This window comes from Salmo trutta, chromosome 34 (genome assembly GCF_901001165.1).
Source record: "Salmo trutta chromosome 34, fSalTru1.1, whole genome shotgun sequence".
In the NCBI taxonomy this organism is placed as follows: Eukaryota; Metazoa; Chordata; class Actinopteri; order Salmoniformes; family Salmonidae; genus Salmo; species Salmo trutta.
The window spans coordinates 15,286,045-15,574,402 of NC_042990.1; the positions used below are offsets into that span (position 1 = coordinate 15,286,045).

The window sequence follows — 288,358 nt, forward strand, 5'->3', positions numbered from 1 at the left end:
AGTTCCTGTACCTTACCACAATTACACAATGAGTAGTTACGATTATCATGAAACATACACCTCCATCTTTTTTTCCCCAGGTAGTTCTTTATTCCTGTCTGTGTGATATACTGAGACCCCAGCTGGCTGTATGGATGGGGACAGTATATCCGGAGAGAGCCATGATTCCGTGAAACAGAATATGTTACAGTCCCTAATGTCTCTCTGGAAGGAAATCCTCTCCCTGAGCTCATCTACTTTATTGTCCAGGGACCGAACATTAGCGGGTAATATACTCAGAAGCAGTGGATGGTATGCACGCCTCCTGAGTCGGGCTAAAAGTCCACTCTGAATACCTCTTATCTGCCAGCGGTGTCTTGGAGCAGCCTCTGGGATAAGTGGGATTCCCTTGGGGGGTACAAACAAAGGATCCAATTCAGGAAAGTCATATTTCTAGGCAAAATGCTGGTGAGTTACCACTGCTCTAATAATCAAAAGTTATTTCTGGCTGTATGTAACAATGCAAAGAAAAACAGGCAACGATGACTATCGGCGCCATCTTGTAAACCAAGTTCAACACTTTCTTCAATTCATTTCAAAACAGCACATGGATTCATCATGGATTGGGCAAAGGTCTCTGATCGCGCTGGTGAACTGCAACTGACGTGCAGGAGCTTCCTGCAGGAATGTCTAGTCTTGCTGAAGTCTTCTCTGTTGCTGATTAGCATTTAGAGGTTTTTGCAGTAAATCGAGGTGAATATATATTTTTTAGGGGGTAGATCAGCTTTAATATTGAATATAGATTGTGGCTTCCATCAATGTAATTGTCTGCATCATTTACAATCCCCCATATATATTTGTTTTGTAAATATATGTACCGCGCATTCGGAAAAGTATTCAGACCCCTAGAGCTCCAGAAATCCTCTGTGGAGATGGGAGAACCTTCCAGAAGGACAACCATCTCTGCAGCACCCCACCAATCAGGCCTTTATGATAGGGTGGCCAGATGGAAGCCACTCCTCAGTACAAGGCAGTGGTGGAAAAAGTACCCAATTGTCATATTTGAGTAAAAGTATATAGAAAATTCCTCAAGTAAAAGTCACCCAGTAAAATACTTCAGTAAAAGTCTAAAAGTATTTGGTTTTAAATATACTTAAGTATCAAAAGTAAATGTAATTGCTAAAATATACTTAAATGTAAAAGTAGGAATCATTTAAAATTCCTTATATTAAGCAAACGAGACACAATTTTCAGTTTTTTTTTTAATGTATGGATAGCCAGGGGTACACTCCAACAATTTACAAACAAAGCATTTGTGTTGAGTCAGTCTGCCAGATGAGAGGCATTAGGGATGACCAGGAATGTTCTTTTGATAAGTGTGTGAATTGGACCATTTTCTGTCCTGCTAAGCATTTAAAATGTAACTTTTGGGTGTCAGGAAAAATGTATGGAGTAAAAAGTACATAACTTTTACTTCACTACATTCCTAAAAAAATAAATAGTAAAGTACAGATACCCCAAAAAACTACTTAAGAGATGGCTGAGTTTTGATAAATTAGAAAATCAGATGTGTCTATTTAAATGCTATCAACTTGAAACTGTTTATTCATCAAATACATTACAATAATGAACCATGTTCAGTTTTGCATTGATATCTTAATTGTTAAGTTAGATTTTTTTTAACTAACGCTAATGCTTAAAAGAAATCATAAAATCTTCTCATGGACTAAAATTCAGATTCACTCCAAATCTGGTCCCTGGACTAGTCACAATAGTCCCTAAAGAGAAAATAACATTGATGCATTCAAAGATGGCCACACTATACCAGGAGATGCATATTAGCACATACGTTAAAATATTCTCACGAACCATAGGACCAAATTGGTGCGTCTTAACTTAGTTTGAGAAAAGCTAAGGGATTGGTCAAAAGATGGCTGAGTTGTTGACAAAAGTCTGACTTTACATGTCCATTTAAACCGCTGTATATCCACTACACAGTGGCCTACCAATTTGAAACTTGCCATAACCATTATGAACATCCCTAACATGAACCACACTGCATATGGTATTGATATCTCAAAAAACAAAACTATTAACAAGTCATTCTTTGCATATGTAATGCTAATAATCAAAATCTGCAATCATCTTCATGACTCATATGTCAGATTCACACTAAGACCAGCTGTATGTTAAACGAGATAATCAAAACTCAAACATTAGAAACAAACATACTAATGTAAAAACTTCAGAAAAGATCAAAGTTGTATTTTAGATGCATTTTATTCCATATACAGTATTTATTTGGTGCAATGGTAAAACAAATACATCTCCAAGTAAAAGAAACACACACCACTCCAAACAAAGTTGAAAAAAATCATTTACGTAATTTTGAAATTACTTGTATTACTCATGTAATAGGTATATTCAGGACTGCTGACTTGAATGGAAATAAAATTGACAAAAGCTTTGCCTTCATAACTTTTTGTTGAGCATTCATACACAAAATTCATTTGTAAGCATTTGCCTTATGCTTGGGCAGAAAGTTGAAATTCTTGGGTACAGGTCCAAGCAGCATTTCACTGTGGAGAAGGGGAAACAGACCATTATTAAAAACCCTTCTTCATGAAACTATTCAGCATGTGTGTAATTGGAACAGATATTCAGCCTGTATAAATACATTAGTATAGAGGTAGTCTATACTAATTGAAACCAACTGAGAAATGCTAAAATGGGACTATTTTTAAAGTGCATTAACACACTCTCATCTTATTGGCTGGTTAAGCTAAAAGCCACCATATAAAGCCCTCAATAATATGGATTGAGATATTGCTCTTGCAACCTCCTACTATGCTATTTTTAATTGGAAGCTTCAACTACTGAGAATGATTCAAGAGGTCAGTGCGAATGAAAACCAGCATACACTGGCGGCCATAACAACCTAGGTTAGGATAAGCAACAGTGATCTTCACCTGATCTTGATCCAGTCCCCTACGTGTTGACTTGCCATAAGAGACTCCAGGTAGTCCCTGCCCATGTAGTAGGGTGGTCGCTCGTTGATCTTCTGGGGCACTCGTTCCAGCAGCCCAACTGGTATGTACCTACAAAGGAGAGAGGGTAAGATTGGCATGTCCACATTAAATGTGTTAAGGTGTTGATGTTTACAGTTATAAATTAATAAAGAATATTTTGAATTGGTTGAATTCTAGGTTTGTGAAAGACGGTAAATACAGAGAAAAATGATTTGGCAGTCCTGAAGGTTCTCGTTTGTTTGTCTTCACCTACAATGCACTAAAACAACTATTGTGTATGTTTCTAAGCATTATTACAGTGTGAATACCACCTGATACTTCGTGCCTATACAAGTACCCACCTGCACATGAAGGACAGCCATTCCAGCAAGAAGTTCCTGGTCTTCTCCAGGCCTTGGGTGTCCGAGCCCCAGTGCTCCAGGCCGTAGTGGGTGAAGTCCCTAAGGACATCCAGCCGCTCGCTGGACGAGATGTCCCAGTCCCGCCTCTCCTTGATCTCTGTGAAAACCCAGGGCTTGATGAGCGCACCCCTGCCCGAGAGAAAAAGTATTACAACTAGAGCTGGAGTCGATTAAGGCAGGGGTTCTCAAACCTCCTCGGAGACCCCCAGCTGTTTCATGTATTTTAACTATTCACTGCTAGCACACCTGATTCAAATGGTCAACTAATTATGAAGCCCTTGACTAGGTGAATCAGGTGAGTTAGTTCAGGGCTACAACAACATTGTGAAACGTCATGGGGGTCCCTGAGGAGAGGTTTGAGAACCACTGAGATAAGGGACTGAATTGAAGGTGCTTCCCATCTCAAATCAACCCATAGCCCTTCATCAAGCCTTTCTATGTACTTCTGTAGATCTGAAAGGATTGGATAAAAAGTAAGCTATATGGTATCCACTCATCCTCTCAGAAGGCTACTACTCTGATCAGTCAAATTGTGTGAAATCAAAAGCATGTCTATTCTTTTCCATTAAGATACCAACCTTGCCAGCATAACCCCCGAAACGTCAGTCTCTCTAGCCTTCATGGCGTCATAATAAGACAAAATGTCTCCATTACCTGCATATAAGAGAGATGAGGTTTAAAAGGTGCACACACAAACACACAGAAAGAAAAACATGCACGCACGAACACACTAACTTTGTGTGATTGAGACGCCACGCGACCCGTACTCCATCACCGAGCATACTACTTGCCAATGTTCAATCATTAAATAATAAACTTGGTGAACTTAAGATCGAGGATCTCCTTCCAAATGGACATCAGATTCTGCAACATACTCTGTTATACTGAGACTTTGCTTTCCTCCGACATACAAACTGATTATATACAACCAGTGGATTTTACAGTTCATTGAGCGGATAGGAAGCAGGTTCTCTCTGGCAAGAACAAAGGCGGAGGGCTCTGCTTTATGACCAATAACAAGTGGTCCCACGGGGGAAATGTACAGGAACTTTCGAGCTTCTGCTCTCCCGACTTGTAATACATGCTGCCCTTTTTAGCTTCTGAGAGAGTTCTCAGGGATTATAGCCATGGATGTGTCCATCCCGCCCCAAGCAGACACCAAAAATGCTCTCAAAGATCTTCATTGGACCCTGAAAAAGCTGGAGACCGCATAACTGGAAGCAGCATTTGTCGCAGCGGATATGAACTAAATCAAATCAAAGTTTGTCAAATGCGTGTAGACCTTACAGTGAAATTATTACTTACAGGCCTTAACCAACACTGCGATTTTTAAGTAAAAAAATTGGTATTGGGTGAACAATAGATGAGTAAAGAAATAAATAAAACATTAAAAAGACAGTGAAAAGGAACAGTAGCGAGGCTATATACAGGCACCGGTTAGTCAGGCTAATTTAGGTAGTATGTACATGTAGGTATGGTTAAAGTGAATATGCATATATGATAAACAGAGTAGCAGTAGCGTAAAGGAGGGGATTGGCGGGTGATGGGTGGCGGGACACAATGCAGATAGTCCAGGTAGCCAATGTGTGCGGGCACCAGTTAGTCAGGCTAATTGAGGTAGTATGTACATGAATGTATAGTTAAGGTGACTACACACATCTGGTAAACAGAGAGCAGCAGCGTAAAAGAGGGGTTGGTTGGGGGGGACAATGCAAATTGTCCAGCTAGCCATTTGATTACTTGTTCAAGAGTTTTATAGCTTTGGGGTAAAAACTGTTGAGAAGCCTTTTTGGTCCTAGACTTGGGGCTCCGGTACCGCTTGTCATGCAGTAGTAGAGAGAACATTATATGACTGGGGTGGCTGGGTCTTTGACAATTTTTAGGGCCTTCCTCTGACACCGTCTGGTGTAAAGGTCCTAGATGGCAGGCAGCTTAGCCCCAGTGATGTACTGGGCCGTATGCACTACCCTCTGCAGTGCCTTGCAGTTGGAAGCCGAGCAGTTGCCGTACCAGGCAGTGATGCAACCAGTCAGGATGCTCTCGATGTTGCAGCTGTAGAACCTTTTGAGGATCTGAGGACCCATGCCAAATCTTTTTAGTTTCCTGAAGGGGAATAGGCTTTGTCGTGCCCTCTTCACAACGGTCTTGGTGTGTTTGTACCATTCTAGCTTGTTGGTGATGTGGACGCCAAGGAACTTGAAGCTCTCAACCTACTCCACTACAGCCCCGTCGAGAATGGGGGCGGGCTCGGTCCTCCTTTTCCTGTAGTCCACAAACTTCTCCTTTGTCTTGATTATGTTGAGGGATAGGTTGTTATTCTGGCACCACTCGGCCAGGTCTCTGACCTCCCTATAGGCTGTCTCGTCGTTGATCAGGCCTCCCACTGTTGTGTCGCCTGCAAACTTAATGGTGTTGGAGTCGTGCCTGGCCACACAGTCGTGGGTGAACAGGGAGTACAGGAGAGGACTGAGCACGCACCCCTGTGGGGCCCCAGTGTTGAGGATCAGCGTGGCAGATGTGTTGCTACCTACCCTCACCACCTGGGGTCGGCCTGTCAGGAAGTCCAGGATCCATTTGCAGAGGGAGGTGTTTAGTCCCAGGATCCTTAGCTTAGTGATGAGCTTTGAGGGCACTATGGTGTTGAACGCTGAGCTGTAGTCAATGAATAGCATTCTCACGTAGGTGTTCCTTTTGTCCAGGTGGGAAAGGGAAGTGTGGAGTGCAAGAGAGATTTCATCATCTGTGGATCTGATTGGGCGGTATGCAAACTGGAGTGGGTCTAGGGTTTCTGGGATAATGGTGTCATGTGAGCCATTACCATTCTTTCAAAGCACTTCATGGCTACGGACGTGAGTGCTACGGGTCTGTAGTCATTTAGGCAGGTTGCCTTAGTGTTTTAGGGCACAGGGACTATGGTGGTCTGCTTGAAACATGTTGGTATTACAGACTCAATCAGGGACATGTTAAAAATGTCATTGAAGACACCTGCCAGCTGGTCAGCACATGCCCGGAGCACACGTCCTGGTAATCTGTCTGGCCCTGCAGCCTTGTGAATGGTGACCTGTTTAAAGGTCTTACTCACGTCGGCTACGGAGAGCGTGATCACACAGTCATCTGGAACAGCTGATGCTCTCATGCATGTTTCAGTGTTGCTTGCCTCGAAGCGATTTAGCTCGTCTGGTAGGCTCGTGTCACTGAGCAGCTCGCGGCTGTGCTTCCCTTTGTAGTCTGTAATAGTTTGCAAGCCCTGCCACATAAAACGAGCATCAGAGCCGGTGTAGTACAATTCAACCTTAGCCTTGTATTGGCGCTTTGCCTGTTTGATGGTTCGACAGAGGGCATAGCAGGATTTCTTATAAGCTTATGGGTTAGAGTTCCGCACTTTGAAAGCGGCAGCTCTAACCCTATAGCTCAGTGTGAATGTTTCCTGTAATCCATGGCTTCTGGTTGGGGCATGTCTGTACAGTCACTGTGGGGACAACGTCCTCGATCCAGTGACTGATGGGGTGTACTCCTCAATGCCATCGGAAGAATCCCGGAACATGTTCCAGTCTGTGCTAGCAAAACAGTCCTGTAGTTTAGCATCTGCTTTATCTGACCACTTTTTTATAGACCGAGTCACTGGTGCTTCCTGGTTTAATGTTTGCTTGTAAGCAGGAGGATAGAATTGTGGTCAGATTTACCAAATGGAGGGCGAAGGAGCGCTTTGTATGCATCTGTATGTGGAGTACAGGTGATCTAGAATTTTTTCCCCTCTGGTTGCGCAATTAACATGTTGACAGAAATGAGGTAAAACTGATTTAAGTTTCCCTGCATTACAATCCCCAGGCACTAGGAGCGCCACCTCTGGGTGAGCCGGTTTCCTGTTTGCTTATTATGTTTGCTTACAACTGACTTACTGCAGTCTTAGTGCCAGCATCCGTCAGTGGTGGTAAATTAACAGCCACGAAAAGTATGGATGAAAACTCTCTTGGCAAATAGTGTGGTCTACAGTTTATCACAAGATGCTCTACTTCAGGCGAGCAAAATATAGAGACTTCCTTCGATTTCGTGCACCAGCTGTTGTTTACAAATATGCACAGACCGCCTTCGCCCCCTAGCTGAATATCCATTTCATCATTCTGCTACGATTCCGTGAAACATAAGATGTTACAGTTTCTGATGTTCCGTTGGTAGGATATTCGTGATCGTACCTCATTTAATTTATTGTCCAATGATTGCATGTTGGCAAGTAATATTGACTGTAACGGCAGCTTTCCCACTCGCCTTCTGCGGATCCTTACGAGGCACCCCGCTCTGTGTCCTCTGTACCTGCGTCTCTTTCTCTTGTCAATTGCGGGGATGTCAGCCTTGTTGGGTGTTCGAAGTACATCCTGCTTGTTGAAGAAAAAAAATCTTTGTCTAATCCGAGGTGAGTGATCCTGATATCCAAAAGCTCTTTTTTGCCGTAAGATACGGTGACAGAAACATTATGTACAAAATAAGTTACAAACAACGCGAAAAAAGACATAATAGCACAATTGGTTAGGCGCCCGTAAAATTGCTGCCATTTCTTCCTGCGCCATTTTACATTTTTAAAGTAATTTGAAGTCTGCGCTCCTGAATCATCAACACATTGACGGCCTAACTCACGCAAATTCCACACTTGACCACTGCTACACCGCTTTTCGACACGGGTATTAGGCTCTATTCCATCCTCAAATCTGACCACGACTCCATTTTGCTCCTCACCGCCTACATACAAAGACTCAAGAGGGACGTTCCAGTGGTCAGGTCTGTACAACACTGGTCCGACCAATCAGAATCCATGCTCCAAGACCGTTTTGATCACGTGAACCGAAGTATGTTCCAGATTGCCTCTGGGGATAAAATGAATGAATATACCGACTAAAATGTGATGTGATACCAACGGTGTCTTTCAAAACTTACCCGAATTAAAAACTGTGGATTGATGGCAACCGTGTCAGGAAACTGAAGAATGGTAATTTATCGTGTTACAGTTGTTAAAATGTATATATCATATAAGGGATAATCAACGAGGGGCTATGTATTCTCTGGAAAATAATAGAGGTCGACCGATTAATCGGAATGGCCGATTAATTAGGGCCGATTTCAAGTTTTCATAACAATCGGTAATCTGTATTTTTGGCCACCGATTTGCCGATTTTTTTTTTGTTTTTATAAATATTTTTTAACTAGGTAAGTCAGTTACGAACACATTCTTATTTTAAATGACGGCCTAGGAACGGTGGGTTAACTGCCTTGTTCAGGGGCAGAACGACAGATTTTTACCTTGTCAGCTTGGGGATTCAATCTTGCAACCTTACGGTTAACTAGTCCAACGCTCTAACCACCTGCTTTACATTGCACTCCATGAGGAGCCTGCCTGTTACGCGAATGCAGTAAGAAGCCAAGGTAAGTTGCTAGCTAGCATTAAACTTATTTTATAAAAATCAATCAATCATAATCACTAGTTAACTACACATGGTTGATGATATTACTAGTTTATCTAGCCTGTCCTGCGTTGAATATAATCGATGCGGTGCGCATTCGAAAAAGGACTGTCGTTGCTCCAACGTGTACCTAACCATAAACATCAATGTCTTAAAATCAATACACAAGTATATATTTTTAAACCTGCATATTTAGTTAATATTGCCTGCTAACATGAATTTCTTTTAACTAGGGAAAATGTGTCACCTCTGCAACAGAGTCGGGGTATATGCAGCAGTTTGGGCCGCCTGGCTCATTGCGAACTGTGTGAATACTATTTCTTCTTAACGAAGACAGCCAACTTTGCCAAACGGGGGATGATTTAACAAAAGCGCATTTGCGAAAAAAAGCACAATTGTTGCACGACTGTACCTAACCATAAACATCAATGCCTTTCTTAAAATCAATACACAGAAGTATATATTTTTAAACCTGCATATTTAGCTAAAAGAAAATCCAGGTTAGCAGGCAATAATAACCAGGTGAAATTGTGTCAGTTCTCTTGCGTTCATTGCATGCAGAGTCAGGGTATTTGGGCCGCCTGGCTCGTTGCGAACTAATTTGCCAGAATTTTACGTAATTATGACATAACATTGAAGGTTGTGCAATGTAACAGGAATATTTAGACTTAGGGATGCCACCCGTTAGATAAAATAGGTAACAGTTCCGTATTTCACTGAAAAAATAAACGTTTTGTTTGAGATTATAGTTTAGTGCGTTTTGCCAGCAGCCCTTCGCAATTCTTCAAGCATTGTGCTGTTTATGACTTCAAGCCTATCAACTCCCAAGATTAGGCTGGTGTAACCGATGTGAAATGGCTAGCTAGTTAGCGGGTGCGCGCTAATAGCGTTTCAAACGTCACTTGCTCTGAGACTTGGAGTAGTTGTTCCCCTTGCTCTGCATGGGTAACGCTGCTTCGAGGGTGGCTGTTGTCGATGTGTTCCTGGTTTGAGCCCAGGTAGGAGCGAGGAGAGGGACAGAAGCTTTAATGTTACACTGGCAATACTAAAGTGCCTATAAGAACATCCAATAGTCAAAGGTATATGAAATACAAATCGTATAGAGAGAAATAGTCCTATAATTCCTACAACCTAAAACTTCTTACCTGGGAATATTGAAGACTCAAGGAACCACCAGCTTTCATATGTTCTCATGTTCTGAGCAAGGAACTTAAACGTTAGCTTTTTTACATGGCACATATAGCACTTTTACTTTCTTCTCCAACACTTTGTTTTTGCATTATTTAAACCAAATTGAACATGTTTCATTATTTATTTGAGGCTAAATTGATAGTATTTATGTGTTATATTAAGTTAAAATAAGTGTTCATTCAGTATTGTTGTAATTGTCATTATTACAAATAAATAAGAAATCGGCATCGGCTTTTTTTGGGTCCTCCAATAATCGGTATCGGCGGCGAAAAATCATAATCGGTCGACCTCTAGAAAATAATGACGTGGAAGGTGTATGCTAGCGGAGTGGAAATAACTTTCCACGGAGTTGCATTATTTTCAAGAGAACGCATAGAGCCTCAAGTTGATTATCCCTTTATACCATGGCTATAATGTAACACATTTACAGCTAGAATTGGGTTAATTTGCAAGTAGAAATGTGTTCAACATCCAATGAAGTAGCTAGCAAGGTTACTAGTGTTGGATTCTGGGTAAACTTTGAACATTGATTTTCTAGAGACGTGATAGATCAGAAGTATGGTATCTGAGGGATGATAATGGTTTTTACATCAGAAGTTAATGGTTATCTGTAGGAGTTAGATGGCTTTGGAATGTGTAGGGGAGACGGGTGGAGATCTTAGAAACTAACAATGTCACTGAGGGAGAGAGGGTGATGTATAACGTTTACATTATGTCAGGATATGTTATATTTAGCCATCAGGGATCCTCTGGGAGGAGAAGAGACACAGTCTGGTATCAATAACCACGACAGCCTTGAGTTGGGGAGGAGTGAGTACTTTGGAGTAGAAGTCAGGTTAGATGAAGTGAAGAGGAACAGATTAAGGTTCAGACTAGCAACAGAGGTGCATTGGCTGTTCAGTGTGTGGGAGGAGACTCAGCCTAGGAGAAAGGGTTAAATATCAGTGCTTGTGTGAAATGTGATGTCTGAATACAGCTGTGTCGACCCTTTGGGAAGAATTAAACTTGGTTAAGCTTCTCTAGTGTCCGCGAGTTATTTACTCTGAAAAATAAGAACCTATCACTAGATAACAGAAGTTGCCTTAGTAACCAAACAAACAGCCATTACGAAATCGTATTAAACAAAGCCAATGTTTTTAATTAGACTTCTTTCAAAAGCAGCTCAAACATGAAGAACTATAAGCCACTGAATTCTACCTTGCAAAAACACTGCTTTATATAGAAATAATGCATGCTCTAGAATGACCTTCAAGCCAATCAGAAATGAGTATTCAACAATGCCAGTTTTTATTGTTTCATTCACTTCCCTTTGACCTGCACTGTTAAATTTCCCTGTACCTTGCTACATCTCCAACCCTGTGCATGTGACTAATAAACTCTCTAAATCAAACTTACCAAAGAGTGGGATGGGGCTGGCGAGTTGGGAGCAGGTATTGATGTAGTCCCAGTCAGCTGACTTGGTATAGCGCTGTTCTCTGGACCTGCCATGCAACTGCATAGAGAAGAGACTTGAAATTACTCTTATGCTACACATCCCTGCCTGTGACGAAACCAACACAGAACAGTTTACTTAGGCTAGATCGACATTACATTCTGACAGACGTACCGTGATCATGGACACCCCCCACTTCTTCATCTCTGGGATGAGTTTATGTGCGATGTTAGCCTTCTCCTGAACGCCGGTACGAATCTTGACAGTCAAAGGAACATCCAGAACCTGAGGAAAGAACAACAAAGTCTCTTTACATACCAGACCTGAGTTCAAGTAATATTTGTTTTCTTTCAAATGCTTTGGGGGTTTTATTGAGCCTGCATGTAGTGCAACATATCCAACACCATAGCTGAGCAAATAAGGAATTCTACTCTATACATATTACATACATACATACATACATACATACATACATACATACATACATACATACATACATACATACATACATACATACATACATACATACATACATACATACATAAGCATCACTTACAGAGTTCATTCCTCGGATGATTTGCTCAAACTTGTTGGTGCGCGTCATCAGCCCACATCCTCCGCCCTAAAGAACGGGAAAGGAAGACCATACTGATCATCTGTTTTAGATGGCCGGTTTCCCAGACACATTAAGACAAATCCTGGACTAAAAAGTAAGCTCAATGGAGAATGTCCAGAAGATTACACCTTCTTGTATACAAGGTCAATAGGACACCCCGAGTTGATGTCCACAAAGTCCACATCGATTTTGTTGTTGAGTAGCTCTGCACATCTGGTCATTGTGTCAGGAAAGCATCCCTCCACCTAAAATTGTAAATTAGCAGACTTTTAGTAAGGACTTAAAGCTAGAATCCTTAGTTGCTATATATATATTTTTTTCTTCTTCTTATAAATGAATGATAAACCATTGATTTTTAAATAATATAAATTGTAAAGGCCTCATGAGTTTAGTTCAACTGTCGTACCCCATCAGAACCCAAAATATAAGCTTGTTTTACTCCGTTTATAAACCATGTAAATTTAAACAAACACTGTATAGCCCCAAATCATGGTTAAAACTATGATATTATTTTATAATAATGTTGACATCATGGATGCTTACATCCATAGCTCTGTCTATGAATTTAGGCCAATCCCTCAGCATTTTTACCAAAACATAGGTGGGGTGATGCTTTGTTATCGCTTCAATTAAGGATTCTAGCTTTAAAATTGAACAGTTTCAAAGATCTTTACTTTGGGCTCAAATGCCATGGAGGTTAAATCTGAAATGATGGACTAAGATAATCCCCATCTTTCCCATTAATTCAGGATTGAGGCAAATGGCTAGATCTACACAAATGAGGGACATAGGACTAACCTCAAAATGTCTGACAAATTTAGGAGTGATCTGCTACCACTTATATCACTTTTAAAACCGGCATGGGGTGGAACAAGCTCAAGCACACTGCCCAGAACAGAGTACAATGAAGTGGAGTTATCCCTGGGGAGCAATGGGCATAAGTATGTATTCAGATGTAAAAAAATCTAGCACTTTCAGCCTGTTCTAACCTGCACGCCGAAAAGGTCCTCGCTTTCATGTCTCTTGAGGAGCGCCCATTCGGACGACTGGCCCTGCAGCAGGTTGGTACACATGGCCATCTCTCCACACGTAATGTCGGCGCCGAATCGTTTGCATATACGACGGAAAGGCAGGTTTCCACACTGAGACAAATGGATTAATTTTATTAGATCCTTCTAAAATACATAATGCAGAAAACAATAAACACATTTAAAATCATAGATTATATCTAACAAAGTCACTTATTTTCATTGTGGTCCTCTTTGGTGTATGAAATATCAAGCCATTAGTGTGTGCACATTGAGTCGATTTCCCAGACCCAAAACGAGCTTATTCCTGGACTAAGAAACCCTATTAAAAGAGATTCAGTTGAGCATGGGTTTCAGTCCAGGAGTAGGATTAATCAGTCTGAGAAAGTGGCCAATTCTGTTCCAAGGACCGACTTACCGTTGTTAAGGGAGCAAGATACAGCTTGTCTTTGAAGTCCACCTTCAAAGACATATAAAAAAATAAAAACAATTATTTATATTCATAACGTTACTATTTGGTTTATACAACTACTTAATATTAAAAATGGACTGTTAATATTTAAATGAGCCTAATATACAAAGTGCCACTCAGATGCCCGACATGCAAGACAAAATACCTAGCACTATGTTTAAGTCAAGCAGCTCAAACATACCTGCTTCTTTTCACATTGTCGTAATTTTATAACATCAGCATCAGTCAACGGCCCAATGGTTTTCACTCGAGCCAGGTTCTCCTGGCTAACCTGCAATTTTCCAAAAGGTAAACAACTTGAGGAAAAACTTCTAGCCACCATACAGTAAATCCCAAAATAGCACAGATTTATTATATTTTCCAGCCAGGCAGTTTTCTCCTTGCCACTGTCAACTCTAATCTTCAAAAAGTAATGAAGGTCCAGGTTGCTGTTTAGCGCTTTGTGACACATGTAGTAGTAGTTGTAGTGTAATAGTGTTGCTACTGTACCTCAGTTCCCTGGTTGTCTGATGTTTGTGGATTCTCCCCTTCAGAACACTGAGAGTGGACCACCGCTGAACAGTTATCAACTAAGGGATATAATTATTGTGATAGTTCAATGTTTTATCATCAACACCTGATTAGCGTGAAAATAAGATTAGAAATATTTAATAGCTGAATTAATCCATGTAATTTATTCTAACACCATCTCTGCACCTGACAAGTCTTTACAAACTGTAAAGCCACTTGAAATTGAGTTTGGCATTGAGAGTTGTACACATATATATATTATATATATATATATACATACATATATACACACACACACACACACACACACACACACACACACACACACACACACACACACACACACACACACACATACATATATATATATATATATATATATACATATATATATACATACATACACACACACACACACACACACACACACACACACACACACACATATATATATATATAAATAAATATAAATAAATAATGGCCAATTCTGCAACTAAAAACAGTGAAATTCCTGTGAATATCAGTCGGTGATACCGCAAAAACACCAGAGATGTATTCACTAGGAACCAAACGAGGAGGGACCTACCTGAATTTGCTAATATAAACTCTTGTTTCGTTGCAAAACATTTTGCTACGGTGTATGACTAATGAATAACCCAGGCGACATATAGCTTCCACAAAATGGCAGACCCGCCGAGCCTTACCGTTCTCTGCTGTTGCAGCCTTTTTCCAGCCCTCTCCTGCTTTGTGTCCACCTTTGAAAATGGTCTTCATGTAGGCGTCAGATGCTGTAAAGGGGACCACCTTCTTGCGGAGGCGCCACTGCAGGTCCTTGTCCAGGCTATTCCTCACTGGCGTTCTCCCAACCATGGCTTTCGCACGCTCCTCGTTCGCCAGGTTCTTTAGGTCAGCACTGATGTGGGCCCGGGCGAATCGACAGCTCAAGCCGTAGTGGCACTTCCCGAAGGTGTCATAGAGGTAGCAGTGCTCTCCAACGTCAGCGGGCTTTAAGGCCATGTACTCAGCAACATCATGGATGAACTTGCATTTGTCGCCATAGACACATTTGGTCTCACGCTCCTGGGGGAGTTCAATGAGAAAATAGACAAAAACAATTTGGTGTTGATAAACAATTAGTTCTACAGGAAACTCAATTGAGCATGCTCCTGATAGGTAAAGGAAAAACACGCTATTGAAATGACTTGGGGGGGATTTCGAACATGGCAAGTCCCAGGTTGCATGAAAAGTAGTTGGCCCGCTAAAGTGACAGTCCTACCTGAATTATGGAAGGACACAGTCGTCTGTTGTCGTAACTCGTGGGTTTCATGTGTGGCCTAGACTTGTTCTGTCCTCGCATTCGCTTGCTGTCCTGTTTCCCCATCCTCTCCTGCTCAGCCGGGTCCACTTTACATTTTTTCTCTTGAGGCTCTTCCAGAGAGTCCTCTGCTGTCTCTTTTGGTCCTGCATCGTCACTGGCCTTGTCATCGTTAGGACCCTTCCCTCCAGAGTCCAGTATCTCGTGGAACTTTTCTTTGGTTGTGAGAAACCTGAAAACAGAGAATGCTGATCACATTGATATATAATTGATACAATTCAACAAGTAGGCCTAATACGTTTAAATTAGGGCTGTCCCCGACAACAACAAAAATATTGGTCGGCTGAGAATCATCTGTACTTTGTCGAAATTTTTATTTTTCCATATATAGACACACCATGTGTTTTAATCAAATCAACTATACTGAACAAAAATATAAAGGCAATATGAAGGTGTTAGTCCAATTTTTCATGAGCTGTGTTGTATTCTAGCTTGAAATATATACTTATGTTACCATACTAGAACTACTTTACATGTATAATGTTATTGTTAAATCTCATGAATCCTACTGAGAGGGCCAAAGGGTAAAAAAAGTCTGGTTTCAGTCACTGATAAGGTTGGATAGCCGTGGATTAGGGAGGAGTGAGGAATGTGGGCCGAGGTCAGGTCAGATGAAGTGACAAGAAACTGTTCTATTACGCACACACCACCTAAGTCCCTGCCAAGCAATTGAGATGTATTGGCTGTCTGGATGTCAAATCATGTTTGACACATTGACTAAATAAACTAAAGTAAAATATTAAATAAAAAGTAACAATAAAGAGGCTATATACAGGGGGTACCGGTACCGAGTTAATGTGCGGGGGTATAGGTTAATCAAGGTAATTTGTAGATGTACAGTACCAGTCAAAAGTTTGGACACACCTACTCATTACAGGGTTTTTCCTTTATTTTTACTATTTTCTACATTGTAGAATAATAGTGAAGACATCAAAACTATGAAATAACACATATGGAATCATGTAGCAACCAAAAGTGTTACACAAAACAAAATATTTTATATTTGAGATTCATCAAAGCAGCCACCCTTTGCCTTGACAGCTTTGCACACTCTTGGAATTCTCACAACAAGCTTCATGAGGTAGTCACCTGGAATGCATTTCAATTAACAGGTTCATTTGTGGAATTTCTTTCCTTCTTAATGCGTTTGAGCCTATCAGTTGTGTTGTGACAAGGTAGGGGTGGTATAAAGAAGATTACTTATGAGCCGTTTTACCAAATAGAGCGAAGAGAAACGACAGTCCATGAAAGACATGAAGGTCAGTCAATCCTGAACATTTCAAGAACATTGAAAGTTTCTTCAAGTGCCGTCGCAAACACCATCAAGCGCAATGATGAAACTGGCTCTCATGAGGATCGCCACAGGAAAGGAAGACCCAAAGTTACCTCTGCTACTTAGAATTAACAGCCTCAGAAATTGCTGCCCAAATAAATGCTTCACAGTTCAAGTAACAGACATCTCAACATCAACTGTTCAGAAGAGACTGCGTTAAAATAAGGCCTTCATGCTCGAATTGCTGCAAAGAAACCACTAAAAGGACACCAATAAGAAGAATGGACTTGATTGGGCCAAGAAACACGAGCAATTAGACCGGTGGAAATCTGTCCTTTGGTCTGATGAGTCCAAATATGAGATTTTTGGTTCCAACCGCCGTGTCTTTGTGAGATGCAGAGTAGGTGAATGGACGATGTCCGCATGTGTGGTTCCCACCGTGAAGCATGGAGGTGGTGGTGTGATGGAGCTTTGCTGGTGACACTGTCAGTGGTTTATTTATAATTCAACTCACACTTAACCAACATGGCTACCACATTCTGCAGCGATATGCCATCCCATCTGGTTTGCGCTTAGTGGGACTATCATTTGTTTTTTAACAGGACAATGACCCAACACACCTCCAAGATGTGTAAGGGCTATTTGACCAAGAAGAAGAGAAATGGAGTGCTGCATCAGATGACCTGGCCTCCACAATCCCCCGACCTCAACCCAATTGAGTTGGTTCTGGATGAGTTGGACCGCAGAGTGAAGGAAAAGCAGCCAACAATATGCTCAGCATATGTGGGACCTCCTTCAAGACTGTTGGAAATGCATTCCAGGTGAAGCTGGTTGAGAGAATGCCAAGAGTGTGCAAAGCAGTCATCAAGGCTAAGGGTGGCTACTTTGAAGAATTTCAATATATTTTGATTTGTTTAACACTTGTGGATATTACATGACTACATACGTTTTATTTCATAGTTTGTCTTCACTATAATTCTACAATGTAGAAAATAGTAATAAAGAAAAATCCTTGAATGAATAGGCGTGTCCAAACTTTTGACTGGTACTGTAGGTAGGGGTAAAGTGAGTAGCAGCCGTGTAAAAAACAAAGGGGGTGGGTCAATGTAAATATTCCACGTGGCATTTTCTTATTTGTTCAGCAGTCTTATAGCTTTGGGGGTAGAAGCTGTTAAGGAGCCTTTTGGATCTAGACTTGGGGCTCCGGTAACGCTTGCCGTGAGTTAGCAGAAAGAACAGTCTATGACTTGGGAGTCTTTAACAATGTTTTGGGCCTTCCTCTGACCGCCTAGTATATAGGTCCTGGATTGCAGGAAGCTTGGCTCCAATGATGTACTGGGCCGTACGCACTACCCTCTGTAGCGCCTTACGGTCGGATGCCGAGCAGTTGCCATACCAGGTGATGATGCAACCGGTCAGGATGCTCTCGATGGTGCAGCAGAACAATTTGAGGATCTGGGGGTTCATGCCAAATCTTTTCAGTCTCCAGAGGGAAAACGTGAAAACGTGTTGTCATGCCCTCTTCACGACTGTCTAGGTATGTTTGGACCATGATAGTTTGTTGGTGATGTGGACATCAAGGAATTTGAAACACTCGACCCACTCCACTACAGCCCTGTCGATGTGAATGGAGGCATGTTCTGCACCCCTTTTCCTGTAGTCCACCATCAGCTCCTTTGTCTTGCTCACGTTGAGGGTGAGGTTGTCCTTAGCACTAGACTCCCAGGTCTCTGACCTCCTCCCTATAGGCTGTCTCATCGTTGTCGGTGATCAGGCCTACCACTGTTGTGTCGTCAGCAAACTTAATGATGGTTAGAGTCGTGCTTGGGTGAACGGGTAAAACAGGAGGGGACTAAGCACGCACCTGAGGGGCCCCCGTGTTGAGGATCAGCGTGGCAGATGCCATTGGATGAATCCCATAACATAATCCAGTCTGCGCTAGCAAAACAGTCCTGTAGTGTAGCATCTGCGTCATCTGACCACAGGCACTTCCTCATTTAGTGTTTGCTTGTAAGCAGGAATCAGGAGGATAGAATTATGGTCAGATTTGCCAAATGGAGGGTGAGCTTTGTATGCATCTGTGTGTGGAGTAAAGGTGGTCTAGAGTTTTATTTCCCTCTGGATGCATGTGAATTGCTGGTAGAAATGAGGTAAAACGCATTAACCTCTCTAGGGGTGTGGGACGCTACCGTCCCACCTGGCCAACATCCAGTGAAATTGTAGAGCGCCAAATTAAAAAACAGAAACACAAGTGTTATACATCGGTTTAAAGATTAACTTCTTGTTAATCCAACCACGGTGTCAGATTTCAAAAAGGCTTTACTGCGAAAGCATACCATGTGATTATCTGAGAACAGCGCCCAGCAGACAAATCATTACAAACAGTTACCAGCCAAGTAGAGGAGGTCCACAAGTCAGAAATAGCGATAAAATTAATCACTTACCTTTGATGATTTTCATATGATTGCACTCACAAGACTCCCATTTACTCAATAAATGTTTGTTTTGTTCGATAAAGTCCAATTTTAGTCCTAAGTCAATGGAATCTGTATAGGCAGACAATGGAAAACTACAAACATAAAAATCACACTACCTGGATGGATTTATCTCAGGTTTTCGCCTGCCATATCAGTTCTGTTATACTCAGACATGATTTTAACAGTTTTGGAAACTTTAGAGTGTGTTCTATTCAACTCCACCAATTATATGCATATCCTAACTTCTGGGCCTGGGTAACAGGCAGTTTACTTTGGGTACGCTTTTCATCCGGATGTCAATACTACCCCCTACCCTAGAGAAGTTAAAGTTCACGGCCATTAGGAGCGCCACTTCTTGATGATCATTTTATTGTTTGATTTTGGCCATATACAGCTCGTTGAGTGCGGTCTTAGTGCCAGCATAGGTTTGTGGTGGTAAATAGACAGCTACGAAATATATAGATGAAAACTCACTTGGTAGATAGTGTGGTCTACAGCTTATCATGAGGTACTCTACATCCGGCGAGCAATAACTAATATTAGACATTGCGCACCAGCTGTTATTGACAAATAGACACACACCACCACCCCTCGTCTTACCAGTCATAGCTGTTCTGTCGATGCACGGAAAACCCAGCCAACTGTACATTATCTGTGCCGTCGTTCAGCCACGACTCAGTGAAACATAAGATATTACAGCTTTTAATGTCCCATTTGTAGGATAGTCTCGAATGCGGATCATCCAGTTTATTCTCCAGTAATTGCACGTTGCCAATAGAACTGATGGTAGAGGTGTGTTACCCACTCGCCAACTAAATCTCACAAGGCACCCCAACCTCTGCCCCCTTTATTTCCATCTTTTCTTCACGCGAATGACGGGGATTTGGGCCTGGTCTCAGAGAAGCAGTATATCCTTCACGTCAGACTCATTAAAGAGAAAATCTTCATCGAGTTTGAGGTGAGTAATCACTGTTCTGATATCCAGAAGCACTTTTCAGTCATAAGAGATGGTAGCAGCAACACCATGTACAAAATAAGTTACAAACAACGTGAAAAAACACAAAATAGCACATTTGGTTAGGAGCCTGTAAAACGGCAGCCATCCCTTCTGGCGCCATTCCTTTATTACGCAGGAGACTCCGTCTAATAGGAGGGTATAAATACTTGTGCTGGTAGAAACATGTCTTTGTCTTCTCAGCTCTTTGACCCAGTGGGTGAATAAACTTGGTTTGAGCTCTGACTAGTTGTCCGTTAGGTTCTGACAAACAGAGTGAAAAACTAACAGCTGAAATAAAAGGCCCCAGACATTTTCAATACGCACAAAAAGCTTCTCTCAAATGTTGTGCACAAATTGTTGTTTCTATCACTGTCAGTGGCCATTTCTCCTTTGTCAAGATAATCCATCCAGCTGACAAGGGTGGCATATCAAGACACTGATTAAACCGCATAATCATTACACAGGTGCACCTTGTGCTGGGGACATTTAGAAGGCCACTAAAATGTGGTGTGTTGTCACACGACAATGCCACAGATGTCTCAAGTTTTGAGGGAGTGTGCAATTGGCATGCTGACTGCAGGAATGTCCACCAGAACTGTTGCCAGATAATTTAATGTTAATTTCTCTACCAAAAGCCACCTCCAGCGTTGTTTTAGAGATTTTGGTAGTACATCCTACTGGCCTCACAACCGCAGACCACATTTAACCACGCCAGCCCAGGACCTCCACATCTGTCTTCATCACCTGCGGCATCGTCTGAGGATGGGGAGTTGCTCAGTTGTAGTTCTGTCTATAATAAAGTCCTTTTGGGGAAAAACAAATTCTGATTGGCTGGGCCTGGCTCCCAGTGGGTGGACCTGGCTCCCAAGTGGGTGGGCATATGCCCTCCCATGGCTGCGCCACCGGCCCAGTAATGCAAAATCCATAGATTAGGGCCTAATGAATGTACTTCAATTGACTGATTTCATTCTATGAACCAACTGTTACTCAGTAAAATCTTCGAAATTGTTGCATGTTACGTTAATATTTTTGTTCAGTATATATGCAGAGCTTGTATGATGCTTTAAGCACACATTTGATTGTGCCAGGCCAAGCTCAGACTTGCTGCTCTGTGTTAAAAATGACAGCGAGTGACTGTGACTAGCACCCGTTGTCTCTCTCCTCCCTGCTGCAGCGACCACCACAGAGCATCAGTGTTTATCGCGGTGTCCGTGTTGCTGAAGTAGCAACATAATTACAGCCATTTCTTAATGAAAAGTTATTACCAAAATCCCTCATTTATTTATGAAAAGCATTCTATTCCTTCAACCCTTGCTCTCTTTACGTGACACATGTATGCATCGCATGGATGTGGTAAATCGAGCCTGACTTTAGCATATCATAATCACATGAATAAATTGGTTATAACATACATTTTTTACATAGTTATTACAATGATTACACTATCACTCGTATTTCATATGTCACAATGATTCATCGATACGTATGCTATGATGCTGGTAAAGTTGTCCCGCGCACCTACAGTGCTGGTCATAAAAAAAAGCTAGCTAAATCATGGATGCAAATAACATTCTTCCCCAAAAACATAGCAAAATGACAATCTGTATCAGTAGCTATAGCTAGCTAACTATATAGCTAGGTGTCATCATCTAAAATAACCCTAATTTATAAGACAATTCTTATTTGATTAATGGTGGTCGGACCCATCTATGTGAAGCTAGCCACAATAAGGATTAACCACAAGTGGACTTTGCGGTTATCCTTCAAAATAAAAGTATGACGTAATTCTACTATTTGTGTTCCTTTGCATCACTGTCAATTTTTATTTTGAAGGCAAACCGCAAATTCCACTAATGTGCCTAATCCTTATTGTGGCTAGCTTCACAATACATAACCCGGTCCGGTCGAGCGTCACTAGCCAGATGAACCTAGCTGGCTGCTTTTCACTTTAGCTTTGGGCAACCGGGTTAAGTAGCTGGCTAGCTATTTATTTTAATGAACTGAAGTTCAATTTCAGTAGGCGAACAACAAGTGGCAACCTAGCTAATACTTACTGACAAGGATTCCTAAATTATTGCTAAGAATAATTTAAATGACTGCAGTTTCTACTGGTCATTGTTTTCAGGCTGGTTGTATTGGTGCTAGCTAGGTACCAAGCTAACGCTAGCTACCCCAGAAGTTGAGGTCAAACAAATGCTTTATTACCAACGTGGTATTGTAAACACATCGTTCGTGGCCGTTGTTGCTTGTTTTGTACAGATTTGACAGTGCAACAGTATTTCTTTTGACACGCAAAGACCCAAACGGCGTTCCATAGTATGTATGTCGTGAAGCTAATATCAGTGACGCTATTACTGTGTAACTCCGGTAGGGCAACATCTGAAAAATAGTGCACTTGGTAGTGTGTACCGGTGCTCGACCAGTCGGCGAAAGCCAACATCACCCACGACCGAGAACAGTTGATTGTCAAGGGCAATGAATTCCATTATCTTGGCTTTAATGGATTTTTCCTTTTGAATTGTCTCGCTGAAATGTTCTTACTCTTACAAATGACTGCTCGACTTGTTAACAGCTCGATCCACACAGCAGACATTGTGGGCTAGGTTAGGAATGCAGTGCTGCACATGTAGCGCAACATTTTATGTGGCGTCATTATGTCATGTACCTACGTTATATAGGTATCCAAGTCTGTTTTGACATCAGTTTTGCACATCGGCCGATACGGATGTTGGCATTTTTAACTAATATCCAACGATTCCTACATGTTCACAGATATATCATGCATCCCTAAAACAAACACTCAAACAGGCAACACAAGCAGGACCCATCTTATTTCTGTAGCTAAATATATATGGATGATTTATAAAGTCAGGCACAATTAACAGTTAGGCTGTTCATTATAGATCTAATTAAGTTGGGGTTTCCTCTCTCCTCACTTTTCTTAGACAATTAAGGCAAGGGCTGTTTCCTCGTCTCTTAACTCCACTGCTGCCTCCGCCGCATTATTCTCAACACAAATATGCTGGGTGACTTTGCTATTACGCACATAGCAACATGTTCTAGGAAAAGGCACCAATTCAACCACGCACTGATGTTTCAGAACCCCGGACTGCAACTGCTATCAAACGTGGGAGAAAGCACATTTGTTATAAAATAATATTTGTATTAGTGTTGCACCATTGTTCTTTTGTAATATAACCATATACAATTTCAGTAGCACGTCTTTAAGAGGTTTTCCCCAACTGTCCTGGGGTCCATGTTCAGTTTTTTTCCCCAAGCACTACACAGCTGATTCAAATGATCAAAGCTTGATGATGAGTTGGTTATTTGAGTCAGCTGTGTAGTACGCAAAAACATGCACCCAGGGGGGGCCTCAGGTCAGAGTTTGGGAAAACCTGTATTAGAGTGATCCCCACAGCCACCACAATGGATTAGTCCACTCAGACTGCTCGACCAACAGCCTATTGACCAGTCTTCTTTTTCATTGTATAGTTTCTCTCATTGAGGCCTGTTCCATCAGTACTCATGTCAGACTGGTGATGGTCTGGGGCGGCGAATTGTATTCACAGAGGGCCATTGTGTGAGCAGACTTTTGTTCCAGCCAAGTAGCAACAGGAAGCACACTTACTGGGTTTTAATGGCAGCTCTGCCTTTATCAGTCCCATTCATCCCATGTCCATGGCTTTCTGTGGGTATATTTGGGGTTGTATCGGTCTCCATAACTCCCTCTGAAATAAACATCGCAACATTAGTTGGTTAGTTAGCTAGAATTGTTAACTAACGTGGCAGACAGTTGCTTGCTTGAACACGTAACGTTAGTAGACACTGGGCTCGGGTCTTGGCTGGCTTGAACAAGGGTGGCAGCTTTACTTAATGCATTATGGCTACTGTAGCTAGCTAGAAATCCATGTCAGCAACAATATACCACTGCAATGTTGCAGTAGCACATTCGGGAAAGCAACACTCATAGCTATTATGATTAAATGATACACTTAGAGATAAACCCATGGAAACTTCATGACAAGTTAAATTAAGCAAGCAAAGCTACCTAGCTAAACTTGGCGAGCTGCATTTTATGACAAATGCATGACAGCTAGCCTTGCACTCAAGCTAGCTAGCAAATCAAGTTAAGCTGCCCGTAACGTTAGCTAACCATGTCGCTCCCGAATTATTATGCGTTGATTAAGTGGAAGAAAGTCATTATGCAAAAGTAAAATATCACTAAAACTATGGTAATATGCTGAGGTGACAATGCCAGTCAATTAAAAACTCAAGAGTACCTGATAATCCAAAACAAACTAGCTACCACAGCATGACAATCGACCTGCGCAACACCTTATCCGGTCCGTGTGACGCATTTATCTAAATATTTGGATCCCAGCAAATAAAAAAATCCGTTAGAGGTTCAGTTGTATTGAATCTTGTATATTTATTCATTGATACTATAATGTAAAAAAAAATCGAATAAAATAGTACTGAGCAACCCATTCAGTACTTTGAGGTCTGTTAAATTTTGGATTCATTATTAAAACCATCAATCACTTAGATTATGTAATTTCATGTAAAGATACCTTGCAAAGCAACTGCTCTCCTCTCAATTTCGCCTGCTTCTATTTCTTTTATGTAGCAGGCTTGGCCTGATATATCTCTAGGAAACTGTGCATTGAGCTCACAGAAAGAAAATAGGGGGAAAAATGTATGTAGTTCAATAATTGAACCAACATTGGTCAATTAGTTGTTTAAAAACCAAAAGAAGCGCTAATGAAAACAGGTTTTGATTAAAATCGTGTCTAGATTTTTTTGTATTTTAGACAAAAGAGGACTGCTGAGGAAGGTTTGGGCTCAAAATAGTTACATGCCTTTACATCAATGGTCTGCCACCTGACTACCCATCCCCACGCCACTAGTGTTTCGGCCCAATAGGTGAGAGGGCTGAATAATCAAAGCATGGTGAAGTGCCTTCCTGTTCAGAGGGGGCAGTGTAGCAATCCTCGCAATATGAGCCAAGTCAAAATTACCACCAAGTGGATTAGCACTATTGGTGCGATGCGTAGGGTGTTTGCTTATCACACCAACAACCTGGGTTCATTTTCTTACCTTGCCACAATATTGTAGCAAATTCAGGGGTGTTGGGTTAAGGTTGTTACAATAACAAACATCTGATGTGTGCTGGCATGATGTTACTGAGATGAACATAAATGAAATTACTTTGGTGTGTACTGTAGGTGCTTCTGTACTCTTGGCACAGCTTTAAGCCTTGTGATATTATGTATTTAGAGGCCTTTGCCCTGGAGCAGAAATATTCTCCGCTAGTAATAGTGGCCTACATTTAGCATGAACCACTTCAGTCACACAAGGGAGATAAAACTTTCTGGGGAACAGGCCTGGGCACCAACTTTGAAAAGGGTCTTCTTTTGCTCTTTCAGGAGATAAATGGTAGGTTGTTATGCCTTCAGCCTGAATGATGTCTGTAGGCTCTTGTTTCTCTGGCCTACGGTTCAATTAGCCTTGTTTATTCAAGTAAATAACTGTTAAATAGAGAGGGACGTTAGATAAAATACGGTATGTTGCTTATTCATTACTTCAAACATGCTCTCTTATTGCAGGGGACAGAAGATGGTTTTGAGTAACCAGTTTTGATGAATGCCTTATGTAGAAATGATATCATGTTATTGCCCGTGCAAAGTCAAGCCAGTATGTGATTCATGACAGGTTCATACATTCTTTGTACGTCTCACTTTCATTGTCAAACTGCCCAAAGGCAAACTTACTAAAACACATGTACCACAGCAATAACTACCCCTTTTTTTAAGTATTATGTTTTGATGTCATAACAACATGCTCATGCTCATGTTGAAGTTTGCATGTCCTTGTGAAGTGAAAACATTCATTCAAGAGTTGATAGAGTACATTTTATTCACAGCTTATCAAATACACCAATCTTATGGGAATTTGTTTAAAGCTACAGATGACCATACTTAACTATGGGGAAAGTCTTCTATCTGGAATTCAATACAACCAGGCAATGCTTATTAAGTGGCTTTACAAACTGCGCACAAACATCTTATTCTGAAAACTGTAAGCGTCTAGGCTCTGTGAGCCTATTTAGAAGTCTAACTTGGTCAAAAGAACTTTCAATTTTGCAATTTCCAGGGAGTGGCAATTGAATGCAGGCTTCACAACAACAACAAAAATATATTTCTAAAACATTTCTAGCCTGTTTTATCTATGGGTAACAGGGTTGACGTGTTGTGCAAGACCCACTCAGTTTTCCACCACAAAACACCAGAAAAGGGACAAAAAGAGTAGAACCAGGTCACCTTCTTTTAAACTATGATTTAACTATTAAAAATCAAAATCAAATCAAATTTTATTTCTCACAAACGCTGAATACAACAGGTCTAGACCTTACAGTGAAATGATTACTTACAAGCTCTTAACCAACAATGCAGTTTTAAGAAAAAAGAGATAAGAATAAATTAAAGAGCAACAGTAAATAACAATAGCGGGGATATATACAGGGTTTACCGGCACAGAGTCAATGTGCAGGGCGCACTGGTGTCGAGGTAATTGAGGTAATTATGTACATGTAGGTAGAGTTATTAAAGTGACCATGCATAGATAATAACAGAGAGTAGCAGCAGCATAGAAGAGGGTGGGGTGCAATGCAAACAGTCTCAGTAGCCATCAGATTAGCCGTTCAGGAGTCTTATGGCTTGGGGTAGAAGCTGTTTTAGAAGCCTCTTGGGCTAGACTGGGCGCTCCGGTACCGGTGGCCGTGCAGTAGCAGGGAGAACAGTCTATGGCTAGGGTGGCTGGAGTCTTTGACACTGCCTGGTGTAGAGGTCCTAGATGGCAGGAAGCTTGGCCCCAGGGATGTACTGGGCCGTACGCACTACCCTCTGTAGTGCCTTGCGGTCGGAGTCCATACCAGGCAGTGATGCAACCAATCAGGATGCTCTCGATGGTGCAGCTTTAAAACCTTTTGAGGATCTGAGGACCCATGCCAAATCTTTTCAGTCTTCTCAGGGGGAACAGGTTTTGTTGTGCCCTCTTCATGACTGTCTTGGTGTGCTTGGACCATGTTAGTTTGTTGGTGATGTGGACACCAAGGAACTTGAAGCTCTCAACCTGCTCCACTACAACCTGTTCTCTTTTTCCTGTAGTCCACAATCATCTCCTTTGTCTTGATCATGTTGAGGGAGAGGTTGTTGTCCTTGCACCACACGGTCAGGTCTCTGAACTCCTCCCTATAGGCTGTCTCATCGTTGTTGGTGATCAGGCCTACCACTGTTGTGTCATCAGCGAACTTCATGATATTGTTGGAGTCATGCCTGGCTGTGCAGTCTTGAGTGAACAGGGAGTACAAGAGGGGACTGAGCACACACCCCTGAGGGGCCCCAGTGTTGAGGATCAGCGGGGCGGATGTGTTATTACCTTCCCTCACCACCTGGGGGCGGCCCATCAGGAAGTCCAGGATCCAGTTGCAGAGGGAGGTGTTTAGTCCCAGGGTCCTTAGCTTAGTGATGAGCTTTGAGGTCACTATTGTGTTGAACGCTGAGCTGTAGTCAATGAATAGCATTCTCACATAGGTGTTCCTTTTGCACAGGTGGGAAAGGGCAGTGTGGAGTGCAATAGAGATTGCATAATTTGTGGATCTGTTGGTGCGGGTCTAGGATATCTGAGATAATTGTGTTGATGTGAGCCATGACCAGCCTTTCAAAGCATTTCATGGCTCACAGACGTGAGTGCTATGTGTCTGTAGTCATTTAGATAGGTTACCTTAGTGTTCTTGGGCACAGGCTATGGTGGTCTGCATGAAACATGTTGGTATTATAGACTCAGGCAGGGAGAGATTGATAATGTCAGTGAAGACACTTGCCAGTTGGTCAGCACATGCTCGGAGTACACGTCCTAGTAAGCCATCTGGCCAGCGGCCTTGTGAATGTTGACCTGTTTAAAGGTCTTACTCACATCGGCTGCGGAGAGCGTGATCACACAGTCGTCCGGAACAGCTGATGCGCTCATGCATGTTTCAGTGTTACTTGCCTCGAAGCGAGCATAGAAGTTATTTAGCTTGTCTGGTAGGCTCATGTCACTAGGCAGCTCTCGGCTGTGCTTCCCTTTGTAGTCTGTAATAGTTTGCAAGCCCTGCCACATCCCTCAAGCGTCGGAGCCGGTGTAGTACGATTCGATCTTAGTCCTGTATTGACGCTTTGCCTGTTTGATGGTTAGTCGGGGGGCATAGTGGGATTTATTATAAGCTTCTTGAAAGCGGCAGCTCTACCCTTTAGCTCAGGGCGAATGTTGCCTGTAATCCATGGCTTCTGGTTGAGGTATGTACGTACAGTCACTGTGGGGACGACGTCCTCAATGCACTTATTGATAAAGCCAGTAACTGATGTGGTGTACTCCTCAATGCCATCGGAGTAATCCCGGAACATATTCCAGTCTGTGCTAGTGTAACAGTGTAGGTTCCGTCCCTCTCTTCGCCCCAACCCGGGCTCGAACCAGGGACCCTTGCACACATCAACAACTGACACCCACCGAAGCACCGTTACCCATCGCGCCACAAAAGCCGCGGCCCTTGCAACGCAAGGGGAAACCCTACTTCAAGTCTCAGAGCGAGTGACGTCACTGATTGAAATGCTATTAGCGCGCACCACCGCTAACTAACTAGCCATTTCACATCAGTTACACTCATCCCCCCTTTGATTTTTCATTACCAGGCCACTCGTGACAGAAAAACAGGGACAAAGGGGGGCTTTAATGAGAAGAGTTACCTCCAGCAATAAAAGGTTGTTTATAAATGTATGTTCTAACAGGGATGATGTGTGCTAAATTGAGAAGCTGGAATTCGAGTCCTAGACTCAAAGTAAGCACTAAGGATTGTCATTCTAGATTTGGGTTGGATAATTTATATATTTTTTTAGTTGTGATTGGGATACAGCGAGAGAGAATTGCTAAAGAACGATGAGGGGTGGGGGCGCTGCTAAAAAACATTGGCCAAGAGAGTCTCCAGAAACCTTATCTCTAAGTGTCATCCTGAAGGGAGGTGGTTTGTTAGGGAATCAATGGATGATAGCTTGGGACAACCATGCAAGTTTCTTGTTGTCTTTTGTTTTACCCTGTATTCAGAATTTTTATGTTACATCGCATCAATGAGTTATTAAACATCTACTTTTTTTTCTTTCCTTTTCAAGTCAATATGTTTTTAGGTTTAATGGAACATAAGGGTGTTCATTGTTCCAGAGGAGGGAATGATGTATATTGACTAATTGATTTGAAAATGTGTTAGTATGTTTATAACTGTGGAAAATGCACTAGGAGTAGTGACTAGTGTGTTATGGGTTATATGTAATGATAGAGGAGTATCATTCCCAGAGACTGTATATTGTTACAGGAGATGGGAGGGAGAGAGGACAGATAACTGTACACAATATGGGAATTTAGTTGAACATTACACATACCTAGTTTATGGTGAGATTAGAAAAATAGTGGTGGAATTTCAGACACTATGGTAAACTTTCAGGACACCTGTGACTCTGAGTTTTGTTGGGTTGGATATTTTTCCAAAATCATTAATCTTTTTCCCAATTTCTAACAACCGGTGAATATTTGACAGATTACATGCAGGAGTCATTCTCATGGCAGTCACGGTAGGGACAGTAACTGAAGGAGCAGTACTAGTAGTGAAGGATGCTATATTGACAGCATGGAACTGGACTACTGTGCAAATGAGGGGTATTGTGAGACTAGTCATGGGCCATGTTAGTAGTAACAGGGGTTACTTTAGTAGCATTGTTGGGATATCAGTTTATGAGGACTCGTGCCACATGGATTGGTAACTGGTAACTGGGAGACCGATGGGAGTACAGGGGAGACGGTTATTCACAAATTAGTGATCTTGCCATAGGAGGAGAGTTTATGTTGTCAGGAAATTACCCAGGTGTTGCTGTGTGTATATCCTCAGGTGAAAGCAGAGATAACTAAGGGCAAGGGCTGAATTCTGGGGATAGAGTGTACATCAAGAGACACCAGGCGGGGGTGTTGGTACAGCGTTGGTTTGGGCCACACACACTACTCCGTACAGTACTTGCAGCGGTAAAGATCGTCATGTCTCTCCTTGGGGGGTGCATAGTTCTCACGTGAAGTGAGGTCCAGCTGCATAATGGGTGAGCTTGAAGACACCATGACAGAAGAAGCGGAGTGAAAGAGAGAGAGACTAGATTCCACTATAAGACATGCAGATGGGTTTGGTCTGGGAGCTACTTTAAACATCATAGTTGGGTTGGGGTTAGCTGCTTTATTGGTTAATGCATCATATGATAGAGGGTAGATGTTGGGGTAATTGTACTCTGAACAAAATGTTGAAGGCATTGATGAGAAATCATATACATCTGACTTCTTCACCTACGGGATCATCTGAGACCAGCCAACCGAACAGCTGATGAAACTGAGGAGTATTTCTGTCTGTAATAAAACCCTTTTGTAGGGAAAAACTCATTATGATTGGCTGAGCCTGGCTCTCCAGTGGATGGGCATATGCCCTTACAGGCCCACCCATGGCTGCGCCCCCTGCCCAGTCATGTGAAATCCATAGATTAGGGCCTAATACATTTATTTCAATTCACTGATTTCCTTATATGAACTGTTACTCAGTAAAATCATTGAAATTGTTGCATGTTGCATTTATATTTTTGTTCAGTATAGTTAACCTACTGAGCTGGGCTACAGTTAGGCTTCTTAGCTTCAGGAGACTTGTTAGCGTCAGGTGACTAGTTAGCGCTGACTGTCGTTGCAATGGGAGGAGCTGATCGGTGCAGGCAGGCGGGGGCCTTAGCACTGTGGCTGCTCCCATGCTCTCATTAGAAGAAGAAATGCAGCATGTTAGCCTAACAAGAGAGAGCACAAGGCTCCAATGGATGGCAAACAGGGAAAAGTATTGAGAGAGAAGGAATTGATTTCATGTATAATTTGTTTATCACTAGAGGGGCCAAATGCAGTCCTCTCTGACATGTGTGGAGGTGTTTTGACTATGAATAAGTCAAATTAGCATAATCTCCCCACACATCTGGCACTTTTGCAGTCTTGCTATATCTCTCCTCTTTCTCACTATTTTTCTCTCCTTTGACTTAACTCTGAGTTCTCTCTCCCGGTCTGAGTTTTCTCTTTTACTTTCTCTCTCCTTCTCCTAACGGTCGTTTCTCATTGACATAAGTTTTACATTAGCACAAGCTATCCTACAGTATGATCATTTGGGGTTGGCAAGTCAAAGTAGTGGTCTCTTATGAGCACATATCAAGACTGCTTCTTCCTTGGTTCAGCCCAAAGTATTGCCAAAATATGAATAAATTCCACTATTTTGAATCCCTCCAGAATACAAAAAGTAAGTTGTGAAGGTTTGAGTCAAGCTGTTTATTGGCAGTGATGTTACAAAATGTTAACTGTTCCCCCTCATACTAAACCTATACCAACCCATATCTCACATTTCCCTGCTGTTTACTCTTCAAACTATCTCTCTATCCCCTGCCTAACAAGTCATCCAAGTGGAAACAAAAAAACTACGGTAAACCCTAAAACTGGACTGAGATGGTGTGAGAGAGAGTGTGAGAGAGAGTGAGAGCAAAAGAGAGACCAAGTGACAGAAAGAGATTTGAGAAAAAAGCCGACATGAATAGTCCAGTTTTCGCTTTTAGCACAAGCCGCCATACCTTTGGGAGTTTGTGCAGAATAGTTCATTACGACTAAACAAGTCTCTATTTGAAACCAGCGGCAGGCTCATGGATCCAACTGTCAGAGCTGTGAAAGCTACTGAATTGGAAGGCTGGTCCCCCTGTCAACGGGTAGAATGAGCCGCTTGAGATGTAAAATAACGAGGGAGGAAAATAGATAGCTGTTGTCAGGGTATTGACGGAGCTCTTAGCATATGCTGCCTTGAAAAGAAACATTGGGCGGGGTGGGCGAGAGGAGACTATTGGAGGGAGAGCGGAGGGAGGCAAGGGGACTACTCTGAAAAATACGATTTTAGTATTGTCAGTAGGGTTTTGTTCTGGGATGAAGTGGGGTGTGAAAGAGAGGGAAGAATCACAGGTTGATGTCCTCCATGGATATGATGAGTTATTTGCTTGCTGCACTGTGTGTGTGTGTGTGTGTGTGTGTGTGTGTGTGTGTGTGTGTGTGTGTGTGTGTGTGTGTGTGTGTGTGTGTGTGTGTGTGTGTGTGTGTGTGTGTGTAACATAATAACAAACTGGATCTAGGTCTACTTTACGGATAAAGAAGGACTGTATCATAAAAAAGCTACATTTCATTTAACAGACGACAAAGCATGTTCCAAATGAAACAAGCACTTCCATTTTTTATTGTCCCTCCGTGTTTTTTTTAACTAAGCACACCTTGCAGCTGACTCACTTTTTGTATAATAGCGAAGCACCTTTGCGTCTGACAGAGAGAGCTCGAAGATATTTGAAAAATTGCAAGTGCTTCTCAACTTTTATTTCGGAAACAACAAACTAAGCAAAGCTGTGAGGCGCAATTCGGAGGAATCATATTGGTATAAGCGAGTCGTAATGTCTCACCAGGCTTTCTGTAACCTAATGCATTCAGCTCATCAACTCTTTGATGCTCGCTGCCACCCTTGAGTGCTTTCATTTGTTCTTTGCCACTTTGTCAGCAGGAAGAATTTGTTATTTTTCTCCACACCTTTTCTCCCCATTGAGAGGCGTTTTAGGCATCTCGGAGTAGAAGTATGGGTTCTTTGTTGGCTGGCTTGTTTGGGTCTGTCTGTTCCCACTAGGAGTGCCACCCAAAATGGATGACCCCTTTTAGAAAGTCTGATAACTGTTTGTTGGACAGGGGGCCTGGGCATGTTGAGTCAAAACAGCAGAAATTTTCCCTATAAGCACTTATCTTACCCTGCCTTGTTCAGGTCTCCAGTGTGTAAGAGGTCAACCTGGGAAATTAACAATAAATACTCCTGAAGAAGTAGCCAGTGAGCTTCAAACTTATTGTCAAATGTCATATATCAATGTGGCAGAGCACTTTTTCAATGTTTTGAGGCCTTGCTTTCAATAACAACCATGTAGTTTTAGAAGTGCCTGTAATCTTTAGAATATAAAGTTGTCCTTGCTAAATAACCAATGGATTAGCTACATACACTGCATTCACAAAAATGGTTTGGTCCTACAGACAGTGAGTCACGTGGCCATGGCTTGCTATATAAAGCAAGCAGACAGGCATCGAGGCATTCAGTTACTGTTCAATTAAACGTTAGAATGAGAAAAACAAGTGACCTAATCGACTTTGAGTGTGGTATGATTGTCATGCCAGGCGCCCCGGTTCCTGTACCTCAGAAACGGCCGGCCTCCTGAGCTTATCATGCACGACAGTGTCTAGGCTTTACAGAGAATGCTGCGACAAACAAAAACATCCAGTCAGCAGCAGTTCTGTCGGTGAATACAGCTTGTTGATGAGAGGTCAAAAGAGAATGGCAAGAATTGTGCAAGCTAACATGCGGGCCAAAAACAGGCAAATAACAGCGCAGTACATCAGTGTTGTGCAGAACGGAATCTCAGAATGCACGACTCGGAGGTCCTTGTCACGGATGGGCTATTGCAGCAGACGACCACACTGGGTTCCACTCCTATCAGCTAAAAACAAGATGAAGTGGCTCCAGTGGGCACGCGATCACCAACAATGAACAATTGATGAGTGGAAAAACATTGCCTGGTCCGACAAATCCCGGTTCCTGCTGATGGCAGAGTCAGGATTTGACGTAAGCAGCATGAGTCCAACGGTATAGGCTGGTGGCAGCAGTGTAATGGTCTTGGGAATGTTTTCCTTGCACATGTTAGGTCCGTTGATACCGATTGAGCAGCATTTCCATACCCGAAGAATCCAGGCTGTTCTGGAGGCAAAGGGGAGTCTGATCTGGTACTAAATGGGTGTGCCTAATAAACTGGCCTTTGAGTGTATATCCACCATATGTCACTAACTTTGCATATGAAGCATTGTGAAGTGCCACTTTCTTTTTTTTACCTCTCTGCCAAAAACTTTGATGTACAGGATGGTAACTAGTCTTCAAAAAACTAATTGTAGATATTAACATTTTTCCCAATCTTGGAAATGGGAATCTGTATTTTTCTCTCAAATAGCACATATTGATTGAGCAAAGCCTGCATTCTCGGTTCTGGCAGTGCTATAAAATTCAGAGGAAGCTTTTTTAGGCTTATACATAATTCATCTTTTAAAACTGTTTAATTAAAAGTGCCCAGACATTGTTCAGGGAGTGAATATGTGTGTTTCCTAGCCGTAGTTGCGTTATTCATGTTAGCCATGCTTGGAAAATCAAAGGATCCCTCAAGATTTGCATTATGCTGGTCATGAATGATTGGACTCAAAACATTTAGAAGGCTTTGAAAGCTAATTTATTTCCAGAAAAAAAGTGTTCCCTGGTCCAACATGTAAATATAAGGGATTCAGTGGCGATTTTAGCATGTAAATCTTGGTGGGCCAAACAAAAAACATTTATTGGGATACATGCCAGCAAAGCCACTACACAACACAACCCAACACGAAACAATACATTAATCAAATCAAATTGTATTAGTCACATGCGTCGAATACAACCTTACAGTGAAATGCTTACTTACGAGCCCCTAACCATCAATGCATTTTTTTTTAAACGAGTAAGAATAAGAATAAAAGTAACAACAACTACCCTCTGTAGTGCCTTGCGATCGGAGGCCAAGCATTTGCCATACCAGGCAGTGATGCAACCAGTCAGGATGCTCTCGATGGTGCAGCTGTAGAACCTTTTGAGGATCTGAGGACCCATGCCAAATCTTTTCAGTCTCCTGAGGGGGAATAGATTTTGTCGTGCCCTATTCACAACTGTCTTGGTGTGCTTGGACCATGTTAGTTTGTTGGTGATGTGGACACCAAGGAACTTGAAGCTCTCAACCTGCTCCACTACAGCCCCATCGATGAGAATGGGGGCGTGCTCAGTCCTCTTTTCCTGTAGTCCACAATCATCTCTTTTGTCTTGATCACATTGAGGGAGAGGTTGTTGTCCTTGCACCACACGGTCAGGTCTCCCTATAGGTTGTCTCGTCGTTGTCTGTGATCAGGCCTACCACTGTTGTGTAATTGGAAAATTGAATGATGGTGTTGGAGTCGTGCCTGGCCGTGCAGTCATGAGCGAACAGGGAGTACAGGAGGGGACTGAGCACGCACCCTTGAGGGGTCCCTGTGTTGAGGATCAGCGTGGTGGATGTGTTGTCACCTACCCTTAGCACCTGGAGGAGGCCCGTCAAGAAGTCCAGGATCCAGTTGCAGAGGGAGGTGTTTTGTCCCAGGGTCCTTAGCTTATTCATGAGCTTTGATTGCACTACGGTGTTGAACACTGAGCTGGTAGTCAATGAATAGCATTCTCACATAGGTGTTCATTTTGACCAGGTAAGAAGGGGCAATGTGGAGTGCAATAGAGATTGCATCATCTGTGGATCTGTTAGGGCGGTATGCAAATTGGAGTGGGTCTACGGTTTCTGGGATAATGGTGTTGATGTGAGCCATGACCAGCCTTTCAAAGCATTTCATCCCAACAGATGTGAGTGTTACGGGTCGGTAGTCATTTAGGCAGGTTACCTTAGTGTTCTTGGGAATCGGGACAATGGTGGTCTGTTTAAAACATGTTGGTATTACAGACTCGGACAGGAAGAGGTTGCTCGCAGTACACATCCTGGTAATCCGTCTGGCCCTGCGGCCTTGTGAATGTTGACCTGTTTAAAGGTCTTACTCACATCAGCTGCGGAGAGCGTGGAACAGCTGGTGCTCTCATGCTTGTTTCAGTGTTATTTGCCTCGAAGCGAGCATAGAAGTAGTTTAGCTCATCTAGTAGGCTTGTGTCACTGGGCAGCTCTCAGCTGTGCTTCCCTTTGCAGTCTGTAATGGTTTACAAGCCATGCCACATCCAACGAGCGTCAGAGCCGGTGTAGTACGATTCGATCTTAGTCCTGTATTGGCGCTTTGCCTGTTTGATGGTTCGTCGGAGGGCATAGCAGGAGTTCTTATAAGCTTCCGGGTTAGATTCCCGCTCCTTGAAAGCGGCTGCTCTAACCCTTTACCTTAGTTCGTATGTTGCCAGTAATCCGTGGCTTCTGGTTGGGTTATGTGAGTACGGTCAATGTGGGGACGACATTATCAATGCACTTATTCATGAAGCCATTGACTGATGTGGTGTACTCCTCAATGCCATCAGAGGAATCCTGGAACATATTCCAGTCTGTGCTAGCAAAACAGTCCTGTAGCTTAGCATCTGCTTCATCTGACCACTTTTTTATTGATCGAGTCACTGGTGCTTCCTGCTTTTATTTTTGCCTGTAAACAGGAATCAGGAGAATATAATTATGGTCCGATTTGCCAAATGGAGGGCGAGGGAGAATTTTGTATGTGTCTCTGTGTGTGGAGTAAAGGTGGTCCAGAGTTTTTTTGGTTGCACATTTAACATGCTGATTGAAATTTGGTAAAACGGATCTAAGGTTCCCTGCATTAAAGTCCCCGGCTACTAGGAGCGCCGCCTCTGGTTGAGCGCTTTCCTGTTTGCTTATGGCGGAATACAACTCATTCAGTGCGTTCTTAGTGCCAGCATCAGTCTGTGGTGGAATGTAGACAGCTATAAAAAATAAAGATGAAAGCTCTCTAGGTAGATAGTGGCATTCTCTAGATTTTCTTGAACTCACTGAAGTCTGAGATTTCCCAGTTCCAAGTTTCCAGTTTTTTTGAGCGAGGCAGAAGTCATGCTGGATTAACAGCATGAGCACCGATACGTTTTATCTATAATTTCTCTTCATCATTTCTCTTCATATGACAAGGATTGAAAAGGATTTGCCAGTAGATTGTCGACTTTATTCATGATTATGACTGCTAGCTTGCTAGTTAAGATTTAGAAAATATGACGTGGACAATCAAAGCTACTGTAGATATAACGTCATTTGATTTTTTTTGCCTTCTTGGATGGGCACTTCTAATGTAACTCTATGGCAGCACCTACGCAGCTTGAATTTTCGAGCTCTACCTGTAGATTTTGCGGTGACCTAGTGTCCCTATGAGTGACAGAACACTGAGCCAATCAAAGCGCAACTAGAGAACATTACCAACCCCTATGCTCTGTATTTTCCGCTGGCTGCCCCACCACCACAGAAAGCACTGAGTTAGGCTGAAACACCTGCATTTTGGAGCTGCCTTACTTAAAGGAAAAAAGAGACAAAATTTGTATGCGACTTTATTAACTCAATTTTTTTTTTTTTTTACATTGATATTAATGCCAAAATAACATGCAAAACAGGCAAACACACATAAATATATATATATATATATATATATATATATATAGGATTTGTTTTATTTTTTTGCTAAACAAGTGGATTTACCCCCACTGAAGGGAATACATAGTGAATGGCACAAAAAAAGTGTGTTACACAGAATTGACAACATTTTAAGTATGCATGTAGGCATACATTGTGTTTACACATTGACATGGATCAAGTTTTTCTATCCATATTTTTATTTTAAAAACTTAAATGATTTCAGAATCCCGTTTCAACACAGCCTGAATATCTATGAAGTATTCCCCAGCCAGCCAGAGCTTTAAAAGAACAGGAGATGCATATCTTGCTTATAAAAAAATACAATAAAATACAGAAACTTCCAGTATGATCTGCAATGTTTTTCTCTACGAACTGGTGTTTGTGTTCACCGACAGTCCTTCAGGCGACATCCTTTTAAGTAAATCAATATTTTGAGATTGATTGACTCGTCATGCCAGCATAGAAGGGTGGCAATTTTACGCTTGGTTGTTGGCTAACAAGATTCCATGCACAAGCAATTCTCAATTCAATTTCGTCTGATTTGCAAGAGCTACAGGCTAAAATACAATGAGGCAACTAAGGTTGCCACGGAGACCGCCTGAATGGTTGTAGGCCTCCCATTGGTGAGGGGGATTGTTTCCTCCCAGCAGGTGAATGACAGATCTGAGATGAGGACTAACCCCACTATTCACATGGCGAATACATTATACCAACATGGAGCAAGGCTGAAACGGCTGTCGTGAGAGAGAGTAGACCAAGGTGCAGCGGAGTTAGTGTTCATCTTGGAATTTAATAGAACAAAAAAGAACACTACAAAAATATGACAGCAAAACAGTCCTGTTAGGAAAATATCTAAACAGAAACAATTACCCACAAAACCCAAAGGAAAAACATGCTCCTTATGTGTGACTCCCAATCAACAACAACGAACTACAGCTGTGCCTGATTGGGAGCCACACACGGCCCAAAACAAAGAAATACAAAAAAACTAGAAAAATAACATAGAACGCCCACCCAATGTAACAACCTGGCCTAACCAAAATAAAGAACAAAAAACCCCTCTCTATGGCCAGGGCGTTACAAAGGCAAACTTATAGGGGCCACATGTTGCTAGGAATATATTCATATTGTATCAAAATACACATAGAAACACTATTAAAGTGATGCTCCAGAGCTTTTGTATTATTTCAGCCATTAGTTTTGAAAGTATTACTCACGAGCCAAAACTGGTCCCCGAAAATTGTTCACAGTTGTGTACTACGTCATCCATTTCATATAAATGACCTCCTGCAAAAAATAATGACATACTGTACCAGTCAAAAGTTTGGGCACACCTACTCATTCAAGGGGTTTTCTTTATATTTACTATTTTCAACATTGTAGAATAATAGTGAAGACATCAAAACCATGAAATATCACATACGGAATCATGTAGTAACCAAAAAAGTGTTAAACAAATCAAAATATATTTTATATTTGAGATTCTTCAAAGTAGCCACCCTTTGCCCTGATGACAGCTTTGCACACTCTTGGCATTCTCTCAACCAGCTTCATGAGGAATGTTTTTCCAACACTCTTGAAGGAGTTCCCACATATGCTGAGCACTTGCTGGCTGATTTTCCTTCACTCTGCCTTCCAACTTATCCCAAACCATCTCAATTGAGTTGAGGTTGGGTAATTGTGGAGACCAGGTCATCTGATGCAGCACTCCATCACTCCCCTTCTTGGTCAAATAGCCTTACACAGCCTGGAGGTGTGTTTTGGGTCATTGTCCTGTTGAAAAACAAATGATAGTCCCACTAAGCACAAACCAGATGGGATGGTATATCGGTGCAGAATGCTGTAGTAGCCATGCTGGTTAAGTGTGCCTTAAATTCTAAATAAATCACTGACAGTGTCACCAGCAAAGCACCCCCACACATCACACCTCCTCCATGCTTCACGGTGGGAACCACACAATGCAGAGATCATCCGTTCACCTACTCTGCATTTCACAAAGACACGGCGGTTGGAACCAAAAATAAAAAATGTGGACTCATCACACCAAAGGACAGATTTACACCAGTCTAATGTCCATTGCTCGTGTTTCTTGGCCCAAGCAAGTCTCTTCTTCTTATTGGTGTCCTTTTGTTGTGGTTTCTTTGCAGCGATTCGACCATGAAGGCCTGATTCACGCAGTCTCCTCTGAACAGTTTATGTTGAGATATGTCTGTTACTTGAACTCTGTGAAGCATTTATTTGGGCTGTATTCTGAGGTGCTGTTAACTCTAATGAACTTATCCTCTGCAGCAGAGGTAACTCTGGGTCTTCCTTTCCTCATGAGAGCCAGTTTCATCATATCGCTTGATGGTTTTTGCAACGCCACTTGAAGAAACCTTCAAAGTTCTTGAATTTTTCCGGATTGACTGACCTTCATGTCTTAAAGTACTAAAGTAATGATGGTCTGTCGTTTCTCTTTGCTTATTTGAGCTGCTCCTGCCATTATATGGACTTAGTCTTTTACCAAATAGGGCTATCTTCTGTATACAACCCCTACCTTGTCACAACACAACTGATTGGTTCAAACACATTAAGAAGGAAAGAAATTCCACAAATTAATTTTTAACAAGGCACACCTGTTAATTGCAATGCATTCCAGGTGACTACCTCATGAAGGTGGTTGAGAGAATGCTAAGAGTGTTCAAAGCTGTCATCAAAGCAAAGGGTGGCTACTCTGAAGAATCTTGTTTAACACTTTTTGGGTTACTACATAATTCCATGTCTTCACTATTATTCTACAATGTAGAAAATAGTAAAAAATAAAGAAAAACCCTTGAATGAGTAGGTGTGTCCAAACTTTTGACTGGTACTGTATTTCTATTGTACCTTACATGTGCTTGCCTACTAAAACTAGGCCTTTTTCACATGCTTAATTTCATATGGCCTATGCCCCAATCTCATTGACTGTAATACTCTGAAAGATTATTCTCCGTGCTTCCAATCAGTCTTATATTCCACATCCCTGTAAGAAGACTTGCTGTGAGGGGCTGAGGGCAACGATGTTCCACAAACCACATGCTCCCGACACGGATAATTAGAGGATACATTTCCAGGCCCCAAAAATATACCCTAATTGCTTGGCAGTGAGGCTGTGGATCTGGATTGGGATCAGGAAAAGGAGGGAAGAGGCGCTGTTTCATCCCAGTCTGCTCCACGGATTACTCAGTTTGGAGCCTCGGGGGTTACGTGGCATAGATATCAGGAACATAAGTCATGGAGAAGAGTGAGAGGAGAAGTGAGGGATGTAAAACGTGTCCGGAGTAATTAGGTTTTAATTTGAAACATGGGGGTTCAGCGAAGGCACGCAAGCAAAAAGCACGCACGCATGCAGATGCCCACTCACAAACTCACAGATCTTTTCTATTTTTCTCTCACCTCTTTCATCCTCTCTCCTTCATATCCCTCTCTCCCTCTCTCTTTCACACACACACACACACACAAATACACACTGTGTGTGCACATCACAACATGTTTCGCTTAATTTTCCAACTGGAATGACAGAAGTAGCCAATTTAAAACCAAGCATCTTGGCAACTTACCCCAAGAACACTAAATGAATATATATTTCCAATCATAGCCTATTTCCATCCTGTCTCAGGGGTCTGTAAATGTATGGAAATATGCAGCACATTTCAGAGCAGATTTACTTTTCAAGTCTACTCTGGGTAATTAGACAAGCACTGAGTTGCCTAATTTATACACTAGAGACAATTTATAAATGTACGGTACTCTTAATTCCATTCCAGCAATTACAATGAGCCCGTCCTCCTATAACTCCTTCCACCAGCCTCCTCTGCTAGAGTCATAGTAGTATTAAGTAAAAGTTGACTACAAAATAAATAAGAGATTTTTCTTCCTAGTTCCAACGATAGGTTGAATGAATTATGTTTGTTACTTTAAATAAGCCCATGGCTTATACCTCGGCTACTGTAACACACTCAATTCAACTGGACCTGCATTGCAGTATCTATTCTACGTTGTTCGAGAACGTCTGAATTAATCTAAATCTCATAGCTGAGGTATAAGGATACAAGGAGTAAAATGTCTTCTTAAGTAACTTCAAACCAAGGCACAGACATAAACACATGATACTTTGCATATGCAACAGACCCTACACAGTAATTGCTACCATCTATCTTGGCATTTAAATTCAACCAGAAAAATATCCCCTCTTCCAATGAATCTCTGTGTCCTTTTCCTACCTTCTCCCCCAGGACATTACCTAGTTTAATATAAGGGGGGGCTTTGAAGCAAACCTTTCATGAACCCTCTCTCATAATTCCATATGCTTGGAGTCTGAGTTGGCACTATATGTTTTCTGTAAATATGGCAATTCTGCATTGTAAATATTTCTCAATTTGAACTGCAGTACATCTCCTCTACAGGGTATGGGATACAGTAGTTACAGTATTCTCATTGTCTTTTTGACATAGTCAAGAGGTGAAACCATAAACAGTAGATTGTCTCAAACACTTTTCTGTACACTAGTTAGTAGACTGAACAGGGGTACAGTCAAAAATACACTGCCAGCTCAAAACCTTATATATAATATAGTGATAAACTACTATGCTCTTCTTCACACTCATTAACTCTGATTTAGAACAGCAACCCCAGGAGTCTGCTGTACTGCAGCTCTCCTAAACCAGTGTACTCAAAGACCCGAGGCGATCCAACTTGATACGCTGTGTTCTTTAGAGCTCTATTTGTTGATAATATCTGCAATGGGGGAGAGGAGAGGAGGGAGGGGAGAGTTATCATTCTTGTCTGTCAGCTTGTTGCTCTGAGGTATGAATGAGCTAAAACATCTTTCCCATGCAGCGGTGGTGGAAGTGGCGCTCACTGATGGACTACACTTTGCACGCAGACTGCAGACTGGGAGACTACATGGTTGTGTTCAATAGGCAGCAAACAGAAGAAAACTGAGTAAAATGGGGAATTACCTGGACTTGTCCAAAGACAAATTCAAACGTTCTTAATATGTTGACTGCGCCCTAATGAACACGGCCCTGAATTACCCCTGACCTTTAAACCCTACATGGTGTCGTGTCTTTGGCTATGCCGGATTAAGTGATATGACATGCTATTCTATAAAATCCTTTCTCTGTAATTAATATTACCTGATTAAGCTAATCATGTAAATGTAACTAACTAGAAAGTCGGGGCACCACGGAAGAACGTTTATAGAGACGTTATCTTCCAAATAAACTCTTAAAAGACTTAGTAATATTTTACATCGATAGCCGTCATCTCAATCCTCACCTTATATCAGTCTCATAATGAAAGTTGTAAATTCTTGGTTATCTTCACGAACCCTGGCTAACAAGTTGAATCAGCAATACAAAATTGGGTTTAATTATTTATTTACTAAATACCTAACTAATCACACAGAATTACAAATACACAGAATACAAATGATGTCATACAGAAAACGGCCCTGGCGGACGGAGCCGACATGGCGGCTTGTTACACAAAGAAAGGGGGTTGGGCTTGAATGAAAGAGCGGGAAGACTTAGGAACAAAGAAACAGCAGCTATGCTATCGTAAATACAGAATCTTATGCATTCTAAATTACCGCCCATTTGGAAAAGGAAAATGCAATAAATATTTACTCTGAGCTGCGCTTCGGTAGGTTGGTCGTAGATGCTGGCCGGGTTGGCCAACAGATCTTCCTTCCTCGGAAGAATGTCAATGTTGGTAAAGTGGATACGTTGTAGTATCTTCGTCTGTGGTAGACTGGATCCGTCTTCCGTCCTTTCCTAGCCCACGTCTACAGTGGCCGCTGCTAACTCAACGGCTAGGAAGTATCACTTCTGTAGTGAATAAGTTCAAAGTTCATACCGTTCACAACCAAAGCTCACGCCGAGGTTGGCTTTGTTCTGTACCTGACATGTGTGTCCTTGTAACGCAGAGGCTGCAGACCTCACGTAGTGGAACTCCACGGCTACATTGTGTCATTGTCTTATATAGTGGCGAGGGGAGAAGGGTGTGTCATCGTTTATAACCCCTGTCTCTTCACAGAGGCGGGCCACTGATAAAGCAGGGCACTTTCCTTATGAAACCCAATTCTCTCAATTGGAAGCTAAAATTACATTTAATCTCCTAACAAACAATTTCAATATCAAACATTTCAATTGCATAACAATTACATGTGACTCTGATAACTAGAGGGTGTATACTTTCCCAGGTACAGTTTATGTCATCCTGTCATCAGTCATAATGTCTCAGATGACAACCGAACTGATATCCATACTCATTAAGTTCCAAAGCATATTTCCAACTGGTTTTATTACCAAAATATGGTTACTTTTCCCCATTTGTTTGATGTTCCCAGACTCTCTATATTCAACAGTCCTTCAGTAGGGTCAGAAAGAGAGGGGAAGGGAGAAAGGTATTTATGGGGGGGTCATAAACCTTACCCACAGGTAACTTCATGACAATGGGCAATGACCCAACAGGTTCAATAGCACTGATGCTATATAGGGGTGGTGCACTGTTCCCTGTGCGCCGAAGACGTGGATGTTGATTAAGGAAGCCCTCCGCACCACTGATGCAGAGGGGTTGGGTTAAATGCGGAAGACACATTTCAGTTGAAGGCATTCAGTTGTACAACTGACTAAGTATCCCCTTTCCCTTTCCCTTGCAGCAACCTAAAATAGTACGGAGGGGAGCTTGTCAATCCCAATCAGAGTAACTGTTAGAATTGTACATTTGGTTTGGTACCACCACCAGCGTAGCTATGAAAATGTATTCAAACATTCCCTACAGGCACCCAAATAATGATTCTCAACATTTTACCAGTGTCACAGTATCCAACGAAGGTGGCGCCCCTCCTCGGTCGGGCGGCGCTTGGCGGTCGTCGTCGCCGGCCTATTAGCTGCCACCGATCCATGTTTCTGTGTCTTTTGGTTTTGTCTGTCTATCCCGCACCTGTTTTGTGTCTGTCATTAGTGGGGGGTTATTTAGTGTGTATTTTCAGTTTGGGTTCTCGTGCGGGATTGTTTATTGTCCACTCAGGACAGTTGTGTGTGTGGCCTGTTTCGCTGGCCTGTGTAGGACTTATTGCCGGGCTGCGCCCCATGCGCTTTTCTTTGTGTTTTCTTTTGGGAATGTGTTTTCCTGGCAGACTTATTTAAGCGCCCTGTGCCTTTCGGCTATTGTATTTTTGTTTACCGTTGCATTAAAACTCTGTTGCTCCGGCCCTCTGTCTCCTGCGCCTGATTCCGCATCTCCACTGGTCCTAGAATTCCGTGACAACCAGCATGTACCCTCTCATTTTGAAATGCAATTCTCCCTGCATTTCAACTCAAATTGAATTAGGAACTAATCCTTTCACAGAAGAAAATGCTTGGAGCTGAACCTGTGTTAATTTCCTTAGTTTGTGGCATTTTCTTTGCTTGGCAGGTCATGCCGATAGCCGGGACAAGCTGTGTTTGCACACTGGCATTGCCAGTGCAGCGGTACTAACCTGTACCCACGCACATTGATTCGGTACCGGTGTCCCCTGTATATACTGTAGCCTCGTTATTGTTATGCAATTTTCTTGTGTTACTTTTTTATTTTATTTTATTACTTTAGTTAATTCAGTAAATATTTTCTTAACTCTAACTCTTGAACTGCATTGTTGGTTAAGGGCTTGTAAGTAAGCATTTCACTGTAAAGTCTACACCTATTGTATTTGGCGCACGTGACAAATACATTTAGATTTTATTTGGCTTGTGTAATTAAAACATACTGTAGCTTAGTGTGGAGAAATGTGTCCATTTCAGAGTGAGTTCAAGAAACACAAGATACAAGTCTAGTTATTGCTCCTCTCTTACGAGGAACACTGAGGATAAACAATGTCCATCAAAAGTGGGGGTAATAGGACATGAAGTAGGCTTACTGGGCATTGATTCTTAGTAGTCAAGTCTGGAGATGTACTACAGTAGCAATGACGCAATCATAATCAAGACAGTTGTTTTCATAAACATTATGATACCCTGTGAAATCCTATTTTAATAATATGCTAGTGGTAATGGTGAACAGTATGACATAATTGCACAATGAAGTTGTGAGGTTTGAAAATGGTTAATTAAAAGATCACCTTTAGCAAAAAGCAGCATTCGATGTACTGCCTGTACATTATCAGTTTTACACTGCTGCCCATTACAAAACAAAAGATTTGTTCTAATCTGTCGTGCAGAAAATTACGCATTGTTAAAAAAGTGCGGATTTCAGGCTTTTTAAGACCCACATCTGCTGGGAAGTGCTGACTTCCAAAGGCAGGACTGGGAGGGGGGACTGGGGAACTATGCATAATTCAGTAGGAGGAGCCATGAGGTCAGCCTATTAAGGCGAGATAATGTGGCCAGATCCGGACTGCTGCTGGGACTGCAGTGACAAACGTAGAAGGATAGGGTTTTTTGCTAATATTCATTAGTGGGCTTTTGGTGTGGGCTTTTGGTGTGGGCTTTTGGTGTGGGCTTTTGGTGTGTGTGTGTGTGTGTGTGTGTGTGTGTGTGTGTGTGTGTGTGTGTGTGTGTGTGTGTGTGTGTGTGTGTGTGTGTGTGTGTGTGTGTGTGTGTGTGTACGTGTACGTGTATGTGAATGTGTGCTGCAATATGTCACTTTCCCCCCTTTTAATATTCCTTGGCTGGCATAGCTAAAGTCTCCCTAAACCCCCCTTCCACCAAGGCCACAGCAGCCTGCAGGGTTACTGGGGCCAGCTGTGAATCTGTCACCCCACAATCGGCATTCATTTCATACCTCCTCTCCATCAAGCGTTAATCCGACCAGGGACAGTGGTGTGGTGCACAGCAGTCTACTCTCCCAGCCTCCGAGGAAGAGGGAGGGTGCAACTTTCCGTACCCATATGATATGATATGCTAATGACATAGTGGTGGTAGAGTAGATACGTAGATATAGTTCTATCTCGAAAAATACAAAATAAAATAGAATAGACCAAAAAAATATATTTTTTGGACCAAATATTAACAATCTTGGAAGATTGAGACTATTCTAAAAAGTAACCTACAGTCTGTTTCAAGGCTCCCCCCTCCGTGAATAGTGGGGAGTCTAGATACCGGACCTTAACCCTCACACAGACAGACAGTTGGAGGAGACAGTTAATGGCTACACACTGACAACAGATGGATTTAAAACCTCTTCCGAGTATATGAGGTAAATTGTGGAAGCGACCACGCCAGGATAGAAAGTAATGTATGTAGCCTGTCAGAAAAGTCTTGTCGTTTATGCTTTTGTTTTATCTGGGAAAATAATCCCATGGTCTCGGGCCTGCGGACATAGTCGCGTTTTAGAATTCATTTGGAATGGGGAACAACAAAGTTTGTAGAATGTTTTCCCAGTTGCTGGTTCTGATTATTCTTGCACTTTTACGGGGAGCAGATGGTCAGCATGGCGACTGTGGAATGTCCGTTCCTGAACATGGCTTAGGCCAACCTATTTCCATTCCTCTCTGTACGGATATTGCCTATAACGAGACTATCATTCCAAATTTATTAGGGCACACCAACCAAGAGGATGCGGGGCTTGAAGTGCACCAGTTCTATCCGCTTGTGAAAGTTCAATGCTCTCCTGACCTGAAGTTTTTCCTCTGCTCCATTTATGCCCCCGTTTGTACGGTGCTGGAACAAGCACTGTCTCCCTGTCGCTCGCTCTGCGAGAGAGCGAGGCAGGGCTGCGAGGCACTAATGAATAAATTCAGCTTCCAGTGGCCTGACAGCCTCGCCTGTGAATCTTTCCCTGTTTCCCTGTGCGTCTGGCAAAACGTGTCTGATAGAAGCGCTCCTATTAATCCTACCTCGGATGTAACAGAATCACCTTATGGGCAGCGTAGGACTGTAAAGGGACAGTTTAGATGCCCAGTTGCATTGAGAGTACCCCCCTATTTGAACTACTGTTTTCTTGGGGAGGAGGATTGTGGTGCACCTTGTGAGCCCTCAAAACCACATGGAATGATGTACTTCAATGAGGACAAGTTGAAATTCGCCAAGATATGGAGTGGAATATGGTCTGTGTTATGCTGCGGGTCCACTCTGTTCACAGTTCTGACCTACTTGGTGGACATGCAGAGGTTCAGCTACCCAGAGCGACCCATCATTGTCCTATCAGGCTGCTACACCATAGTATCATTAGCCTACATCGCTGGCTTCTTGTTGGGGGACAAGGTGGTATGCAACAACCGCTTTGACAGCGACGTCAAAACAGTCATCCAAGGCACCAAAAAGGAGGGCTGCACTATTTTGTTCATGATGCTCTACTTTTTCAGCATGGCCAGCTCCATCTGGTGGGTCATCCTAGCCTTGACGTGGTTCTTGTCAGCCGGGATGAAGTGGGGTCACGAGGACATCGAAGCCAACTCGCAGTACTTCCACCTGGCGGCATGGGCGGTACCCGCCATCAAGACCGTCACCATCCTGGCGGTGGGGCAGGTGAACAGCAATGTTCTGAGTGGCGTGTGCTACATGGGCATTAACAGCGTGTACGCTCTCAGAGGCTTCGTTCTGGCGTTGCTCTTCATCTACCTCTTCCTGGGCACCTCATTCCTTCTGGCCGGCTTCGTGTCGCTCTTCCGCATCCAGACCAGCATGACGGCACCAAAACGGAGAAACTGGAGAAGCTCATGGTGCGCGTCGGCATCTTCAGAGTGCTCTACATGGTGCCCGCCACCGTCGTCATCGCGTGTTACTTCTATGAGCAGGCGTTCAGGGAACAGTGGGAAAAGAGTTGGGTGAGTCGGACGTGTAAGAACTACGCAGTGCCGTGCCCTGGGCACCACCACCCGCAGATGTCGCCAGACTTTACCGTCTTCATGATCAAGTACCTGATGATGTTGATCGTGGGTATCACCTCTGGCTTCTGGATTTGGTCGAGTAAGACGCCGAATTCGTGGAGGAGATTTCATACGAGACTGGCGAGCAATAAACAGGGTGAGACAACAGTGTAAGACCTAATACTGTTTGTTGTCCCCTGAACACACACACACAGATGCATGAACTGATGAAAAAGCTACTGTGACACACTTAAAAAAATATAATGTTCTCAATAAGCTTTTTTCTGAGACTTTTTTACGTATACATTATTTGTATTTAAAATCACACTTTAATATAAAAAGAAGGAAAGCTCTTATCTAGTTCAATGAGGAGAATGAGACTGTCTGAACTTTTTCATTAATTCTATTTGTGCTCCATTGAACTTTTTCATGTCATCCCTTTAGTGGTGTTTCATGTGAACTATGGGAAGATCTCAATTGCATACTCCTCGCATCCTCATCTCCTTCTCAAAAACGAATTGGATGAGAGCCAATGTTCACTCCCCTGTGCAATTTAGATCTTCCCTGTATTTGAGAAATAGTCAACAAGGTTCTGTTGGACTTTTGCTGTATTTTATTGGTCATAATAACCTTTTTCACAATCATTCCATAGACCACAATTTCAAACCTGGTTACAGGCCACTTCATAGTTTATTCTCGTTTCTATTGATGTATTTGTTTTACCATGTGTTTTTATGGGATGTCTGAGCATTCATTTTTCTTTCACCATGTGTATTTTGTGTTTTGAGGATATTTTACCATTAAAGTGAATGCAGACTTTTCCAAAGAAATATTGGATTAGGGGATGAGATCAATATCCCTATGTGTAAACAAAAGCCTGTCGCTATTGAACTATTTTGAATTTAGCACTCATTCAAAGGCCTTTTACTCACGGGGATAGATCCAAAATGATTACTTTCTGCACACACAAGCTATATCACTGGAATTGACTTTGACAATAATGGAATGCTCAGTCCAGTGCCTTTGTTTTAAGAGAGTATGGGTGGATCTATTGTGATTGAAGTCCAATAATCCAGCTTTCCAGCTGTCTACACAACTATCCATCCTCTTTCTAGTCACCTGGCATCCTTGAATGAAAAACATTCTCAACTTTAATGAAGAGTCCTCCTTAGAAATCTGTCACACTGTAGTGTTTCCATACATGCATGTTGCGCATAATGTCATATTCGTTATTCTATAATTAAGGAATAAGGCACGGGGGGGTGTGGTATATGGCCAATATACCACAGCTAAAGGCTTTTCTTTCTGGATACAAGCCTTAGCCATGGTATGTTGTCCATATACCGCAAAACCCTGAGGTACCTTATTGTTATTATAAACTGGTTACCAACTTACATAAAACAGTAAAATTATTTTTCGGTCATACCCGTGATATACGGTCTGATATACCACAACTTTCAGCCAATCAGCATCCAGGAGCCAAACTTCCCGGTTAATAATACAAAACAAAGCTTGCATCCGATTTTTTTTTAGAGTCACAGCTCTGTAATGGATGGAATTTTGAATCTCAATGAAAAATACTGACGGATGTTATAAATTCTTTGATAGAGATCAGTCATTGAGCTCTTGCTGCCCTAATGCACATAGAGGGTTGCGTTCATTAGGCACCAAACAGAAGAAAACAGACAAACAGGGAGGGAATATATGGACTTGTACAATTAAAATATTCTCTGTTGCATGGCCTAATGAACACGACCATGTTGTTCACTTGTTCTTGATGATTCTTCATATTATGCATTGCTTCTCTCCATTTATACATTTTTGTCAAAGGCATCAACGCTGATATTGATCTTTCTGTTTTAACGCTGTGGTATATTTTCTTACCCAGGTATTACATTTTCTTAATCAGAGCCATTTATTTTTTACAGCACTATGTTTGTATAGAGGTCAATGTTATTTGTATGCCGACCAATGTTTATAAATTGCATATGACTTTCTAACACCATTTTCTGTCTACCAATGTGTATATTAAACAGATAATCCTAGCATACCATCATTTCAATGAAAATAAAAGCTATCCCCAATTTATTCACTATAATCGTGGTTTGGACTTAATCTTCCTTTGTGGTGAGAGTTATGAACATTTTTAGATTTTGAAGAGTTTCAGCTAAAATCTTGCCAATGTGGAAGTGTACAGTATAGTGCTTTCTCCTTTGCTGTAACACTAATCTATCAAATGTAAGCCAACAAAGGTAACTCAAAGCTATTAGACTATTTGAAACCGCTGACAGTCTAGTTGATTTACTATTGGGTTGGGTTCATTAGATACGAAATGGAAGAAAATAGGCTGAAACAAGGAGGCACTACCAAGACTTTTCATTTTCTGTTGCAAAACTTTAACTGTTCGCTGTTGTGTGCCCTAATGAACACAACCCTGGTGTTACTGAACAGAAAAGTATACATTGAAAGAAGGTAATAAAGTATAGGGCCTAGACCAGTGGTTCCCAAACTTGGGGTGAAATTGAAATGGTGTCCCCTGAGAAAATCTGTGATTTTTTTCAAACAAAATGTAAGAACTTTCTTCTCTTCAAATGGGTATAGAATACAAACATTTAGTGTGTTGAAACAGCCTGCTGGACCAACAATTGAGTGGATATGAAACACAGAGTATTAACTAGGGTCTAGTGTCAAATTGGGGTTATGTGCAGAAAAACTTTAGGAACCCCTGGCCTATACTTAAGACCACTGTCATGCTTGTAAATACTGAGTGCAACAATGGTCTTGTATCTACACTGACTATACCAAACATGAGGACCCCTTTTCCAATCAGAACAGCCTCAATTCGTCAGGGCATGGACTCTACAAGGTGTCAAAAGCATTCCACAGGGATGCTGGCCCATGTTGACTCCAATGCTTCCAAAAGTTGTGTCAAGCTGGCTGGATGTCCTTTGGGTGGTGGACCATTCTTGATACGCACGGGAAACTGTTGAGCGTGAAAAACTCTGCTGTGTTTGCAGTCTTGACACAAACCGGTGCGCCTGGCACCTACTACCATACCCTGTTCAACGGCACTTAAATATTTTGTTTTGCCCATTCACCCTCTGAATGGCACACACACAATTCAGGTCTCAAGGCTTAAAAATCATGCTTATCCTGTCTCCTCCCCTTCAGATTCTACACTGATTGAAGTGGATTTAAAGGTGCAATATGCAGAAATTGCTCCGCCATTTCCGGGTTGCAAAAATTGTAATAGTTTGCCTAATTTCAGTTTGCTTGTTTGTCACAATCGTTGTACCATCTAAATCATTGTTGCCCATGAAAGGAAGTTAGGCTAGCAAGCAAGCATTTTAGCCAGGTAGTTTAGGACAGCAAAAACTAAAAGTGTGTACTCTATGACAGTCATAGACCGTTTAGGCAACATGAAAGAGGAGGATGGCATTGGCTATTCTCTACAAGTAGGGTGAGTGATATTTTCTACTTGCAAGCGCAGACAGACACAGAAATCAGTGCCATGGACAGCTACATCATATTTAGCTTACGTTGATTGGACTAAGTTGTTTTTGCTCTCTTTAGTCACTGTATTGGACTAAGCATAGGGGATTAGATGATGTTGAAATGGAGTGTAACGCCCGGGCCATAGAGAGGGGTTTTTGTTCTTTATTTTGGTTAGGCCAGGGTGTTACATTGGGTGGGCGTTCTATGTTCCTTTCTCTATGTTTTTGTTTTTGTTTGTTTTGGGCCGTGTGTGGCTCCCAATCAGGCACAGCTGAAGCTCGTTGTTGCTGATTGGGAGTCACACATAAGGAGCATGTTTTTCCTTTGAGTTTTGTGGGTAATTGTTTTCTGTTTAGTGTGTTCCTAACAGAACTGTTGCTAGTCGTTTTTTGGTTTCTTTTGTATAGTGTTCGTTGATCATTAAAACCTTTTATGATGAACACTAACTCCGCTGCACCTTGGTCTTCTTCCGACGACAGCCGTTACATGGAGTTAGAATTGAGGAGGCAGCTCCTGTTTTCTTTGCGACTTGCGTTGTGTAACTCTGTGGTTCTAAATCAACATGCTGTAGGTCATGTAACTGTTTGTTACATACAATATGTTTTGCGGACTTCACCGGACAGATGTTGCTCTCCGGTTTTGTGATAAAACAAAGGTGTGGTTGAATTTATTCTGCCGCTGTGTCTTTTTATTGTCTCGGCCTTACGCCTATATATCACGGTGGCAAAGGCATATGAACTAACCGGTTATAGAGCAAACAACGCAATTATCATAAAACAGGTTGTAATATGGAATTTGTTTCCTGGCTTGGCTTACCCCGTGATTTTACACATGCACCGCTACTGCCCAAAGGATATCTGTTACAGTTTGTTTTCACTTTGCATATTTAAATGAGTATTATTGCACTTTTATGTAACTTGAATGTTTTGTCTCTATTTAAAACTTCTCCCTTAAACAGCATTGACGCCAGAGACTAAACTAAGAGAGGAAATACTTTGTAAAGCTTTTTTCAGACATAAGTCAATACAGAGCCATGAGAGATGTGTTTTCAGGTTTTGTTTACTGCATGTTTTGAAACTGAAAGTTTAAGGCATTTTTGTTAACTTTTTGGTGGGTCCAATGTGTTCTGAACAAGAAGATATATCACAGGTTACATGTTTCATATAGATATGGGGATAATTGGGCATGGATCACAGAAAGTTCCACATGCATCTTCATACTTAGAAATGTTACAGGTTGCTTCATATAGGCCTACTACACACTAAGCCTCTGCCTATTAACCATAACTATTATTGTATCCATGACCTGGAGAGAACAAGGAACAGACAATTCCTGATCAGATGTGACCTTTTTTTGACAGCACAGCAAAACATACACTTTACATAACATGATGTTAGTAGGCTAGGTTTGTTACAATCCTGTAGCTTATGGATTTTATTGTCAGTGTGTGTGTGTGTGTGTGTGTACATTTCCATAGATGTTTCTCATTCATTTACTACTTGTGCTACTGATGAATTAGTGCAATGTATAAGGGGTGTTTGTGTTGCCATGGTTGGTCTATAACCCTGCCACCGTACATCTAACACTCTGGAACACCAATCAGCTCTCTCTCTGTGTTTTTGTTTACCTGAAGGTGACATTCCAGATGACATCAATCATCCCAATTGATGTCTCCTTATGACATGTGACTTAGTATAATTACTTTTTGTCAGAAGATAATAATGTGCATTTTTGCAAAACTAGTTATGTACTTGCCTCTGTCAGATTCAGTTATTGGTTTTGATAGCATAGGGAAAATGAGAAACAGCACTGCAAATGATAATGTTCAATAATCTATTGACCGTCCATACTGAATGATTTCCTTTTTTCCTACTGTATCAACGCCAAGGAGCCATGGCATTCTCTCTCTCTATAAAGTTGGATTGTGCTCCCTCTAGACTAGATACCTACACACTGCTGTCTTGGACCAAAATTGGGATTTAGAATTCCCATGTCTCCATCGTCTGTCAACTCCAGCATTGTCTGTTAACATTTGAATTGACGAAATAACAGGGTATAATTAACTTTTAGAGGGTAATAACGGGTTTGGCTGTCATAATCTTAGTCTTCTGAGGAGTAAGAAATATCGGACCAATACGCAGCGTGGTAAGTGTTCATACTTATACTTTTATTTAAACGTGAACACTGAAACAAAACAAGAAACCAACCGACAGCCCTGTAAGGCTACACAGCTATACAAAGAAACAACCACCCACAAACACAAGTGAAAATAAACCCACTTAAATATGGCCTTCAATTAGAAGCAATGGCAACCAGCTGCTTCTAATTAGAGGTCGTTCCCAAAACGAACATAGAAATAGACAAACTAGAAAACCCACATAGAAATAGAAAACATAGAACATAAACCAAAAACCTCGAAACACACAAAACAAACACACCCCTGCCACATCCTGACCAACTACAATAACAAAATGACCCCTTTACTGGTCAGGACGTGACAGTGGCTGTACACAGGAATGCTATGTCATGAATCATTATGAGAAAGTATTTTTGAAAGGGAGAAAATAATGTGTGTGCCTGTGCCTGGAATCTGCACAAAAACGGGATGTCACACACTCACAGGGCTTATGTTGTTTAAATAGTTCTGGGGGCAACTGTAACCCTTTCCTTCATTTGACGTAGTGGCTTCATGGGTGGAATGTTATAAATATCTTTCATGATTTCCTAATTAATAAACGTACCAACAAAAAAAACAGCAGAAAATCTGGTGTTTCTATGTCAAACGGTTTTGTTATATTTCAGTCTTCTGTGATTTATGTAAAGTGTAATATTGGGATTCAAACTCAAAATTGCATATATTTCAACTGTATATCTGACATGGTATCAAATGTATTTATGAAGACCGTTTTACATCAGCAGATGTCACAAAGTGCTTATATAGAAACCCAGCCTAAAACCCCAAACCGCAAGCAATGTAGATGTAGAAGCACATGTCAGGTGACCGTTAATTACAGAAGATTTACTGAATATTCCAATAACTTTGGTAAATTATTGGTAGCATTGCAACCCAAAATCAAGTAGTCCTGCTCATATGGGCCCAATGCTCACTTGAGACCCATATGAGATACGCTCAAGTAACCAACATATCCCACTGATATCACTGCATGATTTAGCCCACTGCTGTAAAGGTTAAAGAAGTTGCAAAGGGAGGAAATCTTTGAAGTTTACCAGTAAACTACCAGAATTTTGCTAACTTTCTGTGTGGCTTTACCACATGTACAGTTGAAGTTTATATACACTTAGGTTGGAGTCATTAAAACTCGTTTTTCAACCACTCCACAAATTTCTTGTTAACAAACTAGTTGTTTGGCAAGTAGTTTTGGCAAGTCGGTTAGGACATCTACTTTGTGCATGACAAGTAATTTTTCCAACAATTGTTTACAGACAGATTATTTCACTTATAATTCACTGTATCACAATTCCAGTGGGTCAGAAGTTTAAATTGACTGTGCCTTTAAACAGCTTGGAAAATTCCAGAAAATGATGTCATGGCTTTAGCTTCTGATAAGCTAATTGACATAATTTGAGTCAATTGGAGGTGTACTGTGGCTGTATTTCAAGGCCTACCTTCAAACTCAGTGCTTCTTTGCTTGACATCATGGGAAAATCAAAAGAAAGGGAATGATCACTTTAATTGTGATATAATTCAGAATTTGCTTGACTATATACACTCCTAAACCACGTAAACAGTATATCTTCATAATTGTTACGGTTAAAGTCTGACAGTATTTCAGTCATCTGCACTATTGAACCCGGACGTTGTGGCCTTTTATAGGTGAACCTTGAGCTGATGTGCAAGTGATATTGCAATAAACATTTGATAATCTCAAGTTGCTCCGAGAAGAAACACCATTTCAAGGTGTAGACATGGCAGACTTTCTCCTTGAGAATTATCTTTGCTGCCATGTGTGTACTGAGATTTATACAGACCCTGTGTCTCTTAGTTGCCTCCACAATTTTTGTTTCAGCTGTATTTCCAAGTTCTGGGATCAAACAAAAATTAGTAACTGTCCAATCTGTAAGAGAAAATCTTCCAAAGGGTGGATGCCTAACTTTGCTCTGAAGGACCTGGCAGACTCATACACAAAGAGGGAGAAAAGGGTGTATGTCATTGACTCAATGACCGATGAAATTATCGGGTCTACAGGCTGTGGGAAGGAAGAGAAGAGGGGGTCCACCAGCTCAGAGGAAGAAATGAGGGGGTCCAAAGATTTACGGATGGAAGAAAAACGGGAGCCCATAGAATCAAGTGTGGGAAAAAAGGGGGGTTCCACAGGCTCAGGGAGGGAAGAAGTAAGTGGGTCCACAGATTCAAGAACTGAAGAAAAGCAAGTTTTTCCTGGGCTGGCTGGACAGGTTTTGTGCAGTAAACATGCAGAGAAGCATAAGTGGTTTTGTATGGACGACGGGAAAGCTGTGTGTAACATCTGTGAAAATCCGACTCAACACTCTGGACACAAGGTCATTGCTGTAGAAAAGGCTGTAGTTGACCTCAAGGTAAATGTGTGCATCTATTTCAAATTTCTACATGTTCTACATGTTACTGGTATAATTTTGACATGGTTAGATTAAATCACATCCCCTCTAACCTCACCTGGTGTAACCTGGTGTTGCTTGCCACTGCCACCTTAGCTGGCTTTTAAAAATCAAATATAGGTTTATTGGTTGCCTACACAGATTTGCAGGTGTTATGGCAGTGCAACAAAATTGTTATGTTACTAGCTCCAACAGTGCAGTAGAATGTCTAGCAAATACAATACACATACACAAATATTCAAAAAAGTCCAAATAACAGTCCAAAGTAGATATATTAGACTGAGCAGTGTCAGAATCCAGAATATACAAATGTAGTGTGTATAGAAAATATATAATTTGGAGAAGAAAATGGTATGTACAGTAGTAGGTATATTAGGATGTGCATTAAGAAAGTATTCACACCACTTTACTTTTTCCACATTTTGTTGTGTTACAGACTGAATTTAAAATGGATAACATTTAGATATTGTGTCACTGATCTACACACAATATCCCAAAATGTTGAAGTGGAATTTTTTTTAAGACAACCCATTTGTTATGGCAAGCCTAAATAAGTTCAGGAGGACAAATGTGCTTAACAAATTGCATAATAAGTTGCATGGACTCATTCTGTGTTCAATAATAGTGGTTAACATGATTTTAGAATGACTGCCCCACCTCTGTACCCCACACATACAATTATCTGTAAGGTCCCTCAATCGAGTAGTTCATTTCAAGCACATAGTCAACCACAAAGACCAGGGATTTTTTCAATGCCTAGCAAAGAAGAGCACCATTTCGTAGATGTAAAAATAAAAAAAGCAGATTGAATATTCCTTTGAGCATGGTGAAGTTATTAAGCTTTGGATAAATACTCCCAGTCACTAAAAACATACAGGCGTCCTTCCTCACTCAGTTGCTGGACAGGAAGGAAACTGCTCAGGGATTTCACCATGAGGCCGATGGTGATTTTAAAACAGTTACAGAGTTTAATAGTTGTTATATGAGAGAACTGAGGACGGATCAACAACATTGTATTTTCTCCAGAATACTAAGCTAAATGACAGAGTGAAAAGAAGGAAGCCTGTACAGAATAAAAATATTCCAAAACATATATCCTGTTTGCAAAAAGACACTTGAGTAATGCTGCAAGAAATGTGGCAAAGAAATGAACGTCATATCCTGAATACAAAGCAATATGTTTTGGGGAAATCCAACACAACACATCACTAAGTACCACTCTTCATACTGTATTGTCAAACATGGTGCATGCTGCATCATGTTATGGGTATGCTTGTCATCGGGCAAGGACTAGGGAGTTTTTTTTACAATAAAAAGAAACGGAATACAGCTAAGCAATGTTCCCTCTAAGCTGCCCATGATTGCCAATAGACCATTGCCACATAGGGGTCTATGTTATTATTTTTGAACTGGACTGTGTTTACAACATCAATACAATCTCACACTCAATTCATGCAAATATGTACAAAAAATATTTCCACAGATTTTGTGAGTTTTGTGTGGCCTAATTCGTGTGAAAATACACCAATTTTGTGCGACTTCGAAACAATCTTTTGAAAGTTAATGGAGCAATGCATTCTGGGCAACGGCGTTCTACACTGCCTTTTTATTTATATAAAAAAAACGTGTCAACAACCCAATATTGTTAATCAACCAGGTTATCACTGAAATATGTATAATATACTAGTAGCCTGACAATTTTGTTATTTATTATTAATGCCAATGCTATTTTCTATGCTTGTTTTTGCTTAGCACCTGTATCCCAAAGTATTATGTCGGAATTTATGAGGGATGACAGATTGGAATAAAAAGCTGTCTTTGTCTTTTTTTTGTGGTATCGATGAAGGTATTTGATTGGGGAATGGGGATACATTTTCATGATGATCAAGCCTTACATTAAAACAATAATTGTTTGGTTTAAATTCCGCTGGTGCAACTGCAACAGTATTTGCATCTAGAACGAGTCTGGAATATGATCAATTAAGCCATTCCAGAGGGTAACATAATTTGTCTGATTCTCTGTAATAATGGTGCAGTACGCATTTTATTTTGTAAAGTGGTTTCTTGCATCAAACAACACCTCCTTGTCTGAAGGACAAGTGGATTATCAGGTTAATGTCAAGCCCTGCTAGTTTTTTTCAAAGGTCTCATGGAATGTAGGCTTACATTGAACACCACACATTGGCTGCTACTGTAGGCTGAATGATAGAACAGCTATTTCCATGTTGAAATGTTATGGGATGCATTTTCTCCATTGTTTTTTATGGTAGGCCACTCTGGTGGGCCTACATTATGATCAAATAGCCACACTAGCCTACTTGACCACTGCCTGAAACTGTAACTTAAAGTGGGTACAGCCTCAGTGTCCACAGTAAACCTGTGCTGGAAGTTGCACAGAATGTTCACAACCTTAAAGTTTGCGCTCAGCAGCCCTGAAATTTGTTCAGTGCCTATATTGTTTTTGAGGGACCATTGCAGCTAGGCACAGGAAAAATCATTTTAGCTAACCCCTCACCTAACCCTTTAACCTATCTCCTAAACTTAACCCTAACCCCTAGTCTTTCTAACATTAGCCACCTAGCTGGAATTCGTAACATACCATACATTTTGCAAATTCATAACAATACATTTTTCTAATTCTTAACATATAATACAGATTGTAATTCGTAACATATCATACAAAATGGGTGATGGACATCCAAAAATTAATACATACCATACGAAACAGAACATATACTAAATGGAGTGTCCTGGATTTACCTACAGAATAATATGAAATACTCAGACCAGGTTGGGCTATATTAACAACCTGTACAATGTCACACAGGAAAAGCTGAAGCTGAACTTGAAGCCTTTGCAGGACAATCTGAAGAAATGTACTGAGACTGAGAGAAAATACAAGCATATTGTTCAACACACAAAGGTAAGTGTACTGGCAATGGAAGCAACAAAATGAAATACAAATATATAATTTTATCTGAATTAAATTGAACAGACTTTTTTACTTTGTACTTTTTAAATTGGTTAATTTATTGTCTTTTCTATTAATTGTTCTGAAATGTTCTAAAGACTCTTCACTTTTTCTACCTTTCTACCAAAATCATGATATCATGAGCCCCAACCAGGTATTTTTGCTAATTAAGATGCTTCATTGTCATAGACACAGTTGGTGGACACTGAGAGGCAGATAAAGGAGGCGTTTGAGAAGCTTCACCAGTTTCTGAGAGATGAAGAGAAGGCCAGACTAGGTGAGCTGAGGAAGGAAGAGCAGCAGAAGAGAGATACTATGACCACAGAAATGAAGATCATTCACGACCAAATCTCATCTCTTACAACGAGTATCACTACTTTGGAGCAAGACTTAAAGAAGCAGGATTTGCGCTTTCTGAAGGTATGTACACAGTAATCCCAAAACTAGACTGCAAACATTGCATGTTGCATCTGTTAGTTAGGATAACGGACATGCAATGCTAGCGGTTTAGTTTGAGGGTACGGATTAGATCATTTTACAGTATCACCACCACAATATGCAGTGCAATCAATATGATTGTGGGTGACGTATAATCCCCAAGGAGCTGTTGCTGATAAGAATAGAGAGACATTACTGCAGCTTTTGGGATAGAATCCATTATGATGATGGCTTTGAATCCTTGTCTAAGGTTTCATCGGTTGTTTTCTGCATAGGATATTCCAATGTGTTCTTGACTATATTCTAGCATAATATGATTAACATTCAGTTTTCCTCTGTCTTCTCATTGCTAGAGCTACAAAAACATCCAAATGAGGTATGTCCAATATCTTGTCTTTCTCAATATCATACTGCTTGTTACTGATATAGAGAAATTACTCCTCTTACACATAAACGATATGGCCTAAAAATCACATCTCAATATTTGAATGGATGGTGTTCGTGAATTGCTGGAAGATCCTTGGTGTCAAGCTCAACCCAAGTACAATTGTACTGGAACACACCAATGTGCATCATCAATGCATGCAATGATCAAGCAGAAATATGTAATCAAGCTGCCATATTGGATTAGCAATAAATCAAAGTATACTCGTAATTAATAAGTGCTACTCCTAATTTGACCAAAAACCTTATAGACAGCAATAAATAAATAAATAAATAAAGGGAACACTTAAACAACACAATGTAACTCCAAGTCAATCACACTTCTGTGAAATCAAACTGTCCACTTAGGAAGCAACACTGATTGACAATAAATTTCACATGCTTTTGTGCAAATGGAACAGACAACAGGTCAAAATCAAATCAAATTTATTTATATAGCCCTTCGTATATCAGCTGAAATCTCAAAGTGCTGTACAGAAACCCAGCCTAAAACCCCAAACAGCAAGCAATGCATGTGAAAGAAGCACGGTGGCTAGGAAAAACTCCCTAGGAAAAACTCCCTAGGAAAAACTCCCTAGAAAGGCCAAAAACCTAGGAAGAAACCTAGAGAGGAACCAGGCTATGAGGGGTGGCCAGTCCTCTTCTGGCTGTGCCGGGTGGATATTATAACAGAACATGGTCAAGATGTTAAAATGTTCATAAATGACCAGCATGGTCAAATAATAACAATCATAGTAGTTGTCGAGGGTGCAACAAGCACGTCCGGTGAACAGGTCAGGGTTCCGTAGCCGCAGGCAGAACAGTTGAAACTGGAGCAGCAGCATGGCCAGGTGGACTGGGGACAGCAAGGAGTCATCATGCCAGGTAGTCCCGGGGCATGGTCCTAGGGCTCAGGTCCTCCGAGAGAAAGAAAAAAAGAGAGAAAGAGAGAATTAGAGAGAGCATATTTAAATTCACACAGGGCACCGGATAAGACAAGAGAATACTCCAGATGTAACAGACTGACCCTAGCCCCCCGACACATAAATACTGCAGCATAAATACTGGAGGCTGAGACAGGAGAGATCAGAAGACACTGTGGCCCCATCCGATGATACCCCCGGACAGGGCCAAACAGGCAGGATATAACCCCACCCACTTTGCCAAAGCACAGCCCCCACACCACTAGAGGGATGTCTACAACCACCAACTTACCGTCCGAAGACAAGGCCGAGTATAGCCCACAAAAATCTCCGCCATGGCACAACCCAAGGGGGGGGCGGAAAGGTGGAAATTATAGGCAATTAGCAAGACACCCCCAATAAAGGAGTGGTTCGGCAGGTGGTGACCACAGACCACTTCTCAGTTCCTATGCTTCCTGGCTGATGTTTTGGTCACTTTTGAATGCTGGCGGTGCTTTCACTCTAGTGGTAGCATGAGACGGAGTCTACAACCCACACAAGTGGCTCAGGTAGTGCAGCTCATCCAGGATGGCACATCAATGCGAGCTGTGGCAAGGTTTGCTGTGTCTGTCAGCGTAGTGTCCAGAGCATGGAGGCGCTACCAGGAGACAGGCCAGTTCATCAGGAGATGTGGAGGAGGCCGTAGGAGGGCAACAACCCAACAGCAGGACCGCTACCTCCGCCTTTGTGCAAGGAGGAGCACTGCCAGTGCCCTGCAAAATTACCTCCAGCAGGCCACAAATGTGCATGTGTCTGCTCAAACGGTCAGAAACAGACTCCATGAGGGTGGTATGAGGGCCCGACGTCCACAGGTGGGGGTTGTGCTTACAGCCCAACACCGTGCAGGACGTTTGGCATTTGCCAGAGAACACCAAGATTGGCAAATTCGCCACTGGCGCCCTGTGCTCTTCACAGATGAAGCAGGTTCACACTGAGCACATGTGACAGACGTGACAGAGTCTGGAGACGCCGTGGAGAACGTTCTGCTGCCTGCAACATCCTCCAGCATGACCGGTTTGGCGGTGGGTCAGTCATGGTGTGGGGTGGCATTTCTTTGGGGGGCCGCACAGCCCTCCATGTGCTCGCCAGAGGTAGCCTGACTGCCATTAGGTACTGAGATGAGATCCTCAGACCCCTTGTGAGACCATATGCTGGTGCGGTTGGCCCTGGGTTCCTCCTAATGCAAGACAATGCTAGACCTCATGTGGCTGGAGTGTGTCAGCAGTTCCTGCAAGAGGAAGGCATTGATGCTATGGACTGGCCCGCCCGTTCCCCAGACCTGAATCCAATTGAGCACATCTGGAACATCATGTCATGCTCCATCTACCAACGCCACGTTGCACCACAGACTGTCCAGGAGTTGGCGGATGCTTTAGTCCAGGTCTGGGAGGAGATCCCTCAGGAGACCATCCGCCACCTCATCAGGAGCATGCCCAGGCGTTGTAGGGAGGTCATACAGGCACGTGGAGGCCACACACACTACTGAGCCTCATTTTGACTTGTTTTAAGGACATTACATCAAAGTTGGATCAGCCTGTAGTGTGGTTTTCCACTTTAATTTTGAGTGTGACTCCAAATCCAGACCTCCATGGGTTGATAAATTGGATTTCCATTGATTATTTTTGTGTGATTTTGTCAGCACATTCAACTATGTAAAGAAAAAAGTATTTAATAAGATTATTTCATCCATTCAGATCTAGGATGTGTTATTTTAGTGTTCCCTTTATTTTTTTGAGCAGTATATTTAATATCACAACAACACCTGAAAGGGATTGTGTAGCTCAATGACTTGGTTTGAAGTATCTCAGATTATTTGGGCATTAATTTAAAACAGTTTGATATCAGGTTAATTGATTTCCATTGTTTTTTTAATGCTAACATTAGCGGTTAGGAGGACTCATTCCTTGTCCATAGACTCCTTACAAGCTAAGGAGAACACTCACCCATTATTATGATTTACAGTTGTAGGGACCAGCTGCAGTGCACACCACAAGATCCTACAATATTACCGGGATTGCTCATAGATGTGGCCAAACACCTGGGTAACCTCAAGTTCAGAGTCTGGGAGAAGATGCTGGTGATTGCTAACCACAGTGAGTAAACATGTAAAAGAGAATATGTTTGTGATTAATATGTATTGTAGATGAGAGTAGGTTTAACATAACATTTTATTTGTTACAACTTGTCTTTATAGTCAGTTTTCATGATGTAGCTATACCAAAGAAAAGGTATACACTGTATAGAACTAACAGAGTATCTCCTTATCTTCAAGCTCCTGTGATTATGGACCCCAACACTGCTCCCAGCTTTCTCACTTTGTCTGATGATCTGACCAGTGTGCGAAACTCAGGCATGCAGCAGATAATGCCAGATAATCCAGAGCGATGCACGTTTAACGCAAAAATTTTGGGTTCTGAAGGGTTTACCTCAGGAAAGCACAGCTGGGAGGTGGAGGTGGGGAACCACCCCAGCTGGAATTTGGGTGTGGCTAAAGATTCAATCAACAGAAAAGATAGGACATTCGCAAATCCTAAATATGGAATCTGGGCTATAGGTTTAGAAAACAGTGAGTATACAGATCCAGAGGCTAGGCTTCTTGCTCTGAAGAGGAGACCCCAAAGGATTATGGTGCAACTAGATTACAGAGGAGGGGAATTGTCCTTCTATGACTCCCGTGACATGTCAAAAATCTACACTCACAAAGACACATTTAATGAGAGACTCTTCCCATACTTCTCCATTGGAAAATGTAAAGATGCCAGTAAACCTGGATTCATCCAGATCTGCCCCTCAAAGGTGTCTCTAAAAGTACTGTTATCCTAAATTTAACGAGGAATATTTCATAGATCATAGCATCATAGAAAGCCTTTCTAGCGGGATATGGGTTGTCGTTCCTTGTAAAGACTGAATAGAAATGTTCATGAAAGGTAGTATTTCATATTTAGTAGAAATTCAACAAATACATAATTTAGAGTCATTGAGGAATATATCATGAACATGTGGATATTCATATATACAGAGTTGGTGTCATTTTAGTATGCTAATTCAACTTTAATGACAATCTAATCTACTTTAATGACAATCAAAGGGCATGTTATAAAACCCTTAAATCAATAATTAAAATGTAATATTTAAATTGCTGTGGGTAATGATTGACTCTTGTACTCAGCTCGGCTTTTAGCTGTAAAGTTTTTGACACGTAGCGGTAAAGTTATTGTAACCTTTTCTTGATCCAATTCTTCCTTGTGTTCTCAGACAGGAGGATGTATATGCAAGGCAATCGTAACACATTTATGAAAGCAATCATAATAAAGCTTTGGGTTGAAATAATCTGATTTGAGTTATTGTAGTACCGGATTCTAACACCAGAGGAGGCCTGTCTACCATTGGAAAAAAGTTTGTCCTATTCTCTGGCCTACTATGAATTAGATTTGCTCACCTCCTGCGTCCTCTCTCACCTCCTTTTGAAAAAGGTCAAAAATTAATCGAAGAGAGTCTGCGAGAGTGAACGTAGATGGAAATCTGATTGCTTGAAATGAGACAGTCCTTCTCCACTCGCAAGTCATTAGGCAAATTACGTTTCCATGGGTGGATCCCAAAATAAATGTGTAAAGTGATAAAAACTAATGAAGTACATTTTTTAGATAAAACAATAAGTACAATTTTTTATTTTTTTTAAACGTGTGCATGTTTTTCTCCTCTGACAAAAAAGCTGATTCAAAGTGGGTGTGTCAGATTTAAAAACTTCTGCATACAAGTGTATAGTCAATGAAAGTTTGCTATGGTGCTGGGGAGTAACTTTTACGTTATTACATTCCTAATGAAAATAATCAACTTTTTCCACCGTACATTTTCCCTGACACCCAAAGTACTCATTACATTTTGAATGATTAGCAGGACAGGAAAATTGTCAAATTTACGCACTTAACATGAGAACACCCCTGGTCATCCTTACTGCCTCTGATCTGGCAGACTCTAAACACAAACGCTTAATTTGTAAATTATTTCCGAGTGTTAGTCTGCCACTGGCTATCCGTAAATGTAAAAAACAAGAAAATGGTGCCGTCTGGTTTGTTTAATAAGGAATTTTAAATAATTTATACTTTCACTTTTAATACTTGAGTATATTTTTTGCAATTACATTTACTTTTGATACTTAAGTATATTTAAAACCAAATAATTGTAGACTTTTACTCAAGTAGTATTTTACTGGTTGACTTTCAATTTTACTCAAGTCATTATCTATTAAGGTATCTTTACTTTTATTCAAGTATGACAATTGGGTACTTTTTCCACCTACCAACAAATTGAAACGCTCCTCGAACACTTATTGGTTTTGCCGAAACGATCATCTCCCTCTCTCATTCTCTTGTGTTAGCAGAATGCCACCCATTGCTCAGTTCAATGAAAATTGCACTGTAGCCTTTCACTGTAGAATATGGATACAAAATTATATTGAATACCATTAATTGCAGGTAGACTCTCTCTGCACGTTTTCAGATTAATGCACTCAATTCAAGATATAGAACTTTCAAAATACAGAAAGTGACATTTTAAATCCATAAGGTTAATTAAAGTATCAACTCATTTTATTACCGTTCATTGGCATATTTGCATCAAACAGAGAACATACATAACTTTTACTTATAGTAAACCTAATGCATCAGTTTTTGTGATGCAATTCAAACAACCTTGATTTTTCACATATTCATTAATTCAGGCAGATTCAGTGCATTCAGAAAGAATTCAGACCCCTTGACTTTTTCCACATTTTGTTAGCCTTATTCTAAAATGGATTCAATAGTTTTTTCCCCCCTCATTAATCTACACACAATACTCCATAATGACAAAGCAAAAACAGGTTTAGACATTTTTGCAAAATGTATAAAATAAATAAATAACACATTTACTAAGTATTCAGACCCTTTACTTTGTTAAAGCATCTTTGGCAGCAATTACAGCCTTGAGTCTTCTTGGGTATGATGGTACAAGCTTGGCACACCTGTATTTGGGGAGTTTCTCCCATTCATCTCTGCAGATCCTCTCAAGCTCTGTCAGGTTAGAATGGGAGCATCGCTGCACAGCTATTTTCAGGTCTCTCCAGAGATGTTCGATCAGGATCAAGTTCGGGCTCTGGCTGGGCCACTCAAGAACATTGAGACTTGTCCCAAAGCCACTCCTGCATTGTCCTGTTGGAAGGTGAACCTTCCCCCCGGTCTGAGGTCCTGAGTGCTCTGGAGCAGGTATTCATTAAGGATCTCTGTACTTTGTTCCATTCATCATTCCCTCGATCCTGACTAGTCTCCCAGTCCCTGCCGCTGAAAAACATCCCCACAGCATGATGCTGCCACCACCATGCTTCATCATAGTGATGGTGCCAGGTGTCCTCCAGACGTCATGCTTGGCATTCAAGCCAAAGAGTTCAATCTTGGTTTCATCAGACCAGAGAAAATTGTTTCTCATGGTTTGAGAGTCCTTAGAAGCCTTTTGGCAAGCTTCAAGCAGGTTGTCATGTGCCTTTTACTGAGGATTGGCTTCTGTCTGGCCACTCTACCATAAATGCCTGATTGGTAGAGTGCTGCAGAGATGGTTGTCCTTCTGGAAGGTTCTCCCATCTCCACAGAAGAACTCTGGAGCTCTTTCAGTGACCATCGGGTTCTTGGTAACCTACCTGACCAAGTCCCTTCTCCCCCAATTGCTCTAGGAAGAGTCTTGGTGGTTCCAAACTTCTTCCATTTAAGAATGATGGTGGCTACTTTGTTCTTGGGGACCTTCAATTCTGCATAAATGTTATTGTACCCTTCCCCAGATCTGTGCCGACACAATACTGTCTCGGCGCTCTACAGACAATTCCTTCTACCTCAAGGCTTGGTTTTTGCTCTGACATGCACTGTCAACTGTGGGACCTTACATAGACAGGTGTGTGCTTTTCCAAATCATATCCAATCAATTGGATTTACCACAGGTGGACTCCAATCAAGTTGTAGAAACAGCTCAAGGATGATTAATGGAAACAGGATGCACTGGAGCTCAATTTCTTGTCTCATTGCAAAGGGTCTTAATCCTTATGTAAATCATTTGTAATACAACTAAAAACCTGTTTTGCGTTGTCATTATGGGGTATTGTGTGTAGATCAATGAGGATTGGTATTTATTTCATACATTTTAGAATAAGGCTGTAACGTAACAAAATGTGGTAAAGGTCTAGGGGTCTGAACACTTTCCCGAATGCACTGTAAGCTAGGAAGAAAGGGTTTGGCTGATTTCTCATCAGACAATTCATCTGGTAAAAGAGAAGTTTGAGAATCTGTCAGGGAAAACAATGTATTGATGCCTCTTGTCAGTTTACAGTTCTGTAAAACCATTGGTAAGTTCAATAAGGTGCCTTAGAATCAATCATGAGAAATACATTGACACAGTACTACAATACACAGTTCGTTAGCTTACGTAAAACTCTAAATCATAGATCAAATATGATGATACTACTTTACATAGACTTACTCTTTTTGGTTTACATTCAAATAAATGTTTCTTGATACTGACATGATTCTGTTAATCATTGACTTGTTTTACCTACCGTATACCTTGCTTATTACAGCTATGCACAATCAAATCCTATAGTTTAGGAGGAGGACAGTGATATGTAGAGGTCATGCTTCAGGCAGCAATGACAAAAATCTAGTGCAACAAAATGTCTGATTCATTCTAAGCATAACCCAAACATTGATACAACTCATTCCTCTGACGAGAGAGCCAGTCTTTCCAACTTGGCGTCAAACCGTTTTCGGCTAGAGTCCAGAATGTTGATGCCGTTCTTTTCAAAGTCATACCGGAGTTTATGCAGCTCCTCTAGTCGCCCTGTGATGTTCTGCGTGCTGTACTCCAGGACTTTAGGTTTTTCCAGTATCTGCCTCATAGTGATCCCTCCCTTTAATAGACAATCCAGTTTTGAACTCAGCGTATCCGACCCGATGAACAGCACAGTGGGGTAGCAGACGATCAGTTTCTTGACGTCGACTTTCCGACAGCCGAGAGACGCCAGCTTCTCCTGAAGCATCTTGAGGTTTCTCTTCAGGTACTCGTTAGAGAGGTCCAGGATTTCTGCCCCAGCACCCTGCAGCAGAGCCAGCAGCTCTGGATCACTCATCTTGAAAGTCGCCTTGAGGAAGTCAATATTTGCCTTCACCCTCTTGGTGCTACGGATGAGGATATAGAGATTTCGGGAAATCACTACCTTGGCGAACTGCCCAGGGTCCTCTCCACCCAACTCGGCGCACACGTCTTCCAGGAACTCCACCATCTGACGGTTGAGCTCGACACTGTTGGAGAAGGTCCGTGGCGCCGTGGTCAGCAGGCGGTGGAGGTCCTTGGTGTTGAGGCCCAGCGATCCCAGGAACACGATGTTCTTCTCCAGGTTGTCGTTGTCGCTCGAACGGAAGAAGGACTCGGGCGAGCGGTCCAGAATGCTGACGATTTCGCTGTCGCTCTTGAAGACCCTCCGCCACATCGCCCAGCGTTGCTCCAAGTGCTCGCCCGAGCGAGTGATGGCTCGTGGGTAGCGGGAGATGATGCCGGCCACCACTTTGCGGCTGGCGCCTTTGCAATGGAGAAAGTGAGCCAGACCTTGCTCGTTGGTGATGACCTTGCGAAGCACTCCCGGTTGGCGCTGGCGCACCATCTTCACGTCCACCCCCATGAAGGTCAAGCTCTCCAGCAAGGACTCATTCTCAGGTCCCACTGAAGGCTTTGAGTCGCTGACAGTTGCAGTGACGGTGCAAAGCCACCTGGGAAGACCGACAGATGTCAGCTGGGCGGGAGATGAGACAAAGCAGCTAAAAGCTGGTACAAGGGTTCTGTGAAGGCCTAGCAGACCCTGGACTCCTGGCATTAATGTCATCTTCAACAAGGTTGAAACATGACATCAGACCTAGAGGAAAAAATACATGATAATATTATCAATACATTCTACCTCCAGTGAAATTAGAGTAGACATTTAAAGTCTACTGAACTCATTAATGATACTGATCAAAGTCAAGCTACTTTGTGCATTCTCTAAGCAGGACGAGATATTATAAAAAGGTTTCTCCAAACAGCTGTGCAGAGAATAGTCATTTTATAGGCCCTCAGTTTGTGCACCATTCAGCAGCACTGCAGTAGCTTCTAGCTATAATTAATACCAGTCCCACATATACAAGCTAACAAGCTATCAGTGTTTACAATCTATTGTAAGTGTTTCATGGAGATAAGTAGCTAGCTATAACAGCCTAGCTAGCTAAATGTAAGCACACTTTTAGCCTGCATGCTAGCTGACGTTGCTGGGAATTAGCTTGCAAAAAAACGAAACTAAATACAATTATATTTCAACTTACTCTGTCGATTGTCTGTAAGCTTGATCCATATGCATTGGGGGGGGGACACATCTAATGGAACTTCATTACCAAACGTAGGCAGAGAGGAGGTGATTCTACAACAGACCCACGTTTGGAAAGTTTGTTTAATTTATGTTCTATTAGATTATTTTTCTCAATTTCCCCCTGAATAAGGACCAACCCTACGGACAATTGGCAAAGTTTAAATTGAATGTTCCTTAACTTCTGGCAGACTATCCGTTTTTTTGTAAACTAATTCCAACGATAGTAGTGTGTAAATACTAGCGTTGCTAAAAGCAGTTACTTACGTTAGTCATTAGCTACTGTAAATGATGCACTACCGACCCTTAAGTTATGCAATACCAACCGGACATATTTGGTCTACTCTCCCATTGACAGTGCACGCTTTGTGCCACATAGAAAACGCTTTTTTAATACATTAAATTGCTTGTGTACTATTACAGTAACTAACGTTAGCTAGCATTCTTAACTTAACAACTCATTATTGAAAGTTAGCTATTTGTCTTAATAACAGCTCACCCTTCTTTTGTTTGGTTTCTCCTCTACCACACACTGCACGCCGTTTCCCGATGACCAACAAACGAGGAACAAGCAGGTAGCTTGTTTACATTCATTTCCCGTAAAGCCTTTAGCGCACTCTTGCTGTGGGGGTGGTCGTGCAGTTTGTAATGCCATGCAATATATAGCAATACACTAGAGGGCGCCAGAAGTCCTTGGATGGCGCCATTCAATTTCTGTAAGAGGTGTATAGGAATAAACATAATATTTGCTATTCCTGCCTCCTGTAATTCTGCATTTGCTGTCATATTTATATAATTGGCTTTCTTTACCATATGACAGAGTTATATAGTCATAACGTTATGCTACTGTATGTTTACAGGCCCAGTGTAGTCATAATTGTGATTCACCACTAAAAGGGCTTTGGCCGGGGTAGGCCGTCATTGTAAATAAGAATTTGTTCTTAACTGACTTACCTAGTTAAATAAGGTTAAATAAAGGTTAAATTTAAAAAAATATAAAAAACTGAACAAAATACAAACAACATGTAAAGTGTTGGTCCCATGTTTCATGAGCTGAAATAAAAATCCCAGAAATGTTCCATATGCACAAAAAGCTTATTTCTCTCAAAGTTTGTGCACAAATTTGTTTACATCCCTGTTAGCGAGCATTTATAATTTGCCAAGAGAATCCATCTACCTGACAGGTGTGGCATATCAAAAATCTGATTAAACAGCATGATCATTACATTACACAGGTGCACCTTGTGCTGGGGACAATAAAAGGCCACTTTAAAATGTGCAGTTTTGTCACATGACACAATGCCACAGATGTCTCAATTTTTGAGGATGTGTGCAATTGGCATGCTGACTGCAGGAATGTCCATCAGAGCTGCTGCCAGAGAATTTAATGTTAATTTCTCTTCCGTAAACTGCCTCCAACGTCATTTTACAGAATTTGGTAGTATGCCCAACCGGCTACACAACCGCAGACCACGTGTAACCACGCCAGCCCAGGACCTCCACATTAGGCTTCTTCATCTGCGGAGTTGTCTGAGTGGGGTGGAGGTGTTGCTGATGAGTATTTCTGTCTGTAATAAAGCCCATTTGTGGGGAAAAACTCATTCTGATTGGCTGGGCCTGGCTCCCCAGTGGGTGGTCCTGGCTGCCAAGTGGGTGGGCCTATGCCCTCCCAGGCCCACCCATGGCTGCACGACATAACCTGAAAGGCCGCTCAGCAAGGAAGAAGCCACTGCTCCAAAACCGCCATTAAAAAAAGCCAGACTACGGTTTGCAACTGCACATGGGGACAAAGATCGTACTTTTTGGAGAAATGTCCTCTCGTCTGATGAAAGAAAAATAGAACTGTTTGGCCATAATGATCATCGTTAACTTTGGAGGAAAAAGGGGGAGGCTTGTAAGCCGAAGAACACCATCCCAACCGTGAAGCACGGGGATGGCAGCATCATGTTGTGGGGGTGCTTTGCTGCAGGAGGGACTGGTGCACTTCACAAAATAGATGGCATCATGAGGGAGGAAAATTATGTGAATATATTGAAGCAACATCTCAAGACATCAGTTAGGAAGTTAAAGCTTGGTCGCAAATGCGTCTTCCAAATGGACAATGACCCCAAGCATACTTCAAAAGTGGTGGCAAAATGGCTTAAGGACAAACAAAGTCAAGGTATTGGAGTGGCCATCACAAAACACTGACCTCAATCCCATGTAAAATTTGTGGGCAGAACTGAAAAGGCGTGTGCGAGCAAGGAGGCCTAGAACCTGACTCAGTTACACCAGCTCTATCAGGAGGAATGGGCCAAAATTCAACGTATTGTGGGAAGCTTGTGGAAGTCTATCCAAAACGTTTGACCCAAGTTAAACAATTTAAAGGCAATGCTACCAAATACTAATTGAGTGTATGTAAACTGACCCACTGGGAATGTGATGAAAGAAATAAAAGCTGAAATAAATCATTCTCTCTACTATTATTCTGACATTCCACATTCTTAAAATAAAGTGGTGATCCTAACTGACCTAAGACAGGGAATTTTTACTAGGATTTAATGTCAGGAATTGTGAAAAACTGAGTTTAAATGTATTTGGCTAAGGTGTATGTAAACTTCCGACTTCAACTGTATACAGATAAATAAATACAGAAAAAAGAAACAAAAGGCATTTTAACCGAGTCTGGTACAAAGAGAAGATTCATATGGGAAACAAGCCTATATACCGAGTTCCCAATTCCATGTCAGAATGATTCAAGAGTGTTTTACAATTGATCATGGTTCTCATGGGGTACAATGTCGGGTTGAATGGCGGGAACCCGGTTTCTGAGATTTACCGGGATTTATCATCCAAAACCACTCCCTTTTCCCGGGATAAATTACTGCGAGCAACCAATATATTATAATAAGTTATTTATATGAACAGCATGGCGTGAAATGGAACTGTTAAATGATATGCAATGTCTCAATCTGGCTTATCTACGGCCTCTACACGATGAATCAACGCTCAGGTTAGGGACAGACCCATCTCAGTATAGAGCGTAGTTCACAACGCATCTAGACCTATCATCTCATCATGGTAACTTTTTTTCTTGTGACAGGTAGGCATACATTTGCTGCAGCGTATTCTGTATTACAGTAATATAAATACCAAATGCGCTTCCAATTTACCCATATCAATTTGGCTTCACCTTGTTTTTATTGCAGCAGCAGATTATTAAAACAGCCTATCACTCGAATATTGTTGCTTTAAATCAGTGCACGGGCGAGCACTCTCTCGCAGTCTTTCTCTCTCTCCATCACTCCATTCAAATTGCATCCAAAATTGATAATCCTGTTCTAGACTGATATATAGCCCTATATATAGATGTCCTAGCCAGTGGCGATTTTAGCATGTAAATCTTTTTTGTTTGTTTATGCTTGACAGCAAAGCCACTACACAACACAACACAATACAAAAAAATACATTGGCATTATTACTGGCACTATTACGGTGACAAACGATGCCCACAAACAGCACCATGGAGGGAATCCTTACCACTGCTACACCTGGCTATCAGCAGAGCCTTGTCTGGCAGCGAAACAGTTCATTTGCTTTCTACCTTTAAAAAAAAAACATAACTGATATGGCTGACTTGCTACTGACAATTGAGATGTACAAACTATGGTATAAGGGGATGGCGAGTGGATAAGAGGCAATCTGTAATTTCGATTAAGACATCAATGAGCGAGCTAGGATGGACGTAGTCAATATAACTATTTGTTTTATTTTTTAAATGTACAGTGACAGAATTCAGAACATGGGCCATTCTTACATTATTCTCCCTGGACACCAAGTCAGAACTGTAGGATAAATAAATGGGGCATATAAGCAAACAATGAAAGCTCTTACAATCTTAAATGATTTGTAACACTTTTGGATTGGAGACGTAGCGGGGTCAGGCGCAGGACACAGATTGAGTTCAAAACAGTCTTGTTTACTCAAAAAACTAAGTCAAAATCTCCAACAGCAAAATAACAGGGTGAGGAGAAACACCTCCAACAACCACTGACAAAGAACAATCACGGACAAAACAGAAATGGAAGCCAGAGGGTTAAATAAGGAACATAATAAGGGAATTGAAAACAGGTGTGTATAATTAAGACAAAACAAAACGAACAAGGAAACATGGATCGGTGGCGACTAGTAAGCCGGTGACGTCGACCGCCGAACGCCGCCCGAACAAGGAGAGGGGCCGACTTCAGCGGAAGTCGTGACATGATTACATTTCTCTAAAACAGGCTATATGCTACATGTGCACCACAAAGTTAGAATGAGGGGGAAAAGGACCAAATTATTAGGGTGAGGTACATGTGCTACTAACAGCTTACTACACAACATAGACTTAGTATTACTTTCTTAGCAACAGTATACATATCTCCCTGGCATAATACATAATTTATGCAGCAGTATACAATGCATTTTAGGACTCACCTTGTGCTGTGCTCATTTGAACAGGAAGGCGATGCGGCAGTCCTTCTTTTGGGCAAATTTTGTCATTAAACTTTGTCATGAAAGTCTGGCATTCTCTGGATTTATGGTGCTTTCAAGACTACTGGGAACTCGGGAAAAAACAAGGTTGAATCATGACGTCAGTGATCTTCAGGTTGGAGCTTAGAAAGAGGCCCGAGATCCCGACTTAGAATTTTGAGTTGGATGACCGTTGAAAACGTTTATTTCCGAGTTCCCAGTTGTCTTGAACTCACTGAAGTCTGAGATTACCCAGTTCCAAGTTTCCAGTTGTTTTGAACGCGGCAGTAGTCATGCTGGATTGACAGCATGGCGAATGTATTCAACCTTTTCTGGCCCATTGTGTTGCATGTGATTGTTTATCCTTTTAAGCTTGGAACATAGACCTTTAAACTCAGCCTTGGACCATACACCCACTCCACTGAATAGCAGGCTAGTGATTGCTTTGCAACTCTTGCAGTTAGCCACTGATTCCTTCCAAACCACTCATTGTTGAATTTGATTAGAATAGCTTCCTGGACATGATTTTTTTCTTGCATATCTTATACCAATAGACTATTCGAACAGGTATGCAAGCTCTTTTTTGTGAATGTTAAATACAGCAGCCATTAAAACGGGTAGTTTTAAAGAAGAGCTAACGCGCGATGGCGGTAGGCTATAGCAGTTATTTATTCTGACCCATAACCATTCAATCTTTATGAAGAGAAGTGAAAGCCTTCTGCATCTTATTCTAGTCCTATATGATTCAAAGATGTCATTAGAAGGATTAAGATAAGGACAACGAAACTTATTCAATTTATCTTTTGAAAGTGACGAAGGAATGAAGCAACAATAGAGAGAAAAGGATGTAAGCTAATAACATTAGGGGAAATATTATGAAAGGTAGCCTATATATGCGTTAGCCTACAAGTTATACAAATAGACCTTATTATATTGCAAAATTAAAATCAAATTCACTGGCCTATACTTGTAACTTTGTAGGCCGCATGTGCTGTACAAGAATTGTATGTTCTCTTCTGCTTTATCATGGTTTGAATGATGTGTGTAATTCCAGCCCATATAATACATTATATGGGTGGGTCTAATCCCGAATGCTGATTGGTTAAAACTGCATTCCAGACGGTGTCTATTTAAGCAATAAGGTGCGGGGGAGGGGGGTGTAGTATATGGCCAATATACCACTGCTAAGGGATGTTCTTACGCACAATGCAATGCGGAGTGTCTGGATACAGCCCTTAGTCGTGGTATATTGGCCATATATCACAAACCCTGAGGTGCCTTATTGCTATTATAAACTGGTTACCAATGTAATTAGAGCAGGAAAAATAAATGTTTTGTCATACCACGGCTGTCAGCCAATCAGTATTCAAGGCTCAACCCACCCAGTTTATAATCCTCAAATTACCACCGGCTAAATCTATGTGTCACGACTTCCGCTGAAGTCGGTTCCTCTCCTTGTTCGGGCAGCGTTCTTCGTCACCGGTCTTCTAGCCATCACCGATCCACCTTTCATTTCCCATTTGTTTTGTCTTATTTTCGCACACACCTGGTTTACATTTCCCTCATTACTTGTCGTGTATTTAACCCTCTGTTCCCCCCATGTCTGTGTGTGAAATTGTTTGTTGTAAGTGCTTGTGCACATTTTGACTGGTGCGCGACGGGTTTTGTACCCATATTTTGTATTTCTGGATGCCGTTGGTTTTGATAATTAAACTGCTCCGGTTATTACCCAGTTTTGCTCTCGGGTGGGTGGTCGAAGACTGCCCGGAAGCGGTGGGTGAAATCTTCGAAATGGTCCAGCGCCACATCTCCTTCTCCCCACACGGCGTTGGCCCACTCCAGGGCTTTCCCCGAGAGGCACGAGACGATGGCGGACACGGGTAGAGTGGCGGGTGAACGCCTTTTCCATCTGAGGCAGGGGATGAGGAGCGCCCAGGAGTACGCAATGGACTTTCGGACCCTGGCCGCCGGCGCGGGATGGAACGACAGGGCCCTGATCGACCACTATCACTGCAGTTTGCGCGAGGACGTCCGTCGAGAGTTTGCCTGCAGGGACACCACCCTCACCTTCGACCAGCTGGTGGACCTGTCAATTCGGCTGGATAACCTACTGGCTACCCGCAGACGTCCAGAGCGGGGTCTGCCGGTTCCATCCCCCAGCACCACCGCTCCGATGCCCATGGAGCTGGGAGGTGCTGCGCTCAGGGAGACCGGAGGAGGTTCCGTCTCGTGCATCATCTGTGGCCGCAGAGGGCACACTGCTGGTCGGTGCTGGGTTGGTCCCTCTGGGGGTCGAGGCAGCAGGCAGGGCACTCTGGCGTCACCACAGGTGAGAAGGCACCATTCTCACCTAGAGCCCTCTGTTGCACACATGTTTTTGTTTGTTACTTTTCCTGAGTTTTCCCATAGTTTAGGGATCCCCATCGTATCCCCAGCGTTCCAGTGGCTATGCCCTTCTCAGTTCATGCCTTAGACAGTCAACCATTAGGGTCAGGGTTGATTAGGGAGGCCACCGCTCCTCTGGGCATGGTGACGCAGGGGGGTCACAAGGAGAGAATCAGTCTCTTCCTTATTGACTCTCCTGCGTTTCCCGTGGTGCTAGGCCTACCCTGGTTAGCTTATCATGACCCCACTGTTTCATGGCAATGGAGGGCTCTCATAGGGTGGTCGCAAGAGTGCTCGGGGGGGTGTTTAGGGCTTTCCGTTGGTGCTACTACGGTGGAAAGTCCAGACCAGGTCTCCACCGTGTGCATTCCCCCCGAATATGCCAATTTGGCTCTCGCCTTCTCCAAAAAGAAGGCGACTCAATTACCACCCCATCGACGGGGCGATTGTGCGATAAATCTCCTGGTAGACACCGCACTTCCCAGGAGTCACGTGTATCCCCTGTCACAGGCGGAGACGCCGGCTATGGAAATATATGTCTCCGAGTCCCTGCGTCAGGGGTAAATTCAGTCCTCCACTTCACCCGCCTCCTTGAGTTTATTTTTTGTGAAGAAGGAGGGAGTTCTGCGCCCGTGTATTGACTATCAAGGCCTCAATCAGATGACTGTGAGTTACAGTTACACTCTACCTCTGATCGCCACAGCGATTGAGTCAATGCACAGGGCACGCTTCTTCACCAAACTAGATCTCAGGAGCGCGTACGACCTGGTGCGTATCCGGGAGGGAGACGAGTGGAAAACGGCGTTTAGTACTCCCTCAGGGCATTATGAGTACCTCGTCATGCCGTACGGGTTGATGAATGCTCCATCAGTCTTCCAAGCCTTTCTGGACGGCTGCGGTTATTACCCAGTTCTGCTCTCCTGCGTCTGACTTCCCTGCCACCACCTCTTATACTATGATGTTAAAATGCCTATTTACTCTGTTCCATCTGACTGTGCAATCCACTGTCTCATCAGCCCAGCCAGGCAATTTATGAACTTGATCTCCACTATAAAAAGCATCTAGACATTATCTCATATTTCTTTTAGACTAACATTTCATTTTCAACAGGAGAGATTTATACACTGCTCAAAAAATAAAGGGAACACTTAAACAACACAATGTAACTCCAAGTCAATCACACTTCTGTGAAATCAAACTGTCCACTTAGGAAGCAACACTGATTGACAATAAATTTTACATGCTGTTGTGCAAATGGAATAGACAACAGGTGGAAATTATAGGCAATTAGCAAGACACCCCCAATAAAGGAGTGGTTCTGCAGGTGGTAAGCACAGACCACTTCTCAGTTCCTATGCTTCCTGGCTGATGTTTTGGTCACTTTTGAATGCTGGCGGTGCTTTCACTCTAGTGGTAGCATGAGACGGAGTCTACAACCCACACAAGTGGCTCAGGTATTGCAGCTCATTCAGGATGGCACATCAATGTGAGCTGTGGCAAGAAGGTTTGCTGTGTCTGTCAGCGTAGTGTCCAGAGCATGGAGCCGCTGCCAGGAGACAGGCCAGTACATCAGGAGATGTGGAGGAGGCCGTAGGAGGGCAACAACCCAGCAGCAGGACCGCTACCTCCACCTTTGTGCAAGGAGGAGCAGGAGAAGCACTGCCAGAGCCCTGCAAAATGACCTCCAGCAGGCCACAAATGTGCATGTGTCTGCTCAAACGGCCAGAAACAGACTCAATGAGGGTGGTATGAGGGCCCGACATCCACAGGTGGGGGTTGTGCTTACAGCCCAACACCGTGCAGGACGTTTGGCATTTGCCAGAGAACACCAAGATTGGCAAATTCGCCACTGGCGCCCTGTGCTCTTCACAGATGAAAGCAGGTTCACACTGAGCACGTGACAGACGTGACAGAGTCTGGAGACGCCGTGGAGAACGTTCTGCTGCCTGCAACATCCTCCAGCATGACCGGTTTGGCGGTGGGTCAGTCATGGTGTGGGGTGGCATTTCTTTGGGGGGCCGCACAGCCCTCCATGTGCTCGCCAGAGGTAGCCTGACTGCCATTAGGTTCCGAGATGAGATTCTCAGACCCCCTGTGAGACCATATGCTGGTGCGGTTGGCCCTGGGTTCCTCCTAATGCAAGACAATGCTAGACCTCATGTGGCTGGAGTGTGTCAGCAGTTCCTGCAAGAGGAAGGCATTGATGCTATGGACTGGCCCGCCCGTTCCCCAGACCTGAATCCAATTGAGCACATCTGGGACATCATGTCTCGCTCCATCCACCAATGCCACGTTGCACCACAGACTGTCTAGGAGTTGGCGGATGCTTAAGTCCAGGTCTGGGAGGAGATCCCTCAGGAGACCATCCGCCACCTCATCAGGAGCATGCCCAGGCGTTGTAGGGAGGTCATACAGGCACGTGGAGGCCACACACACTACTGAGCCTCATTTTGACTTGTTTTAAGGACATTACATCAAAGTTGAATCAGCCTGTAGTGTGGTTTTCCACTTTAATTTTGAGTGTGACTCCAAATCCAGACCTCCATGGGTTGATAAATTGGATTTCCATTGATTATTTTTGTGTGATTTTGTTGTCAGCACATTCAACTATGTAAAGAAAAAAGTATTTAATAAGATTATTTCTTTCATTCAGATCTAGGATGTGTTGTTTAAGTGTTCCCTTTATTTTTTTGAGCAGTATATAAACCTTGCTGTCTGTCTCTCTGACATTGCAACATTGTTTCACTATTCAAATTCAATCTCCAGCTGTCCAATAGTAATGCATGTGTTGGGAGTCGGGACAAGACAGAAAGGCAGGCAGTGTTTCTCAGCCAGTTGAAGTTATGAATCAGCTGGCATCATTTTTATGGATATATACAAAGAAATGTACATTGAAAATAGGTGCAGCTAGTTTGCAGTCTTTCCAGCTTCAGTTTGAAGTGATTATGTTAGCTGTGTTGTTGGCTAGCTCCTCTGATCAACAGTGTCCTGACGAGTGAACACATTTTCTATGCCAGGCGAAATCGCGCCTCATTGCAATGGAGGTATCCAAATAAATGTCACAATGAAAACAGCTTCAACGAATACAAATTCCTCCAATCAGCCCATCTCAAGGCTGGAGAAGGAGAACTATCAAGGTGTTGTTTGGCATTGGACAATGAGACACAAAAGGCCCTTATACTTTATTCATGCCATCCATCTAAGTTTCAAGTTGTTATTGTCACATGCACAAGTACAGTGAAAGGGCTTTCGTTTTCAATGTCCCAGCAGCCAGCTGACTCTGTGCACCTCTGTCAGCTGTCCACTTCAGTTCCAATCCTTGCAGCTCAAGAGCGCGACGGCGGGAAGAAGTATCATCCTCCATCTCTTCCTTGATGAGCCCCTGCGCTCATACATATTTTAATATGGCACACAGAGCTATCTTCATTATTCAAATGGTTTTTATTCCACCGCTCGGATGTTAAAGGAAAGATAATGCTTTGTCAAGGCGCCGGTCTCTCTGCTAATTTAAGTCATGTCTGGCGGGAGAGAGGCTCAATATTACCGTTCTGTACAAATAATCAGCAATGCAGTATGTTTTTCATTATGATCGCCGTCGCTTCCTTATTCTCCCACTCAATCCACAGCTCATAAAGAGGGTCTCATCTGTGTCTCGTTACTGATATGATGAACAGTTATTGTGCTGGCTTACACTTTTCTTTAGTTTACTTGTTGTTGTTATGTTCATCCCAGGGCACATACACTTAAAATCAGTAACTTTCTCCATACCTTATGGTATGGTCTAAGTCAACTGCTGAAATGTGACTGCTTTATTTGTATGTACACACTTAAAAAGCCAGCTTATTCATATTTTATCAGACACTCTTATCTAGAGCGATTTACACGAGCAATTAGGGTTAAGTGCCTTGCTCTAGCCTACATCAACCGATTTTCACCTAATTGGCTCAGGGATTTGAACCAGAGACCTTTTGGTTACTAGCCAAAAACTCTTTACAACTAGACTGTCTGCCACCCCAGTGAAAATGGGTGGAATTCAGTTTATAGAGAGCATAAAGAGTTTCTTTCTTTTTACTTGACATAGGCCTACTGTATTGGTGATCCAGAAAGGCACCTAACCAATACGTTTGTTTATTATTGTAACCTATTTATTCAAGCCTTGAATGCTTGTTTTGTTAAAGTGCAAATCATGGTCTTGTAGCATTTTTTCCTCAAATGTATTTGTTAAGGGATTCTGTTGAGACCTCATAGGGCAGCATGAGTACGGTATCTGATATGACTGTGAATATCCCATAATCCTAAAACCCACAGGAAGCTGCTGGGGGGTAGAACGACTCTGGAACGGCATGAATGGATTCACTAATTCCGCTCCAGCCATTACCACGAGCCTGTCCTCCCCAATTAAGGTTCCGCCAACCTCCTGTGCTATAGCTGCCCCTGGATCGGTCTCTCTGATAATGGCTTTTAGCAGGATTGTGATCCTCAAGACTAAATCAATAGGGAAATAGATATTGACCAACAGTAATGTCCCAAAGCCTATTTTCAGGCTCTTCTCAGCCCTCATTGTTTATTTCAAGACGAACTGGAAACAAACAACCTCTACCAAAACAACCCAACTCCTATAGTTTAACCGTCGAAATGTCTTTGTGGACCCTATGAAAACTGTCACTGTGTTGACTTACTCTAGATCAGTTTCCTGATCCATTTGTTGATGCCCTGCAATCGTGGTGGTGCGTGGGTTACTGTGCCACTGACATAGTACTCCTCAGAGCCCTCCATTATTAAAAGCCTAAAACTTTCAGATGGGCAGCAGGTCTTGCTGGAGGTGCCGCACAAACAACAAAAGTTCACAGGTGGGATCTGAGCTAAGGATGTCGAAGAGAAGATGGGTGGAATTCAAGATCTGCCAGACCATAAGCTGCACAGCTCCCATCAGTCGAAGACACAGACCCCCTTCTCCTGCTGTTGCCGGTATGTAGGTGTCACTGTCTGTGTAGAAGCTTCAAAGGTTTGATGTTTCTTTTCTGTGAGCTTTCTTGACCTACATCACATTACATTGCTGATTATCAGGGTTTGCATGGTTTTCCAGTGCAATGGAGAATCCAGAGAATGTTGCTAAATGCTATAAGTGGTATAATTTGTGATGAGGTTGGGGTGGAAGCATTGACTGTAAATGTCAGATGGACATATTCTATGATTATGTGCAAATTGTGCTCTCATTTTATATTAGTTTAATACCAAAATTGCAGAAATAATCATATGGAGAGACCACTATAAATTCGTCATGATATTATTATTAGAGTACGAAAACTTTAGTATTTATTTTTAACTCTAAGCTCAGTTTGAACAATATTGTGAATGTTTTAGATCTCTTCTTAACTGGGCAGTGTGAAATGAATCATGATTAGCAATTGTGCAACACAGTGACTTTGTTTGCACCTCCACAGAAATTATTTTGATTTACTCACGCATATGATTTCAATCAATGTATAATTAATTTGTGTACAGTATGTTTCCCTCTGTAATTTGTTTTAATCAAATGACACGTTTTGACATTTCCTGCAGTACGTTCCTAAAGGGGCGTAGCAGCAGAAAACAGCCACCTACTTGACGTCAACGCAATCGTGTTTACGTGGATAACATGGCGGCGGAGATGTGGTTGTAGCAAGGACTATGTCTTCTCCTAATGCAAGCCTGTCGCAGTGATATGAAACCATTACTAAACAAAGTGAATGTCAACAAACAGAAACTTTCCCCACAGACTCTGGGCTAATTTGCTAACTCTTCGCATGAAGCCCTTTTCCCTCTTCTCTCAGCCACAGTGACAACGGTAATGGAAGACGAAGAGAGGCAAAAGAAGCTCGAGGCCGGCAAGGCAAAGGTATGATAGCCTAGTACTAGCTATCTAGCCGAGGTCAATTATTTATCTCCGTTTCAAAGTTTCTGGTAGTCTGGCTTGGGAACCACATTCATTGCTACACGTGCTCAGTTATACATGGGCTTATATCGTTTTATTTAGTAGCAGTTTCGGGAGCCCCTTCCGTGTTTCCCTCCCTGTCAGCTGTCACTACTAGAAAACATGCGCCCCCATGGCATGGATGACAGCCCGGGGGGTTTAGGTGTCTGTGTTAGCCAGCTAGCAAGACTTCCTTTGTCATGTGAAGTTCCATTGGTATCTCATAAAAACGTGCTGTTTCCTCCTAAAATGTAGCTACCAGTTTTGAAGAGAAGTATTAATTTGAACTTGGATAGTTAGCGAACCAATTCATCCTTTCCTGTCAACGTCAGGCTTTATTAACACCACGTGATTAAAATATTGAGATTCTTGTGTGACAGGTTCAGGACATGCCCCTAGTTAGCTTGAGCAAACGCACATGTTCCATACGTCACTGATTCTTGGTTTCCTTTTTTTATGCATGCTAACGTTACACTGTAACAATCAGTGCTACAAATGAGGTCATAACAACCCTGATGAATGATGTAAAAAAAGAAAAGGTGCCAACTGCTTATCTCATGCAGAAGGGAGGTCACACAAGCTCTGCTCTCCATGAACTCAATCAATCAAGCTTTGCAATTCAACATATGCTCACCTCACATACTATTTCAATGTATTATTTTAATTCGAATTTTCAATACAATTTCGAAATATCCAGTGAACAGGCACAGTAGCCTACTTTATGATGATACGATAACCCACCCTCATAGTCAACTGAGAAGGATGACGATAGTGTAAAAATAGAATTGTCACTTCCATGCTAGAGTCCCAAAAATATATAAAAGGGTGCTTGGAGGCAGATGGAAGGAAAGTAGACTGGACTGTTAATGCAGGTTAGCCTCTACAAATCCGAGATTGGAAGACTCCTCCCTCGTCTCTTACATGTAGGCTCACTTTTTGTGAACAGTCACGTCACAAGTAAGACTGTTGAATAAACTTCATTTGATTGTACTTCGCCTGTTGTCTGCTGATTTTGTCCATATGTAGGAGGTAATCTGAGACAATATCCACAGAGTAGTGTTATTAACACGACTTTCTGTACGCTGGTCTGTATGTCGGTTTGTATTTTCAATGCTGACGAAATTCGCACACGATTTGCATATGTCAACAATGGCAGAGTTTAACTGAAGCACACACCAAAATTTGTCCCACGCAATGGGCTAGCAAATTTCACAAGCCCTTCCAGCTGATTGCGAGGGAACGTGCTTTGGTCAACAATATTAGGCTATTTGTTTACATATTGTGCATCATGTGAAATGCATCGGGAGATGGAAAATACAAGCAACAGAACCTACTGGCGCTGCAAGGAAGTTGAGTAAACAACACTTTCCTGTGGTTACCCTATCTCGACTTCCTACTGCCAAAAGGACCAACAGCATGGACAATTGGTAATGTGCATTTAAAAATGATTGTATTCAACATTCTGGCTTGTAGAGACTATTGCATAATTTTTACAGCGACTTCTTTTAGACTGATATCCATGGAGTAAGCATGGTAACAGTCGAATGTTTAGACAAACTGAAAGTCCTTTCAGAATTTGAGGTTACCGACCTTTGCAGTGTCATTCCCCTGCCTTAGTTCCTTAACGAGCTTACGCCCTAATGCACAATACCTTGACTTGGCACCTCTCCACCATGCCACTAGAGGTTTATTTTGAGTCGTGAATCGATCTATTTTGAGCCAGTAGTATTTATTCAGTATTTGAAGGCTTGATGCTATTGAAAGGGAAAACACTTTTTGTGTCACCACACCTGAAACTATTTTGTAACGCGCAAATTAAAACTAGACTGTCTCAATAATCAACTAGCAAGGCTATATTTAAATGCTCAGTAACGTTAGCAGTAAGGCGCCACTACATCCTGGGGTTTGATCCCAGGCTGTCACAAACGACCATGACTGGGAGCCCCATAGGGGGGCGCACAATTGGGCCAGCGCCGTCCGAGTTAAGGGAGGGTTTGGCCAGAGGGGGGCTTTCCTTGGCTCATCATGCTCTAGCGACTCCTTGTGAACAATGATTCCCCCAACTCATTGGTGCGGCTGACTTACGGGTTTAGCGAGCAGTCTCTTAAGAAGTAGGCGGCCAGGCGTTTGGAGGACACAAGTCTCGACCTTTGCCTCTCCCAAGGCAATTGAAGTTGCAGCGATGAGACAAGGTTGTAACTAGCAATGGGAGAAAATAAGTTAAACTACTTAATAAAATAAGAAATGCTTCAGAGTGGTTGCAAAGGTATAGGTCTAGGCCATCTAGGAGTCAAAGAAATGTACTGACTATGGGAGATTCTCAATTGGGAAAAGTCCGTCCTCTCCTCGACTCCTTTGTCCTCCTCTCCTCCGTGTCCCGGAAAACAATAAGTGGTCAAATGGTCGAGGAGTGTGTTAATTCGTTAGGGCTCTCCCCTCTTCGATTACCTGCTTCGGGAGAGGATACACAAGAGTATCCTCCTGGCAGCTAGCGCGGAAGTGTTTAAAAAATCTTTGAACCAGTTGTTTTCTCGAAAGCATTTCAAAACGATACACTACTTATGCTTTTATCTATACTGAACAAAAATATAAAAACGCAACCTACAACAATTTCAACTATTTTACGGTTCATTTAAGGAAATCAGTCAATTGAAATTAATTAGGCCCTAATCTATGGATTTTACATGGGTGGGCAGGAGCACTGCCATGGGTGGGCCTGGGAGGGCATGGGCCCACCCACTTGGGAGCAAGGCCCACACACTGGGGAGCCAGGCCCAGCCAATCAGAAGAAAAAAAAATCCCAATAAAAGGGCTTTGTTACAGACAGAAATACTCAGTTTCATCAGCTGTCCGAAGTGGCTGGTGTCAGACCACTGTCAGGCTTGTGTCAGGTCCTATGCTGGCGTGGTTACATGTGGTCTGTGGTTGTAGGCCAGTTGGACATTCTGCCAAATTCTCTAAAACAATGTTGGAGGCAGCTTATGGTAGAGAAATGAACATTCAATTCTCTGGCAACATCTCTGGTGGACATTATGGTAGTCAGCATGACAATTGTACGCCCCCCTCAACTTGAGACATCTTTGGCATTATGTTGTGACAAAACTGCAACTTTTAGTTTCCTTTTATTGTCCTCAGCACCAGGTGCACCTGTGTAATGATCATGCTGTTTAATCAGCTTCTAGATATGCCACACATTTCAGGTGGATAGATTATCTTTGCAAAGGAGAAATGTTCACTAACAGGGATGTGCACAACATTTGAGAGAAATAAGCTTTGTGTGCGTATGGAGCATTTCTGGGATCTTTTATTTCTGCTCATGAAACATGGGACCAACACTTATCTTGCGTTTTTATATTTTTGTTCAGTGTATAAAATGTTTTGGACAACTAGCTAAATGAGTTATCACTTTACGCATTTATTTTAGGATTCCATCCCTGTAAACATAGTTTGCCTGATAACATGCGAGTGGAGGAGGAGTCTCATTTCATACAAGCACAACACCACTCCGGCTGCCGTGGACTGGTGTATCCCTGCTACAAACCAACATGCATGGCATTTATACAGTGGGCAAATTTCAAGCTGCTTGATTTGATGTGTTGAACTCCTATTGTGTAAATATTACCTTGGAGGTATTAGGCCTTTTTGTATCACTGACCTTTCCTAGCTCATTTAAATTAAATAGCGCTAGGCTACTCGTTAAACACACGTGCTTATCTAACATATGTTCAGCAAATGTGTCTTTAAATAAATAGACAAACAGTAGAGTAGTATCAAATACATTTCTTCTTGTTCTGCACTATGCTGTGACTTAGCAGGCCCCACAATCAGATTGAATGATTTTCTATGGAAAGGGGGGCATTGCTACTAATGTTAGCGCTATCTGTTCCCGTAGACTTCCAGTAATTGAGACTGTCTATTTAAAAGTGTGTCTCGGCAGAAATATTTAATTGTTAAAAACCTTTTTTATAAATTCTAAATTAGTATAGGGAAAGCACTGAACTCCAAGACCTTGAATTCCTTCAAATTAAATTTGATGGTAATCAACCTAAGTGGAGGCTCAAATATATTCCATATTCTTGAGTGTGTGATCTTCAATCAAGCAGGACGTTTTCCTTTTGCGTGCCATCATTTAATCTGTGAATGCACACTGTCATGACGGCCTGTGGGTAGGTTTATGACCCCCCATAAATACCTTTTTCCCTTTTCTCTCTCTTGACTCCACAGAAGGACTCTTGAAAATCCTTTGGTTAACATAGTCTGTGAACATCAAAAGGTGGGGGGAAGGAACCATATTTCGGTAATCCAACCAGTTGAAAATATGCGTTGGTACTTAATGAATATGATGCCAGATCAGTTGGCGTCTGAGACATTCTTACTAATGATAGGATGACAAACTGTATCTTGGAAAGTCTACACATTATAGTTAGCAGATTCACATGGAATTGTTGTGCAATTTAAATGTTTAAATATGAAACTATTTGTGTTCATATCTCTGCAGACTTTGAGTTGCCTATAGGCAATTGGGCAAAATAATAGGCCTACACTTGATTTATGCTACATTATTGCATGCTAAATGTTTGTGATCAGTGATAAATGAGAAAACAACAATAGATGAGCTTATACCACCTCCACTTATTTTCCCAGTCAAAAACCAATTAACCAAATAGCCTATACAGACAGATTCAGTGAAAACAAATCACATTGATTGATTATCAGACAAGTCAGTGAATTCATAGGCTTTTGGTCAGGAGTAGCCCTAGGCTACCAAGCAACTGCGAGTGAAGAGTAAAATAATCCACTTGTTAAACTACATAACATGCTGGCACAATTTTCTAATACATGAGCCAACTAGACAAGATGATCATGAGCAGCACTCCCCTTAACTTAGCTAATGTTTCCCCAACCTAATTGTAGCCTAACCAATATCCAAACGGAGATTCAGTGAAAACTAAAATCGGACATTATTGATTTATCAAGATGAATCCCCACCCTTGTCTCAAAGCAGCGCGATGGCGCTGTCCCAATCAAAACAGTGCTGAAATGATCAAGTTGACCACGTGTGGGTAGGCTATTGCTTCAAATTTATTACAAGGATTGGATGACTTTGGGAGATTCATTAAGCAACAATTTGATACAGGCCTTCAATTGCGTTAGCCTACTTTATTCATCATCATCATTCAGTGATATTTATTCCCTCAGTAATTCTTTATTGATTCATCCAGTTGTGGTTAAGAAAACAGTGCATGCTTAGTAGGGGCTATGCGAAGAGAGAAACTTTGTGAGGCATGTCACTTTGTCTAACTGCCAGGATGGTAACATGGCGCTGCCTAGCAACCATCAAGAGTTAAAGAGCGTAGTGCCTGCCAATGCCACCTCAGCATTGCGCCTACGTTTCATACTAACCCAAAGGCAGAACTTTACCAAAATGCTAACCAGGTTGTTTGGCGGAAATTACAGTTTTGGCTTTGATACTTGCCTAACCTTTCAGATATACAGAAAAGGTGGAAAATGTTAACATTATGGTAAAGTTGGCAGAAAAACATCTTGATATGAAAGGCATATAGGTCATGAGGTGGCTTTGAATTTGCCATAACCCCCTACCCTTTTCAGATATTTGAAAAAGCTTGTATAATAAAGCAGGCATGGTAAATTAGTGCGATTTTTGGTCTGTGTATGAAAGTGATTTCCTTACCAATGCTATCCCTCACAGTTATGATGCCTCACCTGAAGGAATTTGAACTCCAATGACTTCAATAGAAATGTTTTGATGTTGGCTTCCATGGGGGCTGTTGCAGGTTCCTCTGCACCCCGCCATCAACATTTTGTTTTTAGGGAAAACATTGCCAATGCCTTACTTTTCCTATTTCCCATTCACCCAGGTGGCTTTATCAAACCTCATGGGTTTTACTGAGCATGTAGCCTAGCGTTGTAGTGAATTCCATTCCATCTTTCTGCACCTTCAACAATAACAGCCAGGTCGATATGCATTTGATTTAAAGTGTGTACTTTTCACAAATGAAACAACATGAACATCCTACAGTCAAGTCAACCCCTCTGCTCCATGGTATTGTAATTGTGCCTCAACAGCTTCTCCTTTCACCATTTTCTTGCACGTCCTAATATTATGCTAAATATTTAAAGGACTGGAGCCATTATGTAGTAAGTTTGTGGCTGAGGAGAATCATAAAACCCACCATTTCATATGTTCTCTGGAGCACAGAGGCCCAAAAGGCTCTCACTTAAAAATAATACAGAAGAGCCTCTCCACAGTCTGCAATGGAGAACTGTTGGAAACATGAGATGTCTAATTTATTTTATTTCAATTGCAATACTGGCCTTTTTAGATCATTGACATGTTTTATTTTTTGCCCCTATTAGACTTTGCTGCCTGTAGCCTATGCTTTTTTTGATGGTGTCGGAATCACTATGTGTCATGACTGTGTTGACATGCCAACATGTGATTGTCGCAGCAGCAGTCACGATGGCTGTTGGGCTTTGTGCCAGCAACAGCAAGTGGCTTACCTCGTCACTGGAACGACACTAATCGTGCTTTAGAGCTCTGACACAGCCCATTTGACTGTTCACGTAAATGGAGTTTAGGGCTTGTTGATTTTATTCATCAGGGATTTTTCTGCCATTGAAATCCTTGGGCGGGCCGCCTAAGCGTTTTTTTTTTTGCATGGCCTAAGTCCAAACAGGGCAAAAAAATATATACACTACCTACCGTTCAAAAGTTTTTAATTTTTTTTTTTTTAAAGAGAAGCAAAAAAAATGTGTCCATTAAAATAACATCAAATTGATCAGAAATACAGTGTAGACATTGTTAATGTCGTAAATGACTATTGGAGCTGGAAACGGCTGGTTTTTAATGGAATTGTCCCGCAGGTGTGATGTTCGGATGTACTGATCCTGTGCAGGTGTTGTTACACGTGGTCTGCCACTGCGAGGACGGTCAGCTGTCCGTCCTGTCTCCGTGTAGCGCTGTCTTAGGTGTCTCACAGTATGGACATTGCAATTTATTGCCCTGGCCACATCTGCAGTCCTCATGTCTCCTTGCAGCATGCCTAAGGCACGTTCACGCAGATGACCAGGGACCCTGGGCGTCTTTCTTTTGATGTTTTTCAGAGTCAGTAGAAAGGCCTCTTTAGTGTCCTAAGTTTTCATAACTGTGACCTTAATTGCCTACCGTCTGTAAGCTGTTAGTGCCTGAAAGACCGTTCCACAGGTGCATGTTCATTAATTGTTTATGGTTCATTGAACAAGCATGGGAAACAGTGTTTAAACCCTTCACAATGAAGATCTGTAAAGTTATTTGGCTTTTTAGGGATTATCTTTGAAGACAGGGTCTTGAAAAAGGGATGTTTCTTTTTTGCTGAGTTTACATAGGTGTTCAGAGGCCCATTATCAGCAACCATCACTCCTGTGTTCCAATGGCACCTTGTGTTAGCTAATCCAAGTTTATCATTTTAAAAGGCTAATTGATCATTTAGAAAACTCTTTTGCAATTATGTTAGCACAGCTGAAAGCTGTGGTGCTGATTAAAGAAGCAATTGAACTGGCCTTCTTTATACTAGTTGAGTATCTGGAGCATCAGCATTTGTGGGTTCGATTACAGGCGCAAAATGGCCAGAAATAAAGAACTTTCTTCTGAAACTCGTGTCTATTCTTGTTCTGAGAAATGAAGGCAATTCAATGCGAGAAACTGCCAAGAAACTGAAGATCTCGTACAACGCTGTGTACTACTCCCTTCACAGTACAGCATAATTTCAAAATGGTTTTCTAATGATCATTTGGCTTTTTAAAATGATCAACTTGCATTAGCTAACACAACGTGCCATTGGAACACAGGAGTGATGGTTGCTGATAATGGGCCTATGTAGAGATTCCATAAAAAATCAGCTCCAATAGTCATTTACAACATTAACAATGTCTACACTGTATTTCTGATCAATTTGATGTAATTTTAAAGGACAAAATTAGCTTTTCTTTCAAAAACAAGGACATTTTTAAGTTAACCCAAAAAACAGGGACATTTTTATTTATATTTTTATATTTTCCGGGATGGAAAAATGCTTTTAAATGACTACAACCATATATAAAGTACATAGAAAACACCTCATATATATTTTTTAAGGCTGCAATATGTCACTTTTTGGATGACCTGATCAAATTCACATAAAAATGAGAGTTATAGATCTGTCACTCATTGAATGCAAGTGTAAGAAGTGGTAGATCTGTTCTATGTTCGCTATTTCTATGCCTCCCGTTCTTTAGTTTTGTTTTTGCATCTTATTTTTGAGTTTTGTACACCAGTTTCAATCAGCTGAAAATACAATATTTTTAGTAATTGAAAATATATTTCACAACTGTTTAGATGGTACTATGATTCTCTACACTATACATTGATTGTTTTGTCACATAAACTGAAATTAGTTCCAACTATTAGAATTTCAGCATCCATCAATAGGCAGCGAGATTTTAGCATATTGCACTTTCAATAATATTATCTTTGAGAATTTGAATTTACAATCACCAAAATAAAAACTAGACGGGGAGAACCCCCCCAAAAAAAATCATCTATTGATTTTGTTTGAGCAAATAAACACAGCATTAGCCATGGCAAAATGCATAGAATTGCATGAAATTTGCTTTCAAACTGCAACATTTTCTCTTAGCTCCATGGAGAAATTAGTAGAATTGCAGGAAATTTGCTGAAAAATGCAAAAATGTCTCTACTCCGCCAACATAGGGGCCTCTAAACAACCACCACCTATGCTCCTTTCTACAAGATCCTTAAAGTAATAGACCTATCTTTACTTTGTGGGTGTATGGCATTTTTCTTCTGCTCTTGGAGGTGGCACTTTGAATCAATCCTGCAATTCCTATAGTAAAACTGTCTGCTACTTCCGACTCGCAAGCAATTACAAGTTTGAATCAAGTTTTAATACCCCGTATGGTGGTCACACTCTGTTTAGTCCATATTGAGCGTACGTTCGGAGCCTTTGGGTAATTAATCAGTCTTGACTCTGCTAATGACTCCATTTCGGTCTAAAGCTATCTTGTGTAATGGTCTAGTCTCCAGAGCCAAGTGCCCTTAGTTCAACCGCAGCCAACTGAACACGTTCATGATCATTTGGAGGTACAAAACTTTTAGGCTACCTATACGTTTTCCGTTTGTACACCCAGCTGTGGTTAGTGTATTGTTCAGCCTTTTGCCTTTGAGCATCTAATGCTGTAGCCTAAGTCATTCTAGTATTCATCTTGGCAATGAAGACGGGTGTTACAAATGTGATAAGGGTCCCATGTATTTAGGCCTATAACTACACACTACCGCCTAATTGAATCTGCTGTTGATCGTTATTCATTGTCTTTCAATCAGTGCTTGTTACAACAACAAAAAATCACAGTAGCCTAGTGGGTACAGAAAACAAGCTATCTATAGTGTGATCTGTCTGAACAATCATCGCCCACTTACAGCAAACATTACTCAATGTGCCATAATTGGTCAAATAGAAAGCCCCAAAAAAACACTGAACATAGTATGGTACGGTGTTCGATGTTAATTGTGTTTATCTATTGTTGGTATCAGTGGGGGATAAGCAGTGACACTGAGTAACAGATAATCGCTCTCTTGTAACGGTGCCAGCGGCTAAATTAGCTAACCTAGACCTTTTGTGAAACAACTCAATGATGGAATGCTTGATGCAGAAATCTCTAGAATTATTATCCAACAAGCCAGTGTTTTGATTTGAAGTGCTTAGAGTAGCATAGGAATAAGCAGTGAAGACTTAATTAGGCTACCTGTCTGTCCCAGATAAAGAATGTTTGCAAAACGTTGTCAGAATTACTCCGTCTTTGAAACTGCAGATGGCATTATACACCTACGCAGGCCTCAGTCCCATGTGCTTGTCCAACTCGATGGTCCTTTGCCAAATAGGGCAACACAGAATCATCTGCAATTGAACTCTGTGAAAGATTAGCCAAGGATTCCAATTTACTTTTGGGAGAAAATGAATTGAATTTGTTTCTGCTGTGCAAATCCCCAAAGATCTGGACCAGACCATCTGCAAACTATTGGCCTACATGTATTAAAGCTATGCAAGCTAAAACTCTGTTGACATGCAGCCTCCCTATGTGTTAAAGTAAGCATAGATGTTGCAGTTTACACTTGGCCTAATGAAACTAATGAGTCTGTATTTTTGAAGATCTGCAAATAATCTGTATGAACCAAAAGTATAAATAGTTAGGTCTACCCTTTTTCAACCTCTGTACCACAAGTGTTTTACTATGATTTTAATATATGGGGCGATTCCAGCGTTATGGATGATACATTTGCACGCAAAATTACAACTTTAATGTATCACGCAATGCACAAACAAAATAGAAATTAACATTTGATGTGTGTGTCTATAGCACCCGTTGGGGGAGAGTGTACGCCTATAACCAAAAAGCAGACTTCTAAATATTAGCATGGATCTTAGCCTACATGAAATGGACAAGCTTTTTTTGGAGACTGAACATACTACCAAAAGTCTGAGTTTGTAAGTCTTAGGTCAAAACATAGATAGCCATTTTCAAAGGAAAGGCGTGGCTGAACACAAAAATTATAATTATGAAAAGATTGTCATTTCCATTATTACTTTAAAGAGGAAACAGGACCGTTATGGATGGTATAGAGTCTGAAATAGACATTCAAATCTTTAAGATTTCTTAGTCAATATCTATCATAACACATTTGTGACTGACTGTTTCGATTCGGTTTTATGTATCAAAATTTGAAATTGTGTTTTTTACATTGGAATAAAGTAGAGACTCAGAGCTAGAAAATGGTATATCATACACTATAGTTGAGGAACAATGGGAAAGTAATTATGCTTTGAAAGTTGATGGTAAAAGGGTTTTATATAAATACATTTGTAACCTCACTTTTGAGAAAATGGCCCTTGAATGTTTTGGTACCTACTGGAGAGCTCTTCTTTGTGTACACCCATTCAGTATCGTTCACACCCTTTTAAGCTTTTGCCACAACCATCTCTTTAAGGATTCTAATGTGGGGCTATGTACTAAACAACCAAAGATTTCAAGACTAAAGGGCTGGCTTATTCTACAGGTGTGTTTATACATTTTATCTGGAGTGTGGCATTCGTAAACTGAGAGCGTTGTCAGCTTGCTAGCTACTTCCAGGCACAAATGAGAGAACAGCTCACTCTGACCATTTTACTCGCTCTAGCAGAGCCGGTTAGGCTGTTTGTATGTTATCCAGAGCGTTGGTGACTGCAACTGTGCTGCTGGCAACAATTTAATTATGCTGTTTTGCAAACGTTTACTGACACCGGCCATATTTAACGGATGTTGAGTTTTCCTAAATTCGTCAGTTATTCTTTGAATTTACCAGCTACGTCAATCGACAGTTGTCGTAGTGACATCATAAACATTCTATTGAAATAGTTACAGTTGAAGTCGGAAGTTTACATACACTTAGGTTGGAGACGTTAAAACTCGTTTTTCAACCACTCCACAAATTTCTTGTTAAACTATAGTTTTGGCAAGTCTGTTAGGACATCTACTTTGTGTATGACACAAGTCATTTTTTCTAACAATCGTTTACAGACAAATGATTTAATTTATAATTCACTATCACAATTCCAGTGAGTTAGAAGTTTACATACACTAACTGTGCCTTTAAACAGCTTGGAAAATTCCAGAAAATTATGTCATGGCTTTAGATGCTTCTGATAGGCTAATTTACATCATGAGTCAATCAAAAGAAAACAACCAAGACCTCAGAAAAACGATTGGAGAACTCCACAAGTCTGGTTCATCCTAGGGAGCAATTTCCAAACGCCTGAAGGTACCACGTCCATCTGTACAAACAATAGTACACAAGTATAAACACCATGGGACCACGCAGTCGTCATACCGCTCAGGAAGGAGACGCGTTCTGTCTCCTAGAGATGAACGTACTTTGGTGCGAAAAGTGCAAATCAATCCAAGAACAACAGCAGAGGACCTTGTGAAAATGCTTGAGGAAACAGGTACAAAAGTATCTATATCCACAGTAAAACGAGTCCTATATCGACATAATGTGAAAGGCCGCTCAGCAAGGAAGAAGCCACTGCTCCAAAACCGCCATAAAAAAGCCAGACTACGGTTTGCAACTGCACATGGGGACAAAGATTGTACTTTTTGGAGAAATGTCCTCTGGTCTGATGAAAGAAAAATAGAACTGTTTGGCCGTAATGACCATCATTATGTTTGGAGGGAAAAGGGGGAGGCTTGCAAGCCGAAGAACACCATCCCAACTGTGAAGAACGGGGGTGGCAGTATCATGTTGTGGGGGTGCTTTGCTGCAGGAGGGACTGGTGCACTTCACAAAATAATGGCATTATGAGGGAGGAAAATTATGTGGATATATTGAAGCAACATTTCAAGACATTAGTCAGGAAGTTAAAGCTAGGTCGCAAATGGGTCTTCCAAATGGACAATGACCCCAAGCATACTTGCAAGTTGTGGAAAAATGACTTAAGGACAACAAAGTCAAGCCCTGACCTCAATCCTATAGAAAATGTGTGGGCAGAACTGAAAAAGTGTGTGCGAGCAAGGAAGCCTACAAACCTGTTTCAGTTACACCAGCTCCGTCAGGAGGAATGGGCCAAAATTCACCCAACATATTGTGGGAAGATTGTGGAAGTCTTGGGTCAAACATTTAAAGGCAATGCTAATTGAGTGTATGTAAACTTCTGACCCACTGGGAATGTGATGAAAGAAATAAAATAACCCTTCTACTATTATAATGACATTTCACATTCTTAAAATAAAGTGGTGATTCTAACTGACCTAAAACAGGGAATTCTTACTGGGATTAAATGTCAGGAATTGTGAAAAACTGAGTTTAAATGTGTGTAAACTTCCGACTTCAACTGTACTTGCATAGCGGAGTCTTGTTTGGACGTGTAGTGAGCTAGCTAAACAATGAACCATAATCCCAACTCAATATGTTAATACCCTGCATGAATCTGCAGGTAGCTAACCAACCAGGTTCAATGTTAGCTAGCTAACATTAGGCTATAACTAGCAATGCAAATGGCTCTGAGATACGAGTAATTTTACTACACAGATCATACATGTAACGTTAGATAGCTAGCTAGCTAACAGTGCACTTTCACTTTCAATGAAAGCAAATTTCTGACAAAATAAGAAACGTGTAATATCTGAAAATGTAGCTAGCTAGACTCTCTTACCGTATACATGGATGAGCGCTTCTCCCTCTCTGTCGCGGATGCCATGGTTGCCCTTAGTTTGGAGATGTGATCCGGAGACAGGTGGTTTACAACAGCCTTCTGTCTGCGTATTTGCAATCAAACGCCAGAATTTTATCCATCTCCTTAGCTATCATACTCTAATTCCACTGATTTCAAAACTCGGTCCTCCAGAAAGTGGAGAGCAACATTTATGCAATTCTGCTATGTGATATCTTTCAAAAAAGCTGCTTTAGAATGGATTACCAACACATCCTGACCAGCTCATATTATAGAGCGAAGCGTGCTACATGACAGACCAATCCAAACTCATCTCTCGGTGTCCAGCCTAATCATTATCTCAGCCAATCATGGCTTTGCTTAAGGTTGGTGTCTTTTTCTGTGGCTAAACCAACTAAGCTCTTAATTTAACTATTGTATTCCTACTTGCATATGTGTGTTTAAGGCACAGGAACGTTCCATAAGGCATTTCTACCAAAAAACAAATTTTGATAATGGGGGGTTTACTACTAAGCTATATGGAATTGTTTTAGGAAGGTCATACCAAGGATCATTTTTCTATTTTATTTGGAATTTTATTACCCCTTGAAGTATTAAAGAAAAATCTAAAAACAATATTTGATAAAAAAATGTTTAGGCCTCACTGCTATTAGTCCATACAAACGCTTTGAATAACAGATTCACTACATGGAACAACAGTCTCTCCTATATCTCTGAGATATCAGGAAACATTTGTTAGTTTTATTTTTCACATGTATTTTACATGAGTCATTCAAAAATATCTCATCTCTGTACCCCACACATACAATTATCTGTAAGGTCCTCAGTCGAGCAGTGAATTTCAAACAGATTCAACCACAAAGAAGGGCACCTATTGGTAGATGGGTAAAAAAAATATTAATTACACTTTGGATGGTGTATCAATACACCTAGTCGCTACAAAGATACAGGCGTCCTTCCTAACTCAGTTGCCAGAGAGGAAGGAAATTGCTCAAGGATTTCACCATGAGGTCAATGGTGACTTTAAAACAGTTAGAGTTTAATGGCTATGATAGGAGAAAACTGAGGATGGATGAACAACGTTGTAGTTACACCACAATACTAACTTAATTGACTGAGTGAACTGAAGGAAGCCAGGCCTCCTGAGTGTGCAGCGGTCTAAGGCACTGCATCGCAGTGTTGCGGCGTCACTACAGCCTGGGGTTCGATCCCAGTCACAACCCGCCGTGACCTGGGGTACCGTAGGGCGGCACACAATTGGGCCGGTTAGGTGAGCGTTTGGCCGGTGGGGCTTTACTTGGCTCATCGCGTTCTAGCGACTCCTTGTGGCGGGCCGGGTGCCTGCAAGCTGACAATGGTCGTCAGTTGAACTGTTAATCCTCCGACACATTGGTGTGGCTGGCTTTCAGGTTAAGCGAGCGGGTGTTGAGAATCACGGCTTGGCATGTCATGTTGTCATGTTTCGGAGGACGCATGACTCGACCTTTGCCTCTCCCGAGCCTGTTGGAGTTGCAGCAATGAGACAAGATCGTAATTGGATTGAAATTAGGGAGAAAAAGGGGGAAAAATGTAAAAAGGAAGCATGTACAGAATAAAAAAATTAATAAAAAAAACTTGCATCCTGTTTGCAACAAGGCACTAAAGTAATACTGCAAAAAATGTGGAAAAGCAATTAACCTTTGTCCTGAATACAAAGCGTTATGTTTGGGGCAAATACAATACGAGACATTACAAGGGTACTACTCTCCATATTTTCAAGCATAGTGGTCGCTGCAACATGTAATGGGTATGCTTGAAATCGTTAAGGAAGGAGGAGTTTTTCGAGACACTGGGAGATGACTTCACATTTCAGCAGGACAGTAACCTAAAACACAAGGCCAAATCTACGCCGGAGTTGCTTACCAAGAAGAGAGTGAATGTTCCTGGCCGAGTTACAGTTTTGACTTAAATTTACTTGAAAATCTATGGCAAAACCTGAAAATGTTTATCTAGCAAAGAATGTGCAAATATTGTACATTCCAGGTGGGCAAAGCTCTTAGTCTCACAACTGAAAGACTCACAGCTGTAATCACTGCCAAAGGTGCTTCTACGAAGTATTGACTCAGGTGTGAATACTTATCTAAATTAGATATTTTTGTATTTATTTTTCAATACGTTTGATAAAGTGAAAACATTTCTGAAAACATGTTATCTTAATGGGCGAGGGGGGATTTAAAAAAAAATCCATTTGGAATTCAGGCTGTAACACAACAGTGTGGAATAAGTTAAGGGGTATGAATACTTTCTGAAGGCACTGTACATAATGGTAGATGCTAGATGCTAAGGGTATAAACTACAGAAGTACGTTTTTGTCTTTATATACAGTACCAGTCAAAAGTTTGGACACCAACTCTTTTTTTCTTTATTTTTACTTTTATCTACAATGTAGAATAATAGTGAAGACATCAAAACTATGAAATAACACATATGGGATCAAGTAGTAACCAAAAAAGATTTTATATTTGAGATTCTTCAAATTAGCCACGCTTTGCCTTGATGACAGCTTTCTTTGCACACGCTTGACAATCTCTCAACCAGCATCTCTCAATGCTTTTCCTGAAGTCATGAAGGAATTCCCACATATGCTGAGCACTTGTTGGCTGCTTTTCCTTCACTCTGCAGTCCAACTCATCCCAAACCATTGCAATTGGGCTGAGGTCGGGTGTTTGTGGAGGCCAGATCATCTGATGCATTACTCCATCACTCTCCTTCTTTGTCAAATAGCCTTTACACAGCCTGGAGGTGTGTTTTGGGTCATTGTCCTGTTGAAAAACAAATGATAGTCCCACTGAGTGCAAACCAGATGGGATGGCGTATCACTGCAGAATGCTGTGGTAGCCATGCTGGTTAAATTTGCCTTGAATTCTAAATAAATCACAGACCGTGTCACCAGCGAAGCACACCATCACACCTCCTCCATGCTTCACGGTGGGAACCACACATGCGGAGATCATCCGTTCACCTACTCTACGTTTCACAAAGATACGGCGGTTGGAACCAAAAATCTCAAATTTGGACTCATCAGACCAAAGGACAGATTTACACCGGTCTAATGGCCATTGCACGTGTTTCTTAGCCCAAGCAAGTCTCTTCTTCTTATTGGTGTCCTTTAGTAGTGGTTTCTTTGCAGCAATTCGACCATCAAGGCCTGATTCACGCAGTCTCCTCTGAACAGTTGATGTTGAGATGTGTCTGTTACTTGAACTCTGAAGCATTTATTTGGGCTGCAATCTGAGGTGCACTTATTATAATAAATGTATCCTGTGCAGCAGAGTTAACTCTGGGTCTTCCTTTCCGGTGGCCGTCCTCATGAGAGCCAGTTTCATCATACCGCTTGATGTTTTTCAAATCAAACTTTATTTGTCACGTGCCGAATACAACAAGTGTAGACCTTACCGTGAAATGCTTACTTACAAGCCCTTAACCAGCAAAATTTCACATTGAGCTAGCTAAATAAGGCAGGTCGTAGCTAGTGTTTCTAATGCAGAGAATTAAAGTGTTATTTTTTTAGACTTATTTTCAGCACCTTTTTTTAATGTATTTTCTTGTCTTGTTTCTTTTCAGCAGTTCAAGAAGAGTTAAGAAAATATTGACCAAATAAACTACCGTAAAAAAACAAAAATGCTATATACAGGGTGTAACGGTACCGAGTCAGTGTACAGGTTAGTTTTGGTAATTTGTACATGTAGGTAGGGGTGATGTGACTATGCATAATAAACAACAAGTAGCAGCAGTGTACAAAACAAATGGAGGGGGGTGTCAATGTAAATAGTCCGGTGGCCATTTTGATTAATTGTTCAGCAGTCTTATGGCTTGGGGGTAGAAGCTGTTAAGGAGCCTTTTGGTCCTAGACTTGGGGCTCCGGAGCCCCAAGTCTACCGCTTGCCGTGCGGTAGCAGAGAACAGTCTATGACTTGGGCGACTGGAGTCTCTGACAATTATTTGGGGCTTTCCTCTGACACCGCCTAGTATATAGGTCCTGGATGGCAGGAAGCTTGGCCCCAGTGATGTACTGGGCCATACGCATTACCCTCTTTAGCGCCTTACGGTCAGATGCCGAGCAGTTGCCATACCAGGCGGTGATGCAACTGGTCAGGATGCTCTCGATGGTGCAGCTGTAGAACATTTCTGAGTATCTGGGGACCGATGCCAAATCTTTTCAGTCTCCTGAGGAGGAAAAGGTTGTGTCGTGCCCTCTTCATGACTGTCTTGGTGTGTTTGAACCATGATTGTTCGTTGGTGATGTGGACACCAGGGGACCTGAAACTCTTGACCCGTTCCACTACAGCCCCGTCAATGTCAATGGGGGACTGTTCGGCTCGCGTTTTCCTGTAGTCCACGATCAGCTCCTTTGTCTTGCTCACATTGAGAGGTTTTAGTCCTGGCACCACACTGCCAGTTCTCTGACCACCTCCCTATAGGCTGTCTCATCGTTGTCGGTAATCAGGCCTACCACTGTTGTGTCGCCAACAACCTTAATGGTGGTGTTGGAGTCGTGTTTGGCCACGCAGTCGTGGGTGAACAGGGAGTACAGGAGGGGCCCCTAGTGTTGAAGATCAGCGTGGTAGACGTGTTTTTGCCTACCCTTAACACCTGGGGTCGGCCCGTCAGGAAGTCCAGGATCCAGTTGCAGAGGGAGGTGTTTACTCCCAGGGTCCTTAGCTTAGTGATGAGCTTTGTGGGCACTATGGTGTTGAACGCTGAGCTGTAGCGCCTTACGTTCAGAGGTACTGGAGCGCCAATTCTAGGTCCAAGAGGCTTCTAAACAGCTTCTACCCCCAAGCCATAAGACTCCTGAACATCTAATGAAATGGCTACCCAGACTATTTGCATCCCCCCTCTCCCCCTCTTTTACACCGCTGCTACTCTCTGATGTTATCATGTGTGCATAGTCACTTTGATAACTCTACCTACATGTAGTCACAGATTGTGGATAACCACTCTTCTGATCTTTCTATAAAAAAAACACTACTGCCATGTGTGAGGAATGCATTTCCGCATATATTTCTAAGGTATCACATCATTTTCAATATGTCAACAATGGCTTCAGTAAAAGTCTAAAGAATGCATATCAGAAAAAGCACACACAATGTAGTTAATGCACATGTTTCTGAAGATGATATATATATATATTTTTTTTTATTTAATTTTTTTTATTTTTTTTATTTTCACCTTTATTTAACCAGGTAGGCAAGTTGAGAACAAGTTCTCATTTACAATTGCGACCTGGCCAAGATAAAGCAAAGCAGTTCGACAACATACAAAAACACAGAGTTACACATGGAGTAAAACAACATACAATCAATGATGCAGTAGAAAAAAATAAGACTATATACAATGTGAGCAAATGATGTGAGATAATGGAGGTAAAGGCAAAAAAATGCCATGGTGGCAAAGTAAGTAAAGTATGGCAAGAAAAAACACTGGAATGGTAGATTTGTAGTTTGAAGAAAGTTAAAAGTTAAAATATAAATAATATGGTGCAAAGGAGCAAAATAAATAAAATAAATAAATACAGTAGGGGAAAAGGTAGTAGTTTGGGCTCAATTAAAGATGGGCTATGTACAGGTGCAGAGATCTGTGAGCTGCTCTGACAGCTGGTGCTTAAAGCTAGTGAGGGAGATAAGTGTTTCCAGTTTTAGAGATTTTTGTAGTTCGTTCCAATCATTGGCAGCTGAGAACTGGAAGGAGAGACGACCAAAGGAGGAGTTGGCTTTAGGGGTGACCAGAGAGATATACCTGCTGGAGCGCGTGCTACAGGTGGGTGCTGCTATGGTGACCAGTGAGCGGAGATAAGGGGGGACTTTACCTAGCAGGGTCTTGTAGATGACCTGGAGCCAATGTGTTTGGCGACGATGATGAAGTGAAGGCCAGCCAACGAGAGCATACAGGTCGCAGTGGTGGGTTGTATATGGGGCTTTGGTGACAAAACGGATGGCACTGTGATAGACTGCATCCAGCTTGTTGAGTAGGGTATTGGAGGCTATTTTGTAAATGACATCGCCGAAGTCGAGGATTGGTAGGATGGTCAGTTTTACGAGGGTATGTTTGGCAGCATGAGTGAAGGATGCTTTGTTGCGAAATAGGAAGCCAATTCTAGATTTCACTTTGGATTGGAGATGATTGATGTGAGTCTGGAAGGAGAGTTTACAGTCTAACCAGACACCTAGGTATTTGTAGTTGTCCACAAATTCTAAGTTAGAACCGTCCAGAGAAGTTATGCTGGATGGGCGGGCAGGTGCAGGCAGCGATCGGTTGAAGAGCATGCATTTAGTTTTACTTGTGTTTAGGAGCAGTTGGAGACCACGGAAGGAGAGTTGAATGGCATTGAAGCTCGTCTGGAGGGTTGTTAACACAGTGTCCAAAGAAGGGCCAGAAGTATACAGAATGGTGTCGTCTGCGTAGAGGTGGATCAGAGATTCACCAGCAGCAAGAGCGACATCATTTATGTATACAGAGAAAAGAGTTGGCCCAAGAATTGAACCCTGTGGTACCCCCATAGAGACTGCCAGAGGTCCAGACAGTAGGCCCTCCGATTTGACACACTGAACTCTGTCAGAGAAGTAGTTGGTGAACCAGGCGACGCAATCGTTTGAGAAACCAAGGCTACTAAGTCTGCCGATGAGGATGTGGTGATTAACAGAGTCAAAAGCTTTGGCCAGGTCAATGAATACGGCAGCACAGTAATGTTTCTTATCGATGGCGGTTACGATGTCGTTTAGGACCTTGAGCGTGGCTGAGGTGCACCCATGACCAGCTCTGAAACCAGATTGCATAGCGGAGAGGGTGCGGTGGGATTCAAAATAGTCGGTAATCTGTTTGTTGACTTGGCTTTCGAAGACCTTAGAAAGGCAGGGTAGGATGGATATAGGTCTGTAGCAACTTGGGTCAAGAGTGTCACCTCCTTTGAAGAGGGGGATGACAGCAGCTGCTTTCCAATCTATGGGAATCTCAGACGACACGAAAGAGAGGTTGAACAGGCTAGTAATAGGGGTTGCAATAATTTCGGCAGATAATTTTAGAAAGAAAGGGTCCAGATTGTCAAGCCCAGCTGATTTGCAGGGGTCCAGATTTTGCAGCTCTTTCAGAACATCAGCTGAATGGATTTGGGAGAAGGAGAAATGGGGGAGGCTTGGGCGAGTAGCTGTGGGGGGTGCAGTGCTGTTGAATGCAGTAGGGGTAGTTAGGTGGAAAGCATGGCCAGCCGTAGAAAAATGCTTATTGAAATTCTCAATTATAGTGGGCTTATCGGTGGTGACAGAGTTTCCTATCCTCAGTGCAGTGGGCAGTTGGGAGGAGGTGTTCTTATTCTCCATGGACTTTACAATGTCCCAGAACTTTTTAGAGTTGGAGTTGCACGAAGCAAATTTCTGTTTGAAAAAGCTAGCCTTGGCGTTTCTAACTGCCTGTGTGTATTGGTTTCTAACTTCCCTAAAAAGTTGCATATCGCGGGGGCAGTTCGATGCTAATGCAGAACGCCACAGGATATTTTTGTGTTGGTTAAGGGCAGTCAGGTCTGGGGAGAACCAAGGGCTATATCTGTTCCTGGTTCTAAATTTCTTGAAAGGGGCATGCTTATTTAAGATGGAGAGGAAGGCATTTTTAAAAAATAACCAGGCATCCTCTACTGACGGGATGAGGTCAATATCCTTCCAGGATACCAGGGCCAGGTCGATTAGAAAGGCTTGCTCGTTGAAATGTTTCAGGGAGCGTTTGACAGTGATGAGTGGAGGTCGTTTGACCGCTGACCCATTACGGGTGCAGGCAATGAGGCAGTGATCGCTGAGATCTTGGTTGAAAACAGCAGAGGTGTAATTAGAGGGCACATTGGTTAGGATGATATCTATGAGGGTGCCAGTGTTTGCGGCTTTGGGGTTGTACCTGGTGGGTTCATTAATAATTTGTGTGAGATTGAGGGCATCAAGCTTGGATTGTAGAATGGCTGGGGTGTTAAGCATGTCCCAGTTTAGGTCGCCTAGTAGCACGAGCTCTGAAGATAGATGGGGGGCAATCAGTTCACATATGGTGTCCAGAGCACAGCTAGGGGCCGAGGGGGGTCTATAGCAGGCGGCAACGGTGAGAGACTTGTTTTTGGAGAGGTGGATTTTTAAAAGTAGAAGTTCAAATTGTTTGGGTACAGACCTGGATAGCAGGACAGAACTCTGCAAGCTATCTCTGCAGTAGATTGCAACACCGCCCCCTTTGGTCGTTCTATCTTGTCTGAAAACGTTGTAGTTAGGGATGAAGATTTCACAGTTTTTGGTGGACTTCCTAAGCCAAGATTCAGACACAGCTAGGACATCCGGGTTGGCAGAGTGTGCTAAAGCAGTGAATAAAACAAACTTAGGGAGGAGGCTTCTAATGTTAACATGCATGAAACCAAGGCTATTACGGTTACAGAAGTCATCAAAAGAGAGCGCCTGGGGAGTAGGTGTGGAGCCAGGCACTGAAGGGCCTGGATTCACCTCTACATCCCCAGCGGAGCAGAGAAGGATAAGTATGAGGGTACGGCTAAAAGCTATAAGAATTGGTCGTCTGTGACGTCCAGAATAGAGAGAAAAAGGAGCAGGTATCTGGGGGCGATAAAATAGCTTCAAGGTATAATGTACAGACAAAGGTATGGTGGGATGTGAGTACAGAGGAGGTAAACCTAGGCATTTAGTGATTATGAGAGAGATATTGTCTCTAGAAATATCATTGAAACCAGAAGATGTCATAGCATGTGTGGGTGGAGGAACTGAGAGGTTGGATAAGGTATAATGAGCAGGGCTAGAGACTCTACAGTGAAATAAGCCAATAAACACTAACCAGAACAGCAATGGACAAGGCATATTGACATTAAGGAGAGGCATGCTTAGCCGAGTGATCAGAGGGTCCAGTGAGAATCAGACAGCTAGCTGGGCCATAGGTAGCAAGCTGGTGGAAGATGGGAGGGAGGTCTGTTTTTAGCCGCCTCGTGCGTTTCCGTCTGTGGGTTAGTGGGGTTCCGTGTGGAAGGGGGGACCTGTCCAAGTTGGCAAAATAGTTAGTTATAGTGGCCCAAGAAAAGTGACCTATTCAGATCGCAGCCGAAAAGACAGCTAACGATTAGCTGGCCGCAGATGGGCGATCAGGTTACGTCGCGACGGAGGGGCCAGTTGGACAACTCCCTCGGGCAGATAACGTCGGTGATCCAGTCGTGAAGACCCAATGGGGCTCCGCATCGGCAGTAAAACGGGTCAGGATAGGTGAGTTGTAGCCCAGGAGACACTTCAGCTGGCTAGCTCAGGAGTAGCCCACGAGTGGCTGACGGAATTCTTCAGCTGGCTAGCTAGCTAGCTCCGTAATAGTGTGTGTTAATTCCGAGACCGACGTTGCCAATAGTCACTCAGGTAGCAGCTAGTTAGCTGCAAGATCCAGGTGTAAATGTCCAGAGCCTGCGGTAGAAATCGAGGAAAGGAGAGAGAATAGGTCCGATATGCTCTGGTCTGAGTCGCGCTGTACAAAAACTGGCGATAGCTTTTCGAGCTAATGGATAGCTGAGGACAGCTAACCGTAGCTAGCTGAACTTCAACGTTAGCCAGTGAAAATGGCTAACCTCTGGCTAGCTTCTGTCGTGGAATTCAGATGAGGTAAATAATACTTTCTTTTTTTTTTTTAAATTGATGAGGCGGGTTGCAGGAGAGTGCTTTGAGGTTGAGTATTTAGAATAAAAAAATGTAAAAAGATAAGTGAAGAAAAAATATGTAAATATATATATATATACACGGGACACGACAGGACGTCTGAACTGCTACGCCATCTTGGATCTTGCATCACATTGACGACCGTTATGGATATCATAACGCTGAAAAAGGATACTGACAATAAAAAGAGAAACCAATTATAGACCATATAAAACCTTTATCAAAGTTAAGCTTTGCAGAGAAAGTTTCAAAACGGACCATGTAACGGGCATGTTTTACAAAAACTTTTGTAGATGTCACATTGCCTGTTCCGGTAACATATTCACAATACTGTTGAACTAGCTGTTATTATTATTATAATTTTTTTTGTTATTTAGCAGACACTTTTATCCAGAATGACTTAAAGGTGCAGTTAAGTGCCTTGCTCAATGATGCATCAAAAGATTTTTCACGTTTTTGGCTTGGGGATTCAAACCAGGGACTTTTCGGTTACTGGCCGAACACTCTTAACTGCTAGGCTACCTTCCTAACTCAACACTTCAATGCAGTCTGTAGTATTTAATTAACATCTCAGTTTCATAGCAAACATGACAGCTGTGAGTGGATTAACAAGCTCTCTGAGCCATTTTGAAAAGCCATGAAATATGATTGACTCAAAAGCCTTATTCGAGACTTGGCCTCCTACTCTGTAATGGCCAAAATTGTTGCAGTTTTCTACCTTTAACTGGTCATAAAGCCTAGTAGCCTAGTGGTTAGAGCGTTGGACCAGAAACCGAAAGGTTGCTAGATCGAATCCCCAAGCTGACAAGTAAAAAATCTGTCGTTCTGTAAATAAGAATTTGTTCTTAACTGACTTGCCTGGTTAAATAAAAAGATATAAAGCATAATAGTCTATAGGTAGGGTGGGTTAGCCAAGTGGGTTATTAGGAAATGCTCTTGCAAATATGTGATCACTAGTTGGAGGGGCCACATCAAAGCAGGTGGCCGAGGCAAAAAATTGCCCTCGGGCATGTGTTGCAGACCCCTGCTAACTCTATAGCTGCATGCACTAGGTAGAGCTGCATTGTGCTGTAGGATAACCTCAGTCTGGAAATGTGCCCTCTTTTAAGCTACGTTGTCCGATGGTGCAGTCAGCCCCCTCCCAGGTAAGTGGGGTGTAGTATCCTTGGCAACAGGGGCTACCTGTTGCTCGCCATGCCGTGTGACATCTGCTGCCCATAATAGCCTGCTGTGTGAGCTCCCCTGCTTTCACCCAGCTCCCATAGCCGGCCATTCAGTTCACTGACTCTTGTATTAGAACTCACTCACTTCACCCCACTCAGTGGCTGTCACCAGTCCTTCATCCATAATGGATATCAGGGCTTTTACTGTCCAAGTCATGTAATTAGTGCCAGCATTCTCTTGTGGCGATTAACTGTACAGAACCCCTGCTGTTGGTGCACGGAGGGAAATTACACATGTTTGTGGGTGCAGACTGCACACAGTCGCGCATGCTCTGACCGCTGATTTGTGTTTTTTCTATGTAGGGCTGTCCCCAGGGGAAAAAATGTAATAATTCTTGGTCGACCGTAAGTCATCTGTTCTTTCGACCAATCGATTGGTCGAAATGTTTAAACGTGTATTTTTTACATATGGACGCACCTTATGTGTTTTAATAAAATCAACTATATGCATTGAGCTTGTCTGATGCTTTAAGCTTATGGTTTGATGAAATAAGACAAATGTCTCGAGGGCGCCAGAGATCTAGATAACCAGAATGAAAAAAAACTTAACCTGACCCAACTTTTCTCCTCCCGCTCCTGCTGGCTTTCACAGATTCTGCCTTTACTCTCCTGAAGTTGCCGGTAATAGGGTACACAAGGATTCGGCAACCTGTCTCATGTGGAATGCCAATTTATCTTACCATTTCTCCCGATCTGCGTGCCAGTTATGGTTTTCATATGCACATTTTCGTGAGTTTCATTTAATTTATAATAACGTCTTCATATCTCAAAATCATTGTCATGTGGTTAATCAATATTGTAACCAAATGAAAATTATACAAACTTAAAAAGTAACTTCTATTGCCATTACCAACTATGTAAAAATAGCCTACATAAAGCCAACAAATAAAAACATAGCAGCCTGCAGGTAGAAAATATCCTGATTTTAAAATTAAATATCCTATTAATAACATTGGCTACACATGGCCTGTCTGCAACAAACTTGAACCGTTCTATCAACTATTAACTTGGGTCCGGCTGAAGCTTGCACTAGCAAACTTGCAACATTGTAAAATATTCTGGGCCCTCAGTTTCCTGTGCCAGTGAGCTCGGAACAGACACAGCTGTAGGCTATTTGCGCAGGGGATAAGAAGCAGTGCTTGAGTTGGCAGGAGCTGACCATCGGCACCTCAAATGTTCTACTGCTTGAGCTCCTGTTCCTTTTATAGACAATTAGCTCAAAAGACTTGTGGAGCACCTGCACCTAAATATCAACAGTACCAGCACCCAAAATGGTTACCAGAATCTATTTCAGTTGAGCACTGATAAGAAGTAATCAGGTAGTCCTATTTTATGACATTTCCACTGGATCAGAGCATGACATTTTTCTCTTTCATACTGAGTTGTTATCGAAAGGGAGAGAGCTGGAAAGATTTTTCAAACACATTGAGAAACTATTGTCATTCTCAAGGGGTGTAGAGACATACTTTGTGTGCTTGCTGTTTGAGGTGAAGAAAACATTCCTTTGAGAAGCTCCACAGGTTATTAGTGGTGGTGCGTTAAAGCCAATCAGAAATACTATCAGAAACACCAAATGGGCACATTTGTATTACTACATTTGCGCGCAGGCCAGGTAGCCTGTAGGCCTACTTCAATGAGTGCGCGTCCTAACTCAACATTGACAGGAGTGCTCCAAACAAAAGACAATGTCTAAATTGACAACTCGTAAGTGGAATGAAATAAACCTAAACTTGTTCCTCATAAGGGTAGCATAGGTTGTGCGCTCTACAAACAATGTGTCCACTCTGACATTGATAAGGAGAAGACTGGAATAATAATATTTAATGAATTAACAGAAATTACCATAACCAAATTAACAAACATTGTAGGTTAGGAATTAATTGTAAATGTACTACTGGTGATATATGTACGGGTGATATACACAATCAAATGCAAACAATTCACACAATGAAGTTATGAAACAATGAATGTGCACAAATTGGCGGGAGATCTGGAGAGATTATATGCATCTGGGCGCATGGTCTTTCCGACGGCAGCATTTAATGTGATATGGCCTCAGCAGAAGTCAGGGCATTCATACTTCTTGCACTTTGCGGAGCGGTGCAGAGCTGTTGTCAAGGAAGTGAGTTTGTGCTTTCTGCAGGATGTACCGCCCCCACCTACCGTCAACACATCATGTCAATGCAGAGCTATACAGAGCCCTCCGCATTGTTCCAAAATTTGGGAGGTACATGGAGATGCGGTACGGAGCTCGATTTGGCCTTTGCGTGCCTCTAGACTCCAGAGGCTCCGCAACTGCAACACACCCTCCATATGGAGCCGCCAACCACATTTCTGGATCAAGTATTAATTGGATTTTAGTCTAGAGATAGTGTGTATACGTACGCACGTACGCACACACACACACATTAGTACCAGTCAAAAGTTTGGACACACCTACTCATTCAAGGGTTTTTATTTTACTTTTACTATTTTCTAAAATAGTGAAGACATCAAAACCATAATATAACACATGGAATCATGTAGTACCCCAAAAAGTGTTAAACAAATCAGAATATATTTTAGATTCTTCAAAATAGCCATCCTTTGCCTTGATGACAGCTTTGCACACTCTTGGCATTCTCTCAACCAGCTTCACCTGGAATGCTTTTCCAACTGTCTGGAAGGAGTTCCCACATATGTTGAGCACTTGTTGGCTGATTTTGCTTCACTCTGTGGTCCAACTCATCCAAAACCATCTCAAATTGAGTTGAGGTCGGATGATTGTGGAGGCCAGGTCATCTGATGCAGCAATCCGTCACTCTCCTTCTTGGTCAAATAGACCTTACACAGCCTGGAGGTGTGTTTTGGGTCATTGTTCTGTTGAAAAACAAATGATAGTCCCACTAAGCGCAAGCCAGATGGGATAAATCACAGACAGTGTCACAAGCAAAGCACCATCACACCACCACCTTCATGCTTCACGGTGGGAAACACACATGCAGAGATCATCCGTTCACCTACTCTGCGTCTCAAAGACACGGCTGTTGGAACCAGAAATCTCAAATTTGGACTCATCAGACCAAAGGACAGATATCCACTGGTCTAATGTCCATTGCTCGTGTTTCTTGGCCCAAGCAAGTCTCTTCTTATTATTGGTGTCCTTTAGTAGTTGTTTCTTTACAGCAATTTTACCATGAAGGCCTGATTCACGCAGTCTCCTCTGAACAGTTGATGTTGAGATGTGTCTGTTACTTGAGTTCTGAAGCATTTATTTGGGCTGCAATTTCTGAGGCTGGTAACTCTAATGAACTTATCCTCTACAGCAGAGAGAACTCTTAAGTTTTCCTTCCCTGTGGTCGTCCTCATGAGAGCCAGATTCATCATAGCGCTTGATGGTTTTTGAGATTGCATTTGAAGAAATGTCTTAATTTTCTGGATGGACTGACCTTCATGTCTTAAAGTAATGATGGACTGTCGTTTCTCTTTGATATGGACTTAGCCCTATTTGGTAAAAGACCATCTTCTGTATACCACCCCTGCCTTGTCACAACACAACTGATTGGCTCAAACGCATTAAGAAGGGAAGAACTTCCACAAATTAACTTTTAGCAAGGCACACCTGTTAACTGAAATGCATACCAGGTGACTATATCATGAAGCTGGTTGAGAGAAGGCCAAGAGTGTGCAAAGCTGTCATCAAGGCAAAAAGGGTGGCTACTTTGAAGAATCTCAAATATAAAATATATTTGGATTTAATACTTGTTTGGTTACTACATGATTCCAGATGTGTTATTTCATAGTTTTGATGTCTTCACTAATATTCTACAATATAGAAAATCGTCAAAAAAATAAATAAACTTGAATGAGTAGGTCTGTCCAAACTTTTGACTGGTAGTGGGTGTGTGAAATATGTGGTTAAATACAATTTATTTAACCCTTATTTTACCAGGTAAGTTGACTGAGAAAACATTCTAATTTACAGCAACCTGGGGAATAGTTACAGAGTAGGATGAATAAACCAATTGTAAGCTGGGGATCATTTAGATAATCCCAAAACCGCCATTCACTCAATTAGCGTTTGGCCATCTTTCGAGACTTTCATAGATCCAGATGTGTTCCCCCTTGCCTAGCCAAACAGTTTTTCTTCCCTTTGTTCCTAAAGACATCACTTTGCACACTAATATTTAGGAGAGGGAGGATAATTTAAAACGGCAAAAGCTTTACGGGGGGTGAAAACTGCGGCTCATCCATACACCCAATTACCCATGCCTTTCAGTCATTAGATGTTTGACGTCTAGGAAGTAAAAAATTGTGTCCTTTTTAGTGTGTATTTAAAAGATCAGGGTGAGCCACAACAGGAAGCAAACTTGTTTATTAGGGGCCTATGTACGGCAAGGATTCACATTTGCATCGGAGGTTGATAGCTCCGGGACGCACGCAATGTTTCACACCAGGTTTACCAAGCTATGTAGCACTACTGTAGGTATTATTCTGCTTTGCATATTTTTACCCCCTGACAATTATTGAATTTGAGTAGTAGTTGATTCTTGGGTCGGCCTAATCTTACAGAAAAGGCTAATTGAACTAATCATCAAAGATCATTTGAAGTTGATTGCGCTTGCTTTTTTGAAGGAATGTAAAGTGTAGCATTTAGCGTAGTTTGTTGTGATAAATGTAATATAGTCAGTGTTCAGTGTAGCATAGCATCTGGCCTTAAACCTAGAATTTAGCTAAGTTTGTTGGACTGCCTCTTAAACAGCGCAGACACACTGTAATCTCTGTATTTAACCTCACTGACCCTGCCTTGCCTCTTTGTCTGTCCTTCTTCCCTGTTCTCCCTGTGTGACCCCAGTTGGCTGAGTACCGGCAGAGGAAAGCTCACGCAGACAGACGGAAGAAGCAAAAGAAGAAAAAGAGGAGAGAAACAGACGACGACCCAGGTGGAGATGGACCGGGGAGAGGGGAGGCCGAGCAGGAGTTGGATCAGTTGGTAGGGGAGGAGGTGTCGGGGAGTAGGGGGGTGGTAGGAGGAGGAGGTGAACCGGACCCCCCTACCACAGAGTTTACCTTCGCCAGGACCCTGCGTTGTGGTGAGACTGTCAAACACGACCAGACGTTCACCATAGAGGTAAGGCCAAAAACCACTGGACCATCTCTAACAATTGATTGCCCATTTGAATTGAGCTTCTCCTAGCGTGCAGCCTTGCTTGATTCGTAGAGTCTGAGTTGAATAGACTAGAGAAGAAACTGGCTTGGTTCAGTAGTGTGTAAAGGTATTAGAACTGGTACTTGGATGAGAACTGGTACTGGTACTGAAATTACGGTTTATTAAAATATTGGTCTGCTGTGCTGAATTTCTCTACTTGATCCTAGACAGGGTGAACTGATTGAGCTAATTAACCGCTCAAGACCTAGATTAGTTGAATCATGTACGTTAGTACTATGATCGTTTTTTTGCTGATACTATGGTAGAGAAGTATTGTAAGCCGTATTGGCCGATATTTCTGTGTCTTCCTGTATTGTCCCATACTGATCACCTAGTAAAAGATCATGGTAACTTCAATCACAAATATGAATTAACACTAAATGTACTCTTTTATTTCTACAGCATTTCTACAGTTTTAAGGTGCACATTTTTGTTGCTTGGCTTGAAAAAGTATGAAAATGTATACACTCACTACTGTAAGTCGCTCTGGATAGTGTCACGAACCGGCTCAAAGTTCGTAACAAAAGGGGGACAAGGAATATCAAAATATATATTTATTAAATAAAGTAAACTAAGTACAATTAACAATGGTATGTGTAATCAGTAGTGTAAGTGAGTGTTTTGCATGCATACATTTGATAATGCAGGGTGTTGAAAGGTGCCAAAGCAAACAACCAAAAGGCCACAACAACAAGCGCAAAGAGAGAGAATACAGCAGACAGAGTGGGAGGGTCATCACAATAGAGTGTCTGCTAAATTACTAAAATGTAAAAAAAAACAATAAAGGTGTCTGCATGGAGAGAGTCTCTTCAATGAATGTGGAAGAGGTCTAATTATCCTGGGACACACCCGGGCCCAGGTGTTTCCCATGTAGCTGACGACCCTCCCAACTCCGCCCACCTGAATCCTAATAAGGAAACGAGCAAAGGGAGAGAGAATACAGCAGACAGAGTGGGAGGGTCATCACAATAGTGTCTTCTGAATTACTAAAATGTCAATGTTAAATAGAATACTACAGTAGATAAATAAAAAATGCTAAATGTAGTGGTCCAAACATGACATATTCAATGCCGTAGACCCTGATAAGCGATTTACATTTTGTTACATCAAAGACATTGTCTGAATCCATTTGAGCAGATATCACACAACAGTCCCCTGAAGTAACCTATGCAGTTGCCATCAGCTACTTTTGTGAGTGCCAATTTTCAAAGGTTCAATATTACAGTGGAGCAGTGTCCTTGTTAGCTCTTGATTTGCTGAATCACAACACCTTTTTAGCTGAAATTGAAGTTACAGCGGGCAAACTGTATTTCTTTATTTTTGTGAATATTGTTATTGTGCTGGGTTAAAGTATTGTTTAGTGTGTTTTTTTCTTTCTTCAACTTTGGTTAGATAATGAGCAAAATAATTGTTCAGGCTGCTTTTCCCAGCTCTATAGACATTTGTTTTTAAAGCTTCATTGCAAGCTCGCTCAATGAATTTCTCCCTCTTTCAAATGATCGCCTTAGTCTGTCGTTATTAATATAACTCGGCTCGCCGTTACGTCGTCAATGTGAAATATTTTATGCGTTTCACAGACAATCGGGAAGCCCCTCACAACCTTGAGCGTATTCGCTAGTCTCGAACAAAGTGCATGCACCATGCCACCCCCAATTCCGCACTCCACCTACGCCAAACAATGCAAACTCCTCTCTTTCCTCCCTCCCTTCTGTTCTTTTGTAGTACTTGTGTCACGAACAGCATTAATAGTTTTCATTCCCTCTGTTGTTGAAAAACCACACCACATTTCCCCCCCCCCCCTTGTCGCCCGAATGTGACTGGGAAATGATGGGTTGCCATGGCAACATACATTTGCCTTTAAACAGGTTGAGCCGCCTCATTGTAGTGTTGAAGAGCCTCGTGGCCTTGCAGCACAAAACAGACCCGGAGGTGATGAATAGTGGCTGCTGCCTGTCTTTTCTTTTGGTGGTCGGTATTCTTGAGGTATAGCTCAGCACTTTTTCAATCGTGACTACTGTATTTCTGTAGGCATGCAGACATTTTGAACAGCACCGCGCCGAACTGTTTATGTCACGAATTTCCACTTCTGTCATTTAATGATAAAATGTTCATAGGTCCAAGGCGCTCCTGAGTTTGGACTCATGCCGTTGAATTCGGACTCATCTGAATCCGTATTTGTAATAATGAGACTGATAAACGGTTCAAACATTTAATTGACACCTTTTAATTTTTTGTCTGTTTCTTCTCAATGTGTTTTCATACCCAAGATAAAGGGTGTAATTGGCCCAGGGCGCATCATTTGATTTAACAGGGAGACGTTCCAAGTAGCCATGCAACTTCCCTTGCAGTGAGGGGTTGCTGTGGAAACACCAGCTTCAAAGTGTTCCCCTCCAAAGCACTTGTATAGGCAGATGGCTTCACAGAGATCTGTGTTAGCGCTAACCTGTTGTATTGTCTCTCACCTGCGCATATCTTAAACAGATGAACTGCATTTCCCATCTGACACAAGTGGTATAATAGAGGCTGATTATCTGATGTTTTGACGTCCTGATACAGTCAAATCCACGATAAGCAGCTTGGCGATCTTTCGAAATTCATATTCACGTTTCCGATTTTCATAAATGTCAAGTGATAGGCCTACCCTAGATAAATGTTATTCCAATCCCCCACAGGATCCTGGACATGTTATTTTTTTTTGTGGAAAGTTGCAAGCATGAAACGTCAAAAATGTGATACTTCTCTTTAAGAATCACATCTAATGTTGCTACTAGGCTACATCCAATGCCGTTTCCTATTCTACCTTCCCTAGAATCACCAGAATCAAAAAGCAGTCCAAGCAATATAGGCTAGACTGTTGCCGATACCAAAGCCATTCTCGATCCTCAATGAAAAGGAACTATTGGCCTAATGTGCCATTAAACTCGGACAATAAAACCTCTCATTTCATTTCTGCTCGTCTTGCCCCATAGTGTTCTAACTTTTAATCTTGTTAAAGTGAAATTAGCCCCTTTTTAGAATAGGCTCTAATGATCTGCCATTATTCCATTGAGAAAGGAGCCGTCTTATAAAAGTAGGTTTGTGCCCCGTAATTGAATGTGGCACAGCATGCTTCCAAAATGCCCCATTGGATGTAGGTCAAAGGGGCAGACCGCATTTGACATTGCCATTGACTTATTCTTCTCCAGAAACTGACCAGAACTTGCCACACAAAGACAAAATGGAAATGAGAGGACAGTAGGCTTGTCATATCATGAACTGCTCCCCCAGAATGTCCCTCTCTCACTGTACTTTCACTCTTGAAGTAATGGGACTGTCAAGCACAATGCTAACTGTACACACAATGTTGACCTAGGATAGGCTTGTTTTAGCTAAAACTGCTTACTCATGTAGTTATGGTCCTTCAGTTTTAATGCACTTTGAAGTTTTGTTTTTCCTTCTGCTTGTTGTATTGTAATGCAATCCACTCTGCTCCGCTGGTGGGGCTGTGTTTGTGTGGGCCACTTGTTCTGGTGACACACGGTGGGCCTATTATGGTGAGTCCTCCCCATGCAGGGTCTGATGAATCCTCCTGTTGTTTCCTATGGCAGCCAGATAGTGAAGTGTCCACCACAGCCGAAGACTACTCCTCCGAGGTGAGTTAATTTCGTCATAGTTTACAACAAACAGAGAACACTCTTTTTATTGGTGTTAATATACTGTACTTGTAGGGATAGTTCACCCAAATTGCAAAATGTCTTGTTTGTTTCCTCACCTTAAAAGTATTTGGTTCAGATTTGACAAAGGGTAAGCTGATCCTAGATCTGTTACTAAGGGCCTCTGCTATTGAGGATTAGTGTTACGGTTCGGGGCTTAGGTCCTGCCTTATCCCAGGTTTCCTCTTGGAACAGACCACGTGTCTCGGCAAGCTTGTTGCCAGGCACTCAGATCTCCAAGTCTCCGTCTGGCATTTATCTGAACTTGACAAGTCAAAGTAGTCATGCCGCACCTCTCACCTCCCCTTCTTCTACAGGGCCGCCATTAAAAGCTCTGCCTGTAACACCGAGTTTAATGGTTTGAAGAAGGCGGCAGTCATTACATTAAGCCTGACATGTACGACGGAACCAAAATACCACTTTTAATTACATCCTTCACTCTGTGCTCTGTACATGAGTGAACAATGGGAAGCTGAACCAAGAAATCCTCCTGCTTTACCAAACAGTATTGTGAATTTATAGGTGAATGGCTGCCTTGAGATGACCAAGATCCCAATGGAGACTTCCAAGGAGTTTATCTGGGTACAGTACGACAATTGAATTGACAACAAGCAACTGTTTTTTGTTAACAAGCCGACTCACCTCTGCACTGACTGCACTCTTTTTTTAATGTAACATGTTTTCTCTGTCTCTGCACTACATTCTGACCACCTAACCCTGAGATTTTCCTCAGACTAACTCACTAACCAAGTCCCTTTTTATTCTCTGCTTCTGGGATCCTCAGCTTGTGAAGTGGTTTTAATTTGAAGGCGAAGGACTGCAGAGCAGCAGCAACAACAGCATTGTCGGCGGGCTGCTGCTGTCATCCTTTAACTTCCACTCCCCAGTTTAACAGCAGGGATGGGGAGCAGGGAACTTGACATTTCAGTGGTGTAAATTACTCTGAAAGTCAGAAGAGAAAGAGGAAAACAGGGAAGAAGAGAAGTAGAAAAAGAGGGGTTGGGGAGGGAGTGGTGAAGTGGCTAGAGAAGGGGGCGCTGGACAATTATACAAGAGCTGCTCATTTGCTAAATCACACATGTAATCTTGCCATTTGCAGGTAGGAAGAGCGAGGGATGGCGAGAAAGAGGGGATAGAGGCTGAGAAAAACAGCAAATTAAGTGATTGACTGTGTGTGATTTTGTTTGAGAGTAAAGAAGTTAAAACCATTCTGAGAAGGAAAAGAAGATAGAACGAGGTAGAAAGAAAAAGAGAAGAGCGTGACATAAGGTAAGAGTAGTGAAATACAGAGCTAAAGTGAAAGAGAGGGAACCATTGCCAGCACTGTGCTCTTTAATGGCTGCCAGTTCTTTGGCAGTTTTGGATGTTGACTAGTTAATTTATATCATTCCCCTCAGTTCTGTGGTGGCCTTGGATGCTAACTAATTGCATCAGTGGTGGTTTTTGAGATTAGCTATTTGCTAAGCTAGCTACCATTTCGCCCTCAGTTCTGTGGCAGTCTTGGATGCTAATTTATTGCTAAGCAAGCTACAGGTACCATTTCCTCCCTCTGTTCTGTGGCAATTTTGGATGTTAGATTATTTCTCATCTAGCCATGGTCCCCCCCACGACAGGAGGAAGTGGACCCTGTGCAGCAGGAGACGAGGGGCGGAAGGGTACAGGTCATGGAGGAAGAGCTGGCTGCCAAGACTCTGGTGGTGGAGGAGCTGAGCCGAGAGCTGGAGGAGTTTAGAGCGGCCTTCGGCACAGAGGGGGTGCAACAGGTAATGTGCTGCGTGTGCATGCGCGCTCTATGTGTATGTATGAAGGAATTCAAATTGGTAGTTAAAGAAAAAAGTAAATAACCTGCTTCCCCTGTCAACTGCAAATGTTCATATAACATAAAACATGTTTGAGTCTAATTCATCAACCAGATTGCATAAGGGGTTGGTCTTGCTTAGCCCACGCTGCTGGGCTGACCTTTGGTTGAGGATGCAGCTTAGAAATGGTTAGGGTAGCGGAGTTATTAGCAATATGAGAGCTCTCTTATGTTCTGATATTCAGAATACTACTCAAATATATGAGGACTCAGCCCGCACTCTGTAAATATCAAGTGAAATATATCACACATGTAACGTGCATATAAACTATTGTTGGTATTTCCCTTTTCAATGGAATACATCACTTTTCTTGTTTGGTTTAAAAACATGGATCTGTGATCGTATTACCACCCATACTCGTTTACCCTCAAATATCCCAAACTAGCTGCTTCCATTGTTGAGACCACACTTTGTCTTTGTCAAAGTCAAGCCAGTGTACTATTTTCTTTCTCATAGTAAAGTGTGACTTGTGAATCACTGACGTTGATTATGCAAGGTATACACAATGTACTCTTTTTGATCCTCCAGCTGCAGGACTTCGAGGCTGCCTTGAAGCAGCGAGACGGCATCATCACACAACTCACAGCCAATCTGCAGCAGTCTCGCAAAGAGAAGGATGAGGTCATGAGGGAGTTCCTGGAGATGACTGAGCAGAGCCAGAAACTGCACATTCAGTTCCAGCAGGTAAGACATTCTTGCCTAGGCTATAACACTACCCTATAACATATTATCCCACCCTAGTCTATAACATAGTAAGAAAATACATTAGGTAGGTGAGGTAGAAACCCATAACAAGCGTAGGGTTAGACTAGAATAGAAAATACAAAAAAGAGTTGTAACTTTCCCATAATTCCCAGGTTTTCCAGAGAACCTGGTTGGAAGATTCCCATAAACAGGTGTGAAAAAGCAGGAAATCTGGGTATCCTCCATCTGGAATTTCTGGAAAGCCTGGGAATTTTGGGAAAGTTGCAGGGAATTTTCCAACCCTAGGTTAGACTTACCTGTACCAGTCCAATTATATCTTATCTTTCCTATATCATCTTATTGTCTCGGAAGCTTTTCCCTGCTCTATCAACATTTTAATATATTTTATTACCGTCCTAATAATTATATAACAAATGTGGTGGTGATGTTTTCTGTCATTTCCACGGGAACATGAACGCCCTCTGGTTTGATTGACAGCTGCAGGCAGGTGAGACACTGAGGAACACCAGCCACAGCAGCACAGCGCAGGACCTCCTGCAGGCCAAGCAGCAGCTTGTCCAATACCAGCAGCAGCTGGAGGAGATGGACGGCCAGGTCAGAGGGCACCATGAGATGAGCGAGGAGCAGCTGCTGCAGATCAGCCAGCTCCAGCACCGGTTTAAGGAGGCTGAGATGGTGAGGCGGCTACCTAGTTGGTGGTAGTCAGTGCCTGTCATTCATGTGAAAACGTCTGCTTGTATGAAATGTATTGATCTATTTAATGCATCTGTTTTATAGGTGGTTGATTACCAGGTGTGTTTTGAAATCTGATTTAGATTTCCTAGTATTATTACCTTACAAAAACACAATTTAGTTTAATGGCTGTTTGTAGAATAATTATTTCAGCTGTTTAAATGAGTCTATAATTATATTTTTGACATTTTACATTTATGTCTAATACTTACTTTTCCTCATAGGTGGAAAGAAGAACAGAAGAGTCATTTGCACAAAGGTTAAATGAGAAAGACCTGTTGATTGCTAAACAGGAGAGAATTATGGCAGAGCATGAGCGTTCCCTAATGCAACTTAGAAAAGAGCTCACACATGTGGGCAGAGGGGCAGAGGAGTCACTTGCCCAAAGGGTAAATGAAAAAGACCTGCTGATTTCGGAGCAAACTGCAATAATAACAGAACATGAGCATACACTGACCATGCTCAAGGTGGAGCTTGCACAGGTGGGAAGAATGACTGAGGAGACTTTTGCACAAAAGTTGAATGAGAAAGAACTGCTGATTGTTGAGCAAGAGAGAGTCATGTCAGAATATGACTCCTCCCTCCACCTGCTAAAGGATGAGTTGACGGCCTCTGAGAAATGCTTAAACGACCTCAACCAGCAAATTACCGCAAAGGCCCAAGAGCTGGAGAGCTGTAAGAGTGAGTTGGATAACTGTAAGATTGACTTAGAGAACACTACAGGTCAGTTAAATAGCTGTAGGGTTGAGCTGGAGGGCAGTAAGGGTGAGTTGTATAGCTGTAGGATTGAGCTGGAGAGCAGTAAGGGTGAGCTGGATAGCTTTAGGTTTGAGCTGGAGAGCAGTAAGGGTGAGTTGGTTAGTTGTAGGGTTGAGCTAGAGAGCAGTAAGGGTGAGCTTGAGAGCTGTAGGGTTGAGCTGGAGTCCTGCAGGGGCGAACTCTCTGCCTCCAGGCAGAAGGAGCGGATGTCCTCCAGCGAGATCCAGCAGCTGATGGGTACTGTGGAAGACCTCCAGAAGCGATGCCACCAGGGCAGCCTGTCAGAGTGTGACACCCTCCAGAGGATGGAGGAGGACTCAGCCCGCAGGCTGGATCATCTCAGGACGGAGCTAGACGAGATGTACGGTGAGCAGATAGTCCAGATGAAGCAGGAGCTTCACTTGCAGCACTCTGCTGCCCTGGAGCGGGTCACGGCGCAGCATCGCAAGGAGCTAGAGCTTCTAAAAGCCCAGCAATCTGTGACCCGACCTAGTCCAGAGGTGGTGATCGAGCTCAAGGGCAAGATCGTAGTGCTTCAGCAGAGGCTCCAAGAGGCCCAGGTGCTCCGTGAGAAGGCAAGACAGGAGCTGTCCCAAGTGGCACAGGAGAAGCTCAACCTCCAGGGTCAGGTGGTTGACCACCTCCATGACCTCCGCTCAGCCCGGGCCAAAGTGGAGCAGGCCTCCCAGAACATCGCTGTCCGTGAGAGTCTTCAGGGCGAGCTGCAACGCCTACAGGAAACCATCGATGACCTGAAGGCCCAGCTAGCCACCGCTGCGGAGTCGGCAGTAGAGATCGAGGCCAAGCACGAGTCAGAGACAACCAACTACAAGATCAAACTGGAGATGATGGAGCGGGAGAAGGATGCAGTGCTGGACCGCATGGCTGAGTCACAGGAGGCAGAACTGGAGAGGCTGAGGACACAGCTCCTCTTCAGCCACGAGGAGGAGCTCATTCTCCTTCGGGAGGACCTCCGTAGGGAGAGCCAGCTCAACGCCGAGAACCTCCTTAACGAGGCGTCCATCCGGCACGGCCGAGCTCTGGAGGAGCTGCGGAACGCGTACAAGGACGAGCGGGATGAGCTGTTACACCAAATCTTTGCACTGAAAGATGACTTGAAGATGGCACTGCACAGCTCGAAAGCTGAAGAGCTGGTGGTGCAACTCAAGGAACTTCAAGTGGAGGTTGAGGAATTGAGAAAGGGTGGAGAAGAAAGGGTCAGAATGGAGAGGGAAATCCAAATGCTGCTGAAAAAGAATGAGCTGCTAGAAAACCAGTCCAAAGAGCAAGAAAAGAGCTGGGACAACAAATGGAGGAAGCAGGAATCTGAAAAGAGGATTTTGATGGAAACCAACAACGCCATGAAAGAGGAAGTGGAGTCCAAGATGGAAAAAATCCAATCCTTCATGACAGAAAATGAACAAAAGCAGCAACAAGTAGTGGAGTTGCAAGAGGAGATTGAAAAGCAGAGGAATACATTCTCTTTTGCAGAAAAGAACTTCGAGGTGAACTATCAGGAGCTCAAGGAGGAGTACATGTGCCTTGTTGAGGTAAAGGCGCAATTGGAGGAGAGGATTCTCAAGGAGACACTTGTGTATGAGTCTAAACTCGCTAGCCTCCAGTCGCAGATTCAGGAGCTGAGGGAGAACAAGGATACTAACAAAATGGAGGACAAGTCCAAAGACAACGGCGGTGCTTCGATAGAAAAATACACTACTGAGCTGATGGAGAAGCTGAAGGTAGCTCTGGCAGAGAAGGAGGAACTGGCTATGAGGCTGTCTCAAGTTACCGAGCAGCTGACTGTTACAGAAGGGGAATTGGATGAGCTGGAAGGAGAGCTGAGTCAGGTCAGGAGAGAAAACAAGAAGGTAATCGCCCAAAATGAAAACCTGGAGGAAGAGCTCGAAAGAGAGCGGGAGACTCTGAAGGAGAGAAAGGGAGAGAGAGAACTGCAGGGGCAGAGAGAGGAGGGAGGGAGAGCTGCTCAGAGCCAAGCGAAGCTCCAACAGAGAGGGCAGCCTGTCCAGTCTGCAGCTCCAGCTTGCTCCATCGAGGATCATCACCACCAAATCGAATCTCTCCAAGGGGAGGTAGTGGTTCTCCCCTCCTCCTTACAGGCCGCCGAAATAGAGCGAGACCGCCTCCGACACACTCCGGAGGCTTGGCACCAGAGCCAAACGCTAACTCCATCTGCAGCCCCATCTCAGGTCTCAACTGTTGGGGAGGGACCTGTTGAGCTTAGCTCCGCTTTGGAGCCTTCAGCCTCTGGGTCACACAGGCGCAAGACACAGCAGCGGCGAGGAAAGAAGAAGCGCCAGAGCTCTGCCCAGACAAAAGAGAAGCGGGAGAAGGAGGAGGTGGCGGAGAGAAACAAAGCTGGAGGTGCTACTGCTGCAGCAGAGTGGGAGGCACGCGCTCGGATGGAGAGCCAGGTTCCATCGATCTCGCAGCAGAGGACCGGGAAGGATGACTCCACAGACGGGTACCACGGTGACGGAGAGAGAGACTGCGTTGGGAAGCAGGTAGGGATTCACACACAGCTGCTGCTGCAGTCCTCTTAGCTGGAATAGCCCCCGCTATGGAAACGATAATTGCCATGCCTTTTATTTTTTCCTCTTTCACTCTCTCGCTCTCTCAATCCCTGCATTTTCATAAGTCTGATGAAATTATCTTTCTGATTGAGCTGTTAAAATGTTTAATAGAGTATTTTCATTTTGGTCTTGTGTTAATGCATAAATTGACTATTGTTGAAATAACCAGTAAACAATTGATCATGATCACAACCAGTACTACGTAACGATGTATCATTACTCCCTTGTTAAATCTTACAACTGTTGATCATTACTCGATGCAGGTGAATGGTATTTGTATTCATACACTACATAGACTGAATCGAAGGCTTGTTTAAAAACCTGGCTGAGGTGAGGTTTGCCTGTTCTAGCACTGAACAGTTTAAAAAAAAATAAAAAATCTGTAATGACTGATGGGCTTGATTACAAAGTGCCCAACAGAGGCAGGCTCTCATAGGCAGTGAATAACAGAAGTACATCCTTAGGTAAAAATATTCAATATTTTGTCTTTGATTGTCAGGCCACACATACCACTCATTTTAAAGCAGGAGAGACTGAATGGGAGGCATCAATTGGATCAATGCACAGAGATTCTGAAGACTGTAGGAGAGACTGTTACATGAACACACAGAGTATTTAAATTAAGTTTAAATCACCATTAAGCTTTACTCAAGCTGTTATATAAGAATTATAATCAGCCTTCATTGACTAGGCTCTTATCTTCAAAGCTAAAATGAGCCATGAAAAGACGTATGTCGTTATCTCTCATGAATATCCTTTTCTAGCTAAGGAACGTCTTTGCTTTTATGTAGAGAAACGTATACAGTATAGTTTCTTTCCGTTCTGCAGGGAGTAAGTGCTCGAAGGTGAGAAGCCATTTTGTGTCATTGCCAGTACCAGTCAAAAGTTTGGACACACCTACTCATTCAAGGGTTTTTCTTTATTTTTACTTTTTTTTTACATTGTAGAATAGTAGTGAAGACATCATAACTATGAAATAACACATATGGAATCATGTGGTAACCAAAAAAGTGTTAAACAAATCAAAATAGATATATGTCCAAGGCTTCACCTCAGTAGAGCAATGTCAAGGATGATAGAATTTTGCTCTCATCTCGCATTAGTGCACCACAGTATGTTCACTTTCACTTACTGGGAAGGACCCCTTAATAGATTACATGGGTCTTTCTATAATAAGGGGGCCAATGTGTGTCATTGGGATCAACATTTCACAATTATTTGAGACAAAAATGTTTTGTTTTTAGTTCTGCATTGTATTTAGAGGAATATATGCAAATTAGCCCGTAACTCCACCTATACACCAACATAGGCCTAGGACTGTACGTCCTTCAAGCAGGGTTCATACAGACATTGGCAAGTCAAATTCAAGGACTTTCAGGGACTTTTTCAAGCACTTAATTGTGTTTATCAGGGAATGTCAATGTTATACAATTGTATAATTTATATAAATACCCTCCCCCCAAAAAATAGCATGCAAAAAAAAAGTAGGGCATTAACACTAAGAATAATGCATTGATATTCCTATTATTATTATTATTATTATTATTATTATTATTATTATTACATTGTTAAATATGTGAGAATAATACAGACTTGTCTTACTAAATAAATTAGATGCATGCATTGCGTTGTTTGCTCTATAAAATGTTAGTTCATATGCCTTGACACTGTGATATATAGGCCTAAGGCTGAGACAATAAGAAGACAGTGGGAGAATAAATTCGAACCACACCGTTTTGTTTCATTACAAAACCGGAGAGCAACATCTGTCTGACATTTTCAGACTACTACACAACTACTGATTTAGAACAGGATTCCCCAACTGCCAGCCCGCGGGGTTGTTTTATTTGGCCCCCCAAGTTTTCTGAACAAAAAAAACAACATATTTAAAATGTTTATTGTTGGCCATAATATACTAAAAACACCAGGAAATCCAATTGATTTTAATTTAAGAAATCTGTTCCCAGTATTCCCACACATAATAAAGAGAAACGTGATCGAATGCAAATGTTAGCAATGTTTGAAATGATTATCTTTTAGTCAAACATTATATTTGTTTGGCTTCTTATGGTCAATTTGGCATTTACACATTGTTTTGTAATTATGTTCCGGCCCCCCGACCAGCCACTCAAGGAAAAATCGGCCAGCGGCTGAGTCTAGTTGATGATCCTTGATTTGGAATCAGAGTTATCACAAGTTGCAAAGAAAACAGGCGCTGCCTCCACTATTGCAGCAGAATTTCAACATTTCAACATTATCTTATCACCTTTGCTTAGTCTAACCTCTCTGGGCCAGTGGGACGCTTGCGTCCCACCTACTCAACAGCCAGTGTAATCCCGTGGCGCGATATTCAAATACCTTAGAAATGCTATTACTTAAATTTCTCAAACATATGACTATTTTACACCATTTTAAAGACAAGACTCTCGTTAATCTAACCACACTGTCCGATTTCAAAAAGGCTTTACAACGAAAGCAAAACATTAGATTATGTCAGCAGAGTACCCAGCCAGAAATAATCAGACACCCATTTTTCACATAAACCCAAACCACAGCTAAATGCAGCACTAACCTTTGATGATCTTCATCAGATGACAATCCTAGGACATTATGTTATACAATACATGCATGTTTTGTTCAATCAAGTTCATATTTATATAAAAAAACAGCTTTTTACATTAGCATGTGACTAGCATGTGACTAGCATTCCCACCGAACACTTCTGGTGAATTTACTAAATTACTCACGATAAACGTTCACAAAAAACATAACAATTATTTTAAGAATTATAGATACAGAACTCCTTTATGCACTCGCTATGTCCGATTTTAAAATAGCTTTTCGGTGAAAGCACATTTTGCAATATTCTGAGTAGATAGCCCGGCCATCACAGGCTAGCTATTTTGACACCCACCAAGTGTGGTACTCACCAAACTCCGATTTACTATTAGAAAAGTTTGATTACCTTTCCCAGGACTTCTACTTCAATAACAAATGTTGGTTTGGTTCCAAATAATCCATAGTTATATCCAAATAGCGGTGTTTTGTTCGTGCGTTCAAGACACTATCTGAAGGGTAAAGAAGACGCGTTTCGTGACAAAGAAATTCAAAATATTCCATTACCGTACTTCGAAGCATGTCAAACGCTGTTTAAAATCCATTTTTATGCTATTTTTTCTCGGAAAAAAGCGATAATATTCCGACCGGGAGTCGTTGTTTTCGTTCAAAGAGAGAGAAAGCAAACATGGTGTCGGCTCGTGCACGCGCCTCCAGTCTCATTGTCCTCAGATCGACCACTTACTAAATGCGCTAATGTTTTTCAGCCATGGCCTGCAAAGCCACCATTCATCGTTCTGGCGCCTTCTGAGAGCCTATGGGAGCGTTAGAAAATGTCACGTTATGCCAGAGATCCCCTGTTTTGGTTAGAGATGATCAAGAAGGCTAAGATATAGTCAGAGAGAGTGCTTCCTGTTTGGATTCTTCTCAGGTTTTGGCCTGCCAAATGAGTTCTGTTATACTCACAGACACCATTCAAACAGTTTTAGAAACTTTAGGGTGTTTTCTATCCAAATCAAACAATTATATGCATATTCTAGTTACTGGGCAGGAATAGTAACCAGATTAAATCGGGTCTGTTTTTTTATCCGGCCGTGCAAATACTGCCCCCTATCCCCAACAGGCTAATAGAGTCACAACTAAAAGATGCCAAAAACTATTTAGTCAAATTAACGTAAGCTAAAAGTGATGTGGCTGTCCATGGTACTGATTTGTGTGCATGCACGCAAATATAAAAAACATGTTGACTCACCCTACTTGTAGAGAAATGCCAATCCATCCTCCACTTTCATGTTGCCTAAACGGTCTATGACTCTGTCATGGTACAGTACACGCTTTTAGTTGTTGTCCTAGGCTACCTGGCTAAAATGCCAGGCCAGCTAGTTAACATTAGCCTACTACATCTAGCTACATGTTGAACTTCCATCCTTTCGAGTCAGGGGCACAATGTTTGAATTTATGGTTGGATCAGAATTGCCCTTATAATCATTGGCCAGTACAGAGAATGAAGTAAAATCACAATTCCAAATACCAATCTCCATCCAAGACTAATTTAGGAAAGGGATGATTTTAGCTAGCTAGCCACCTGAGGACAACAACACAATGAGATGCAACAATTCAAGTTTTTTTTCTCTAAATGACATTTTGCTTTTAGGGTGATGTGATTGGTCTGAAGCCAAATCCAAACTTAACACTTTTCTTTGGTGCGCCAGGATCATTCACAGTTGAGCTCACTCAGTTTTGCTGAATGCTGATTGGCTATCATTTTATTTATTTTCATCAAGAGGGGCCAAATGTTTCGCTTGCTCGGATGCTCTTGCGAATTTAAGGAAATTTATGAACCACAGCGGGACGAAAGATTATTATTTAATTTATTTTTACATTTTTGGGAAAGCCTGGCTTCCCTTTGGCTCCATGAATACACACCACTGCTGTTGCCTATGTGGCCAACGCAGGCACACATACTTTAATAAAGCCATGAAGAGCGGCAGCGTTAATCTTACCATCGCTGTTTTCATACTGAGAAAGCAACCAAAAACCAGGTTCATTTTGTAATGGAACAGTTTTCATGGAAAGCCAAGTTGAAGCCAGCATTAGATGTTGTTGTCCTCATAATAACCACACATGGTTTTACCTCAACAGAGTAGCGCAACACCCGTCAATTGAAGCGGCGGGAAACATACAAAAGGGGCCACATCGCTTACAGAAACGATCAAAAAGAAAATCATGGGTAATTATAAGGGATCAGAAGATCTTATAAATTGGCTACAATAATTACAAGGACTTTTACCTTGTCAGCTCGCGGATTCGATCTTGCAACCTTTCGGTTACTAGTTCAACACGCTAACCACTAGGCTACCTGCTTAATATATGATATAATAATATATATCATATATATATATATATATATCATATATGCTTAATATATGATAACGACAATTTAAACTGCCATAAATGCATTGACAGAAAAATGTTTTATGTCACACTATTTTGGACAAATCCGTCAAGACACCAACCATGAGAAAGGGTTAAACATACATTTTAAATCAACTCATACATTTTATTGAATATAGCTAAGCTATGGTATGTTTCCTCCTTAATGTAATTACATTTGAAAAAATTTGCATATTATCATCAATGACTTATTAATATCTGTGACAACTTGTCCAGCGTAGGAAATCCTCACTGGTGCCGTAGTTTATAAAAAGACCCACATTTATAAATGCTTATATCAAAAACAAGAAAATGGTGCTCTTGCATCTTGTTCTTAGTATCAATGCTATGTGCAAGTGAAGTACACCTCCATATAAGTGACGTAAGCATTCATTGCTATTAATAAATTGCTAATTAATGAAATGCTTCCGAAGTTGTCTTAGTCTTTACAGTGTGGCCTTCTCAGTAAGTGTTTCATTGTGTTTTATGCCATACGTACTGTACTGTTGTCGCCAGACCTCATCAACATTGTGTTTTTATTAACTTTTAATCTCTTCTGTTACAATGGCTGGTTTTTTCTCTTTTCAGGGGAAGAGCGTAGATGGGATGGAGTGTTGGGTGGACCCTGTAGCGAAGCAAGAGGAGGACAGGGACAGCGAAACCACAGAGCATGTAAATGTCACCTGAGCTCAAATCTGCCTGTGCTTTTTGCTCCGGCCTGAGTCGCTGTCTTAGTACAGTGGGTTGGGAAGGTCAATCAACCAGTGGAAAAACTTCATACAGAACTATGGGCACCCAGTAGTAAGACTGTGATGAAAGGCAAACCTTCCTTTTGTCCCCGATTTGTATCATTATGAGTAATGCTTGGTTGTTGTGTCAGCAGGTGTTATACTGCCCACACTGCTAATAATTACTGTGAAATAACCAAAGTAAGAACTATGAATCTGTTTAGGAAGTTGCAGTATGCAGTTATTCATCCTTGCAGTATTTGCAGTGTCACATTCTACGTAGCTACGTGCATTAGGCTACTAAACATGTGCTTGACATCAATTTGATACATGTCCACTGTAATATGTATAGTGCTTAAGTGGGTTGGATAAATTTCAATCAAACAAAGCGTTATGAAAGTAAGTGTTACCGTTCCATACACAAATGCACTGCACACAGCAAATAGCACTGTCATCAAAGAAAATAAATCATGATTTCACGAGTGTAGCTTCAACACATCTGCGTTTACACATCCATCCAAGGATGAGAGGAAAGCCTTGCCATCTCCCCATTGTGTTGGCTGTAGAATAGATAATAGCTGGCCCCTCGTTTGTTGTGCTAAAGCCCAGGTGCTCCCGCCTGTTTCTTTTATAAAATTAGGGCAACAGGCTTTCCCTATTTCCATTCAAAACAATGTCCTGTGGTGGGTGGACTGGCCAACATATTTGGGGTACACTCAAAAATATGGCATCATACAGCAGGCCGACTTCCTGCTTTCAGATAAACAACAACTGGCAAGCCGAAAGTACATTTGGAGGGGCCAATAGTGGTTGACAATCGTCTTGTTGATATGTGTATGATGTCATATTGCTAAGAATACCTTAAATTCATCATGTGTAAGTTGCAACAAGCACATTCTATTCTTTGGCATTTGTGTGTCTTACTCCTGAAACAATCTCTATTGTGCCACCATAGGTGGACTGAGGGATTATGTGCATTTTGGTCTATGTATTTCTATGCTCTCTTTACTCTCTCTCTTTGTGAAGGTGGAGTGCAGGCTGCAGCTGGAGGCCCAGCGGATCAGCCTGTCTCAGATGCACGCTGCACAGCTGGAGCTGCTCCGGGAGCAGACAGATGCACGTGTCAGCACACTTGAACAGGAGCTGGGTCGCTTGAACAAAACATGGGACAAAGGTGTGTGTGTGGTTTTGAGTGCAGGTTGATGTATGGATGGGTTGTTGTCTGGTGGTGGGGTTGAGGTAGGGATTTGGCAAGTGTGTTTGTGTGGTAGGAAACCTTGTGGTGGTTAGAGGTGTGTGTGTGTACACATGTTTCAATGTGTGTGCACTGCGCACATGTATATTTTAATTATGTATGTGTATCTGGGGGTGTGGGGCGAGACGGGCCGTGTTGAATTTGTTTATTTTTATCTGTCATTCGTGATGTCATCCATGCTACAAACTGTAGATAGAAACAGGAGACTCACACGGAAGTTATTCAGTCTCTTTTGCATTCATCCTATTTTAGTAATTGAATAATGTTTGTGGACCATGTGTGCTCAATATAAGCCAATAGTAATGTATGCTTTTGTTGTTTTTCTCGGACTTCACAGATGATCTCAGAAGCTCTAAGTACCAGAATGTGGTGCAAGTTGTGTCTGAAGAGTGCAAGCAACTCATCCTGGTAGTTAACATTCATCACACACACACACAAAAAACAAGTATTGATTAATGTTCCTTTGCACTGTCAATTACTTTTGATATGAGAATGTTATAAGACAGAATTATTTCAGGTTTAGACATTGATTCTTACCACTCGAATGCATCATATTTACTGAGACATCAGTTTTGTTTGAGAGCTATTTTGCTGTTATTTTTATACAGTCCTATGCTAAACTTTTTGGAGAGGAGTTCTTGGAGTATCTCCACCCCACTGATGTTGAGGACTGGAAGATTCATTCATTTGAAAAGGAAGAAACGAGGGATTCCAGTGCTGTTTTACAGGAGGCGAAAGGTGCTTTATTGGTTGTGATGTCTACCAAATGACAGCAATACTACATAAAGAACACACAGCCTATGAAATGAGTCGCTGACTAATGAAAACGTCTAAATAAGTCACACACCGATCTTGACTGCTGCTTGATAAAATTACAAATGAGTATTGTGTTTTTGTGTTTTCCTCCAGTTGACATTTGCATACACACATTAAATCTAGCTACATCAATGATAAATGGAATATCTTATAGTAGTGAAGATACTTCACACACTGAGACTGCATGAGGACATATTTGTAATGGACATTTCTTCTGTCTGGTTCTATAGAAATGTATAGAGACCTTCAGCAGGTGAAGCAGAGGATTGAACAGGAGTACGGTCGTCTCCTACAGCTCCAGTCCTTACTGAAGGCAGATGGCAATAAGGTAGGATGGACTGCTACATACTGTATGTGTAAAACTGTTTATTTAGTTAGCTCTTTGTGTCAAACTCATTCCATGGAGGGCCGGGTGTCTGCAGGTTTTTGCTCCTCCCTTGTACTTGATTGATGAATTAAGGTCACTAATTAGTAAACATCTCCCCTCACATGGTTGTTGAGGTCTTAATTGAAAGGAAAATCCCAAAACCGTCCGACACTAGGTCCTCCATGGAATGAGTTTGACACACCTGCTTTAAGGGGTTTAGGCCAAGAGTTTATGAATTGGTGGGGAAAAAAACACAAGTCATTATTTGATTGGATATGTTTAGATGTCATGACACCAACCTCGTTGTTATTGTTTGACATTTAATCACAGTTTTATGACAGGGATGAAAAGCAACAATAATTTGATTTGGATACAGTAATTGCTAGGACACTAGCACTCAGCTTTTACATTTTTAACTCTGCTAGTTAATAATGATATGACGAATGAAAGCTAATTGGCTTTAATGATAATGCCAACAAACACTTCTGTCAAACCCTTATTGTCATTCATAGATTGAGGCGATGCAGCTGATGTTCGATGAGCTGAAGCGCAGCAGTGAGGAGAAGATCGCCAGCCTGCGCCGGCACATCGAAAGCTCCAGCATCTCTACACACAATCTCAAGGGTAAATTTAGATATATACTGTATGTCTAAACGAAAATGGTGCTTGGTTATGTGGTGTCCATATTCTACACAATCTGCGAGCCTCAATCCCAAAATGAATGGGAAAGATGGGCACTGTCTACTTCCATCTACATAGTCATGCTAATGCTAACACCATCGCTCTCTACCCAGATCTGAGGGAGCCGACCGCGGCCTCGCCCTCCTCCCACACTGCTGAGGATATCCAGAAGCTGAGGGCCGACGTCCATCAGCAGCAGGCCCAGCTGGAGGAATGCCACAGGTTGGAAGTGGAGCGCCTCAGGGCCTACTACCAGCAGCAGGCCAAAGCGACTGAGGAGCGCTATGCTACCGAGCTCATTGTGCTACAGCAGCACCTCGATGAAGTCACGGGCACCGAGGCCCAATTCAGGTAATAGTGATGATGATGATCATGACTATGATTTAGAAGTGGCCCTACATAAATCACATGCAAGAGCTTCTCACAGTGTGTTTATACTAGACACTACAACCTATCGATTTCTGGACCAATCAGACGGCCCCAAATGTGTTCACATTCAGTGTAGGATTGGGGAGGTACTCAGATCCAGACTCATTGCAGAGAAGAAACTAACGTTAGTGGGTGTGGGGTAATGTTTGGCTAGAGCAAGGAGTCTGGGTAGCCAGGCAAGAGGAAAACCCCCATCATCAACCCTTTCACATTGCATGTAATCTTGACACGAATCATTAAACTCAAACTAAATCCAACTCATGAATCCAACTCAACATATGAATTGGTTAGTCCACAAGCACATCATAGGTAATACATATTATCGAAGAAACACAACCACCGGTGCGTAAGTGAGAAAGTACATTTTCATCTCCCCCATGGGAGTATCTGAAACAGTCATGAGGAGGATCCTACTCCTGTGTGTGCGTGCACATAGAAAGAGTGCAGCAGCACTTCTCAGATCACTGTGACCCGATACCACCGGGCAGTGAAATTCTACAGCTGCCATTCAGGCCCACTTTAATTGCCAAGGCATTAGCAAACTCCTTATTCCTTTGAAAGTAGATTTCAGTTTTATTCAATCCCTCCTGGGTCGATTATTAGCATGTCTTTAATCTCCTGATATCTCTCCCCAGTGGCACAGCAATCTAAGGCACTGCATCACAGTACTAGAAGTGTCACTACAGATCCGGGTTCGATCCCGGGCTGTGTCGCGACCAGGAGACGATTGGCCCAGCGTCATCCGGGTTAGGAGAGGGTTTGGCCGGCTGGGATGTCCTTGTCTAATCTCACTCTTGTGACTCCTTGTGGTGGTCGGGCACATGCACACTGACTTTGGTCGCCAGCTGTACAGTGTTTCCTCCGACACATTAGTGCGGCTGGCTTCCGGGGTAAGCGGGCAGTTTGTCAAGAAGCAGTACGGCTTGACAGGGTCGGGTTTAGGGGAACGCATGGCTCTCGACCTTCGCCTCTCCCGGATCCGTACGGGAGTTGCAGCGATGGGACAAGACTGTAACTACCAATTTGGATATCACAAATTGAAGAAAAAAATAAATAACAATATCTCCTGATATCTAAATTATATTTACTATATAATAGGGATGTAACATTCACGCATCCATCCCGATTAAATGTCGGTTTCCGGACCCCAAAAGAATCCAAATCTAGCATGCATCGGTCAGAAAATTGATTCAAAAGTTATAAATAGTTTTCACAGTTTGTTTGGACTCATGTTACATTCTTTCTACATTCTGAAAATACATCTCGTCTTTTGTGACAACTTATGCGTTTTTTCCTTCAGTGTTGAACTGCATGTAACTGTGTTGAGTCATTGGTCTACAAGTCATTTTGCATGCCGAACAACCCCAGGTAATACCAGTAGGCTAGACAAACTGTGCACAGCTTCGCGCCTGACCAACGAGAAGTAAGCCTATTCCTGATCTGACACATCTGTGCGTCACCATTCAAATGTTTGTAAAATGGCTTCTGCAATATTAGGCTTTATTAGTTGAGTGACTACCAATGTAATTTGCTAGGTTTTTATCAAATGCTCTGTTGAAAAGTTGTTTTACCAAAATAAAAGCAAGCTACTGGAGACATAACTCTTGTGTGGCTATATACCTGCTAAACAGGGCTTACAATAGATTTTATTTTGATCAGGTTCACCATCAGCAATAGTTTTGGTAATTCTGCTGTGAACAATCAATCAGTGTATGTGGTAATTTTTTGTTTGTTCCTTCAGAAAGTACTCATACCCCTTGACTTATTCCACATTTTGCAGTGATTTTTTTTCTGACCTATCTATGCACAATGCCCCATAATGACAGTAAAAACATGTTTTTATACATTTTTGCAAATTTTTACAAAAATACCAAATTCACATAAGTATTCCACCCCTGAATCAATACATGTTTGATTCACCTTTGGCAGGGATTACAGCTGTGAGTCTTTTTGGGTAAGTCTTTAAGAGCTTTGCACACCTGGATTGTACAATATTTTCCCATGATTCTTTTTAAATTCTTCAAGCTCTGTCAAGTTGGTTGTTGACCGTTGCTAGACAGCCATTTTAAAGTCCTGACATTAGATTTTAAAGCTGATTTATGTCCAAACTTTAACTAGGCCTCTCAAGAACATTCAATATTGTCTTGGTTTTAGGCCATCAGTGTTTTAATTTATTTGTATTATAATTTTTTTAATTTCACTTTTTATTTAAATAGGCCAATAGTGGCGAAGTAATTACAATTTAGCAATTTACGATGATGGAGTGATATATGTGCAGATGAGGATGTGCAGGTAGAAATACTAGTGTGCAAAAGAGCAGAAAAACAAATGTGGGGACGAGGTAGGTAGTTGGTTGGATGGGCTATTTATGGGCTGTGTACAGATGCAGCGATCAGTAAGCTACTCTGACAGCTGATGCTTAAAGTTAGTGAGGGAGATATGTCTCCAACTTAAGTGATTTTTGCAATTCGTGGCAGTGGAGAACTGGAAGGAAAGGCAGCCAAAGGAGTTGTTGGCTTTGGGGATGACCAGTGAAATATACCTCTGCATGTCTGTAAACTGAGGGAAAAACCGAAAGCCGGGGGCGGGGCAGGTCGCGAGCCTAAGCATTTCTCCACTGATTGCCCACTTAGCTTTTGCTCTCGTGTGCTTCAGCCAGGGCTTTGAATTACGTCATTCCTGTTTTTCCCGGGCTCTGAGAGCCCATTGGAGACATGGGAAGTGTCACGTAAGAGCAGAGATCCTTTGTAATAGATAGAGAGAATCAACAAGGGCAAGAAATGTTCAGACAGGGTACTTCCTGAACAGAACCTTTTCAGGTTTTTGCCTGCCATAGGAGTTCTGTTATACTCACAGACACCATTCAAACAGTTTTAGAAACTTTGGAGTGTTTTCTATCCAAAGCTAATAATTATATGCATATTCTAGTTTCTGGGCAGGACTAATAATCAGATTAAATCGGGTACGTTTTTTATCCAGCCGTGAAAATACTGCCCCCTAGTCATAAGAGGTTAACAGGTGTGCCTTGTTAAAAGTCAATTTGTGGAATTTCTTTCCTTAATGCGTTTGAGCCAATCAGTTGTGTTGTGACAAGGTAGGGGTGCTATACAGAAGATTGCCCTATTTGGTTAAAGACCAAGTCCATATTATGGCAAGAACAGCTCAAAACAGCAAAGAGAAATGACAGTCCATCATTGCTTTAAGACATGAAGGTCTGTCCATCCAGAAAACTTAAAGAAGTTTCTTCAATCTCAAAAACCATCAAGCGCTATGATGGAATTGGCTCTCATTAGGACCGCACAGGATAAGTACATTAGAGTTAACTGCACCTGAGATTGCAGCCCAAATAAATGCTTCATAGAGTTCAAGTAACAGATACATCTCAACATCAACTGTTCAGAGGAGACTGCGTGAATCAGGCCTTCATGGTCGAATTGCTGCAAAGTAACCACTACCAAAGGACACCAATAAGAAGAAGAGACTTGCTTGGGTCTCGAAACACGAGCAATGGACTTTAGACCGGTGGATATCTGTCCTGTCGTCTGGAGTCCAAATTTGAGATTGCTACCGTGTCTGTGTGAAATGCAGAGTAGGTGAACGGATGATCTCTGCATGTGTGGCTCCCACCGTGAAGCATGAAGGAGGAAGTGTGATGGTGTGGGGGTGCTTTGCTGGTGACACTCTGTGATTTATTTAGAATTCAAGGCACACTTTACCAGCATGGCTACCACAGCATTCTGCAGAGATACACAGTCTCACTGAGCGCAAACCAGATGGGATGATCATTTGTTTTTCAACAGGACAATGACACAAGAAGGGGAGTGATGGAGTGCTGCATCAGATGACCGTGCCGCCACAATCACCTGACCTCAGCCCAATTGAGATGTTTTGGGATGAGTTGGACCGCAGAGTGAAGGAAAAACAGCCAACAAGTGCTCAGCATATGTGGGAACTCATTCCAGACTGTTGGAAAAGCATTCCTCATGAAGCTGGTTGAGAGATTCCCAAGAGTGTGCAAAGCTGTCATCAAGCAAAGGGTGGCTACTTTGAAGAATCTAAAATATATTTAGATTTGTTTAACATTTGTTGGGTTACTACAGTCGTGGCCAAAAGTTTTGAGAATGACACAAATATTAATTTCCACAAAGTTTGCTGCCTCAGTTTGTATGATGGCAATTTGCATATACTCCAGAATGTTATGAAGAGTGATCAGATGAATTGCAATTAATTGCAAAGTCCCTTAGGTGCAATTTAGGTGCAATCTTTTGGCCATAACTGTAGATGATTCCATATGTGTCATTTCATGGTTTTGATGACTTCACTCCTGTGGCGGGACGTGCGCGGTGCACTCTGACATGGTCGCCAGCTGTACAGTGTTTCCTCCGACACATTGGTGTGACTGGCTTCCTGGTTAAGTGGGCATTGTCAAGAAGCAGTGTGGCTTTGTTGGGTTATGTTTCGGAGGACGCACGGCTCTCGACCTTCGCCTCTCCTGGGTCCGTACGGGAGTTGCAGCGAAGAGACAAGACTGTAACTACCAATTGGATACCACCAAATTGGGGTACATGCGTCCTTCTTTTCATTGCGGTTGGTATTGTGGAGTAACTACAGTGTTGTTGATCCATCCTCAGTTTTCTCATATCACTGCCATTAAACTCTAACTGTTTTAAAGTCACCATTGGTCTCATGGTGAAATCCTTGAGCGATTTCCTTCCTCTCCAACAACTGAGTTAGGAAGGATACCAGTATCTTTGTAGTGACTGGGTAGATACACCATCCAAAGTGTAATTAATAACTTCACCATGCTCAAAGGGATATTCAATGTGTTTTTTATTTTATTTATTTTTTTACCTAAATGCCAGTAGGTGCACTTCGCGAGGCATTGGAAAACCTCCCTGGGCTTTGTCTTTGAATCTACGGTGTATTTGGAAAGCTTTCAGACCCCTTCCCCTTTCCCACATTTTGTTACGTTACAGCCTTATTCTAAAATGGAGTAAATAAATCATATTCCTCATCAATCTACACACAATACCCTGTAATGACCAAGCAAAAACAGGTTTTTATACATTTTTGCAAGTATCAAAAATAAAAAAAACGGATACCTTATTTATATGTATTCAGACCCTTCGATATGAGACTCGAAATTGGGCTCAGGTACATCCTGTTTTCATTGATCATCCTTGAAATGTTTCTACAACTTGATTGGATCCACCTGTAGTAAATTCAATTGATTGGACATGATTTGAAAAGGCACACACCTGTCTATGTAAGGTCCCACAGTTGACAGTGCATGTCAGAAAAAAAACCAAGCCATGAGGTCAAAGGAATTGTCCGTAGAGCTCCGAGACAGGATTGTGTTGAGGCACAGATCTGGGGAAGGGTACTTAAAAATGTCTGCAGCATTGAAGGTCCCCAAGAACACAATGGCTTCATTCTTAAATGGAAGAAGTTTGGAACCACCGAGACTCTTCCGAGAGCTGGCCGCCTGGCCAAACTAAGCAATCAGGGAAGAAGGGCCTTGGTCAGGGAGGTGAGCGAGAACCCAATGGTCACTCTGACAGAGCTCAAGAGTTCCTCTGTGGAGATTGAAGAACATTGCAAAAGAACAACCATCTCTGCAGCACTCTACCAATCAGGCCTTTATGGTAGAGTGGCCAGAGGGAAGCTGGGGTGAAGGTTCACCTTCCAACAGGACAATGACCCAAAGCTCACAGCCAAGACAACGCAGGAGTGGCTTCGGGACCAGTCTCTGAATGTCCTTGATTGGCCCAGCCAGAGCCCGGACTTGAACCCGATCGAACATCTCTGGAGAGACCTGAAAATAGCTGTCAAACAACGCTCCCCATCCAACCTGACAAAGCTTGAGAGGATCTGCAGAGAAGAATAGGAGAAACTCCCCAAATACAAGTTTGCCAAGCTTCACACCCAAGAAGACTCGGCTGTAATCGCTGCCAAGGGTGCTTCAACAAAGTATTAAGTAAAGGGTCTGAGTACTTATGTAAAATGTGATATGTTAGGTTTTTATTTGTTATCTATTTTTTTTTTTTTATCGAAAAACTTGGTTTTGCTTTGTCAATATGAGGTATTGTGTGTAGATTGATGAGGAATATTTAAAAAGTAATACATTTTAGAATAAGGCTGTAATGTAACAAAATGTGGAATAAGTCAAGGGGTCTGAATACTTTCCAAATGCACTGAGTATACCAGTCATTAGGAGCACCTTCCTAATATTAGGAATATTTTGCCCTCCTAGCAGCCTCAATTCGTTACGGCATGGACTGTACAAGGTGTCGAGAGCATTCCACAGGGATGCTGGCCCATGTTGACTCCAATGCTTCCCACAGTTGTGTCAAGTTGGTTGGATGTCCTTTTGGCGGTGGACCATTCTTGATACACACTGGAAACTGTTGAAGGTGAAAAACCCAGCAGTGTTGCAGTTCTTGACACAAACCAGTGCGTCTAGCACCTACTACCATACCCCGTTCAAAGGCACTTAAATGCTGTCTTGCCCATTTCACCCTGCGACAAATATTAGTGTATCACATCTGTCGATTTGTTCTCTAATCAAACCGAATCGCAACGAATCGTTTCAAACTTAAACATATTGTTCCTGTACCATGTCGGAGCTCACGTATCTAGATGCGTATCGAATCTTCTTGAAAGGGAAAGACATACATCCCTACTATATAAAAGTGTTGGTGCAATTGACAATGAGGATCCATTTATTTATCCTTTTAATGTTTGAAATCTGTATTATTTTGATATAAAAATGACCAAATTACCTGCTGTAGGTATTATCAGGCAGGTTTTAGCTTTTATTATTTTTGTTCGATACAGTATTCATTATTACATAGGGCTCTGATTATGTCTGTCGCAGTTGAATCTCATTGAATAAACTTTATTGATCCCCAGAGGGTATAATAAAAACAATAGTTACGCTTTCAGACAGTAGCCAATTTGAATGGTTCAGGTTGACCTTTTTATATAGTTCTTCACATGCAAAACACTGGGAGAGTCTAGTGAAGCAATGATAACTTATCTGCCAGCAGCACAGCCCAGCTTATGAAATATTTACATGGTGTTTAAAAGCATGTTAATTACTAACCCACAAAGTACGCTTTCTCTTGCCCAACATCTCTAGGCAAAGAGCAGAAACATCCGTCTCCCCATTTGGCCATCCTCAAGGTGTTTCCATATCAATAGAAAATTGAAGGGATAATTCTCCCAAATTTGAAAATGATATTCGTTTACCCTGTAAGTAGTCTATGGACACAGAGACTGCTCTGTCTTCACGCTTTGGGGTTGTTGATGTTAATTTAGGGTGTTTTGACTACTTCCACTGCTGAGTAGTCTTGCTAACCAGCTACTGTAGAGGCCAGTCTCACTATGATCATCCTTAGCGGCATTGTCATAAAACGGATGTTTCTGGCTTTTAGGGATACACTATTTTCAACCTTTTCCCCTGAAAAATGGAAGTGAGGACTCCACTCAAGTGACTTTCTATGCATGCTACGTTAGGTTACGCTATGATGGACCATCTTCTAATCTAATGGGTATGATTAACTGAGATACTACTGCACCCTGCTGTTAAATTATATTAATACTTTGAGCCTTTTGGTATCGAAGCCTGAGGGCTTATTCAGGGCAAGGCAAGATTACCGAATGTTCAGATAGAAATGTATCATGTACAAAAATAATTGCTTATCTGAATAACCCTCAGAGTACTTCTCTGTCATGTAGAATAATAGGGAATCGTATGTTGGTTCTATGCATTACATTTCTATCTGCAAAGTTTCAAATATTACAGCCCACTGTACATGCCCCATGATGACATTGATTGATAGAATGGTGTCAGTTAGCTAATCCCAAAGGGGAATTTGGACAGGGCACTTTCGCTGTACAATTCACACACAGTGGGTGGTTGAAAATTAACTGAACTTCAGACTTAAAGTAAACCATGAATTCCAATCTCCAAAAAAAAAAGTCAGATGTTGAAAAATAATACTAGTAGATTCACTAGTACGCTGTCTTCAGTATCGTGGATGTTTGTTTACCCTTTACCATTCACTAATGTCTTCGGTCTTTATATTTAACTCTGCCTTGTCTTTCAGCCTGTCCAGTGCTGCCCATCTTGGCTTGCGGACCGAGGAAGAGGACGCAGAGGAACTAAAGGTTTGCTCCCTTCTCACTTAGCCAAATCTTCCCCTGTCACACACCACCTCTTCTCGAGGCAAAAACCCTGATTTGAATTAAGACAATCCATTAGCCGTCACTGCGAGCGAAGGAGGAGGGATGGAGGAGGGGGATGAATGGAATGCTGCCTTTGGCTAAAATATTCCCCAGATCCCTGGGTGGCAGGCTGCAGTGAAACGCCACGTTTAAACCGATTTTTATCCGAGGGGAAGTTGACGACGGTTATGTAAGCAGTTAGTATAGCGTGGATGCTAGCGTTAGCTACAGTTGAAGTCGGAAGTTTACATGCATAAGATGGAGTCATTTAAAACTGGTTTTTCAACCACTCCACACATTTCTTGTTAACAAACTATAGTTTTGGCAAGTCGGTAAGAACATCTACTTTGTGCATGACACTAGTAATTTTTCCAACAATTGTTTACATACAGATTATTTCACTTATAATTCACTGCATCACAATTCCAGTGGGTCAGAAGTTTACATACACTAAGTTGACTGTGCCTTTAAACAGCTTGGAAAATTACAGAAAATGATGTCATGGATTTAGAAGCTTCTGATAGGCTAATTGACATAATTTGAGTCAATTGGAGGTGTAGCTCTGGATGTATTTCAAGGCCTACCTTCAAACTCAGTGCCTCTTTGCTTGACATCATGGGAAAATCTAATGAAATCAGCCAAGACCTCAGAAAATAATTTAAACCTCGAAGTCTGGTTCATCTTTGGGAGTCATTTCCAAATGCCTGAAGGTACCACATTCATCTGTACAAACAATAGTACGCAGGTATAAACACCATGGGACCACGCAGCCGTCATACCGCTCAGGAAGGAGACACGTTCTGTCTCCTAGAGATAAACGTACTTTGGTGCAAAAAGTGCAAATCAATCCCAGAACAACAGCAAAGGACCTTGTGAAGATGGAAACCGGTACAAAAGTATCTATATCCACAGTAAAACGAGTCCTATATCGACATAACCTGAAAGGCCGCTCAGCAAAGAAGAAGCCACTGTTCCAAAACCGCCATAAAAAAGCCAGACTACGGTTTGCAACTGCACATGGGGACAAAGATTGTACTTTTTGGAGAAATGTCCTCTGGTCTGATGAAACAAAATAGAACTCTTTGGCATAATGACCATCGTTATGTTTGGCAGAAAAAAGGGGACGCTTGCAAGCCGAAGAACACCATCCCAACCGTGAAGCACGGGGGTGGCAGCATCATGTTGTAGGGGTGCTTTGCTGCAGGAGGGACTGGTGCACTTCACAAAATAGATGGCATCATGAGGGAGTAAATATATGTAGATATATTGAAGCAACATCTCAAGACATCAGTCAGGAAGTTAAAGCTTGGTCGCCAATGACAATGACCCCAAGCATACTTCCAAAGTTGTGGCAAAATGGCTTAAGGACAACAAAGTCAAGGTATTGGAGTGGCCATCACAAAGCCCTGACCTCAATCCTATAGAAAATTTGTGGGCAGAACTGAAAAAGCGTGTGGGAGCAAGGAGGCCTACAAACCTAACTCAGTTACACCAGCTCTGTCAGGAGGAATGGGCCAAAATTCACCCAACTTATTGTGGGAAGCTTGTGGAAGGCTACCCAAAACATTGGACCCAAGTTAAACAATTTAAAGGCAATGCTACCAAATACTAATTGAGTGTATGTAAACTTCTGACCCACTGGGAATGTGATGAAAGAAATAAAAGCTGAAATAAATCATTCTTTCTACTATTATTCTGACCTTTCACATTCTTAAAATGAAGTGGTGATCCTAACTGACCTAAGACAGGGCATTTTTACTAGGATTAAATCTCAGTAATTGTGAAACTGAGTTTAAATGTATTTGGCTGAGGTGTATGTAAACTTCTGACTTCAACTGTATATACTACTACGGTAATCAAGTCTTCGCCTGCATTAAAGGACGATTCTGTCTACATGAGTGACCCGGTCTGTTTCAGTCAAGTCTCTCACGATCAATCCACCTCCCGCTTGTTCACTTGCTCTCGCTACCTCCCTTGCTTTCCGGTCTAGCAGCGTGAGACGCTGAGTCTCACATCAGAGAAGAAAGCCGGAGAATAGAGGAGCTCAGAGATTGAGGGAGACCGAAATAAAGGGTTAGAGAGGGAGGAGAGATGTCCGGTGAGAGAAAGAAAGATGTGGAATGCATGGAGTAGACTGAAAGGTGGAGGAAAAGGATGAGGGAGAGGGGGAAGTAGATTGAGGTAAGTGAGTGATAGAAAATGAGTAATCGAGAGCAACCAGCACCAGGCGCTATTATAGCACTATAACGATTCACTAAGTGAGAGGCATAGCTGAAAAAAAGAGAGAAAAAGGAAAGACTTACTATTGTAGCTTGACGTAGTGGTGCTCTAGCCGAACTGAAACTCTACTCTATAGGATGTCTGACTTCTATTTATCAGTGCATCATTCAGCCTTGAAGGCATAGGAAGTAGAATCAGTGAATTTCTCTTCAGCGGGTGGCTGTGGAGTAAGGGGAAGGGAGGGGGCACACACTCTGAAAAGTCTCTGGATCTTTCCCTCTTTTCTCCTCTGACTTTTGCACAATTCCTATGTTTTTCTCACCTCCTCTCCTATTTTTCTTCCATATACGTTTCCGTCTGGTTCATTTATTTTTCTGTCTGTCTGTGTCTATCCTTTCCCCATCCTATGCCTTGTCCACTCCTCCCCCTCGTCTCTAGCTGGTGGAGGAGGATGCATTATTGGTGGGTCTGGACGCGGAGCTACGCGGGCCAGCCAAGTCTATTGGCATGACGGCGCTGCTGCAGACGCTGAGGAGAGCGCTCAGCCACAAGTACCACCAGGAGGTGGCAGCGCTAAAGGAACAACACTGTGCTGAGCTCACCAGACTCAGAGAAGAGAGGGTGCGGGAAAAGAGAGCGAGAGTGAGGGAGGAAGGAGAGGAGGACGTGCAGTTGCAGGTGAAGCTGGACCCGGAGGGCATCAATGGGAGCAAATGCTATATCGAGGGACCCAGCACGGAGGACCAAGGCGTGCAGGAGAGGAGACACCAGGAGAGGGTGGAGGAGGAGATAGCTAAGGTAAGAAGTTGACTGCCGAACAGGGACAATTATAAACCCCCCCGAAAAACAGAGTTATTGTAGGGTACAGACAAACTTAGGTATGAAATTCATGTTTTCTACATAGTTTAAAAAAAAAACTTGATTTCCTAACGACGAACATTTTTGTATTCTGAACAACCTCCTTTCCTGACGTGTTTGTATCTCTGAGGTCTTATTGTTCTTTGAAGAGTATAACCAAAACTGATATTGTAGAATGACTTAAGACTAACAAGCAAGAAAACATATCCTAAACAAATCCATATGCACTAACTGAAACTAATGGTATGGATTTTTTTCCTAATAATAATGTAAAATTAACATCTGTACAGAAAAACTCATGTGAAGGCCAAATTACAGAGGAGGAACTTCTTGATGCAATTAAATCCTTTTAGGCTGGGAAAACTCCAGGGGTGGATGGCATACCAGTGGAAGTATACAAAACTTTTTTGATATACTCAGAGGACCATTATTAGCATGTTTTAAACACTCCTATATAAATTGTATATTATCAGACACGCAACAAGGTCTGATATCATTACTGAAACAGGACCCAAGTGGTAGATCCAATCCATTAAAAAAATGTGAGACCTCTTACACTTCAGTGTTGTGATGCAAAAATCCTAGCAAAATGCTTGGCGCATAGAATTAAAAAAGTATTGTCAGATATTCTTCATCCTAATCAGACAGGTTTTTTACATTGGAGCTAATATATGACAAGTACTGGAAACAATAGAATACTATGAAATATCGGGGACACCAGGCCTGGTTTTCATAGCTGATTTTGAAAAGGCTTTTGATAAAGTACGACTGGAGTTTATATATAAATGCCTAGAATATTGCAATTTTGGGGAATCTCTTATAAAATGGGTTAAAGTTGTGGAGTAACCCTATGTTCAAAATAGTAAATAATGGCTACATCTCAGAAAGTTTTTAACTATCTAGAGTAAAACAAGGTTGTCCACTATCGGCATATCTATATATTATTGCCATCGAAATGTTAGCTGTTAAAATTGAATCAAATTTTAATATTAAGGGATTAGATATCCGTGGCTTAACAAAGGTGTCATTGTATGCTGATGATTCATGTTTTGTTATAAAACCACAATTAGAATCTCTCCACGGCCTCATAGAGGATCTAGATACTTTTGCTATCCTCTCTGGATTAAAATCAAATTATGATGTGTACTATATTATGTATTGAATCACTAAAAAAATGCACATTTTACATTACCGTGTAGTTTACCAATTAAATGGTCTGACGGAGATGTGGACATACTCAGTATACAAATCCCAAAAGAAAGAAATGATCTCACTCCAATAAATATTTATAGAAAGTATGCAAAAATAGATAAAATCTTGCTGCTGTGGAAAGGAAAATACCTGTCTATTTGTGGAAAAATCACCCTAATTTAACTTTTTAGTCATATCACAGTTTACCTGTTTGCTTATGGTTTTGCACCTATTGACCTGCTTTTTAAATTATATGAACAAAAAATATTGTATTTTATTTTTAATGGCAAGCCAGACAAAATTAAAAGGGCCTATTTATATAACGAATATGAATTCGAAATTATTAAAGCATTAGACCTAGATCACTAAAGGCATCAGTCATACAAAAGTTATACTTAAATCCAAACTGAGTAAATTGGTAGGAATGTCTCATCCTATGTTCAAGAATGGCCTTTTTCCCTTTATTCAGATTACACCTGCTCACTTTCGGTTGTTTGAAAAGGAAATAATCTCCAAAATATCGTCATTTTTTTAAACAAGCCTTAGAAAGTTGGTTGCAAAGTTGGTTTAATCCACCTGAAAAGACAGAACAAATAATGCAACAAATATTGTGGTTAAACTCAAATATACTAATTGAAAAAAAAAATACGTTTTTTTTTTAAGAAATGTTTTTAAAAAAGGTAATTTTTGTGAATGAAATCATAAATAGGACTGGTGGAGTTATGTCACACATGCAGCTAACACAGACATATGGAAATGTCTGCTCTACCCAAAATTACAACCAACTAATTGCAGCATTACCACAAAAATGGAAGAGGCAAGTAGAAGGGGAAACAAGTAAGGAACTTGTATGTCGGCCCTGTATTAAAGAACAGAAATGGTTAAAGAAAAGTGTGATAAATAAAAACATTTACCAATTTCATTTAAGGACCAAAAAACTGACAGCTGTGCCATATAAATTGCAAAATAGTTGGGAAGAGATTTTTTTATGTACCCATTCCATGGCACATGGTTTATGAATTGATACGCAAAGCAACACCTGATTCAAAACCTTTTCAATTTAAATTACTATACAAAATTCTTGCAACCAATAGAATGTTATATATATGGGGGATACAATCTTCCCAGCTCTTCAGATTTTGCTGTAAGGAGGCAGAGTCATTAGAACATTTATTTTGGTATTGTTCATATGTAGCTCATTTTTGGTCACAGGTCCAGGAATGGCTGAAGAATTGCAACATTTGGCTAGAACTAACGCTGCAGATAGCAATACTGGGGGATTTGAAAAGCCATAGTCAATCAATCAATAACATAATTATTTTAGCAAAAAATGTCTAAATTTAAAATAATCTGTAGAAGCTATGAGAATAGACAGGTTCAGTACTTTTGTGAAGCATCACAACTAAAAAATATATGGCAAATAGAAATCCAAAATGGATAGTGTTGAGAGATAGATGGGAGGGGTTGAATGGAGCTGAAGGGTGGGACTAATAACAAGATAACCAATGTTAAACATACGGGGTCTGTAAATTGTATGTAGGTTCAGACATTTTGTGAAATAGCACAGTTACAAATAGAAATCAAATTGGATTGACATCAGAAATAGAAGAAAGACTAAAAACAAACAAAATATAACTACTATAACTATAGATTCTGTCTGTAAAATGTGTATAATATGTATAAACTGAAGATAAAAGTCTAAGTGTTATTGTTTATTAGTTTACTCCAATTGGGGGTGGGGTGGTAGGGTTTGCTGGGAATAATAAAGGTATATTCCAAAAAAAAAATATGTATATCTATATAGATATGTGTATGGATATATATATATATTTACCAAAAAAATATATAGGGGATTGGAAATGATGCAGACAATTACCTTGATGGAAGCAACAATCTTTCCGCAATATTTAGCTGATCCACCCCTTAAGAAAAAAAAAGAAAAAAAAAAAAAACATCCTTGAGAATATTGGTGAGTTAAGGCATTTGGCAGTTTTTTTATGTGCAGCCTTTGTATGTTTAAAGCACTAACTGTATCTTAGGGCGTAGTGAATCCTGTGAACTTCAAAAAATAACACACACGGTAGTCGTAAGTACTTATGTACAAAGCATGCATTTTAACCTGCTCCGAAGGGTTTTTGATAGGAAGATGCTCTTTTAGCATTTATTTGTGAGGAGCAGTGCTTTTAGTCATTCTATCTAGATTGAATTGCCTTTCAAAATATTATTTTTTGCCTTTCACTTGTCAACATTACATTTAAACCATTCCACTATGATGGGCTCATACGCATATCTCCTAGGTCATAGTTCAGATGTCGGTGGAGTTTGCCCAGCAAAGCGAATTGGCCCGAATCACCAAGAGCGCCCACGAGACCACCTCAGCCATGCAGACCCAGTCCGAGGAGGACGAGGCAGGGCTGGAAGAGGAGCAGCAGACCCCTAGGAGCTCACTCACCAAGGGCATCTCTCTGGAGGAGATGCAAAGGAGGTTCGTGGAGGAAAAAGAAAGGCTGGAGAAAGAGCTGGAGGAGAGGACTGCGGAGCTCCATGGGATTAAAGAGCAGCTTCGCCGCAGAGGTCCAGGATCTGAGCAGGTTAGCATTGGGGGATTTCTGGATAGTTTGATTTGCACAGTAGCATGTGTTCATTGTTTGTTTGGGGTTACGACACCTAGGTTGGCATTAGTTGCTAAGATGCACAGGCTTAGGACTTGGATGAGTTTTTAAGCTCTTCGAAACATGCAATCTAAACATAAAACCACTCTCCGTAGAAGCTGAATGTAGTTCTGTGTTAAATGACGAGTTTGAAAATGAAGTGAAGTGATTTTCATTCACCTGCCAAGTATTGTCTCGTCTAACCCATTGCTCTCCATATTGAGAAGCACTTAGTGGGTTAAACCACTTGATCGCCTAGGGAGGGATATTATTATACCTCACATGGTGTGCTTTGCTTTGTACAAACCCTTCAGGGGCCTTTTGAAGGATAACACTGTGTCCTTACACTCGTTGTCTCCCTCGCTCCTTCTCCTTCTAGCTCTTTTTCTCAATACTTTTTTAGCCTAAGCCAGAGCCTACTATCACATCATGTGCAAAGTGTTCTTAATCGAAGAGGCTGTGACGTCTAACCGAATATGCTTCACTCGGCCGCAATATTGGCTACACCCACAGGGCGCTTATTTTCATTAGGAAGACTGTAGCCTGTTTGCTAGCATTGTCACCAAAAGTATGTATGAGACATAAACTAACGCAACACCAAAAAGTATATGCCATAGTAACTTTTCGTTTAGATTTTTGTCATTGCTAATGGGTCTAGCAAGCCGCAATGTAACAGTGCTTGCCTACTTTCCCTAAAAGTGTACAGTAGATATTTCTATGTCCTCATAAGTGAGGACATAGAAGAGAAAATATAAGCACCGTTGGGAGAAAATATAAGCACCGTTGTGGTATGATCTGAGTACTTGAGCTGTCATTCGAGCCCTGTGTTTTACACGCTTGAGATACAGTATTTATGCTGAATTAAATATTCATTTATTTTGAAAGCTCACTGTGTGGATGTCCTGCCCACACTCATGGTGTGCTGCTGACACACACAAACACACCCCTTGCAACGCCAGGCTTTTCACAAAACCTCCTAACACACACTAAAGACTACTCCTGTAATGTTGAAGACAACTTAGAAAATAAGTTATTTACAGTTGAAGTCGGAAGTTTACATGCACCTTAGCCAACTACATTTAAACTCAGTTTTTCACAATTCCTGACATTTAATCCTTGTAGAAATTCGCTGTTTTAGGTCAGTTAGGATGATTTATAGAATGATTTATTTCAGCTTTTATTTCTTTCATCACATTCCCAGTGGGTCAGAAGTTTACATACATACACTCAATTAGTATTTGGTAGCATTGCCTTTTAAATTGTTTAACTTGGGTCAAATGTTTTTGGTAGCCTTCCACAAGCTTCCCACAATAAGTTGGGTGAGTTTTGGGCCATTCCTCCTGACAGAGCTGGTGTAACTGAGTCAGGTTTGTAGGCCTCCATGCTCCCACACACTTTTTCACTTCTGCCCACAAATTGTCTATAGGATTGAGGTCAGGGCTTTGTGATGGGCACTCCAATACCTTGACTTTGTTGTCCTTAAGCCATTTTGCCACAACTTTGGAAGTATGCTTGGGGTCATTATCTATTTGGAAGACCCATTTGCGACCAAGCTTTAACTTCCTGACTGATGTCTTGAGATGTTTCTTCAATATATCCACATCATTTTCCTACCTCATGATGCCATCTATTTTGTGAAGTGCACCAGTCCCTCCTGCAGCAAAGCACCCCTACAACATGATGCTGCCACCCCCGTGCTTCACGGTTGGGATGGTATTCTTCGGCTTGCAAGCGTCCCCTTTTTTCTGCCAAACATAACGATGGTCATTATTTTGTTTCATCAGACCAGAGGACATTTCTCCAAAAAGTACAATCTTTGTCCCCATGTGAAGTTGCAAACCGTAGTCTGGCTTTTTTATGGAGGTTTTGAAGCAGTGGCTTCTTCCTTGCTGAGCAGCCTTTCAGGTTATGTTGATATAGGACTCGTTTTACTGTGGATATAGATACTTTTGTACCGGTTTCCTACAGCATCTTCACAAGGTCCTTTGCTGTTGTTCTGGGATTGATTTGCACTTTTCGCACCAAAGTAGGTTCATCTCTAGGAGATAGAATTAGTCTCCTTCCTGAGCGGTATGACGGCTGCGTGGTCCCATGGTGTTTATACTTGCGTACTATTGTTTGTACAGATGAACGTGGTGCCTTCAGGCATTTGGAAATTGCTCCCAAGTATGAACCAGACTTGTGGAGGTTTACAATTTTTTTTTCTGCGGACTTGGCTGATTTCTTTCGATTTTCCCATGATGTCAAGCAAAGAGGCACTGAGTTTGAAGGTAGGCCTTGAAATACATCCAGAGGTACACCTCCAATTGACCCAAATTATGTCAATTAGCCTATCAGAAGCTTCTAAAGCCATGACATAATTTTCTGGAATTTTCCAAGCTATTTAAAGGCACAGTCAACTTAGTGTATGTAAACTTCTGACCCACTGGAATTGTGATAGTGAATTATAAATGAAATAATCTGTAAACAGTTGTTGGAAAAATTACTTTGTGTCATGCACAAAGTAGATGTCCTAACCGACTTGCCAAAACTATAGTTTGTTAACAAGAAATTTGTGGAGTGGTTGAAAGACGAGTTTTAATGACTCCAACCTAAGTTTATGTAAACTTCAGACTTCAACTGCAATTGCCGGATTGTGTTTTTTGGTTGTCAGGGTTGTTCATAGCTGGAGTTTGCATGCATTTAGGCTACTTTTTCCCCTTTGTGTGTGTGTGTGTGGGGGTTTGCTTAGCTACCAGATAGTGTTCACGCTACTGCGTCACAAATGTTCTAACATTTTGAGTCGAAGCATCAAACAGCCATTTTATGTTATTGTGAATGTTATCATTTTGGTCATTGAATAAATTAAGGCTACTTGCTTTTTTATTGCAGATGGGATATTCCTCTGAGGGAGAGAGCGAGAGAAAATCAAGTAGAAAGAAGGAAAGAGCAAAAGCGCAAGTGAAAAGCAAAGTCTCACATAAAGAAAAGGTAATGTTTTTATTTTACAGTTCAGTTCTACCTCTACTACTTTCCACCTCAGCCTAAAAGACATCAGAGTTGCACTCAGTCCATAGTGATGATGCAGTTTTTCAGTGGTTGATGGAGACTTACTCTCAGTATTGTGAGGTAGAATGTCTTCGGAGTTGTGTACAGAATCCCTCAATGTTATTCAGTGTTTGATGAATGGAGACTCACTTTCAGTTGTGTGAATTGAAATGTCTTCAGGCTATTTTTAGGCAACCAGCCCTGAAGGCCCATGATGGCTGTCGCTTTTGGCACCTTGGATGTGTTTAGTTATTAATATGTTATACCCTCAGTACATTAAATCCTGTTAATCTATTGACTGTGTTTACTGATGTTCAGTTGGGACTATGTGCTCTTTGCATAATAGCCTAACTTATAGTGACATGAAGAGTACCTACTCTTTTCGTTTCTAATTTAAATGTCAAACTGTTAAATCTCAACCAAATGACGAAAATATAAATATTGAAGCTCAAAGGTAAAAAGATTGTGGCAGAAACCTCAACAGCCTTCACCAGTACACACAATGTGGTCATTTAGGAATCAACATGAACATCTCTTGATTAGTATTCTATCTGAATGAGCAGCATTTCTGTTCCCTCACCATGAGAGGGAGCCACTCTACTTCCTGCATCAGCCCTTGACTCAGGTGCACCTGTTGCCATAACAGCACAAAGATACTAGTGTTTCCCTGGCTTCCATGGATTTGTGTGAGTGTATGTGTGTGTGTGTGTGTGTGTGTGTGTACTGGTGCGTGCTGCGACTCTCGTCTGATTTGAATCCACTTTCCTTATAATGGTCATGCCTTCAGCTCCACTTGCCGTCGCCATCTCATGTTTCCAGGAATCGTCAACACAGTGGGAAAGTCTGTGCTTGTCTGTAAACGGGTGATAATGACAGGGCTGTTGTCGTTCTTCTCCCTCCTGCCGGTCCATCCACTGAAGAAGAGGGGAGAAGAGGAAGGTGAGGAAGATGAAGAGGTCAGGAGGAAGAGGCCCATGGGTGGAAATATCTCGTCACAAGATGGAGAGGATGACTCTTCTTGTCCAGATCATCAAGTCATCACTACTGAGAGGTATGACTAGAGAATGATAGAAATGTTCTATACTTTCTATTTCATTTATATCGTAGAGAACATATTTAACTCCTGTGCACGTGTCATGATTTTACCTCTGCACATTTATTGTATATTTTTGACCAGAGAATTGTTTCATTTTTTTTATACCCACATACAGTGCCTTCGGAAAGTATTCAGACGCCTTTGTCCATATTTTGTTACATTACAACCTTATTCTAAAAAGGATTATACATTTTTTTTTAATCCTCAGCAATCTACACACAATACCCCATAATTGCAAAACAAAAACAGTTTTAAATTATTTTTTTTTACAAATGTATTAAAAAGAAAAAACACATTATTTACTTAAATATTCAGACCCTTTTTTACGAGACTCGAAATTGAGCTCAGATGCATCCTGTTTCCATTGATCATCCTTGATGTTTCTACACCTTGATTGGAGTCCACCTTTGGTAAATTCAATTGATTGGACATGATTTGGAAAGGTACACACCTGTCTATTTAAGGTCCCGCAGTTGACGGTGCACGTCAGCACAAAAACCAAGCCATGAGGTTGAAGGAATTGTCCGTAGAGCTCTGAGACAGGACTGTGTCAAGGCACAGATCTGGGGAAGGATACCAAAAAATGTCTGCAGCATTGAAGGTCCCCAAGAACAGTGGCCTCCATCATTCTTAAATGGAAGAGGTTCGGAACCACCAAGACACTTCCAAGAGCTGGCTTCCCGTCAAAACTGAGCAATCCGGGAGCTGACCAAAAACCTGATGGTCATTCTAACAGAGCTCTTGAGTTCCTCTGTGGAGATGGGAAAACCTTCCAGAGGGACAACCATCTCTGCAGCACTCCACCAATCAGGACTTTATGGTAGAGTGGCCAGACGGACGCCACTCCTCAGTTAAAGGCACATGACAGCCAGCTTGGCACCCAAAGGACTCTCAGACGATGAGAAACAAGATTGTCTGGTCTGATGAAACCAAGACTCTTTGGCCTGAATGCCAAGCATCACTTCTGGAGGAAACCTGGTACCATCCCTACAGTGAAGCATGGTGGTGGCAGCATCATGCTATGGGTATGTTTTTCATTGGCAGGTACTGGGAGAATAGTCAGGATTGAGTGAAAGAGGACGGAGCAAAGTACAAAGATATACTTGATGAAAACCTTCTCCAGAGCGCTCAGGACCTCAGACTGGGACCAATGTACACCTTCCAACAGGACAACGATCCTAAGCTCACAGCCAAGACAACGCAGGAGTGGCTTCGGGACCAGTCTCTGAATGTCCTTGAGTGGCCCAGCCTGAGCCCAGACTTGAACCCGATCGAACATCGCTGGAGAGACCTGAAAATAGCTGGACAGCAATGCTCCCCATCCAACCTGATTGAGTTTGAGAGGATCTGCAGAGAAGAATGGGAGAAACTCCCCAAATACATGTGTGCCAAGCTTGTAGTATCATACCCAAGAAAACTCGAGGCTGTAATCGCTGCCAAGGGTGCTTCAACAAAGTACTGAGTCAAGGGTCTGAATACTTATGTAAGTGATATTTCAGTAAAAGTATATATTTTTTATGAATTTGCAAAAAATTCTAAACCTGCTTTTGCTTTGTCCTTGTGGGGTATTGTGTGTAGATTGATGAGGGGAACGATTTAATACATTTTAGAATAAGACTAACTTAACAAAATGTGGTTAAAGTCAAGGGGTCTGAATACTTTCCGAAAGCACTGTATAAACTGATAAAAGGTTAGACGGACAAGGGACCCGATCTATACTAAAATGTCTTAAGTATAAGTTGTGTTCTAGACTGACTATGTATGTACATTGTAATACTTTTATATAAGTGGGTTAATTCAGCAGGTGCTCTCAAAGAGCAAAATTAAAATATTTTAGCTACTTTATTTATTTATTTTCGAGACACAAGTTTCTTCAAAAAGAGATGTATGCAGTGAATATGACCAAGCACCACGTTTCAAGAAAAATTTTGATTTCGGCATATATTTGTCATCAAATTTGATCGGATCTTCACCTAAGTCACTCCAATAGTCAGTGTGCTTAAACTAATAACACACAAATTATTGTATTTTTCTTGTCTATATTGAATACATAATTTAAACATTCACAGTGTAGGTTGGAAAAAGTATGTGAACCCCGAGGCTAATGACTTCTCCATAAGCTAATTGGAGTCAGGAGTCAGCTAACCTGGAGTCCAATCAATGAGACAAGATTGGAGATGTTGGTTAGAGCTGCCTTGCCCTTTGGAAAACACTCCCAAAATGTAGCTATTTATTATTTCTTTTTTATTATAAAAAAAAGAAGTCACCTTTATTTAACCAGGTAGGCCAGTTGAGAACAAGTTCTCATTTACATCTGCGACCTGGCCAAGATAAAGAAAAAGCAGTGCGACAAAAACAGAGTTACCACATGGGATAAACAAATGTACAGTCAATAACAAAATAGAAAAATCTGGATACAGTGTGCAAAGGAAATAGGGAGGTAAGGCAATAAATAGGCCAATAGAGCCAAAGTAATTACAATTTAGCAATTTACACTGGAGTGATATATGTGCAAGAAGAAATACTGGTGTGCAAAAGAGCAGAAAAACAAATATGGGGATGAGGTAGGTAGTTGGTTGGCTGGGCTATTTACAGATGGGCTGTGTAAGCTGCTCTGACAGCTGACGCTTAAATTTAGTGAGGGAGATATACAGTGGGGGGGGAAAGTATTTGATCCCCTGCTGATTTTGTACGTTTGCCCACTTACAAAGAAATGATCAGTCTATAATTTTAATGGTAGGTTTATATGAACAGTGAGAGACAGAATAACAACCAAAAAATCCAGAACGCATGTCAAAAATGTTATAAAATTATTTTCATTTTAATGAGGGAAATAAGTATTTGACCCCTCTGCAAAACATGACTTAGTACTTGGTGGCAAAACCCTTGTTGGCAATCACAGAGGTCAGACGTTTCTTGTAGTTGGCCACAGGTTTGCACACATCTCAGGAGGGATTTTGTCCCACTCCTCTTTGCAGATCTTCTCCAAGTCATTAAGGTTTCGAAGCTGACGTTTGGCAACTCGAACCTTCAGCTCCCTCCACAGATTTTCTATGGGATTAAGGTCTGGAGACTGGCTAGGCCACTCCAGGACCTTAATGTTCTTCTTCTTGAGCTACTCCTTTGTTGCCTTGGCCGTGTGTTTTGGGTCATTGTCATGCTGGAATACCCATCCACGACCCATTTTCAAAGGAAAGGAGGTTCTCACCCAAGATTTGACAGTTCATGGCCCCGTCAAATGATGCGGTGAAGTTGTCCTGTCCCCTTAGCAGAAAAATACCCCCAAAGCATAATGTTTCCACCTCCATGTTTGACGGTGGAGATGGTGTTCTTGGGGTCATAGGCAGCATTCCTCCTCCTCCAAACACGGCGAGTTGAGTTGATGCCAAAGAGCTCCATTTTGGTCTCATCTGACCACAACACTTTCACCAGTTGTCCTCTGAATCATTCAGATGTTCATTGGCAAACTTCAGACGGGCATGTATATGTATTCTTGAGCAGGGGGACCTTGCGGGCGCTGCAGGATTTCAGTCCTTCACGGCGTAGTGTGTTACCAATTGTTTTCTTGGTGACAATGTTCCCAGCTGCCTTGAGATCATTGCCAAGATCCTCCCGTCTAGTTCTGGGCTGATTCCTCACCGTTCTCATGATCATTGCAACCCCACGAGGTGAGATCTTGCATGGAGCCCCAGGCCGAGGGATATTGACAGTTCTTTTGTGTTTCTTCCATTTGCGAATAATCGCACCAAATGTTGTCACCTTCTCACCAAGCTGCTTGGCGATGGTCTTGTAGCCCATTCCAGCCTTGTGTAAGTCTAAAATCTTGTCCCTGACATCCTTGGAGAGCTCTTTGGTCATGGTGGAGAGTTTGGAATCTGATTGATTGATTGCTTCTGTGGACATGTCTTTTTTACAGGTAACAAGCTGAGATTAGCAGCACTCCCTTTAAGAGTGTGCTCCTAATCTCAGCTCGTTACCTGTATAAAAGACACCTGGGAGCCAGAAATCTTTCTGATTGAGAGGGGGTCAAATACGTATTTCCCTCATTAAAATGCAAATCAATTTATAACATTTTTGACATGCGTTTTTCTGGATACTTTTGTTGTTATTCTGTCTCTCACTGTTCAAATAAACCTACCATTAAAATTATAGACTGATCCTTTCTTCATCAGTGGGCAAACATACAAAATCAGCAGGGGATCAAATACTTTCCCCCCCCCACTGTAAGTCTCCAACTTCAGTGATTTTTGCAATTTGTTCCAGTCATTGGCAGCAGAGCACTGGAAGGAAAGGTGGCGAAGGAGGTGTTGGCTTTGGGGATGACAAGTGAAATATGGAGCGCGTGCTACGGGTGGGTGTTGCTATGGTGACCAGTGAGCTGGGATAAGGCGGGGCTTTACCTAGCAAAGACTTATAGATGACTTGGAGCCAGTGGGTTTGGCGATGAATATGTAGCGAGGACCAGCCAACGAGAGCATACAGGTCTCAGTAGTGGTTAGTATATGGGGCTTTGGTGACAAAACGGATGGCACTGTGATGGACTGCATACAATTTGCTGAGTAGAGTGTTGGAGGCTATTTTTTAAATGACATCGCCGAAGTCCAGGATCAGTAGGATAGTCAGTTTTATGAGGGTATATTTGGCAGCATGAGTGAAGAAGGCTTTGTTGCGAAATAGGAAACCGATTCTAGATTTAACTTTTGATTGGAGATGCTTAATGTGAGTCTGGAAGGAGAGTTTACAGTCTAGCCAGACACCTAGGTATTTAAAGTTGTCCACATATTCTAAGTCAGAACCACAAGAACCTCTATTCACATGAAGCATTGCCTGATGTGGACCATGCCTCGGACAAAGGTGATCACAGAAGACCTAAGATTAAGAATTGTTGACTTGCATAAAGCTGGAAAGGGTTGCAAAAGTATCTCTAAAAGCCTTGATGTTCATCAGTCCACGGTAAGACCAATTGTCTATAAATGGAGAAAGTTCAGCACTGTTGCTACTCTCCCTAGGAGTGGCGATCTTGCAAAGATGACTGCAAGAGCACAGCGCAGAATGCTCATTGAAGTTAAGAAGAATGCTAGAGTGTCAGCTAAAGACTTGCAGAAATCTCTGGAACATGCTAACATCTTTGTTGACGAGTCTACGATATGTAAAACTCTAAACGTGAATGGTGTCCATGGGAGGACACCACGGAAGAAGCCACTGCTGTTAAAAAAAACATTGCTGCACGTCTGAAGTTTGCAAAAGTGTACCTAGATGTTCCACAGCGCTACAGGCTAAATATTCTGTGGACAGATGAAACTACAGTTGAGTTGTTTGGAAGGAACACAGAACACTGTGTGGAGGAAAAAAAGGCACCGCACACCAGCATCAAAACCTCATCCCAGCTGTAAAGTATGGTGGGGTTTGCATCATGATTTGGGGTTGCTTGGCTGCTTCGGGCCTGGACAGCTTGCTCTCATTGACGGAAAATGAATTCCCAAGTTTATCAGGACATTTTGCAGGAGAATGTAAGGCTATCTGTCCGCAAATTGAAGCTCAACAGAAGTTAGGTGATGCAACAGGACAACAACCCAAAACACAGAAGTAAATCAACAACAGAATGGCTTCAACAGAAGAAAATACGCCTTCTGGAGTGGCCCTGACCTCAACCCAATTGATGTTGTGGCATGACCCCAAGAGAGCAGTTCACACCAGACATCCCAAGAATATTTCTGAACTGTAACAGTTTTGTGAAGAGGAATGGTCCAAAATGCCTCCTGACCGTTGTGCAGGTCTGATCCGCAATTACAGAAAACGTTTGGTTTAGGTTATTGCTGCCAAAGGAGGGTTATTTAGATCCAAGGGTTCACATACTCTTTCCACCCTGCATTGTGAATGTTTACATGGTGTGCTCAAAGTCATGAAAACATATAATTGTTTGTGTGTTATAGGTTTAAGCAGACTGTCTATTGTTGTGACCTCGATAAAGATCAGATCAAATTTTATGACCAATTTATGCAGAAATCCAGGTATTTCCAAAGGGTTCACATACTTTTTCTTGCCACTGTACATATGTAGTTAACCAAAGCACTTGTGCAGTATGCGTCTTGCCAACCTCACCCGTAACAAAAATATTTGTTTTAAGTGAATGAAAGACCATAATCTTTGCTCAACAACATTTCATATTTTTGTTTATTTTCTTCTTTCCACAGGAATCTGTTGCGTAAGGCTAACGAGAGCCTCCGACAGGTGCTGAGTGATGTGCTCAAGACCACAGCGGCCGCTGAGGAAACCATCGGGCGCCATGTGGAGGGGCTACTGGTACCCCCCTCCTCCTCACAGAGACCCACCTGGCAAAGAGCAGCTGGCGAGCCCTTTAGGCCTGCCACAGGGGCTGCTGAAGGTTCGTTGAGCAGCCAATTTCAAATCAACCCCTACCACCTATGCATGTTGTGAGAAGTAAAATGGGGTCAGCAATGTTGCTCCTCTGGGCCTTACTGGTGTCACAGTTAAGCTACATCTCTAACAAACACATCTGATTACACTTAACTGAAGACCAGGATTAGTAGCTAGGGCTGCGACAAACGTGTGACACCAATTATTTTATTTTATTTATTTAACCTTTATTTAACTAGGGAAGTCAGTTAAGAACAAATTCTTATTCACAATGACGGCCTAGGAACAGTGGGTTAACTGCCTTGTTCAGGGGCAGAACGATAGATTTTTACCTTGTCAGCTCGGGGATTCGATCGAGCAACCTTTCGGTTACTGGCCCAACGCTCTAAACAGTAGGCTACCTGCCGCCCCTTCAAGCCCCCTTGGGGATCGGAGTCTTGGAAGAGCACAATAGCACTCCATCAAGATTATATAGATTTCATTAAATAGAGCCAGACAAAACCTAAAGATACAATGAGGTAAGGGAGAGAAGAAGAGGTGCAAGGGTTGAGGTCTGGGTGTGTGACAGAAATATACACAGGAGAGGAAAGAAAGATGGAGACAGAATACTTATTGCCAAAAATGCCCATGGTGAATATCATAATTAATGAAGTCCTGCCTGTTTCTAACCATTATTGGCAGTCTAAAGAGGTCCTGCCTGACTGGTTACCTGTTGCCTTTCTTTATGGAACTTTTCTCTATGGGACCTATGCATCACATTGAATGAATTGTTGATGTAAACTCACCTCGTTAATGGAAATTGTTAGCTCCTATAGACGGAGAGTGGCCGTGGCTTGCTGTGTAAAGCAGGCAGACAGGCAGCGAGGTATTCAGTTCCTGTTCGATTGAATGTTAGAATCGAAGGAGGTCGAAGGAGAATGACAAGAATCGTATAAGCTAACAGCGGGGCCACAAACAGGCAAATAAAGGCGCAGTACAACAGGAAGTGCAGAATGGCATCTCTTGTTGGTCCTTGTCACGGCTGGGCTATTGCAGCAGATGACCATGCCAGGTTCCACTCCTGTCAGCTAAAAACAAGAAGAAGCTGCTCCAGTGGGCACGCGATCACCAACAATAGACAATTGAGGAGTGGAAAAACATTGCCTGGTCCGATAAATTCCGGTTTCTGTTGTGTCATGCTGATGGCAGAGTAAGGATTTGGCGTAAGCAGCATGACTACATGGCCCCATCCTGCCTGGTGTCAATGGTACATGCTGCTGGTGGGGGTGCTGTAATGGTGTGGGAAATGTTTTCCTTGCACTCGTTAGATCCCTTGATACCAATTGAGCAACATTTCCATGCCCCGAATAATTCTGGCTGTTCTTGGGGCAAAGGTGGTTGCAACCCGGTACTAGATGGGTGTACCTAATAAACTGCCCACTGAGTGTATAGCGTTAACTTTGCCAATATTCAAAACTTGTATACAGTTTGTGTGAAAGTCAGCTGCGTAACCAAGCTGCTAAACATACAGGGGGAAAATTCATATACTGAACAACAATATAAAAGCAACATGCAACAATTATTACAATTTTACCGAGTTAGAGTTCATATAAGGAAATAAATCAATTGAAATAAAATTCATTAGGCCCTAATCTATTGATTTCACATGGCTGATGAGGGGCGCAGCCAATCAGAATACGTTTTTCCCGACAAAAAGCCTTTATTACAGACAGAAATACTCCTCAGCATCCCCTCCACCCCTCAGATGATCCGTAGGATGTGGAGGTCCTGGGCTGGCGTGGTTACACGTGGTTGTTAGGCCGGTTGGACGTACTGCCAAATTCTCTAAAACTACATTGTAGGTGGCTTATGGTAGAAAAAAATGAACATTTAAAATCTTTGGCAACAGCTCTGGTGGACATTCCTGCAGTCAGCATGCCAATTGCACGCTCCCTCAACTGGAGTCATCTGTGGTGTTTTGTGACACAACTGCACATTTTAGAGTGGCCTTTTATTGTCCCCAGGACAAGGTGCACCTGTGCAATGATCATGCTGTTTAATCAGTTTCTTGATATGCCACACCTGTCAGGTTGATGGATTATCTTGGCAAAGGATAAATGCTTACTAATAGGGATGTAAACAAATTTGTGCACAGCATTTGAGCGAAATAAGCTTTTTGTGCTTATGGAACATTTCTGGGATTTTTTTTTCTTCAGCTCATTAAACATGCAACCAACACTTTGCATGTTGCGTTTATATTTTTGTTCAGTGTACATTTAATATCAATGCAAATGTATCTTTATTGTACCAAGCTTTCTGTCAAACTACCCTCATCAGGGTGACCAAAACTTGCAAAATTGATCTCATCTGTACATTTTCCTAATTACAGCCAATGGCTGCTAAGTGCACAATAATCAGTTTCAGTTTGCAGACTGAGAGAGCAATACATAATGATATCCCCAGGGACCATAGCATTCATGGCAATTTCATCCCAGCGCCAAACATTATTAAAAGTCAAGTTCCCACAGTTACCAGAGGAAAATCAGTCCAGCCAGACTGACACTCCTGTCATTATTAGGCAGTGTTAACTGATGAATCATAGGAATTAATCTAACTCAGGAGGTGACATGGCAATCCTTCACCAATACCTTTTAACCAGAGTCTTATTGTAGGGCTAAATTTTTCCTGGTCGCTGCCCCATACGACTACCTGGTGTTAGCAGAATGTATAATTGCCTCCCGACAATACTTGCTCAACCTTTATTTCACACATCATAGAATCACACGACTAGATAACTGAATTAAGCAATTGAAGTCAGGTGCACTTGCTCAAGGGCACAGCAACAGTATACCCTACCCTGGACAATTTTATGGTCCATCCATTCCACCAACCACTGCCTAACTATCAGACAATAGTGGTTATACCATTACACTCCTTAGCGTCTGTATTCTCATCTCTTGGTATGTGGCCCGAAGGTGGAGTCCCCAAACATGACAAGTGTGTTTAAGACACAATGCCCTGCCAAGCTTAACAATATGCCTCTCCCTTATGTGTCTACAGGCTTAAGGGGATAGTGCGAGACTGGCATTTTTAAGTGCAATGACTGGAAGTCTACAGGTACATTTGGTATGGCTAGTTAGCAAACTACTGCTAACTTCCTTCAAACTGCATGCAGAGACATGAACATGTTATTCACAAGTTCATCTGGCTCTGGGTAAGTGGATAAATGCCAGAATCTTGCAGTATCCCTTTAAGTGGTAAAGCCTGCTCTAGTGTGGGAACATCTCCCCTCAAGTAAACATCTGCCTGCCCTCTCTACACACATGAGACATACACACACACATGCATGCGTGCATAACTAGGGTTAATTATTGTGGTTAGATTTTACAGTTCAGAGAACTAGTTAGTTAAACAACCGCTTTACTTTTTTTGTTTGTTACCTTTTTCAAATGCTCTGGTATTTTATCAATGAAGTATAGCTGTTGACGGGTTATTTGACTGTGACGTGAACTGAAAAAGAATTAATGTGCACAATAGTACTGACTCGTTATTGAGATTTTGTTTTCACAAAGTACAGGACATTCAGGGTTCTCCTCTTCCCCCTTCAGAGAGACCCTCCCTCCTGAGAATGAAGAGGCAATTGTGGATCATTCATTAACATAATGTCTGTTCTTTCCTGTTTAGTTCTGTGTCTGGGGTGGCACTACCAGTCAGCTAGGATTGAGACTATAAAGCCCTGCTTTCATGTGATATTGCAGCTGGGGATTTTAACAAAGCAAATTAAAGAAAACGCTACTGGAGTTCTATCAACACATTACCTGTAGTACTCGCGCTTCAAAAACTCTCGACCATTGTTACTCTCCCTTCCGGGATGGCTACAAGGCCCTCCCCCACCCTCCCTTCGGCAAATCAGATCACGACTCCATTCTATGCTGAAGACACATTTTACCAGCTGGCTGGAGTGTTTACGGACATATTCAATCTCTCCCTATCCCAGTCTGCTATCCCCACTTGCTTCTAGATGTCCACAATTGTTCCTATACCCAAGAAAGCTAAGGTAACTGAACTAAATGACTATCGCCCCGTAGCACTCACTTCTTTCATCATGAAGTGCTTTGAGAGGCTGGTTAACGATCATATCACTTCCACCTTACCTGCCACCCTAGATCCACTTCAATTTGCATATCGCCCCAATAGGTCCACAGACGATGCAATCACCATCACACTGCACACTGCCTTATCCCATCTGGACAAAAGGAATACCTATGTAAGAATGCTGTTCATTGACAACAGCTCAGCATTTGACACCATAGTACCCTCCAAGTTCATCATTAAGCTTGGGGCCATGGGTCTGAACCCCGCCCCGTCCTGGACTTCATTACGGGCCACCCCCCAGGTAGTGAAGGGAGGAAACCACACCTCCACTTCGCTGATCCTCAACACGGGCTCCACAAGGGTGAGTGCTCAGCCTCCTCCTGTACTCCCTGTTCACCCATGCCTGCGTGGCCATGCACGCCTCCAACTCAATCAAGTTTGCAGACGGCACAACAGTGGTAGGCCTGATTACCAACAATGGCGAGACAGCCTACAGGGAGGAGGTGAGGGCCCTGGCGGAGTGGTGCCAGGAAAATAACCTCAACGTCAACAAAATGAGGGAGCTGATCGTGGACTTCCGGAGACAGCAGAGGGAGCACACCCATATCCACATCGACAGGACAGCAGTGGAGAAGGTGAAAAGCTTCAAGTTCCTCGGCGTACACATCACTGTCTGAAATGGTCCACCCACAAAGACAGTGAAGAAAGTGCAACAGCTCTTCTTCAACCTGCACCGCCCGCAACCACAAGGCTCTCCAGAGGATGGTGCAGGCTGCCCAACGCATCACCGGGGGCACACTGCCTGCCCTCCAGGACACCTACAGCACCCAATGTTACAGGAAGGTTCAGCCCACTTTCATCCAGAAGGTGAGGTCAGTACAGGTGCATCAAAGCTGGGACCGAGAGACTGAAAAACAGCTTGTATCTCAAGGCCATCAGACTGTTAAATAGCCATCACTAGCCGGCTACCACCCGGTTGGTCAACCCTGCACCAGTGATTACATGTACATAGACATGGAATCACTGGTCACTTTAATAATGGAACACTAGTCACTTTACTAAAGTTTACATGCTGTTTTACTAATTTCATATGTATATACAGAATTCTAATGTATTTTAGTCAATGCCACTCCGACATTGCTCATCCTAATATTTCTTTATTCCATTCTTTAGATTTATGTGACTTGTTAGATACTACTGGACTGTTGGAGCTAGGCACACAAGCATTTCGCTAAACCGCAATAACATCAATAACAGATGATGCAATCTCTATTGCACTCCACACTGCCCTTTCCCACCTGTGTGAGAATGCTATTCATTGACTACAGCTCAGCGTTAAATACCATAGTGCCCTCAAAGCTCATCAGTAAGCATAGGACCCTGGGACTAAACACCTCCCTCTGCAACTGGATCCTGGAGTTCTTGACGGGCCACCCCCAGGTGGTAAGGGTAAGTAACAACACATCCGCCACGCTGATCCTCAACACGGGGGCCCCTTAGGGGTAGGTGCTCAGTCCCCTCCTGTACTCCCTGTTCACGCACGACTCCAACATCATCATTAAGTTTGCCAATGGCACAACAGTGGTAGGCCTGATCACCGACAGCCAATAGGGAGGAGGTCAAAGACCTGGCCATATGGTGCCAGGACAAGAACCTCTCCCTCAACGTGATCAGGACAAAGGAGATGATTGTGGACTACAGGAAAAGGAGGACTGAGCACGCCCCCATTCTCATCGACAGGGCAGGTTGAGAGCAGGTTGAGAGCTTCAAGTTCCTTGGTGTCCACATCACCAACAAACTAACATGGTCCAATCACACCAAGACAGTTGTGAGGAGGGCACGACAAATCCTATTCCCCCTCAGGAGACTGAAAAGATTTGGCATGGGTCCTCAGATTCTCAAAAGGTTCTACAGCTGCACCATCAAGAGCATCCTGACTGGTTGCATCACTGCCTGGTATGGCAACTGCTCGGCCTCCGACCGCAAGGCACTACAGAGGGTAGTGTGTACGGCCCAGTACATCACTGGGGCCAAGCTTCCTGCCATCCAGGACCTCTATACCAGGTGGTGTCAGAGGAAGGCCCTAAAAATGGTCAACGACTCCAGCCACCCTAGTCATAGACTGTTCTCTCTGCTACCGCACGGCAAGCGGAACTGGAGCGCCAAGTCTAGGTCCAAGAGGCTTCTAAACAGCTTCTACCCCCAAGCCATAAAACTCCTGAACATCTAATCAAATGGCTACCCAGGCGATTTGCATTGCCCCACCGCCCCCTCTTTTACACTGTTGCTACTCTCTGTTATTATCTATGCATAGTCATTTTAATAACTCTACCTATATGTACATATTGCCTCGACTAACCGGTGCCCCCGTACATTGACTCTGTACCAGTACCCCTGTATATAGCCTCGCTATTGTTATTTTAATGCTGCTCTTTAATTATTTGTTACTTTTATCTCTTATTCTTATTTTTGGGGGGTAATATATATTTTTTGAACTGCATTGTTGGTTAAGGGCTTGTAAGTAAGCATTCCACTGTAAGGTCTACACCTGTTGTTTTCGGCACATGTGACAAATACACATATTTATCAAATTAAATTATGTGACCTATGAACATTATGACAGTGCTCATACTGCTAGACCAAGGAAGGGATGGGCAACTCCTCGGAAGCCTTGTGTGATTAAGACCTGGGATACCATGCCTTATTATAATTGTTGGTGAATGCTTTGCCATAAAATAAATTGTTTGGATGAAAATTATTAAATGAATGACTGGTTGATATTGGTGACAATGAATACAATATTATTTTCCAATGAAGTGTATTCTCCTTACAATTAACTTTTCCCTCCATTTTTCCTGCCCAGATGCGTCAACCACTGAGAGTTGCCAAGGCAGCAAGACTGGGGCGGGTGACGTGAGCGTGTGGTCGGGTGAGACAGAGACGGACAAGGGCCTGGAGTTGTCCCAGCAGATGATGACTGACTGCCACAGCCTGTTGCCAGGAGCGGAGCTTCAGCTGGAGAACGAGGAGTACCTCATGAATATTAGCTCCCGCCTCCAGGCCGCCGTAGAGAAACTGCTGGTGGCCATCACAGAGACGACCAATCAGGTACGTCACAGCAAGGTTCACTTAGCAAGAGCGTGGTGGGCTCAGCACAAAGGTTGTGGACCACACAGAAAATGAATCTGTTCTATAATTTTGTATTATCTTATACGTTGATCGTCATTTAAAAGGCTGTTGTTGATTAAAGCATTGTGGCGCAAACTAAAGCCTCTGCCATATCTAGCGGTAGGCTACATACTATAAATGCACCATTCTGGGAACTGTGTGTGAGCAAAATACCAGTGCTATACAACGGTTGGAAATTAATGGATTTATCACCTAAACATTCTCTTGTTGACAGTCCCGTATTGTTATAAAGTTTTTGGAAGGTACAATGACATGGGCTACATGCGCTCTGTGTCAAATACATAAATTACATGCATGAGGTTATTGGCAAACGTGTAAAATGGCCACTCACTGACAATACACTTCGTATTTTACACAGTCATAACCCCCTGTGGTTTTTTAGTCTATTCACACACAGTCCCTTTAGAGATGAGACTGCAGAATCCTGTTCGCTATTAGATAGCCGGAGCTAGAATGAATTCACCACACAATAAGGCTGGTTCAATCCCAGCGATTGTCTATAGATACACGTGGATTTGCGTAGAGCGTTGTGTCTCTTCCTCCCCCTAGCCTATTATAATCCAGATGACTCCTACCCCTCAGGCTACTGCATCGCAGTGCTCGAGGCATCACTGCAGACCCGGGTTCGATCCTGGGCTGTATCATAACCGGCTGTGATTGGGAGTCCCATAGGGTGGCACACAATTGGCCCAGCGTCGTCCGTGTTAGGCGAGGGTTTGGCCGGGGCAGACCGTCATTGTAAATAAGAATTTGTTCTTAACTGACTTGCCTAGTTAAATAAAAACTAAAGGCTACTACTGCCCATTCACTGTGTGTGTGCCCTCTGCCAGCCTAGAGATACTTTATACATCATTAAAATGTCGTACAGTTTCTGCATCATACTGCATCTTCTGTTCGTCCTATATTCAAGCATTACTCATGGTATAGTGGTTATGCATGTAAAAATAGCTCAGAAGAGATTCAAGGACATGTACTGACTTTTAAATATCCCTATGTGCCTAGTTGGGAGCATCTGTAAATTACACAATGTACAGTTGAAGTCGGAAGTTTACATACACCTTAGCCAAATACATTTAAACTCTGTTTTTCACAATTCCTGACATTTAATCCTAGTAAAAAATTCCCTGTTTTAGGTCAGTTAGGATAACCAGTTTATTTTAAGAATGTGAAACGTCAGAATAATAGTAGAGAGAATGATTTATTTCAGCTTTAATTTCTTTCATCACATTCCCAGTGGGTCAGAAGTTTACATACACTCAATTAGTATATGGTAGCATTGCCTTTAAACTGTTTAACTTGGGTCAAACATTTTGGGTAGCCTTCCACAAGCTTCCCACAATAAGTTGGGTGAATTTTGGACCATTCCTCCTGACAGAGCTGGTGTAACTGAGTCAGGTTTGTAGGCCTCAATGCTCGCACACGCTTTTTCAGTTCTGCCCACAAATTTTTTATAGGATTGAGGTCAGGGCTTTGTGATGGCCACTCCAATACCTTGACTTTGTTGTCCTTAAGCCATTTTGCCACAACTTTGGAAGTATGCTTGGGGTCATTATCCATTTGGAAGACCCATTTGCGACCAAGCTTTAACTTCCTGGCTGATGTCTTGAGATGTTGCTTCAATATATCCACATATTTTTCCTCCTTCATGATGCCATCTATTTTGTGAAGTGCACCAGTCCCTCCTGTAGCAAAGCACCCCCACAACATGATACTGCCAACCCCGTGCTTCACTGTTGGGATGGTGTTATTCGGTTTGCAAGCCTCCCCCTTTTCCCTCCAAACATAACGATGGTCATTGTGGCCCAACTTCTATTTTTGTTTCATCAGACCAGAGGACATTTCTCCAAAAAGTATTATCTTTGTCCCTATGTGCAGTTGCAAACCGTAGTCTGGCTTTTTTTTATGGCAGTTTTGGAGCAGTGTCTTCTTCCTTGCTGAGCAGCCTTTCAGGTTATGTCGATATAGGACTCGTTTCACTGTGGATATAGATACTTTTGTACCGGTTTCCTCCAGCGTCTTTACAAGGTATTTTGCTGTTGTTCTGGGATTGATTTGCACTTTTCGCACCAAAGTACGTTTATCTCTAGGAGACAGAACGTGTCTCCTTTTTGAGCGGTATGACGGCTGCGTGGTCCCATGGTGTTTATACTTGTGTACTATTGTTTGTACAGAAGAACGTGGTACCTTCAGGCGCTTGGAAATTGCTCCCAAGGATGAACCAGACTTGTGGAGGTCTACAATTTTTTTCTGAGGTCTTGGCTGATTTCTTTCGATTTTCCCATGATGTCAAGCAAAGAGGCACTGAGTTTGAAGGTAGGCCTTGAAATACATCCACAGGTACACCTCCAGTTGACTCAAATGAACTCAATTAGCCTAACAGAAGCTTCTAAAGCCATTACATAATTTTCTGGAATTTTCGAAGCTGTTTAAGGCACAGTCAACTTAGTGTATGTAAACTTCTGACCCACTGGAATTGTGATACAGTGAATTATAAGTGAAATAATCTGTCGGTAAACAATTGTTGGAAAAATGACTTGTGTCATGCACAAAGTAGATGTCCTAACTGACTTGCCAAAACTATAGTTTGTTTACAAGAAATTTGTGGAGTGGTTGAAAAATGAGTTTTAATGACTCCAACCTAAGTGTATGTAAACTTCCGAGTTCAACTGTACATGGGACAATGTAAAAATTCCAATAGCTCCAAATTTCCATAAATTAAAAGCCTTAAACCAACTAAATTGGAGAAATTCATATACACATTTTGAAAGCATTTAATGATAACTAAAAGCTGTGCAACATGAAAGTATTTTCATTACATTGTGTAATTTGACGGTCACTAACTAGCCCCGGAGATAGGCTATCCAAAGTCAAACCACCTCGACACGGTCGACCCACCAGCCGGCAGAAGCTAATTGGCTAAATAATTTGGCTAACTCTCCCCACCTACGAACACACACTATAGACACCCACACAATGATGTGTATAAACCCTGGATGACTGACAGGAGGCGCTGTATTGTAGCCATCGCACAGCCAACTTGGCAAACCTCCTCCATTGTAAAAAAGATTTTAGAAGTTGTAGAAATGCATTTCTTAATGTCTACATTTTGTTTTTGACACATTTCTTCTATTACAGACACTTTAATGCATACCGTAATTTCCGGACTATTAAGCGCACCTGAATATAAGCCGCACCCACTGAATTAAAACGTTTTTTTATTTTTAACATAAATAAGCCGAACCTGTCTGTAAGCCGCAGGTGCCTACCGGTACATTGAAACAAATGAACTTTACACAGGCTTTAACGAAACACGGCTTGTAACAAAAATAAAAAGGCTTTAACGAAACACGGCTTGTAACAAAAAAAAAATTTGCAGTAAGCTTTAGTTGTCTTTTTGCACTGAGTCAATTCCTCACGCTGCTGTTTCCAACGTCTTATCATCGACTCATTAAGACCAAGCTCCCGTGCAGCAGCTCTATTTCCTTTTCCAACAGCCAGATCAATCGCCTTCAACTTGAAAGCTGCATCATATGCATTTCTCCGTGTCTTTGCCATGATGAGGGTGACAAAATGACTACCGTAATCAGAATGATGGGACGTTTGAGAGCGCTCGATTTAATCTAAACAGTAAACAAAAAAGTTGTTTGACCTTAACCCATTCGGCAATTTCATTGGTCTAATGAAAGCTTCATGCCGCCAAAAAACTGAGCACGTCACAGAATGTTTTTTTGGAGAAAAAAATATTTGAAAGCGGGAAAAATCCAAATATTAGCCGCGTCATTTTTTAAGCCGCGAGGTACAAAGCCTGGGAAAAAAGTTGTGGCTTATAGTCCGGAATTTACGGTATGTTTTAATTATATTATGTGAGCAAAACATACAAATGTAAAAAATGTATTAAAAAATATAACATATTCCTTAGTGCTAATGTTACTGTCCCTGCTACAACAAACAATACTTGTAATTTTGTTCTTGAAACATTTAATTGAAACACTGTAGAATTCCATTCATTCCTATGAAGGACTGCTACCACTGGAGAGTGCCAATATGGCCGACTGGTGCCTTCATAGCCTTTCAATGGCCAATACATAGCGTCAGCAATCCAGTGTTTAAATATACAGTACCAGTCAAAAGTTTGGACACCTACTCTTTCAAGGGTTTTTATTTTTACTATTGTCTACATTGTAGAATAATAGTGAAGACATCAAAACTATGATATAACACATATGGAATCATGTAGTTACCAAAAAGTGTTAAACAAATCTAAATATATTTTATATTTGAGATTCTTCAAAGTAGCCACCGTTTGCCTTGATGACAGCTTTGCACACTCTTGGCATTCTCTCAACCAGCTTCATGAGGTAGTCACCTGGAATGCTTTTCCTACAGTCTTTAAGGAGGTCCCACATATGCTGAGCACTTGTTGGCTGCTTTTCCTTCACTCTGCGGTCCAACTCATCCCAAACCATCTCAATTAGGTTGAGGTCAGGTGATTGTGGAGGCCAGTTCATCTGATGCAGCACTCCATCACTCTCCTTCTTGGTCAAATAGCCCTTACACAGCCTGGAGGTATGTTTTGGGTCATTGTCCTGTTGAAAAGCAAATGATAGTCCCACTAAGCGCAAACCAGATGGGATGGCGTATCGGTGTGGTAGCCATGCTGGTTAAGTGTGCCTTGAATTCTAAATAAATCACTGACAGTGTCACCAGCAAAGAACTCCACACCATCACACTACCTCTTCCATGCTTCACAGTGGGAACCACACATGCGGCGATCATCCGTTCACCTAATCTGTAGCTCACAAAGACATGGCGGTTGGAACCAAAAATCTCACATTTGGGCTCATCAGACCAAAGTACAGATTTCCACCAGTCTAATGTCCATTGCTCGTGTTTCTTGGCCCAAGCAAGTCTCTTATTCTTATTGGTGTCTTTTAGTAGTTGTTTCTTTGCTGCAATTCAACCATGAAGGCCTGATTCACGCAGTCTCCTCTGAACAGTTGATGTTGAGATGTGTCTGTTACTTGAACTCTATGAAGCATTTATTTCGGCTGCAGTTTGAGGGGCAGTTATTCTAATGAACTTATCCTCTGCAGCAGAGGTAACTCTGGGTCTTCCTTTCCTGTGGCGGTCCTCGTGAGAGCCAGTTTCATCATAGCGCTTGATTGTTTTTGCGACTGCACATTTTCTGCATTGTCTAACCTTTGTCTTAAAATAATCCTGGACTTTTGTTTCTCTTTGCTTATTTGAGCTGTTCTTGCCATAATATGGACTTGGTCTTTTACCAAATAGGGCTATCTTCTGTATACCAACCCTACCTTGTCACAACACAACTGATTGGCTCAAATGAATGAAGAAGGAAAGAAATTCCACAAATTAACTTTTAACAAGGCACACCTGTTAATTGAAATGCATTCCAGGTGACTACCACATGAAGCTGGTTGAGAGAATGCCAAGAGTGTGCAAAGCTGTCATCAAGGTGGCTACTTTGAAGAATCTCAAATATAAAATATTTTTTGATTTGTTTAACACTTTTTTGGTTAGTACTTGATCCCATGTGTGTTATTTTAAATGTAAAAAATAGTAAAAATAAAGAAAAACCCTTGAATGAGTAGGTGTGTCCGAACCTTTGACTGGAACTGTATATACAGTGCATTTGGAAAGTATTCAGTCCCCTTGACTATTTCCGCATGCAAAGGCTGAACTTTGCATGCAACGTGTGTGAGAACTTCTATTGAAGCATGTTGTATGATATAGGCCCATTCCAATACACATGTAAAAGAGCTAGATGTGGTTGCGTCTATCAGGCGTTTTAAAGACCTAACAAGCCACTTGTAACCTTAGTTTATCGGTCTGTATAAAAAAAAAGCTGAGTGTGGTCAATGCAGTATCTCTTGCTCCCTACCCCGGACAGCCCAATAAAAGTCACCGGTTTGTGTACTCTGAATCAGTGGGTGAGTGTGAAGTTGCCAACGGTCCAACCTTAAATCAATAAAAAGCCTATTTTATATTTGGAATGTTGACCCAGGTTTACTCGAATACATGTCAAACACTGCGTCACTTCAAACGGGATTACTGCCTAGTGATGAGAGGCCAAGCTCACAAATCATTCAAGATCTCTGTCCTCACAAGACCTAACGTTAATGGGATATTCGGGATTTGGGCAATGAAGCCCTTTATCTACTTCCCCAGAACTTTTGGATACCGTTTCTATGTCTCTGCGTTCAGTTTGAAGGAAGTTGCCAACTAGCGTTAGTGCAATTGCTAACTAGGGTTAGCGCAATGACTGGAAGTTTATGGGAACACCTGGCATGCTAGTCGGTATTGGCTCACATTCTTCTGATCTTGTGTGAGGATAATGTTCTATACACTGATCTTTACAGCTAACCTACTGATAGTAACAGTTTGTTGAGGGCTGATAGTTGTCACCCGCTTCCCTTGAAAAACAAAATTCAAATGGTCAGATTAATACTGCCATTGAGGAAAATTCAAAACAAAACGAGACATGATCTTTTTCAAGGACAGTCTCGCAAAAAGAAGCATTCTTGCGTTCTAACTACCCGCTATTCAAAGTGCTCTGAACAAATTAAGGGAATCTTTCACAAACATTGGCACATTCTAAGATCTGATGACCGTATCGATAATGTGTTTTCGGACCCTCCTTTGGTCGTGTTCTCGCGGGGCAGAAATCTCACAGATCAATTGGTAAACTATGATTTACCACCCCAAGATATCCCTGCACAATGTCTATTTGCGCCCCTACTGGATGGAAACTACAAGTGTAATGACTGTGCTCAATGTAATGGCACTTATAAATGTAGATCCTTCAAACAGGGAAACAGATCCCAATCAAAGGTGTTATCACCTGCTCCACTAAGGCTGTTATTTATCTTGTAACTTGTCCTTGTGGTAAAAATTATATGGGAAAACAAAGCGCAATTTATTAGTACAAATCTCGGAGCATCGTAGCACCATTAGGTGCAAAAACTCGACTTATCCAGTTGCGGCCCACTTTTTGGAAGCAAACCACTCGATTTCGTCCCTACGTTATATCGGCATCGAACACGTCACCCTCCTTAGAAGAGGGGGTGACCTCGACAATTTATTGTTAATACGTGAGGCTGCCTGGATCTTTAATTTAAAGACCCTTGCTCCCTTCAGTCTCAACGTAGACTTTGATCTGAAGCCATTCTTGTGATTATTGTGATTTTGCTAATGTAAATGTTTGTAGGCCTATGTTGCCAAATTGTATCTATGATCGTATGCTATCCTTTCATGTTTTTGGTATGTTATTTTTATATCTGAGAATGAACCAATGATATCAGGCCACACCCGGCAATGATTAGACACCTGTTTGTCCTTTGTCACTATATAAACTAGTCACCATGGAGTTTGTCATTAGGCCCTGATGAAGACAGCTTGTTTGTCGAAACGTAGGTTATTAAAATATTGCATCTGAGCTCCTAGAGTGTGTGGCTCTCCTAAAATTTCTCAAGTTTTGGCTCACGAAACTACCTCTGAACTTCCTTCATACTGGTCACAGATGCATTTAAAAAAGTATACGTGTTCATATGACTCTGGAGAAAATCCCGAACTACCCATTTAATGGTTTCTTTTCTGATAGAATTGATTAATTAGTTCTTTGTGAGTGAATGATCGTGGATCGTTGTTTCCTGTCTGTTGGGCCTGGTCGTGTGAATTATGCTTGATTGTAATGAGTTTTTCTGGAATGTTAAGTGTCGTGTCGGTTGGCTTTGGAAATAATTTGCTGTAGTAGGTGTTGCTCACTTACCCTTCTATTATAGATGAGTGACATGTAAGGCCAACGTGTTGTTTGTCTAAGTCCATGACTGTTTTACAGTTCACTTGCTCGCGAGACCGGGGTGGCTACAGCGGTATTTTTAGGAAACCTGTCTCAGTCAGTTCATCTGCACTGACGGAATATAAATCCTGTTTGACAAGCTCCTCCAAAAAGGTTGTGTGTGTATGAGAGTGTGTGGGAGAGGGAGTGTGTGTATTTGCAAAGCTATACCTGCCCCATTAGCCCGGGGTGGTTGAAATTACGCTAACTATTCCCTCCCCCTTTTCACTGAACAATATCCTGCCCATGCTATCAATCCGGAAGTGAAAGAGGGAGAGACTCTGCCTGCCTGCTGCAAAACGCACTGGGAGAACAGTTTAGACCCCAACCTCTTCTTTTATGTCTGTTTCGAGAGGGATAGAGCGAGACCGAGATATACACCAGCCTACATTTCAATGTCTAAGGAGAGACCGGGAGCGAGAAAGAGGGAGGGACATGGAACTGGAATGAGCAATGAAAAGTGTGGTGACAGAGACTAGAGAGGGGCTACAGGGATAGATCAAGAATGAGAGGGTGACCGAAAGAGGGGGAGAGATACTGAAAGGAGAAGGGCAGCGAGAGCCCCACTGGATCGGGCGGCTTCAGTTAACACTTGGTTGGCTGCTCCATGTGTAAAGCAATTAAGGGGGGACCGGGAGGCTTCCCTTCCCTGCGGGTCGGTGCTGCGTTGCCGTGGCGGCATGGAATTGTTAATGAGCTTCCCGAGGGAGAAAGAGAGCGAGGGAGTGGGAGTGAGTGCTGCTGAGGGGCAAGGTCACACTGTGCTCTGAGATAGTGAGCAAAACAGACAGAGAGAAAAGTCTGTCAGAGGTGCAGAGGATATTAAAGCTAGGTCTTGCTTTATTTTACCCCCCTCAATCACTGCCAGGATTCAGGAATGCCTTTTTGTCCCAGGTACAACATGTGACTTTGGACTTTCTACCCCCACAAAGGATTACTTTTCCCCTACACAAGGAGAAGCACTACCGGTATCTTTTCTTTTATGACTTGAAACTTTGTTTCAAGGGAGGACCTTGTTCTCAGTATTTACTTGGGACCTTTTATTGTCTCTTCAGCACGCTATGTGTGTGGATCTGATTCTGAGCTGAGACTCCAGTGTATTTACCCAAGGCTCTGTGCCTGGCAGCTCTGTAGAGACTGTTGTCTAGAGCCCGGCTACGTAGTCGGGACTCATCTGCTGCTCTTCCCTCTTGGGCTCTCCCCCTGCTTTGCTAGTCTCAGCTGAAGACTCCATCCATCGCAGCAGGTGCACTGTAGATGCTGAAAGGATCACCTGAGAATTCATACAATCCGTGGAAATTTGTAGGGAAGTGAAGGCACTACAAGGATACACTAGTTGGTAATTGAAAACCCTTGAAAGTTGTCCACCACAATGGATTCCTACCGCTCGTACTGGAATTCGAGCCACCAGGCAATGTGGGTGGAAGGGGAAGATCAGGATGTGTACGAGGTGGAATCTCGCGTGCCCCTGCCCCGACCTTTCCCCCTCTCCAGCGTCCTCAATGAGAAAAACGCTGTGGTGGTACAGACGCAAATCTCACACGTCAACCACAGGACCAATGGTCACCTCCTTAAGGTGATCTCTAAGATCTCCTTGCCCACGCCGCCCTATACAGTAAGTTTACGTTCAGCTGCTGACCTGCTCTGTAACCTATATGGAACTGTATACAGTGGGGGGGGGAAAGTATTTGATCCCCTGCTGATTTTGTACGTTTGCCCACTTACAAAGAAATGATCAGTCAATAATTTTAATAGTAGGTTTATTTGAACAGTGAGAGACAGAATAACAACCAAAAAATCCAGAAAAACACATGTCAAAAATGTTATAAAATTATTTGCATTTTAATGAGGGAAATAAGTATTTGACCCCTCTGCAAAACATGACTTAGTACTTGGTGGCAAAACCCTTGTTGGCAATCACAGAGGTCAGATGTTTGTTGTAGTTGGCCACCAGGTTTGCACACATCTCAGGAGAGATTTTGTCCCACTCCTCTTTGCAGATCTTCTCCAAGTCATTAAGGTTTCGAGGCTGACGTTTGACAACTCGAACCTTCAGCTCCCTCCACAGATTTTCTATGGGATTACTCTCACTCTTGAGCCACTGCTTTGTTGCCTTGGCCGTGTGTTTTGGGTCATTGTCATACTGGAATATCCATCCACGACCCATTTTCAATGCCCTGGCTGAAGGAAGGAGGTTCTCACCCAAGATTTGACGGTACATGGCCCCGTCCATCATCCCTTTGATGCGGTGAAGTTGTCCTGGCCCCTTAGCAGAAAAACACCCCCAAAGCATAATGTTTCCACCTCCATGATTGATGGTGTTCTTGGGGTCATAGGCAGATTCCTTCTCCTCCAAACACGGCGAGTTGAGTTGATGTCAAAGAGCTCCATTTTGGTCTCATCTGACCACAACACTTTCACCAGTTGTCCTCTGAGTCATTCAGATGTTCATTGGCAAACTTCAGACGGGCATGTATATGTGCTTTCTTGAGCAGGGGGACCTTGCGGGCGCTGCAGGATTTCAGTCCTTCACGGCGTAGTGTGTTACCAATTGTTTTCTTGGTGTCTATGGTCCCAGCTGCCTTGAGATCATTGACAAGATCCTCCCGTGTAGTTCTGGGCTGATTCCTCACTGTTCTCATGATCATTGCAACTCCACGAGGTGAGATCTTGCATGGAGCCCCAGGCCGAGTGATATTGACAGTTCTTTTGCGTTTCTTCCATTTGCGATTAATCGCACCAAATGTTGTCACCTTCTCACCAAGCTGCTTGGCGATGGTCTTGTAGCCCATTCCAGCCTTGTGTAGGTCTACAATCTTGGCCCTGACATCCTTGGAGAGCTCTTTGGTCTTGGCCATGGTGGAGAGTTTGGAATCTGATTGATTGATTGCTTCTGTGGACAGGTGTCTTTTTTACAGGTAACAAGCTGCGGTTAGGAGCACTCCCTTTAAGAGTGTGCTCCTAATCTCAGCTCGTTATCTTTATAAAAGGCACCTGGGAGCCAGAAATCTTTCTGATTGAGAGGGGGTCAAATACGTATTTCCCTCATTAAAATGCAAATCAATTTATAACATTTTTGACATGCATTTTTCTGGATATTTTTGTTGTTATTCTGTCTCTCACAGTTCGAATAAACCTACCATTAAAATTATAGACTGATCCTTTCTTTGTCAGTGGGCAAACGTACAAAATCAGCAGGGGATCAAATACTTTTTCCCCCCACTGTAACTAGTGAAGTAAATATGACTCAGTCAGGACAGTTACTCTTTCTCATTAATCTGAAAGTGTCTTTCATTTGGCCAACTTGATGTTCTAAACAGCAATTTTGCCCATTATTGTATACAGTTCATAACATGACCTACATACAACCGCTCCTATATAGGAGTCTACACTAGTAAGTTATACAGCTAACTTGTTTGACAGCAGTATTTTTGACTGGGCAACTTCTACAGTGAAAAAAAAAACATTGAGTAGCCTATACAGTCCAAGATAGGGCGGCACACAATTGGCCCAGCGTCGTCCGGGTGTGGCCGGGGCAGGCCATCATTGTCAGCTGACTTGCCTAGTTAAAATAAAGGTTACACATCTCCCTACTCTGCTTTCATCTGCGCAGGTGATCATGTGACGTGAGCAAAAAATTACTCCAAGATTTCGGTGTGGCACGTTCGCGTGACTACTTCCTGGTTGTCATAATGTTGTAGTATGACTTTTGCTGCTGTGGGAGATATGGAAGTCTCGCTATGTAAACCAACTGCATGTGAATTGTGGTGCTTATACACCACATGACCAAAAGTATGTGGACACCTGCTCGTCGAACATCTCATTCCAAAATCATGGGCATTAATATGGAGTTGGTCCACCCTTTGCTGCTATAACAGCATCCACTCTTCTGGGAAGGTTTTCCACTAGATGTTGGAACATTGCGGTGGGGACTTGCTTCCATTCAGCCACGAGCATTAGTGAGGTCGGGCACTGATGTTGGGCAATTAGGCCTGGCTCGCATTCGGCATTCCAATTCATCCCAAAGGTGTTCGATGGAGTTGAGGTCAGGGCTCAGTGCAAGCCAGTCAAGTTCTTCCACACCGATCTCTACAAACCATTTCTGTACGGACCTCACTTTGTACATGGGGGCATTTCCTGGAACAGGAAAGGGCCTTCCACAAACTGTTGCCACCAAGTTGGAAGCATATAATTGTCTAGCATGTCAATGTATGCTGTAGCGTTAAGATTTCCCTGCACTGGAACGAAGGTGCCTACCCCGAACCATGAAAAACAGCCCCAGACCATTATTCCTCCTCCACCAAACTTTACAGTTGGCACAATGCATTGGGGCAGGTAGCATTCTCCTGTCATCTGCCAAACCCAGATTCGTCCGTTGGACTGCCAGATGGTGAAGCGTGATTCATTTCTCCAGAGAATGCGTTTCCACTGCTCCAGAGGCAAGCTTTACACCACTCCAGCCGACGCTTTGCATTGCACATGGTGATCATAGGCATGTGTGCAGCTGCTCGGCTTTGGAAAGCCATTTCATGAAACTCCCGACGAATAGTTATTGTGTTTACGTTGCTTCCAGAGGCAGTTTGGAACTCGGTAGTGATGTTGCAACCGAAGACGGATGATTTTGGCAAGCTTCAGCACTCGTCGGTCCCTTTTCTGTGAGCTTGTGTGCTCTACCTCTTCGCAGCTGAGCCGATGTTGGTCCTAGACGTTTCCACTTCACAATAACAGCACTTACAGTTGACCGGGGCAGCCCTCGCAGGGCAGAAATTTGACAAACTGACTTGTTGGAAAGGTGGCGTCCTATGACGGTGCCACTCCGAAAGTCACTGAACTCTTCAGTGAGGCCATTGTTTGTCTATGTAGATTGCATGGCTGTGTGATTTGATTTTTATACACCTGTCAGCAACTGCAGTGGCTAAAATCGCCGAATCCACAAATTTGAAGGGGTATCCACATACGTGTGTGTGTATGTATGTATGTATATATATATATTAGTGCAAGTCAGTGGTTTATTGCAGAAGAGCAATTCCATGCTAATTCAGCCAGGATAGAAGGCTTTTGTGAATGCGTCACAGTGCAACGTCTACTAGACCTGTCTCATCTGTTTAGGGCTAAGAATGAAATGGCAGGTCATACATGTTAGTTCCTTGATGAATGTCAATCTGGGGCGTGGGTTTACTCATTTCAGCTATGCAGGTTCTGTATGTGAGTATTTGAAGCGAGTGAGAAAATATTTACGCTGTCATGATGTACCACTGTACAACTCTTGACTTACCGCTGAACTGTATACAGCTAACCTTCTCCACACCTCTTTGTGCATTGCCCTGTAGTTGTTTTTGGGATTCCCTACTCATTTAAGCATAGCCACACAGGCCATGTGTGTTGTGAACCCACTGTTTCCCTCTGTGTATCTTATGTGCTAGTGTAGTTTTGTTCCACCCATTATCCTTAAGTGGGCCTACTGCTTTGATTGATTGGTCCTCATTTTTTACTTTCACTTTGGACACTAACAGGAAACCATGACTGGTGATCATAAATATTCCCATTAGACCTACTGTCACAAGGCTCAGCATTATTGTCCGTAATGAGAGGTTATGTCCGTAAATGACAGAGTATTCATTCATGACATGGGATATATTTAATAATGTGCCATTTAGCAGATTATTTTATCCAAAGCAATTTACAGTGCACGGAGTTCCACATTTTTTTTGTACATGTGATCCCAGGAGGAATCGAACCCACAACCCTGGTGTTGCTAGTGCCACGCTCTTACAAACTGAGTCAGTCTGTGTGGACCAACTTACTTTAAGGCTTTGTGTATCTACATTTTTTATTCAGAATTATCCTCCACCTCAAGTATTTCCTCAAATGCTCTTTGATCACTAAAGTAATTGTCTTTGTTTCGCCACCTATCTTCCCAACCCTGATCAGCTGGAACATGCGCAGGTCACCCAGACGGAGCTGATGCGCGAGTCCTTCCACCACAACCAGGAGATTGGCGATCTTCTGCGGCGGCAGGAGGATCTGCAGGAAAGGCTGGGGGAGGAGGGGCGCACCCGTGAGCAGCTGGCCCTGGAGCTCCACAGGGCAGAGGGTGAGTGGGGGGGGGGGAAGGTGTGTGTGTTTGTGATGGGGTTGTTTTAAATTTGGGTGGGTGGGTGGAGGGCAGTGAAAGTGTGTGTCTGGGGTTGTTTGTGGGGGATGGTGTGTTTTGGTGAGTCAGATGGCTAGGGAATCTGTGGGTGAAAGGGAAAGTGAAAATATGGAGAGTGTGTGTGGGTGGGTGGGTGGGTGGGTGAGTGAGTTTGTTCAATCCCCAAAAGTCCCCACAAGGATACATCTTCATCTGACATGCGACTCGCAGTAAAAAAAAAATAAGATTAAATACACACATTCAAATGTAGCTGGACAAATAAGATAGTAAATGTTGCTGCCTCTACATTTGGTTTGCATTTGCTTTTTTTCTTGACTCACACACAGGGTAGAAGGACATTCTCATTCACGAACAAAACATCACCCAGATTTCACGTGACCTGCAATATCAGCCTACATATGTCAACATGCATTTCAGGCGCTTAAAAGCTTTCGAAGATGCCTCCAACCCAAATGATGCCTTGTCTTCCTCCATTGTGTTTGCTCTTCCATCCACGTATTCAAACACGGTTAATGTCAAGCCGAAATGATGCTCTCCTTTTGTCCTGTCTAATTCACTCTGTAATACCTAGCTCCTGGTGTGGCGTGGAAAACTGGTTTCAATGAAGATGGAGGAACAGGCTTGCTTTTGCTTGAATTCTGAAGGATGTTCCATTCTGACAGAAACCATTAGCCAGGCTCTGAGGCCACTCAAGTCTCTCAGGGGGAGTTAGGATGTATTTCTGTATTATGTTTTGCAGAGGATAGGTTTACAGTAGAGTATTAGAGAGAGACAGGCCTATAGGAAATGTAATGGCATCATGATGCCATTGTGGACAATTGTAGCAAGAGGGGTGTGTTGATACAATTCTGAGCAAAAATTACCCATTTGGTAAGACAGTGTTGGCCTTTTATAAAATTGTCTTTAATGCAAGAAAGGTGATGTGTGTGTGTGTGTGTGTGTGTGTGTGTGGCAGGGTCAGCACTGTGGTTAGTTTGTTTTGCAGCCTGATTGATGGTGCAGCCTAATTGATCTGTTTCCATGAGACAGAGACAACAGATTCTCTCATGAGACTAGGAAAGGAAAGGGGATACCTAGTCAGTTGCACAACTGAATGCATTCAACCGAAATGTGTGTTCTGCGTTTAACCCAACCCCTCTGAATCAGAGGTGCGGGGGGCTGCCTTAATCAACGTCCACGTCATTGGCGCCCGGGGAGCAGTTGCTGTTGGGGGTTGACTGCCTTGCTCAAGGGCAGAACGCCAGATGTTTCCACCTTCCACCACTGGCTCTGGGATTTGAACCTGTGACTTTTCGGTTACTGGCCCAACACTCTTAACCGCTAGGCTACCTGCTGACCCTACAGCCTTGTGCTTTTCATTCTAAAGGGATTCCATCCCAAAGGTGAGAAAATGAGATTTGATCAGTCAAGGAAATAAGTGCTAAAAACATGTTGGCTCACTATTTAAAAAGAAGATGGAAAACATGTTATAGGAGGACAAATAGCTGAGTTTTGGCACCGGTACAGCCGACTAGCGCTATCTAACGCTACCTAGCAACAAAACAAATAATTATAATTTGAGTCAAAGTAATATATATCGTCCAAAATAATATTGCGAAATGTGTGCTGATTACATTTTTACCCCATCACTATCCAGAGGGCAAAACTGCCATTTCAAGTTGTAATGAGATCACGTCAACCAGTTTTGACTGTTGCTGTACCAGGTAGGAGGGTGAAGCCAGGAGGTCATCACAAGCTTCCAGTGTTAGGCTGTATCAGACGACATCTGATATTATCAAGATGCGTATAGGCTTCATGACTGTGGCTTAATAAAATGACACGATACTTAAGACCGGAGCCATCTCATCAGTAGTCGAATATCACCTTTATTTTTGTCAGATTTATTATAAAATATAACTTCCTTGAGAGAGTGAATTGATGGTTGGTGGATTGATTCTGATAATCAACCTCATATTATGACCATCGGAATGCAGATCCAAGAGTGCTGAGTTTCTGGTGAATGGCCAAGTTCTCACCTTCCCACGAGCAGCAGCATTCCAAGTTAGTTAGTTAAGAAATGATGAGTTATTGTTTGAACTACTCTGTGGTTTTAGTTTTGGTTGCTAACATGGAGCATAGTTACAAGTGATCAATTAATATACTGTTGTTGTGCTCGTAAAACTTGACAATTTAACACGCAAACAACATTTGTAAAGATGACGCTAGCTAGGTTTCCATCCAATTGGCAACAGATTTTCATGCGAATATTCAAAAATATACATAAAAACAATATGCACATTTTCCCACCAGAGATGTTCCATCAAATTGAATTGTTGCAGATAAATGGCTGTGCGTGATGAGGTCGTGGGCATAAAAATAACTTTTCCAGTTAAATTCCCATTTACCAAAAAAAAAATATTGGTTAAGTGAGTTTCCACCATGGTTTTGTCACAAAAAATGTTGCGTTGGTCTTGACATGTAGGCTATAGCCAACAGCTCGCACATAAAGTGCGGCTATAGCCTACATGCGTTTATGAATAAAATAGCAAGATTATTTTGATTTGTCAAACAGCAGCCAAGCATCGATCATGTCACCAGAATAAGACTAAAGATGGCCACTTAACATCCCATGGCACTTAACGTAAGAGTAGGGGTGTTAACCACGGTGTCCTGGCTAAATTCCCAATCTGGCCATCATACCATCATGGTCACCTATCATCCCCAGTTTACAATTGGCTCATTCATCCCCTCTCCTCTCCCCTGTAACTATTCCCCAGGTCGTTGCTGTAAATGAGAATGTGTTCTCAGTCAACTTACCTGGTAAAATAAGGCAAACAAAAAAATATAAAGACCCTCGATTGGAACAGCTCATCAAACTCATCACTCTGCACTTTCAACGCCCTGTGAAGTTCGTCCGAACTTATTTCACCTGTAGGCAAATAAACTGCGTGCTTTCCCGAGTCGTCGTGGGAGGACCACACAACATATCATCTGTAGTCTAATAAACTGCGTGCTTTCCCGAGTCGTCGTGGGAGGACCACACAACATATCATCTGTAGTCTAATAAAGTGCGTGCTTTCCCGAGTCGTCGTGGGAGGACCACACAACATATCATCTGTAGCCTAATAAACTGCATGCTTTCCCGAGTCGTCGTGGGAGGACCACACAACATATCATCTGTAGTCTAATAAACTGCATGCTTTCCCGAGTCGTCGTGGGAGGACCACACAACATATCATCTGTAGCCTAATAAACTGCATGCTTTCCCGAGTCGTCGTGGGAGGACCACACAACATATCATCTGTAGCCTAATAAACTGCATGCTTTCCCGAGTCGTCGTGGGAGGACCACACAACATATCATCTGTAGCCTAATAAACTGCATGCTTTCCCGAGTCGTCGTGGGAGGACCACACAACATATCATCTGTAGCCTAATAAACTGCGTGCTTTCCCGAGTCGTCGTGGGAGGACCACACAACATATCGCTTGACTCAAAGTTTACTTCCATATGATCGTTATTATATCAATATTTGCGCATAAAAGCAGTTCCCATTTCTCGCATAATGCATTTTACAGACACACAAAGATCCCACCTTGCCAGGCCGTCATTGTAAGTCAGAATGTGTTCTTAAATGACTCGCCTGGATTACGGTTCAATGAAAAAAAAAAAACATTTGTGTTTTGTCAACATTTGTAAAGTTTACGGACAAATTTGTTATTTCCATCAGGGCTGTTTATTCAATATGTACTTTACTCGCATAAAAGGTTTGATGGAAACCTGGTTAGTGACAGCATTGAAATCTTAAAGGTAGGCCTATATATGAGTTGTATTTATTATGCAGAAGGCTTTCTTGGGAGTGGTCTAATCCACTGCAAATTATGAATTTTGGGGATGTTACTAAGGTACATTCATTTGTTGTGAAAATGTGTTACCACTATAACGTGGGCTCGTTTACTTTTGTAGTAATAACATCATTTACAAAGACACAAGGGTAGAGCCACCCATTCAAGTGATTTGTTGAGTTTACAGTAAACAAAGAGATCAGAATGAGGCACCGCAAGTTTAACACACATCAGCACAACAAAGTTCTTGGAAGAACATCAGACAGTCATCTATGATTAAGTGTATTCACTTCACCTATTTAGTCTAGCTACTACATACTAGTACTAGATAGGATTTCATTAGTAATCTCTATCAGATCTTTGGGAACATTGCTAGTGTGCAGTCATGTCTTCCAAACAGATTTATCATCAGCTGAATTACATGCCAGTAGTGCATTTATCTAGTGACCTGTAACAAGATGGGTAATAATAGAATTTTTAAATGTGTTTGTTGGCAGCATAGCCCTCTGTAGTACACTCTGTCAAGCAAAATGGGTCAGGACATTCTGCCTGTGTTTGTTTGTCTGAATATTTGTTTGCGTTAGGGCTTAGCGATTATATCAAATTCATTTGATTAGTTCAAATGTATGTTTTAGTCTTGTTCCAAATGCTTGTATTGCAAGAATTGAGGTTTTACTTTTTTTTAAGTTTGTATTTTTGAGTGTGTTTTTGGTCTCGTCTCCTTTGCTCCTTCTGTGTTGTGTGCACTGTGCACTTTCCCCACTCGCACACAGACACCAGGCCCCTCCCCCTGCCACTCACAACAAAAAGGGATTAAAGATATTTTTTCCTCTGACAACAAGCAGTTTCAACTCGCTATTTGTAGTTGAGGTTTGGTCTGACATAATCGGTCATATGTACGCCGAAACACATAGAGACAATTTACTGTAATAGAGGAGAACTTACCCTTAACAATATCCTTTTTATGTCTCAACTCAAATGTTGAACAGTACAGACCCTACTTAGACAGGAGTATTAATGAACATGATTGTGGAAAATTCATGCTCAGTTTCTGTCGCACGCAGTTGTCTAGTTTGTGTTTTATAAAGGTGCAATGAGAGAATATTTTTCTTATTTGAACATGTTTTTAAAATAAATGATTAAACCTTTATTTAACTAGGCAAGTCAGTTAAGATCAAATTCTTATTTACAATGACAGCCTACCAAAAGGCCTCCTGCATGAAGAGATGGAGATAAAACGGTCCAGTTTGAGTGTTTTTTGCAGCTCGTTCCAGTCACTAGCTGCAGTGAACTGAAAAAAGGAGCGACCCAGGGATATGTGTGCTTTGGGGACCTTTAACAGAATGTGACTGGCAGAATGGGTGTTGTATGTGGAGGATGAGGGCTGCAGTAGGTATCTCAGAAAGATAGGGGGGAGTGAGGCCTAACCAGTGGGTCTTGCGACGAGTATACAGAGATGACCAGTTTACAGAGTAGTATAGAGTGCAGTGATGTGTCCTATAAGGAGAATTGGTGGCAAATCTGACGTCCGAATGGTAACGAACATCTAGCCGCTCGAGAGCACCCTTACCTGCCGATCTATAAATTGTGTCTCTGTAATCTAGCATTGGAAGGATGGTCATCTGAATCAGGGTTAGTTTGGCAGCTGGGGTGAAAGAGGAAACCAAGTATAGATTTTAACCTCAGCCTGCAGCTTTGATATGTGCTGAGAGAAAGACAGTGTACCGTCTAGCCATACTCCCAAGTACTTGTATGAGGTGACTACCTCAAGCTCTAAACCCTCAGAGGTAGTAATCACACCAGTGGGGAGAGGGGCATTCTTCTTACCAAACCACATTACCTTTGTTTTTGAGTTGTTCAGAACAAGGTTAAGGGCAGAGAAAGCTTGTTGGACACTAAGAAAGCTTTGTTGTAGAGCATTTAACACAAAATCCGTGGAGGGACCAGCTGAGTGTAAGACTGTATCGTCTGCATATAAATGGATGAGAGAGCTTTCTACTGCTTGAGCTATGTTGATGTAAATTGAGAAGAGTGTGGGGCCTAGGATCGAGCCTGGTGGTACTCACTTGGTGACGGACAGTGGCTGAGACAGCAGATGTTCTTCTCCAGGGAGGCAACTTGATTTCAACATCTAAACAGGCTATGTTGTTAAAATAGTTGGAGACTGACAGTAGGGTGTATTCATAACAGTTCAACTATTCTACTTTGTTAGCAAGCAAATAGATCCAAGTTGGCTAGACTTTAAATATAAAGACTAGCTGGCTACTCACTAGCAGTGGGCTTGTGCTTGAGAGATTGTTTATGAGACCTGTGTTAAATTTATATACTGCTCAAAAAAATAAAGGGAACACTTAAACAACACATCCTAGATCTGAATGAAAGAAATAATCGTATTAAATACTTTTTTCTTTACATAGTTGAATGTGCTGACAACAAAATCACACAAAAATAATCAATGGAAATCCAATTTATCAACCCATGGATGTCTGGATTTGGAGTCACACTCAAAATTAAAGTGGAAAACCACACTACAGGCTGATCCAACTTTGATGTAATGTCCTTAAAACAAGTCAAAATGAGGCTCAGTAGTGTGTGTGGCTTGTATGTGCCTGTATGACCTCCCTACAATGCCTGGGCATGCTCCTGATGAGGTGGCGGATGGTCTCCTGAGGGATCTCCTCCCAGACCTGGACTAAAGCATCCGCCAACTCCTGGACAGTCTGTGGTGCAGTGTGGTGTTGGTGGATGGAGCGAGACATGATGTCCCAGATGTGCTCAATTGAATTCAGGTCTGGGGAACGGGCAGGCCAGTCCATAGCATCAATGCCTTCCTCTTACAGGAACTGCTGACACACTCCAGCCACATGAGGTCTAGCATTGTCTTGCATTAGGAGGAACCCAGGGCCAACCGCACCAGCATATGGTCTCACAAGGGGTCTGAGGATCTCATCTCGGTACCTAATGGCAGTCAGGCTACCTCTGGCGTGCACATGGAGGGCTGTGCGGCCCCCCAAAGAAATGCCACCCCACACCATGACTGACCCACCGCCAAACCGGTCATGCTGGAGGATGTTGCAGGCAGCAGACGTTCTCCACGGCGTCTCCAGACTCTGTCACGTCTGTCACGTGCTCAGTGTGAACCTGCTTTCATCTGTGAAGAGCACAGGGCGCCAGTGGCGAATTTGCCAATCTTGGTGTTCTCTGGCAAATGCCAAACGTCCTGCACGGTGTTGGGCTGTAAGCACAACCCCCACCTGTGGACGTCGGGCCCTCCTACCACCCTCATGGAGTCTGTTTCTGACCGTTTGAGCAGACACATGCACATTTGTGGCCTGCTGGAGGTCATTTTGCAGGGCTCTGGCAGTGTTTCTCCTGCTCCTGCTTGCACAAAGGCGGAGGTAGCCGTCCTGCTGCTGGGTTGTTGCCCTCCTACGGCCTCCTCCACGTCTCCTGATGTACTGGCCTGTCTCTTGGTAGTGCCTCCATGCTCTGGACACTACGCTGACAGACAGAGCAAACCTTCTTGCCACAGCTCGCATTGATGTGCCATCCTGGATGAGCTGCACTACCTGAGCCACTTGTGTGGGTTGTAGACTCCGTCTCATGCTACCACTAGAGTGAAAGCACCGCCAGCATTCAAAAGTGACCAAAACATCAGCCAGGAAGCATAGGAACTGAGAAGTGGTCTGTGATCCCCACCTGCAGAACCACTCCTTTATTGGGGGTGTCTTGCTAATTGCCTCTAATTTCCACCTGTTGTCTATTCCATTTGCACAACAGCATGTGACATTTATTGTCAATCAGTGTTGCATCCTAAGTGGACAGTTTGATTTCACAGAAGTGTGATTGACTTGGAGTTACATTGTGTTGTTTAAGTGTTCCCTTTATTTTTTTGAGCAGTGTATAATGCCTCAACAGAAGTTGGTAATTATTAGTGGGTGTGCATTGTGCTTGATTCTGGTTACATTTGTAATAAAAAAAGGGCATTTTCATAGATAGCTGTGAAAGTCAGATCAGTGACTATTGCAAAAAACAGGTTAAACTATTTTAATAAAATAATTACGTTTGATAAAGACCATTATTATTGGGTCTTATGGTTGAAGGCTATTATTTACGATAATATCCAGAATTCATTAGATTATTCCAGAATTTTTGAAATGCAGTAAATTAACCTTTAATTGTGCAACAAAGCTTATTTATAGAAACAAAATATATATATCGTAAATTGCCCATAAGCTTGAGAAAATCGAGATATGATTTTTAGGTCGTATCGCCCAGCCCTAGTTTGTGTACAAAACTTACCGATATCTGCCGATCTACTGTTTTACAGTGAGAAAAATGTAAAAGTGACATTTTTTCAGAGTTCTCAAATTGCCATCCAAAATAGCAATTGTCCAAGAAATATACATCAAATGTTGATTTCTTACATTGTGACAAAAATGATGCATCATGGGAATGGCTGCAAGTATTCAGATAATCATGAGATTCCCTTTTTTCATCCTATTTATTGAATATTGGTAGAGGTCAACATCGTCCGATAGTACCGGTGAACCGATATATCGGTCGGGCTCTAACTGTGTGTGATGTGTTAATGTGTCATTCAACGAACGCTAAATCTATATATTAATACTCCCTCTCCTCTCTCTCTGCCCCTTAGGCCTGATCGATGGCTACACGGGTGAACGGGCCGCGCTGGAGGAGCAGGTGCGTCAGAAGGAGGAGCTACAGCTAAGCCTGGAGCAGGAGCTGCAGGTGAGACACAGGCCAAGTCTACAACTACCATTATCACTGTGTTTTATAACCGTTGAGGGTGACATGCTCTGTCCACTACCCAGCGAGCAGTCTTTATGTTATAATGATGGAATTTCAACCAGTAATGCCTGCTAGGTAGGGTTGCAAAGCTACTGGTAGTTCACCAAAGTTACCGTAATTCAGTAAACTTTGGTAATTTATACTTTAACTTTTTTTTAATGTATTTATTTATAGTATTCATTTTTTATATCAGCCTCCATATTGTCCATGAGTTTCTAATAGATAGATCATATGGTTGAAGTGAAAATAGCCTAATTTATTGAAAAAAAGCTTCTAATCAGCAATGACATTTATTTTCAATTAACTCTGCATCTCTTCCAACTATTTACTTTTTTCACAACTGCCACCAGTTTGGCACCAAAACATTGACAACAAATACATACCTACACAGCAAAATAAACAAAAGTGTGTAAAAAAAAAATATATATAAAGGATATTTCATGCTGAAACCATAATATTAAACACCAATGATATTCACTAAGTTGATGGTTTTATATTTAGGATGATATTTTACAGCTTTCATTATAGTTTTTATTTGAAAATCATCGTATTTAATTATTTCATATATTTTACATGTAATAAAGACACACCGTGGGCCAGAGATAATTAGAAACCTGTAAAAATATGAAGTACCCCGAAAGGGCCACTAGATGTCTTGTGATGGATTACATAAAATCCTTGAAAGATACCAAAATTCTGGTAGTTTACTGGTAAGTTTCCAGTAATATACCCTCCCTTTGCAACCCTAGTACTAGGTAAATATTTTTTGTCCAATTTATCTCAACCTCTCTGTGCCGATTTAAAGAAAACTGTGGACAATTATGTTTCAAGTTGTTTCCCATCTGTTTAAAATGTTACCGCTATGTCGGGCAACTTCGCACACTGCAAGGGCAGTTTTTGTGTGCCTGAGTCAGTGTTTTTAATTGGCTAACCACATTGTCAACCTGCCTCTAACTGAATGTCATTGGCTCCTGCAGGTGACAAGCAGCCGTCTACACGAACTGGAGCAGGAGAGGCTGCAGATGCAGGAGGAGCGAGAGATACTGTCACGGCAACAGGACGCCATGAGGGAGCATGCCGGCCCGCGCGAGTTACGTATGTACCCCACCACTTACTTTCTTGTTGGATCTGAATGGAACAAAATATACAGTTTGACAAAACTTCAAATATTGCTTGTGTTCACCTAATACCTTTTTTGCAATGTTGGTAAGAGCCTGTAAGTAAGTGTTTCACTGTAAGGTCTACATTTGTTGTATTTGGCGCACGTGACAAACTTTGATTGGTTTTCTAGGCCATGAAATAATGGTGAGAATGTTACTTTCATATTATGTAAAGTGTATTGGATATGCGCAATACCTATTCCAATAGAGATGCTCAAAAACATGCTGTTGGTGATACTAGAGAACTATGACTACATCTTTATGACATCACTACTCCAAAGAGTGGGAGAGTGAAGTGGGGGTTGTATCATTGAAATAGAAATACTAGCATTACTGAGAGAAACCCCTCAGACCATGGCAATTTGACATTTCCGTCCTAGTAATTCTATTTCTGTGGGTCCTATGACGAAGATAAGACAGGCCCATGTTCTTTTGCATGCAGAAGGTTGGTTTATTTCCTTGATTAGATCTACATTTGACTATTTGTGTGACTCATTGTCATCGCCATCATCATCATCATCATCACACTGTGTCAGCTTAAGAGTAGCCACTCATTGTTATCTTATCACTCAATGAATTTTTAACGAAATCCTTGTAATTTTAATTTATATACTCTGTTATTACTGTGCTTTAATGAATTCATTTTAGTCATTTAGCAGACACTCTTATCCAGAGCGACTTACAGTAGTGAATGCATACATTTCATACATGGCTCCCCGTGGGAATCGAACCCACAACCCTGGCGTTGCAAACACCATGCTCTACCAACTGAGCTATAGAAACGGTGACCATGATGATTCATTCATGTTGTAATGAAGTTTACAATTGATAATTGTTTTTGATAGAAATCCTCTGGGATAAAACGGAATCCTGGAACATTTGTGACACATGTACTGTATCTGACAAAAGTCTCACCTGGGTTGTGTTCATTAGGCACCAAATGTAATGAAGTGGACTGAAAAAGGGAGGGAACTACCTTGACTTGACCAATGACACACTTGTTTTCCTTTGCAAAACATTTTTTAAGCATTTTCCGATGCATTACCTCTTTCCAGTACTATTTTAAGGTATTCCATAGGTTAATGAACAATCCATAAGGAAATGGCAAGTATACAGCAAGGACATGAATTCAATGTACAGGGAGCCATTTCAGTAACACCTCACTCCTGCTCTCACCTCACGGCATTGGCTTATCCATCCTCTTCTGACACAGCTTTAACCAATACCATGACAGCACATGCAGGGAGGCCCCGCCCTCTCGTTTTCATCTCTCGCATCCTTTCTCCTCCAGTCTTCCTCCTTTTTATGACAAAACAAGTGCATGTTGAAATACTGTGCTTTCTTATTCCTCCCATAGGCCTAGTTGAAGCTGCAGTCGATGCAGCGCCTGAAGCAGGTGTGTCCCACATCAGAGCATGGCCAGTCTATCTATGTTACCTTTTAGTCTCTAGTCGATTGGCACTTCACAAATATATTTTTTAACCCCCAAATACAGCAACTCACAAAAAAATCTTGGCACTGACTATGGGCTCACTCACTCAATCACTAACCCTTGCTTTTTCTTTTTTGATTCACTTTTCTATGTCATGGTTTGTCATGTTAATGTCATATGGGTCAGTGTGATCATTCTCATTTGATTTATGATTGAGCATGATTGAAGGAATCGGATAAGCTATATTTTGATACATTGATACTGTAAGCTTAACTATTTCCTCATTGGCAATCATCTTTGCTCCTAGAGTTTAGCTCACCCTAACCTTACTTCACATTATCCATGTTAACATCATGACAATGTCCACTACATTTGGAGTTAAGATAATTGCTCAATTAGGAATTTGTCCCACCCCTTGCCTGCAATTGCATATGAGGCATGGATATTGCAATGTCTTAGCACTGTCTACGTGCTTGGTCTGTGGTTTGCACTCTTACCCTTTTATCTGTTGTACTAGTACAATGGGGGTTTTGATCTCCTGGGTGAAGCAATGTCGGTTGGTTTAATGTTGGTTGGTTGGTTAAATGATGGCATCGGATTACTAAAGGTATATGTTGGGAAGATACTGGGAGTGAGATTGTTAGATATGTTATACGTGATGCTGAAATGGCAGACTGTATTGGGGGCATTTTGTTAAAAGCAGACATCTCAATAATGTAATGATTTTAAAATGAATAAAACGCAATTTTAGAACTTCTGAGACAAAAACAGCAGAATATACTTAGATTTTACATTAATAGTAAGGCTGTAACTGATTTTCGGTTTATCGACCGACAGTCCACAGAACTCCATCTCAGCATCCTGTCCTGTCCATTGATCGAATGAAAACCTGTATGTCCAAAATCATTGACTCCTCCCCTCTAAAGTGACCTTATGTGTGACACCTTCTGTCCTTCCCTCCCTCCCTTCCCCCCAGACCTCCTGGAGGAGACGGAGAAGCTGATGGCTGAGAAGGTAGAGGTGCAGCGGCAGGCAGAGAAGGAGAGTTTGGGCCTCCTGCACCAGGTGAAAACACTGGAGGCTGAGCTGGAGGAACAGGTCAACCGGGTCATCGAGCTGGAGCACGCGCGCAAGACAGAGACCGGCGACCTGCTGCAGCAGATCCAGGCCCTGGAGAAACAGCTGGAAAAGAACCGGAGGTTCCTGGATGTAAGAGAAAGAGGGGAAGGGAGAGATGAGGGAGGGGGGATGATGAATATGGATAGAGAGATGGATGAATGGGGAGGACCGTAGGAACTATGTTGTTTAAAAGTATACACATTTACACAAATATTATATGAATGTGAATGTTGGTTATTGCGGATTAGGCAGTGCATAAAGCACTACACTTGATGCTTCATTTATTCATCATCCATGCATTTCTTGGGGTCACTCAGATTGGCACTGAAACAGAGACGTTTCCCATTGATATATAATTCGATTTGATATGTTATGGGTATTTCCCTTAGCTACTCTCCTTTAAAGGCTTGGTCTTAAAATCTGATCCCCAGGAGCAGGCCATCGACCGAGAACACGAGAGGGACGTCTTCCAGCAGGAGATCTTGAAACTGGAGCAGCAGCTAAAGAACAGCCAGAAGCAGCAGCCCGGCTCTGAACAAAGAAGTAGAGAGGTAACAATTCATTTCCGCAATGGCCCCAGCATTGAGCCCTGTGGGACCCCACAGGCAGTTTCTCCCTCCTTTTGTTCCCTCACAATGGGAAAGGCAGTTATGTAGATGCTCAGCTTGTAAAAGTGGACTGTTGTAGCTCTTTACATGAGGGCTCAGTGTCAGCCAGGACAATGGGGAGGTAGAATTTCCTGTGGTTACCAGAATATGATCCCAGACTAGTCAAACTGGAACTGTTGCATCAACATGTGTTGTGAAGGAAAATGTACATACAGTATATGCTGGATGGGGTTGTTTTTGTAGCGTTGTTTTGGAGCAAGGGCTGATTTGTCAATCATCACCATGGTGATTTATTTTTTAACTGTAAGGGGGTTGTGGATATTATGTGATTGTAATGCATTTTGTAGAACTGTAGTATTTAAGGCGTTTTTATTGAATATTTTATTGAACATAATAGGTTTTAAGTGGTTTTGTCCGTGTCACTAAACACTTACCGTAATTTCCGGACTATTGAGCGCACCTGAATATAAGCCGCACCCACTGAATTAAAAAAAAACAAAAAAAAAAACATTTTGAACATAAATAAGCCCCACATGTCTATAAGCCGCAGGTGCCTACCGGTACATTGAAACAAATTAACTTTACACAGGCTTTAACGAAACACGGCTTGTAACAAAAATAAATAGGCTTTAACGAAACAAAGCTTGTCATCGACTCATTAAGACCAAGCTCCCGTGCAGCAGCTTTATTTCCTTTTCCAACAGCCAGATCAATCGCCTTCAACTTGAAAGCTGCATCATATGCATTTCTCAGTGTCTTTGCCATGATGAGGGTGACAAAATGACTACCGTAATCAGAATGATGGGAAGTTTGAGAGCGCTCGATTTGATCTAAACAGTAAACAAAAAAGTTGTTTGACCTTAACCCGTTCGGCAATTTCATTGGTCTAATGAAAGCTTCATGCCGCCATAAAACTGAGCACGTCACAGAATGTGTTTTTTTGGGGGGAAAAAATTGAAAGCGGGAAAAATCCATATATTAGCCGCGTCATTGTTTAAGCCGCGAGGTTCAAAGCCTGGGAAAAAAGTTGCGGCTTATAGTCTGGAAATTACGGTAATATATTTTGCGTCTTTCGAAAAAGCAGAGTTCATGGCGAGGTTACTCTCACACCGTGTTGTAACTACCTTCCTCAAGTAAATATCATTAGATATTACATTACAATATTTCTGCTGAGCATCATCGTCATCTGGACCATGGAGGTCTGTCTTTGCATTATAATGGCATCTGATATCATAACAGCTGTGACATACTGCTTATCTCTGGTTTATTGTACATCAATTGAGTTGTTGTGGCTAGTTTCTGGTAAAAGTAATTACATCATAGCTCCACATCTCTTTGACATGCTGTGGCAGTGGCTCTGCTTGCTGTTGCCATCAGCTGTGTTTTACATTAGTTACCATGCTGCTGTTTGTGTTCAGAGTCTTCAGCTGTATTATAGTGGCATGTGTTGTGGAAACGTTTCACTAAAAGTCACTCAGAGTTAGTTGAATTGAATTATAGTTGTCTCTTTTTAAACATTGTAGACACTGCAGTGGCCTGTTTTTGCTAAGCTAAATGCATTTAGCTTTATCACAGCAGCCTTTCTCTGCTATTATAATCTTAGCGCCATTCCTTCTCGCTCCACCTTCTCCTATTAGTCACTGCTATGCTCATTAAAGGCCATTCTCTCTCCCTCTTTCCTCCTCTTCCTCTCTCCTCCTCTCTCCCTCTCTTTGCCTCTCCTATGGCAGGTGGATCAGCTGACCTCCCAGGTATTGCTATTAGTTGCATTGAAACAGCCTCTCTCTCATTAGTGAAACTCCATCAGTTGCATGGTAGCAACCTGTCATTGTAAACCAGTTAGATCCCCCCACTTTCCCTTCCTCTGCTCTCTTTCTCCTTTTTGTCCCTTTAAATATTCCTCTGTCCACCATAGCAGGTGGATCCGCTGCCCTCCCAGCTATTAGTGCTGCTAGCATAATTGAAAAGGCTCTTCTAATAAATATCATTAGCTGCACTAAAACCCCACCTCTCCCTCCCTCTTCCCCTATTTTTCTCCCTTTCTCTACCATGTAGCAGGTGTGGATCCTCTGGCCTCATAGAATTGCTCCCACTTACATTAATACTGCCGTTGTTCAGCCGCACCATAGCATAACCATTCTTGTTTCTCCTTCCCTTCTGCTCCTCCCCTCTGCTCCTCCCCTCTCCCACACGGCAGGTGGCTCAGCTAATCTAACAGCTATTGCTAGTAGCTAACGTATACTGAAATGCAGCTTCTCTCATATTGAAGCATATTCTGCATAATAAAAAAGAAAAAATGTATTTAACCTTTATTTAACTAGGCAAGTCAGTTAAGAACAAATTCTTATTTACAATGACGGCCTACCAAAAGGCAAATGACAGGTAGACTTTCTTTGCCATCCTCGCTGAAGCTCTCCTCATTCCCTCTACCCCCTATTGATGGGGGAAAGAAATAGCTACATTTAATTATCGCAGTTTAATTTTTGGACAATATTATATCAATACTTTCACTCCACTTATCGATTTGTAAAATACGTGATTATTATTTTTTTGCTACTTAGCATTAGCTAGCGCTGTTTGGCTCTACCTGTGCCAAAACTCTGGTATTTTTTATCCTATAGCTTCTTCTCAATAGCTTCTTTCTAAATAGTGAGCCAACATGGTTCCAGCACTTTTATTTCCATGACCAATCAAAATCAACATTTTCTTACGCTGTCTTTGAGCAATAATTTTGGAACATCAAATTGCAATTAGATTGCAGTATCGAATAGCAATACAAATAGAATCATGAGAATTGCAATATATATCGTGTCGGCACCTAAGTATCGTGATAATATTGTACCGTGAGGTCCCTGGCAATTCCCAGCCCTACTACCCCCTCTTCCCCTCCCTCTCTTCAAAACGGCAGGTGGATCAGCTGACCTCCCAGTTACTGTGTTGTGTTGCTACTAGCTAGCCACATTGAAGCTACAGACTGTACGATCCTCACTGAAAACTCCACTTTCCCTCCTTCTCTCCTCCCACTCCTTTCTCCTCCTCATCCCTCTCCTCTCCCAGGTGGATCAGCTGACCCAGCAGCTGAGGGAGAAAGCGGACTGGTGCAGCGAGCTGCTACTGGCGTCTGAGCAGCTGCAGCGCGAGGTGGGCGAGCGCAACGAGGAGATCGACAAGCTGGAGGGCCGCATCCGCGAGCTGGAGCAGGCTCTGCTGGCCAGCACAGAGACGGTGAGAGAGACGGAGGGGGGAGGGGTGGAGAGAGACAGGGGGGAAGATGAAAAAGAGAGGAGAGGGACAATGGAGTGGGAAGAGTTAAAGGGAGAGAGAGAGAGAGAGATTCCTTCTCATTCCTGCTGCTGCTTTTTATGATGCTGTGTTAAGGTTAGCGGGGGTGTGTGACTGTTTCAGAATGAGAGTTTGTGTGTTCTGGTAGAGTGTGAGAGAATGACAGCGTGAAGCTACATGTGCATATGGGTGTTTGTGTGTGTACATTAGTAAGAAAGGAGACTGTACAGACAGTCCCTGACGTCAGGGCTGAGAATGTGTGTGTGTGCGCCCATAATAATGAGTACTGCACCCAAGTACTGCACATATCAAACACATTCCACGGAGTGCCGAGTGTCTGCTGGTTTTTGCTCCACCCTTGTACTTGATTGATGAATTAAGGTCACTAATTAGTAAGGAACTCCCCTCACCGCAGACACTCGGCCCTCCGTGGAATGAGTTTGACACCCCTGACGTACTGCAACCAATATCACTGTTGGCAGGCTGAAACACAGAGCAGTGAAAGAAATGTCCCCATAACTTGCTACTGCTCAGATGATTAAACCTCTCTAGGGTATGTGGGACGAAATCGTCCCACCTAGTCAACAGCCAGTGGAATCGAGTGGCGCGATATTCAAATACCTTAGAAATGCTATTACTTCAATTTCTCAAACATATGACTATTTTACACCATTTTAAAGACAAGACTCTCGCTAATCTAACCACATTGTCCGATTTCAAAAAGGCTTTACAACGAAAGGAAAACATTAGATTATGTCAGCAGAGTACCCAGCCAGAAATAATCACACACCCATTTTTCAAGCTAGCATATAATGTCACAAAAACCAAAACCACAGCTAAATGCAGCACTAACCTTTGATGATCTTCATCAGATGACACTCCTAGGACATTATGTTATACAATACATGCATGTTTTGTTCAATCAAGTTCATATTTATATCAAAAACCAGCTTTTAACATTAGCATGTGACGTTCAGAACTAGCAAACATACCGAAAACTTCCGGTGAATTTACTAAATTACTCACGATAAACGTTCACAAAAAACATAACAATTATTTTAAGAATTATAGATACAGAACTCCTTTATGCAATCGCGGTGTCAGATTTTAAAATAGCTTTTCGGCAAAAGCACATTTTGCAATATTCTGAGTAGATAGCTCGCCATCACGGGCTAGCTAATTTGACACCCACCAAGTTTGGCGTTCACTAAACTCAGAATTACTCTAAGAAAAATTGGATTACCTTTGCTGTTCTTCGTCAGAATGCACTCCCAGGACTTCTACTTCATCCACAAATGTTGTTTTGGTTCTAAATAATCCATAGTTATGTTCAAATATCCTCTGTTTTGTTCTTGCGTTCAAGACACTATCCGAACGGTGACGCGCATCGTGACAAAACATTTCAAAATATTCCATTACCGTACTTCGAAGCATGTCAAACGCTGTTTAAAATCAATTGTTATGCGATTTTTCTCGTAAAATAGCGATAATATTCCGACCGGGAATATTTTCGTTGAAAGACTGAAAATGTAAAATGGCCTCTTCATGTGCACGCGCGCACCCCTCTCATTGTTCTCAGATCGACCACTATCCAAATGCGCTACTGTTTTTCAGGCAGGGGCTGCAAAGTGATCATTCAACGTTCTGGCGCCTTCTGAGAGCCTATGGGAGCCTTAGAAAGTGTCACGTTACAGCAGAAATCCTCTGTTTTCGATAAAGAGAGTATATAAGGCCAAGAAATGGTCAGAGAGGGCACTTCCTGTACAGAATCTTCTCAGGTTTTGGCCTGCCATATGAATTCTGTTATACTCACAAACACCATTCAAACAGTTTTAGAAACTTTAGGTTGTTTTCTATCCAAATCAAACAATTATATACATATTCTAGTTTCTGGGCAGTAGTAATAACCAGATTAAATCGGGTACGTTTTTTAATCCGGATGTGAAAATACTGCCCCCTACCCTAGAGAGGTTAAGTGTATGAGAACGCAGCTACTGTATATGATGTATGGCTGTGTGTGTGCGTTTGCGTGTATTATTGTGTGTGTTTGCCACGCATGACCTGGTTGCTAAATAATAATATTGTGTGCATGTGTGTTTCAGGTGGAGGATAAGAGGCAGGATGTGTCTGTTAGTGGGCCTGGGGACTCCTCACTGGAGGCTCAGCTACAAACTGAAAGAGAGGCACTGGACAGGAAAGAGAAAGAGGTAATGTATTAGACTTGTGGGGGGTTTCTTTCTTTCACATGTTTGGAAGGCAATTTATAAGTAGCCAATCCAGCACAGTGTCAAAGCTAGCCAGCAAAAATCTTGATTGTTTATCATGCCCCCAATGATTTACACAAAATGGGCCATTCCTCTGCTTGTTGCATCCCTTTGCCTGCCATCTTTCACCTCAAATCACACTCCTTCAATTACCAATGATGTACACAAGGCAGGTCCCCACTTGGATTTCAAGTCCCCTGTTCATGTGTCGATGCCCTGGTCCTCAGTTAGATAGACAAGAACACACAACACGCCAGCCTGACTCCTCCCTTCCGACTCCTCCCCTCCAGATCAGTAACCTGGAGGAGCAGCTTGAGCAGTTCCGGGAAGAGCTGGAGAACAAGAGTGAGGAGGTGCAGCAGCTCCACATGCAGCTGGAGATCCAGAGGAAGGAGCTGAGCACCCAGCAGCAAGACCTGGAGACCAAGGACAGCCTGCTTCAGGTAACCGGCCAGCACACAGCTAGGCTAGCATGTAAACTCAGCAAAAAAATAAACATCCTCTCGCTGTCAACTGCATTTATTTTCAGCAAACTTAACATGTGTAAATATTTGTATGAACATTAGATTCAACAACTGAGACATAAGCTGAACAAGTTCCACAGACATGTGACTAACAGAAATTGAATAATGTGTCCCTGAACAAAGGGGGGGGGTTCAAAAGTAACAGTCAGTATCTGGTGTGGCCACCAGCTGCATTTAGTACTGCAGTGCATCTCCTCCTCATGGACTGCACCAGATTTGCCAGTTCTTGCTGTGAGATGTTACCCCACTCTTCCACCAAGGCACCTGCAAGTTCCCAGACATTTCTGGGGGGAATGGCCCTAGCCCTCACCCTCCGATCCAACAGGTCCCAGACGTGCTCAATGGGATTGAGATCAGGCTCTTCGCTGGCCATGGCAGAACACTGACATTCCTGTCTTACATGAAATCACACTCAGAACGAGAAGTATGGCTGGTGGCATTGTCATGCTGAAGGGTACCACATGAGGGAGGAGGATGTCTTCCCTGTAACGCACAGCGTTGAGATTGCCTGCAATGACAACAAGCTCAGTCCGATGATGCTGTGGCACACCGCCCCAGACCGTGACGGACCCTCCACCTACAAATCGATCCCGCTCCAGAGTACAGGCCCCGGTGTAACGCTCTTTCCTTTGACGATAAACACGAATCCGACCATCACCCCTGATGAGACTAAACCGCGACTCGTCAGTGAAGAGCAATTTTTGCCAGTCCTGTCTGGTCCAGCGACAGTGGGTTTGTGCCCATAGGCGAAGTTGTTGCCTGTGATGTCTGGTGAGGACCTGCCTTACAACAGGCCTACAAGCCCTCAGTCCAGCCTCTCTCAGACTATTGCGGACAGTCTGAGCACTGATGGAGGGATTGTGCGTTCCTGGTGTAACTCGGGCAGTTGTTGTTGCCATCCTGTACCTGTCCCGCAGGTGTGATGTTCAGATGTACCGGTCCTGTGCAGGTGTTGTTACACGTGGTCTGCCACTACTAGGACGATCAGCTGTCCGTCTTGTCTCCCTGTAGCGCTGTCTAAGCCGTCTCACAGTACGGACATTGCAATTTATTGCTCTGGCCACATCTGCAGTCCTCATGCCTCCTTGCAGCATGCCTGAGGCACGTTCACTCAGATGAGCAGGGACCCTGACTATCTTTCTTTTGGTGTTTTTCAGAGTCAGTAGAAAGGCCTCTTTAGTGTCCTATGTTTTCATAACTGTGACCTTAATTGCCTACCGTCTGTAAGCTGTTAGTGTCTTAACGACCGTTCCACAGGTGCATGTTCATTAATTGTTTATGGGTCATTGAACAAGCATGGGAAACAGTGTTCAAACCCTTTAAATGAAGATCTGTGAAGTTATTTAGATTTTTATGAATTATCTTTGAAAGACAGGGTCCTGAAAAAGGGAAATTTTCTTTCTTTTTTTGTTGCTGAGTTTAGGTAGCCTTAGCCCCCATAAAGCTAGGCTAACATATAGGTAGCCTTAGCCCCCACACAGCTAGGCTAGCATGTAGGTAGCCTTAGCCACCACACAGCCAGGCTAGTACAGTGCATTCGGAAAGTATTCAGACTCATTGACTTTTTTCACATTTTATGTTACAGCCTTATTCTTAAAAAAAAAAATCCCTCATCGTTCTACACACAATACTTCATAATGACAAAGCAAAACAGGTTTTTAGAATCTTATTCCATAAAAAATATACATATATACAGTACCGCTAAAACGTTTGGGGTCACTTAGAAATGTCCTTGTTTGTGAAAGAAAAGCAAACAGTTTTTGTCCATTAAAATAACATTAAATTGATCAGAAATACAGCGTTAATGTTGTAAATGACTATTGTAGCTGGAAAAGGCAGATTTTTTTAATGGAAAATCTACATAGACCTACAGAGGCACATTATCAGCAACCATCATGCCTGTGTTCCAATGGCACGTTGTGTTAGCTAATCCAAGTTTATCATTTTAAAAGGCTAATTGATCATTAGAAAACCTTTTTGCAATAATGTTAGCACGGCTGAAAACTGTTGTCCAGTTTTATTGCTTCTTTAATCAGAACAACAGTTTTCAGCTGTGTTAACATAATTGCAAAGAGGTTTCCTAATGATCAATCAGCTTTTTAAAATGATTAACTTGGATTAGCTAACACAAGGTGCCATTGGAACACAGGAGAGATGGTTGCTGATAATGGGCCTCTACACCTATGCAGATATTCTATTAAAGAAATCAGCCGTTTCCAGCTACAATAGTCATTTACAACATTAACTATGTCTACACTGTGTTTCTGATACATTTTATGTTATTTTAATGGACAAAAAATGAGCTTTTCTTTAAAAAAATAAATGACCCCAAACTTTTGAACGGGGGGGGTGTGTGTGTGTGTGTAGATAGATATTGGAGAGAGAGAGAGAGAGAGAGAGAGAGAGAGAGAGAGATATATACATACACACACACACACACACACACACACACACACACACACACACACACACACAGAGAGATACAGGTGAAGTCGGAAGTTTACATACACCTTAGCCAAATACATTTAAACTCAGTTTTTCACAATTCCTGACATTTAATCCTCGTAAAAATTCCCTGTCTTAGGTCAGTTTGGATCACCACTTTATTTTAAGAATGCAAAATGTCAGAATAATAGTAGAGAGAGTGATTTATTTCAGCTTTTATTTCTTTCATCACATTCCCAGTGGGTCAGAAGTTTACATACACTAAATTAGTATTTGGTAACATTGCCTTTAAATTGTTTAACTTGCGTCAAATGTTTTGGGTAGCCTTCCACAAGCTTCCCACAGTAAGTTGGGTGAATTTTGGCCCAATCCTTCTGACAGAGATGGTGTAACTGAGTCAGGTTTGTAGGCATCCTTGCTCGCACATGCTTTTTCAGTTCTGCCCACACATTGTCTATAGGATTGAGGTCAGGGCTTTGTGATGGCCACTCCAGTACCTTGGCTTTGTTGTCCTTAAGCCATTTTGCCACAACTTTGGAAGTATGCTTAGGGTCATTGTCCATTTGGAAGACCCATTTGCGACCAAGCTTTAACTTCCTGGCTGATGTCTTGAGATGTTGCTTCAATATATCCACATCATTTTCATCCCTCATTATGCTATCTATTTTGTGAAGTGCACCAGTCCCTCCTGCAGCAAAGCACCCCAAGAACATGATGCTGCCACCCACGTGCTTCACGGTTGGGATGGTGTTCTTCGGCTTGCAAGCCTCCCCCTTTTTCCTCCAAACATAACGATGGCCATTATGGCCAAACAGTTCTATTTTTGTTTCATCAGACCAGAGGACATTTCTCCAAAAAGTAAGATCTTTGTCCCCATGTGCAGTTGTAAACCGTAGTCTGGCTTTTTTTTATGGCGGTTTTGGAGCAGTGGCTTCTTCCTTGCTGAGCGGCCTTTCAGGTTATGTTGATATAAGACTAGTTTTACTGTGGCTATAGATACTTTTGTACTTGTTTCCGCCAGCATCTTCACAAGGTTGATTTGCACTTTTCGCACCAAAGTAGGTTCATCTCTAGGAGACAGAACGCGTGTCCTTCCTGAGCGGTATGACGGCTGCGTGGTCCCATGGTGTTTATACTTGCGTACTATTGTTTGTACAGATGAATGTGGTACCTTCAGGCGTTTGGAAATGGCTCCCAAGGATGAACCAGAATTGTGGAGGTCTACAATTCTTTTTTATGAGGTCTTGGCTGATTTCTTTTGATTTTCCCATGATGTCAAGCAAAGGCACTGAGTTTTAAGCTAGGCCTTGAAATATATCCACAGGTACATCTCCAATTGACTCAAATTATGTCAATTAGCCTATCAGAAGCTGCTGAAGCCATGACATAATTTTCTGGAATTTTTCAAGCTGATTAAAGGCACAGTCAACTTAGTGCATGTAATACAGTGAAATAATCTGTCTGTAAACAGCTTTTGGAAAAATGACTTGTTTCATGCACAAAGTAGATGTCCTAACCGACTTGCCAAAACTATAGTTTGTTATCAAGAAATTTGTGGAGTGGTTGAAAAACGAGTTTTAATGATTCCAACCTAAGTGTATGTAAACTTCCTACTTCAACTGTGTGTGTGTGTGTGTATATATTAATGAAATATCACATTTACATAACTATTCAGACCCTTTACTCAGTACTTTGAAGCACCTTTGGCAGTGATTACAGCCCCAAGTCTTGTGTATGACGCTACAAGCTGTATTTGTAGCATCATACCTGTATGGAGTTTCTCCCAATTCTTCTCTGCAGATCCTCTCAAGCTCTGTCAAGTTGGATGGGGAGCGTCGCTGCACAGCTATTTTCAGGTCTCCAGAGATGTTCGATCGGGTTCAAATCAAGGCTCTGGCTGGGCCACTCAAGGACATTCAGAGACTTATCCCGAAGCCACTCCTGCATTGTCTTGGCTGTGTACTTAGGGTTCGTTGTCCTGTTGGAAGGTGAACCTTCGCCCCAGTCTGAGGTCCTGAGTGCTCAGGAGCAGGTTTTCATCAAGGATCTCTTTCTACTTAGCTCCGTTCATCTTTCTCTCGATCCTGACTGTTCTTCCAGTCCCTGCCTCTGAAAACATCCCCACTGTATGATGCTGCCACCCATGCTTCCCCGTAGGGATGTTGCCATGTTTCCTCCAGACAAACTCCAAGCGGGCTGTCGTGCCTTTTAGTGAGGAGTGGCTCCCGTCTGGCCACTCTACCATATAGGCCTGAATGGTGGAGTGCTGCAGAGATGGTTGTTCTTCTGGAAGGTTCCCCCATCTCCACAGAGGAACTCTGGAGCTCTGTCAGAGTGACCATCGGGTTCTTGATCACCTCCCAGACCAAGGCCCTTCTCCCCCGATTGCTCCGTTTGGCAGCTTCAGGAAGCGTGTTGGTGGTTCCAGACTTCTTGCATTTAAGAATGATGGAGGCCACTGTGTTCTTGGGGACCTTCAATGCCACGGAAAAGTTTTGGTACCCTTCCCTAGGTCTGTGCCTCGACACAATCTTGTGTCGGAGCTCTACAGACAATTCCTTTGACTTAATGGCTTTGTGTTAGACAGGTGTGTGCCTTTCCAAATCATGCCCAATCAAAAAACCACAGGTGGACTCCAGTCAAGTTGTAGAAACATCTCAAGAATAATCAGTTGAAACAGGATGCACCTGCTCAATTTCGAGTCTCTGAATACTTTCCGAATGCACTATATTATAATAGTATTTGTATATCAAAGTCATTGTAATGTTGTTAACCTTATAAATTTAAAGGAAAAGGATTAAAATCAAAAATATACAATTCTACCAGAGAGCGCCATTTGTTAATGCGAAAGGCACACTTGACCGTTACACTTGAATCATTCCCACAGTGAATGGCTAGGCCTGCTACGCTATGAAACCACACGCAATTGCAGAGACTGATATTTCCGGCCGCAATTGATATGGTGAAAACATTATGTGGGGAGGCAGAGGCATAGAATACCTTTGTCAAATAACACAGTTAAATTAAGAATTTATGCTTTTGCTAGCGATCAAGAGAGAACTGACTGAATGACTCAAAACCTCCCCAGCTTATACTCCCCAAATGGACGTTAGCTGTGAGGGCCGAGATTCCCATACATTGACTTTCGTTCGCTATACATGTCGGGGGATGCTATTCACAAGGACATAAGTTTACAAGTTTATCAACTTTCAAAACAGAATTACTTTCCCGTTGTTCCTCAGCTGTAGTGTATGATATACCATTTTGTAGCTCTGAGTCTCTTTTATCCAATGTAAAAAACACAATTTCAAATTTTACTATATAAGACTGATTTGAGCAGGTCAGTCACATATTGTTCTGTTTCATGATTCCCGAGCATGAAACGGCACATAAGATGTTCATTGTGCTGTGTAGCTATATTGACGAAAAACAGATTCCATGGGATCGAATGGTGGGCTGGCTTCTGCACTCTAGTATTGAACTTGTCTCCCTCTGCCATATGGATGCATTGTATGATACACGAGAGCAAATGTCAGCCAAAGAGCTGAGCACAGAACGCGGAGATATACTGCGGCAGGTAACTTGGATTGTAAACTAAATCAAACAACATCCGCTGCGCGTATGCCTGTTGAGATATGGGATCAGAGCATGACAGTGTTTTATTTCACACAAGGTTTGGTGGTTATCGAGGGGGATTGTTGGAAGAATTTTTTGCATTGAGAGAGGAACTGTTGTCATAATGAATGTATATAAAGAAAGACTTGGTTGACTTTCTATGTAATAAAAAGAAAATAACAGAAAACGGCATCAGTAAGTGTCCCACACGAGAGATGACTGCTCACCTCCAACTCTTGGAAGAGTACTTTGCGACGGACCTCCTTCCCAATGAATGTGATCCTGGATCAGTTGACATGCCGGTAAGTGAAATCGAACAGCTGATCAAACTGTCGTGACCGAATGCTGCAGACTTAACGCATTCACAGGTCACTACGGAGGAGTTTTGGTTCCTGACTCAAAGGGAATACCTTGACGTCTCCCTCTGAGCATTAATGCCGCTTTCAAAACAACCGGGAACTAGGAACTCAAATCTCAGACATCAGTACGTTCAAGACAACTGGGAACTCGGAAAGAACAAGCTCCGACTGGGGGAAAATTATTTTGAACAGTCATCCAAATTGGAATTCCAAATCGAACTCTGGCCTCTTTCTAGAGCTCTGACTTTCCGACCTAAAGATCACTTGCGTCATGATTTGACCTCGTATCTTTCAGATTTCCTAGTTGTTTTTAAAGCATCATAAAACTCATCGTAGGCTGCCCTTTGTTAGCTCATGTCTGTGTGATGCTGGATTCAGTGCTCTCGTCTGCATTAAAACCAAATGGGCCTGTCGATCCAGGTTGGATGTGACAGCAGAGATGCGTGCGCACTGTCGACCACGCCCCCTGACTTTGAGAAGCTCATACACGACATGCGTCAAGCGCACCCATCTCATTAGTGGTGGTGAGATAAGAGACATTGTCAGACTAATTTGGAATTGACTGCCTCACATTAAAAGTATGTGATGGTGAGTTGAAGACAATCAGAAATACTGTTAGAATGTTTTTCAATTGACTGCCATAGCCCCATATTAAAAACGTTAACATTGGCTGTGATTTTTTTCACATGGGTGGGGTTCTGAGAATTTTCAGATATCAAAATGGAGTCGTGGGCCAAAAAAGTTTGGGAATCCCTGTACTATAGGTAATCCTTAAGCCAGCAAGGTTGACACGTGGTATCCATCTGCTAAACAAAGCTACATAAAGACAGACCATTCAAATGATATATCAAAGGATAAAGCAAGTGTGCTGTTAGCCGTTGCTACACTACAAAAACATATTACGATGTTTATCGATACTGAATAACCTGCTAATAGATTAAGACGAATGATTTTATGTAGAATGGTTCATGTAGACTTCTCTTTTGGTCAAACCGATAGGTCTGCACCTGAGCAATGTTTGCAGCTAGCTAATAGATAAAACAAATTTAAAAAGTGTTCAGTGATGATAATATTACATTTAACCTTTTTTTTTCTGATTTACCTTTCGGTCTTTCTTTTGAACCTTTTGGAAATAACAAATGTTAACAGACTGCACCGGTGCAAACTGGCCCTAATCAAGTGAATAGTCCGCTATATACACTGTGACACTAACATTGTCCATTCTAAAAGACAACCCAACTTTAAAAATGGCTAATATGGACTCCTCTAGCTACAGTATATTACATAGACATTGCGCCCCAATTTTAAATGAAAAATATACTTTTAAGGTTTAATGTAGCTTTCATAAACCCTTTATAATGCCTGTATAGATACCACAGAAGTAATTTACAAGCAAATGCTATATATATGCCACATTAGCCAAAGCACCAAATGAGGAACCTGTTGGGCTAATATTGTAGTGATAGGTAATATCCCCACTCAAAGATAAAGAACCCCCCCCCCCTTTAATGTTCCCTACTGTTTTAGTCCCAGTTTAAGGGTGATTTTTTTGTGTGTGTGTTGAGAGCCAGCAGATTATAATCTCCGACATATGATAAACTTTTGAAGGTGATGGAGGAGAAGGACAGGGAAATAGCTCTTCTTAATGAGCAGATGGCTAAGCTTCAACTCACGGAAACAGCCCCTGACAACAAGGTAACCCCATATACATATACGTTAGACAGACCACTTGTTCTTCTGTTCACATATATGTATATCTTTGTGATAGTGGATAAGTGTTTGTGTTGTGTGACAGCCGTTCATTTTATTTGGTATTTTTGTTGTGGCGTAACCCACCATTTTATTTTAGGTTTTGGTAAGTAGGCCTCTGTTGTGTTGTGAATTTTTCTTTAAGTTGGCTTACTAAAGAGACACTTGGAACACCCTAGAATTGTCCAACAAATCATAATTGGTACCTGAAGTACCATTATTACAGTTGTCCCAACCAAAAATGTCACCTGATTGGCTGAGACTCATATATTATCTATCATATAAATATTATCAATAACTATATTGCCGTGGCACAACTGTGTCTCAGAGGTTTAATAGAAAGCATGAGCCGGTCTTTTTCCTCCTCATCTTCGTCCTTATTCCTACATTCACTGCTCTGTCCTTCCCTTCAGGAAATCAATGTGAGGGATGAGCGACTGCGGGATCTGGAGTCCCAGGTGGAGTGCATGCGGAGCGAGCAGCAGCGCCTGAAGAGGAACAGCGAGGAGGAGTTGGAGCAGCTAAACGCCGTTATCGACAAGTTCCAGGAGGAGCTGGCCAACATTGAGCGGAAGCAGTTCTCGGAGACAGAAGAAGAGCTCAAGCGCCAGTTGGAGAGCCAAGTCGGAGGTCCCAGCAAGGAGGAGTATGACGAAATGAAGCAAAAAATGGACCTGGCCACACTAGAGCTGGACACCATCAAAGCCGAGCACTGCTCGCTCCTGGAGAGGTACCGGTGCTTGCAGGAGAGCAGACTAGCATTAGCCGAGTCGGAAAAGGAGCTGTCGGACGACATAGCGATGGAGCTGCAAGACGCCCTGAGGGAGAAGACGGCGGCGTTTGTAGTGGTGCAGGCTCAGATCCAGGCACTTGAGCAGAATGCCACCTCCAGGGTGAAGGAGCTGAGCCTTAGAGTCCAGAAACTTGAGGCCTGTGTCGCAGAGAGAGACTCTGAACTGACCCGCTGCCGGTTCCTGGTGGAGCGGGCCCAGGATGATGCTGATGACCTCCAGCGCAAGGTCCAGGACCTGGAGGACAAGCTGAGGGAGAGGGTGGCCACCGCGCTTGTCAGCCAGGCCCAACTGGGCGCCATCCAGCAACAGCTGCATCAATCGCAGCAGTCCAAGGGCCAAAGAGCCAAAGAATCTGTCCACCAGAATCCCAGGGGACAGATGGAGGTACCGGACTTTGGGTTTGCAGGAATGTCCCGAGCAGTGGAGATCCAAGGAGCCAAACATGGCCCCACTAGGAAGGTGGTCCTCCTGACGGAGAAGCTCCGCGAGCTGGAGGTAGGCCTGAGCGGCATGCAGAAGGACCAGGAGCTGCAGAAGCAGTTACTCTCTAGCTCCGAGGAGGAGGTGCTGGAGTACGAGAAGAGGCTGGTCTTGCTCATTGACCTGCTTAATCAGATGAGGACGACCAAGCCTGGTGAACGCCAGAGAACATTTCCGGCCACAGAGGTAGTTGTTAACTTTAGCCTTCTCTATTGTCTCTGGGGTTAAGTTCGCTGTAGCCTGCACCTCATCCTATGAATTAGTTTTTGTGGGGTAGAGTTAGCCTGCTCTACTTTCCATGGATTAATGAATTTGCTTACGCCTACACTGCCTGGAGATGTTTTTCACAGGTTAAATGCTGACAAGCTGCTATCTCTTTGAACTCTGAACCAGACTGCATCTTCTGGAGGCAACGAGCTGGCTGTGTCTGAGATTCTACAGGAGCTACAGAAGGTCAGGGACGAGGCTTCAGCCACCAAAGAACAGCTCAGCAGTTACAGGGAGAGCAGCAATAAACTCCAGCAGGAGCTCAAGGTATGTAATATCACACTCATTAATACTCTATTATTATTGCATGAGAGAGAGTTACAGTTGTCACATGTTTTACTTTTTAAGGCAAAAGAGGTCGCAATGGCCAACCTTCAAGAAGACCTTCAAAGGGTAAGAAACTAATGTGAAAGGGAGTTCCTCCGATTGCCAGACACAGTACAATTCTACTTTGCCTCAGATTTGCTAAAGTATTGCAATACTTTCTTGTTATTGACATTATCTTAAATCCATTGTCTTGAAATCCAAGTTCTAGAATTTCTAACATCTAACTATTCCCCAGGTGTCATCGGGAGGCAGTGAGGCCAAGATGTCTGCGCTCCATCGGGAGCTGAAGGAGGTCAAAGAGGAGGCTGCTGCCACCAAAGAGGAGCTCAGCAGCTACAGGGAAAGCTGTGACAAACTACAGGAGCTTCTACAGGTATGAACACAGTCACATTCAACCAGTGTTCAGCAAAGGAAAGAACTATGGGAGTCGCAGTCTTCCAGTGCCAAACTTAATTGTTGATTTATTAATTGTCCATTTTGTGTGGATAACTGTACATTTTGAGAATGTTGACCTTTTCAGTGATTAACCAATCTGACCATTTCATTTAAAAAAATTGTACCAAAGGAGAGAGAGATGACCATAGCACATCTCAAGGGAGAACTCTACCAGGTAAGTACAGTTGAAGTCAGAAGTTTACATACATACACCTTAGCCAAATACATTTAAACTCAGTTTTTCACAATTCCTGACATTTAATCCTAGTAAGAATTCCCTGTCTTAGGTCAGTTAGGATCACCACTTTATTTTAAGAATGTGAAATGTCCGAGTAATATTAGAGAGAGTGATTTATTTCAACTTTTATTTCTTTCATCACATTCCCAGTGGGTCAGAAGTTTACATACACTCAATTAGTATTTGGTAGCATTGCCTTTAAATTGTTTAACTTGGGTCAAGTGTTCGGGTAGCCTTCCACAACCTTCCCAAAATAAGTTGGGTGAATTCTGGCCCATTCCTCCTGACAGAGCTGGTGTAACTGAGACAGGTTTGTAGGCCTCCTTGCTCGCACATCCTTTTTCAGTTCTGCCCACACATTTTCTATAGGATTGAGATCAGGGCTTTGTGATGGCCACTCCAATACCTTGACTTTGTTGTCCTTAAGCCATTTTGCCACAACTTTGGAAGGATGCTTGGGGTCATTGTCCATTTGGAAGACCCATTTGCGACCAAGCTTTAACTTCCTGACTGATGTCGTGAGATGTTGCTTCAATAAACTTCCGACTTCTATTGTACATCTTGCTGCAAAGCAGAATATTCCGACTCTACTCAGCAATATGGAAAAAGATCTGACTATTGACATGTCTTCACTTGTATGGGTTTGGTGTCCCCTAAATTCACCTTTGATAAATCTCCGTCCTTTCACCTCCCAGGCCTCATTGGAAGGTGACGGTGCCTCCACATCCGAGCTTCTCCAAGAGCTCCAGGAGGTCCGAGACGAGGCAGCCGCTACCAAAGGATACCTGAACAGCTTCAAAGAGTGCAGCGAGAAACTTCAGACCGAACTCCAAGTCCGCGACCTGTCAATCGCTCAGCTCAAAGAGGAGCAACAACAGCTCAGAGTAGCCTTGGCGAAATCCCCGGAGTCACCATCACCACTATCCCCAGTATCACCATCTCAGTCTCCCTCACTCGATCAGCGGCAGCAAGCGCCACCCTCCCATCCGAAAAAGAAAGGCGGAAAACCGCAAAACCAACGCCAGGGGGCCAAGGGAAAAATGGCTGCCACTGCCAAGGACAAACCATCGCTCTCCAGGAAGAACTCTGCCGCGGCAAACCAAAAGTCTTCCGACAAATTGTCCGGTCAATCGTCTGATCTTAATGGATCTCAACATCCGCCTCATACAGACGCTGGCACCCAGACGGAGACATTTTCCTCCCAGACATCTGGCCAGCCCAGATCTGTTTCAGAGGAGGAAGAGGTGGAGGAGATGATCGGGGAGTACCAGGATAACATCGTACAGATGCAGGAGCTGCACGCGGCAGAGATCCTGGACATGGAGGCCCGGCACATCGCAGAGAGCGAGGCCCTGAAGCGGGACAATCAAATACTGGAGGAGGAGTGCAAGGCTCTCAAGACCGTCATCGAGAAGCTGCAACGCTCCCACGAAGTAAGTCCATTGGACGACATCAAATCAAACTTTTTGTCAGATGCGCCAAATGCAACATGTGTAGACCTGACAAGGGAAATGCTTACTTACAAGCCATAAACCAACAGTGCAATTCAAGAAAGAGTTAAGAAAATATTTACCAAATAAACTAAAGTAAAAAATAATAAAAAGTAACACAATTAAATAACTTCATCGAGGCTATATGCAGGGGTTACTGGTGCTGAGTCAATGTGCTGGGGTACAGGTTAGTCAAGGTAATTTGTACATGTAAGTAGGGGTGAAGTGACTATGCATAGATAATAAACAGCTAGTTGCAGCAGTGTAAAAAAAATAATGGGGGGTGTCAATGTAAATAATCTGGTGGCCATTTGGTTAATTGTTCAGCAGTCTTATGGTTTGGAGGTAGAAGCTGTTAAGGAGCCTTTTGGTCCTAGACTTGGCGCTTGCCATGCCGTAGCAGAGAAAACAGTCTATGACTTGGGTGACTGGAGTCTTTTTTATAATTTTTTGGGCTTTCCTCTGACACCGCCTAGTATATAGGTCCTGGATGGCAGGAAGCTTGGCCCCAGTGATGTACTGGGCCGTACATACTACCCTCTGTAGCGTCTTACGGTCAGTTGCCGAGCAGTTACCATACCAGGCGGTGATGCAACCGGTCAGGATGCTCTCGATGGTGCAGCTGTAGAACTTTTTGAGGATCTGGGGACCCATGCCAAATCTTTTCAGTCTCCTGAGGGGAAAAAGGTGTTGTCGTGCCCTCTTCACAACATCCCAGCAGAAACCCGGTTTCAGAGTGTTTTCTTCTGTTTGGTGCCTAATTTAACATGACCCAGATGATGAGCTTGACATTTTTATGGGGGAGTAGGCAGGTAAAGGAACTCAAACTCTTCTGTATAATGACCTGGTTTCATGCCCTCCAGGCCCCCTCATCGAGACCAGAGCGTCCCGCAGGATCGCAATTCAAAGACGGCTACACCAGTGGTAAGTTGATGTAGTGTCACAAATCCCACCTCCATGCCGAATTGTTCATGAGGTCATGTGTTTTCGCTAGTAATCACAATACCCTAGGCCAGGGATCATCAACTAGATTCAGCTGTGGGACGATGTTTTCTGAAGCGGATGGTCAGGGGTCCGGAACATAATTACAAATAATTTGTTGACTGCAAATTGACCTCAAGAAGCCCAAACAGATATGTTTGACTAAAACATAATCATTTCAAACCTTGCTTACATTTGTATACGATCACTTGTCTCCCTGTTATGCGTGGGAATACTTGAACAGTATAAAACCACCCGTGAGCTAAATTCGGCCCCAGTTGGGGAACCCTGTCCTAAGCTATATAACACTTTCACAATTTTTGGACCGAGTAACCTAACCTTTACACAAATGCAGAGTACTATATATAGCTGACACTAACAACGCTCAGTCATGGTTGCTTCAACCCTCCTCATGCAGACCAAGGAGCATCATAAGCCACCCTGGGTTCATCCTGTCGTTATCTGCACGTGGGTTGTTGTCTTAGCCCCACCCTGGCTTAGTTTCCCAGATGCAAGGATGATTTTGAGACAATGAGGGATTTTTCTACTCCTAAGCGTTCTCTAGTAAAACACATTCCTGTCTATGTAATGCAGTATTTAACTAATTTGTCAGCTCAAGCCATCTCCAGTGACCATACGCCCAGATTAGCTGCAGGGAACAAGAGTGGAGCCCATGAAAACAGACGCTAACAGGACATAAATGGCTTACTATTAGTTAAATATTAATTCTTAAACATTAATATAAAAAAAACTGGTAAATACGTAATGTTTCTATCACAACACTCTTGGCATTCTCTCAACCAGCTTCATGAGGTAGTCACCTGGAATGCATTGCAATGTGTGCCTTGTTAAGTTAATTTGTGGAATTTCTTTCCTTAATGCGTTTGAGCCAATCAGTTGTGTTGTGACAAGGTAGGGGGGTATACAGAAGATAGCCCTATTTGGTAAAAGACCAAGTCAATATTATGGCAAGAACAGCTCAAATAAGCAGAGAGAAATGACAGTCCATCACTACTTTAAGACATGAAGGTCAGTCAATACTGAAAATTTCAAGAACTTTGAAAGTTTCTTCAAGTGCAGTTGCAAAAACCATCAAGCGCTCTAATGAAACTGGCTCTCATGAGGACCTCCACAGGAATGCAAGACCCAGAGTTACTTCTGCTGCAGAGGATAAGTTCATTAGGGTTACCAGCCTCAGAAATTGCAGCCCAAATAAATGCTTCACAGAGTTCAAGTAACAGACACATCTCAACATCAGCTGTTCAGAGGAGACTGTGTGAATCAGGCCTTCATGGTCGAATTGCTGAAAAGAATCACTACTAAAGGACACCAGTAAGAAGAAGAGACTTGCTTGGACCAAGAAACACAAGCAATGGACATTAGACAGGTGGACATTTGTCCTTTTGGTCTGGAGACCTAATTAGAGATTTTTGGTTCCAACCGCCCTGTCTTTGTGAGCAGCGGTGTGGGTGAACGGATGATCTCCGCATGTGTATTTCCCACCGTAAAGCATGGAGGAGGAGGTGTTATGGTGTGGGGGTGCTTTGCTGGTGACACTGTGATTTATTTAGAATTCAAGGCACACTTAACCAGCATGGCTACCACAGCATTTTGCAGCGATTCGCCATCCCATCTGGTTTGGGCTTAGTGGGACTATCATTTGTTTTTCCAACAGGACAATGACCCAACACACCTCCAGGCTCTGTAAAGGCTATTTTACCAAGGAGGAGAGCGATGGAGTGCTGCACCAGAAAACCTGGCCTCCACAATCCCCCGACCTCAACCAAATTGAGATAGTTTGGGATGAGTCTGAGTGCAGAGTGAAGGAAAAGCAGCCAACAAGTGCTCAGCATATGTGGGAAGTCCTTCAAGACTGTTGGAAAAGCATTCCAGGTGAAGCTGGTTGAGAGAATGCCAAGAGTGTGCAAAGCTGTCATTGCAAAGGGTGGCTATTTGAAGAATCTCAAATATAAAATATATTTTGATTTGTGTAACACTTTTTTGGTTACCACATGATTCCATATGTTTTATTTTATAGTTTTGATATCTTCACTATTATTCTACAATGTAGAAAATAGTAAAAATAAAGAAAAATCCTTGAATGAGTAGGTGTTGTAAAAATGTTGACCGGTTGATTATAGAAAAGTATGTGGACACACCTTCAAATCTGTGGATTTGGCTATTTCAGCCACACCCGTTGCTGACAAGTGTATAAAATCAAACACACAGCCTTGCAATCTCCATAGACAAACATTGGCAGGAGAATGGCCTTACTGAAGAGCTCAGGATGCCACCCTTTCAACAAGTCAATTCGTCAAATTTACATCTTGCTGGAGCTGCACCGGTCAACTGTAAGTGCAGTTATTGTGAAGTGGAAACGTCTAGGAGCAACAACGGCTCAGCCGCGACATGGCAGGCCACACAAGCTCACATTTTACATTTACATTTACGTCATTTAGCAGACGCTCTTATCCAGAGCGACTTACAAATTGGTGCATTCACCTTATGATATCCAGTGGAAGAACCACTTTACAATAGTACATCTATCTTTTTTGGGGGGGGGGGGGTTAGAAGGATTACTTTATCCTATCCCAGGTATTCTTTAAAGAGGTGGGGTTTCAGGTGTCTCCGGAAGGTGGTGATTGACTACGCTGTCCTGGTGTCGTGAGGGAGCTTGTTCCACCATTGGGGTGCCAGAGCAGCGAACAGTTTTGACTGGGCTGAGCGGGAACTGTGCTTCCGCAGAGGTAGGGAGGCGAGCAGGCCAGAGGTGGATGAACGCAGTGCCCTTCTTTGGGTGTAGCACGTAAAAATTGTTTGTCCTCGGTTGCAACAGTCACTATCGAGTTCTAATCTTCCTCTGGAAGCAATGCCGACGAACAGTGATTCATCGCTCCAGTGTTGGCTGGAGTGGTGTAAAGCTTGCTACCATTGGACTCTGGAGCAGTGGAAACGTGTTCTCTGGAGTAATGAATCATGCTTCACCATCTGGCAGTCTGATGGACGAATCTGGATTTGGCGGATGCCAGATGAACTCTACCTGCCCCTATGAATAGTGCCAACTGTAAAGTTTGGTGGAGGAGAAATAATGGTCTGGGCCTTTCATGGTTTGGGCTAGGCCTCTTAGTTCAACTAAAGGGGAATCTTAACGCTACAGCATACAATGACATTCTAGACAATTCTGTGCTTCCAACTTTGTGGCAACAGTTTTGGGAATTCCCTTTCCTGTTTCAGCATGACAAAGCAAGGTCCAGAAGTGGTTTGTCGAGATCGGTGTGGAAGAACTTGACTGGCATGCACAGAGCCCTGACCTCAACCCTATCGAACACCTTTGGGATGAATTGGAACGCAGACTGCGAGCCAGGCCTAGTCGCTCAACATCAGTGCCTGACCTCACTAATGCTCTTGTGGCTGTCCCTGCAGCAATGATCAAACAACTAGTGGAAAGCCTTCTCAGAAGAGTGGAGGCTGTTATAGCAGCAAAGGAGGGGCCAACTCCATTTTAATGCCCATGGTTTTGGAATGAGATGTTCGACGAGCAGGTGTCCACATACTTTTAGTCATATAGTGTATATACCATACTGTTTCAACAAACACAGAATTTCACAAGTCATGGCATGACTCTTTTGAGTTGATGCACATGTTTTCTGGTGTTTGTAAAGATGGATGCTTTGCTCATTCAAAGAAAGTGTTTTGCTCCCATTGATATGCAATGTTAACCTTGTGTGTACTCTATTGCAGACAGCAGTTCTGAATGGAGTCAGAGGACAGGCTACGACCTGCCTAACCTGCAGCAGGAGTTCAGGACCACACCAGAGGGAGCCAGAAAAGAGACAGACGATGCACTGCCTGACAGAATTAAGGTACAAGAACTGCATTTGGCAATGTAAAGTTAAGCAATCAAATGTATTTATAAATCAATCAATAAAATGTATTTATAAAGCCCTTTTTACATCAGACGATGTCACAAAGTGCTATACAGAAACCCAGCCTAAAACCCCAAACGGCAAGCAATGCAGATGTAGAAGTACGGTGGGATTATAACAGTTCGTGGCCAAGATGTTCAAACGTTCATAGATGACCAGCAGGGTCAAATCATAATCACAGTGGTTGTAGAGGGTGCAATAGGTCAGCACCTCAGGAGTAAATGTCAGTTGGCTTTTCATAGACAATCATTCACAGTTAGAGACAACAAGTGCGGTAGAGAGAGAGTCGAAAACAGCAGGTCTGGGACAAGGTAGCATGTCCGGTGAACAGGTCAGGGTGCCTTAGCCGCAGGCAGAACAATTGAAACCTTAGCAGCAGCACGACCACGTGGACTAGGGACAGCAAGGAGTCATCAGGCCAGGTAGTCCTGAAGCATGGTCCCAGGGCTCAGGTCCTCCGGGAGGGAGAGAATTAGAGGGAGTATACTTAAATTCACACAGGACACCGGATAAGACAGGAGAAATACTCCAGATATAAAAGACTGACCCTAGGCCCCCGACACACAAACTATCGCAGCATAAATACTGGAGGCTGAGACGGGGGGTCGGGGAGACACTGTGGCCCCGTCCGACGATACCCCCGGACAGGGCCAACCAGGCAGGTTATAACCCCACCCACTTTGCCAAAGCACAGCCCCCACACCACTAGAGGGATATCTTCAAACCACCAACTTACTACCCTGAGACAAGGCTGAGTGTAGCCCACGAATATCTCCCCTACGGCACGAGCACAAGGGGGGCGCCAACTCGGACAGGAATATCACGTCAGTGACTCAACCCACTCAAGTGACGCACCCCTCCTAGGGACGGCATGGAAGAGCACCAGTAACTCAGGGTTTGAGGCAGAGAATCCTAGTGGAGAGAGGGGAACCAGCCAGGCAGAGACACCAAGGGCGGTTCATCGCTCCAGTGCCTTTCACCCTCACACCCCTGGACCAGACTACACTCATAGGACCTACTGAAGAGATGAGTCTTCAATAAAGACTTAGTGTCTTGCATAAGTATTCATCACCCTTTGCGTTTTTCCTATTTTGTTGCATTACAACCTGTAATTGAAATAGATTTTTATTTGGATTTCTTGTAATGGACCTACACAAAATAGTCCAAATTGGTGAGGTGAAATGAAAAAAAGAACTTGTTTCAAAAAATAAAAAAAGTTAGTTGTGCGTGCATATTTATTCACCCCCTTTGCTATGAAGCCCCTAAATAAGATCTTGTGCAACCAATTACCTTCAGAAGTCACAATTTAGATTTCACACAGGGGGACTTTATTTAAGTGTCACATGATCTGTCACATGATCTCAATGTATATATACACCTGTTCTGAAAGGCCCCAGAGTCTGCAACACCACCAAGCAAGCGGCACCATGAAGACCAAGGAGCTCTCCAAACAGGTCACGGACAAAGTTGTGCAGAAGTACAGATCAGGGTTGGGTTTTTTTTAAATATCCAAAACTTTGAACATCCCATGGAGTACCATTTAAATCCATTATAAATAAAATGGAAAGAATATGGCACCACAACAAAGCAGCCAAGAGAGGGCCACCAACCAAAACTCACGGGCCAGGTAAGAAGGGCATTAATCAGAGAGGCAACAAAGGGACGGACCAAAGATAAAGCTCCACAGCGGAGATTGGAGTATCTGTCCATAGGGCCATTTTAAGCCGTACACTCCACAGAGCTGGGCTTTATGGATTAGTGTTCAGAAAAAAGCCATTGCTTAAAGAAAAAAAATAAGCAAACACGTTCGGTGTTCGCCAAAAGGCATGTGGGAGACTCCCCAAACTTATGGAAAAAGGTACTCTGGTCAGATGAGACTAAAATGTAGCTTTTTGTCCATCAAGGAAAATGCTATATCTGCCTCAAACCCAACACCTCGCATCACCCCGAGAATACCATCCCCACAGTGAAGCATGGTGGTGGCAGCATACTGTGGGGATGTTTTTCTTCAGCACGGACTGGGAAACTAGTCAGAATTGAAGGAATGATGGTTGGTGCTAAATACAGGGACATTCTTGAGGGAAACCTGTTTCAGTCTTCCAGAGATTTGAGACTGGGACGGAGGTTCACCTTCCAGCAGCACAATGACCCTAAGCATACTGCTAAAGCAACACTCGAGTGGTTTAAGGGAAAACATTTAAAGGTGTTGGAATGGCCTAGTCGAGGCCAGACCTCAATCCAATTGAGAATCTGTGGTATGACTTAAAGATTGCTGTACACCTGCGGAACCCGTCCAACTTGAAGGAGCTGGAGCAGTTTTGCGTTGAGGAATGTGAAAAAATCACAGTGGCTAGATGTGCCAAGATTATAGAGACATACCCCAAGAGACGTGCAGCTGTAATTGCTGCAAAAGGTGTCTCTACAAAGGTTTAACTTTGGGGGGGTGAATAGTTATGCACGCTCAAGTTTTCAGTTTTTTTGTCTAATATCTTGTTTGTTTCACAATAAAAAAAAAATATTTTGCATCTTCAAAGTAGTAGCCATATTGTGTAAATCAAATGATACAAACCCCCCAAAAATCTATTTTGATTCCAGGTTGTAAGGCAACAAAATAGGAAAAATGCCAAAGGGGGTGAAGACTTTCGCAAGCCACTGTAAAGGTCGAGACCGAGTCTGCGTCTCTCACATAGATAGGCAGACCATTCCATAAAAATTGAGCTCTATAGGAGAAAGCCCTGCCTCTAGCTGTTTGCTTAGAAATTCTAGGGACAATAAGGAGGTCTGCGTCTTGTGACCCTAGCGTACGTGTAGGTATGAAAGGCAAGACCAAATCGGAGAGATGGCTAGGAGCAAGCCCATGTAATGCTTTGTAGATTAGAAGTAAAACCTTAACGTCTTTATATGGCAATTTGAGTGTATTGGTGAAGATGTCTGGTTTGCACATGGTTTAATGTTCATGAGATGAATGTCTGTACATCCAGAACCTGCTCCGCGAAGTGCACCAGGAGGGCATGCAGGTGCTGTCCCTGTCGGCGCTTCCAATCCCAGAGGGCGAGGCTGACCCAGCCAGCTTGTTCCACCATTCCCAGGGCTGGCCCAACGAGAGAGAGGCCTTGCTGGCCACCGTGGAGTCCCTCAAGGCCCTCATAACCCAGATTCAGACTCACAGCAGGGAAACACAGGTACAGGACTGATAGCATCTGTACTTTGTAGCATGGATACTTTGTGCTGGTAGCCTGCCTTAAACACAGTAGGGGTTTTGTTGGTCGCAGTTTAAATGAAACATAGCTTTTAAGGCTTAATAGAGCATTCAGAAACCCTTTTCTCTAAATATGCATGTCTATGTGCTTGTGTATGTTCAGACCCCAGGTAGTGCGGACTGGCGTGGAGAGCTGCTGGGGGCAGTGCAGCAGGTGTTTGTGAGGGAGCGGAGTGTGCTGAAGAGCGCTGCCTATGCCCGACTGGACCTGCTGGACACTAGCGACGCGATCATCCACCTCAACCAGCTGGAGCACAGGCTAGCCGAGCAGGTCACTGAAAAACGATGTATACTTTAGCCTAACTGCTGGCTAACCTTAGCATTAGCCTCAACTAGCTGGAGCACAGGCTAGCCAAGCAGGTAGCAACAAACACTTAAAACTCAAGTTAGTATTACCTGCTTATGTTATTATTAGCATATTAACTAGCTGGAGAGTGGGATATAGCCAACAGGTAACAGAAAAAATATTGAGCCATTTTAGTGTAGTGCCTGTTTCTCCACTTTGTAGAAAAACCTGGTCATATGTATTTGTGTACAGTTGTTTTTAAGTTCCAAGGCTAAACTGTGGCTGTGTGTATCTACAGGACACCCATCACAGAGATGCCATGGGGATGCTCCAGACTGCAGACAGAAGCAGTTTGCTGACAGAGGTCCGGCAGCTCCGGGCCCAGCTAGAACAAATCCAAGGCCAGGAGCCTGGCAGGAGAGGCAGATCCAATCATGGTCTGTCGTCTGGCCCTCCAGTGGTTTCTTCTGACATTTGTGTGTTAGTTGTAAGGACACATGGGGATGATGGATGAATGGCTGGGGGGGCTGGATGGATAAATTCATTGATTTATTGACTGACTAATATCTATAGTAAATTGTCTTAGGCGAGGTCACAGTTATTCCACTCAGCAGCTGATTCTAATGCCTTCCATGTTGTTTTGTCTGGCTGTTCGTCCCACTCAGGTGTTGAGCAGCAGAGGGAGAGAGGTGGCATTCCAGAGCCCCACATTCTGCTGCAGGCTGACGGGGCCCTGGAGGAGCTGAAGGGAGAGCTGGCCCAGACCAAACTAGAGCTGGAGACCACGCTCAAGGCCCAGTACAAACACCTGAAGGAGCTGGACACAGTCAGGTAAGGTTTTAATGCACGCTCACACACAGTTTGACGCATAAAAGAGCAGAACATTGTCAGGTATGACTATTTAGGGATACAGAAACAAACATCGACTCCCCTTCCCAGCCTCAGTATTACACACACGTGTAGTTTACCTTCCTAGTTGCTGTTGGATGGATCCAGCCCGGTGTCGTTGTCTTTGTTTCTAGAACGGAGATGTCACAGAAGGCTGCTGAGGTGGACACCCTGGCGGACAGACTGGCAGACGAACAGAAGAAGGCCAGAGAGCTGCAGTGGGCCTTCGAGAAGGAGAAGTGTAAATCGGACAAGAAAGAGGAGCTGGAGAGAGAGGAGCTGGAGGTAAGGCAGTTTGTAGTGAAGGTAGAAGACTAGTGTCCCAGTGTGTTCAGGTATAATTGCCTACTTGTTTCCACATGTCTTCACTTTAGTGTGTGTTTACTTAAATTAATGATTTACTGATATGTTCACCTTAGGCACTGGGGTATTATCTATTCAAGTGTGTTTCACAAGTATCTCTGTCTTTACACCCCTTCCCTCCAGGATCTCAAACTGGCCCTGGAGGAGCAGCAGAGTCTCGTAGCCCAGCTGACCTCAACCCTAGGCCAGGAGCGCCAGTCCTCCTCCCAGCTGTCCCTCCAGGCCGAACAGGAGCGCTCCAGGCTGCAGACCCAGGCCTCGCAGCTCCACGTCCAGCTAGTATCAGAGCGAGCCCGGGCCCAGGAGCTGAGTAGCGCCCTGGGGAGAGAGAAGGAGCATCGCCACCACGGCTCCTCCTGGAGAGAGAACCCAGAGGGGGAGGTGGCTAGGAAGGGGGAGGATGAAGTGGTGGGAGGGGCGATGTCATCCGAAGGTCTGCTGGAGGGACTGCAGAGGGAGCTGGACAAAAAGCATGCTCAGGTGGACAGTTTGTTTGTAGATGAAGCAGACGCACACGTACATACACACTAGTTACAGCAAGTCGTATGATGCTCTATGGGTATGTGATACAAGCCACTATCAATGTAGTCTGGCTAATGCCTAACTCAGTCCGCCTGACTTTAGTCTGGAAAGGCTGTTTTGATGTTGTCGTCACAATGCGTGGATAATGAAGGGGGCTGTGTTTGTACTGGTTGGTTCCTCCTCTGTCTCTTTCTCACTCAAACACCCACAGGCACGGCCACACATAACCCCCCTTCCATTACAACTGTTGGATTTTCAAATCCAAACAAGAGGTCTCAAATTAATTAATCAATGAGTCTGCAGAATTTCTGAGCGAATATTGCATTAACAAACGGCCTCCTGTCCCGACCAGTCAGTCACAGCTCTTCCTCGCGGTGTGGATCGCGTCAGCCAGTCTGCTATCAATGCCTTGCACACAGGAGATTCACATGAAGTGCTAGCGAAAATATAGTGTTGGCATTGTGACCAGTTATGTGATGTGATTCTGCACCGCCACTAAATTGCGCGACAAAGTGGCTCATCAGGTGATGCATCTGCTTTCTCCAAACTGTCATGACAACTTTACATAGGCATTACTGCTATAGTGACTATATTTACCATTACTTCTGCATTCCCACTAAATCCTGTAACCATCTATTCCCTCTTCAGGTGGTTAGTCTGCTGGACGAGGTGGAGGCCCAGAAGCTGGCGGCGGTGCAATGGGAGGAGGAGCTAACCTCTGCAGCTCAGAGGTCATGCCAGGACCAGGAGGCTCTGCGGGAGGCCAAGGGCCAGCTGGAAAGCCTGGGGGAGCAGGCACGGGAAGCCATGGAGCAGCTGAAGAGAGAGGTGCAGCAGGGGAAGCGGCTGGAGCAAGAGAAGGAGAGGCTCCAGGAGAGAGTGGTCCAGCTGGGAGAGACAAGAGAGGAGGAGAGGAGCGGGACGCAGCAGCAGCCTGATAACCAAAACGTAGGTGACATTTATATATCCTACATTCATACACTTTGAATGAACCAAATACAGCGCTTTAGTGTCACATAGTACAATTGAATTGTTTTAAAGAAAATATGTTTTAGCTATTGATACTACGATATTGCATCTATTAGCCTGTCTTGTTGTTAGAACCCAGCTATGTATGATAAAATAATCAATAGTACTTAGCCTTGTTAACTCTGTTGTGCTGTGCTGCTCTAAGCAACAGGCCCTGTATGATAATCCATTATAGATAATAATGTTAACGTGGTGCTGTTTTATACTCAGCAACAGAATAATAATGTAGGATAACCCACAATTTGGGCCAGTTATTGGTTATTTAAGCTATGTGTCTAGGGGTGGCAGATAGCCTAGCGGTTAGAGCATTGGGCCAGTAACCAATGGTTGCTGGTTCGATTACCAGAGCTGTCAAGATAACAAAAGTCTGTCTGTCTGTCCTTGAGCAAGGCACTTAACCCATAATTGGCTCCAGGCACCGTACTACTATTGCTGACCCTGTAAAACAACACATTTAACTGCACCTATCCATGTATGTGACAATCAAGTATACGGTGCATTCGGAAAGTATTCAGACCCCTTGCCATTTTTTTCCCTCATCAATCTACACACAATGCCCCATAATGACAAAGCGAAAACAGTTTATTTTTTATTTTTTGCAAATGTATTAAAAATACAAAAACGGTACCTATTCAGACCCTTTACTAGGAGACTCAGGCTTGAGCTCAGGTGTATCTTTTTTCCATTGATCATCATTGAGATGTTTCTACAACTTGATTGGAGTCCACCTGTGGTAAATGTAATTGATTGGACATGATTTGGAAAGGCACACACCTGTCTATATAAGGACCCACAGTTGACAGTGCATGTCAGAGCAAAAACCAAGCCATGAGGTCGAAGGAATTGTCTGTAGGGCCCCGAGACATGATTTTGTCGAGGCACAGATCTGGGAAAGGGTACCAAAAAATGTCTGCAGCGTGGATGTTCCCCAAGAACACACTGGCCTCCATCATTCTTAAATGGAAGAAGTTTGGAACCACCAAGACTCTTCCTAGAGCTGGCCGCCTGGCCAAACTGAGCAATCGGGGGAGAAGGGCTTTGGTCAGAGAGGTGAGCGAGAATCTGATGGTCACTCTGACAGAGGTCCAGAGTTCCTCTGTGGAGATGGAAGAACCTTCCAGAAGGACAACCATCTCTGCAGCACTCCACCAATCAGGCCTTTATGGTGGAGTGGCCAGACGGAAGCCTCTCCTCAGTAAAAGGCATATGACAGTTTGGAGTTTGCCAAAAGACACCTAAAGGACTCCTAGACCATGAGAAACAATATTATCTGGTCTGATGAAACCAAGATTGAACTCTTTGGCCTGAATGCCAAGCGTCACATCTGGAGGAAACCTGGCACCATCTCTACGGTGAAGCATGGTGGTGGTGGCAGCATCATGCTGTGGGGATGTTTTTCAGCGGCAGGGACTGGGAGACTAGTCAGGATCAAATGAAAGATGAACAGAGCAAAGTATAGAGAGATCCAAGATGAACCTGCTCCAAAGTGCTCCGGACCTCAGACTGGGGCAAATGTTCACCTTCCAACAGGACAATGACACTAAGCACAAAGCCAAGACAACTCAGGAGTGGCTTCGGGACAAATATCTGAATGTCCTTGAGTGGCCCAGCCAAACCCAGGACTTGAACCCGATCAAACATCTCTGGAGAGACCTGAAAATAGCTGTGCAGTGACGCTCCCCATCCAATCTGACAGAGCTTGAGAGGATCTGCAGAGAAGAATGTGATTAACTCCCCAAATACAGATGTGCCAGGCTTGTAGCGTCAGACCCTAGAAGATTTGAGGCTATAATCACTGCCAAAGGTGCTTCGACAAAGTACGGAGTAAAGGGTCTGAATACTTATGTAAATGGTAAATTTCAGTTTTAATTTTTTTTTTTATAAATGTGCCAACATTTCTAAAAACCTGTTTTTGCTTTGTCATTATGAGGTATTGTTTGTAGATTTAATCAATTTTAGAACAAGGCTGTAACTTAATAAAATGGGGAAAAATTTAAGGGGTCTGAATACTTTCAGAATGTCTGTATATTTAAGCAATAATGCACGAGGGGGTGTGATATATGGCCAATATATGACGGCTAAAAGCTGTCGTATGTTGGCCATATTCCACTGAGGTGCCTTAATCCTATTATAAACCGATTACCAATGTAATTAGAGCAGTACAAATAAATGTTTTGTCATAGCCGGGTATATGGTCTGATATACTACGGCTGTCAGCCAATCAGCATTCAGGGCTCGAACCACCCAGTTTTTATAATTTTTTATAACCTGCAGGCTCTGAATGGTAAGTGATCATCATGATAATCATCATAATGACATTTCTGTATGTCTGTGACTGTAGCAGGCTGTGTGGCAAGGTGAGCCCACAGACCGGACCAGAGACTGGGTGTTCAAGCAGAAGTCTGGCGACACGCTGACTGTCAACCCCAGCACACCTTCCCTCCTCAATGTCACTGGGACAGGGGGCAACCTCGCCCCCCACCATGACCCCAAACACTCAGACAAGGTCTTGGGCAAACTGCAGCTCATTGCAGCCAAGATCCGAGCCATGGTCAGCAAGGGCTCTGGCAGGTATGTCACAATTTCTTAACAACTTTGTCTCAAAACATTTGTACATTATATTCATTACTTCAACATTTGATTGAAGTGAACTGTTGTAGTGACTGGTAAATATATGTGCAGGTGAAGATTTATGTTGCGTGGATTGATGCTTGTGTGTGCAGGCTGACTACAGAGGTGGACAGTGAAGGACTGTCGTGGCTGCAGACGAACATTGATGAGGTCATCACTATGCTGCAGCAGTCTTCAGAGCTCCCCTTGGTCCCCTCGGTGAATTGACACTTCTCATTTCAGACCACTTAAATTAGATTGATGTTTATTGTCCTACAGAAATATCTTAGCACAGCTCACACATTATATACATAAACCACATAGAAAACACAACAGGAAACAAACTACAGTCTTAGTCAAACTTAAATAGTAAGCCTCTGCCCATCACCTGCACATGTAGGAGGAAGCTACTCTGCTTGATGTATAGAGTATTTGTATGACTTCAGTGGCTAGTGAGCACTGATATTTCTTCTCTGCTGTGTCTACAGAACACCGCCCTTGTGGCTGGTGGCCAGTCCAGCTCCCTGACAGAGCGGCTGCTGAGGCAGAATGCTGAGCTCACAGGCTTCGTCAGCCGCCTGACAGAGGAGAAGAACGATCTGCGCAACCAGACCCTCCGCCTGGAGGACGAGCTTCGACGCTACCGACAGGCTGGTCTGGGATCAGGGGGCAGCGTGAGTTACAATACTAGATCTAATGCAGTTAAGGGCTAGTGACGGGTCTGGGATCAGTACAACACTATACTATACAAGGCCAGTGGCAGGTCGGGCTAGTGACGGGTCTGGGATCAGTACAACACTATACTATACAAGGCCAGTGGCAGGTCGGGAATTTAGGGACATGGGACAGAGTACAATGCTGGATTGCGGAGGCACCTAGAAATGGCAGAGAAGTAGCTTGTGGAGACATTGCTTTAATTTGCACCAACTTAACACGACCCCTCTCAACCTCTATCCCTCCAGTCCAGGAAAGGTGGTGTGGACAAGCAGCAGGAGGCGGCCAGCGTACTGTTCTCGTCGGAGCGCGAAGCCTGGACCAGGGAGAGGAGCCGGCTGGAGAAGGTCCTACGTCTAGCCCAGGCAGAGGTGACCCGACTCAGAGAGATCAGGACAGAGTCCCTCAGAGACATGACTGGACCGGAGGCAGACAACTCCACACTGACGGTGAGCTCAAATCTGCCCTGCATTTCTCCATGACACTTACCTCTTTCAAATCTACCGCTTTTCCACTCTTTGTCAAAGTTGAATAGCAAATACGTTGTTGCACATCTATACAACCCACTTAACTATCATACACTTTTTTAACCCTCCTTTCTCTCCTATTCCCCTTCTCCAGAAGATATATGGCAAGTACCTACGCTCCGAGAGTTTCCGCAAGGCCCTCATCTACCAGAAGAAGTACCTGCTGCTGCTGCTCGGCGGCTTCCAGGAGTGCGAGGAAGCCACGCTGTTGATCATCGCCCGCATGGGCAGCCGGCCCTCCCACTGCAGCCTGGAGTCCCTGACACAGAGCCGCCGGGGGCTGACGCGCTTCCGCTCGGCCGTCCGCGTCTCCATCGCCCTCTCCAGGTAAACAATTGGAACTGGAGTGGTAGGATGGCATTGCACCGGTTTGGAGGCTATAGGATAGCTGGTTGCTTATGATCATATGGGTGTTATTGTTAGCATGTCGCCCTCTCCTGGTAAACAGAGCAGCATAGACTGTTGTTGTTGTGAGGCTATAGCTGCTAAATTATAATGCTCTGCAGTTTAAAGACCTTTATGATGAGCTTATAGCTAAATTCTACTAATTAAAAACCTTAATCAAGTTTATAGCTGATTAGTTATTACTTCAAAACAGGTGCTGGATTGTGAACGACTGTTATTATGAGTTCATACAGCATCATACAATATCAGTAGTTATTTTAATAAACACAGATGGATTGTTCTGATTGTACTGTAGGCTAATGGCCCTCTGTACTCTAATGGGGTTGTTAAACTCATTCCATGGAGGGCCTAGTGTCTTCATTTCGATTAGGACCTAGACAACCAGGGAGGGGAGTTTCATACTAATCAGTGACCTTAAATCAATCTAGTATAAGGGAGGAGTGAAATCCTGCATACACTCGGCCCGCCGTGGAACGAGTTTGACACGTGCTCTAGCACATTTTTGAATCGGACTGTTCTGTTCTTCCAGGATGCGTTTCCTGGTCAAGCGATGGCATAAAACTACGGGGATGAGCTCCATAACATCTGTCAACGTGAACAGAAATGGCCTGGGGCAGTCAACAGGTATGGAAATTACATTTCCTCACACTATCCCAACACCAGGAAAATATATTGGGAAAATCACATGAATGGACTGGTTGAGTTAAATGGTAAAGAACCAAGCTAGGCTAACTTAGACTTACACACTTGCAGTCAATGAAGTGCTGATTGATCAGGTGGTCCACAATGCTAGCTAACCTAAATAAGTAACCTGAATATTCTAAAATGCCAGGTTCAATGCAAAGCAGAAAATGTATAATTACCTTTTCATTGACTGACTCATTGATCCTGTTTTGTGAGAGAAAACCCCCCACAGAGGACTGACAACTGTCTCTCTTCCTCTTCAGGTAATGAGGTGAGAACAGATTCACCCTACCTGCAACCGGGGAGTGTGGAGGTGTACGGAGAGAGGAGAGGGGCCTCCCCCAGGTCCGCCCTCTCCTCTGCACAACACAGGTTCCACATGGCTGGGGACTCTGGCCCTCTGACCTGCTCCCACCTCCAGAACTACGACCCTGACCGAGCGCTCACCGACTACATCTCCAGACTGGAGGCCCTGCAGAGGAGACTGGGGAGCGTGCAGTCAGGTAACAGACACGCACACACACTTCCAACCGTACTACTTCACACCATCTAGAGTTAAATAATGTAATACAAAAGCAGAAATTTCCCTCTCATTCAATCACCCAAGAAAATATGTGCAGATGATGCTTGAAATGTTATTGTCAAGAGTTCAGTCTTGGGATCTAAACCACTTCATTTTGCCCTTCCTAGGTTCTTCTTCATATGCTCAATTGCACTTTGGAATAAAAAGATGATAGTCTATAAATTACGCTGGAACTGGCTTGAAGAAACTCAGTTGCCTTTTCTTGTGCTGAGCTTCGGTATTTTGTATCATTCTGCTGTGTACAGTATATTACGTGGGGACCAAAAAAGATTTTGTTGTGTGTAGACATCTTATAATCGAGCTTTTTGTCGCCAGCACTTGAAACAGCTTCTATGTTTGTAAACTTTGGTCTGCCTCTTTGTTGTGGATGAACACAATCACGTTAAATGTATATTTGTGGAATGCTAATTTAAACGAAAAACCTGGATTAATTTAATTTATACTGTGTATGTTACTTTGTGTGGGTGGAAGAATACGTAGAGCAGGCTTCTCCGGAGAACTCCAGCCCTGGACTGGAACCGGGTGGGCGTGCAGGTCTTTGCTCCAGCCCAGCACTAACACGCCTGATTAAAGTAACTGTGGTTTCTTAAATAGAAGTCCATGATTTATGGATTTTTGGAAATGTTGGTTAGTGCCGGGCTGGAACAAAAGCCTGCACACCCAGTAGCTCTCCAGGACGGGAATTGGGAGAACTCTGCCATGGAGAATTTGACTTTACTGTTGAGGCTGCTACATGATCTATATACACCACGCTGTGTTTTATTAGAATGGTTTCTTGGACAGACTACAGAGGACAATTTGTAGAAGACATATTTTTGTAAAGGTAGGAGCTTTGAATTTTCGGGGTATTTTGTCAAAAACAGAAATAAATATGAATTTTAACACTTGAAAGATGTGGTCGCACCGGGGTTTTTTTTTCAATTCAACTTCACTAACACAACAATTTTGATTTTACAGGTACACATTTAATTAGTTCTAACAGTTGTAAAACAAAATAGAACTTGAGCTAAAATGTGAATCTGGTATGGGGGGAAATGTACAGTCAATAAAATTATGGTGTAAAGACAATTTGAACATGATATTTAGATTTTTTTAATATATATGAAGGGCCAATGTTCACAAAACTAGGCTTCAAATAGTTAAATCAATCAAATACAAAATTGACAAATAATATTTCATTGTCAAGGCACTACATGGGTCAAACCCATATTACCCTGACCATCCAACATTCCATTCCCACTCAATACACTTAGTCGTGTTTATTAGGGCACACAACAGAAAACTGAAATGTGTCTCATTGAGCAAGTGCAGGTTGTCCCTCCATGTTTCAAGTCCGTTTTCTTTGTTTGACCCAGCCCAGGTTCTCTATCTTTGTACAATTATATGAATGGACAGTAGTACATACAAAGTCAGTGCTCGTCAGTTTGATCACTGATCTCTATGAATCAATGGATAAGGATCAGTGGTTTTACTATTTCTCACTGCTCTGTAAAAGGCAGTGTTTTTTACTCCAGTAATATCCATCCTTACTGTAATAGTGTCACTCATACACACAGGAGACTCTGTCACATTTCAGACAGTGGAAGCTTGAAAGCCTACGCTGAGCACCAAAAGTATTGGGACAGTGACACATTGGTTGTTGTTTTGGCTCTGCACTCCAGCACTTTGGATTTGAAATGATACTATGATATTTATGCCTCTTAACTTTCTCACTGATTATTCATGATTCATTCAGTATTATCTGTAATCATGGTAGCATCCACATTAATGTATAAGTGTTTAGAAACATTCTGTTGTTATCTACAATAAATGTGACTCCAAAATGACACAATACATTATCTACCATTTATTTCTATTGGGCACAAAATTATCTGAAACCCAACCAAAACTATTAGCAAGTGCATCCAACAAGTTTGCAGTCACAAGCTTAATGTAATCTTTGCATGCTAGGAATATGGGACCAAATACTAAACATTTGACTACTTTAAAACACATAAGAGAATTTGTCCCAATACTTTTGGTCCCCTAAAATTGGGGGGGACCAAATTAAAGCTGACAGTCTGCACTTTAACCTCAAAGTTACAGAGACATAAATATCATAGTTATTGTATCATTTCAAATCCAAAGTGCTGGAGTACAGAGCCAAAACAACAAAAAATGTATTACTGTCCCAATACTTTTGGAGCTCACTGTATATGTATTACCATGACAGTTGAAATAGAATGGCCAAAAGATGAAGCCTTGGGACAGATCTGTGTGTGCTGTATACTGAAGCCAAATCCTATGGTCATTGGCATGACTGCACAAACAGATCTAATTTGGGATCAGACTACTAAAGAGAAGCCGTTAGTGAAGAAACAAACTGATTCAGTGTACATTCTAACAACTAAAAAACAAGGCAAACATAAGGTGGGGGCAACACATAGTAAAGTTGTTTGATATCCGCACAGAACTCTGTCAATTAACTTGCACAGTTCCTAAATTCAAGTACAATAATTTTCTCTAAATCAAACCATTTAAGTTAAGTAAGGTTGTTTGTTGGGGGAAATCTGAAATGGCTCCCTATTTCCTATATAATGCACTACTTTTGGCCGCAGCCCTATGACGCTCTGGACAAAACGAGTACACAATAGAATAGGAAGCCATTTTGGACAAAGCCTTGCTCTTCTCCTGGGTGTAACCTCTTTTTTTTTCTCTGCTGTGTTTTGCGCTCAGTGTCTCTTAGTGTTGCCTCCTCTTGTATCTGATGACGGGGTTGTGTGGGGTATGGATCATGGTTGTGTAGTTGATTGTGGGGAAGTAGCCATCGACCAGGTCAAATTCGAAAAGGCGCAGCATGGTAGACCAGATGGTCTTGATCTGAACATAGGCAAAGTTCTCCCCAATGCAGCGGTGACGGCCTAGAAGACAGAGAACATCAGTGTTTTTTAATGAGTCATGGTAATGAGGGTAAAATCAGGTGATACTTTGTGGCATGAGACAGCTTGTATGGTAGTGAAATCCATATTTGTATATATTGAGCAAGAGCCCCACCTACTGACAAAATACTTATTTACACATGAAAACACACTGTATGACAGCTGTTTCCCCTACCATTGTGTATATGCTTTGACACTTCTGTTTTCTCTTAAAGATGGCAGATCACCTAACTTATTACATGCTGTTAAAAGGGAGGAAATAACCAAAAAATATTCTTACCGGCTCCAAAGGGCACATAGGCAAATTTCTCAACTGCGGCAGGGTTATCATTGAGGTAGCGGTCAGGCCTGAACTCCATCCTCTCTGTCCAGGTGTCCTGCAGACGGTGGTTGACCGTTGGGGACACGCACACCTGGTGGCCGGCTGGGATGGTATAGCCTGCTGCAGTCTGGGGGTGGATGGAAGTAAAGGGTCAGGGTTGTTCAATGGTCACTCACCTATTATACACATGCATTTATCTGGGTTGGGGCTCCATTCCATTTCAAAATAAAAAAAAATATATGGGCAATTTACATTATGGCTCAAATTCAGTGTCCAAAATGTTAGATTTTTTATTTATTTACTGATATTATAAGGGAATTGAAAAAATGTATATGAAGGTAGTAGGAATAATTTAATGGGCATTCGTAACCGCCCAACAAATAATGACATCGATCTTACCTGCGGAGAGCGTGCCATTCTCATCATGGTCATGATGGGTGGACGTAGTCTGAGGGTCTCTTTCAAACAGCGGTCCAACAAAGTCAGATCCTTCAGCTGATGAATGAACAGGACCAGGTAAGTAAAGATCAATGGCAAATATTTCAACGATCAAAACTGTCCAAATGAATAGCTGAACTTATGGTTTAGCAGTCTAGAGAAACGGTTCTAAACTGAAGTTGCTCACATACAATATCCAATTACCTAGTTTTAAATAGTTTATTTTTTGACCACATTCTATGATCTTAATAAGTTTCAACAAAATAATTTATCTAAATGTATTTAACAATATGTAACGTAATTATGTAAATATAGTCTTAACACATTTGTAAGCCAGTGTAAAAACATCATTCATATTTTCAACAACAAAGTTCTAGTGTAATCTATGGCTATTTATGTGCAGTTGGCAATATGCCAGTTATGGATTCTGACCTGGTCAAAGTTAAGTGGGGGCAGGTCTTCTCCACATGCTGTTTTCTGTTCAGCGTAGCAGCGGTCCTGTAGGGCCTTATCTTTGCCCAGAAAGAAGCCCAACCAGGAACTAGTGGTGGAGGATGTGTGCTGTCCAGCCAGGAGTAGACCAATCAGCATGCCTGCTATCTCATCATCATTCAGGGGCCGCCCATCCCTTTAAAAAAGGCAGAAATAGTTAGGACTGAAATGAGGAATCAGTCTAAAACGGTTCAACAGTTGTAGAACACCTTTAAACCAAATGCCCATTCACTTCAGTCCTGTGGGGAGGCATAGATACTTGTCCCATATGTATTAATACTGGCATCTGTCCCACTTAGGTCGTACTTGTAGGTGGCATCTATGAGGGTCTGCAGCATGTCGTCCACTTTCTCTCCAGAGCTTCTGCGTTTCTGGGTGACTTTGTAGAAGATGTTCTTGATCTCCCTGTGTGCTCTGTCCCTTCGTCTGTACAAAAATGACAACTTGTTTTTTCCTGCCTTAACGAAATAAGACATTCTTATATTGCTATTACAGAATGAATACAGTAGAATTAAGTCCAACTCAGTATATCACCCAGAACCCTAACCTGAGGATAGAACAAGACAGTATAAATGAAGTTTCAAGAATAATAATTTCCAGCAACCATTCTGGTAACTCAGTCTAACTTGGTCTTTCACACACAAATCCTAACCTGAAGGTGGAACAGTTTGAATTGACCCTTGGTTGAGAGGACAGTATGAATGAAGTCTTTCTCTTACCTGAAACTGGGCAGCGGCAGCCAGCCGGGCAGTAGCCAGGCAGCGTGGCTGAAGCCCCCGTCCAGGTCTGCGTAGAGCTGGGCCACCTTCTCGTCCAACATGCTGCGGATCTCCTTCCCATGCAGACAGGCACTGGCCGTCAGGATGATCAGCTCCGACAGGGCCTCAAACAGGTCTGAGAGAGGGAGGAGTGGAAGAGATGGAAAGACAGGGAGGAGTGAGAGAGATGGAGATGGAATGAGTGAGAGAGAGAGAAAAGGGGTCAGGATTGTGGACTGGATAACTTTGACTGTGCAGTACGGCTCAAATGTTATGACGTGTAACAAGTGATATGACGTCTTCATAAACAGCGATGCCTCGCAAACAGATTCTAGCAAGAGTGTGAAGCAAAAGACTGCAGTCATTAGCAACCCATTAAGCTTCTGTGCATGGGAGATCAATGCACTCTTGAGCAACGTAATAGCTACAGTACGTGCTACAGTACAAATTTTGACTAGATTAGCCTCTTGCTTGTTACTCTTTTTGTTCACGTCAGAAGTCGCTCTGTTATGTCATATCGCTACCCTACCTTTACAGAAAAAAAGGAACTATCTTAAAATGGATGGCAAGGTTCAAACTGTATTACAGTAGTTACAACACATTGATTACATGTGTATTGTTTTGTATTACTGCACTGTTGGAGCTAAAAACAAGCATTTCGCTGCACCTGCGATAACATCTGCAAGTCTGTGTACGCGACTAATACACTTTGATTTGATTTTGTTATAATGAGGTATTATTTGAGAAGTTGTTGATGGGAAATTGTGCTGAATGGGTCATTTTCTGAACAGTTGACATTGTACTTCACCCAAGTCCCTACCCCGTGAGCTCTTATAGGTCTGAAAGGATTGGATAAGTATACTGTACTAATAATTCCACTTTGCAATCTGATATGCCAAGTGGAAAATGTGTAATTCTGCTAACATCTTTTCAATCCTTTTAGATCTACATTAAGTGGCCACAGTAGGGACTAGAGGTCGATTTGGAGCTGGGCATTTGGATTTAGTTTCTACAGTATTCCATGTGAAAAGATCAGACCGGTTGTAATGTCTCTGTCATCTTACTTTCTTCCCCGCTGTCTCCCCATCTTGAAAAGTACTCTTTAGTTTCCTCCTCGATGATTTCAACGTGCTGTTTGAAATGGGCAATGTTCAGTCCTGTCTTAAACATCTTCTTCTGTTCCAAGAAAATCTACAAAAGAAAATGAGTGGCAAAATAATTTGCTCAATTTGCTAAATCAATACTTTGTTTCAGCTCATAAACTAAGGACAAACAAACTTCTGGCAAGACTTCTTTATGTGGGGGGGAAATTCTCTACATTTGTGAGTGCGAATGGGAGTATCTGAGTAAGTATTTATTTGCTTACATGGTTAGGTACATCGTATGCAACCCCTTTGCCAAAAACTGGCGTGGTCAATCGAGAATAGACATCCTCTGCATTGAGATCTTCGTTCTTGCTGTTGAACATCAGTGTGGCAGCCTCACTACCCAGAAGGTAGGTAAAGGTTTTGCCCACCATGGTAAAGCTGACAACGGGCCCATACTGTGAATATAAAGAAAATAAACCTTGTTTTAGCACCTACTATAACGGGCACTTTCAAATGGCACTATACACCATTAACGTTCAGAAGCTGTATGATAGGAAAAGTTATCATAACATTTTGTAAACAAAAGTAAGTAGCACTTAGAGCACTAAAGTATACTTTGCAGCAGTACTGTATTCTTACCTTTTCATATGCGTTCTCCAGAAATTCAATGGGACTTTTCCCAAATGCTATGGCATGACCCAGAAATGGAATGCTGGAAGGTATGTATGGTGGGTATTTCTGAGAAAATAAAAACGTTCATTTAGATACAGGAATAAAATACACAAGACAATTGATTATGCACAATATGCCATAGTCTATGAATGCGGCATGCAACTATAACATTCACTGTCGCAGCCCTAATAATAATGTAATATATCTCAACTGATTTGTTGTTCATGTACATAACGTACCTTGTCTTCGTCGGAAGAAGATTGTGACTGTTTGAGCACCAGTTTAGAAATATATCCCAAAGTTAGGGTGATCACAAACACTGCAAGGACCACCGATGTCACGTTGTCACTCAATTTCCCGAATGTATTTTGTAGTAGCATACTACTAACTTGATATAAATGCATAGCAATTGTCACGTCTTCTGTTTGTTTCAATTTGTTGTAAAATATTGTTGGCCACTGCGTCAGACTCCTAGCATTTGCAACAAATAAAAAAAAAATCCGTAATCCGGTTGTCACTTCTACACCATCTAAATCGGTTTTCTACAAAGCACGAGACTATTTGTATAAACGTAAAATAGTGTTCCCCAAAGCACAGTCAAATCCTTGATGATTCCAATAGCATAATTTATTCCCCAATAACGCTAAATGATAAGTGACCGCTAGTATTGTTTCCCAGCATCTCTACCTGTCCACATTAAGTTAGTCCTACCCCCGCCTGACCAATAAAGGTATTTCATTGGCTATTCGCTGTGTGTCCATCAGCTCCGCGGCTGCCTTTCTGCACTCTGGTTGGCTATCACTACCTGGACTGATGTCTGGCTATATGATGTCATGGCAGAGTACAAGACGACACATTTTAACTCCTCCTCCACATTTACAGGATTGGTTCAACGGTGCCGAAGAGACCCTCCCCCGACAATGTTTAATTTCTTCTCAAAACAGTGCGATGCTCGAGAGCATCAAAACGACTGCTGGCGATTGCTGACTAACTGCCCTACAAATCAACTTGCGTCCAGTAGCGATGCATGTTTAAGCCTCCTGCTGTGTTCCGATCGAATTGGACCGATTTACAAGTTTTCTCTCTGAAAAATGTAGTTCATTTAATCTGATTGTCATAAGGTTCCATAACTTTGTCCACACAGGGCACCTGAACACACAAAATACATTTTTTTTAATGATTTTCATAAAATGTTGTGTTTTATTTAACTTTTGTACACCTGTGGTGTTCCTGGTAAAAAGAAATGACCAGTCATTAGAAATGAATGGGTGAGACTACAATTAGTGTATAAAATTGAGTTCAGTCACATGTCCATTCATCAGATGGACACCCCCCCCCCCCCCCCCCCCCATGCATGTGTGTTTGAGCACACACCTCACTCCCCTTCCTGGCTTCCATGCCAACCCCCACGGGAACCTTTCCCCAATAGAATCTTTCCCCCTCAGGAACCACACCTGTCAGCATTCTCACAAACAATTGCAAAATTGTTTCACTAATACATAGAACTCTTCTGGCAGCTCTGGTATATAAAGCTTTTTTGAGGCCTTGCTCACAATTCATTCTGTGGCAGCACAAAGACCAAACAATATTTACTGTATGTGAGGCTCTTGATCATATCTTTGATCATGACACTGGTGAGGAGAATAGATGCCAGGAAACTGACAGTGAAGATGCATTATAGAGGAGAATCACATTGGTTGAACTACATACAGACTAGAATAGGTCTAGATGTCTCAAAGTTCATTGGCTACTGTAGTCTACTAAAACCGTGTGCAACAGGGGCGTATTGATTACGCCGATTCTATTGCAAAACGTTTATTAAACAGAAGTAAAAGGAACGAAAACGCGAGGGACCTACCTGAATTTGTCCAATAGAAAATCTCGTTTTGCTCTGTTTGTTTCCGCTTGGTTATTAAACGGTAAATGTTTTCCGGAATGAATACGCCCCTCGTGAATTCATGAAACTTGACATTTAATACAAAATGGTCAAATGGAAATCTAAATTGTTATACCAGTGAACGGTTCAAAGCAATATTCCTAGATGTAGGCTAGGCTATGTTTATGTCGTTTACACGGATATACAGTATCTGGATTAAATTTATATTATAATTTATTTAATAACCATCAATACCCACTCTCATACAATGTTGATACATATTCAATTGAATTTATTCTCATGTTCAAACAATAACCAATATTTTGCTATGGACTTCACTTGGTAAATGTACAGTACCAGTCAAAAGTTTGGACACAGCTACTCATTCCAGGGTTTTTCTTATTTTTTATTTTTTATTCATCATTGTAGAATAATAGTGAAGACATCAAAACTATGAAATAAAATATATTTTATATTTGAGATTCCACGCTTTGCCTTGATGACAGCTTTGCACACTGTTATATTTTTCTCATGTGGTTTGAAATGAATGTACTGCTGACAAGTTAAGTCATTTATTTGAGCAGAGTGTGCTCATGTGGCAGCTACCGCTGTTACCGTTGCCAGTCCTTCGTCTGATTTCTCACGTAACATTTTCAAGTCAAATTAAATTGTTTTGGTCACATGCGCCAAAAACAACAGGTGTAGACTTTACTGTGAAATGCTTACCTATGAGCCCAACAATGCTGAGTTAAAAAGTTTGACAAATATTTGCTAAATAAAAAAGGAAATAGTAACACAATAAAATAACAATAACGAGGCTATATACAAGGAGTACCAGTACTGAGTCAATGTGCAGGGATACGAGGTAGTTAGGGTAATTCAGCATGTACATGTAGATAGGGGTAAAAGTGACTAGGCAAGTATGCAATCAGGATCTTAGTTTACAAAACATTAATAACACCTTCCTAATATTGAGTTGCACTCAGTACTGCCCTCAGAACAGCCTGAATTCGTTGGGGCATTAACTCCACAAGGTGTTGAAAACGTTCCATGGGGATACTGGCCAATGTTGACAAAAAATGAATGTCCTTTAGGTGGTTGACAATTCTTGATACACACAGGAAACTGTTGAGCGTGAAAAACCCAACAGCAGTTCTTCACACTACCATACCCTGTTCAAAGGCACTTAAATATTTTGTCTTGCCCATTCACCCTCGCCTTACACAAAAATAATGCCATTTTGAAACTGCTGTAAAAGTGCAGTAACTGCAGTCGACGGTGGTATTTTGGACACAGTAATTGCAGAATAACTGCAGTGTACTACACTGTAACTGTAGTTACACAGTAAAATTGCTGTAGTAAAAAAAACGGTGTTATTTTGGATGCAGTATTTGCAGTATACGGCAGTTATACTGCACTCTGACTGCAATCTTTTTTCATTAGGGTCTGATTGGCATACTTGCACAATCCATGTCTCAAGCCTTAAGAATCATTCTTTAACCAGTCTCCTCCCCTTCATCTACACTGATTGAAGTGGATTTAACAAGTGACATCAATAAGGGATCATAGCTTTCACCTGGATTTACCTGGTCAGTCTATGTCATGGAAAGAGCAGGTGTTCTTCATGTTCTGTACACTCTGTGTATAATAAACAGAGTAGCAGCAGCGTATGTGAAAAGAGTGAAAGTGTGTCTGTGTGTATGGGAGCATATGTAGTGTGTGTGGGGGTGCTTTGCTGGTGACACTGTCTGTGATTTATTTAGAATTCAAGGCACACTTAACCAACATGGTTACCATAGCATTCTGCAGTGATTCGCTATGCAATCTGGTTTGTGCTTAGTGGGACTATCATTTGTTTTTCCAGCAGGACAATGACCCAAAACACACCTCCAAGATGCATCAGATGACCTGGCCTCCAATCACCCGACCTCAACTCAATTGAGATGGTTTGGGATGAGTTGGACCGTAGAGTGAAGGAAAAACAAGTACTCAGCATATGTGGGAACTCCTTCAAAACTGTTTGAAAAGCATTCCAGGTGAAGCTGGATGAGAGAATGCCAAGAGTGTGCAAAGCTGTCATCAAGGCAAAGGGTGGCTACTTTAAAGAATCTCAAATATAAATATTTTTTGATTCCATGTGTGTTATATCATAGTTTGATGTCTTCACTATTATTATACGATGTAGAAAAGAGTAAAAATAAAAACCCTTGAATGAGTAGGTGTGTCCAAACTTTTGACTGGTACTGTGTGTACACAAATACACTCTCTCTCTCTCTAAAGGGGGTCAATAGTCCACATTGCTGAACTGTTAATAAAATGGCAGTCTTGTGGCTTGGGGGTAGAAGCTGTTCACGAGCCTTTAGTCCCAAACTTGGTGTTCCGGTACCGCTTGCCATGCGGTAGCAGAGAAAACAGTCAATGGCTTGGGTGGCTCAAGTCTTTGATCATTTTTAGGGCCTTCCTCTGACACCGCATGGTATAGAGGTCCTGGATGGCAGGGAGTTTGGCCCTAGTGATGTACTGGGCAGTAAACACTACCCCTGTAGCGCCTTGCGGTCAGATGCCGAGCAGTTTCCATACCAAGCGAAGATGCTCTCAATGGTGCAGCTGTATAACTTTTTGAGGATCTGAGGGCCCATGCCAAATCCACTACAGCCCCATCAATGTGAAGGGGGGCGCGTTCAGCCCTCCGTTTCCTGTATTCCACGATAAGCTCCTTTGTCTTGCCCATGTTGAGGGAGAGAGGTTGTTGTACTGGCACCACACTATTTCATTGACTATCTGAGATTGACTTTAATTTATTAGGCCTAATTAATGTATCTTTGCTTTGCACTGCACTGCATGCACACAAGTTTTTTTTTTTTAAATCTGTTCTTAAGACGGACTTGTATTTTTCAGCAAAACAAGGAATTACTCGCACTCATATTATTCATTTTATTAAGATGAACCATTAAATACACATTATTTACAACCATGAAATGTTACAGAAATCTGAATATCAAATAAACAAAATGTGAAACGTTTATTCTGATGTGATAAAAAATGATGTATTTGGTGAAAACAGATTTTTTTCCTCAAAAAAAGCAATGGTCCAATACAAGAAAGCAAAGCAATCGACAAAAAAAGTACATAGGAATAATATCGTCTTTGAAGCTGAGTCAACCATATGCATACTTGTCTGTTAAACTTCTGTCATTTGGAGTCATTTGTCCACTCAACTTCATTAACAGTTTAACAATAAGGCCAGCCTATTGAGAAAAGAAGAGAAGCACATGAATAAGCAATTTCATGTAATATTGCCCAGATTAAACTCTAGAGTTAGAGCTGTACGCTACGGTTAATATTTTCTTACAAATCATACAATCTGCACTGTTTTCCAGGCTACAACACATTGATTCAACATAATCACAGGTACATCCATTGGAATGACTTGGGAAAGGTCCTATAGTTACCTGTTTGGTGTGCACAATGAAGTTCATCTTGTTTTCCAGACTGTGAATCTGGAAGTACTGATCAGCGTGCCCTAGCTGCCACATGAAAGAGCCATACTCCAGACTGATAAGAAGGACCTACAGATACACAGTAGAACATGTGCACAAGTATCAGTAACAGGGCATTTACATGAAAATGTAAAAAATATACAAAGCTTTTAAAATCGATACTTTTGAGGCGTACTTTCTATACTTAGATATCTACATCCATGCTTACTTTGTGACCAATAGATAAGAATGTATTTGTATTTATTAGGGATCCCCATTAGCTGCTGCCAAGGCAGCAGCTACTCTTCCTGGGGTCCAAACACATTAATGCACTTGCATTACATATGAAACAAAAGATAAAACAGTACATCATAACATTATTACACCACTACATATCTACAATACAAAATGCATAATACCACCATACAACAATATTACAATGTACGTGTGTGTGTAGATTTGTGTGCTAGCGTTTGTATGTGTGAGTCTGTTCCTGTTTGTGTATCTCTTCACAGTCCCCGCTGTTCCATAAGGTGTATTTCTATCTGTTTTTTACATCTGATTCTACTGCTTGCATCAGTTACCTGATGTGGAATAGAGTTCCATGTAGTCATGGCTCTATGTAGTACTGTGCGCCTCCCATAGTCTATTCCCCGACTTGGGGATTTTGAAGAGACCTCTGGTGGCATGTCTTGTGGGGTATGCATGGGTGTCTGAGCTGTGTGCTAGTAGATTAAACAGATCGCTCAATGTATTCAGCTTAAGTATGTTTCTGAAGTATGTTTCATGCATCTTAGTATACTACTGTATTCTGTATACTGCATGGTTAAACAAGGTTCTCTCCAGTGAAGTAATAAAGTAAAATAACTTGAAAGTACTACTTAAGTCATTCTTTGTGGTATCTGTACTTTACTATTTATATTTTTAACAACTTTATACTTTTACTTCACTACATTCCTAAAGAAAAATATGTACTTTCTACTCCATACAGATCATACAGATTTACTCCCTGCCACCCAAAAGTACTCGTTACATTTTGAATGCTTAGGACAGGAAAATGGTCTAATTCACACAATTATCAAGAGAACATCGCTGGTCATCCCTACTGCCTGGCAGACTCACAAAAAACATGCTTTGTTTGTAAATTATGTTTGAGGGTCGCAGCATGCCCCTGGCTATCCATACATTTAAATTTAAAAAAAATAGAAAATGGTGCCTTCTGGTTTGCTTAATATAAGGAATTTGAAATGATTTATACTTTTACTTTTGATACTTAAGTATGTTTAAAACTAAATACTTTTAGACTTTTACTCATGTAGTATTTTACTTGGTGACTTTTACTTGAGTCATTTTCTATTAAGGTATCTTTACTTTTACTCAAGTATGACAATTGGGTACTTTTTCCACCATTAGTTTTCTCTGTATACATATACTCTGGTCCCAACAAACAAATAGCCCCGGGGCACCTTGGTCTCCATGTTCATGAGGTGCAGGCCCTTGGTGTTGACACCCACGAAGACGCGGATTACTTTGTGGTTGCTGGAGCTAGCCTTGGTGAAGACCTGGCCCGTGAAGAAGGCAGCACCATATGTTGGGATGTCCCAGCAGTTCTGCAGGAAGAGCCTCTGGAGGTGGTGCATCTCTTTGCTCACACCCTCACTCATACTGAGGTTCTGTGGCAGATAAGGTGAAGTAAGGGTAAGAGTTTGACCACACAGATATAAATGTATATTACACAAAAACTAAATAATGAAAATAAACCTAACCTTATACTCATGAAGAATCCTGTTTGTCCAATGATGCGCTTTGCTTTTCACCTTGGATATCGGGACAATAGATTTCAGGTTTTCCTCACTGTTGAAAACAAAACATTTACGGTTATGTCAATAGTAGATCATATTACCACAGGTTTATGTACTGTACCTTATCTTTGATTATCATACCAAGATTTCACCAGTTTTAAAGAAGAGTATTATGCTAAATTGATTCAATTCAGGGACCGATTTAAGATATTTACTTAAGGAAACCCTGCTTGTGCTTCTTGCTCTCATAGTTTCCATAGATGATCTGCAGCAGCAAGCTGGCCAGGGTGATCAGCTTGCTGTCTGGGGAGGGGAAGAAGCCCTTGAGGAGGCAGTGTCTGGCCTCATCAAAGAGGATCAGGATGGACAGGGGGTCCTCAATCTGGGGGAGAAGATTCAAGCCAATCATGGATGGATTAACTTGAACACCAAACCCTTGATTAGTTTAATCCGGTGTATTATTACTGGGCTGGAACAAAAGCATGCACACTTAACCAGAGTTGAGAAACACTGATCCAATCAATATTCAAAATCCCAAATCCTTGCTTTACAGATGCAGAATTTCCCCAAGGGAATAATAAAGTTCATCAAAATGAAATTGGTTACAAACCTTTTTCTCAATGTCGAGGGGCAGACGGACATCTCTACGGAGGAAGAGCTGTGGGTTCTCCCTCTGGGGGTCCAGGACAGTGAGGTCAGTGACAATCTCGGTCCAGATACGCAGGTGCTGCAGGGGCTTGTGGTAGGGCTTCAGCTGCAGGTCTGATGGAAGACAAGACACAGAAACACACAAAGGGTAAAATAAGCACAGGTAGCCTGGAAATAAGATATTACGAATACAAGCATATACTACCTAAGCCTAGATATTGGGCGGCCATTTTGGATCTGTGTATGTGTGACTCACTGAGATTCTCAGAGCAAATCCAGATGGTGAAGTACTGCTGGGTGTCCTTGGAGAGCCGCATGCCCTCCATGATCTGCTGCACTGATGTGTTGTTGCCGTGCTTCAGCTCCACCGAGCGGTACGAGCCGTCCATGCGGTAGATGCGCCCTTTCTCGTACTGCAGATGGAAAACACCGTTTTTTGTATACATTTCTAAACTTAATAAAAGTCTTTGACAAGTCTGTGTAGCATACATGCACACACACTTCACACTCACTGGTTTGTTATTGGCTTGCTGTAGGAGTTTCACTGTCTCCTCCCATTCGTTCTGCTTGTTCTCTTCACAGATTTGCATGGGCGATCTCTTTTGCTGATCCTCTATGTGCTAATAAAAACAAGCAAGCAAAGTTACTTTCTAACTGCTACTTACTACTGGAAACATATTGAAGTCCTAAACTATGATGTTCCACTGGTACCAGCACAGTATGTGGCCATCATGCAAATAGGATGGAGGATATACTGTATTCAACCAGGCTTCTCCAATTCAGGTCTTGGAGAGATACTGGGTGTGCAGGCTTTTATTCCAGCACATTAAGGTGTTGAATTGGGAATTCAAACGTGTTGGAATTAGGTTTAAACCATGCTGACGGCCTTCTGCTGTCTCTCCACCCTTTGCGCTTGTCCACACCCCGGCTCAACCCTACTCCTAGCTTCACGTCCACACCCCGGCTCAACCCTACTCCTAGCTTCACGTCCACACCCCGGCTCAACCCTAACCCTAAGCCTAGCTTCACGTCCACACCCCGGCTCAACCCTAACCCTAGCCCTAGCTTCACGTCCACACCCCGGCTCAACCCTAACCCTAAACCTAGCTTCACGTCCACACCCTGGCTCAACCCTAACCCTAAACCTAGCTTCACGTCCACACCCCGGTTCAACCCTAAACCTAGCTTCACGTCCACACCCCGGCTCAACCCTAACCCTAGCTTCACGTCCACACCCCGGCTCAACCCTAACCCTAACTCTAGCTTCACGTCCACACCCCGGCTCAACCCTAACCCTAACTCTAGCTTCACATCCACACCCCAGCTCAACCCTAAAACTAACCCTAGCTTCACGTCCACACCCCGGCTCAACCCTAACCCAAACCTAGCTTCACGTCCACACCCCGGCTCAACCCTAACCCTAAACCTAGCTTCACGTCCACACCCCGGCTCAACCCTAACCCTAACTCTAGCTTCACATCCACACCCCAGCTCAACCCTAAAACTAACCCTAGCTTCACGTCCACACCCCGGCTCAACCCTAACCCAAACCTAGCTTCACGTCCACACCCCGGTTCAACCCTAAACCTAACCCTAGCTTCACGTCCACACCCCGGTTCAACCCTAAACCTAGCTTCACGTCCACACCCCGGCTCAACCCTAACCCTAAACCTAGCTTCACGTCCACACCCCGGCTCAACCCTAACCCTATTCCTAGCTTCACGTCCACACCCCGGCTCAACCCTAAACCTAACCCTAGCTTCACGTCCACACCACGGCTCAACCCTAACCCTAGCTTCACATCCACACCACGGCTCAACCCTAACCCTAAACCTAGCTTCACGTCCACACCCCGGCTCAACCCTAACCCTATTCCTAGCTTCACGTCCACACCCCGGCTCAACCCTAAACCTAACCCTAGCTTCACGTCCACACCACGGCTCAACCCTAACCCTAGCTTCACGTCCACACCCCGGCTCAACACTAACCCTAGCTTCACGTCCACACCCCGGCTCAACCCTAAAACTAACCCTAGCTTCACGTCCACACCCCGGCTCAACCCTAACCCTAACCCTAGCTTCACGTCCACACCCCGGCTCAACCCTAAAACTAACCCTAGCTTCACGTCCACACCCCGGCTCAACCCTAAAACCAACCCTAGCTTCACGTCCACACCCTGCCGTAACCTTAATCCAGCTTCATGTCCACACCCTGGCTGAAGTCTAACCCTAGTCATAACCTTAGCCATAAGGGAAAGACTATTTTCACGCCATTTCGATACCGGAGTTACTTTTTCGTAACAAGTTAGCAAAACTTAGGCAGCAGGTTAGGATAATTAACATAGCAGGTTAGGAGTATGAGGTTAACATTAAGAAAAGGGTTAGGTTTAGCAACCCCCGTCTCAGTCTTACCCGGTCTATCTCAGGATGCTGGAGCAGAAGCTGTACTATCTGTGAGTGGCCCCCTCCAGCAGCAAAGTGCAGCGGGGAGCTCAGCTGGCCATTCAGCAGGTTGGGGTTACAGTTTCCCTTCTCCAGCAGTAGCTTGGTCGCCTCCACTTTACCATACCTACATTCAAAACAACACCGAAGTTTTACTCTTATTTGATGATAGCTGTTCGATAAAAAAAAAAAAAAAAAATAGAAACGTTATTGTCCATAGAGGACTTAACATTTACTTTAGGGAATTGGTTTACAATCTGGGATTTGTTTTTCAGCAAAATGGCACCCCGCCACTTATTTTGGTCTACAGCTGTGCTAAAACACAACATCCCCCGTATGATAAGTACCAGCAGGCGTAATGGATGGGGGCCCAGTGGTCGCTGTCCAGCTGTTTGACTGAAAAGCCACTTTCCAGGAGCTTGGTGAGCAGCTCTGTGTCGCCTTCACAGGCACTGCGGTGGAGGGGAAAGTCATCCACCCACTGACGCTCCCTAGGGAGGAGACAGAGAATAGGCCCGTTCAATCACTGACTTCACAATGTCATGAAGCATTTGAAAAGGCCCAAACTCCAGAGAATGCCATACAGAATTGGGCTTGATTGAGGTTGCCTGGTGCAGTGTAACAGATGGAATTGTCCCAAATGAGCAAAGTTGCCCATTTGGCACTCCAGACATGCTCAAACTATTTGAAGGAAAACATATACTATTTGAACCCTGGTCATGAAAATACATGAAGTTGTTTTGAAGTAAAATTTTGGGACGCTCACTCACTTTTCCTCTGTCACACTGTTAGAGCCGTGCTGCCACTTTTCTCTCTTAGGGATCTGGATTTTAGAGTAATCTGGTGCACCAAGGCCAAAGTAAGGGTTGATGATAACTTTGTCCACCTAGAAATGGCAAAAATAGAGAGGATACGTAAACACTAGTTTATGTTCAAATATTTTGATGATGATACAAAGTATTACTGTTTAAAATAAAAGTATATCAGTGCAGGGCTAAAACAAATATGTGAACTGTCTTGTAAGTCGTCCCTCAGGAGAGGATAAGGATTGGAAAAAACGCTATCATTAAATACCAAAAGTGGTTAAAGAAAATTGTGATGAATAAAAAAATATATATACCAGTTTAATTTAAAGACCAAAACAATTACAGCTGTGCCATATATATTGCATTTTTTACATTTTAGTCATTTAGCAGACGCTCTTAGTGAATTAGCAATTAGCAGACGCTCTTAGTGAATGCATACATTTCATAATTTTTTTTTTCTGTGCTGGCCCCCCGTGGGAATCGAACCCACAACCCTGGCGTTGCAAACACCATGCTCTACCAACTGAGCTATAGGGAAGGCTATTGCAATATAGTGGGGAAGAGATTGTTTTGACGTACCGATTCCACAACACATGGATTATGAACTGATACGTAAAACGAAGCTGTATTCAAAACTTAGAATTTTTCAATTTAAATGATTATACAAAATTCTTGCAACAAATAGAATGTTATATATATGGGGGATACAACCTTCCCAGCTCTGCAGATTTTGCTGCAAAGAGACAGAGTCATTAGATCATTTATTTTGGTACTGTCCATATGTAGCTTGTTTTTGGTCACAGGTCCAGGAATGGCTGAAGAATTGTAACATTTACCTGGAGCTAATGCTGCAGATAGCAATACTGGGTGATTTGAAAAGTCACAGTCAGCCGATCAATAATGTAATAATACTTTTAGCAAAAATGTTTAGCTTTAATTTACAATCTGTAGAAACTATGAGAATATAAAGGTTCAGAACTTTTGTTCAGCATCACAGCACAATTGAAAATAGAAATCCAATATGGATGGTGTTAAGAGACAGATGGGAGGAGTTGAATGGAGCTGAAGGGTGGGACTAATAATAACAAGATAACAAATGTAAAATATACTGTGTATGTAAAATGTATAAAGGTTCAGAACTTTTGTGAAACAGCACAGTTAAAAATATTTGGCAAATAGAAATCAAACTGGATGGACATCAGAAATAGATGGGAGAGGTTGAGGTAAGAGGAAGGACCGGACTAAAAACAAACATATCTAAATATTGTAAAATAAATTGTTTACGTAAAATGTATATAGTGTGTATAAGCTTGAAGTAGAAGCCAAAGTGTTGTTGTTCATTAGTTTAGTCCAATTAGGGGAGGGTTGGCAGGGTTAGAAGGAAAATATATTTTTAAAAGATATGTGTATTTATATGTATGTATGTATGTATGTATGTATGTATGTATGTATGTATGTATGTATGTATGTATGTATGTATGAACTACATCTCCTCCTCATGGACTGCACCAGATTTGCCAGTTCTTGCTGTGAGATGTTACCCCACTCTTCCACCAAGGCACCTGCACGTTCCCAGACATTTCTGGGGGGGAATGGCCCTAGCCCTCACCCTCCGATCCAACAGGTCCCAGACGTGCTCAATGGGATTGAGATCCGGGCTCTTCGCTGACCATGGCAAAACACTGACATTCCTGTCTTACAGGAAATCATGAACAGAACGAGCAGGTGGCATTGTCTGGTGGCATGCTGGAGGGTCATGTTAGGATGAGCCTGCAGGAAGGGTACCACATGAGGGAGGAGGATGTCTTCCCTGTAACGCACAGCGTTGAGATTGCCTGCAATGACAACAAGCTCAGTCCGATGGTGCTGTGACACACCGCCCCAGACCATGACACACCCTCCACCAAATCGATCCCGCTCCAGAGTACAGGCCTCGGTGTAACGCTCATTCCTTTGATGATAAACGCGAATCCGATCATCACCCCTGATGAGACAAAACCGCGAGTCGTCAGTGAAGAGCACTTTTTGCCAGTCCTGTCTGGTCCAGTGACAGTGGGTTTGTGCCCATAGGCAACTTTGTTGCCGGTGATGTCTGGTGAGGACCTGCCTTACAACAGGCCTACAAGCCCTCAGTCCAGCCTCTCTCAGCCTATTGCAGACAGTCTGAGCACTGATGGAGGGATTGTGCGTTCCTGGTATAACTCGGGCAGTTGTTGTTGCCATCCTGTACCTGTCCCGCAGGTGTGATGTTCGGATGTACCGATCCTGTGCAGGTGTTGTTACACGTGGTCTGCCACTGCGAGGACGATCAGCTGTCTGTCCTGTCTCCCTGTAGCACTGTCTTAGGTGTCTCACATTACGGACATTGCAATTTATTGCCCTGCAGTCGTCATGCCTCCTTGCAGCACGCCTAAGACACATTCACGCAGATGAGCAGGGACCCTGAGCATCTTTCTTTTGGTGTTTTTCAGAGTCAGCAGAAAGGCCTTTTAGTGTCCTAAGTTTTCATAACTGTGACCTTAATTGCCTACTGTCTGTAAGCTGTTAGTGTCTGAAAGACCGTTCCACAGGTGCATGTTCATTAATTGTTTATGGGTCATTGAACAAGCATGGGAAACAGTGTTCAAACCCTTTAAATGAAGATCTGTGAAGTTATTTAGATTTTTATGAATTATCTTTGAAAGACAGGGTCCTGAAAAAGGGCCGTTTCTTTTTTTGCTGAGTTTATGTATGTTGAGAGAAGAGTGTGCCAAGAGTGTGCAAAGCTGTCATCTAGGCAAAGGGTGGCTACTTTGAAGAATCTCAAATATAAAATATTTTGATTTGTTTAACACTTTTTTGGTTACTACATGATTCCACGTGTTATTTCATAGTTTTGATGTCTTCACTATTATTCTACAATGTAGAAAATAGTAAAAATAAAGAAAAACCCTTGAATGAGTAGGTGTGTCCAAACTTCTGACTGGTACTGTATATATTTATAAATAAATCAATAAATATATATATGGGGGATTGAAAATTATGTAGACAATTACATTGATGGAAGCTACAATCTATCTGTAAAGCTGATCTACCCCTAAAAATAAAAAATAAAAAAACAGTATGTGGGCAAAGGGCACTCACCCGGTTGGTATACTGCAGGTCTGAGCCGTAGAGAGGGTTCTGAATGCACATGTCAGCCTTCTCCAGTGACAGCATCTTGCTCTTGATCTCCAAGGCAGTGTAACCCATGTGCAAACCCCCGTCACTGGGTTTGCCCTCTCTGATGTAGGCAGGGTTACTCACGTTGGTCTTGACTCGGTCCGCCGGCGTAGGCCGGAACAGAGCTGGAATGGCATGAGGCATGGTGTGCTGCTCTGCCAGCCACCTGGATAAGGCAGGTGGACAAGTTCAAAGGTCAAGGTTTAGTAGGTGACGTTCTGGTAAGGTTTACCAATGTCTCTATGGTGGGTGAATTATCTACTATGTGCCACTCACTGCACTGTAAATCGCTTTAAATAGCTTTTGTTATTCCCAATCCCAACTCCCCGGACACCACAAACTCACAGGAGGCTGGAAGCAGCACAACGACAGTCGCAGTGCAGCGGGGTTAAGTGCCTTGCTCAAGAGCACAACAGTAGTGGATAATATTAATGATCTGAAACCAGCAGCCCTCCAGTAACCAATCTAGTTCCCCACTTTTTTCATCGTCCGGCCCGAGAATTAAACCAACAACCTTCCTGTTACCGGTCCACCTCTCTAACCTCTGGGCTACCTACCGACAACGAAGTGGCCTAAATACAACAGACATGCAGATGGTATAGTAAGTGATGCTACCATTTACACTGATTTTCAGCTCTCTGATACACACCAAAAACAGTAAGTCACACTGGATCAGGGTGCCTGCTAAATGACTTCAATATGAAATCATAGACAAAGACTTACTTGTCCAAGGCCAGGAGCATCTTTGAGGTGATAGGGGAGAAGTGAGCACTGGTCTCGCTACACACACGCATGATATCCTGTAGGCAGTAAAAACTGGGGCTACCAGGGCTGTAGATAGGCTTGCTGTTATCTGTTCAGAAAGACCAATACGCAGCACACAACAATAAAAAAAACATTGCTAGCTAAACTATATAATTAGGAATGGTTTAAAAAGTACACCGGACAAAAATGGACTAACACTCTTTCACTTACAGTGGGGTCCGGAATTATTGTATCCCTCGATAAAGGAGCAAATAATACACATTTTATATAGTATTAAATAATACAAATACTGAGCTATATTGTATGCAAAAAAAACAGAAATTATATTATTTTATACTAATACAATTTCTAATACAATATTTGTTTAACAAATAATAAAAGATACAGGTCAAAATGATTGGTTTTTGATGCGTGCTTGGGGTTATCGTCTTCCTGGAAGATCAACTTGCAGACGAGTTTCAGCCTCCTGAACCTGGTCATATGACACGGAAATAAAGGTCTTTGGCCACGCACACCAGCGGTGGATTTGGCCTTCGAAAGAACAATGCATATACAGAAAATACCGCATCCTAACTGTTAAATATGGTGGCGGATCTTTGATGTTATGGGGCTATTTTGCACTTGTTAAGGTCAACGGCATCGTGAACTGCCAAGTACCAGGACATTTTAGGCAAAAACCTGGTTGCCTCTGCCAGTAGGCTGAAACTTGGCCGCAAGTGGATCTTCCAGCAAGACAATAACCCCAAGTACACATAAAAATCCACAAATAAATGGTTAGTTGATCACAACATCAACCTTTTGCAATCTTATTCTCCAGAATTGAACCCCGTTGAAAACCTGTCTTTTGAATTAAAGAAGGCAGTCCATAAGCACAGGCGAAGGATATCTAGAATCTGGAAAGATTCTGCATGGAGGAATGGTCTAAGATCCCTCCAAAATGTGTTCTCCAATCTCATAAAACATTTTAGAAAAAGGCCCAGTGTCATGGTCCTCGCAAGGGGCAGGTGCTGGAGTATAGAAAACAGTGGATCCAATAATTCTGACCCCATCTTTGAGATTATTTTTTATTATTATTACTTCTTAAACAAAATCTATTTATCTGAGTAATTTGTATTAGTTTAAAATAATAAAATGTTTCCTTTTTTTAGCATACATATAGCTCAGTATTTGCATAATTCATTTTATACAGTCTTTTTTTGCTGATCTTTATCAAGGGATCCAATAACTCCGGTCCCTACTGTTTATAATTAATGAGCATTTATACAATTTCTAATAATTTATACCCCTTTATGTGTTATGTGCTGACAAGTTAGTGTCAAGTCCTACCTTTGACATTGACTGGCACAATAAAGAGGGAGACCTCTTTCCCTTCATTGTCAACATCGAGAGGGAATTTCCTCATGTGCACCACACGCTTTCCTGTGATGAACAACAGGATCAGCGCTTTGACACAATTTGTTATTTCAAATGTCTTTCTACTCTTCATAAATCTTTTACATTAACAAACGATTCACATCCAAACCTGGAAAGCTACCATAATTACAGAAAAGAAGCAAAGATGTATTTATTTACCAATAAAACCCTGGTTGTTAGATATGGGTTTAGTCATTTCGTCTACATAATCCAAAATGCATCTGGCTGTGTCCCCACTCGCTTGGATTTTGGTCGCCAGTAAGACTTTCTTCCGTTTCTTCTCTTTTCCTTCCAAAGGAACTTCTATCAACAGGATCTAAAGGATGGGTAATAGGGTTACACATGTTGATGGGGAACATACACTGAACGAGAAATACATTTATGAAATCAAACAATAAGCTAAATAATTGTAATTGGCCATGAACAATATTTGGGTTAAAGTAAAGTGATATTGAAGCAGATTTGGGGTTGATGACATGGTAATATTTTATATTTCTTATTTAACTAGGTATGTCAGTTAAGAACAAATTATTCTTTACAATGACGGCCTACACGGGCCAAACCCTCCCCTAACCCGGATGACGCTGGGCCAATTGTGCACTGCCCTATGGGACTCCCGGTCACGGCCGGTTGTAATACAGGCCGGGATCAAACCCGGGTCTTTAGTGATACCTTAGCACTGCCTTAGACCACTGCGCCACTCAGGATCAAGGCACAAACCAGAACTATGAACTTCCAGGGAGCTTTGCAAAACTGAGCCTCCTTACACTAAATGTATTAATAAAGGCATTGACACTTTGCATTAACTATAGTCTGCTACTCGCAGTGTTACTTAAACATGTATATGAAATGTGTATCCCACTTCTGAAATCAATGTAACAAATTCAGGGGGTAGCCCAGACTGGGACACAAACACAGTACCCTGCTACTATCATTCCAACCCCTTGCTGTTATGCAAAGAGATCCTAACCTCTGGATGAGGTTGCTAGATGTTGCATGGTCGCTACTGTTATATGAAATATACTGTAGTCTTACCTCATAGGCTTTAGCCCGATATTCCTTAGAGCTCAGACTGACTTGATTCTTTGGACGAATGACAGCAACAAACACATCTTCCAAGTTGTCTTGGTTGCCCATGGCGTTGACTTGCCTTCAATCCCTTTCAAGCATCCTACATAAGGACTGATTTATGAGGAATGTGAGGAGCACCATGCCTGAAATGTTACAAATAATACATCAGAATCTAATTGGGAGACAGCAAAACGTGATTATTCTATTAATAATCTATATTCTATTGTAGAGTGTCTTTTAACTATTTAAAAATAGGCTAGGCTATTACACATTATACTGTTCTCATCGCTGATCAATCTTGAAAAGATAAGACTTTTAAATTGTTAACTTGTAATGAATTACTTAATATCTACGATCACATAGGCTGTTACTTTAACGCATTAAAATGAAATAGCATAATGATAGTAACACAATTATGGCGAAAATCTTTTCAAAAGGCAAATTTGATTGCGTTCAAAAGTCAAAAGTTATGTCAAAACAAAAGTCACGCCCCGGAAACCAAGCATACTGTTGCCTTCCTCAAGAAGACTGCTGATATCACATACAGTATAAAATAGAACATGAAAAGTACTATGCGGCACGAAATTTCATTAAAGCTACATTGTGTCCTTTGAAGTAGATGTGAAACTTTACGTCAGATAACTTGAAGGCTTAGGTATCGCACTGTTACATTTTGAGAAACGCTTTCAAACATACCTGAAATTATGAGTTATCACAAACTTTAAAAAGTATAGATTGTCGGTGTTTTCCTTTTCCCGGGTGTAATAAGGCATAGACACGCAGTGACAATAAACTAGGCAAACTTCTAAGCAGATATTTGTGTGTTTCCTAAAAGCATAACATCGGTTGCCGACCACAGCAAGTGAAATGGAAAAGAGTCACATTGCGCCTATACTGACTAGTTTTGACAACAGGGAACTCTGCTGGTCGGGTGGACTTAGTGCGCATATTTTTTCTTCTGAAAATGTAGACAGATGGAAATAAATTATACAGAAATCAAATCGGATGTGAAAGTAATTTGCTTTGGTATAAAATAAACCAGGTGACCTTTGACTCATAACTTTTGTTCTGAATTCATTTGATTGGTATAAATTGTGAGTATGGGCATGTTTCCAAATATTTGTATCTGCTACCAAGTGTTTTAGTATGATAATTTACATGAACCCTCAATTTAATTATACATATTCTCTTACAGAAAGTGCTTTGATCAATTAATAGTCACCTATTGTGTAAGATTACTTCCCAAAGTCTAATTTCTTTGATTCCTCGACTTTAGGTCGTAGCTCCGTTTCTGAATATCAGAAATAAACAAAACAGAAATGCTAGTTCTAGGTCCCAAGAATCAAAGAGATCTGCTGATTGATCTGACAATTAATCTTGATGGTTGTTCAGTCGTCTTAAATAAAACTGTGAAGGACCTCTGCATTACTCTGGACCCTGATCTTTCTTTTGACAAACATATCAAGAATATTTCAAAGGCAGCTTTTTTCCATTTTCGTAACACTGCAAAAATCTGAAACTTTTTGTCCCAAAATGATGTAGAAAAGCTAATCCATGCTTTTGTCACTTATAGATTAGACTGCTACAATGCGCTACCCTCCGGCTACCTGGATCAAGCACTAAATAAACTTCAGTTAGTGATAAATACGGCTGCTGATATCTTGACTAGAACCAAACAAATGTATCATATTACTCCACTGCTAGCCTCGCTACACTGGCTTCCTGTTATGGCTAGGGCTGACTTCAAGGTTTTACTGCTAACCTTGTGGTGGTTAATTTCTGTATTACCAAATGAGGTGAGAGACAAACTTCACACACCAGTCAGAGTTATACTTAAACTACATCTTTAATAATAAGAGCTTTGCAATAGCACTGACTTTCAACGATTCCCTATTTCTAATGAACTGTTGAGAGTGACAACACAAAAGTACAAAGATCTTTTATAGCCAAGATACACCCCTCTCAACCTACATTACAAACAACAGATACATAGAATGGTCACAAGGTTAAGATTTGTATGAAAGATATCTATAATACATAGCAGACAGCATCTGCTATGTCAACAGTTTTCATTGTATAGACCAGTGTCTGGCCCTCCTACTCCAAACTGGAACCGTCTCTTCCTGGTATGGTATAGAACAAAAACACCAACTCATCCAATGGCATAACTCAATTGTCAACTCTAGATACTCCCATCTCAAGTAAAACCCCTTCTTGACCCCACTCCTGGACAATCTCACTGAGGGGAGTGAGTCTCTAGGTCATATACTATCCCAGGATAAGTGCAACATCAGAGAGGACATACAATGGTTCCATACACTGCCATACACCTCCCCCCAATGCCAAAGGAGGGAGTGACTTGCGCACTGACATTGTGGAGACAAGTCATTTGTTCCCCCTTAATCACGCCATCCCTTCACATGGTTTAAGAATAGGTAAAGACACATTCACATATGACAACTATGTTCCATCCTGTCTTCTTCCCTTTCTGATATTCTGCATAGCACCAGAGACATGTAAAAGACAAGTCTGACCTCTCCCCTCTCTGGGCCCCAAGTGACTGAGCCCCAGCTGAGGGAAGAAGTGCAACTGCCAACACCAGAGTCCAAAGGGATACATTCTAATAACATGTATATCACATTAGCATATTATGCAGATAAGACATCTTAATTATCTATGCTACCCAAACTAATTCTGATTCATCCGCCACAACCTACAAAGCCTTAAATGGACTTGCTCCAACCTATCTCTCCGAATTAGTCCTGCTGTACATACCTACAAGTACGCTACATGGTCACAAGACGCAGGCCTCCTTATTGTCCCTAGAATTTCTAAGCAAACATGCTGGAGCCAGGGCTTTCTCCTATAGTGCTTCATTTTTATAGAATGGTCTGCCTATCCATGTGAGAGACGCAGGCTTTACTGAAGACTCATCTCTTCAGTAGGTCCTATGAATGAATGTAGTCTGGTCCAGGGGTGCGAAGGTGAATGGCAAGGCACTGATTGGACGAACCGCCCTTGCTATCACTGCCTGGCCGTCTCCCATCTTTTCACTGGGATTTTCTGCCTCTGACCCTATTATGGGGGCTGATTCACTGGCTTACTAGTGCTCTTCCATGCCATTCCTAGGAGGGGTGCGTCATGTCATGTCAGGCTTTTTTTGCTATACTCGACTTGAGTGGGATGAGTCACTGACATGATCTTCCTGTCTGGTTTTGCACCCCCTCGGGTTGTGCGGTGGAGGAGAACTTTGTGGACTATACTCAGCCTTGTCTCAGGGTAGTAAATTGGTGGTCGGTTGATATCCTTCTTGTGGTGTGGGGGCTGTACTTTGGCAAAGTGGGAAGAGTTATATTCTGCCTGGTTGGCCCTGTCCAGGGGTATCATCGGACAGGGCCACAGTGTCCCCGGCCCTGTCTCAGCCTCCAGTAGCTATGCTGCAATAGTCTATGTGCCAGGGGACTAAGGTCAGTCTGTCCTATCTGGTGAAATTATGCTATCTTGTCCCAGACCTGCTGTATTTGACCCTCTCTCTCCCTCACCTGCTGTCTCAACCTCTGAATGCTCAGCTATGAAAAACCAACTGACATTTAATCCTGAGGTGCTGACCTGTTGCACCATCTACAACCACTGTGATTATTATTTGACCCTGCTCGTCATCTATGAACATTGATCTGGCCTTAATGGCCATCTACTCTTATAATATCCACCCGGCACAGCCTGGCCACCCCTCAGAGCCTGGTTCCTAGGTTTCTTCCTAGGGAGTTATTCCTAAGATGCTTCTACATCTGCATTGCTCACTGTTTTTTTTTTATACCTTTATTGAACTAGGCAAGTCAGTTAAGAACAAATTCTTATTTACAATGACAGCCTACCAGGGAACACTGGGTTAGCTCCCTTGTTCCCTTGTCAGCTCAGGGATTCGATCCAGCAACCTTTCGGTTACTGGCCCAGCGCTCTAACCACTAGGCTACCTGCCGCCCCAAATGTTAAAAAAAGGCCTTTATAAATACATTTCATTGATTGATATTCCCATGTGCATCAGTCTTCATCTGGCATTATACCTCTTGTTTCTAGCATAAAGCATCACAGATTTCTGCCTCGTTTTAGATCGGTATAAACAATTACGAATTGTACCCCTCAAATCAAGGAAGGTCCCTAGGTTGGGAACCCCTGATGTATGGTGACATCATTGGCCACATAGCAAACAGAGCGAGAGAGAGATACTAGTGTTTCAGTCAAATGATTATTGTGCATACTGTAATATGGGTCATAATTTCGACTTGTTTATTGAAGACAGTGTATAAAACATTAACAGACAGTCAGAGAGTATTGACAGGTAGGCTAATATAAGGCAGCTGTATGAACACAAGTTCAAATTAGGAACTATTGCCACAACAACAGAGTTCAGTTGACCCAAATAAATGACAATACATTTGATTGCTTTTACTGTGAATTTAGTTTCCCATCTATTCATAATACATGATTTCCTTGCTTTACTTGGTCCACTTGAATGAGTCTGGTTGCTGAGAAAGTGGGAACGAACCTCTTCTCCACAGTTTTAACCACCAAACTCAACTTCTCACCCACCTAACCTCCCTTCAAATCGTTGGCCCTCTCAAGAATCAACCCCTAGCCCCTACCCCTTGGCACTTGTGTTGATCAGAATAAATTGGACAGGTCTAAGAAATGTTTGGCAAAAAATTCCAGAGCAAGGTGGAACTACAGCCAAATTGCTTGTACCTATCCAGTTCTAAAAAGGAGTTAGAGCAGGGGTGGCCAGACTTTTTACTGAATAGCTACTGGGTCTGCAGGCGTTTATTCCATCCCTGCTCTAACATACCTGGTTTAGCTAATTAGGCCCATGATCAGCAGCTGATTAGTAGAATCGGATATATTAGAGCAGGGTAGGAACACCCAGGACATAATACACACCCAGTAGCACTCCAGGACTGGGAGTAAGGGTAATTTCTGGACAGGGCCCCCACCTCTCCCCTTCCCCAAGCTTTAGGGAAGACTCCTCTCCTCTTTGCACTGACTCAAAACCTCCTGCATCTTGTCTTGGATGTCCTCCACACGCTTGGCCCACTTCTCTCGCACCTCGTCCTCGTCATCCTCTGTCACCGCTGTGTAGGCCATGAGGGCGATCAGGCCGATGTGGAACAGGTGTCCCACCTGGGAGCACCAGTGCTCCATGACCCTGCGGTCTCCGTTGCAGTGCTCCAGGTACACCTTCAGCAGGGGCCTTCCGAACACCGACCCGGTGCCCATTACGCCCCGGTAGTACACGTCCAGGCTCAGGTCGCTCTTGTCCCTCTCATAGACCCATTCGAAGTTGTCCATGTGGCGCCGCGCTCCCTCTGGGTCCTTCCTCACCAGTGCCACCATGGAGCTGAAGGCGGCGTACTGGTGCTTGATGTACTCCTCGTACTTACCAAATGTCTCATTGACCTCGTCCACACGGATCTGCCGCAGGCATTGGCGGTTCTTCGCAGAGATGCTCTCCAGCTTGCCGTGCACCACCTGGAAGTCCTTGTCCAGGGCGTGCGCCTCATCGCCCACCAGGCCTATGCGCACCACCCCCACCAGGGAGGAGACGATGCCGAAGAGGGGGTTGATGGACGAGGCGAAAGAGGATACCTTCTCCACGCAGCCCAGCACCTTGACCGCTGTCTTTCTGATCTGCCCGGCGTCAGCCATCGCTGTGAGCTTCTGACTCTGACAAACAGTGAGCAAGACAGACAGAGAGAGAGAGAAAAAAATATAGAGAAAGAAGAAGAGAAAGGAGAGAAAGAGCAGACACTGTCAGGCTGTTGTGAGAGTAGACAATGAACTGAACTGTTTCTGTTTTTCTTGTAGATGGAGGATTGACCAATGTTTCAGTAGAATTCCAATCTTATTACTTTTAATGCTGCAGGCAAAATCAGGCATCTTAGTTCTCAAGTTACATTCTACACATGCATTATGTCACTGTGTGTCTTTTAGCTTCAGGTATCAAGTTACAGTCGTAATACTCCTGAGGGACACCACTCATAAAGCCCCTAGTTGTGTAGTAAGCAACAAGTCTATAGGCCAGGGCAACAAGTCACTAATTACTTAGGTTTAGAAGCCAAGATGAACTGTTATTTCTTATTTGAAAGAGAAAGAGAGACAATGCCTTTCTAAGAGAAACATATTTCATTATCAAACTTTTAATTTTCATATTTATGACTGAGCGATCAGTTCTAATCAAGTAGAGTATTTCATTCAAATACATGGCATAGAATGCTTCTAAATTCCAAACCCCACGCAGACATCCATTTGGGTAACTGGTTTAAAGGGAGTGGCTGCTGTCCTGTGTGTGTACACCAACTGATCTGTGTGGCTGTGGCCAAACACACAAAACATTTATAATCATAGTTCATAGCTTAGCTCTTACTCATCATGCCCAAGCCGGCAATGCAGAAAAAAAATCAGGAAGACCAGTGGGTGTCTCGAGGGTACGTTAAGTTCGATCATTGACCTCCTATTACAGTGCCAGTTTTTCTAAAGATTAACAAAATGATGAAGGCACATGCCAATCTTCATCAATTCAGAGAACCTTTTGCCATTAGTAAATCACATTCATTTTGGTCTAACTAAATACATTTCCTGTATCTCCAACCACAAGCATGTATCATGAACCACTGATTTCCCTTTTGAATTAAATATATCTAAACAGAGTTCCTTTTCAGATAAACCCCCAAAAGATAATACAAAGCCATTGAGGATACATTTCTTATTTTTTACCTGAGTTCAAGCTATTGTTACACTTCTCTTCACACAAGCTGTCAATATTTCCAAGCCACCATTTTCCAGGAGTCCCACAGTCTGAGAAGCCCAGCCTACATTCTGCCATATAAGGACAGAGGAACGAGGAAACATGACTCTTGTTCGGGCTGTGCTGATTGGATGAAGGGGAAAATGCAGCTGACTGCTTTATGGTTGTAACCCAAACAGAGGACAGGCAGGGTGTCTATTGTTTTAGGTATATCAAATACATCCACACCTTCAGTAGCAATAATTGTTTTATAGTGTTGTAGGGATAAGGGTAGGGGGAATCCATTAGAATATAATATATCTACTGTATGTTCATCAATTTGCATGGCAATTCTTTATTTTCTGCTTTCACAGTACTCAACCAACATATCACACCACAACTTTCTATCTCTCTCTCTCACACACGCACACACCAGTAGAGTAAAGTACTTAAGTAAAATTAATTTCAAGTATTACATAAGTATTTTTTTTTATATCTGGTCTTTAATATTTCTATTTTTGACAACTTTTACTACTACTCCACTACATTCCTAAAGAAAATAATGCACTTTTTGCTCCATACATTTTCCCTGACAACCAAGTACATTTTAAATGCTTAACAGGACAGGAAAATTGTCAAATTCACACACTTATCAAGAGAACATCCCTCGTCATCCCTACTGCCTATGATCTGGTGGACTCACTAAACACAAATGCTTCGTTTGTAAATGATGTCTGAGTGTTGGAGTGTAAATGTTGGATCCGTAAATAAAAATAGAAAAATGAAAATTGTGCTCTCTGGTTTGCTTAATATAAGGATGTGGAAGATGTTAATCAAGCTGATGGTCCTACTGGGGTGAGTATCTTGTTTCAAAGGTAGTCAGGGGTTGTGTCTCAATAGTCTTGAATAGTTCAAGGAGACAATGTCATTAGCACTGATCTGAAATGACTGGAGGGGACAAAGCAATATAGAAGAGGCCAATCTAAGCCTTCTGTAGTTATAAAGTAAAGGATATAAGGAAAGGACATCATTCAGGAAAATTTTGACACAACCCTAGAGAAGGAGTGTAGGAGTGGTGTGTGTCAGTTGTGAGTCTAATAATTTGCTAACTTCAGGATTAGGTATTGACCTTTGACACCAAACTAATTACCCACCAGGGTTGTTTGCTTGAGCAACAGTACCATCCAGAGGCCCGAGTACAACAACATACTCCAGCCCCCGAGTTTGTCAACCCCTCCTGGACGGCGGGCCTCCCGGACAGCTGCATGCTGTCCGACGTCACCATGGCCATCTACAGCGGCGCCTTGGCTGAGTGCCAGTCCTGGAGGCTGGCGTCGCAGCTCCAGGCCGGTGTGCGCTTCCTGGACGTGCGTGTGCGCCATGTGCGTGGCAACCTCACCATCCACCACGGCGTGTCTTACCTCTGGGCGCACTTCAGCGACGTGCTGGAGGGCGTGGCCGACTTCCTAAGTGAGTACACCAGCGAGATGGTGCTGGTGCGGCTCAAGGAGGAGTTCAGTGAGTCCTTCGACTTCTACGGATGGTAGGCAGCTACATCCACCTCTACGTCGACTGGGACCTGCTGAGGAACAGTCGGCTCAAGCCCACTGTGGGAGAGAACAGAGGGATGCTCATTATCCTGCAGGACTTTGGCGGACCTGACCTCGGAATCGGCCTGGACATCGCAGACGACTGGAGGGTAAGGAGACAGTCATTTTTGAAAATTAAATCGTTTTTCCGGTCACAACTTGCATACTTGGTTACGTGCTGCTGTGCGTTTTGTTGCCAACCTTACTTTGCTACCTGACAACTTTACGGTTTTTACTTTTTATTTACCATTTATATTTTTAGTTTTTCCCTCACTCAAATTTTTTCATTCAACTTTTTCACTCCGGACGTTTTATCTGGACATGGTTCGTCAGGACTTCCAACAGCCGAAGCTAAGTAGAAACATTAACATGATGCCTTCTAATTGCAGTCGTTGTACTCATAATATACAGGAGAACGATCGCCTTACGGCGAGGATAGCTGTGCTGCAAGCCCAGCTTCAGACGCAATTGTTAGGCAAGGGTAATTTCAGTGTAGGAAAGGATGAAACAGCGTCTGTGCCACCAGTAAGTACAGATAGTAACGTTAGTATAAATCCTCTCGCACGGTCCCCACAGCCGGACAACTTTCTCATGGCTTCTGGAGGGAAATGCTGTAGGAATGCTCAACCGGTGTCGAGTCGGAGCGAGTCGGAGTCAGAGGCCGAGCCTTCTCTGGTCTCTACTCCTCCCGTTACGGGGTCTGAGACGCCGAAGCTTCCCACCATTAGCTCTGACAAATTGAAAACCCTAGTCATTGGCGACTCCATTACCCGCAGTATTAGACTTAAAACGAATCATCCAGCGATCATACACTGTTTACCAGGGGGCAGGGCTACTGACGTTAAGACTAATCTGAAGATGGTGCTGGCTAAAGCTAAAACTGGCGAGTGTAGAGAGTATAGAGATATTGTTATCCACGTCGGCACCAACGATGTTAGGATGAAACAGTCAGAGGTCACCAAGCGCAACATAGCTTCAGCGTGTAAATCAGCTAGAAAGATGTGTAGGCATCGAGTAATTGTCTCTGGCCCCCTCCCAGGGGGAGTGATGAGCTCTACAGCAGAGTCTCACAACTCAATCGCTGGTTGAAAACTGTTTTCTGCCCCTCTCAAAAGATAGAATTTGTAGATAATTGGCCCTCTTTCCGGGACTCACCCACAAACAGGCCCAAACCTGGCCTGTTGAGGAGTGACGGACTCCATACTAGCTGGAGGGGTGCTCTCATCTTATCTACGAACATAGACAGGGCTCTAACTCCCCTAGCAACACAATGAAATAGGGTGCAGGCCAGGCAGCAGGCTGTTAGCCAGCTTAGTGGAGTCTGCCACTAGCAGTCAGTGTTGTCAGCTCAGCTATCCCCATTGAGACCGTGTCTGTGCCTCGACCTAGGTTGGGCAAAACTAAACATGGCCCTGTTTGCCTTAGCAATCTCACTAGAATAAAGACCTCCTCCATTCCTGCCATTATTGAAAGAGATCGTGATACCTCACATCTCAAAATAGAGCTACTTAATGTTAGATCCCTCACTTCAAAGGCAGTTATAGTCAATGAACTAATCACTGATCATAATCTTGATGTGATTGGCCTGACTGAAACATGGCTTAAGCCTGATGAATTTACTGTGTTAAATGAGGCCTCGCCTCCTGGTTACACTAGTGACCATATCCCCCATGCATCCCAAAAAGGCGGAAGTGTTGCTAACATTTACGATAGCAAATTTCAATTTACCAAAAAAAAACAAAGACGTTTTCGTCTTTTGTGCTTCTAGTCATGAAATCTATGCAGCCTACTCAATCACTTTTTATAGCTACTGTTTACAGGCCTCCTGGGCCATATACAGCGTTCATCACTGAGTTCCCTGAATTCCTATCGGACATTGTAGCCATAGCAGATAATATTCAAATTTTTGGTGACTTTAATATTCACATGGAAAAGTCCACAGACCCACCCCAAAAGGCTTTCGGAGCCATCATCGACTCAGTGGGTTTTGTCCAACATGTCTCTGGACCTACTCACTGCCACAGTCATTGTCCTGTGGAATAAATGTTGTGGATCTTAATGTTTTTCCTCATAATCCTGGACTATCGGACCACCATTTTATTACGTTTGCAATCGCAACAAATAATCTGCTCAGACCCCAACCAAGGAGCATCAAAAGTCGTGCTATAAATTCAAAGACAACCCAAAGATTCCTTGATGCCCTTCCAGACTCCCTCTGCCTACCCAAGGACATCAGAGGACAAAAATCAGTTAACCACCTAACTGAGGAACTCAATTTAACCTTGCGCAATACCCTAGATGCAGTTGCACCCCTAATAACTAAAAACATTTGTCATAAGAAACTAGCTCCCTGGTATACAGAAAATACACGAGCTCTGAAGCAAGCTTCCAGAAAATTGGAACGGAAATGGCGCCACACCAAACTGGAAGTCTTCCGACTAGCTTGGAAAGACAGTACCGTGCAGTATCGAAGAGCCCTCACTGCTGCTCGATCATCCTATTTTTCCAACTTAATTGAGGAAAATAAGAACAATCCGAAATGTCTTTTTGATACTGTCGCAAAGCTAACTAAAAAGCAGCATTCCCCAAGAGAGGATAGCTTTCACTTCAGCAGTAATAAATTCATGAACTTCTTTGAGGAAAAGATCATGATCATTAGAAAGCAAATTACAGTCCTCTTTAAATCTGCGTATTCCTCCAAAGCTCCGTTGTCCTGAGTCTGCACAACTCTGCCAGGACCTAGGATCAAGGGAGACACTAAAGTGTTTTAGTACTATATCTCTTGACACAATGATGAAAATAATCATGGCCTCTAAACCTTCAAGCTGCATACTGGACCCTATTCCAACTAAACTACTGAAAGAGCTGCTTCCTGTGCTTGGCCCTCCTATGTTGAACATAATAAACGGCTCTCTATCCACTGGATCTGGCTTCAGTCTGGTTTTAGACCCCATCATAGTACTGAGACTGCACTTGTGAAGGTGGTAAATTACCTTTTAATGGCGTCAGACGAGGCTCTGCATCTGTCCTCGTGCTCCTAGATCTTAGTGCTGCTTTTGATACCATCGATCACCACATTCTTTTGGAGAGATTGGAAACCCAAATTGGTCTACACGGACAAGTTCTGGCCTGGTTTAGATCTTATCTGTCGGAAAGATATCAGTTTGTCTCTGTGAATGGTTTGTCCTCTGACAAATCAACTGTAAATTTTGGTGTTCCTCAAGGTTCCGTTTTAGGACCACTATTGTTTTCACTATATATTTTACCTCTTGGGGATGTCATTCGAAAACATAATGTTAAATTTCACTGCTATGCGGATGACACACAGCTATACATTTCAATGAAACATGGTGAAGCCCCAAAATTGCCCTCGCTAGAAGCCTGTGTTTCAGACATAAGGAAGTGGATGGCTGCAAACTTTCTACTTTTAAACTCGGACAAAACAGAGATGCTTGTTCTAGGTCCCAAGAAACAAAGAGATCTTATGTTGAATCTTACAATTAATCTTGATGGTTGTACAGTCATCTCAAATAAAACTGTGAAGGACCTCGGCATTACTCTGGACCCTGATCTCTCTTTTGAAGAACATATCAAGACTGTTTCAAGGACAGCTTTTTTCCATCTACGTAACATTGCAAAAATCAGAAACTTTCTGTCCAAAAATGATGCAGAAAAATTCATCCATGCTTTTGTTACTTCTAGGTTGGACTACTGCAATGCTCTACTTTCCGGCTACCCGGATAAAGTACTAAATAAACTTCAGTTAGTGCTAAATACGGCTGCTAGAATCCTGACTAGAACCAATTGTTTTAATCATATTACTCCAGTGCTAGCCTCCCTACACTGGCTTCCTGTTAAGGCAAGGGCTGATTTCAAGGTTTTACTGCTAACCTACAAAGCATTACATGGGCTTGCACCTACCTATCTTTCCGATTTGGTCCTGCCGTACATACCTACACGTACGCTACGGTCACAAGACGCAAGCCTCCTAATTGTCCCTAGAATTTCTAAGCAAACAGCTGGAGGCAGGGCTTTCTCCTATAGAGCTCCATTTTTATGGAATGGTCTGCCTACCCATGTGAGAGACGCAGGACTCGGTCTCGGCCTTTAAGTCTTTACTGAAGACTCATCTCTTCAGTAGGTCCTATGATTGAGTGTAGTCTGGCCCAGGAGTGTGAAGGTGAACGGAAAGGCTCTGGAGCAACGAACCGCCCTTGCTGTCTCTGCCTGGCCGGTTCCCCTCTCTCCACTGGGATTCTCTGCCTCTAACCCTATTACAGGGGCTGAGTCACTGGCTTATTGGTGTTCTTCCATGCCGTCCCTAAGAGGGGTGCGTCACTTGAGTGGGTTGAGTCACTGACGTGGTCTTCCTGTCTGGGTTGGTGCCCCCCATTGTGTTGTGCCGTGGCGGAGATCTATGTGGGCTATACTCGACCTTGTCTCAGGATGGTATGTTGGTGGTTGAAGATATCTCTCTAGTGGTGTGGGGGCTGTGCTTTGGCAAAGTGGTTGGGGTTATATCCTTCCTGTTTGGCCCTGTCCTGGGGTATCATCGGATGGGGCCACAGTGTCTCCTGACCCCTCCTGTCTCAGCCTCCAGTATTTATGCTGCAGTAGTTTATGTGTCGGGGGGCTAGGGTCAGTCTGTTATATCTGGAGTATTTCTCCTGTCTTATCCAGTGTCCTGTGTGAATTTAAGTATGCTCTCTCTAATTCTCTCTTTCTTTCTTTCTCTCTTTCTTTCTTTCTCTCTCTCGGAGGACCTGAGCCCTAGTACCATGCCTCAGGACTACCTGGCATGATGACTCCTTGCTGCCCCCAGTCCACCTGGCCGTGCTGCTGCTCCAGTTTCAACTGTTCTGCCTGCGGCTATGGAACCCTGACCTGTTCACCGGACGTGCTACCTGTCCCAGACCTGCTGTTTTCAACTCTCTAGAGACAGCAGGAGCGGTAGAGATACTCTCAATGATCGGCTATGAAAAGCCAACTGACATTTACTCTTGAGATGCTGACTTGTTGCACCCTCGACAACTACTGTGATTATTATTATCTGATCATGCTGGTCATTTATGAACATTTGAACATCTTGGCCATGTTCTGTTATAATCTCCACCTGGCACAGCCAGAAGAGGACTGGCTACCCCTCATAGCCTGGTTCCTCTCTAGGTTTCTTCCTAGGTTTTGGCCTTTCTAGGGAGTTTTTCCTAGCCACCGTGCTTCTACACCTGCATTGCTTGCAGTTTGGGGTTTTAGGCTGGGTTTCTGTACAGCACTTTGAGATATCAGCTGATGTAAGAAGGGCTATATAAATACATTTGATTTGATTTGCTAGGAAAATGTATTGAGTGTCATAAACTTGTCTCCCCAGGTCAACACCCTCCTGCATGTGCCTGAGAAATGGCAAAGTGTGCATGAACATCTGGAAGCTGCCCCTGTGGGCAACAAGGCCCATATCTGTCTCACTTACGGCAGCGGAGCCCAGCGTATCAACGCCCACCTGTATGACTACCTGATGGCAGAGATAGGGCAGACCAGGGGGTTCGGAATCATCACCATGGACTTCCCCACCGCTCCCCTCCTTCAAATGATCATCAACTTCAACTGAGAGAGAGGTCCCTCATCTACCAAGCCTGCTACCATACAATCAACATAGATACAATCAAATGAAAATTGCTGGGACTACATAAGAACTGGGAGTCCAGTTTGCATATTGTATGCTTGTTTTCACTATGCCTTGCCACTTAACTAAGTAGTTGTCTCTTGACGTTTAAAAAGGTTAACATTCACAAGGCCGCAGGGCCAGACGGATTACCAGGACGTGTACTCCGAGCAGGTGTTCATGGATGAGTCGCACCTCTATTTTCTCATTCATAGTGGGACCTATACAACAGATGGACATGGACTCATCTCCATCTAAAAATGTCTGATGAACTTTGATTTTGTAGTGAACATTTACTTTAAGTGCTGATGCTCAAAGAAAACAGGCACATTTGGGAAGAATGCCACACCACAAAATATGAACTCAAAAGGGAAAAGACATTTTCTTTTTTAATCCTGACATATGGTATCTGTTTGAAAGTGATGTCATTAAAATATTAACCACTTTCAAACCCAGCGGTGTTTCAGTTACAACAATGACACAATTTAAGTATGATTGGACAGGCTATTCAAAATTGTCAGTAGAAATAAATTAGACTTGAATTGACTGAATGGAGATTTTGAAAGAAAACAGCTGTAGAAAGAATTTACCTGTGTTCAAACAGGTGTGATGACAATAACTTTCCCACACTGAAACCTTGTCTTTTATCGTTATAAATAAGTAAATGAACACAAACCTTAGTTTGACCAAAACATTACTATGCTATTTATAGATATACAGATATACAGTGCAACAGTATTTAGACCCCTCGAATTTTCCCAGATTTTTTTACCTTACAGCCAGCCTTATTCTAAAATTGATTAAATGAAAAACTGTACTCATCAATCTACACACAATACCCCATAATGACAAAGTGAAAACAGGTTTTTAGAAATGTTAGCAAATTTAATAAAAATAAAAACAGTAATACCTTATTTACATAAGTATTCAGACCATTTGCTATGAGACTTGAAATTGAGCTTAGGTGCATGCTGTTTCTATTGGTCATCCTTGAGATGTTTCTACAACTTGATTGGAGTCCACCTGTGGTAAATTCAATGCAAATAGTCCAGTTAGCTGTTCAGGAGTCTTATGGCTTGAGGGTAGAAGCTGTTTTAAGAAGTATTTTGGACCGAGGCTTGGCGCTCCGGTACCGCTTGCCATTCGGTAGCAGAAAGAACAGTCTATGACTAGGGTGGCTGGAGTCTTTGGCAATTTTTAGGGCCTTCCTCTGACATCACCTGGTGTAGAGGTCCTGGATGGCAGGAAGCTTGGCTCCAGTGATGTACTGGGCCATACGTTCTACCCTCTGTAGTGCCTTGCGGTCGGAGGCCGATCAGTTGCCATACCAGGAGGTGATGCAACCGGTCAGGATGCTCTCGATGGTGCAGCTGTAGAACCTTTTGAGGATTTGAGGATCAATGCCAAATCTTTTCAGTTTCCTGAGGGGGAATAGGTGTTGTTGTGCCCTCTTCACGAATGTCTTGGTGTGCTTGGACCATGACCGTTCATTGGGGATGTGGACACCAAGGAGCTTGAAGCTCTCAACATGCTCCACTACAGCCCGTCGATGAGAATGGGGGTGTGCTTGGCCCTCCTTTTCCTGGAGTCCACAACCATCTCCTTTGTCTGGATCACGTTGAGGGAGAGTTTGTTATCCTGGCATCACACTGCCAGGTCTCTGACCTCCTCCCTATAGGCTGTCTCATCGTTGCCGGCGATCAGGCCTACCACTGTTGTGTCGTCGGCAAACTTAATGATGGTGTTGGAGTCATGCAGTCATGGGTGAACAGGGAGTACAGGAGGGGACTGAGCACGCACCCCTGAGGGGCCCCCGTGTTGAGGATCAGCGTGGCAGATGTGTTGTTACCTACCCTTACCACCTGGAGGGCAGCCCGTCACGAAGTCCAGGATCCAGTTGCAGAGGGAGGTGTTTAGTTCTAGGGTCCTTAGCTTAATGATGAGCTTTGAGGGCACTATGGTGTTGAACGCTGAGCTGTAGTCAATGAATAGCATTCTCACGTAGGTGTTCCTTTTGTACAGGTGGGAAAGGGCAGTGTGGAGTGCAATAGAGATTTCGTCATCTATGGATCTGTTAGGGCGGTATGCAAATTGGAGTGGGTCTAGGGTTTCTGGGATAATGTGAACCATGACCAGCCTTTCAAAGCACTTCATGACTACAGACTTGAGTGCTACAGGTCAGTAGTCATTTAGTTAGGTTACCTTGGTGTTCTTGGTCACAGAGACTATGGTGGTCTGCTTGAAACATGTTGGTATTACAGACTCGGTCAGGGACAGGTTGAAAATGTCAGTGAAGACACTTGGCAGTTGGGCAGCGCATACTCGGATTACACGTCCTGGTAATCCGTTTGGCCATGTGGCCTTGTAAATGTTGACCTGTTTAAAGGTCTAACTGACATTGGCTACGGAGAGCGTGATCACACAGTTGTCCGGAACAGCTGGTGCTCTCATGCATGCTTCAGTGTTGCTTGCCTCGAAGTGCGCAAAGAAGTAATTTAGCTCGTCTGGTAGGCTTGTGTCACTGGGCAGCTCACGCGCTTTTTCAAAAAAATTCTAAAACCTGTTTTTGCTTTGACATTATGGGGTATTTTGTGTAGATTGATGTGGGAAAAAAACTATTAAAACAATTTTAGAATAACGCTGTAACGTAACATAATGTGGAAAAAGTCAAGGGGTCAAGGGCCCCCCCACCCGGAATTTTTGGAAACTAACTTGCAGAAATCATACACATTTAGCCATGGAGCACAGAGAAAAATGTGCAGTTTTATAGCTAATCTTATGCTATTCTAGACATTTTGCCATGAGGCTGAGAGAAATTAGCATTTTTAAAGCAACATTTTCTGCTATTCTATATGTTTTGTCATGAGGTGGAGAGAATTTGCCATTTTAAATTGAATTGCCTGCAATTCTACACATTTTGCCATGACTTATGGCGTGTTCATATGCTATCGAGAGGTTCCTCGACCTATGGGGGGGAGGGGGGGGGGGGGTTGGGGGCCCCAGGACACATGCGCAGCGTGCCCGTTTTGGTAATCTGGTGGTTCTAGTTTTAATTTGCCTTTTCTCCCCAGGTTAACGGGATAGACACTGTGCTGATTCCCATTTTGGTGGTGCCCTTTGAAGACTGCACAGCGAGTCGGCTCACTGTTGAAAAAGCAAAAGCAGGAAGAGGCACTTGTGGTACAAGAGGCCGTAGTTTCAGAGGCAGCTGCAGTTTCAGAGGCAGCTGCAGTTTCAGAGGCAGCTGCAGTTTCAGAGGCAGCTGCAGTTTCAGAGGCAACTACTGTTCCAAAGGCAACTACTGTTCCAAAGGCAGCCGTTTGAGAGGTTATTGCAGCAACAGTTCCAGAGGCTGCCATTTCTGAGACAGCTGTACTCTAAAAATTAGGGCTTCAACAAAGGTTCTTCTAAGATCCTCAAAGTTCTTTGAAGAACCTTAGGGTTCTTGGCACTGAAAATTGCCCTCAAAAGGTTCTTCCAAGAACCCCATAGGAGGTGGTGTTCATCGAGGGACCTCCTTAGTTGGTGGGGGTTCTTGCAGGAACCTAACTGCCCAACACAAAAAACATTTGGATTTGAATTAGAAAGGACAGCAGGTGTAGGCACTTACCTTAAATTGAGATCTTTAAATGTTTCAGATAAGGTTTGTCCCTTATATGATCTAAATTGATATTTTTTTATGATGATACCATCTATATTTTCATATTTGTGCAAATCTTTCTAAAACAGAATATGGACACAATTCAATGGCTATCAATCAACAGAGGTAAGAATATGTAGGCTATAAGAATATGTTGAAGGCTAGCTGTATTGGGTGCAGTTGACTGAACTGCTCACTTTGTGTCTGCAGGTATACAGACAATGAGGTATACAAAGGTATGTCAATTGGTATCGGTATGTTATGTAGATCACATTTACCATCCTCCTCCCTTACCTCTTCAATGAATATCCCATCGGATGTGTATGAAAACCATTTTCAAACGTTTTTTTTCAATTCACATTTACCACAAAAACCAAGGAATGAATACTGTCGTGTGTATGTTTTGTTAATCATCTGTATACTTACTATTGTTTGGATTCACAGACTTCACTTTCCATACACCTCTGAATATAACTGCACAATCATTCTGGCTATGGATACGGAGAACATCAACACATAAACATCAACACGCCAGAGAATATACCCATTGGACTTGGGGCTTTGCTGGGAGTTCACCTCATTTTTTATTTAAAGTCATAATAAACACTGACAACTAAAATATTGTGTTATTGTTATGCGTATTATTATTATTATTATTAATAGGGGATGGGGGTAGTTAAAAAATGAACCCCAAAAGGTTCTTCAAAGGGTTCTTCGAGGATCCATTAAAAGGGGTTCTTTGAAGAACCCTTTTAAAGGGTTCTTCAAAGAATTTATAGGGGTTGCCCTACACTTTCAATTTGAAGAACCCCTAAAGAATACTCCAGGAACCTTTTATTTTTTGTGTGTTCCTGAGGCTGTTGTTTCAGAGGCAGTTGCAGTTCCAGAGTCTGCCGTTTCAGAGGTTGTAGCAGCCGCAGTTACAGAGGCTAGCATTTCAAAGGCGATTGCAGTTGCGGCTCCAAAAGTTGCCGTGCCCGTGGTGGTAGCTCCAGCTCCAGAGGTGGCAGCTCCAGAGGCTGCCCCAGTGGTTGAGACTGCCCCAGCTACCCCAGACGTGGCTGCCGCACCAGAGGCGACTAAGGGAAGAAAAAAAAGCAGTTCCACCCACAGAGAAGCAGAAAAAAGACAAAGAACCCCGCGTTTGAGGACTAAACTTTAAACGTAGATTTGGAGCACTTAATGTCATTACTAGATGCTCACAGAACAGTTTACTCTGTTTGACTCCTGGCAATAACAGTAAATCAATTATTTGGTTCTGTTTTGAAAGTGGAAGAAGTATTTATTTCATGACAAACTCATGGTTGTACATTGTATTCTGCTCTTTCATTTTGTAATTTCATTATTTTCATATGCATGTGATGCATGTCACTTTCACTGCAAGTTGATATGAAGAGCAGTTACAGTGCGCAGTGCAAATGCCTGTGATGGAGCCATTAACTTGGTCTTGGTTTCCAGGTGTCGGTACTATCGACTGATTTATTTCAGTTTCTCTTTAAGCAATGTTAAGAGCTGAGATATTGGTGGACAGGACATTGTACAATACGTATCAAATCTGACAAAAATAGTCAGGAAATTAAATATTTGATTTTAACAGCACAAAACATGTAACAAAGTATAGGGTAAAACAAAAAGGTATTTCCCACATTTCTTCATTGATATACAGTATCGAAATACCTCCTAAGGAGCTTGACAAAGCACAGACCTTTGTAGTTAACCGTAACACCTTTAGAAATCTAGCAGTCTGTCTGCTATACCATTGCCCTCAATGGGGTGCTTTTCACGGCACCAGGCGTTGTTTCTGCCAATGTCAACATGATGGTTAAATTGTGATATATTTTGCTTTGATTTAACAGGAGTGATGATATACAAAACACTTATGAGCTAGTTTATTTATCACATAAGGTAGAATCCTGATCGTTGGACTGTGTTGCTTTTCATCTTTTTTTAAAAATGGGATTAAGGAAACTGCCCCTCCATGCTCCATTTCCCTTAATTCTCACCCTTGAAGATCTGAGTGGATTGGATATGTGTAAGCAATGAATGCTCCTTAATCTATCAAATTGCTATATGGAGCTATTAGCATATTTCTTACACATACAGTATGTCTTTAGATCCAGAATTGACGTGGTCCCCGTATATCACCATATCGAGCTACAACAAAACCAGTAGAATGTGCAGTGTACCCTTCAAAAATATGAATGACCAATTCATCACTAAATGTTGAGGCCTGGCCAGCGAAGCCATTTAAAAACCTGGTTGGCTAGCTGGGACGGTAAAATGCATAACAGATCAAATTTTACAACCACGCTACCTCTGAAGAGGAAGAAACATCCTAAAAGATTTTCCACAACTTGAGAAACAATGGCAGTTAAATTTTATTCAAATAGCACAGCTCATTACTAGAATGAACAAAAAATATAAACGCAACATGTAAAGTGTTGGTCCCATGTTTCATAAGCTGAAATAAAAGATCCCAGAAATGTTCCATATGCACAAAAAGCTTCTCAAATTTTGTGCACAAATTTGTTTACATCCCTGTTAGTGACCATTTCCCCTTGGCCAAAACAATCCATCAACCTGACAGGTGTGGCATATCAAGAAGCTGATTAAACAGCATGATTACACAGGTGCACCTTGTGTTGGGGACAATAAAACAGCCCACTTTAAAATGTGAAGTTTTGTCAAACAATGCAACAGATGTCTCAAGTTGAAGGAGCGTGCAATTGTCATGCTGACAGCAGGAATGTACACCATAACTGTTGCCAGAGAATTTAATGTTAATATCTATACCATAAGCCACCTCCAAAGTAATTTGAAAGAATGTGGAAGTACGTCCAACCGGCCTCACACCCGCAGACCACGTGTAACCACGCCAGCCCAGGACCTCCACATCTGGCTTCTTCATCTGCGGTATCGTCGGAGACCAGCCACCCAGACAGCTGAGGAAACTGTGGGTTTGCACAAAGAATTTCTGCACAAACTGTCTCAGGGAAGCTTCGTGCTCGTTGTCGTCACCAAGGTCTTGACCTGACTGAAGTTTGGCGTCGTAACCGACTTCAGTAGGCAAATGCTCACCTTCGATGGACACTGGCACACTGGAGAAGTGTGCTCTTCATGGATTAATCCCGGTTTCAAATGCAGATGGCAGACCACGTGTATGGCAATGTTTAGGTGAGTGGTTTGATTATGTCAAGGTTGTGAACAGAGTACCCTATGGTGGCGGTGGGGTTCTGGTACAGGCAGGCATAAGCTACAAACACAATTGCATTTTAATCGATTGCAATTTGAATGCTCAGAGATACCGTGACAAGATCCTGAGCCCTAATGTCGTGCCATTCTTCAGCCGCCAGCACCACCTACACGATAATGCCTGGCCACGTCGCAAGGATCTGTACATAATTCCCGGAAACTGAAAGTGTCCCAGTTTTTCCATGGCCTGCATACTCACCAGACATGTCACCCGTTGAGCATGTTTGGGATGCTCTGGATCAAGGTGTATGACAGCGTGTTCCAGTTCCAGCCTATATCCAGCAACTTCTCACAGCCATCGAAGAGGAGTGGGACAACATTCCACAGGCCACAATTAACAGTCTGATCAACTCTATGCGAAGGGTGTGTTGCACTGCATGAGGCAAATGGTGGTCACACTAGATACGGACTGGTTTTCTGACCCACGCATCTACCTTTTTTTAAGGTATCTGTGCCCAACAGACGCATATCTGTATTCCTAGTCATGTGAAATCCATAGATAAGGTCCTAATTAATATATTTCAATTGACTGATTTCCTTATATGAACTAACTCAGTAAAATCTTTAAAAATGTTATGTTTATATTTTTGTTAAGTGTACAATTTCAATAAGTCTCTGTCATCACTGTATATGATCATGTTTATTCACAGATGACAGTAGGAGTTTCTGGCTCCTTTAAAAAGACACCAACTCTCCCCCAAAATCCAATAGAGACATATTCCAAAGTGGTCAGGTTGAAGCGTCGCCACCACAGGGCAATTCCACCAAGCCCACCAAATGTGTTTTCTAACATCTAAAAACCCAGGGAAAGCTTATGGTTGGATTGACATGATTTAAGAACAGGTCACTGTCCCACCCTTGGAAACATACAAGAAGAAGAAAATATCGACACCACAAGGGAAACGTTCCTCTTATTCTCAGACTATTGATCATTGGTGGTTCAAGGTGTAATATGAAAAATACCGCCACATGAAATTGCATTTAAACAGTATTTCCCAGGAAACCATATTGTGTCTGTTAACCATGTGATTTCCTATGCAGCCAAGAACCAACATAATATAAAATAGTCCCACCAAAATGGTTTAAATCAGAAATGTTTTAAGTATCACAAATCCAGGGAGGCCAACAAATAAGGGTGAACAATAAGGAAAGTCAGTGCTAGCATCTCCAAGGATGGGTCGATGAGGTGTGTAACCCCTCCACCACTGCAAGGGTATAGTATGACCCACATTGTTGAGGGAACCTTGTGGACTGTACTACTCTAATCTTCAGGGGGAGGGCTATGCATGCCACCAAGCCTCCTGTTACGGTTCTTAGAAGCCGTATTTTGCCTGTGTTTGCCGGCGAGTCAGCTTGTTGTCGGCCCAGCTGTTCTTCAGCTCCAGCTCTCGCTCCTTTGCCTATAGGTGATAAGAATTACAACAAGTTCGCTCAAACTGACACATGCTTGTGAACATCCCATATCTGGTTAAATTTAGGTATGTTGATGTGAGGCCAATAATCATGCATGTTGAGTGTTTAAAAAATTGCAAGTGATAGGTGTGCCAGGTCATGTTCAGTTGGTGCCAAACTAGAGAAAAAGTATATTTTTTTCTCAACAGAAGAGAGGTCCAACTTGCCCAGTGGGAACACATTTTATTTATTTTCTCCCGTTTGTGTCTACTGAATGGGACCTTGGTGTTAGATTCCAAGACAGTACTGTAACACGATCTTGCAATGTATATGTACTCACCTGGTGGATGAGGTATGTGATCTGGTGCTTGCGTCGCTGTTGCCCTGTGGGTTGGTCTCCCTTTTTCTATAGAGGGAAAAGGTCAGGGGGTCAGGCCAAGCAACATTGAGAACAGATGACAAAATCCTCACCTAGGCCACATGGAAAAAGTCCTGCCCCACCAACTCCACAGCTCTCGTTCCACTATTGCCTAATATTCCCCTACCCCATCATCATCACTACTACAATACAGTTTCCAATTCTGCGCCTAGCCCCTAACAACCCTTCAGATGTTCACAGATCTGGAAGGAGTGGACAAGTGTAAGCAATATCGGGACAGCTCCTTTGCAAATCTCTCTCACCTTGCTGAAGGACTTGCGCTCCTGCTTCTCCTCAGTCATGCTCTTGGTCATCCACTGCTGGTTGCCACTCAGCTGATCATCTCCCTTGATCTCCAGGAACTTCACCTCTTCCTTGCCCCTGTTCCTTTTCCCCTGCAGCCTCATGAACTGCAGCCAGAAAACATTATATACTCCTCTATATCTTGAAGCGGTAACCTATTTATTCAGTGCATGAACTATGTTGACAATTAAAGATGTGATCAGGACAATATAAAACAAATCAATTTCAGTGATATACAGGATAGTGTCAGACAAGCAGGACTTCCTGATTAATCGGGGGGGGGGGGGGGGGGGGGGGGAGGACATTCCCGATCAATAACAAGCCAATAAACCATTGTCAAGTCAAGAAACTTTCATACCGCTTCATCATCAAACAGGGCGGAGGAGCTAGGTTGCTCTGGCTCAGGCAACGCTGGGTCAGACTCAGGATCCTGGTAGTAAGCCTCGTTGTAGTAGCCCTATCCAACAGGAGAATGTTTTTTGTTAGCCTGTATCAACGCAACATGACAATAAAAGCATTACGCTATTCTGATGTGTCTCAATGGATGAAAACAAGAGAGATTTTACAGCGAACTGTTATCTGCAAGAGCAACTCGTAGGGGTCAATAAGGATCCATTCTGGGCAGAGTATATCTGATGTTTGAACCTGTATATCAGCTTGGTAAGAGACTGATATAGATCATTTGCTCTCTTCTAAAATAAGTTGTAGTTGGAGATTTGAGTAGATAATGCACAGCGGGTCTATTGTATTTGGTAAATTGTGGAAGTTGAGTATTATTGTAGTTTATTTTGGTGTATTGGCAACATTGTTTTATATAATGCATTGCAACGCAATAAAGTTTATCTGTCCATCCATCTAGAGAAAGATAGCTATATCTATTGACCCAACATTTTCACAGTACCTGAGGCTCTGCCGAGGGCTGTTGGTACGCCCCTAGCTGTTGACCTCCCCAAGCTCCCTCTTGGTTCGCACTAAAGTCCAGAGGGGCGTCTGACTGGAAGGTACCACGCTGTATGCTTGCAGGAGCGGGTAGCAGGCCTGAGGTGGGGACAGGATCCAGGTTCAGGCTGGGGATCACAGCAGGGAGAGGTTTGGAGCTCTCTCCCAGGGAGAAGTAGTTCTCTGGGGCCAGTTCCTCGTCACTTTCCTCAGCAGCTATCTGCCTCGCTAGCTGCAGGGCAGCCGACTTGGCTGCTGCTTTAATGGCGGAGGGGGATGCACTAGCACTGGCGTGGCCCTGGGAGGATCCTAAAGAGGGCTTTGTGGTTTTCTTTGGCTCCGGCCGCTTGGTGAGGGTGTGAGGCACTAGGGCCCTCTGCATCTCCTTCACAACCACATTTTTGGGCTGAGGCAGGAGGGAGGAAAGGCCAGTGCCAGGGCCCTGAGAGAGAGGTGGAAAGACAATGAGAAAACATGTCTTCAAATCAAAGTTTTTCGTACACCGATTTACAGATGTTATCGCAGGTACAGCGAAATGCTGTATGTTATGTTATGTTTCCTGTTCCAATCGTGCAGTAATACCTACAGTAGCAATAAAAAAAAGTAAAATATATTTTTTTACAGAATACAGTATATACATAAAGTGAGTGGAACACCATGCAAACACAATTAAAGTGACCATTGTTCATGACTATGTACATAGGGCAGCAGTCTCTAGGGTGCAGGGTAGAGTACCGGGTGGTAGCCGGCTAGAACAGAGACTAAGGTTCAGGGCTGTGTAGTGGGCAGAGGCCAGCTAGTGGTGACTTAGATCAGGGGTTAGATCATGATAGGCCTTTCCAACCATACATATGTCCACATACTGAGAATTTGTCATTGTGAATTGTCTAAAATGCAAGTGCAAGTCAGGTTACCTGGGGCAGGGATTTCTTTCTCCTTGGTTCATCTTCATCAGAGTCAGACTGTTGAGAAGACATAGAATCATGTTGTAATCTCCACTTTTAATCCATTTAAAAACAAGCAAACAAGGTCTGTAAATGAATGTTTAAAATGTAGCCTAGGTATGAATGAGCCTGTGGTCGTTACTTACATCCCCTCTTTTTATCTCAGGTATAGTGATTTTGACAGGCTCTGTTCGCTTCTTCGGCTTAGGTAAATCGAAAAGCAACCCTCCTTTGAATGCTTGAGAACGGGTAACTGAGTCCTCTTCGCCATCGCTTGATACAGTGTTCCGTGATGATGCGTGTGTTGCCCCTTTGCCTGGTCGCACGTTTCCTAGTGCCTCTGAGGCAGATATTTTTGGGGCAGGAAGGCGTGCGAAAAGTCCCCCAGGTTTGCTCCCCGGGACGATGGAACTAGAGGTTTCTGAATCACTGTCATCACTGCTAGCATACGCTACCAAAGACATTATTGATGTTTCTGCAGCAGCGTGTTCGCATAAGTAGCGGGTAAATACAGATATGGCTAACTAGCTATAGCTGCACCCACGACCCACTTTCCAAGCTCACGATAGCTAGCTACAATTGTTTGGCCAGAAAAGTATATGAGACGTATTGCATGAGAACAATTAAATTGTGGACAACCATTTAAAATTAGACCAACTTCATTGCTAGCTTTAAAATTGAATTTAAAAACTGGCTTGCCAAAGGCTAGCTAGCTAGCGAGGCTCAAGTCAAGTCGAGCCACACTGCAGGGTAATGTTTCAAACAGGCCGAGGTTTGATTGACTCGAAGCTAACAAGGCCTCAGCAGGTCGTTTTAACAGACTTTTAATGTAAACGTTAAGCTAATTCGAGTTTACCGTTACATTTAATATTATGCAATCGATTTAGTCAATACCCCATGGTTTCTTTCCTCCACCAAAATAGCTATTTCTATCCAATAATATTAGCAATTGCTAGCATTTCCTTTTTGGGTCACTAATGCCAATCATGGATAGATGCGTGCAAAACAGAAGTGTTCAAGCTGCTACTTATTGCGCAGCTTCGACGCAAATCCAAATTCTTCTTCTTGTGGTTTTCCCGCAGACGAGACGCTTTGTTGCATATTGCTGCCTTTCACAGTTTGGAAAATGCATTGCACATTTCTTCACAATTTTTTTTTAATTGCACTGCCTTCTAACCCTATATATACATACCACTATCCCCAACACACTCCCACCACCCCTTCCCACTACATTGGCCTCAACAGATCCTACACCAGTCCATCAGCCTGGGAGGCTGGAACATATTCTCTCAAAACCCCCTGTAGTTCTTCTTCGATGGGGTTTAACGGTGGTTGGCATCCAATGTTAATGGTGCATTACCGCAACCAGCTGGATGGGGTATTGAATAAGAAACAAAAATAACTTTCTGGGAAAGGGGGAAAATAACATCTTACAAAATAAAACACATCAACTAATAAAAATTAAAACATCAAACTTTTTCAATTACAGTCCACTCCAAAATACATCCCTACAAAGGCTCAGGGGCCTGTGACGGGGCTACATTCATCGACAGGATTTCTTGCACTGCCTCAGCTGTGAAATCACAAAGACGCCAAAAACGTTAAGAGGCATTCACAATGATTCCAATTTTCTTGTACTTTTTCTCCGCTTGTGCTGTACAGTTTATGACCATTGCAATAAATAATACAAAGTCCACCTTTTTAACATGTAGCATTTCACTATCCCTTGGTTGATGAGAAACCTTCACTGGTCGTTGTGGCTCTACTACCATTGCTTCTTCCCCACCACTCGTTCCAATTTTCTCACCGCCTCCAGAAAGGAGACACGCTGGACACTCTTTACTAGGGCACTCCAAGAATTCAGGCACATGTTCACCTCCAAAGTTGCAGCCTTTCCCTTCATCTGGCATACGATATTCTTCCCTTCTGCAAACACTTGACACTAAATCTTTTACATTCATGACATCGAAGGGGCTTGTACACAAAAGCTCTTACAGGGTATCTCATGAATCCTAACTTTATATGAGAAGGGAGAGACTCTTCATCAAAGATCAGTAGCATGGATGAAGTGAACTTCTTTTCTCCATCCACCATACAGGTCAATCGACATGCACCAACCACTCCATCGATGTCTTCAGTTATATCCTCTGCCTTTATTTCTTGCACCACCCCAGAAAAAAACCCTTGATAGGCGCTATGAAAATCCATGCAGGAAACATTCCACTCCAATATAATTTTGAATCTTAACAGATGCTTCTTCTGCTCCGCAGACACACAAATAATCCAAATAAGACCACTTCTTGTGACTCTCACCAACTCCACACTTTCTTCCAACACATTCCAGATTTTCCTGGAGACGTTAAACGGATTTCCAAAGAAGCATTCATCAAAAGCCCTGACTCCAACCAAAAACTAGTCTAGTGGTTTCCTATTTTCCAACATAGCTTTACTTCTCTTGTTTCCCTTTTTCTTCGCCACTGTAACCCACTCATTCTCACTTTCTGTACTATTTGCTTCACTCGACTCACTAGCAGTTTCAAACAAAACCTCAGTTTCCACCATCTTCCGTCGGTCCCAGAAGACTCCGCCACACTCGTCCTGATTCTGATTCTCATAGAGCCCCACAGTGGACACAAAGGCGTTTATAACTAACCCAACATAGACCAGAGCCCCACCACCGTAGGTCTTCTGCACTAAAATCTCTGATACCCTAAAACCTCTGCTGCTGCTACTACCAATCCAATCTTCTGGGATTTCCTTTCCATCTGTGCGGTACAATTAATGACCATAGCAATAAATGCCAAGATGCCAACCTTACTAAAGCACAAACTGTTGGGGTCACTCTGTACTGGCTTACTACTCACAGGGATCCTCTCAGGCTCCCTCACCCTTAGCCCACCGTCGTACACATTCCTCACTGCCTCAGCATATGACACTTTCTGCACTGCTCTCACCCTGGAAATGTCAATCTGTCTCACTCGCACAGGACATTTCTGATCCCCAGCAAGACTACTCAGGGTTTTCAGGCACATAACATGCATTTTTCTCTCCTGTACTTGATCCAAAGGAGAAAGTACTCAGGCTTGTATTTTACAGTAGGTTCAGGTTTTCACCTTGTACCCTTCTTTCTGCCTCGCTTCTTCTCGCCATCCACCCTCTTCCAACCCCGGTCCTCTGACATTGATGACTTTCATCTCCGTGTGGGGCTTCAGGAAACTCAGTATCGAGCCGCCCGTTGCAGCTTTTTCTTCTTCTTCAAGTTTTATTGGCGAATCACAACAAACTGACAGGTGCATTCTGACCCTGTCAAAAAACCTTTCCTTTCTACATCATACATTTAATAAAATAATAATACATATTCAACTGTTTCCTCTACCATACAGCCATTATACATTCAAAGATTAATTAAATCCTGTATGCCCTAATCTCATCCCACACAACATAACTTCCTCCCTTCTGTTCCTATTATATGACACTATGTCCCGTACAGATTTCCTTGTACTATAAAACTGTCTGCCATTACTATTTTCATCCCATTGTCTCTGCCAGCAATCAAACCCATTTTTCTGAATCAATGTTTTAATTTCCCCTTTACCTAACTGCACCTGTATATCCACAATATTATATTTTTACTGCAATTTTTGCTATTATATCTACTAAACTTCTGTATGAGCCGGGATCCAACAGAACTGAATTTCAATACCATTTATTTGTAACCCCAACAACAGCATCATTCTTTCTAACCGTAAATTCTCACATTCTGACTTTCCAGATCTTAAACTACACAAAACTCCAAACATAATACTACTTTTGGTTGCACCATTGCAATCCAACAATTATCGCAACCATTTCGGTTGCTGCCCGCTGCTGCCATGTGCCCTTCTTCTTCTTCTATTTCTTCTACTTCTTCTTCTTCATGGTATTATGGCGGTCCGCAAACAAACGTTAGAGGTGCATGCCGCCACCTACTGGGTGGGGGGTGAAAACTAGGGAACTTTAACGCAGAAAAAAACTCACAGGGAATGGGTGAAAAAAAACATTTTGTCCTCATTTCTACTCGCTCCTTCAGCAATTTCAATAGGACACCTGCTGGACAGATAGCCCTGATTCTTGCTACTTCGACCTCATTCACTCTTACAGGGCACTCCTGAAACTCAGGAACATGGTTCTCACCACAATTGCAGCAGTGTCTGACCACTGAGTGTAGCTCAGTGTTCATCACCATAATACCCTCCAAGCTCATCACTAAGGACCCTGGGACTGAACACCTCCCTCTGCAACTGGATCTTGGACATCCTGATGGACTGCCCCCAGGTGGCAAGGGTAGGTAACAACACATCCGCCACGCTGACCCTCAACACAGAGCCCCTCAGGGGTGCGTGCTTAGTTCCCTCCTGTACTCCAAGTTCACCCAAGACTGCGTGGTCGTGCATGACTCCAACACCATCTTTCAATTTGCAGATGACACGATGGTGGTAGGCCTGATCACCAACGACAGCCTATAGGGAGGAGGTCAGAGACCTGGCAGTGTGGTGCCAGGACAACAACCTCTCCCTCAACGTCAGCAAGACAAATAATCTGATTGTGGACTACAGGAAACGGAGGGTTGAGCACGCCCCTATTCCCATTGACAGGGCTGTAGTGGAGCGAGTTGAGAGCTTCAAGCTCCTCGGTGACTATATCACTAAGGATCTATCATGGTCCACACACACCAACACAGTCGTGAAGAGGACACGACAATGCCTCTTCCCACTCAGGAGGCTGAAAAGATTTGGTATGCACCCTCAGATCCTTCAAAAGTTCTACAGCTGCACCATTGAGAGCATATTGACTGGCTGCATCACCGCTTGGTATGGCAACAGCCTGGCATCCAACCGCAAGGCGCTACAGAGGATAGTGCATCCATCTGCATTGACCCTTTTTGCACTAACTTTTATATCAGACCAACAAAAAAAGTGAATTTACATCATTTAAGTTGTAAAAGGATACAAACAATTAGATTGGACTCTGACATTAAGCTAGATTTGCTGAACTCATGCACCTGATGGCCCAAAACAAAAACGAACAAAAATTCTAAATACTAACCCTAAAAACAAATCTACCCATTGAATGAGAACAGCAGCTACCTATTTCCTATCAGGTCCAGTAGATCCAGCAGGTCCAAATCTACCATTGCTATGGTGATTTGAAAAAAGGACCCATTAGTTCATGGTATCTTTAAAGTACATGGATATCCTTCAAACATGTCAGGGAAACAAACCCCCTAAACATACAAATACCAAGAGACTGATATAGATGCCTGGAGGACTCTGTGGGAGTTGTTGCTTCACTTCCCAGCTGTTGAGCTTCAACTCCACCAGACACAGCATGCTGTGTTAGTTGTGGAGTGTCACAAGAGGGAGGCGGTTTGATCTGGCGGTGTAGCGGCTGTGGCACTGGCATCATTAGGTCTCACAAAGGTGGTAACATTGTCCATCATTTGGAATTGTGGGAGGTATGTACTGTATCCCATGAACAGTCAATTGACCTTAGAGCACCTGTTTGTTAGCACCTGATCATTCTAGCATTTCTGCAGTATTCTGCATAATCGGACGAACCATAGCAGTAATATTCTGCATATAATATCATAGTCCTGATAATCCATCTTCTGCTTTTAGCTTGCTCATCTCCTTATGTCTGGGCCCATTTTCATGAAATGGCAATTGCTGGTTTTAAAACTAATATTGTTGAATGAAGTGTAAATGCTATGCTATGTTTCTGTCGCAGACTGTCGCATGGTTTTGTTCGAAGTGGGTAGCAGCAGCTTTTCAGCGAGCCAATCACTCGAAGGTTTTATTTTTTAGAAGTTATTTTAATTTTTTTACAAATGTAATGTTGCCATCATGTTGATCCAAAGAGTGTGTTTTAAAAACATTTACTGTCTTTACTCAGCACTCCGTTTTTGGTTTGAAATACTGAAATACTGATTTCCCAACATCCTAAAATTGATTTTAATACTGCCAACAACAAAACAGTTCTCATTTCCTGTACTTTATTTGGAGCAGCAATACAATCTTAACAAATCTCCACAAATGAGTCATATGAGGAATTCAGACATTGGCAGCATGAACTCAATGCTAGTTGTTGGATTCCACCAGCCTCCTCAGATGGCAGCAGAACCCCTCTATGTCCTCAGGTATACAGCAAGAAACAACAATATGATGGATTTGACAGGTGGAGAGGTGAGGGGCTTCTTAAACAATATCATAAGGCAAATGGGACTCATTTATTTTAGGCAGATAAGAGTCAAATTGTAGCTGCAGATGCCTTATTTGGTATATCAAGGAAGCTATCCTCAGGCACGACTGTTGAGGGACCCAAATCTGCTGAAAGGTTTTTCTGCAAACATGAGGCTCACACATTTGTCTGTGCGGCTCAGAACCTGTCAAATTAGGTACTTGAGATGCTATACAATGAAGTGTCAAAAGTTTATATGTGAGACTAAGGCACTATAGTAAGTCTGGCATTACAGATCATTATAAAACACCCAACAGGTTTGGTTGGAGATACTTTGGTTGGTCTTGGATTTTTACTAATATCTTAAAAGAAGACTGGACTCCTTTACAGCTCATTGATGGTCACACTGATTGTGTTCTGGATGAATGTAAAGAGTGATGAGTCTCTGCTCCAAGATATTCCAAACAGAGCCTATCTTTATTTGATGCATAATGTCTTAAAAAGAGGCCTAGTTACAAAGATAAGGTTAAACTGCAAGATAACCAATCCCAGTTTCAACGATTACAGTTACTGTCCTTGTCAAGCGCTCTCTCTCTCGTATAAGTGCTCTGATGAAAAGGGGTTTGTCTGTGTTTGTGGTGTCTCTTCCCTAAGGGCATTTTGAAAAATTATGTTGTTACAAGACTACTTTTTTGTTCTTATTTTTTTTTAAATCTAATTTCTTTCACCCTTCGTGGAATTTCAGCAATTCGCCTTGACAGCGCTCACTAATGAACTCTGAAAGTAGGCCTTCTGCTAAAAATAAATGTACTTCATATATCCAGTAATGTCAATCATTTTTACACAGGTTTTTACAGCTACCTTGGACTTCTCAATATTCCCACATGGTGTCATGATCTGAGAATACCAGGAGAAACTCTGGGACATTTCAGGATGAATTATCAGTTTGAAATACTTCGTGTACTACTCAACCCTTTTCACACTACTGAGTCCAGTGGAGCTGCGCCAAGCTGAATTGTGGCCCGGCCCGGGTTATGCATTCATTCACCATAGGATTGCTGGAACTGTGCTGCAAAGGAAAGTGTGAAAGAAAATAGAGCCAGTACAGTACCTTTTTTGGATCGGCACAATAGTGGAGAAAATGGTATTGGTTCTCCCTAGATAGGCTACCCAAATACATCAATAATCTTGTATCAGTAGAATATTATAGACAATTGACCTTTTAAAGCAAATCAAATACAAAACAGGCATTTTTGTTGGTGTATTGGAAGGGTTCTGTTCCTTAGAATCCATGGAGGGTATGTAATCTTGCAGAATTACAATATCTTTGCTACCTCGGTTATGGCCTAGACCGTACTAGTCAATCTCAGATACTGAATCTGCTCATGAGAGGGAAGCGGTTCCCAATTTCAAACAAAAACAAGGTCTGTAGATAGACTACAGAGGGTTACGACGGCAGGAATAACGGGATTATTATTTTTTTTTTTTAAATAAGAAAATTACATTTAATAGCTGCAGCTTGTAACCACACTCTGCAAAGCACTGGACGGCGCAAAGTTACCAATTCGATTGCGTCCACGTTCCAAATTTCTACGCATGATTTAATTTTGACGCGAAACCTGAAGCCACCCAAAGTTGGAGCTCTTAACCTAACAAGTGCAACCCTCTAGGTGGCTATATCTCGTTGTTCTTTCTTGCAACAGTAAACTGACATTATACATTTATATTTAAAAAAATATATCTTATTTATCCGCTGAGAAGCTATGCCGAGGTCGAATAGGCAAAAAGAATACAAGCCTGGGGATCTCGTGTTTGCGAAAATGAAGGGTTATCCACATTGGCCCGCGAGGGTAAGCTCCTTCATACTTTCTTCTTGCTTAACCAAACGCTAATAGTAGGCTTACGTCTTCTTGTTTCTAGTCCACATGCATGTAGGCCTATCTGCTAGATCAGTTCAATGAGGCCTACCCCCTGGTCTTTGCAAAGTTTATTGGCGTATGACTACGCGGTGTGAAATAGGCTATTGACATGTTTTGTACATTCGGTGGTTCATTTTGAGAAATGCGAAATCTTCTATTTGTAACAGTAAACATACTTTTACAGTAACCTAGCAAATGCCGTCCTGATTACTGTTCAGTTCGCAGAGGCACTGTTTAATTTAACCATTGATACGAGGCCTAGTATAGGCTGTTAGTTAGATCCTGGCTTCATGTAAACAAACATGTATAACATCATCAACTTCGGTAACAAATAGGGTCGAGTAGCCTACGTTTAAGAACAGTTACCACTAGGATATTAGGCTATTCCAAGTCCAACCAGTAGCATTTTACAATGTGAATGTGAGACAAAGTTGAGGCGAGTCGTGAAATGGATTCTTTGATACACTGTAACCGAGTTTGCTACAGTGTGGTAATTCCCGTATGGTTAATATTTGGCGGCGGCGTTTATTGTCTGGAAGGAATGCATGAGCCTATTGTAACGGTCATGTAAATGTTGTATTTTAGCCTAGACTCCATTCCAAATGAGGGGAAAGTAGGTGATTTATTGTCATTAATGAGAATTGCCATTGTTTATTAAAAAACAGTTATATCCTCGGGCAAAGGACCACACACATTGCCTGAATTGGTGCTCTATGAAAATGTTTCTCCCTTCCTGAGGCATTCCAAATCCATTGAAGTGTAACTAACTGTTTCGGCAAAGTGGATTAGTTTCAACTGAATCTTCTACCAATTTCTGCAACAACAGCGTTTGGAAACTTCTAAAAGTTTCATTAATTTATTTTCGTCAAAAGTCATTCCCAATTTACTTCTGTAATCTATACCTTTGCACAGTAGCCTCCATCAAATAACATTGGGAAATGACCAGCTGAAGCAAAAATAAATAAATAGAAAGTAGTCTTCAGGAGAATGTGTTATTTGTATTAATTGTACATTGCTCATGATGGCAGTATACTGTACATTACAGAAATTCACAACCAGATGCCTAGAGGGCACTGTTACAAAAGTAAGATATACAGCATGATATCAGAAAGCTCAGAATGGCTGTCAGCCTACGATGACCATAGATACAAGACATTGCTGGTCGGATCCCTGGAACAATGCATATACACACCCCCCCTGTTTTCTGTCTCTCTCCTCCCACTATCCCTCCTTCCCCTTTACCAGACTGTCCATAGTCAATGCTTCTGTCCTAGCCCACCAAACACACACTCTGGTAAGACACACAACGGGCACGCCTTTAGGGCCTCTTTGGCATGACGCCCATCAGGACGCAAGGTGGCACAGCGAGGCAGGCAGGCGGACTGGCACGGTGACTCAGGCTTCCTGTACAACACACCATAGCTGTGTCCCACAGAGAAAGATAATGGGTACCTCTCAATCTTATGTAGTATTAATCTGAAAACAAGGTAGCCTAGGTGTCCAGTGTTGTGTCCCAATAATCTCTCTTTGCTTCCAAAGTATGCACTTGTTCACTTCTCTTCACAGATTTTAAAGTGGCAATTTGTAACTTTTTGGGAGACCCTGACCAAATTCTCATAGAAATGTGAGTTATAGATCTTTCATTCTACTTGAAAGCAAGTCTAAGAAGTAGAGGTCGGCCGATTTCAAGTTTTCATAACAATCGGGTATATCGGCATTTTTGGATGCCGATTCCATTGCATTCCACGAGGAAACTGCGTAGCAGGCTGACCACCTGTTATGCGAGTGCAGCAAGGAGACAAGGTAAGTTCCTAGCTAGCATTAAACTTATCTTATAAAAAAACAATCAATCTTAACATAATCACTAGTTAACTACACATGGTTGATGATATTACTAGTTTAACTAGCTTGTCCTGCGTTGTATATAATCAATGCGGTGCCTGTTAATTTATCATGAATCACAGCCTACTTCGCCAAATGGGTGATGTTTTAACAAAAGTGCATTTGCGAAGAAAGCACAATCGTTGCATGAATGTACCTAACCATAAACATCAATACCCTTCTTAAAATCAATACACAGAAGTATATTTCTTTAAACCTGCATATTTAGTTAAAAGATTCATGTTAGCAGGCAATATTAACTAGGGAAATTGTCACTTCTCCTGCGTTCATAGCATGCACAGTCGGGGTATATGCAACAGTTTGGGCCGCCTGTCTCGTTGGGAACTAATTTGCCAGAATCTTACATAATTATGACATAGCATTGAAGGTTGTGCAATGTAACAAAAATATTTAGACATAGGGTTGCCACCCGTTCGATAAAATACAGAACGGTTCCGTATTTCACTGAAAGAATAAACGTTTCATTTCGAAATGATAGTTTCTGGATTTTACCATATTAATGACCAAAGGCTCATATTTCTGTGTTTATTTTATTATTGTTATTAAGTCTATGATTTGATAATTGATAGAGCAGTCTGACTGAGCGGTGGTAGGCAGCAGCAGGCTCGTAAGCATTCATTCAAACTTTACTGCGTATGCCAGCAGCTATTAGCAATGCTTGCTTCATAGCACTGTTAATGACTTCAAGCCTATTAACTCCTGAGATTAGCCTGGCAATACTATAGTGCCTATTAGAACATCCAATAGTCAAAGGTATATGAAATACAAATGGTAGAGAGCGAAATAGTCTACGTGTCATAATTCCTATAATAACTACAACCTAAAAGTTCTTAACTGCAAATATTGGAGAACTGGGAATATTGAACCACCAGCTTTCATATGTTCTGTGCAAGGAACTTAAATGTTAGCTTTTTTACATGGCACATATTAAACTTTTACTTTCTTCTCCAACACTGTGTTTTTGCATTATTTAAATATGTTCTAGGTGTGCTTTTACTATGCTTCCCGTTCTTAATTTTTTATTGTTGCTTTTCCTTTCTTTTATTTTTTTATACCAGCCTCAAAGAGCTGAAACAATATTTTGGGTCATGGAAAATAGTGTATACTATCTTATTTTGTCACAAACTGAAATTAGTCCACTATGAGTTTTAGAAACCAGAAAATGGTGGAGCAAAAAACAAAACGCAAGCATGGGAAGCATAGAAATGTTCTATGCGCGCTATATCTACCGCTTCTTAGACTTGCTTTCAATGTGAATGACAGATCTGTAAGTTTGGTCAGGTCGCCCAAAAAGTTACACATTGCATCTTTAAGTAAAAATACTTTAAAGTACTACTTAACTCATTTGTGGGGGTATCTGTACTTTACTATTCATATTATTGACAACCTTTACAAGTTTTTACTCCATACATTTTCCCTGACACCTTAAAGTGCTTGTTACATTTTGAATGCTTAGCGGGACAGGGAAATGGTCCAATTTAAGAGAACATCCCTGACTCTGATCTGGCGGACTCACTAAACGCGTGCTTTGTTGGAGTGTTCCCTTACTTAAGTATAATTAAAACCAAATACTTTTAGACTTTTACTCAAGTAGTATTTTAATGGGTGACTTACTTTAGTTATTTTCTATTAAGGTATCTAAAATTCTACTCATGTTTGACATTTGGGTACTTTTTCACGAGTATCAAGCTATAATATGAAATTCATATGGCTCAGTAGGTTGGAGAGTGGTGCTTAAGTTTTGGGTTCAAGTCCTGCAGAATAACCTTGTCGAACATGCCAATACAAATGTTCTTACTTTATGGCTAGTCTGGGCAAAGTAGCTATATTTGCTCCTACATGTTTGACATGACATCATCGTATCATCTGCTCATCAGAATTGTATGTTGAGTTTGCCTGTGGATAAATGGAAATAGAAACAATTCTAATCCTTTGATCTTACATAGTTTTGAATAAGAAATGTAATTAGAGTACTAATTTAGGCCTACTGCTGAAATTTACATTTTTAGAATGAGTCTTTCTATTTCTGTGTGGGTATGTTTATGTCGGACACCTGCGAATGTGCAACTACACCAAAGAATGTGGCAAATGAGCACGCAGAAAAGTATACGCTCACATAAGCATTGGGTTATTAATACATTTTTGCATGATCCCAGATGTGCATGCACATTCATAACACATTCACAGCATGCAAAACAAAAAAATCAATACTATTCCATAAACAAGCCCATAATGCCAAACCTACACACACAGGTCTGTCTGTGTTGTTTTTTTGTTGTTCAGCGCAAAGTGAGTCAGTGAAGAGACTTATTGATTTGCCACTGGGTTTATTGCCCGATATTTGCCTTTGGGAGAGTGACACCATTTTCACAAAACTAAATGGCAGTCATTTACGCAATGTGTGTATTTGAGTGAGAAAACAAAAGTGTTGGTCAGTCATTAAAGAACTTGTCGACAACCAGGCCTGTCGAGTGTGAAGTACATTTTTAATTACCTTAAAGGAGCACTGGCGTTTTTGTTGACGATGGTCTGTCTCTTTTCTTTGTTTCAGTAGCCAACATTTTTGTTGTATGTACTTGTTTGTGGTAGCTCCTGCAATTCATAAATCCATATCAGGTGCGCTTTTTGTTGAAGTTTTTCCACAAGTTTTCATTTAGTTTGATGAAGTGTTACGTGCTTTTTAATTTAAAAAAATATATATTTCGAGGTTGGACGTTGGGCACACACTGATTGGTGTCACCTGGTTAGTCAGAAGGTGTTTCACCAGTGCTGGCACAGGTGA

At 42.5% G+C, this 288,358-nt stretch overlaps 9 protein-coding genes and 2 pseudogenes across 15 annotated transcripts in view; 5 read left to right on the plus strand and 6 right to left on the minus strand.

Moving 5' to 3' along the window:
* Nucleotides 1–2,240: 2,240 nt before the first annotated feature.
* On the minus strand, nt 2,241–24,608 carry dus3l (dihydrouridine synthase 3-like (S. cerevisiae)). The gene is made up of 16 exons (XM_029731973.1): nt 24,514–24,608; nt 23,862–23,961; nt 15,388–15,658; nt 14,816–15,191; nt 14,091–14,170; nt 13,783–13,872; nt 13,548–13,589; nt 13,091–13,243; nt 12,230–12,346; nt 12,042–12,107; nt 11,660–11,770; nt 11,449–11,545; nt 3,988–4,063; nt 3,350–3,538; nt 2,949–3,077; nt 2,241–2,558 (listed from the first exon to the last, which is right to left on the minus strand). Exons 2-16 carry the CDS (start codon nt 23,951–23,953, stop codon nt 2,486–2,488), a joined length of 1,962 nt encoding a protein of 653 aa, XP_029587833.1. The 5' UTR covers nt 23,954–23,961; nt 24,514–24,608; the 3' UTR covers nt 2,241–2,485.
* Nucleotides 24,609–47,591: 22,983 nt separating this feature from the next.
* On the plus strand, nt 47,592–48,583 carry LOC115173178 (frizzled-1-like; annotated as a pseudogene).
* A 7,141-nt stretch (nt 48,584–55,724) lies between these two features.
* LOC115173675 (tripartite motif-containing protein 35) lies at nt 55,725–64,624 on the plus strand. Its single transcript, XM_029731974.1, has 6 exons — nt 55,725–56,461; nt 59,328–59,423; nt 59,661–59,891; nt 60,263–60,285; nt 63,257–63,387; nt 63,567–64,624. The coding sequence occupies exons 1-6, from the start codon at nt 55,832–55,834 to the stop codon at nt 64,115–64,117; spliced, it is 1,662 nt and encodes a 553-aa protein (XP_029587834.1). The 5' UTR covers nt 55,725–55,831; the 3' UTR covers nt 64,118–64,624.
* Nucleotides 64,625–67,604: 2,980 nt separating this feature from the next.
* Nucleotides 67,605–70,323, minus strand: mterf1 (mitochondrial transcription termination factor 1). 2 transcript variants are annotated; one of them, XM_029731976.1, is made up of 3 exons: nt 70,204–70,310; nt 69,664–69,758; nt 67,605–69,221 (listed from the first exon to the last, which is right to left on the minus strand). In XM_029731976.1, exon 3 carries the CDS (start codon nt 69,189–69,191, stop codon nt 68,028–68,030), a length of 1,164 nt encoding a protein of 387 aa, XP_029587836.1. In that variant the 5' UTR covers nt 69,192–69,221; nt 69,664–69,758; nt 70,204–70,310; the 3' UTR covers nt 67,605–68,027. The 2 variants fall into 2 exon arrangements, with proteins under 2 accessions (XP_029587836.1, XP_029587835.1); XM_029731975.1 differs by lacking the exon at nt 69,664–69,758 and having other exon boundaries at nt 70,204–70,323.
* An 11,865-nt stretch (nt 70,324–82,188) lies between these two features.
* On the plus strand, nt 82,189–227,326 carry akap9 (A kinase (PRKA) anchor protein 9). 6 transcript variants are annotated; one of them, XM_029731978.1, is made up of 55 exons: nt 82,189–82,458; nt 111,554–111,829; nt 115,495–115,539; nt 116,122–116,181; nt 117,213–117,362; nt 117,987–118,142; nt 118,641–118,838; nt 119,120–122,176; nt 127,823–127,906; nt 128,989–129,136; nt 129,555–129,625; nt 129,826–129,955; nt 130,264–130,361; nt 130,913–131,024; nt 131,195–131,432; nt 139,622–139,682; nt 142,398–142,757; nt 146,306–146,599; nt 149,531–149,629; nt 150,607–150,737; nt 156,977–157,167; nt 164,098–164,342; nt 178,213–178,375; nt 186,916–187,010; nt 188,048–188,165; nt 189,588–189,626; nt 190,639–190,871; nt 191,213–191,332; nt 194,447–194,614; nt 196,774–196,878; nt 197,226–197,378; nt 205,487–205,573; nt 206,041–207,087; nt 207,295–207,435; nt 207,517–207,561; nt 207,731–207,868; nt 208,061–208,105; nt 208,864–209,601; nt 210,522–210,582; nt 214,381–214,502; nt 217,547–217,747; nt 217,928–218,095; nt 218,409–218,547; nt 218,776–218,941; nt 219,133–219,283; nt 219,485–219,841; nt 220,532–220,831; nt 223,254–223,483; nt 223,636–223,741; nt 224,011–224,196; nt 224,485–224,685; nt 224,858–225,090; nt 225,698–225,792; nt 226,116–226,355; nt 226,543–227,326. In XM_029731978.1, the coding sequence occupies exons 1-55, from the start codon at nt 82,411–82,413 to the stop codon at nt 226,584–226,586; spliced, it is 12,687 nt and encodes a 4,228-aa protein (XP_029587838.1). In that variant the 5' UTR covers nt 82,189–82,410; the 3' UTR covers nt 226,587–227,326. The 6 variants fall into 6 exon arrangements, with proteins under 6 accessions (XP_029587838.1, XP_029587839.1, XP_029587842.1 ...); XM_029731979.1 differs by having other exon boundaries at nt 150,610–150,737; XM_029731982.1 differs by lacking the exon at nt 205,487–205,573.
* A 942-nt stretch (nt 227,327–228,268) lies between these two features.
* Nucleotides 228,269–233,816, minus strand: cyp51 (cytochrome P450, family 51). The gene is made up of 10 exons (XM_029731984.1): nt 233,363–233,816; nt 233,091–233,189; nt 232,730–232,906; nt 232,428–232,554; nt 231,325–231,499; nt 230,912–231,031; nt 230,546–230,741; nt 230,075–230,170; nt 229,634–229,802; nt 228,269–229,335 (listed from the first exon to the last, which is right to left on the minus strand). Exons 1-10 carry the CDS (start codon nt 233,525–233,527, stop codon nt 229,157–229,159), a joined length of 1,503 nt encoding a protein of 500 aa, XP_029587844.1. The 5' UTR covers nt 233,528–233,816; the 3' UTR covers nt 228,269–229,156.
* Nucleotides 233,817–237,915: 4,099 nt separating this feature from the next.
* Nucleotides 237,916–251,524, minus strand: LOC115173679 (krev interaction trapped protein 1). Its single transcript, XM_029731985.1, has 17 exons — nt 251,322–251,524; nt 250,590–250,768; nt 249,714–249,870; nt 249,468–249,560; nt 248,100–248,229; nt 247,299–247,542; nt 244,140–244,255; nt 243,717–243,860; nt 243,340–243,496; nt 241,441–241,548; nt 241,185–241,341; nt 240,891–241,042; nt 240,496–240,662; nt 240,245–240,332; nt 239,945–240,151; nt 238,452–238,568; nt 237,916–238,247 (listed from the first exon to the last, which is right to left on the minus strand). The coding sequence occupies exons 2-17, from the start codon at nt 250,689–250,691 to the stop codon at nt 238,158–238,160; spliced, it is 2,229 nt and encodes a 742-aa protein (XP_029587845.1). The 5' UTR covers nt 250,692–250,768; nt 251,322–251,524; the 3' UTR covers nt 237,916–238,157.
* Nucleotides 251,525–254,889: 3,365 nt separating this feature from the next.
* On the minus strand, nt 254,890–257,497 carry LOC115173680 (protein rapunzel). The gene is made up of 2 exons (XM_029731986.1): nt 257,394–257,497; nt 254,890–256,343 (listed from the first exon to the last, which is right to left on the minus strand). The coding sequence occupies exon 2, from the start codon at nt 256,323–256,325 to the stop codon at nt 255,633–255,635; it is 693 nt and encodes a 230-aa protein (XP_029587846.1). The 5' UTR covers nt 256,326–256,343; nt 257,394–257,497; the 3' UTR covers nt 254,890–255,632.
* Nucleotides 257,498–258,220: 723 nt separating this feature from the next.
* LOC115173179 (uncharacterized) lies at nt 258,221–265,254 on the plus strand (annotated as a pseudogene).
* A 6,910-nt stretch (nt 265,255–272,164) lies between these two features.
* On the minus strand, nt 272,165–276,754 carry LOC115173682 (proline-rich protein PRCC). Its single transcript, XM_029731987.1, has 7 exons — nt 275,686–276,754; nt 275,510–275,557; nt 274,558–275,037; nt 274,015–274,113; nt 273,617–273,763; nt 273,276–273,341; nt 272,165–272,943 (listed from the first exon to the last, which is right to left on the minus strand). The coding sequence occupies exons 1-7, from the start codon at nt 276,001–276,003 to the stop codon at nt 272,857–272,859; spliced, it is 1,245 nt and encodes a 414-aa protein (XP_029587847.1). The 5' UTR covers nt 276,004–276,754; the 3' UTR covers nt 272,165–272,856.
* Nucleotides 276,755–283,132: 6,378 nt separating this feature from the next.
* Nucleotides 283,133–288,358, plus strand: part of LOC115173683 (hepatoma-derived growth factor) — a 13,928-nt gene continuing 8,702 nt past the window's right edge. The window contains exon 1 of the mRNA XM_029731988.1: nt 283,133–283,605. Within this exon, the coding sequence (XP_029587848.1) occupies nt 283,519–283,605 (87 nt within the window). The 5' untranslated portion in view covers nt 283,133–283,518. The remainder of the gene's footprint in view (nt 283,606–288,358) is intronic.

What these genes read in the sequence shown, in the direction of transcription:
- LOC115173679 (XM_029731985.1), bottom strand. Translation starts at nt 250,691, where the DNA reads ATGGGCAACCAAGACAACTTGGAAGATGTGTTTGTTGCTGTCATTCGT. An exon ending in GATTTGCTCTGAGAATCTCA is followed by an intron (nt 241,043 to 241,184) that starts GTGAGTCACACA and finishes GTCTTCCATCAG; the next exon opens with ACCTGCAGCTGAAGCCCTAC. An exon ending in GGATTCTTCATGAGTATAAG is followed by an intron (nt 240,152 to 240,244) that starts GTTAGGTTTATT and finishes TATCTGCCACAG; the next exon opens with AACCTCAGTATGAGTGAGGG.
- LOC115173675 (XM_029731974.1), top strand. Translation starts at nt 55,832, where the DNA reads ATGGCAGACTTTCTCCTTGAGAATTATCTTTGCTGCCATGTGTGTACT. An exon ending in AGGCTGTAGTTGACCTCAAG is followed by an intron (nt 56,462 to 59,327) that starts GTAAATGTGTGC and finishes AATGTCACACAG; the next exon opens with GAAAAGCTGAAGCTGAACTT. An exon ending in ATATTGTTCAACACACAAAG is followed by an intron (nt 59,424 to 59,660) that starts GTAAGTGTACTG and finishes TCATTGTCATAG; the next exon opens with ACACAGTTGGTGGACACTGA.
- LOC115173682 (XM_029731987.1), bottom strand. Translation starts at nt 276,003, where the DNA reads ATGTCTTTGGTAGCGTATGCTAGCAGTGATGACAGTGATTCAGAAACC. An exon ending in AGCGCAAGTCCTTCAGCAAG is followed by an intron (nt 273,342 to 273,616) that starts GTGAGAGAGATT and finishes TTCCCTCTATAG; the next exon opens with AAAAAGGGAGACCAACCCAC. An exon ending in TCACATACCTCATCCACCAG is followed by an intron (nt 272,944 to 273,275) that starts GTGAGTACATAT and finishes TATCACCTATAG; the next exon opens with GCAAAGGAGCGAGAGCTGGA.
- cyp51 (XM_029731984.1), bottom strand. Translation starts at nt 233,527, where the DNA reads ATGCATTTATATCAAGTTAGTAGTATGCTACTACAAAATACATTCGGG. An exon ending in CTGCCGCTGCCCAGTTTCAG is followed by an intron (nt 231,032 to 231,324) that starts GTAAGAGAAAGA and finishes ATTTTTGTACAG; the next exon opens with ACGAAGGGACAGAGCACACA. An exon ending in CTCATAGATGCCACCTACAA is followed by an intron (nt 230,742 to 230,911) that starts GTACGACCTAAG and finishes CCTTTTTTAAAG; the next exon opens with GGATGGGCGGCCCCTGAATG.
- dus3l (XM_029731973.1), bottom strand. Translation starts at nt 23,953, where the DNA reads ATGGAGACCGATACAACCCCAAATATACCCACAGAAAGCCATGGACAT. An exon ending in GGCTGCAACAGCAGAGAACG is followed by an intron (nt 14,171 to 14,815) that starts GTAAGGCTCGGC and finishes TATATCCCTTAG; the next exon opens with TTGATAACTGTTCAGCGGTG. An exon ending in GGGGGGTGTCCATGATCACG is followed by an intron (nt 11,546 to 11,659) that starts GTACGTCTGTCA and finishes TTCTCTATGCAG; the next exon opens with TTGCATGGCAGGTCCAGAGA.
- LOC115173680 (XM_029731986.1), bottom strand. Translation starts at nt 256,325, where the DNA reads ATGGCTGACGCCGGGCAGATCAGAAAGACAGCGGTCAAGGTGCTGGGC.
- mterf1 (XM_029731975.1), bottom strand. Translation starts at nt 69,191, where the DNA reads ATGACATTAATGCCAGGAGTCCAGGGTCTGCTAGGCCTTCACAGAACC.
- akap9 (XM_029731978.1), top strand. Translation starts at nt 82,411, where the DNA reads ATGGAAGACGAAGAGAGGCAAAAGAAGCTCGAGGCCGGCAAGGCAAAG. An exon ending in TCAAGGGAGAACTCTACCAG is followed by an intron (nt 208,106 to 208,863) that starts GTAAGTACAGTT and finishes TTCACCTCCCAG; the next exon opens with GCCTCATTGGAAGGTGACGG. An exon ending in CACTGCCTGACAGAATTAAG is followed by an intron (nt 214,503 to 217,546) that starts GTACAAGAACTG and finishes CTGTACATCCAG; the next exon opens with AACCTGCTCCGCGAAGTGCA.